The following is a 267,060-nucleotide window of genomic DNA, read 5'->3' as shown; positions in this document are numbered from 1 at the left end:
TTTTGTTTCTCTGCCAGCCTACACTGGGAAGTTTCAAGTGCCCTCAACAAAGCAGGAGTGGGAGTTACCACTTGCAGTCTGGTCCATGCATGGAGGTGATTTCTGGGGCCCTGTCTTCTAAGCTGGAGAAGTTGCCCCTCAAGCCTCTATGCTGCACTGCCCACCTAGAGCCCTGTGAAAGCATCTTTAGTCCTGGAAAAGTCAAATGTGAGGACACAGGCAAAGAGCACACATCTGCAGGGAGCCCCACTGCCCATGGGCAGTCATTTTCTGTCAAGAGCATTTGACTCCTTTCCAGGCAGGAGGTGTTGCATATACACCTTTATCAAATAGAAAGGCAACACACTTGGGAGAATCTCACCCATTGAAGAGGACCAAGCAATGCATTGGTTGCTGAACTTGGCAGCAAGTCCTTCCCAGCTTCACCAGTACCCTGGTTTCAGAATGGCATGTCATGCCCAGTTGTGCTACCAGCCATGTCAGGTGGTACCCTTGAGGAATGGTTCCAGATCAAATTCCAGATCAAATGTGGAGTCTTTCCACATAGGAAATGTGGTTGAACTGCTTTCACCCATCAAGGCTGTTAGGCCAGAACTGGCATTTGAAGCCAACCAGGCAGGGTCCCATTAAAATCAGCAGGACTCACTGGAGCTGGACACATTCTCTGATGAAGCAGCCATTGCTTGTGTGCCAGCAGCAGAACTCACTGAAAGGATTTCTCTTCCACTCTATAAATAGCCATCTTCTCATTAAGTGTCCTGGCAGCTGTCTGGACTAGATCAATTGTTGACTTTCCACCTGGTGTCCTGTGCAGGGTTCCTCCTGCTGTAGTGTTGTGCAGCTGTGCCAGTGCTGTGCCAGTGCTGAAGTCCCTGACTCGTGGCAATCCAGCCATGAGTGCTGGCTGCAGCTCCCCAGCTGGGCAGGAGAGCTGCTGAAGGGCAGCTGAGATGCAGAGGGAAGAAAGGCATGAAGGCTTGTAGGAGACTCTCCTCAAACAGAGCTGTGTGGTAGCACCACTCTGACATTAAATCACTGTCTACTGTTTCTTTGAGTGTTCCACTGGTTTGTTCCAGCTACAGATTCCTGGCAAAAAATTGTTGTTTGTTCTCGCACATTACTTTAAAAAAAATTATTTCCATTTTATCTTAACTACTACATCATTTTTTTTGTGCAAATCCTTGCTGCATGAGTACCTCTGCCTTCTTCCTTAGACAGTCATGCTGTGTTAGGTCAAACCACAGATTTTCAAACCAATCTAAGTCTTTGAATTTGTAGTTTGACTCACTTAAACACTCCACTTAACTTCTAAATCTGCTTCACATGACAGATCTGTAGATCTCTAAGCAGTGAGTGTGCTTGCAAAGAGCAGTGATTATTAGCAAGCATATACACAAAGCAAACTGGCATTTGAAAAAAAAGCCTGAACTCAGAGAAACAGAATTTTGTAGCTGTCTACAATGCATGAAAAGCAGACCCAGCAAACAAATACCCCCCTAGTTCTGAAATCTGTATTTTGAACTGACTTTCAACCAGGTGTTTCCACTTTAATTTGATCCCAGGCATTCCTAGAGGTGATGTAAGATCCAGATCCACAAGGTAATAATGAAGTCAAGAGTTGAAAAATTATCAAGGCCTAATCTGGCAATTTAGTCCCTTGTAAATCATTGTGGTTAGTTATTGCAGAGCCCTTCTTACCAACCAAGTTCTCCTGAGGGTTTGCATTAACTTCACCACCTGTTTGACTGTCAAAGAGATAAATTTCCTTGAAGGGAATCTTCCACTCCTGACTTTATTTATGTCAGGAGTGGGGGGAAGAGGATAGATTGACTGGGAAACTTCAGTGACAAGGGTCTACATGTGCTGAATCAGGGATTGATGCAATTCACCTACTCTGTTTGATATTACACATAAAGTCCCAAAATGAAATGTAGAATTAAGAAGTTCATCTGGCTTCTTTGCTGGATAAAAAGCTCTAATGAAATATAGTAATTTGATACTTTTTCTTCTTCTCTCTCTCTCTCCTTTTTTTTAACAATCAGATGCAAAAGTCAAAAGATCACATCAGTTATTCTGTAACCCAATATTTCATGTTTTTCAGAGCACCTGTGCATTCAGTATCTCAGTAGCTAATACCTATAACGTCCATCAATGAGTTTGAAAAAGGTCTTCTATTGGGAAATAAACAAAAGAAAACAAAATAATAAAAATAGATCAGTGGGATGGATCCTTCAGCTAACTCTCTGGGTTGCAGGAGCAAACTATGAGTTAACTTGTAGGCTCTGACATGTGTTAGTGAACTGAGCAGCCTGTGTCTTGAATCAAAGATAAAGCAAAATACTTTCACGAGTTCAAGCTAGAGACTGTTACACAAAGCATAAGCTCAAATTGCTGGTCAGGCTTTTTTTTTTCCTTTCTTTCTTTCTTTGTTTTTTTGGTTTTTTTTTTTCCCCCTTCTTTTAAGAAAGCCCTTTGAAACAACTGAAACTTGAGCGGACTAGAAGTAAAGAATGAAAAAGATATTTTAGGTTTTAAATCTGTTATTTCCTCACAGAGCAGCTTATGGCTGCATTTTCTAGAGTTTCCTGTATTTGAAATGGTAGAGCTTCTAGTTTGGGCTTTGGAGTGAGGGGTTTTGGGTATGGACACATATGCCACAGCTCTCATCTTTGCCTCCTCTCTTTCAGCACCCCCAGTCTGCATCCAGAACCCATGGCTTATTCTGTGCAAAATCACCAGTAGCAACAAGTTTGCTACTGCTCACAGCAGTTTTCCATACATCTCTCCAAAGTGACACTATATTAAACCCAGCCCGTTGATGCGGTCTCTGAAAAAAGAAAACAAGAAAGCAAGAAAGCTTCCACTCCTTCCTTGCCCCATCAGTATTCCCAACCACACAAAGCAACTAGTGTAAAAAACCTTTTACCTGAATTTAGACAGTGTCACATTTCCTTGGCTCTTTAGGGGTACTTTTTTTTGTTATTCTGTACTCTTGGAGACTGCTGGCAACAGTGGAAGGGAGGCTGTACCTCCACTGGCATGAGGGTAGAGAACTCCTTGTTCCTCCAGGCTGGTTTACCTGCCAAGGCAGTGAGAACAACCAACAAGCTGTTCTTTATCAACAGGGTTTTTCAAAGATTTATGAGAATATGTAGGCTTGGGAGGGGGTGGAGGGACATCCTTTCAACCACAGAGAAAATCTGTATTGAGAGATGTAAACTAAGGAACTACTCAATGCAGGTAAACCAGCAGAGCTCTGGAAGATGCTGTGAATAAAGCTGGGAATAAAAATGCATGTGAGGAAACTGGAAAAAGTAAGTAAGATGATACAGAGTTTAGGGAATACTCAGGATATGATTCAGAGGTTTTTATTTTTTTTCAGGGTGAGAATCCTACATGTTCTTTATGATCAGCTGTATAGTGGGCAATGCCAGGACTGTGGTCTCCAGCACTCTTTGTCCTGTTTCCAGTGGGAAATGGGGTAGAGGGATAGAACCAGAACTGAAGCCCTAAACCACAAATTTTGAGGGCACTGGAAATGTCTCCATGTGGATGAAAGTCTTTCTAGCTCACTGGGAACATAGTGTCAATTAAGCTGTCATTGAAGGTAAACTCTATATCCTAAATGCCCACTGGCATTTTTGGAAAAGACTGACAAGTTTTAGGTCCCAAATCTCAACAATCCACAGTCCAAAAGACCTTGGGCTGTTTAGAAATCATTCACAGAGTTAAATCCATTACATTACTTTGATTATATTAATGTTACCCTTTTTTTGACCCAAACTTTAGCCAAATATGTGGAGCTGCAGGTGTTGCATGGGAAACAGAAGATGGAGTCAGCTGTCTCTCTGAGACAATCCTGTTTACTTACAGAGGAATTCAGAAACTATCCTTTCTCTGGAGGTCTAAAGCTGCAGGTGACAGTCCTTTTGCTCCTGTTTCACATCGCTGTCAGCCAGTGCTCCATTTGGGATACTGCCTCTCCCCAGGCTCTTCTCAGAATCACATGTCTGGACAAATTTAGCAAAGCAGGAACCACCCAGGCAACATAGGAAGTGGTATGACACTGTAGCCTGTTTTTGGGGAGTCTTGGAAATGCATTTTTTAAACTGTCTTATCACTGAATTAAAAATGAAAATATTGAATAAGCAACCAGAATTCAGCTGCTTTCCAGGCAAGTCCCAGAACATTCAGCTGTGGGGCCATGGTCCAGTCCATGCTGCCTCATTCTCTTCTGGCTCAGCTTCAGCTAAGGGAGGCTCTGAGGGGCTACGTGCTGGGAAAGGTCCTTTTGCAGACAGAGGTGGCATAGCTTTGGCTAATGCTTCCTTCTTCAGTCAGAACATTTCAGGTTTGTCTCCTAGAAGAAAGACCTACTCTTTGGCAGGGACCCAGTTTTCTTCTTTCTGTTTTGGCCTAAGGGCCAAATGAACATTCAAAGCAAGCTGAGATGGTAAGTTGTTATTCGCAAGGAAAAAAGTGGGTGGGTAGAAGGGTTTGCAGTTTTGATTTCTTGCTCTTTGCCAAAGTCAGGCCCTCCAGACCTGTAAGCCTTTTCCTTGTGACTAGAGATCTTCCAATGTCCAAATGTAGAGCATCTCAGGCAACCAGATGTGCACAAGCCCCTGAAAAATTGCTGAGTGCAGCAGCAGATAAACAGTCAGGTCTGTGTGGTCACAGGTTGTCCTTGTCCAGGCTGCTCAGCTCAAGTTAATGTGGGTTGGCTTTCAACTCTTATCTCCTGTCTTTAGTCCCTACATCCTTCCTTTGCCTTCATCAGCAAACTGGAATTAGTTGTGTCTTCCTGACTTGGGCAGGCAGCAGGTGAAGTGTGTGGGAGACTTGTTGATACACGGTGTATTTGTGTATGTGAAAAATAATCACCTGATCTACAGCCAATTTCTCTCCTCTGTGATGTGCCAGTTTTCAGTGAGAGCCACACTTTGAGAGGAGAGCTGGGAGATTACTCTGGCTTTGGTGGGCCAGGAGCTTAGGAGAGATATGGGAAAACAGGGCAAGAGGGATGAGAGGCTGTGATGAGCACTTTGGATGACTGGCCTTGACTGGCCAAGGTGACAGTGACCCAGGAAGACACAGAGGGCAGAGTAATCTGATGAGGGCAAGTGCCAGAGTGAATGTGCATTGACCCTAAGTGGAAGCCATCTCCTTGGACATAAGTGTAAGAAAAGTGAACAGACTTGTGCAAGCAATTTATTCTGGCATATCTTAACTGTTGAGTCCTTGGATCACTTAATTACAGTATCTTTCACTGTGTTGATAAGAACATATAAAATATACACATGCTTAAGATATATTAAAATGAAAAAAATACCCCAGCACTTCAAAAATAACACTTATATAGAAAACTAATTAATATTTTCCCAATCCCTCTTTCTAACTGTTATCTTTCTGAAAAATGAACAAGAACCTCTGTAAAAGATAAAGCTGAAAAAGAAAGAGCCAATGTAATCAGCGTTGCACAGAAATTTGGGGTTAAGTCCCACTGGCTATTTTTAAAATATAACCCTATAGGGAGAAGATTTTGTGTGTTCAAAGGTATGAATTAAGACCATGTGAGACCAAACTCTGAATTTCCTGGCTCATGTCAGCCTAAGCCATTATAAAAATGTGTGTATAGAGGTGTGGGCACTTACAATTCATGCCTTTCGGCTATCTGGGATACGCTTTCCTGGTATTCCTGTATGAAATTTAACAAAGAGCTTGGAAGAATAAAGCCTGAAGACGTAAATCTTCAATTATAATTTGAATACACACACTTAGTTATGAGAAAACAGCCAAATCAGCCAGTAATTTTCCAAACATGTGAGTTTAAGATAATTTACTGGCACTTGGGTGTACACACATGTACATACACACAGAGTTGCTTGCATCCAGCTGCACAAGAAATCTCGGAAAATATCCCAGTCTGCTTTACAGAATTACGGTAAGAAGAATGTGACACCCTTTGCCATTATGTTTGCTGCCAGTGATTCAGGCGGGGGTGGAGGGGGAAGGGGAAAGCTTCTGGCAGAACAGCTCAGGGTCCCCCTACACTTGAACTTTGAATAAGCAGTGACTGTATCTTCAGGAGAACTGTGGGTGTTAGAGCAGGACAGTGAGATAGAGTGAGAGTAAAAATACCTCAGCAGGGGTTTTCCTTCTGCTTTATGGAAAATGATGCAAACCCATTCGTGAGTTCCTTGTAATGGGAGTGAAAAGGAAAACAAGTTTTTTTTTTTTTTTTTTATTAAGGCAGGCAGTGGTCATCATTCTTAGTCACAGATATCTCACAGCGGCTGAGCAGCTCTTCTGTCTTCACCTGGCTTCATTGCTCATCCAGTGTCCTGGGAGACTGGTCCCAACCAGATTTGAAAGGGCTGTTTGGATGAGATGAGCTTTTAAAAACTAAGTCTCATTCCTTGTGATTAATCCTGTTTGGATTTCTGATTTCTTTGGAGCCACCTCCAGCCAAAAGTGTGGCTGATTCTGCATCTACTGATAGTGCACCGTCTGTCTGTCTGTCTATCTGTCTATCTATCTATCTATCTATCTATCTAATTTGCTGTCCTTGCCCTGGAGGAACAGCTGAAGAAATGTCTGAGAGAGTTGCAGCCTTTCCCATCATCTTCACATATGGGGGACTGCCTGAAAGTGAAGGCTAAGGGGCAGCACTGTCCCAGTGCAATTTCAGGATCCCAACCTTTGCTGAATCTGTGGGGCTGGGGGACTAAACCCAGTGCTCTTGAGGCTTTGCTGGGGCAGAGCTTCCTGCTCATCCCCACGCTGAGGGGCTTCACTGCAGCTGGGCTTTCAGCAGGGTTTTCCCCAGACAAGTTCCTGGGAGGAGGTGCTGAGCAGCAGAACCCCATCCTGCACTGGCATCATACCTGCTTCCATCCGTGCTTGGGACACTGAGAACACCCTGTTATTGCAGTTCCCTCGAGAGTTTGAAATGAGGGTTGAGGAACCAGAGTGTGAAAGAAGAAACATTCCTAAAAATGAAATGAAAAAAAGCTCCTTCACAGATTATAGCCTGTGAGTAACAATGGTTGCCTAGTGAAAAAACATAAATGCATTTACCTGGGCACTCCATGGTACACCTTGTTTAGACAATTAGCACCACTGGTCTTTTTTTCCTTCCTGAACTTAACTCAAAATTTAAACTTATTTTCCACATAGACTTTGTTAAAGATATGGGCACTTCAGGTGTATCTATCTCTTATGTTATGACTAAAATCCGCATTAGATCAGCATATAGCCAGCTCAAGTTTTTCCCCTGCCTTTAATGGTTATTTAAGTTAGTATCTAAGAGCTTCCTGACTGCTTATAATTAAAGTGTATCCCTGAAAATTTTACTAAATCCTATCAAATTCTTCTCATATTTCCTTCCAAATCAACTCTACCCTTATGAGCTGAGAATTACGTATTATGCCTCATGGCAGGTTTTCAAATAACATACCAGAACTGTGTTTGCCACTTGCTAGCCCTAGTAAATTTGATATTTACTCTGTCATCAGCTAAAGTGTGTTGGGCTCCTGTTGTGTGACTTTGGGGATTTGCTGGGGTTTCTATAAAACACAGGCCAGCTGCAACAGTGAAGGCAGTTCACTTTAATAAGCTAATAAATACATTTAATGGCCCTCATTATGTCTCACAGTGATATCTGGTATTAAAGTGCAAGTGTTAGCCCGAGAAGAATGTAAAATAGAATGTCCCCTGCTGAAATGGTGCAGTCTGTGTGTGTGCATGTGTGTATACATAACACACACACAAATGCATATAAACCCATTGGAAGGTTCCTAGGCAAGATTGCTGTGGCATTTATTTTTCATTAATTTTTGAGAGATTTCAGATGTCCATGCAGATTGAAAGAAGAAAATGTTTTAAGCTGTAGGAGAATAGGGTAGATTGGAATCATAGGATAGACCTGCCCCAACGGGAAGATAAGTGGTTCTTGCTGGCCAGCAGACACACTGCACCCAGGCTGTGCCACTGGTGGGTAGCCAAAATAATCCCCCAAGGGGCATCTTATGCTTTCTATTGGATTGGGGGAGCAGGGCCTGAAATCACCACAACTTTGAACTGCAATGGTAAAATCAATCACCAAGTCTGCAGTGGGTGTGTGCACCAAAAGGCTCTCCTCAGGGCTGACAGACTGAAAAATAAACCAGTTACCTTCATTTGCACAAGCTGGAGATAACACAGGCAGTGGAGGCACAGAGTCCCCTCCACCCTATGGAGCTGTTGGCTTTCTGGGCACTCTCCTAAAAGGATGCCAGAGATAATCCCCCAGGCCAACATCCTGGGGTGATCCTGCAGTGAGACTGTTCTCTTGATGTGAGGGAGGGACACACACTAAGGAGATGGAGAAGCTGGAGGTCCATATATCCACTTGCTTAGTCAAACATGTATGTGCAGCAAAAAAAGCCAAGGAGGAGCTATGATAGTGAAAAAGGCAAAAGCCTGAGTGTGCCTGCACATCATAGGGTGAGCACCACGGAGGACACAGCATCAGCAGGTACCCAAGAGAGCTGAAATGCATCTCCTCCAGGGCTGGAACTGCCTGAGTCAAAACAGCACAGCCTCAGGAGGGACACCATTGCCCCAAGGGATGTCTCTCCTGCTGACTGCTATGGACTCAAACACAGCACCAAGACTGCTGTTGGGAGAGCAGGGAGAGTTGGCTCCTCAGGCTAAATGGAGGCTAGAAGGGGTTTTAAAAATTCCACTCCCTGATCAGGCTTGTGAGTTTGGATGGACAAAATGAAAGGGAGATGCTATATGGGGAAAACATTTGAAGTAATTAAATTTTAAAAAGGACAATTTTTTATTTCAAAACAAATCTTCTGGTCATGTATTCAGCATTGGGTTGATGAATCAAAATATGTCAATCACTAGATCATCTGTACCCAAGTGTCAGCAGGTGCTCTAGGCATAGACATCTTTTTTATGTACAGTATAGATGAACTCATGAATTAACAGGCTAGAATGAATTGGAGCACTACAGAAAGCAGAGGAGAGAGGCTTGAGTGTTTTCTATTGTCACCAGAAAAGCAAGATTATCTTAGAATTCCAAATATGTCCAATCTTTATTTTTAGTTAATATGTTAATCCTCTTAACAAAATCTCCCTCTCTTGCAATGCCCCTCTGCTTTCCTGCTTGTGGGAGAGAAAATGATCTTGATTATGAAAGAATCCACTCAGGCCTTGTTTTTGGTCATTTTTCCATAAACACAGAAACTTTTCTGTGTCAGTCAGGCGATGTACTTCACTGTGAGTTTCCAGGCCAGGCCACATTCCTGCTGTGGGGACGGGAGGGAGCTCTGAGTGTGTGCCCACATGTGCTCTCTGCTCTGGGCCCTTTGCAGAGGGTCCAGAAATGCCATGTGAGCTTTGTGTTCCTTCTCTCTCCATGCAGTCACCCCACAGGGCCCCAGATAACTGTCTGGCCCCAGCCAAGCCCTTTTCTGGGGGCAGTGTGCATCTAGTCATGATCACAATTTGCCTGGCTGCTGGGAACATGGGTGCTCACATCAGATATGCCTTGTGGGGTTCTCTGATAGTGGCAAGAACAAGGAGCCACATGTTTGCTTTGATCAGTGACTCTCATCAGGAACAAACTGATGAATGATAAATTTTGGAAAGAGATTTTGTAGCAGGTCAGGAAGATGTAGGACAGCCTGTAAAGCACTGGACCACAGGGTTTCAGGGACAAAGGAAGTGTATGGATAACGGGCTGTTGGCAGGGAGAGCCAGAGATGAGGCTGGGACCTGCAAAACAAGCTGGTCACCCAGCAGCAGAAAGATTGTTCTCCTCAGAGTTCACTAACACTGTTACTCACCAAGAAAATATTGAAAATGTAAACTGTGTGTGAACTTCTCATGGACTAGAAAGCTAAGCTGACTCCCAGAGCATCCCCTCTGAACGGGAGGTGGGAACAGTAGGAAACTGCTCTGAAGTCAGCCACCCATGTTCACTGACATGGCCTGAGTTCCTGTGTCCTCAGGCAGAGACAGGGGGTTAGAGCTGACTCTCTCTAACAAGCACTGCTGTGTTTTCCCTTGCATCACCACAGATCAGTGTGGCCACATGTCGTGACTCATCCTGGGAGAGTCCATACTCTTTCTCCTAGAAGCCTTGCAGCAAGAGAAGCTGTGAGAAGCAGAAGCTGTGGAGGATCACAGCCTCCAAAGGCACAGAGGAAGAGACCAGCCTTATGATAATAGTTTAAATCTCAGGTTTGTGGGATTTGAAGTGAGATTTTGTGAGCCTCACAATGGCAGTAGGCTAACCAGCCCTGTTTTTGGCTTCCATGGTGAGCTCTTCTGTGGATATTGCAGCTATTTTCTCATTTCCAAAATGTGTGCGTATGCCCTCACAGAGAGGCTGGTACAGAGTCTGCTCTTTGGCAGGGTGTTGTGACATGCCAGGACACAAACCTTGTAAACAAGGGCAGCTAGGGAGCCACACCTCCCGTGGTCAATTTTTCCTGTCACGTGTTACCAGGTAATCCAAAATCCTGCTGCACAGCAACACTGCCCATTCCCAACTGCTTTAGAGAGTTCCACTCCACAAATCAGGAGAGCCTTGGAGACTTGTACAGCCTCAGGGGCCACGTGCAGCAAAATGGTAAAAGCTGGCCATGTCTGTCAAAGGTGACAGCAGGATGCAGGGCATTTCCTTCGTGCACCACAAGAGGTTCACTTGCATTTTCCTGCAGGGAAATGTGCTCCCAGGGAGTGTCTGGGGACATGCAACTTGCCTCCAAAGGAAGGGCTGCATTTAAAGAGATCCGGGTGATCTGTTGCATCCTGGGAAGAAGCAGTCACGCGCTGGTGAGCCCACCTGGGCTGGGGTGGGATGCCAGTGCCTTTTGGGAGGAGGCTCAGAGACAGGCCTGGTATTCCACAGAAACCTGGAGGGCTTTCTACTGTTCTCTGAGTTCGTGGGAAAGTGTCATACCTTTTTTTTTTAAATAAATTTTCTTGTTTCAGATTGTGATGATGTCAGTCCAGAAGTTTGAATCTCTGCCTGGCTCCTGCAGTCCCCATTAGCTTTGCTTTGGCAATAGCTGTACATTTGCTTTAACAAAAACAGACAACTCTTGCTGTGGCACTTCCTAGTGTTTTGGAACCAAAAGGTGCTTTTACAAGCACTTTGCAAGACAGAAGTCCTGCACCTGCCAAGGGAGCTGAGCAGGCAGCTGGCTGGGCAGGCAGGCAGAACCAGAAGCAGAAATGGTGCATTTCCATTTAGCATTTCAGTATCTTCAACAGAAAATGGTTTCTACATATTGTGTTTTCATCAGAAAGAGAAAAAAACATTTATCTAGGAAACCTTTAACTATCTGTGGTGGCAGGGATGGTGCCACTGTCTGGGAAAACCATAGGGAATCTTTCCCTTGTCCTAAATCAGCTCTGAAAGAAGGTCTTGTAGATCATCAGCTCCATTCACAGCCCCTAAATTGCCTCTTCTGACTGTGCTACATGTTGCACCATTGGTAGTGGTTTGGCCTGAACCTTTAAAATTATGTGTCTGGTATTTCTGTTGACGAAGAACAGAAGAAGAAAAGAGCTTTTCACTTCCTCTGCTCACAATGCCTTCCCCAATTTTATTCATCTTGATAACCTCAGCCATTCTCTGCTCCCAGTTTAAAAGAGCTGGGTGAGTCTGGTTGAAAGCACACTTTTTCCACTCAAACAAAGGGCTTCACCACATCCTTGTGGTGACAAGGATATTCAGACTGGGGATATGTCAAGAGCTGGGAGACCATACTTTTAATTAAAAAGAAAGAGAGTTATTTCATTTATTTGCATTCCTTTAAAAATGCCCTCTGAGGTGACACAGGCACAAAGCAGACTCAGCCTACACAAGCCTGAATGACAAGCCCCCATGTGGGATAGACAGTGAAAACTTCCTGCTCAGTGAAACCCAGATTATTTGACAGAAGCACCTCCAGAAAGAAAACTGAATGTTGTCCCAGACAGGAAAATCAAGGTATGTGATTTATGTGTGTCTGGCCTGCTCTCCAGTGCTCTAACCCCACCTCTTTTCTTCCTTGTGTGCTTTCTGTCTTAGACCTGTAAGCTCAAGGTGTTGAGGGAGGAGAAGTCTGCCTGAACTTTCATTTCCTGCAAGGGTTTCCTGTATGATGTAAGAACAAGAGTGGGAGCAGCAAACAGCTCCTCAAGCATTAACTGTGTCAGGATGTTTGAGATTGTGTGAGGCAATCAGTACTCAGAGGCTCGAAGCAAAGTTTTTCTCCATGGGTAAGCTTAATCATTAGGGGATTATTTTTTTTAAAGTTTTCCTTCTCCTCAGCTCTCGTTGGAATTTGAAGGTTAAGAAGGGGCCCAACAAGCTGAAAGGAAATGTCCCCTCTCTTCAAGTTTATTATTGAAAGTGGCCAGATGTCATTTGTTTGTGACTAGAAAAGGGAAGTTATATTACAGAATGTGACACTTCAAACCCCATGGTAAAAACAAAAGCAAAAATGGAAAAGCATTCAGCTGCTCTCATTTACATTTGTGATCCACAGCCTGGGGCCCTTTGACATGGAGATAAGAACTGAATTTTATCACTCTTATGAACACTGTGAGTGTTGTCTGTCCTGTATGCTCGAATGGGAGTGTATGAGATGAATCCAGAGTCATCTGGGCTGGTGGGTGGTGCTCTAGTGGGGAACATGGACTACATGAACTGGCTTCAACTAATATAACATTTTTTCTTTCCCAACCCCAGCTGGAATACCCTCTTTTACTTGGACTCAGACCTGTGAGTTGTTGCCTTGTGTGGGATATGAGATCTGCTAAGAAAAGCATTGTAAAGTTCTTCAGCAATGAACTAATTATTCTGGCACTTGATTCTAAGCAATAATGAGAGTGGAGGAGGTAGAAACACCCTAGCTTGTAGCTATTCTACTAACTTTGATGAAGAGGCACCAGACAAAACATTTGTTGCCATCCATTCTGGATTCATATGAGCATTAAGGATCTTCTGCCACTGTCAAAGAATGAGATGGTTTCCACTACCCTGTAGCACTTACACTAGCAAGGCTTCAACATGCCCACTTGAAATAACCTAGGCTGCTTTTGTTTTTCAAGGAACATGAAAGAGATAAACTCACCAGTAAATTCATGGGTTACAACAGAAATTATACAGATGGCATAACATCAGATTCAGGTTCCCCACACCCAACCAGTTGTTATGAACTTCTCCAGTGAAAGAATATCCTAGAATAAAAGACATATTCACACTACGAGTATGATTCACCCTACCTTCTCCATAAGTCTGCACAACAGCCAAGCAATTTCTATGCCATGAGTAGCCAAAGGATATGAACAAGAGGTAAGACCAGGAATTCCTGTCTCACAGACTTCCAAGCATGAGCAGAATGTTCCAGCCATATCACCAAGTCCTGGACATGCCCCAAAAAACAAAAATCTCTGTGCTGTCACTCAGATTGTCTGCAAAGTGCTCTCCAGAAGGATTTCTTTTACCAGCCAGGAATTAGTACCCTTGAGTAATTACATGTTGGATCTAGGAGATATTCAACTGGAAAGCAGTTAAAAAGCTCTCTTTTTTGAGCAATAGAATGGAAAAAATAAAACAATAGTACCAAGAAATGCTCCCAGGCACTAAAATGTGTTTATGTTGCTCAATTATTGCTGGGGTTCCTGGCATATTTCTGGCTAAGTAACATTCTCCCAAAATTTTCCCTGCCTGTGTCAGGAGATGGCACAAGCCATGGGTTAGATGAATCTGTCTGCTTTGGTGGGCAAGAAAACTCAAGAGTATGGATGTACCTAGAATATGCCTCCAAGTCTCAGGGTTGGCAGAGTTTGAGATACTAGCACAGATGCAGATACTGGGACAGAAAAAGTGAAAATAATTTTGCTCATCCACTCCTACTTCATTAGTTATACCACCAGCATGCTTTGGAAGACTACAGGAGACACCAGGAAACTACTGGAGACAAACTTCATGCTTTTCTAGGGGAAAACAACAAGTAAGGAAGTCAAAGAACATGCCCAAGTGCTCAAGAGAGAAAGCAACTTGTCTCAGATGGGTAAATTTTACTCTGAGCCTGAGGGTCCACAGGTGTGCTTTTTCAGGTGCCATCACAGAGAGCTGCTAGCTGTGTTCCAGGCCACATGGAGGCAGAAGCATTCAGCCTGTATTTGTGTACCACCTGAAGATGTTTAAGTTTTGATTTTTTCTATTATAATATCTTAATAATATAAAATAATTTTATTATTACCTTTCTGATCATATTGTTATCAAGAAATCATGTCAGGATCTTGTGAGGATATCTGTAAAATCATCCAAGGTAACAAGAATAGAAAAGGCTGATAAGCCATTGGCAAAGGATATATATCAATATTTGCAAACTGAACTATGGGGTGTCCTTTCTTAAAGAATGAATTGCTGGTTCTCAGTGACATCTGCAGACATCTGCAAAACAGAGGTGAAGGAACTGGATGCTTGTCACAGTGTCAGGTGAAAATGGTGCCTGGGCTACAGGAACAAGACACACTCCTTACCATATCCATGTGTGATTTTCCAGACACTGCAATGGGATGGAGAGTCACCCAAAGAGCTGCACAAACTGATTACCTGTGTAATCAGTACTTACCTACCCACAGAAATCAGAGGTCTATGGACAGTCAATATGGATGCCAACTACACTGTTTTTCATTAGACTTAAACTAGGGTGGAATCATGCAAAGCCTCTGGAACAACACACCACCTGTTAGTTACACTGAGGACTGTTAGAGCCTCTGTGAGATACAACTATTGGCTCTGTCTCGTGTGTGTCAGCATTATCCAACCCAGCTGGTTGAAATATTCTGGATTGCTTCACAGATCTGGTACAGATAGCCTGTCTCTGAGTCAGTGAACTGCCAGGTCACAGTGAAAATATGCTTTTCCTCTGTGCTGTCTTTCTTCACCAATAACAGCCTAATTTCCTTGGAATTTGACATATACAGATTATGAGTGATTTTGTACACTTTAACCTGATCAGTTGCTCACAGTAACTGATCATTCCTCAGAAGTGAAGAAATGAAGGTATTTCAAAAGGGAAGTCAAATTCTTGAGTCTTCCCTTTAGGCTGCACAAGGTATAGGATCTAACTCTGGACTTAAATGTGCAATCACAAAACAAATATGAGTGGTGACCCTGACACAAATCAGAGCAGACTTGATTTAGTCTGAGCATTGAAAAAGTTTTTTCTATTTGCCATGCAGCCTAAGGTCAGACTGTCCCAGCTGCAGATAATGCAGAACTCTACTATAAGTGAGGGGTAAGGTCTCAATAAGCTCATTTGGCTTATTTTTCTATAATAGCAGCACCAAAAGAGTTGCTGACACAGGACTCCACAGGGCATCATGCAGCAGGCAACCTGCAGGACCAGGTCCAATTGAAGTCCAGGGTTCAATGTGATTTATGCCTAGATGGAGCAAATCTTTGACATGGCATGTGGAGCAGTCATCAGTCTTAGCTGGCCAGGACAAAGCTGAAAGGTAAATTAAGTGAGTGAGAAGAAGCCATTTCAATGGAAAAGAGGATCCCAGATATTTGTGTTGCTGGCATATTCCTATACTCAGCGGGGCTTTCCAGCACAAATTAACAATGGACCAATTTATATGTGCTCAGTGGATTTGGGCTCACAGACCGAGCTCAGCCAGAGGATTCCAAGAACATTCCTCACAGAGCAGTATTTGCCCTGGAACTGGATGCTGTCTGTCCAGAAATACACCAGATGAAGAAGCAGCTGCTGGAAAGAAGGCAGAAAGCTGGCTTCCATGAACCCTGTACATACTGCTCTGTGCTAATATCCATGAGCAGAGGGGGATTCTGGTCTGGTTCATGGATTTAATAAACAGTAAGGACATGTAATGAGTTTATGCTGCAGAGTAGGGAAGACTGACTTAATATGGGTGAAATGTCAATCATGGGGAAAAAAGCCAGTGATACAAAGGAGTGCTATGAGTACAAGGGTGGACATGGAGAAGCAGCATCATTGGTGCCTTCTATCACACTACATGAAAGTGGAAAAGATGACCAAGTCTATCAGTGAGGAGCATTTGAGATTAAATCACAGAAGACAGGAAAGGCATATGTCTGTGCTGATCCAGGTCAAACATAAGTAATGGTAAGATTATGGAACAGAAGGCCCAACCTGGAGCAGCCTGTAGCTCATCTAACAGAATGAGTGATGAGGGAGTGTGGGCTCATCCACGCAGCAGTTTTGAAAATGGGACAAAGTGGCAGGGTAGTGCAGTCAGTGCTTGGCTATTTGTGTAACAGGGCTGTGGGAGAGGAGCAGCACAAAGTGGGTTCACTCCTGCAGTGATGCTTTGGTGCTGCACAGAGCCAGTCCAGCTCCTGTGCTGGTGCAATTGTGTCATTTCGGCCAGGGCTCATCTGAGCCTCTGTGTGTGGGTCTCCATGTCGTCACCTCCTTCAGCCTGGGGACCCTTGGCCTAGCCCAGAGGGCAGCCAGCTCAGGCTCAACAGGATGTATCTGTTCAGGTTCCTTATTACCCAAAACCAGTTAAGTAATTTTCCAGCCCAGGCTGGCTGTGACATCCACAGTGGCCTCTTGCTGTGGCTAATTTTCAATTGTCCATCAAGGATGGAGAAGACCCCAGTGAAGTGGTTCTTATTACAGCTTGCTGATTATGAGTAATGGCAACACAATATATGCTTATATCCCAAAAATTGATTTCACAAGAATTAAGTGGATTATTGCTTGGAGACCTCTACATTCCAGTTGTAAAGTCAGTTGGGATTTAGAGCAGGTCTCACTCGTGTTTAATTTCTTAAACAGCACACTGCTATTAAGTTCAAGATACTGAAGCATCAGCCATGAATACACATATACGTGAGGAAGTTGTGTGGCTGTGACAGGGGTGTATTCTGATGAAGTTAAATATGTGTCATGTAGCTGCCAATCACAGCTGAGTCAGACTGGTCCTGACTTCTGGAAGCAGCAGTTCAGGCTTGTTACGTTCCCTTTTCTAAAGCATAAGGCAAGCTGCTTCACTGGGTGGTGGGTTAGTCTTGAAGACCTCCATTGCCTCTAGGTTTCAGAGGCAGGTTCTAGAGCTCTCTGAGTTCTTATTCTCCTTAGCACACCTACAGCATATCAAATTATTACATTAAACATTTGTGATGATAATCAGTTCGTGAGAAACTGCTTCTAGTATTTGAACTTGTCATTCTCTAAATGTAAGATCACTTAGAGACAGTGATGGCCAGGAAGAAATTATTGTTTCATAGTGGTCAGAGCATGAAAAGGTACAAGCTAAGTTTGCTTAGTTAATTTCTAAATAAACATTCAGACAAGACAAGGCTGAGGAAACATGAGCCATGATGATAAATTACATGTATAATTTATAATGCAAAATGTGTTGCCTCTTTGGCTTAAAAAGCTGAGTGCAGGGTTGAGAAACACTGAAGTTCACTTTGTTCATGCTGAATGAGGTGGGGCTCCAACTTCCCTGAAGTATTTTGGAAATCCCTACCCCTTCTTTTCATGTCTTCAATGCACCATGTCTGTGGACTTGAAACACTTCCTAACACAGCCTTTCTTGCCTGTAGCTTCACTGAATAGATTTGGCCATGCTGCTGAGCATGTGCTACCCAGGCTGGTTCAAAAAGCCAAGACTCTGCTAAATTCTGACACTGTCAAACAACACGTTGAATTTTCTTCAGTGGTCTTGAATCTCTGCGATTACATCTTTAACACATCAATAACTTAGCCTCTGGTTAGCAAGGACTGCTGAAGCATGACTAATCAGCAGATGAAAGTGTCTTTGTGGGGATTAGCTTTAATGAAAAGAAAAGGGATAGTTATTTTGGTAGTTTGAAATCTTCCATAAATCAAAGCGAATACTGACAAAGCAGGTTCATATGGTAAGAATGAAGCTATTGTGAATAAAATTAAGGGAACAGCTACTTTTATATAAATCACAGACCAGGACAGCATTTGTAAGAGAGTTCATGGGAACAAGATCATTTAACTTCTTCAGGTGTAAATAAGTGATATTTAGCTAATGTTAAAGCATCCCTGAAGAAAAACAGATGGATGAGGGTCCTTATTAAAGTTTCTTTTAGAAATCTTATTAGAGTTTCTTTTTGGTTTTAATTTTCTTTTATTTGCATGCAAATAATATCCAGCTAGTTTATCTTGACCACTTTATTCTGTGCAAGGACAAACATCCAACATATAACTTGGCGTTTACTATTGCCAGAGAGGAAGACATAGCAAGAGAAACTTTAGTCTTGATCCCTGATAGCAGTTGTTTCTGGCTGGTGTAAATTAGAAAGTTTCTTCATCTTCTATAATGTGGCTTGGAGGAGCTCATAGGCACCATGGGGATAGTGGCAAATAGAAAGAAATGCAAACTCCACACCTTCTGGGGAGTATTCATGTTCAGCTCCTGAACTTTAGACCTCCTATATAGTCCTGTGTGGTTAATGTGCTGTATAAATAATCACCTCTTGAGCTCCTCCAGGCAGTGACTCAGAGCACCCACGCTGAAAGCTTAACCCTCTCCAATGACAGTATGGGAAGGCTGCAATTAGACTGTATATGGTGAGGTACCTTACAGCTCACTTCCCTTTATGTTCCTCTCTTGGTTTATGCTGTGCCTTCTCCATTGTTTTATTGCAACTTTTACAGGTAAATTATTGCAGATGTGCGACTGAACCCCAAACTCATAATGTTCCAGTGGGTCTCTCTGCCTCTGAGCTAACAGAGCATCCTTTCAGCTAGCCTGAGGGAAATGGAAAAAACCACTCAGATCCAGGTTGCCTTGCTTTCACCTGTGCTTTTGTACTGCTATCCTATGCACTGTTTGAAAAAAAAGTTAATAAAAGACTCGGTCTTCATGCTGCAGACACTGATGTAAATGGTTCATTGGAAATCACAAATGCTTGCTCATCTCTCTAAAGAAATGTGGCAATAAAGGTAAGGCTCTACATAGAAATATTGGCTTAAAGTACTGCTTAGTTACTCTTTTGGACAGCTTCCCATACTCTGGAATCTTTCAGTTTGGGTACTTTTTGTGGGTTTTTTTCTTTTATGCTGATTTTTTTCTTGTGCTCTTACAGTACAAGCTTTCATGAAACTCCTGATTGACAGAGCTCTACTGAAGAGTTTGTGAACCAGGGCCTTACTCTAAGCTATTTAGAGCTCAGCTTGTTTTCATACTTTTAGACAATTTCCACATAGCTGAGGCTAATGATTATACATTTAATATCCATCTCTTTTCTAACCAGTGCCAATTTTTCTTTCTCGCAATGCAAACATGCTCTGTATTTAGAGTCAGTGGAAATATCTGTGTGTGTGTGTGTGTGTGTGTGTGTGTGTGTCTGGGTTCTAAAATCATAGTTTGGTTATTTCAAGTTTTGTAGAGAAATTAAAGCAAATGACTGTGTGGTTATATAGTGACAAGAGTAGAATTAAAAAATCATTTTCATGGCAGAATTTACTATAATGCCTGGCATAATTACTCTTCTATTAAGTAGTTTTTAGGGTCATGGGGAAAAAATAAAAAACCCAGACCAACAAAAAAACTCTGTAATTCATGATGTTTACATGATTCATAATTTATAATGGGAAGGAAAATGAATGTTATGTGAAAAAATGCTATGCACATTTTTGCACAACATTCTACTGGTATATGAATCATGCTTGTCTTGGTTAACTCGAGGGAAATAATCCCAGTAATGTATGTAAGGCAGTCATGCCCACATGTCTGGGGTTTTTTATATCCAGATTTCAGTGGAAAGAGAGATACTTTTTAAACAGATGGCAAACAAGCCCCTTTCCCCCCAACTACTTAGCAAATTTAATAACATAGCTAATTATAGGACTGTGTATGTTAATCCATTCATGTGCTTGCTCCATATATTTAATGTCACAAGTCAAAGAGATCTATGGAATTGCTGGGCAATGGCAGCTAAATTACATCCAGACCATATTCCCTCTTTAGGCATACTTTTGAGACTGAATATCTTGGGATTTCTGTTGGCAATTCAGTACAAAAGCTAACACAAAATTCTGTAGCTGAAATATGGAAGTGATGTTAGGAGAAGCAGAAATGCACTCAGAGGCTTTATTTCCCTGGTTGAAGGTGATGCCCCATGTCACATTTATTCTCAAGGTCAGAAGGAAGAAGGTGAGGACAGCTGTTCCTGGTGCATTGCCCCCTTGGCTGCTGGCTGTGTCTTGGGACCAAGATGCTCCCAGGGCTGGTGGCAGGAGTGTGCTGATCACCTCTGAGGACAATGGCTCTGACTGACAGCCTGCACTACCTTGTACCAATAAAAGCCTGATCCCAAGTGTCAGATGCTTTGAGTAAATATATGTGGTGTTCTTATATCAAAAGCTGTTTGTACAGTAAGGAAAATGAGCTCAGAGCCAGACCATCTCCTGGCTAGTTTTGTATTTGTCATATGTAAAAGATTTTTCAGTCAGGAAGAGCTGGCTGTTTATATCACCAGGTCTTTTTATGTAGAATTCACAGCATATTACTAAGAAAGTATAAAAATTTAGGTTAAAAAATGTGAAATTTATAAGAGAAAACAGTAATACTGTCTGGAATAGGTTAAATACCAAAAAGGGCAGACAAAATTAAGAGTATCTGAGTTCCATAATCTATGGACTGCCTACACATATCTGTTTGCTTCAAATGCCCTTTGTGATCTGTCAAAATTATTTAAAAACTTTAAAAAATGTATGGAAATGAATTTAGTCACGTATCACAGACTAACTCAGGAAAGAGAAGAGACTCACAAATCACAGAGGGATTAAGGTGGGGGGGGTGGGGATTCAGAAAAGTGAGGGTTGGTGACGTCTATTTCTGTGCAAGTGCCATCCTCACCCTCCAAGTGTAGGGGCGAGGTGTCTCTCAGTTCATTTAACCATTGTGACACCCGTTTAGTTCCCACAAAATGCAGAAAATTCAAAATACTCATGCTGCAGAAAGTGACTGAAAGCTAATCTTCTGTTTGAATTTCCCTGTTAATTATTTTGTTAGTTTCATAGTAAAAAATACTTTTCTCACGGATTTTAACTGTTGGAGCTGTCAGAAAAGCAAACCTGCAGTGAATTCAGAAATGCAGGGTTTTTCCCCAGCCACCTGGTCTGTCCCTAAAACTTGGTGGGGTGGAGGTGATAGTGTTCACCCTGTTTCTGCTGCAGAAGATCAACAATCTCATACCTCTGTGCAAGTCTTGCCCTGCAAAAGCCTTCCAGGAAAGATTTCCACTGACACCAGCCCAGCAGCTCATCCTTCTCTGCCACTGCTGGCTTCCTCTGGAGCCACATCCCGGCCTGTGCTTTCACTGGGAAGGCAGCAACCCTTAATATTTATCTGAAGTGCCTTGAAATCTAGAACAACCCCTCCCCTGATCCCCATATCCTATATTCTTCCCAAAGTCTGTAGGTTCCTTTTAAAAATAGAGCATGCCCTGTCTGCCTGTCTCACTGGGCAGAGGGCCTACTGCCTGTCATCCTTGATGTCTTTCTTACTACTTGTTTCAGCTGGTTGTTTCCTTGGTATTTAAAGGCTTTGTTGTGTTCCACACTTTCAATTAAGGAGGAAAAATGCTCTCTGTGTTGTAAGAGTGAAACTGGCAGTTGTGTACTTTGGTTTGTAGCATAAACAGTTGCACAAGGATTCATTGGCAGCCTTCCCTTCGCTAAGGAGGCTATCAGCTAAATGTCACAGATGTGCCTGGGACTTGCCAAGAGCTGGAAATGTACTGGGAAACTTCTGAAAATGCCCTTAGTTAAAAGAAAAAAAAAGCTCTCGAGGATGTAGTGGACACATGTCAGCTGCAGCAGAGGATGGAGACTCTGTGAGAGTGTGGTCAGCATCCCTTCCTGTGCATCCCTCCTCACCTCTGCAGTCCCTCACATAACAGATCTGTCTCTCCTCTGCTCAAGCCAGTCTCCTCCTCAGCAGCTCATTTCTTCCGTGTGGCCCATAAAGCTGAGCTTTTCCTCTCAGCAACAGGATCACAAACAACATCAAGCATTAAAAATGCCCTGGCCCCTTGACACCTTGCTTACACCTAAAGCAACAGCAGGATCTTGTTGCTGGAATGCTCGCCCTCCCTTCCCTCACCACCCATCATCACCTCATGGTTTAACTACAGCCTAATCCTGCAAACACTTCCCACCCAGCAGAGCACTTACCAGCACCTAAGTAGCCCACTGACACTGGTGGATTATTCCAGCTAGTACATCCTAGGAAAGCTGAAGAAGTGTTTGCACCGCCGGGCCCTTTGCTTTGCAAGCTCTTGGGGGATATTTCCTTCGGTCCATAAAGAGGCCTGCACACGCACGGTGCTGTATAAATAATTAATAATAACAGAACTCACACTGAACTAGCACATGTGGGAACGTGTACCCCCACCTTTCCTGGCTGCTAGAAGGAAAATCACAGAATTATGGAGTTTACAGAAAGCCTCCTGATAGCATATCTGGGTTTGTGGTGTTCCACTCACTTTGAGAAAGTGTTATCTCTTCCTCTGCACCAGAGGAAACATTGAAGGACCTTCACCTGGCAAGAAATGAGCAGGAAACATATTTTAAGTTAATGCAAAATCTGATGAATATCTCCCAAAGGTAAATTAAAGCTCTTATCACCCTGTCTAACCTTTAATTGCACAACACAGGAGGTCTGGGTTTTATCAAACTATTGACTCTTTTTGTTTTAAGATTTCTATGGCTTTCAGCAATGTTGCACAAATTATACCTCGGTGAAGGCCTTAAGCAATAAAATAAGCTGCTAATTTTATTTCCAGTGGACTCACCCTTTTTGTTTTCAAATTTTGTTGAACTCTTTTCTCTCTGAAATATGATGGAATGAATTGGAATAGATTCAAATTATCAAACAAAAATAAAAGATTATACCAGGAAAAGCAAATATAGAAGCAAAAACACAGCTGAGAGGCCACAGAAGTTTGAAGCTCTAAGTGATGTTACAATACAACTCCTGGATTAAGGAGAAAAGCAAAATACTCTCTTTATTAATATGATTAAGGAAGAAAACAAACAGAAGTTCCTTGTTGGAACATAGTGTCCTCCTGACTGCATCCATGAAAATGAGCCTTTCTGTAAAGGCTCTACGTCAGGTCATACATTTCTCAGGCTTACATCATCTGCTGCTCAGAGAGAAGTTTGTCACTCAAGTGCAGTAGTCATGAAGGAAGGTAGTTTCCTCCTCAGTAAGAAGACATTTCCTTATGGGCAGGATGATATACCTACCTCACATTCAGCTGCTCTGCTTTCCATGTGCTTTTGCAAACCAGACTAAACTGTAAAGTTTAGTCTGGTAAAGAACTGCACAGGGTAAGATTACTATGAATTTTTTGTTGCATTGACAATGTCTCTTAATAGCAGGCAGACTATAACTTTCCACCTTCAAAGAATGCTTTAGCCACCAAAACATGAAAGTCACTGGACTATATTTCATCTCAGTGAAAAGCATTCAATTTTTTATAGAATAATTTAATATTCAGTGGTTCAGGAAGTCCAAAAGTGAACATGAGTGACTGCCTCATCATCAGCTGATACTGACATTTCACTGTTTTAAAGAAATAACTTGGGACCCTAGACATTTTTTATCCTAGTGAGAAAGTACTCTAAGCACCAGGTAATAGGAATAATATTCCTTTCTCACTAATTTAGTAAATGTTGAATAGATCTGTTCAAAGTAAACAGGATGAGCTGGAGAGGTGTATGACATCATTTCAGCCTGGTGGACCAGGGCACTATCTGAAGCAAGATGCAGAGGAAGAAGTTAGTCTCCAGTACTAGCTACTGAGCAAAAAGCAGATTTTTGTTGGCAAGAGCCTTCACTAGTAGGCTGTATTTTGCCCAAAGGAGTAAAAATCCCTGAACATATATGGGACAGGGTATGCTGCCCTTGGGAGGAAGGGAGCATCAGAGTCCCAAAGTGACTGGAGGAGGAAATAGTTCATGTTGCTAAGATCAAAGTGCTTCTGAACATGTCCAGAAATGGAGATTTACACGGGCAATCCTCTGCTTTGAGAAGCTGACTGTCTGTGCACTTTATGATGTTTTGTGTTAGATCTGGGATACACAGAGATTTTTCTGTTCTTAGTTTGTCACCAAGTTAGGCGACTTAGTTTGGCACTTGAACATTTGTGTGTTTAGATTATAGGTGCTTCTGTTTTCAGTTTGGCAGGCAGATCATTTGTGTAGATATATTCACATGTACATAGAGACATGCACAAATGTGTTTAGTGTGAAGCCATTCACACACAGAGAAACACACAAGTGTATACATAACATTTAAGTAAAGTATTTATATATTATGATTATATATATATGTATATGGATAAGAAAAATTTAGGTCCATTTTAAAAAGCCAGTACTGGTGTCTTCTTACAGATCTTGCAAAACTGCCATTTTGTCTTAATTCTTCAACTGAAAAAAGTATGAAGGACTTCTGTTTGTAGAAACAAAAGGTTTTTTGGTTAACCAAAATTTAAAAGAAAATAGAAAAAAAAAATCCTGAAAGCTATTAAGTCTCTGATTTGTCACAAAAATGTTTTCTCAATATTTTTGAAATATGCGTGGAAACTTTTTCTTCAGCTGTTGTGCAAACACAGCAGTTAGGAGTACAGCTGATGTTAAGTGAAGGGACAGAAATCCTCAAGGCACAGAAGTCTTACACTTACCCTTTGGGTGCCTGCAAAATCTGCTGCAAAATTTTCTACATAAGGTTGTGAAGGCCTTGACAGTGTCCTTCCTCCTTAACAAGCAGCTTACTTTTGTAAGTATTCACAACAGGCTGGTAGATCTGCTGGTGTTTCAAAAGCAGTTTCCAAATAACTCCAAAGGTGATATTCAAGATAATTGTGACCAGTTGGGATGACATTTTCAGAAGACATCAGAAAAATCTCATCCTTTCTGGTATATTTTAAATAAGTCAGTGCTATTAATATTCTGGCCCTGGGTTGTTTTGTCTATGAGTTAGAAGAAACATTGAAATAGTAGCAACATATTTCTCAGTGCTGTGTTGATCACATGCACCAAGTATTTCACAATAATAAGAGCAGTTATGTTGAAGTGAGCTGCAGAAATTGACTGCCCAGCCTTGGGCTGGGTGACTTTTCTTTTGCAAGGAATTATTGCATTTCTGTGCTCATTTAATTATTTACTCCTACCACATATTGTACATGGGAGCTATAGCCTCTGCTTGCCAGATATTTAACTACAGTATTTCTAGTGCATCTTGTAAACAGTTCCCAACCTTACAAATTATCACCAATAACCCCAGCAATATGACAGCTGGTGCCTTGGTAAGTAAGATTTTGTGTAAGAGCTGGTTAAAGCATAGTTACTGTGCTACACTGGATGGGAACTTCTTCCTTGACAAGAGAAAAGTTCTGCACCTTTTTTACTTTATATCTTGTCTCCATATAGGAGGAGGTCAAGTTTGGTTCGCAATAAATTGTAATTTTATATGAACAGAAGGCAAAAAATTTCAGTTGGAGTAACTGGGTTACCAAAGACAGATGTCACATTTTGATTTTTTCCCCCTATCCTATTTAAACATGTCTTCTTTGTTTTGAACCACATGTGAAGACCTCCTATCTTTAAACCTAAATACATTAAAAAAATTCGGATCTATTTCCAGCCAGTTCAAATAGAGTTAATTTGGGATGGGGTGGGGGGTGGAAGCAGGCCATTTTAAAATAGGGAATTAGATAACATTGACTTTACTATTATTGTCCTTAAATATTTTTAACAGCTACCAGTGGTTTGGAAAAAAGGAAATCTATGCTGCACATATAATCACAAACAAAAATATATAAGCAGGTTTAAATGATCTGTTTTAATGCACAAATATATATTTAACATATTGTAGTGAGAAGCATAAATGGTTTTTTCCAGGGTAATTTTCTTCTCATTTATTGTGTGTTGTTGGATAAAACTTCATAGGTATTCAGGATCTCCTAGATCCTGGTTATCACAAATAAAGGAAAATTTGAGCCTCAAATAAGTAACAGTTTTATGTTAGCAACCACTTTGTTTAGCTTTCCTTCTTCTCATAAATCAATTATTGAGGTCTACTTAATTAAGAACAGATTAGAAACATTTTCATTGTTGTTTTTTAAACTTCCTTTGTACTGAAGTGGCATGGAGTTAAAACACCAAGCACAAAAGTGCACAGCCAACCATGACTAACTGCATAAAGCAAATAACAAGCTGTACGATCAAAAACAAAAGTCAGTGCTGCTCATGTGGAATAACAGAAATCATACCACCAAAACACTTCAGACACGTCTCATCCACCGATGTGCACACTTGCTCAGCTCATATCACGCCTCAGGAATGCAGTTACAAGCAGCAAGGGACTGCAGGAGAGGTAAATACCCAGAGGGGAAGCAGCATTTCCCTGTGCCTCATCTTGACAGCACCTCACACCTTCAGGTGGGGATCATGGGCCATGAGGAGGCAAAGGCAGAGCAAGCTGCTATTGAGGACCTGCTTCTCTCTTTGCAGCTCTTCTGGAGGTGTCCTTAGGGAGCTGTGCCAAAAATACATTGAACACTATTGCCCAGGGCAGATAACTTGCCATGTTTAGGCCAGAAGGCTGGTGGAAGATGGCCATTATCCATTCTCACTGGTCACAGAACCACGTCCCCCCAAAGCACACAAATTCATCATTCCATGCTGTACTCAAGGCTCTGACACAGTCTCTGTCTTTATTATCATTAACAATCACCTCCCACCCTCTGCTCAGTTTTCTCAGGAGTTTCAAGGCCATTCTTATTTGAGCCAAGAAAATAATAAACACCTATTTATAGGATGAAAAGGAGAGATGGGCATGCTGGAGTTGACTGGAGGAGGATATAAAGATTTTACCAAGTATATTTTTTTTCACTTTGTGTTTTTAAAGAAGCAAACAAAAACCCAGCCCTCTGCCTATTAACTGGAAAACAAATCCAACTTAAAATTTTTGCTCAACTCTCACTGCAGGAAATGGGAAGCCTTCTGCTGTTTCATGGGGAATTGGATCAGGCCAGAAAGATGAGAGCAATAACAAGCAGCCACCCACCAATAAAATGCATGTAGTAAAGCACTGTCAGAGAGATCAAGGGCTCTGCATACACTTCAGGAAGGATTGGATTTCATTGTCACTTCAGGCCAAGGAGGAGGAGATTCCATATTCCTGCAGTCATTCATCCCAGCTACTCCCCTACTCCCAAGGTTCCTCTCTACTCTTATCCAAACACTAAACCCTATGACTATGACTTCCATCTGAGGAAATTAAATGCCAGCTTAATTATCTCTTGAATTCAGCGAGGGCTCTAGCTGAAGGGTAAATTCAGCTCCACTGTGAATGGAAGGGGAATGCAGGGATGGCTGGGACAGAAATCTGCACCCTGTTCTGCAGCTCTACGGCCCCGATGCTGCTGTACTTTGTATTTGTCAGAAGCAGCACATCTGTCCCTTTGGAGACCAGTGCTACATGTGTCAATGGGAGAACAGACACTGCCAGAGTGTGCTGAGCTGCTGGCAGGCAGTTCCACTGAAGATGATAACTCAGATATAAGATTAACCATGTGTATTCCCATCCTTTGAGCCATATCACATCCCTGTTCTGTCAGTGATGAGAGTTTTCCTGGGCAGGTTCTTAGTTTGCTGACCTCTGGAAAGTGTTGGAAAGATTTTTGAGAGGATACCTAAGTGACCTCTTTTCTCTTTTATGTAATTCCTGCTGATTAATGAGTTCTACAGGTTCAAAACTGGCAATAATTTGTGTTCCGAGTCCTTAAAGTGTTGAGAACACTGCAGTCTTCTAGACAGTCAAACTGGCTATTCTAAGCTGTATTCCTTATTCCTGCCTTATTCCCAAGGACCATCTTGCATCTTAGAGCCACTTCTGTAAAACATGGTATTTGCTCATATTTGAAAGTGCTCCAAGACATAGGATGAGATGTGTAGAATGTGTGTACAAAGGGGAACTAAATTGTACTTGGTGCTTCACAAACAGAAGTTGGACAAAATCTGTATCTTAAAGAATGTATAATCTAAAAAACAAAAATAAATAAAAAATATTAACTGCTGTCAGAAAAACATACAACGCTTTTAGAATTAATAGTAACATTCAAACATATTGATAGTCTTTCAGTGTCCATCATTATTTAGTTTTTAAACAAAACTAAATATAAAATCTGTTCAGATCCACATGTACTTATCTTAGAAAGCAAAAAATTGAAAAAATATGAGGTTACTGGAGAAAAATATAGTAGTTTTTAGACTACCAGACCTAATTCTTCCCCAGCAGATTTCAGATACTGATAGCTCAGAAACTAAGAGGAACAGTTGTGAACCAACAAGACTGAAGATTGGAGACAAGTCCAGTGGCTGCTGCAACATCACTGATGCAAGAATTTTGCTCAAGTTCTTGGGAAGTTGCTAGTGATAATGGCAAACTGAAGAGCATTTCTGTATCTGTTTTGTGAATACTGCAGGATATTCTTTGAGAAAATAAATGCTGCAGGCGGAACAGACTGAAATCTCTTCACTGAACAGGAACCTTGGAATGCCTTGGTGACACCAAAATGACACTGTTCAGGTGCAGGATCCTGATGAGCTCCATACAGAGGCCTTTGTGATGCTGTTGGTACCTGTAGGAAGCAGGAACTCTTTCTTCAGATTATTCCAGGAAAAGCTCTGTCAGCCTTCATTGGGGCCTCTGTGATGAAGCTTTTAACCTGTGGCTTGGGAGATGCTTTGAAACTGCCATCTGTGTGCACTTGACATAAGGCTGCAGACTTCCCAACTTGTGATTACAACAACCATTAGTCAACCCTGCATTTGGACAACAGTTAGAACTTCTGCTATTATATGTCTCTCTTCCTCCAGTCTGCTCCATGTTTCTACAGTTTTGAGAAAAAGGAGTGAGCCCCCCAACTCAGTTACTTGCCTTGTTTTATGTCAGAATCAGAAGCAAGCATAGTTCTGACAAGCAAGAGAATCTGAAATAAGAGTTTCACAGAGATACTCTCTCTCTACTGTTGCCTTGGTTGGAGAGGCTGAATGAGCTCTCTTGGGTTGCAATTTGATCATTGACAATGAGGTGAGCATCACTTTGCTGCACTCCACATGAACTGGAGCAAGCCTGGTGCTCAATGCAGAGCCCACCTGCAACAAAGCAACTAATCTAAAATTTACTGGGACAGAGAACACACCACAGAGGTTCTGTTGATGCCAGGGAGACCATACTGCCAGTGTCCTTGTCACACTCTTCCCAGTAAGCACAACACCTCACCCTTAGGACAGTGGAATGGGTTTGCCTCTTCCTTTTGTTCTTGTTCTCCATGAGAGGGGACAGTAATGTCACTTGTATCCTGCATACTGGCAGGTACAGCTAAAGTGCAGGCTGAGGCTGTTCCTGAGCTCTCTGAGCTGTCTGATGAGCTGAAGGAACAGAATTTCTGCTCCAGCTGCCATTTAGGCAGGTAACATATCCCTGAGAAAGGTGGTGTGTAAGAGCCAATTATTTTTGTGTGCTGCTGCCTGAATAACTTGAGCCTGCCAGGTGCCAAACGCCCCTGGAAATCTGTGGGAACTGAAAGGCTCACCTTGTTCCTGACTCTGTTATGGAGCCAGACCCCAGAAAACTTCAAACTTTTAGAACAAAGGCTCCTTATCTGCCGGGGTTGAGAGTGAATCATACCCACGAGGAACATGAAGTAGAAATAAAGAACTCCAAGTGCTGGTCCTGTGAGAGCAGGATGTGTGCTCCCCTGAAAGCCCATCCCAGAGGTGAATCAATGCCACTGTACCTTGCACCATTTCCTCACATTGCTGCTCCTCTGCCTTTCTGCATGAGTCACTGAGTTGTGATCTCTGGTGCTCGTGCTTCTACAATCTTGTGCAATGTTGTCACGGCTGTTATGCAGTTAAGCCTTATCTGTTGCATTAAATAAAATAATCTGTATTTTGGATAGATAAATGACCTAAATACCAGCATGTCTGGTCTAACATAGTCTGTAGAAAGTGGTGGCATGGGGTCAGTTTGGTTGAAACCTGGCTCTAGTGTGGTAGCCAGTCATTTGTTAGTTTCTAATTGTTTTCTTTTTTTTCCTCTTAGTTGTCTAGTTGTGAGTGATAAAGAAAGAGAAGACACTGTCATTGTACACATGAACTGATGTGGTTTTACTGCATTTGGCCACACACTTAAAAGAAATATGCTGGTACAGAGCAGCCACAGGTCTTATCTCTGCTGCCACTCCTTTCACAAAAGAATGATCTTTACATCAACAGTTTCCACCCTTGGCTTGATAACGTTGCAGTCCTCCCTTTTGCTCTTGGTCCGAATGCAGAGATTAAAAACACTCAGTTGATGCAAACGGTGGGTTGATACAACACACAGAATGGGGTGTAGATGTGCTTCACACAACAGAGAGCAGAATTGAAGGGGAAAATGTTGCTTGGAGGCAAGACGCCTCTTTAATTGATTATGGCAAGGAAAATCAAATACCATATTTGCTTTTTTCCTGGAGTATATCGAAAATGATAACTAACATCTGTTCATGTTAAGCAAATACTTGTCAAGATTTAAACTTCTGTTTGCATACAACTCTGAGTAGTGCATCTTAAAGTCATACATATTCATATAGAATGAAGAATGCATAATGTCTGCATAAAAAGATAAGCTGTATGACTATATATGAAGACAACAACTACAATTCTCACAGCACTGTCATTGGTTAATTTTAAAATATTCAAGCATTATTTAAAAAACAGTAAGCTGAACTTAAAACTACACTACAAAAAATTGTATAACTAAACCAATGCTGACTTGTTTTCCTCAATAGTAATCAATTGTAAAGTTTCCCTTTTTTTTTTTTTTTTCCTAACACTTTTTGTTAATTCATTGTTATTTTAACCTCCAGTAACACGATCAGACTTCTTCTGCCTCTGGGCAATTGAGTTATGCTCTGATCTCGAGTTCTAAGGGAAATGTTCAATTTTATTTTTTTCCACAGTTGAATAAACAGTACCATGTATACTATCTCTTGTGTTAGAATAGTGTTGTCTTCACATAAGACTCAAATAATGGTATTAGTCATTCATTTCCTTGTACACATACACCCTATTGCGTGTTGACAGGTTTATAAGGATGCAGTGGCAGCCGTGGGTGCTGGGAAGCTCCTAGACGACAGCCTTTGAATCCTTGCAGTCCTGAGCAATGGTGCCTGAGTTAGTCTGTTTATTGTCTGCTTTCTCTCCCAGATGCTTGACTTGTCTGAAAGATTAATACATTAACAAGAGTGGTAAGGTCCAGGGTTGCACATCTTTAAGATATGTTTATTACCAGATGGCACATGAGATTCAAAGGTCACTGTGGAAGGTAACATTTTAAAGTGAAACAACAATATTTATGTTCAAATACTATGCTGATGAGATCATATGGAAAAATGTTTCTGATTAAATTAGTTTATAAATAGCCACAATATATCTACTAAAAATTCCAAATGCCACTTTTAGTCTTACTTCTTTTATTCTATTGCTTCCTAATTTATTTAGTAACACAAGACTACTTTCTTACATAAACAGGCTAGCAGCTGGAAAAAAAATCTTTACTGGATGGACAATCTCACTTTCTTAAATAATTGAAAATCCAGTGTGAAACCCTGTTCTATTGTCTGCTACTTAAAGCTAATATTCCATATCAGAGTTTTTTAAGACCTGAAAGAAATTTCAACTTTTAAATTCTCTGAGGTAAAATTCAGCTTGCAGTCATAATGACTTATTGGCAGATAGCTATGCTTATTTACAGGCAATATCATGTGCTACAACACATTTGACAAAAATCATGTTATGCTACTTACACAGAATCCATACAATGGAAAGAAAATCCTTTTCTTTAGCATTTCCACAGGACTGACTGTCTCATAGCTAATTAGTAAACATCATCAGTAACACTAAACCTGAAATCGTGTTTATCCTCTCAAATTGTCACAAACTGTATGTAAATTCCAGAAGAAATAGTTTTGCATAGGTTTAAAAGGGCAACTAAGCTCTTAATTAACATTTCTTATCTACCATGCCACACAGGCATTAAAATGCAGAGGATTTAAATGGTACTTACTTTTCATGTGATCCGTTCTCAACTTTCATAGCTCCTTCCACTGGATCCAGTCCTTGCTCTGAAAACTGTTTCAAGGCACTTAACGCTGCCTAAAGAAAAAATGAGTTGTCAAAACCCCCCCTGGCACAATTATATTAGCACCAAGTGAAGGAAGATGTGTGTTTTGTTATTCTAGATTAATTAATTTCCTCTATATTGAGACCTTTTAGGCTACAGAGCTATGAGAGTGGTGCACACCAGCTCCAAGAAAAACAGCTGTGCTTGTGCATGGATTGAGGATGTTTCCTTCTTCCTGGGCATATGAAATACTCCCATATGTGTTGATGCAAGCTTCATCACTATATGAAGAATAGGATATACTTTTAGGATTCTTAGATTTCTGGCTGTCCCTGCGTGCTTTCCTAGAGCCCACACTTCCCAGAGATCCTATGGAAAAAACTTTTGAGTTGCAGATGGTTGCAGAAGGTGTGAGAAGTGGGAAGAGGGTCAGCAGAACACCACCAGCACCTCAAAGTCACATCTGGAGCAATGTTATAGCCTGATGTCGTATACACAGATAGTGAAATGTGCTAATCAGGGGGAGCTAATATGGGGTGAATAGGGAGAATCAGGAATAGAAGAACAGTCAGTTTTTATCTAACATTTTCCTGTGCAGTCTTCATTGACCAATTTCAGCCTCATCTGCTATGAGCCCCCTTTCTTCTCTTCCCTCTATCTGCTTTGGTAAAAAAAAAAAAAATTCTTCTTTGCAATTGATTCAGAAGAAGTTGATTACTAAACTCTCTGACCCACATAGCCAACTTTGAAAATAGAGCCAGCAAAAAAAACAGCTGTGATCAGTTCTACCAAGAAGGTGAAATGTAAAGAAGAACTGCAAAAATGCATTTTGCTTTTTAATCACTTCCTCCTGAGATACATTCAGAACTAATCACAGGGGAATGAAAAGGGGACTTTTCACAGGCATTGAGCCCTAAGCTAACACCTCAAGCAGTGGAACTGACTGGAGGCCCTAAAGTGCTGTCCATATTGAAGCAACAATTGCTGCTCTCTTCTTATTTGTTGGGACAGAAAGAATCCGTCAACCCATGTCTCTCTCTTCCTTCCCCTCACGGACCAGGGACCCTGCCTGCAACAGGAGCTGCCATTATAATGAAGTACTGGATTTGCCTTTGTACTAATTCTTTGCCTGGATTCTCTCAACAGCTCCTTCACTTGAAAGGTATGTTTATACAACTTAAATATTATTAGACAATGTGTATTTTGGTGAGATGAATAACAGCACAGAAATTGCCAGGCTGCCCCAAAGTAATGACTATCTGCTAAAGGCCCAGAAGGCTGTACATGGTTCTCCCACCCACAATGCATGAAAGCAGAATCTTTCTAGGAAAAAAAAAAAAAAAAAAAAAAAAAAGGAGGGGGTTAAACATTTTATAAAGTCTCTTGGTAAACCTCAGATTATCACTGTTACCTACATTCCACTCCACCTTTGCCATGTGTTCTGATCTCCCTGAATGAGATCCTATTACTGGATCTTTCACTTTCAACACTCACTGAGTGTCCCAGAGAGAATTCTCTCTTTCCTCATTTCTTCTGGTTTTCTTGATGTTTTGATATATTTCCATTCTTCATAACAGTTCTTTCTCTACCACCTCATAGTGTGCCTTCACAAGTTTCACATGTGCATTCTCTACTCCTGTAAGATCAAACCACCCTCTGTCTTTCCATTCTTGATCTTGACTGCACAGCAAAACCACTGCTCATCACAAATAATTCCCCCAGTGACAATGAGGGTTTTCAACTACTCTCCTCTTCAGTACTGTTACTGTTCCAGTAACCCAACACATTTCTTCATCCCAATTTCTCTCTTCTCCTCCTCTCCCTGAGGTTCTTTTCATCGCAATGCAAGCACAACACATCATGTGAGGAAGGGGAGTGATTTGAGCTCCTGGGCTTTCTTGTACTTTAATTGGTCATGGGTTACCAACTGGGAGAAAGAATCCAATGGGTAGGGACTGGCACCCAAGAATCTCCTGTCTTCTCACATCCATTTTTTCCTGATGCACATTAGCAAAATTATCAGAATCTCCTTCCTTCTTATCTATGGTAAACCAAAGTCCATTCCAAGGTAGCACTGCAAGGAGAGAAGGAAGCTGAGACATCTGCTCCTCCCACACAGCTAAACTGCTACCTCATGTGTTTCTCAACTCACCTTGTTTACTTTTTCATACCCACTCTTAGCTTCCTGGTCTGATGTGTGAATTGTAAACTTATTGTGGAAGAACTTTGTGTTCAGGTTATTTGTTTGTACAGTGACTTGGACGAAAAGGCCCTGATCATAGTTTGTAAATAGAGTCAAGTAAAGTTTCATTCAAGATTAAATCACAGATTGATTATATGATCTGCAAAACAATCTGGTCTCAATTAGGGGTAACTGAAATCCTGAAATTGTCAAGAGATTAATTAGACCAACACAAACATCTAGATTCTAGAATTGCTGAGTAGCTCTGTTACATACTACTGTTTTACTCACAGAACTGACTACTTGCAAGTTATCCCACATAAATGGCAGAATTACAGAGCAGCCTTCAGGGTTGTTTTCCAGGAAAACTGATTTGAAACTTCCTGGATGAATATTAGCCACTAGCTTAATAGAATCAGATCAAGAGAGCCCTTCCTTTTCTAACAGCAAGGGAAGTACTACTATATAGAATAATGAACACTTTGCCTACAAGCATTGATCACTGGGTGTCAATGGGAGCATGTGGGTGTCAATAAAGTAAATATGGAACAATTAGAGAAAACACATAAAATGAAAATATTATTCAAGGTGTTCAATGATAAGCATGTTTAATACCAACACAACTTCCTAATGTTTGTAACACGGTGCAGTCTCATTTCGCCATCTCACCCTTCTTCACACCATGCCTTTCCCAAACTGAAATATGGTATAAAAGATAAAATCTCAGACCTATTGCATTTGTGAAACCAAATATCAGAGGGAGCAATCGGCCGGGAAGCAGTCCTGTGCCTGGATCCTTGATCTTCCAACTACAGGCATCAGGGTGTTTTTGTGTGCACTGTTGAAGCCTGCATTTTTCCTGCTCCTAAATGCTCTGCCCCCCAGGACTCCAGCAGCTCCCAGGGCTAAGCTTTTCTTCCCCAGGTTCTCCCAACCTCCTACACCTCACAGTCCCTCTTTAATTTCCAGTTTCCTAATGTGTTCCAGGTTAATAGGAGGTCTGATTTCTTTTTCATGGAACCATGTCTTACCCTCCATAAATTACCTGTGGGGGAAGCCTAATAACTTATATCCCAACATTTGCAACAAGATCTGAGTTTTGGGAAAGTTTGTTTCCTTTTTAAAAGGTCCATTCATGGGATGTGGCTGAAGGGCAGTAGAGGAATGGTAGGGAGAGCCTTGCAGTGTTCTAAAAACTCCCCTTTTCTGTCTCCCATAGCCTGCTTGTATTTGGAAGGATCAGCAAGCTAAGAGAAGCAGGTGAGTAAACAATGCTTTGGATTTTAATAGATGTCTTTAATGTTTCTTCTCTCCCCATCATGCCCCTAGACAGACATGTATATGCTGGATGCAGGAAGGAAGTTGGTAGCTTAGAGGCTGTGACCTGAATAGTCAGCAGAGCGACACAGAGCCCTAGTAATCCACAGTGAAGAAGAGTTACAAGCAGACACCAGGCTAATTTAATCCATGATTCAATTCTATTAGTCCCAATAGATTTACACCACTTGGCTTAAATATAACTTATGAATGGCAGATAACTTAGGTTAAATGAAAAGGAAAGAAATAATGGAACATTTGACAGTGAATCTGGTGAACAATTTCCTCTTTTAAAGGCTCAACACTTCCTTCCATTGATATTTTTCTTACAATAGAGCATCTGCACAGATACTGAGAAATTTTTCTCTCCCCCAGATGATTTTACAACTGTTTTGTGAGTGAAGCCCCATAGGTTACAGAACAGATGTCCTTACACATTTCTTGTATCACTTGTTTTCTGTGTAGCTACAACAGTGCCAAAAATACGATGCCAACAGGATGCACTGCACTGCTAGCTGTTTGTCTTGGCTGCCATTTCCATTATTAGTATGTGTGTGTATCAGGATGGGGATGGATGTTTCCAGTCATTTTTTAGCTTTCCTCAAGTCAATTGGCAATTAGTAAATAGCACTGAAATTTGTAAATATTCTTCCTGTTTCTCACTCTGGGGATTAAGTGTCTTGTAATGACAATCTAGTAACATTAGATCATTTAGCAAGAACAGCAGACAGGCACTCCACTAGCCCATATGCATTTAAGATCACATCCTCACGAAAAAATTTCCACGTTTGTTTTAACACAGTATGTGGTTTGTGTTTTTCCTCTTAAATCTATATTGCATTTCAGCTTATTCCATGAAAATGGAAACTGTAAAAGTTTGCTGTTCTCTGTGGCCCTTCCAGTTGACTTTACCAAGGAGGTCTGAGACAATCCTAATAAACACACTGCTTCATACTGTTAGTTCACTGGCGATATGCCTCCTAACATCAACTTTCTAAGTACATGAAAAAACATACTCAGCTTGGCCTTAATCAGTGTTTTCTGAAGACATAAAATTATGGGCAGAAATGGCAAGACCGACTTGTCCTTCATGACCTTCTCTAGACCCTGACAAGATTTTACTGTCTTTAGTAGCTGGGTCTTAGTTCACGACTGAGTTTGCTGAGTCAAATGATTCATTGTGGTCATGTTTCTTGCAGTCACATGCCATATGCATCAACAAGTCTCTGTTGCTCAAGTTTAGGCCTGAGAACATGTTTACATACCAAGTTACCATCATAGACTTTAGTCCTGGATTTTAGTTTCAAGCCAAAAGCCCAGACAACAGCTGAGCACAAGCAAAACCGATAGTATTTACAAACAAATCAATGTTCATTTGATTTCTAAACCAAAAGAAAAAATGTCCCCCTAATCACTGAGTTTCTTTCCCTCTCCCTGACTACTGAGGCCTGAAAAAGCAATGTCAGCTGCGCAATAACATTGCAGCAAAGCTGTCTGCATCAGTAATGAGATGTACTTCATGAATTTTTAATACATGGATTTTAATTTCACATTTAAAGGCTATTGAAAAAAAAACCTCAACAATATTACAGCCATAGAGGTGAGTTTGAAGGCTGAGTGCCCCAAAACTGAGCAGTTATTTAAATCTGTATGTATTCAAATTATGGTTCCTGGTGATTGCTTTCGATTTCTCTAGATGAAGAAATTTTTGACTAAGCTTCCACCTGGCTTAACTTGCCCACACTCGATACTTTATGCATAGAGAAATGCACAAAGAGAAGATATATTTGTTCGTGTAGACTTTCATACATGCACACAAAGTAGCTAAAATTTGATTCCTTAACATACCTATTTAATTCTCTTGGATTTGTCAGGTTGGCTACGTACAAGCTAAACAAAACCTAAGTATTGCAAACAAATCCCTTTTTCCCACAGCTTCTGTTGTAAATTAATTTACTATATTGCAAGCAATAACTCCTACTAGGAGTTTTCATCACTTTCCTTTCAATGTGTTGTTCTCTCCAGTTGATTAGATTTCATGTGAGCCAATGTTAAAATCTGTTTGAATATTAAGTTCTGAAAGGCTTTTCACAGCACACAGTGGAAACCTTAATTAAATGACTTTAAGCTCTTTCCTCATATGGTTTATGATATGCATGAAGAACACAGGGTTATAATCTGATTAACTCATGTAGTTTACATGGAAATAGCATTTTCCAAACTGATTAATCTCTGCACAAAGGCACAGTCACCTGATAGGCGCTACACTTAAGGCTACTGATTACACCTGTCAAGAGAAGGAGCTTGGAGGATAGGAGGAGTCCACTATTTTCAAACAAAGAATGATGATTCACAGATGTAGCTTAGAACAAGTCCCACGTAGTAGTTAATGCTGCCCCCAGGCAACTCATGCAGCCAGAATTTAAATGATACACAATCCATGTACAGCCTGACCTTGCCAGCTTTCTGGGGGTAATCCTAAAGTAAGGATTAACTGTTCTTGAACAATTTTTCCATTATATTAAACAGAACATCTCTCAACAGCAGCATGCATGTCACCTTCTTCCACCTGGTTTTACTGGACACATGTACTCATTTCTCCATGCCTCTCAATATGCTGAGAAGTGCATGGCATGAAGGACTCTATTCAACATGGAACTTTATTTCCATGGTTTTGGTCTTCAACCTAAACTCATCTACTTCATCTATTAAAGAGACTGCTTAACAGTAGAGGGAGTCAACTGGGTGTGGCTAATTTTCCATGTGAACCACCACACTAGAAATCTGACTGCCATTCTTGGGACCAGGCAAGAATTCCAGGGATAAGGAGTGGTGAAAACATTCTCTTAAAGCCCAAGAAAGAGCTACACAATAATCTGGGGTGAGACAGTTCTATTGTTTTAATGGTGATACAAAGCTTTCTAGTCACAAAGAGAGAAAAGCATGCTGAAAAGCATCTTTTCAAAAATTAGTAAAAGGTATGCTTTAGTATGAAGAGGATTTAATAAATGATACTTAAAGTCCAACACATCTAAGTTAACAGAATATAAGAGATTAATCCAGCATGGAGAGGTTAGTCTAGTTGCCAAGTTTAGGTTGTGTTCTTACTTGCAGGTAGGAACAAGAGAAGAAGGGATTGCTAAAGGATCTATATGGGACTCGGACTGTACAGGAATGTTCTTTAATCTGTGTCTTCTCAGACTCCTCCCATACACATATTCCCAGCTGAAAGGGGCAATTTACTCAAGTGCTAACAACACTTTTGCCTTCATGACAACTTAGGCAGGAGACCAGTATAGTTGATGCTTCTTCACGAACATCTCAAAACACTTTCAGGTTCAGTGCCAGTATCTACTGAGGTTTGTCTACATCCTCTGAAGGTGAAGTGGGGTGTGAAAGTTGGGCCACAGTACCACCAGTTAAAATAAATCCTAAACAGTTAAAACAGAATTAAGTGTTAAGTAAATCTTCTATCAGATATTATCAGTATCTTTTCAGTGTATCTGCTATAGATTTTGTCTAGAATTCTGAAAGTTCTTTTAAAGTAAATTTATTTCTAAATTCAAGACTTCAAATTTTTCCTTTAGTTGCTGCAATTCCAAGAACAAACACAGAAAGAATCATGCATCATCACAGCTTACTTATGAATGAGAAAATATTTTAAAATTACATTTCCAAGTGTTTACATTACATATATACAACAGAATTTCACTAGACAGCAATTAATCTTAAATCAATCTTGCTTCTAATTTTATATCCTTAGACAAGAACTACTTAAACACTAACTTTCAGAAGGAGGTAGACATTTAAGTAATATAGTGTCTTTCAGTAATAAGAGACATCCAAATGAGAGTATTTAGATGGCCAATTATTGTATTGGTAGGTAGAGGTTTAATTTATGCAACTAAGACAGTACTCAAGCATGACAGGAGCTGCAGACAAAAATTATAGGAGATTTTAAGAAAGACAGCTTAAAATGTAAAACTGAAAACAGCAGAATGCATATCCTCAGGCAAAATCCTGCACCAGCATTGAAAAAAGGCCATGAATTACTCTCTCATCACTGATGGCTGGGAAATATCCTTGTCAACTGTGTTCTCAGAATTATTTGGTTTATTTATTTAATTATTTACTTATAGACATTTCTCTACATCACTGCAATAGATTTGCAAGTCTGCTGCCATTAACCCTATATGTATTCCAGAAGATTTTGACCTCTTGATTTGAAATAATTGGACTGAGATTCTTGACTGTGTGAGTTTACAGTGACTTCTAAAATATGCTGTTAGAAAATCCTCTTCATTTATCTGACTTCAACAGTTCCATCCTGGTTTTGACATCACTGCCACTGCCTTCATTGCATAAGTACAAATACATAAATGACTGTGTTATTCCCCATGAGGGAATGGGTCCTGACCCACATAGTAATGTAGATATAGCTAGAACTCTTTTAACAAAATTAATGAGTTATAAGCATATATTCTGTTATTTAAGTGGTTTTTGTAGGTAATTGCTCATACAGAGTGATCAAAAATAGATACTAAAAGATTTTTATGAATTCCCAAATATCCACACCAAAATCAGTATACAGCAAGGTTCAAGCTATCAAGTATTACTAATACTTGCATCAACATGGTTACTGTTTCACTTAGTAAACTGAACCTGCAAAACACACTCATTAGTGTTAAGGTACTTTTTGGCTCTCCTTGCAAATATCCTCTTCTTCATGAGACAAAGTGTCACTAAGGAACAGAGGTGGTTTAATTAATGCTGTTTTGAAAGAGAAGAAAACCAAAGAGAGAGAACATAAGCACAGAAAGGGCTGGTCCAAGGTCAGGCAATAAAAGTAAGAATCAGTTTTACTAGTTTACGTGCATTTTGTCATAGGCTGAGATAGAGAGAGATCCTAAGAAAGGTATTTAATGACAGAAAATGTTAAAAGTCTGCACTGCAGCCATTTAATTCAAATGCCTCATTCCTAACATTATCACTCATCAAGCTGTCATCTTCCCAACAATGCAAAACATTTTCTGTGACATAGTGGAGAAAAAGTCTCCCTTTTAGGAGAAGATGACTGGTGAGAGCCTCTCACAATTTTTTTTTCCTGAAATATTCTAAAGAGTACTTTTCCTCCACCAATGTTGAACAAAACTACCTATTTTTTCTTTAAACTTGACATATTTTTATGTCTAAAGACCATACACTTTGCTTTAGACATGGGAGCAATTTCCTAAATATCAGATTCCTTGGTATTAGAATTTTTTAATGAAAGAATGTTTGTTCTCTTACAGTGAGCCCATTACCTTAAATTTTAAGTGCTTGTCAGTCTAAACATGACTAGAAACTTCAGTTTGAAGACAAAAGCAACAGATTACATTTAATGCAAAGCATTGGCCATTGGTTTCTTCAAGGAGCAAATTGTAGCTGGAACAATGGGGGAGTTTAGGGCTGTAGATTCTTGCATTACAACATCTGCAATGAAGCCCACGTACTAAATTGCATCCTATCTCTGCTTCTGTGAAACTCTACTCCTGTGGCCAGCACACTGGCATTCAGAGAAGGATACTTCCACCCTCAGAGCCCTAATGACCAATCCCCCTCTTCATTCTCCAAGTCTCATTTTACAAGTGTGCATGTATGTCCAACAAAGTACCAAATCTAGATTGACAGCTAAAAGCATTATATTTAGCATATATGGCATGTAATTAGAAATTTGAGTGTTTCCAAAAGGAAAAAGTTTTTGATTCTGATCTTAGAGTATTCTTTCACTGCATTAGCTGGTATTTTTTTTTCCTAATTGAAGTTGATTTAAGTGTGAGCAGACCCAAGAGCTACAGGACAAACTTCTCATCTGAAGTAGTTTGTAATATAATTTTGTCTTTGCTAACTGTTGATGGCTTGTCCTCATCCCATTTTAACCTACAAGCATCAGCTCCCTTAATGGAAGTGTCTATAAAGATCTTCTCTAAAATATGCTTTTCCAGCACACTTAATGTCTTTTAATGTCTTTCCAATTAAATCCAGATGTGAAAAGCTCAAGGAACAGTTCTCAGGACTGAAAAAGATGACATAAATCTTGCAGCTGACAGAGATCCCACTGAGCTCAGTTGGGGAAATTCACAGAGGACTTCTTGTGGGCCAGAAAAGCTGCTGGGTATAAAGACAGATGTGTATACTCCTATTAAAAAAATTTAAATATAAACTGACTCCTACAATGAGGTATCCACAATTATCAGGGACATTTCTAACTCAATCCCTCAATGTGGTGAGCACATCCTGTGCGGTGCAGATTTCCCTCATCTTTTCGGGAAGTTTATCAGAGTTGGAGGGGGTCACATCTGTTTGGGAAAGAGCCCCTCACCTTTCAGGACTGCACCTCTTAAACCAGGGTAGGGGCTGATACTGGAAAACACCCTCTGTCCTGCTCTCTTACTGCTATCAACAGGGAGGTAACATACTCTGCAAAACCATACTGAATTTCTGTCCACCCTCCTTTATCTCTTCCACATTCAAGTTAGCATATTAAATTGTGGCTTTATTACAGAAGACTCCCCAAATGTGATATTAATTAGAAATTCTTACCAGTCTGATGGGAAACTGGGCATTCTTAGTAGCTGACTACCACTGCTGTGCAAGTGCTGTTTGTGCAGCTGTCAATTTGGGGTTTGTTTTGCTGTAATCACTTGTACACCCTTAGTATTTTTTTAATTTTATTTTAACAACAGTACATCATCTTATTTTCCAAACACAAACTGTATCAAGCCACATCTTTCAGAGGGACAGGAAATATTCACACACACAGTTTGTATTAAAGAATGTCTCTAGAAAACTGCCCAGTTCTAACAGCTTTCTCAAACCAGTACGAGGAGAGGCCACATGAATCTGCTTTCTAAAGTGACCCCTTTGGAACTTTCCTCCCAAAATTGCCCTAAACCAGGACAAATACTTTCCTACCTTCATGCTACTTACTTAATTACCTTTGAAATTAGTAAATTGTTCAGACAGATCAATGATTTTTAAAGTGTTTTTGAGACATCTGAAAAGAGGAAGAATGTTCCAGGATAGAAGAAAACCCCATTTGTAACTGAAGTTTTAGTTTGGTCCATGTTCATTAGTGATGGGAATTTCAGTAATGACATTTTGGACAGTATTACTTAATTTCTTTGCATTTTTCCAATGTCCATACAAAAGTTTTGGCATGATTTGGGTATCATGAGTGAGTTTACAGAAATATGAAACTAACTACCTGAAATAAAGGACAATCTTTTGTCCTGAAGTACAAGTAATCCAATATTGGGATCTGAATAGTAGTGCAAACCTCATGCTGAAAGCAGCAGGTTCCTAAACACACACACAAACTCTCTTGAAGACAAAATTCCTCTTGTTTACAGCTTGCTTTACTTTTCACAATGGCCAGCCCTTTTCAGACTATCAATCCTTCAGGGCTGAAGACTGTATCTGACTCCCACCAAAATCACTGCTTCATGACCATCACTCAGAAGGAATGCCCTTCCCTTGGAAGGTGCTGCTGCTGCCATGAGGATCCCACTCTTGGCTAGCTCAGGGAATGAGCTCAAATCTTTTGCACTTTGCTGCCAGGGACCACCAGGCCAGCTCTGATTTATAGTTTTTTCTTTACAGTTTTATGATACAAGAATGTTCACTTGTAATTACAATAGCATTTTGTTGGCTCCCTGCCTTCACTTGGGTATGTGCAACACCATATCCTTCATTCCAGCCTTTTTATGTCAGGACCCCAAATTTGAGAAGAAGTACATCAGTATTGCAAGGATGCTGCAGATCTTGCTGCTCCTTAAAGAGGAGACTTGCACATATTTGTTCAGGGGCACATGTGAGCAGCTGGATCTGACATTCAACTAGAAGTGTAATGGAGAGCTGGTCAAAATTCTTCCCCAGAAAAATACTAAATTAAGAAAAAACTTTGTATGAGAATGTATGATTTCTGAGAAAAGGTTTTTTAGGTCCAAGATAGACTCTTCAGTAAAAATATCACATACAAGTGCAAAATGCAACCACTGCACTAATAACTGCTTGGTTTGCCACATTCATATACTTGTTGATCTGTCTCTATGAGAAAAATTTAACAATTCTATAGTTTATTTAAAAAGTAATTAAAATGCTTCATTCTTGCTGGGTTTTGTGGGATGAAAAGTCTGTTTCATTCAGAATAAGGTGACTCTGCCATTAAGCTGCTGTATCACCTTGAGAAACACTTTAGCTCAATATTTTTTAGACATACACTTAGCTGCTGACTTTGAGATAATCAAGCAGTACATTTCCATCACTTGTGGTTTAAACTTGATTTTGTCATTTTCAGTAGAGGCATAACCTCCTTCAAGGAAAATTCCAGGTATTTTAGACACCATTTAATAGTTAACTGTCAAGCCATTTCTAAGTCTTTTAAACAAAGAATACTTCTGTGCTAGCTTAATTTATAGAGCCATATATGTCCCATTTTAAGTGGATGTGATTAAGAAGAAACACTACGCTTAGATTATTCTACTAAATGAGAAAAGTTTAAAGCCAATAAACTGTATCTAGGATTTTAGGTGGGAGATGAAATAAAAGGCACATTTGTTCCTGGTCACTGAATTTTTAACCTGGGTCTGTTGCTCCTGCTGTTAAGCCCCTATACATTCCTTACTAGCCTGTAGTGTCCAGCATTCCCAGCTCTCAGGGCTTGGAATTAGAGGTGACCTGCAAAATAAAACCAGGTTTTTTTGAGAGTTAGTGTATGGATAGCATCACATATTCTGACAGAAGGAGGCAAGTGAAAAGGCTGATTTTTAAAAAGAGGTCTTCTGTAGATTTTTAAAAATTTAGATTAGATATATCAATTCCAATCTACCACTTGGGTTTGAGAATTCTGGCAGTACCTGAAAAATGGGAAGATGCTGCTGAATCTGGTGGGTAAATGAAAGCTGTACATTATCTAGCTCCTTAGTAAAGAAAAGGAGAAGTTGAGCCTTATGCTCTGACTCAGGTTTCTGTCTCAGGTACGAGAATATTTTTCAAGTGTCCCAAAGTTTGTCTTTATTATACAACAAGCAGGAAAGAAAAACCCCTGGGTTTCTAGCAAAAAACAAACCTATACTGTTTAGTCCCTCCTATGCCTTTTCAAGCTTTTTTTTTTTTTTTTTTTAAAGTATAATATTTTGACCTGCCTTTTTGCCATACAGGAGCTGTTATATGACTTCACTGCTTCTCCTTTTACCTCAAAATCCTGTGAGGGTATTTGGGTATTTCCTTAAGGTGAAATAAAAAACTAATCTGCCTTCAGTGGCTCATCGCTCCGGTGATCAAGTTAAATGACACCATAGCATAAAAGCCTCAGAATACATATTTTTCCCACTGCCTAGTGCTGCTATTTTACACACAAAATATTTCTTAGCAAATGTGTCCTCAGGTAAAGGATTAGTCCTCACTTAAAATCAGTAGCAGCTACCTTCCTGTGCATTTTGTGATGTGGTAGATGTATTTTTATTGGATTATTTTATATTTTCTACTGCTTCCAGGTCCCCTTTTTAATGGAAAGGCCAAATCTACCCTCAGATTCAGCTTCTGTTGCTATTTGTTGCTGATTTAAGTAGGAACTGGCCTTGTTCACTTGGATTTGCTTTAGTCATTAAGTCCTACTTCAGTCTGCTACTGCACAGATAGAAAGATAAAAAGGTAGTAAGAGGCATCTTCAGTCATGTCCATGATTGTCCTGTGTGTTTTTTTGGTAAGAATGGTATATGTTTGGTACTGTGTACTTCAAAAAGTGCTCCAAGAGAGACAGCAGGAACCAGATTTCCTGAAGAACTTCTTAAATTCAGGAACTTCTCCAACTAGTAGGTCACTAATGAAGATTAGACACTCCTTGTCTTTGATTAACTGAGCTCTGCACTTATGGACCTGCTTTTACTCCCTTTACAGTTATAGCCAAAATATAGATATATGTCCAAAAACTTTACCAAACAGCTGGGGTTTAATCTGGAAGATCTGCTAACGGCTATTTTATCATTTCATCCTAGCATCTATTATTAAAATTCATTATCCACAGCTGTCAAAGAGAGCTAACTCAAAATCTTGCTAGTTACAAAACCACCTGTCAGGATTAGATTCAATAATAAAATTCAGGTGCTTACAAATTAGGCGCCGAATGGGCGAAGTTTTAAACAGCACATCCCTGGAACAAAATCAAAGGTCTAAAGTTAAGTACTGAGTTATTTCACTCAGCATGAAGATCAGAGACAGGTTTCTCTGAAGAATGAGCTGAGAAAGTGAGTGTGGAGCTACCTGCAGGCAATGAGGCACTCCAAGCCTAGGGGTGAACTCTGCTCCTCTCTGAATTCCTCTGCAAAGCCAGGACCAAGGCAGAAGCCTGGCAGCCTGGTCAGCTGTGTCCACAAATGTTCAGTCCTCTCCTGAAGACACCTGGCCCTTCAGCTCCCTGAGAGGCCTGAGCAGAGCTCGCTGCTGTCATCGAGGTGTCCAGCAGAGAAGTGGGTGGAGGTGAGACTCTCCTCTTTGTCCTTTTTGTCCTTTTTGTCAATGGCATAGGTGCAAGCACTATTGTCCAGAGTATGTTACATAAAGATTTCAGATTTTAGCAAACTATGTATCCTACCTCCTAGGTGACAATCTAATCTCCAAGATCTGTGATAAGGAAGATTCAGGTGTTGTAAAAAAAAAAAAAAAAAAAAAAAGTCAACATACATGGATCAAAGAAAGGGCGAGTCTGACCCTACAGGCTGATCACAGCTGTCCTGAGGATCACCCCATGCTCCCTAGATAATTTCTGCTCTTTATCTAATTGGTACTTTAGCAGTAAGTTCTGAAGTGATGAAAGCAGGAATTGCAATCCAGTACTTCTGCTTTTGGGAGTTTCTTTAAAAGGTAGGATGCAATAATATTCCTTCTCATCCTTTCTCTGTGTAATCCTGAATATTTTAAGGTTTTGTTATGTGAAGGCTCTGGTTGTCTGGGAAGGTAGATCAATAGCTGCACATGCATTAGACATTACATGTGACAGGTAATTATTAACACCTGAAGGCTGTGGAAAGAGTTCATGTTTCCTAAGTCTATGTTACTGTACCACTAGCAACTATCCAACCACAGCTAAGAAGAAAAGCCCTCAGGATGCTGTTTCACTTAACATTCTTCTGCATAAGGCATGTTAATGAATATATAGTACTATCTTAATAAAAGATTTTATTAAGATAGATAATAATAATCCTTCACTTTTCAAGCTCTCTTCATGCAAACGATCCAATAAGCCAGCAGATGTATGCAAACCTTTGGAGAGGGTTTCCAGGATCAGGATACAAGCAATTTTATTGTGCCATCACAGAGTACAATTAAGTTAGTTAAAATCAACACACTCAGAATAAAAACAAAGGTACTAATGAAAGTTAAATGATAGTAGAGAGTAAAACTTTGTCTGGTCTGAGTTAGTTCTAAGAACTTAATAATTTTAACTGTCACATAAATAATAAAATCAGAGCATGAAGGAAACACTAGAGTTCTAAGGCTGCTACTAGAAGCAGAGAAAATACATGCATAATGTTATACATATTAGACAGTAATACTCCTTAAGCACAAACAAAACCTAACTGAAGCCATGCTTGAGATAACTGTCATGCTATCGAGTTACAGTAAAGAGGAGATCAGACTTATTCTTTCCTTCACAATGAAATCAGTATAAACAAATCATATAATGTTTGGACACCAAACTCCTGAAACAAAGAAACCTAGAAAATCTCTTAAAACCACCCACAGACTCCCCGTGCTGGTCTGTGATTATACAACTGGAGAAGATCATCCAAACTGTGATGTAAACCAATGTCAGTCTGCAAAGGATAGTACTACAGTGGTTCTAACAAAAAATAAAGCAAGTCCCTGGAAGAGCCATCAGTAAGGAACACTTTGATACTTACCCTTCATTTTCCCTGTAAATGAGGAAAACTTTTCTAAACCATACAGAAAGAACTTAACTTAATCCCTACACTAAGAGACAGATTCTCTTGTGTTTTTACTATACTGCAAAACACATTCAGCTAAACAGAAGTGAGCTGGGGACCAGCCATAAAGGAAGATACTTCTTAATGGACACCACTGCTTTTTGTATTTCGACCTGCTCCTCTATGAAAATAATTTTGTCCTCCTTATTTGTTGTGTGGATACATTCACCTTCATTTTTAGAAACACACATGCAAAACAGCGTATTTTCTTTTCCTATGGATTACTTGCCAAAAAAGAAGATCCAGTACAGAAAACCTTTCTGTTCTGTAGACCACATTTATACCTCAGAACTGCAGTTTTGCTCCTTGCCTACCAGCTGGAAACAAACTGTTCTAGACCTGAAAACAACTCATGCCTGTCTAGAAGAGATGTGAAAGGGTCCATCCCTCTTTCTGTAGATATGGCAGAGAAGTGTAAACCTCTGTGCACCCCTTAGGTTCAGGACACACAATACTAAGGATGCTAAAGCAGTGGACTAACCCAGCTGCCCTGAAGGTGGGGTTTATGACATATCCTTTTTTTTTTCCCCTGTTTCTACTCAATTTAGATTCCATTAGGCTAAAATAATGTTTTACTGCAAAAAGGAGCTAATGGTACAATGCAAACCCATTTTCAAATATTCTAGCATTCTTTCTTTCTAGCTCTGCTATAGAGGAATGTGATATTCAAATGTGTTTAGTAAAGAAACTCACTTCATTAGAATCAGCCACCCCTGCAAATTGGTTAATAATTTATATTTCCTTAACTTCATTCTTGTTCTCTATATTTCCCTAATTTAATTTTTGTTTCTTAGCCACAATTGACTGAACTGTAACTTGTTATCAACAATGGGCATTAATCATACAAAACAAAACAAAAGAAGCAGTAATGAACTGACAAAGTTTGTTAGTCTTCTCCAGTAAGAGTGCAACAATTAGCAATACAGTGAATATCAATCATTCAAATGCTGCAAAAAAGTCTCTGTAAATAGCAAAGAAATGAAAAATGGTAGCTGACAAAAAACCCAACAATCTTGGAGAAAAAATATCTAATAATTATTATACTTAGCAGACTGTGAAAGAAGACAATAAAGAAGATGGCAAAATATTTTGTACTAAAATTAAGAAATTCTCTTTTTTAAGAAAGTAAGTCTTGCAGAAGTTACAAAAGGTTTGTTCTTTCATATAGTCATATATGCTTCTTAGATTGCTATATTGCTAACCTTCAATCTTTTTCAGGTCTTATTTACAATATCATGACTGATAAAAGCTGTTCTACTGGTATCAGTGTTACCAGCAGCTGCACACTGAGTTACCAACTTGAAATGAACAGTGTTTTTGATGAAACATAAGAAAAAAAGATTCTATCTGTTCTTCATGATCACTAGCTCTCTTGTGTTTTAACTGCTGCAATGATCCCATCAAAGCTCATCATATATGAACAGCTAAAGTAAAATAATTTCCTTCAATATTCTATATGATTTTCCATATATGCAATTTTTTGAGTCAAATTTTGTTCAATCAAATATAACTCTCACCCTTCACTGGAGTAGGGACAGGAAGAAATCTACAATAAATTTCAGAATCATTTGCTGACATTTTCTATATCAGAGTTACAAGTTTACAACATACACTGAATATTTTAATAAACAACATGCTTACTTGGCTAATAATTTCTAAAAAGAGCAAACCCCTCCTTATAACAGCTGCAGTGGCCCAGATGTCACAAAAGCAGAATGCCTTTGCTATGCAGGGGAGGGGCAGGCCTTCCCTTTGCGCAGGCACGTGGAGGTCCCAGCCAGAACAGGCACATCCATGCCTGATGCGGTGAACATGGAATGAATTTATTTGCTTCTGTACACATGGCAAAGGAGCTTCAGACCTGGAGAACAGCTCCACAGCAGTTCCACACATCAATTTCCCTGCTCTGCTACAGTGCAACTGCCCAGTTTTTCTAATTTGGCAACAGAATCAAGATTTAGCCTTCAAAAATGGATTCCTTAGAGAATATGATGTGTGCATGCTAAATAACAACTCACCAAGTAACTCAACTCATTTAGAGCTGCTTGTTTCTGATGAACAGAAATGTTTGGCAGGCAGAGCTGCTACCCATGCTGTTTGCTTCCTGGGAAGGTAACATTTTCTATTGTGGTCTCTTCAAAGCTCTTAATACACCATTAGACTAAAAGAGCAATCTACAAAAGCTCTGATTTCTCCTGGAAGACAGCAAAGCTTCTTCCTTGTAATGTATTGAGGAAGGTCCTACTTGGTACTGTTAGGAACTTTCCTTGGGAAGCAGCAGAGACCTTCTAGTTCTCCTCCCAAGTTTATTAGGCTCTCTGTCCCTAATTCATTTTTTTTACCAGTTTCCTCAGTAGCAAAATATCATTGTGCCCATTTCACTGCTGTGCTGCTTCGATCTGCATGTTGCTTGGGCTGACAGGATGGACCCTATCCCTGGACATTCAAAGAGCTAAACATGGTGTCTAAGGGGAATGGAAGAAGCAGGTTTCTGCCTCTAACATGCTGTAATTGGAAAAGGGTAAGCAGAGCATGAGGAGAAGCTTGAGATCAGACAGAATCTGTGATCCTCATCATGCAAATGAAGGACTTAGTCATGCAGTTTTCTGTTTGGAGAATGCTACCAGTAAGGAGTAACTTGACAGCTGCACTCTCATAATAGCCAGTTTGGATTCCTCTATGCTCTTCAGTCATTGTTTTATTACTTTGCATTTAGATGTAGAAAATTTCATGCACCTGCACTATGCAGCATTAAACCCATATCTACTAAATCTGCCAACAAGGAAGCCAGCTCAGCCAATGGAATTATTTGATGTGGTCACTCACTGAAAAGTGGGTTGAAAGCACAAACTTCTCTCAAGCCCACCCCTGTGGAAACAACTGCAGCATTTTACTGATGTGGGCAGGAACCAAGTGAGTAAGAACAATTTGCAGCACACTTGGAAAATAAGTTATTTTTGAAACAAAGAAACAAAGTTTCTTTGTTCAGCTTTAACACGTTTTTTGACTTGTATTACCCACTTTTCCCTTTCCCATTCCCAAGGAAGTTTCCATTAATCATCCCTCTAATGGAAACACTTGTGTCTGATCATTGAGCAGTGGACACAGGCATAGTCTGTGGGCATGCACTGAACAAGAAGCCCAAGGGAAGCCTAGCTGAAAAGTTTGGGAAAGCAAGGATGCCTTTTTAAAATAAACTTTGGAGAGGTCAGCGGTACAGCAAGGGGTCAGCACCAGGCAGCCATTGGGTGGATGGCACAGGAGAAAGACAACAACACTTGTCATTAATTATATCTGTTGGAATGCTACACATTTCCCCCCCCAAGTGGTAGTACTCCAGACATCCAAGCACAATCTCTCCCACGTCCCACTTGACCCCAGGCAGGGCACATGCCAAGAAGCCTTCATACACTAGGAGCCAAGAAGTAGCTAATAGAAGTGGAGCTTTAAGAATTTAAATTGTCCCTCCACTTTGAAACATTTTTTTCCTTTTGTTTCAGGCCATCCTCATGACTATCTCCTTTACCAGTGAAACACATATTCCCTTAGAGCTAAATATGGCTAGATTTCTGTGCTCAGCCTCAAGCTAACAAAACTCTTGACTTTCATTGGAGAATAACTACAGGGAACTGGACTGCTCAGAAGAACTCTGTTCCTAAAACTGATCCTGCAAGATCCTCATACAATGTCCCATTTACCCAGGTCTAGAGGTGTCTGATCTACAGAGGTGTTGTCTCCCACAAACACTTTTTGCAGAATGTCTGCAAATGCCAGAATGAGTCACTACTGCCAGTGCTCTTGCAAAACCTGGAACCATACCTATTTATAAAGCTAAAGTTTCATAAGCAGCAGTATCTTTTATTTTAATAAAAAAACCCAATAAACTGTTGGTTGCATAAGAAATGGCAAGCTAGTAATGAATGGATGGACCCATTCTCACTTAACCCTGAATTCACCATGCAGTCAAAGTTCATTGTTGTGTGAGAAGGAGACAGGTATCTCTAGAGCACAATTTATCCTCTCCTGAATAAACAGATGGGAGGAATGAGCCTTTGGAAATGCTTCTCTCTGTACTTTCATTACAGAAAAACTCGTAAAATTAACCCAACCTAGAAGCATTGTAGGCATCTGAAAGGTATGCAAGATGCTTTAGTGACTATAGTTTATGAGGAAGCTTTGAGTATTATGACTCCAGCACAGTAGCTATAAATCACAGTAGTAGTAAATCACAGCAGTTATAAAATATGGAATTAAATTACCTGTCCATGTGGTGAAAAATTCTGCTCATTTCTGCAGAGTGGCCAGAGATGTCTTAAAATCAGCCTGTGGAGTTCTTTAGTGTATGTGAAACAAAAAACAGAATTGGAGCAGGGGAGAGTCGGGACCTTGCACACTGCAGAACCCTGCTTTGTGCTAATGGAACTGGACAGAGATATCAACTCAAGCAAGATAAATCTGGATATGCTAAGCCTTGCTAATGGATTCTGATCATTAAGGAGGGAAGAAAAGTAATATCTGCACTGGGGCAGGCTTCACTACAGGCTACACTGTTCTGTGGCTTAAGGACAAATTCCCCTACAATGCAAACAAACTCCCCACCTTAAATCCATATATTTGGGATTGCAATAGAAAATAATATATCCTTTTGTAGAGAGCAAGGAGACATGGAAAGAGAGAACTCTTCCATCGGATGAAAATTTTTCGCTTGAATAATGTATCCAACAGAGTATTTAAATGTTGTTACTGTCTGCCAGTTCAAGCTCCAGAATAGGCTTTGAACACAGCTTTGGAGCCATAGTTAAGTCACCAAACTTTTTTGAGAGCTTTTCTTTAACTTCTCTGTAGTTTTCACACTTTCATAGAGACATAAAACATGGCACAAAATAGGCTCACTCAACCAAAAGAAAAATATTGTGTAAGGAAATATATGCTGCGGTAAGTATACACAGGAAAGTATTAATATTTTCTTTTACTAAAAAAAGGAAAAACCACCCAATGCTGAAAAAGTAGTAGTACTGTAAAAGTAACTTGTTAAATGGACAAAGAACTCCAGAGTCTATGACAGTGTTTGTCTCTTGGAAGCCTGTTCTTCAATCCCATAAGAATCGTGGGATTTAGCATTGATCGAGAGAGGTAAGAATAAGGCCTAAGTTACATATAAGAATTCAAAAAGCAACTTGTCCTGCTTTCCCCCAAGAAAACAGCAAACAAGCTAAATAACTAGCCTGGTTGTGTTGATTTAAACCATTTTAAAACTGCACTTCTGAGTTGTGTTTGCATTAAGCAGAGCTGGATGCCAAGCTTCCTCTCTATTTTGAGAAATTCATCATAGCTAGAAACTGCAGGAGATAGAGACAGACCCAAACCACCACATAACCACAGTGAATTCACTACTGAAAACCCCAAATAGAAGTGGAAAAGACACGAAGCACTCACAGGTAGTAGAATTAGCTCCTTAGATTTCACCTCAGACCTCACTATGACAGCAAGTTGGCACCACACCCAGGATGCTTCCTTCAATTTAGCTCCATGCCCTCTCACAAGGTGCACTGATCTTCCTGTGCTACTTGGTCTACTGAGGAAAGTTACAGGTTTGTGAGATTTCTGTTCTCTTCTGTAGTTATAAAGCACATATGTTCATTAATTCATAAAGCCAGGAGGGAACTTGGGTTGGTCTAGTCTGTCCTCCTATGATACTGCCAACCTTGAGAATTGACCAAAAAAACCCTAGCCTGTTAGGGACATTTAGAAGCTTCTTTTATGGGTAAGAACTGATTCAGTTCAGAACTGATTGTTTGTCATTGGAATTTGTGTACCTTCAGATTTTTGCTAGTGGTTCTAATTATGTCCTTCTGAGGTAAATTACAGAGTCCCTTAGTAAAACCCAATTTTTTTCTAAGCATTTTTCCTCAAAGAATCAAGCCAGCTCCCAATTTTTTTCCTTTAGACATTACACCAAATGAGCTTCCAAGTCTCTCACCAGAAGGCATTTTCCCCACTTCCTCAAGCAAATACTTTTTTGTGGCTGTTTTCTGAACTTACTTCAGTGTTTCCATATCCTTTCAAAAATGCTGACATCAGGACTAGATGAAATCCCCCAGCATCAGCTTGACCAATGCCATATTCAAGGATATATCTTGTAGCTCATAATTACTATTACTTGTCACATTCATGTTCAAGTGCTCAATGGGACTTCTTACTCAATTGCCCATCCTATACAAACCCTGATCAGCTAATTAGAAGCCAAAATTTTCTGTGCTGACAGTATGGCTTTGATCCCTTGTTCCTTGATGAGTAAGTGTGCAGTTAGCTGAGTCAGAATGCACTTTGTGGAGTCAGCAAGGCTTACTGCATTGTATTCTATAGCTTACCACCATTTAACACTCTTCTTGCCTTCATGATATCAGCAAACATTACCAAGAGATGATTTTATGCTTTCTTTCAGACCACTGATGAACATACTGCCTTAAATGTTGAAGAGTTTATGTCTACATAGAGTAGAGAAAGAGCAATACAGTCTATTGTGTACTAGAAGAGATTTCTCAAGTTAACTCAGGAAATGCTGTATATATAATAAAATGCCAGGTCACATTTTCTGCCCTAGTATTCAGTTTTTGAGTAACTTAATGATAGCATTGAAATGAAGAAATTGATAGATAGACACTGCAGGCCAAGCTATCCAATTTCTGTGTAGTTTAGGTACATGGATTCTCCATTTTGATCCATGCTCAAAATCCATGGCCTGCTCACACTTCCTTGGCAGATTAGGTTTAAGAAACACATATGAGATCAAAGTCTTGAAATATGTGCCCATGTCAACAGTTAAAAAATGAGAAAAGAAAAAGGAAGGAATACTTAGCCCACGCCTTTGTTATATTGTGAGAATAAAGTTGATTATTGACAGCAATGTCAAAGTTGAAGTTGAGAGCTTTCAGTACTATACACCTTGTTAGTTCAGAATACCATATTCTGCTGAACTGAAATTTTGGAAGCATCCAATATTAGTGGTGCATTTAGTCTGACTGGTATCTAAGCCTCACCCAGCTTCTCACTCCCTCTCACCACAGTGGGATGGGGGAGAGAATTGGAGCAGAAAAAGTGAAGAAACTCATGGGTTGATAAAGACCATTTAATAAGTGAAGAAAAAGGAGATAGAACCATGGATATACAGGCAATCACCTCACACAGCAGACTGATGCTCAGCCACTTTCCAAGTGATGGTTATCTTGGAAGGACTCTCCCCCTGCTTTATTGCTGAGCATAATGTCACCCAGCATGGAATATCTCCATGGAATATAGCCAGTCAGGGTCAGCTGCCCCAGCTGTGTCCCCTCCCAAACTCTTGCCCAATCCACACTGCTTGCACTGGGGCAGACTGTGATAGAAAATGCCTTGACTCTATGCAAGCACCATTGAGCTGTGGCTAAATAGTGGCATGTCACCAACACTGGTTTTGCCACAAATCATAGCTGTGGCTTGCACAGGATGCTAGGAAGAAAATTCACTCCATCCCAGCCAGACCCAGTATACTACTGGAGAGCAAAGGAGTGGTAACAGGACCTGAATTCAGATTATAAAAGCAAGTAGTCAGGTTGTTTACAGCTCTGCTCTGGCCCAAGTAGGTGTTTACTTTATTTGGGTATATATATACTTTTTATATATTGGGTATATATATATAGTACATATATACAGTATATATATATACTGTATGTATAGAAAGTTGGAAACAGCTTTATATCCTAAATTCAACAGCCTTAGACTGGAGACTGCTATAACTAACAAAGCTATGAATGCCCACCTCCTTTAACAATACTGTATTTCTTTCATGAAAATAAAAGCTATACATATAATAAAGGATAGAACCCATTCCACACAGGACAAAGGCTGTTTTTTAAGACAAGCTGTGCTTCACTGCACTTGTACTGCCTTTTCAAAATATAGATCTTTACACAAATCTGATTTGTCTTTATTGCCCTGCAGCCTTAAGCCTCATGCTCTGCCCACTTCAGTATTTGAAAATCAATTATTCCAAAGTATTAATGTTATGAAGAGTTGGTTGCACAGTTTACACTAAAAGAGATTGCTCAAAACATTCAAATTGCTTTTAATTATTTAGAGTGGCCTCACTTAGATGTAAAAACAATTACTATACTTATATCTTACTCTTTTGTTAGCTTACCAGCTCATTTTAATTTTCAAAACTCATAGTACTCACTGTATAGTAGCAGCCTGCATTGTCTCAATGACAGGATATTAAATACCCTGCACTCTGTTTCCATTTAGTGTAGAAAGGAATCTAGGTCTGCTGCATCCAGAAATGGAATTAAGTTATCACAGAATATTGATTTCAATACTGAGAAATGATGTGTCTTTGATGAAAAATTTAAACATGAAATAAAGTTAAAGTAAAAATAAGATAGAATGCCATCTGTTAATTTCAAAGAGTATTAGAAATATGAGACAAAATTAAGATCTGAAAATTCAGGTTTCTGCATCTTCCTCACTCAACTGTGATGTTATTACTGGCCAAAATAACTTGGTTTTGTTCCCACAGCTTAGCTAAAAGTTTATTTGTTGATATATGATCTCACAAAAATCTTTCTCTGTGTTGGGATGGGAAAACAGCTTAGACATCCAGCCCTTCCTCTGGAAAGGTTTTGTAAAGGCTCCATTGCTTTGGTCAGACTTTTGTGTCTGGGCTCATAATCTGGGAAGAGCAAAGCCATGAATTCCTCACAGTTATTATTTTATATAAAGTGACCTGTTCTCAGGCTGTTATTTCAACCAGGGAGGTTGGCAAGAGAGATGAGGGTAATACTGACATATAGTATAATAGGCTCTTCCCACTAAGCTCCTGAAAGCTGAAACACTGTGGATTTTGTATCTTAAAAATATCCAGTTAAAGAAGAAAAAAGAATCAGATTATCCATGAATTTAAGTGATACTGGGATCCCATTACAAGCAGAAACCTTTTTATATTCCATTGCCTGAAGCATTTTCATCAATGATTTCTTGCAGAGTTCAGACTGTTGAACAATGGGATTTGAAGTTTGGAGGAGGAAGATTTGGATACAGTGGAATTATTTGGGATGTGAACCTCAGGCAGGAGAACAACCACAGACTTTCAGCCCTCTTCAGGACCAGACCCAGCACATTTTACTCACCTGGGTGACTCCTTCTTGGCCCTGCTTCTTGTCCCTGTATGAGGCTGAGAGACAGACAGAGCACCAGCCTCAGGAGCTCAAAAGTGATTTTCTAAATAGTGAAAAATATTTTTGCCAGTAGTTACATCAAATGGATCAGAAAGTTGAGAAAGTATGTTGGTGGACATTTTATTAACCTGACTGTAGAGATTAAGAACTCCATTATTCTGAAGGTTGTTCCTGCCAGAAATGGGATATTCTGAATCCAAGGTTTCCACACATGGAAGAAACATCAAATTACATTACAAATATTTGGAGAAAGAAGCTTTGGTTTATTCAATTTATATATTCAATTTTCATTATTATCAACAATGTCTATCCTCAGTGAAAAAAATCCAATTTCTAATGTGTAAAGCTTGAAGGAAGTACACAGGATGATTTTGAAAAGTGGATCTGTACTCTTCCATTTAATACTAAATCTAGTTTTCTTTTTATTTCCCCCTGAGGAAAGGAAAACCACTTTTTTATCTTCTCTTGAAACATTTTTTTCACTCTAGTTCTGAGGAAACTTCACTACTTCTGATGAAGGAGGAAGTGGAGATGCCAACATTTGATGCTGATTCAGAAGCACCCACCACATGCTATAAAAGCTGCTGCCTGAAAGGGATTATGTGTTCCTTGAACTATTATACGCTTAAGGAGATATGAATAAACTTCCAAATTCCAAAACGATTGAAAAAATAGAAATGCTCCCACAGAAAAGAAAAAAAAAAAAAAAAAAAAAAAAAAAAAAAGAGAGAGAGAACCAAAAAGAAACTTGAAGAAATTGAATCAATTCATGACAAATTTTGCCAACACATTTCATATGAATAAGATGTCAGATGTTCTGGAGTTATTTCTACAACTAGTCTACAAACAAGAACTGTCAGTACGAGAAAAAATGGGTTGCATCTGCTTATTCTTTAGTTCCAGAACATTTACAAACCTGTAGCAAAGAATAATGCAAACAGACTTTTGTGTTCAATAGATGAAGAACACAAAACACAATGAAGAACCAGAAGACTAATTTGTTCTGCTATAATTTGGATCAGCATTGAGGCTAAGTCATGTTAGACACTACACAGACCATACATAAGTCCTTCGACCTCATCCTCTATATCCTATATCAGTGAAAAGCATCTCAGAAGGGACCAGTTTTTCAGAGCTTTCCTAGTCAAACATTGTCTCTTACATAGCTGTGATGGTCACTTTTCACTGAGGCTACTTTCATCATCATTACTCTCAATCACCTCTTTGAAATATATTAAATAGCTTCAGGTCACCATGCTGGTTTAGGTAAGTGCAAATTATTATCTACCTGGTTTGAAGTTCAGAGAGGAGAAAAAGTTAGACCCTTAATTTCACTTGGCATTTATCAGAGGATTTTTTTAATCAGCAAAGAATCATAGTGGTTGAAAATCTGAGTGCAACAATCCAGGAATTACTGAACCAAGCTATTTCATAATATATTGCAGTTCAGTTTCAGTATAACCCTAAGCTTTATTGCATTCTTTTCTTTAGAAGTAAATTTGCCTTAGGCATACTATTTTTGACAGTCTATAATACATCCTCCATAAACCTAAATTCATAAGGTAAGCTCTCATTCTTAAATCCAATTTTATCCTTATTTTGGGGGAAAAACTAAAGATAAGGATCAGTTTCTACACTTGCCCTTAGCTGCTTCAGAAAAAGGAATGCAAACCAACAAAGTGTCTTTATTTCTACTTATTATTCCAATTACTTATCTGCAGTTTGGATCATGATTGCTTCTATTTATACTGGGAGCCTACACATTGCACTATTTCTGCATGACTGCTTGTCAAACAAACACCTCAAACAACGATAAACAGCTCTCTTTGATAATTAGAAATTCAGAAATTTTTCAGGGGAAACAAGTGAAACATATTTTTTAAATAGAAGGTGACTGAGCTGCGAATTGGAGATGCCTCAAATTTAGTAACTGAGACAGCTAGAAGTAAAACAAAATCCTAAAATAAAGACCAGGGCTCACAGTACATAAAGTAAACTTTTAGTAATAAAACATGCTTACACACATGAAGTATTCTAAGTTTGTAACATGCTATGTAGATGTGCCTGCACTCTGTAGACATACATGAAAAATTCTTCAGTGATCCTGTTCTGACTAAAAAGTTGTTCAATGGGGTTTTTTATTAAGAGAGTACACAAAATTGTATATACATAGCTCTGCCTCTCATTTGAAAGGCTATAAGAGATATAATTAATGTAATACCAGTTTTCATTTACTAAAAAGCCAATATTTTAGGTCTTGTTATAAAGACTTTACACACTGAACAGGCAAGAAAACAAAACCTGAACAATATTGAACAATATTGTACATTAGGAAACGATGTAATTAAGTCAAAGTGACAGTCATGTTTCTGTCTGAAAATCAAGGCAGCTGATGGGGAGCACTGGCACAAACTGGTTTTAGCCTTCTCCTAAGAACCTGAGGTGGCAGTGGCATGCACTATGGGTCTGGCTCTCAGGACACTCTCCACGACCAACTTCCTCCTTCAAACACTGTGGAGCGAAGTAGCACTAAAGAATTACTTGAGAGAAAGTCTGTCAGCCCCTATAAATTTGGGGAGAAAGGCACAGGCGATTTTGAGGGAGCAGTACTTGATTTCCTTCCAAGGAAGTTAACATAATGCAGTCCACTTGCTAAGAGCCTGCTGTGGCAAGGTCTTGAGATGCTTCAATGGGCTATAGTCAGCGTGGGAAGCTGAGCACATTTCAAGTTGCTCCCTGAATCATGCAGGCATCCAATATGCTCACAACTGTTCTAGCAGTCACCCTAAAGATTTGCACATAACCCACGGACACAAAAAAAGGAAGGTTGAAGCATATGGCAAGATTTTAAATTTCTCTGAAAGACATCAGAGAACTTTACATGCAATCACAAAATATTACACATTCAAATGCTTCAAAGCTGTTTGTAAAACATCACTGTCATACTGTGGGATTGATTCTTCTGTTATTCTCCTTTTGCTTCAGTAAGCCCCTTCTGAGAATCTGAGAGTCCATTGTCTCTGCAGGTCTTTGTGCAGTAGCATTTATTGAAAGATACCAGCAAACACAGAGCTGTAATCAGACTGATGCCAGCCTAACTCCTTTAGATGCTAAGGCAGGTTTATGTATAGAAATCCAATCTCTTGCAGGTTCAGATTTGTCCTGTCATCTACCCAGGCTGTTTGCTCCAGCTGAGAAGTTTCAGAGATGTGCATGTTCCCAGACAAGTGATATCTGCAAAATGCTACCCTTGCTCTCAGTCCCTTGCTCCCCCATTCATCTTGTGTAACCTACAAATGTTGAATACGCTATCTAATCCTAGAAGGTCCTTCTAAAACTAACTTACTGCCAGTTTTGGCCAGACAGCTGCTTTATCTTCCCCTTTATTCAGGGCTCAGTCACACCCCCTTTGACTGACAAGAAGCAAGTTGCGTTACCCTGCTAATCTTTGAGATTGTCACAACAATTCACAGTGTGGCATGCTGACAGTACAGCTAAACTCAGACCTTCTGCTCCAAATGTAAATGTCCCTTACACTTTAGATAAAGGAAAACCTTTGCTAAATCCTTACCACAGCCATGGTTGTAGTGGTATTTCTTTTGGTGCCAATATCTGCTTAAGCAGTTCCTTTCTTCTTCTCTCTCCACTCCTCCATCACCAGTCCAGCCCTTGTGCTGTCCCATTAATTAATTAATTATGCTGCTACAACTCTCTTTCAGGACATACCAATGACCAGCCTACAAATAATTTGGCAGGAAAAATCATGTTTAATACTGGCCAGTTTTTCCACCTCATTCTTCCTACAGGCCTGAAGTGGCACCAAGAGAAGGGCTGGCGTGTCAGGCACACACACCAGTCTCACCACTAACAGATGGTCTGTGCAGCCATGCCCAATGAACTACATTAGAAACATGATTCACTGGGAAAGTTAATCCAGTTATACAGGCTGACTCACCACAGGTTTATTGTGGAATAGTGCAATTATGCATCTCTCTACAGAATACCAAGGCTAGTTTGGCACGACAGCTAAGCTGACCTAAAACCGTGTCACTGCTAAAACTGGCTGTCCAATCTCTCCCCTCTCAGGCCATGAAGGTGCTCCTGCCCCAGACTTCCACCACCACAAACACCTGATTGACCCCCAAGGGGAACTGTAATTCTATTAACATATTTTTACAGGGTTCATTTTTTTCTAAGTCTACAAGTCTAAACTGAGTCACCATGAGGACAAGTGCCATACAAAGGAGAGAGGACAGTCCTGCAGTTGGGAATGAGATGGCAGGAAAGGGATGAAACTGGCTCTGGGTAGCAGTGAGCAATTAAGCTGGTTTAGTTTTAGTGTCAGACTACATAATGACCAAAGGAAACACAAAGAAGTGCTACCTATCTGTCAGTCTCCAGTGAACATAAAAGGGCAAGAAGGTTCATTTTCCTGGCTTAACGTGGTGGCATGTGTTAGAACTGGGCAAAGAAAGTGGATTAATTTCTGCTGAAACTAGAGTTTTGGGAGGATAACAGGCATGGCTCATTAGCTCCACTAGGGGTAGGGGAGGGGAAGGTGGCTTTACCCCTAGGGGCTTAGGTAAACACAAAACTTTACAGGAAAGTGCTTTAAGCAGCCAAGTTTGAGAGGAAATATCAGACTAATGTTTGCATCTTAGCTGTTCTTTCAACTAGCAGCAGAGATAGTCTATGGAAATTACATTATTAATTCTGTTTATTCTCTATCCCATGCAGGTAGTAATTTTTAATAGCCTTTTACTGATTCTTTGATAAAAGGTTTCTGAAATGCAGCTTCTCTCAGCTGGTAATTTGACAATATGGAGACTTCAGTAGCAATGCCAACCATGGAGTAAGAAGGGTTAATTTGGCATCCCACTTGGCCTGAGATTTACCACACTTATATTTGCCTGTGCACTAAATTGAGAGAAGCTAGGCTGAACAGATGAAGAAGGTCTTGTTAGAAAGAATTATGGTGCTTGGAAGAATATTCTACTCTGAACAGCTGGATCTATTGGAAGGTGTCCCTGCCCATTGCAGGGGGAGTAGAACTAGACAATCTTCTAGATTCCTTTTAACATCCAAAATTTTATGGTTCTATGAATACAGACACAGGAACAACAACAATAACAACAAAGAATTATATTAAATTGAGGAGATTATTTCTCCCTCTCTCCCCTTGCCCACAGCACATCATGTGTGAGAAGAAAGACCTGGATTTTATTTTCTACTCTTTAGATTTGCTGCATTTTTTAAATCTAAAGTTTTATTTTATAAATATATGAACAGTTATAGGCAATTTTAAGGTGTATTTGTAATTAAGCTACCACTAGTTATTATGATTGAAGCTTATTGGTTATACAACAAGGCCCATAGCTCATATGTCTTACATTTAATCAGAGCATTAGACATTTTTACTAGCACCTATTTTTAAGTAGTAACTCCTTGAGTGATTATAACACTAAATGCATGTTTCAAGTCGAAGGATCCAAAGAATTTAGCTCCAGTCCTTGACAACTCCACAGAATGTGGAAGCACCTTGGGCCATGGGAGGCAGTCTGCACAGCCAAGGCTACCTCTATGGACATATGGAAGTATATGCTCACCAAGCTTGATGAATAATAACCTGAGAGGTCATTGAGAGCCTGAGCAGATCTCAGCATGACAAGTGAGCAATTTCTTTAGCTTTTGTACCCTGAATAAAGGTTTAGTAATAAACTGACCACCCCAATTAGCAGCTTACATCACTGCAAGTGGACATGAAGCAAGTGCTTCTTCACTGGTGACATGTTTTCTCACAAACAAGGTCTGTCAAGCCTGTTTTCCCTTTAATTCTTCTAACTGAAGGTTTGAGGATAAACTACTGCCATTTTAAAGGAGACTAAACTGTGACTTCTCTGCTATGGAATCTAGCCCTTCAAAGTTCAGACAGTAATTCCAGGTTGTTTTGTTATCCAGTATTGCTTATTCACCTGTTACCAGCCCCACAATGTTTCCATTCAACAGAGAAAAATTTGCTTGATTCCTACCTCTCAACAAACAGAAATTAACTGACTTGCTTGCAACCATGCATGAAGACATTAGACCCAGCTGCTGTACATCTATAGCAGGCTTGAGTTAAGATTAAAGCAGTGTACAGTGCCAAGTAAATTGACCTAACCAGCAGTTTTCTCTGGAAAGAATACTGAACAGCACTGTAATATACCTCCTCTAATTTTCTTGTGTCAGCACTAAAGATAACATTAGGTATTTGCTTCACATCATTTACAAGGAAAAAAAAAGCTTGCATGGGAAAGTGTAGCAAGGAGCTGAAGTAATAAGGAAAAAAGCCTGGTGAAATGCAGGTTTGTGGGAAGGAATCTGGGACAGAAATAGGGAAGGGCATTAAAGCCTTCCCTTTGGCATTCACTGTCTCCAGAGCTGTCCCACGCTGTGATGCTCAGGCTTAGAGAGAACTGCCTGCACAAAGCAATTCAGGACAGGCTCCTGCCTCACTGAGCAAGCCTAGCCTGCAGAGAGGTGTGGATTTCACAGTTTCCCCGTGCAGGCACAGCCCCAGCAGCAGAGAGCCCCAGGTCTCGCCCTGAGCTGGTTTCCACGCGGTGCCTGCAGCCGTCACGGCACTGCCGGCACAGATTCCTAATCCTGGCAGCGTGGGACTGCAGTGCTGACACCTGCCCACCAGCCCAGAGCTGCAGCTTCCTGCACAGGGCTCCTGCAGACATCCCATTGCAACAGCTGCCAATCACCCGTGCCCCGGCACAGATCCGTGCAGCTGACCTGCAAGGGAAGTTTTTCCCCCTATTAATCCCTGGGAGCCACCAAGGGCTCCCTTTAACAACTTAAGATGTCACTATGTCAAACAAAAATGGTACTAATTTCTGCTTATGAAGTGAAAGTTAAGTTTTGCTTCCTAGTAATTACTTATATCAAAGGAGAAGAAGACCGAATCAGTGACCTGTTCTTTGCTTTTGGTTTTCTTTGAGCCCACTGATCCTTGGGACAGTGACAGCCACAGGAATCACAGCTTCCTAGGGCCTGGCAGCCCCAGAGTCCAGCAAGTGTGCCGTGGTACTGAGCTTTAAGTTATGCCCTAGTGAACAAAGAGCAGTAAGAAAGCTGAGCAGTGAACAGCCAAAGAGACCAGGGATCAAAGGATACTCCATCTCCTGGCTTTGGTGGGGTGATAACAGGACATGCAAAATATGTCTGCTAAATATGGTCTGGAGATGGTATCATCAGTGGGGGCTTCTGAACCTACACTGAAGGCAGAAACCCAAATCAAAGCATGAGCTTGGAAGTGCGTTAATGTTTAGCTATTCATAGCCCAGCTGATCTGTCAAGCCATGTACTTGCTCCCTCTGCCAATAAAATTATAAGGATCTAGATACTTGGGGTTACATATGAGAGAGAAATCTTAATGAATTCAATATGGCACCTTCATGTTGCTTATTTTATATGGCTACTCAAATACTTATATTTTAAAAATATAAATGTATTCCTTCTGTGGAGACACAAAAATATGGCTATTAGCCCTCTATTGAAAAACAGCTTATGTGGCAATTTTTAGCTAGATTTGGTTTAAAAATGAACTATGCGTGTATAAAAAATACATATTTTTCTAAAGAGAGACTTTCAAAGAGCCTTTTGAAAATTAGCTGTGCATTGGAGCCAAATATTTCACAAAGAGAACTTGGAAACAATACACTGGCATTTTTTCTTGGATTACTCTCAAACAGAGGCTTCTGACTATAATAGTATGCAGCACTTGCATGATATGGACAATTGCCTAGGGACTGAGAAATCAGTTCTGCAAAGCACTAAAAATGCTGAAGATCAGCATTTTGTGGGATCCCACCGATTCTTTCTGAGACTAGTTAGTTGCTGAGACACTCAAACTGACTTAGTGCTACTGATGTATTTCAAATGTTAAACATAATCTGCAAGTCTTAATACTACTTTAGCAAATGGTTGTTCCTTCAAGCATCTACAGATAAATTCTTTAAACTCTCTTCTGCAAAAGACCAATGTTTGTGAGTATATACTTCAAGGAAAGCTGTGGATTAACTCTCTAGGTCAAGGTATATGCAACACTCAAAACTGTGTTTTACTAAAAAAAAAATCCATTGCTTGGGAATGGATGAATTAATTTTATAGAGAAAACACTTATGAAAAAACAACCAGGTAGAGGTTTGTGGCTTAAGAAGATCTAATGGCAAATAGAGGATCTATTTTTTAAAGCATATATGGACTACAGTAATTTTACACTATCTTGGCTTATTCAACTATTCAAAAAAATTTAACCTCCAGTTTTTCCTATTCAGCTGCAACACTTCTGAAACAAGCTAATACTTACAGATTGAACTGGTGTTCTAGATAAGTAACTAGAGTCCAAAAATTTTGTGGTGAAGATTTAGAGAAGGATTACTATAAGTAGCTATGCCAGTGCTGGTTGCCTTACAAATACCTACCCATATCTTGATATTTCAGAAAATATTTGCTCAGTTCTGAAAAATTAGTTTCTCTGATGATTTTTTTCTAAACTGAAGCATCTCTAATCACAAGTCACTTGAAAATTTATTCTTTCTTCCCACCAATGCATTTTGATAACTATACTTTTTACACTTCTAACTATCAATAGTGAAAGAGTGAAGAGACAGTTTCTAAAAGTGAATCTTGTCAGCAAATAAGTCATTAGTATTCCACCTAAATAGCTTCAGTCTTGGCATGCTAAATAGTCATGCTCTGATAAGATTTTGGCATGACCCTTTAATTATTCTTGCAAAGAACACAAGTAATTAAATCATGAAGCACTCAGTTTTCTTCATTTGGCATAGGAATTGGTATTGCTCCAAATCAAAGGCACTATACCTATATGCAGAACATGGCTATTACTATTACAATGTAAATAAGGCTGTAACTCATAAAGAGATAAAAAATAAATTACTAAAGTATACTAACTCTGCAAATGCTATGTGTTCAGCTTTGTCATTCTCCCAAAATAGGGAATAATGCAATCTGCTCTAAAATGCCTATATAAAGGCTGAAGAAGTAAACTGTTTTCCTTACAGAGTTTCTTAAACTCTCTTCTATAGCACAATTGGCTTTGTGTGAGATTGGGGAAAAGGTGCCCAAAAGCTTTGTGAATTATTCAAGAAATCTAAAAGTGCTACAGAGGACATGTCCCAGAACACTTTGTCCCTGGCTCAGGGCCTCTGCTCAGCAGCACACACTGAAGGAAGCATAGTGTGAGGCCCTATAATTGATGCCTACTGGTGACTCTTTTCTTTGCACAGATCTCCAGCACCTGCTTGCTTTCTCCCCATAAGACACAGTCATCTCTGCATACTTTCTATTTCACTATGCTTTCTTTTCATTTTGATCTCTCTGGATTAGGGAGCTAAGGATTTGGGCTCCAGGTGCCAAACTGTTTTAATCCTGCCTGTAAGTGGAATGCACACATGGAAAATCATGAGTGGAAGTAACCACTTAGCTGATGGTCTGATACAGAATCAACAGGGTTGCCAGGGTTTATCTAATCCAACCATCATTCTACCACCACCATTATTACCCCTAAACCATATCCCAAGTGCCACATTCAGATGCCACTTTAACATTTCCAGAAATAATTACTCCACCACCTCCCTGAGCAGACTATTCCAATGTTTAACCATTGTTTCAGTAAAATTCTTTTCCTAATATCAAATCTAAACCTTCCCTGATGCAACTTAAGGGCCTTTCCTCTCATCTTTTCATTTGAGATATAGCAGAAGAGACCAACCCCAGCCTCACTACAACCTCTTTTCAACCTCCTTCAGACTAAAGAACCCCCATTTCTCCCAGCTGTTCTTCACAGGATTGTGCTCCAGACCCTTCACCAGCTTCACTACCCTTCTCTGGATTTGCTCCAGCACCTCACTGTCCTCTTTGAAATGAGAAGCCCCAAACTGAACACAGGATTCAAGGTCTGACCACCAGTGCTGAGCACAGGGGGAAGATCACTGCCCTGGTCCTGCTGGCCACACTATTCCTGATACAGGCCAGGATGCCATTGGTTTTCTTGGCCACCTGGGCACACTGCTGGCTCACATCCAGCTGTCTGTCAGGTCCCTTCCTGCTGAGCAGCTCTCAAGACACTCCTCCCCAAGCCTGTAGTGCTGCACAGGATGTATAAATGGTTATGTGCCATTGTATAAATTCTGGGGAGGGATGATGGTACAGAAACAGATATAAATGCTTAGTGTGGCGACAGAGACAGCTCTTGGCAGCTCCTTTTTCAGCTACAAACTTATCCAAATTGTGTCTGAGATAATCAGCACTATCTGCTGCTATGCCATCTATCTGCTGCCAATACAGCCTGTGGAAAGGAACTGAGACTCACAAGCTCACACACAAGTTTAGCCTATTTCATAGACCTTCAGGCACTTAGACATAGCCTGTGAAGACTGAGAAGTGTGAAGGCACTGGCTATGAGATTGCCTACGTAGCCTTAGTGTGGTTCTTCATGTGTGTGTAGTATGGCACAATCTTTACATACATGCTCATTCCATCTCTGTCTAATGCCACTCACAGGATGGACATATTCAAGAGTGACCCTTTTCCAAACATGTCCACACACAACCCCAAAGTTTCACAATAAATAAAATGGCAGATTGTAAGGATGACCTGGAAGGCAGCAGAACCCATGAAACAGAGCACTGGGACAGTGTTTGCACTTCCAGGTTTGCCAGCACCATGGTGGCTGACTTCCAGCAAGATGCTGAGCATCCTCACCCCTCATTTCCTCATTCATAACATATGCAGAATAATATCAGCTTTCTTGGTAAAGTATTTGAGATAGATATACCAGTAAAAAAGGATATGCAGTAGGCAGGTCTGTCTTTTGAGAGACAGGAGTTTCACACCTCACACAATCCTCCCTTCTCAGTGGAAAGACTGAAAAAAACTCTACACCTTTCAGTTTAAAAAAATCTAAATGTTCCTAATCCAGGATCACACCTGGAACTATTTATTACCAAGATCTGATCCTGTGATGGGATTAGTTCAGCCTTAGTGTTACAGTAACTCCACTGTGGTTTCACTCATAACAGGGAATAAAAATACATACTTCTGGAGTTATGTTTCATATTAGATGGTGAGCATATTTGTATGAGCCCTCATTTTCCCATTCAGCTTCAGAGGATCCCATTACAGAGTTTTGTATGGTTATTTTCTACTTCTGCATTGGGTCAAGCTTTCCCCAGGGTACATTTCTAATTCATGGTCTTCTACATTATTATTACCCTTTTGACCTAAATGATTAGCCAAAGTTTGAGGCCCTGAGGGCTGTTTCTATTAGGAGGAGAAAATTATGAAGTCAAACATCTTTTAGGCATATCTAGTTAAAAAAACACCTCCAGAATCACCCAACCCCAATTTTATTTCTGTTTCCTTCAATGCAGGAGATATACAACAACAATAACAACAAAAAATCCTTGCCTACCCTTCTTGAAGCCTTTTCAGCCAGCACTGAGACCTCTGTAGGGCTGCCACAATGATTATCTAATTCTTTCTTATTTTCAAATTCTCCTCCTCATTTGAGTCTTCTGATATGCTTTTTCTCCTTTTTTCTCCTGATATGCTTTTTTCTTCTTTTGCTTTTGCCCTACTCTTCCAAACATATCCAATTTCCACTGAGATTAATTCAATATCCAGTCATAACCTTCTTTCACTTAATTCAAGTGCCTGAGCATCCTCACTTATGCTTTTTTTTGGGAGGTGAAATGTGCTAGAGTTTAGGGTGTAGGCTGCTACTGTTTGAGCTGCTGCTAGCATGAACTTACCTGATCCTTAGAGGAAGGATGTAACATTCACCAAGTTCCATGGTACTTCACAAGTTCACATTTCTGCAATGCTGGGAGACCCCTCTGATTTGCTTACATACCCCACTCATCTGGCCCCAGAGTCTGCAGCCAAACCAACACTCTGCTGGTTGTACCAGAGCAGTGAGTGATGGCAGCAGTCCTGTCCTCCCCCAGCCTCCTCTCCCTCACTGCTTGTAGGATAAACAGCTGTGATAGCTCAAAGGATAGCGTGGCAGAGGGTCAGGAATGAGAAGTCAGGAGTGGGGGAAAGGCAGGACGGTGCTTTTGGCACTGGTGTCAGCACACCTCTCCTGGAGCATTCATCAAACCAGCCTCATCCATTGAAATCTCCCTGAGCTCTGAGCAAGCAGAAATGCTTGTAAAGTGGATGCCAGTAGCTGGCAGTTCTAATCTGAGAATGCTGTGGATTTAGAAAAAAAAAAATAAATTTTTTAATTATGGCAGTTATGTAGAGTAGCATAAGTGTCTCAAAGCTTTCTATCTGTCATGTTTAAATATCTTTCTAAAATGAAACGAAACAGAACAACAAATTTTCTGCAAACAGAAAAATTCTCATGAGGAGTTCTAACCAACACAAGGGGGTTTTGGTGCAATTTACAGTGACTTGCCCAACATTAACAATGGCATTTGTGGCACAGCACAATCCTCCCTCCTCACCCATCTGACCCCAGCGCTTTCTCACAAAGGGAGTCTGACTATTACCTCGGGGACAGAAAGGGGAAAACCTTGTGTAAGCTGTAAAAATAGCTATAGAGAAGCACATCAGAGAATGCCATGCTATTACTTCCTCTTGCAGATGCATTTTTAAATAAAACTCCAGCATCAGTTCTTGAGGCACTACATGCAGCATTCTCTACACTGCCCAAGCAGTTGTGCTATACCTATAACCCCAATCTAATAACACAAATATTAAAGCGGAAAAAGCTTGCATAAAATCTATATTACCACATTAATCTCCAAAGGACATTTGGCTAATATAAAATTCAGCATCATCTTCATTGATGGTTCAGGGAAATAAAGTTGTAATAAATTGCTGCAAGGCAAAGTACTAATGATTGAATGAGGCTATGCAATTAAGATGTAAGTTTTTTAATCACCTTTGAGGTTAAACATAGAAGAATTATGAGTAAAAGGGCAATTAAATGCCAGAACTTTCAATCTCAGTTCTCCTCATCAAAGATTCAGTTACCTAAATTGTTTTCCACTATTTCAGAGGAAGAGCTGGGTGTAACAATATTTCATGCCCCACAAGAGGAAGTAAAGAATACTCTTTCAAACAAAAGCATTACCAGGCTATCAAAATCTTAACAAAGAAAAATAAACTAATCAAGATTGATCTCTAGGGCTCTCAAGTTCCTGAATTCCTAAATGTTAACATTAGGTTATAAAAGGGAAAAGTAGTGCAAAATGTAGCCATTATCCTCTTCATATCATATCCTCAAGTAATATATATCTTAATGAAATGTGAGTTGCGTGAGCAGTGCATTTGATATTTCTGTATGTGTAACTTTTTATATCATTTCACATGCTCAGTTTAAAAATACTTTCCTTCTGAAATGGTTTAAGATTTATTTTTGAAGAGAAAAATTGATTCACTTATGCTGTGATCCTGAAGATGCTTATATATCTGTCTTTTAGTAAAACTGTTCAAATTTAAGTGTACTCAAGACTGTCAAGCCAATTTAAATTTTCTTCAAGGGACACATGACAAATCCTTATACTTAGTGACTGAAAAATTAGCTAGCTGCAATCTTCAGTTATTTATGAAAGTTACAGGCACACACTATGCATAGTATATAAAATAGTAACCTTTTTCTACATTTCCAAGAAATATTAAGATGGAGCAATTTAATAACCCAACTTGTTTTGTGAGGTTCTGTGCCCATATCTCTAGCAAAAAAAAAAAAAAAAAAGGGGGCTGGTAAAAGAAATATTAGAAAAGAGGTTTCTCACCCAAGATCAGTAATATTTCTATTACTGCACTGTAAGATTTAAACTACTATATTTCTACTATATTTTCATCATATAAACAAATAAAGACCACATGCAATTTTCCCTGGGGCAGAATGAAAAAGGGAGAAAAGAAACAAGCACATTTGACAGATGCTAGTCACTTACTACATGATAAGCTGTTAGAGGGTGTATCTATTTCAAAATAACTAAATAAATTCAAAATTCACACCAGTTTGTTGCAAGAACTCACTGTTTTTATTTTAGACTAGGAATGTGTTATTTTGCTCTAACTTAAAATAGCCATACACAATCCTTCTTTAAAAAATACCACACTGAAAAATGTTCCCTTAAGATACACATGACAAAACTGACTCTTTTAACAATTGAAGTGAAACCAAAGTATTCCTAATTAAAAACTTACCTCCAAAGTGGATAGAAGAGCTTAGGAAGATGGGAGGAAAAGAAGTATATTAAAATGTGGTGCTTTTTACATTATGTAAAATGTGTGTCTTTATTTTCCCTTCATTTACACCTCCACCCTGTAGCAACAATCCCAGCTCTACTGTACAAGTTTCACTCTACATTGGTTTGAGAAATTATTGTTATTTACAACTGCCATTTTCATCAGGTAAAAAGCCCGTTCTCTGACTTTCAATAAACTTACAAGTCTCTTCCCAGAGCTGCTTACAACAGTCTTTCCAGCTTAACGTTTCTGAGATATGTAGGCAGCTTTCCTGACACATGGAAAAGAGTGCGAATTACTGGAGTATTCAGCATCATAAAACACAGTCACTGATATAAAAGCTGAAAATGTGCATACCAGCTTTTTATTGTGCGTTTACAGCCCAATTCAAGTTTATGAATAAAGTCTCATTAAAAGTTGAATTATTGCATATTGGGTAGGCTGGCATGATAACACTAAACCAAAAACCAGAATCAGTTGAATTTCTCTTGGCTCTATGCAATAGAGCTTCTCTCTGTACATCTGTAATTTTTAAAAATTCTTCCTGCTTCTACAACACCCTTCTGCTAATTTTCTTCAATTTTCTGCTCCACTAACTTAAAAGTAATTTCCTTAAGAAAACAGATGACAGACAACCTGAGTGACTGATTATATTGTGCCATCACTTTGTTTTTTTTCTGAGGCCTTGGTTTAAGAGGATGGATGTTAGTGTAAATGACAGAAAGGGGAGCTTCGCATAGGATTTCACTTCTGTTCAAAGACAAGCTAATGCAGCCTCGCTGAGGTGCAATCAACTTGACAAATGGATGCTGTGCAGCCCTGTGCCTCCCACTGAAACCTGAGAGTCTGATTTACACAATATTCCCCCTGTAAACGGAGGGAAGCCCAAATTCCAATCAGACTTAACGCTGCTCGGCTGTATAATGGGTTGATCTGATAATTCCTCCCATATAATGAAATCTGATAATAGTGGGAAAAAATACATCAGAGAGAATGGAATACATTAATGAACTTGTAAAAATACACTTAAGTCTTAACAGATTTAATAAACAGAGGAAGGATGGCTCAAACCGGGAGTCTTCATATGTGGTCAGCAGTTCTCGGGTTTAACAATGAAGCTGACTGAAATACAGAGTTTCTATTTACAATTGACTACATTCACCACACCTTTTTTCAGATGGCCAGGAAATGAAAAAAAAAAAAAAAAAAGCATTTAAATATCAAAGTAAGCTTTGTAATATGTTTACATGTCTTGCCTTGTTCTGTTTCCCCTTCAAACTAAACTAGTTCTGTGATACAAGCTGTTTTCTCAGGGAAATGTGAGTCAGATAGAAATGTTTTCCTACACGAAAAACAGCATTTCATTTACTGACTGGAAAGAATAGGAAACATTTGCTTTTAGACTTTTAAGATTTTTTTGAATTGAAAAACAAAGACAATTCCATTTCAAAACACTTTTCACACAAGTTCGACAGCTGGCACAAAAATTAACCGAATGTTTACATAGAAAAATGTGACAGAAATGTCTATTAAAATCAGTACTTTTTCTGTATCATAATAAACTACTCTGGTTGTCATTGTTCTCTACAAATAAATATTTTGCCTTAGCAGCTACAATTGCAACCAGAAGCTGTTCTCACACATCTACAAGTTGAGTAGTGCAGGATTTTTAGGGTTTTATTTACTTTGCTGTTGTCACAAATAAAAGAAAAAAAGAAAAAAACTTATGCAAACATTTCATGCTGAAGTGAATGGATTTCAACAGCTGCTGATTTGGTGACATCGAGAACCCCAGTGGAGATGTCCTGCTGAATTAACGTCTTGGAAATGTTAAAAAGAAACTTCAAACAGCCCTTGTTTAGCAGGCGGTCGGGGCTCGCTCTCGGTGGGGATCATGTGAAGACTAGCAGAGCAGTCACTCAGTCATGAATCAGACTTGTCAATAGTTGCCTATTTTCTCAACAGGTGTCTCAATCACACGCCACAATCCTCCCCCCATAGGCTTCTGTGGGACAGAAATGGCTCTGGCACAGGACGCTGCTTTTCCGTATATGAGACATACATTGACTTCTTACTTAGCAGCTCCCTCCTCCAGCCTCTGCTGAGCTTTGTGCTTGCTATAAACACATCTCTCTCGCCTGTGTGAGCCAGCAGGGAAAGAATGAGGACTGTAACACAGGAGCAAGGAAGCTTTTAATCCTTTGTTATTGCTGCAGATGAGCGTGGCCAACACCAAACCATCACTCGCTGTTTGGTCAGGTAATTATCAAGTGCTGTTATGTTGAGGTACCCCTTATAAATCCCTGTGCAATAATGCACAGAACAAGGCATCACAAAATATCTTATGCCAGCTAAAATTGTAGGGAAATGCTTCATAATAATTAAACAAAAAAAACCTGTTTAAAGTTTAAATTAAAAACCCAGGAAGCTGCTTTCAAGTAGGTATTTTTAATATAACTAACTTTCAATCATTATACTTTACAGCAATTTTTGTAATTAAATTAATTTTCTTAAGTTTTGAAATCATCCTTTTATAGGATGATTTTCCTTTTACATGATACATACATTCAGGCAACTACTGTAAGTAAATTAAGTCCTATGGGTCCTAGATATCAGAGTCCTGAACAAATGCAAGTATTCACAGAAAATTTTAAATTACATACAGTTTTTACCCTATTAAAAAGTGTTTATATCTATGCTTACCCCCATGCTCTTTGAGTCATATCAGTATTAAGCAAAACAACAAAGAGATTTAAAGAAACTTTGCTTGGCTTTTCTATGAAAAACCAACAAACTAGTAAATATTCTACAATTCATCTTAAGCTTGCACAGATCATATAATTTCTAATGTATCACCAAACTGCTCTGGGCTTCCTATCACTGCCTTTGTTTTCCAATTTCACCTATTATATGTACACAAAATGCTGATGAGCTAAAGAAATTTTCTGTATTTCTAGGCCAGTCTCTTCCTGCATCAATGGAAGAAGTGTGCTTGCAAAATAATGTGGGCTGGTTAGTAGCAGCATGCTTCACTTTTATAGTAACAGCTCCTGTAGAAACTACAGCTTCTACATGACTTGAAAATTAAACATAAAAGAAGATTTACAAAAAATATATCAGCTTTATGTGATGTTTTGAGATCATAAGCTCCCTTGTATCAGACTTTACTAAAATGTTCCATAAGGAAGGTAAACTCTCAAAATGTAAGACTGTATACAACTTAATAATTTTGAAATATCTTTGAAATGCACATCAAATGAAGTTAGACAGTGAAACTGCTGTAGTTTGATCATTCCAGCTGTATGTCAAAATTCTTCCACATTGTTGGAAAACATGAAAGTGCAGCACCAGTTTCTGTCACCCTCAATTTAAAAACTTTTGATATACTACCTCTGAGCATGGACTTGTTTAAATACTATCTCTAACATCAGTAAACTGCATGTACCACCTGCACCATGACTTGAATTACTGAAACACAACACTGCACAATTAAGGAGATGATCTCAGATTTCAGCAGAAAAAACATTGTACTGGAGAAATTTATAGCAAAAGAAAATATTTAAAATGTATTCCAAACGTGAAATATAATTTGATTGTGCATGCAATGCGTGCTTCATACAAACACCACAGTGACAAGGTATTTTAAGTATGTTGATAGAAACTTGTAGTCTGGGCCAGGTCTTGAGAATGCTATGTAAGTGAGTGACTTTACACACAAGTTGCTCCTGTGAATTAATTTTAACTACTCATGCAACTGCTTTTCATTGACATAGAAATTTTTGCAATTTCAGTCAGAACAAATATAAAATATATACACTACTTCCTATGTATGCAGACAACATGCCAGTATATATTTATCTTTTTTCTGCTTTGAGGAAATTTGGAAGAACTCTGTTCCTAATCATAGTCGTAATTTTATTATATCCAACACTGTATAAGTATTTTGACATAGGAGGGGATTAATAAATTGGTTTCAACATCACTGCTCAGATGAATGCTGGCTCCTGCACACTCGTAGGAAAATTTGCATTTTTAAAGATTTCTTTTCACTTTAATTTTTGACACTACATAAAGATATAATGCAAAGAGTACACCAGATGATAATTTAGAGAACACAAATACATTCTCTGTAAATGCAACTTTTAATGACATTACTTAGAAAACTTACTGGGCACTGATTGATTGATTCTGAATGGGAGCCCAGCCTCATACAAACCACATTCATCAAAAGCATCCTAATCATACCACCATGTTAACATTTTGAACTTTACTTTCAGTACTTAAGGAATGGAATTCATGAAATAATCAAATTTAGGGGAAATTGACTCTAATTTTTCATTTATAAAGACCTACTTTCAACACAGATAAGGCATTCGTGCTGTGTTCTCTGCTTTCTCCCAAGCAAAAAGTAAGAATTGAAAAAACCTAACATTGACACGTAAGCATTGTAAAATGGAACTTCCAGTGTGTAATCCACAGTGATGCAAGTTCCATCTCATTCAGATGCAGATCATTTATTCCAGAAAAAGACAACATTAAAAAATTGATATCAAAAGGCAAAGGCTACACAGCAAATGCTTAGGCACATGATCAGAATGATATCAAAAAACAGGAAAGTGTTATTACCAGTAGAGATAGCACTGATATACTAGAACTTGATCATACTTAGCTCTAAGCCCTAAAGTTTAAAAGGTATATTGAAAGTCTGATGTTTTCTGGAAAAAATAAGGCAAGGATGTAAACTCTTCCCTGTATTTCAAGACTAAAGAAGCTGAAGTTATTCTGCTTCTGAGACAAGGTGTGGGTAACCTGACACTGGACTTGCAATACCTACAATGAGAGAGATTTACTGGGAGATGCCTTAAGAGTAACAAAGGCAAAACCAAGATCTTGTTAAAGGTAGAGGAAGATAAGATTAGAAGAAAGGTGCACAACTTCTCCCCAGAGTAAGAGAAGTAAAAGTGATAGAGATTTTTCTTTCTTCTGCCAGACAAGGACTGGAATGGAAACTTCAGATAGACACTCTGAAACATTGTCTTTAGCAAGTTTTTAGAGCCAATGCACTACACCAGTTACTCACAGTCCAATTCACAACCTGAAAAGAAATTCTGACTTCTTAATATAACAGAAACCAAAGCATGTTACCTGGTTATACCACTTTTAGCTAGCAACTTGGCTTGTTTATCTCCTAATTTCTACTTGAACTGGAAAACATGACTGCAAATGCAGAAGTTCATAACATACAACCTGGAATCCATCTGATAAAGACCATCCCCTTAAAAACTGCACTCATGATCAAATCATCAGTCAAATACCAAGTTTTTGATACTCTGGGCTGCTGCTCTCTCAATTGTGAATGATTTGTGATCTGGAACGAGGTTTTAGGAGGGAGGTCTAGGAGGGAAGAGGCAGTACTCAAAACAAGACACTGCTCTTCAAGATACAGGCCAGCCACATATCAGTTCTTAGAACAAGGGGCATGAATTCCTGTGATTTCAAAAAGAGCCTGTACTTTTCTATGCTTCTCACCACCTCTTTTTCTACAACTATGAACAAATTTTTCCCCTTCAGTCACTTTCATCCAGCTGGAGGCAATGGGCAGGCAAGAACCAGCTACAATGTTTTGTAAAACAAAATAGAAAGAGCAAAAGGGAGTTCAAAACACAAATTACTCATTCTACTATAAAAATTATAAGACAGCTGGAAACTGCAGCTTTCATGCACCCTAGGCTTTAAAAAAATAACAATAGGAACATCAGTTCTTAACATGACTGTGTACGTGTGAGATGTGGTGGCTCAGTCTCCAGCACTTAGAAAAAAGCCCAGCCAAAACAAAGATGGGATCCTAAACCCAGACCATGTGCCTGCATTTAGTATTTCACCTCAGATCAACCTCCACTCACACCAGTTGAACTTGCACTTTTGATTCTGTACCTTGCACAGACCAGTCATGTGGTAACCCAATGGAACAGCACATATGTAGACCTACATGAGTATGGAAATGTCTACAGGATCAGGATATTTGGCCAGAATTTCTTAATGAACTAGTGTTTTAAAAGCTGTGTGTGCTCTTTTTTTATGAATATTGTAGCATAAAGTATGTCAAATCAGAAGTCAGAATTAGAGGGTACATTTGAAACATAGTTTTTAATTTTTCTCACAAGGCCTTGATTTGTACTTTAGACTTTGGATCACAGTCTGTATTATTTTTAAAGCCTCATGATAAGCTTCTAACTTTATTGAAACTATTCAGATGAGTGCTACTACTACACTGTTAGACATAGCGCTGTCCTTAGGCTGCTGAGGGAACACATCTTGCCTAAATAACTCAGCAAGTGATGATAACCTTTGAAACAACTTCTGGCAGGCTGTTAATCAGACTGTTTCATACTTTCTCATGCTTTCTTCCATTTAAAAAAAAAACTTTCAGGCAAATAATACATCGTCTTTCTTTGAATTTTACACATCACTTAAAAAAGCTACTTTTTATTTAATCAGAAGTATCTGGTACCTTTTAAACACTTTGCTTTTTTGTCTAAAGTTGAAAGCTTATTAAAAAATAGCCATTTACTCCTCATTGCTTTTTTCACTGATCAGAAACTAGATGTCCCTTAAGATTTTCCATAATTTTATCAAGTTCTATCCTTCCTGTTTTTTCAACTGGTTTCAGTACAGTTCTCTTCACTCTGCTGCTTATTTTGTCACATTTCCCAAGTTTTATTATAACCCAGTGCTTGTTAGATTGCTGTATGTTCTGGAGGCTATTGAGATATGAAGAGCTCTTGGCATGTTATTCTAAAAGGCATATCTTGTACACAGAAAATAATCTGCCTCTGAAGTTAACACTTAGCTTGCTACTTTTCCTTCCAGATGATATAAAGTATAACTGTGACATTTTATTTGGTCATTGGCTTAATGCAAGTTATTTGGGGCTTTGGCAGGTAAATAAAATCTTGCTGTTTACTCATGACTTGCCAACACTGTTAGGATAGGAAGATGTATGTCTAAACATATTAAAACACAGATTCATAAGGCAGATGCAGTATGACCAGTATGACCTAAAAAGTCAAAGTGTATATATGTAAGTGCACATATATCTTAGAGCAGTCATTTCTCTAGATGAAGAGCCAAGACATATTGCACTGCAAAGGATTGTGTCGAGGGTAAGTGTGGACATCCACTGCCATGCTGCCCAACTGACTCTTTGAGAAGTTGATTTGCTTCTAAAACTTGAGTCATGAACTTTCCTCAAAAGTAAAGTTACTTCCACCAAGCAGCTCCAGCTATATTAAAACTATTAGCTTTTGATTTTCTCTTTCATGTTTCACTACAACTCTATTAAAACATTTGTTATGGAGCAAAACTGAGAGTCCAAACAATTTCTTTAAAAGTTTCTTTAAAATCCCAAATACTTTGCTGAATGTTGGTCTTAACATTCAGAAACACTTGGACTCAAAGAGTGAACAAAGCCATCAAAAAATAGGAAGGATTCAGCCAAGATCTTTATTTTTCAGGACATTATACATACTTCTTTTATTCTAATTAAAAGTTGTAGCAAAACAAATTATTTGAGAAAAGAGTAGGAACTTTGACTCCTTCCATTTACATTTGTCTCAGGTGTTACCTTCTCTAAATGCAAAATAATTTATTTAAAAGTATAACTTTCCCTTTTATATGAAAAGATAATATATATTGTCCAAAACACAATTTCCTTACACTCTACTAAACACAGACGGGGATGGCAAGAGGCTACAAATCTTTAGGTTCTCCACTGATGCATAAACTAAACAAAAAAGACAACCTTACTTGTTTCAGAAAGCTTTATTAGAATAGGAATCTTTGAAGACAAACACAAAAGATTCTAATATGTTTAGATTTTATAATGTAAACAACTAATTTAATGCATCACTAACAATATACAATACTCGCCATCTTGCAACATGAATGCAAGGAAGAAACTGATGTAATCTGTGAGATATTTCAAAATAATTAATTTGAGAATAAAAAGAGAACTTTTATTGTGTAAACTCTCCTTGTTTGCCTTTTTTAAAAGGATCAGAAAACTGCAGAACTTGAACCTTTGTTAAATGAAGGTAACAAGCAATCTTTTGAACTGGTCTCTAAATTAAGAACAAGTAATTGCCTGAGAAAGAGTATTTGATCAAAAGGGGTTTACGTGTTACTTATCAGAAGAGTTCCAAAAAACTCAAGATCCAGTTTATTTAAATGAGGGCCAAGAAACTTTCAAATGATTTTGAAGCAGTTTGACGTGTCTAAATTTTGTCTTTGCCAGCATGTCAGACTTCCTTGCTAGTATTTTTGCTCTGTAAGGGGAAATGGGATTTAAAGCACTTCTGGATCAAGCTAATGTTTGATGCCTCCTTTTAATTTCCTTAACTGCCTCTCAAACCCACATCTTCTTGCTTAATTCTTTTGCAGCTTATAAAATTATGGCAAACATTCCTTTACCCTTTTTTTCCCCTATTATTTTCCTCACAAACATGGACAGACACATGATGACCAAAAAAAAAAAAAAAAAAAAAAAAAAAATTAAAAAGTTCTATAGACAGAGCCATTACTTTTTATTTAATTTGAAAGAATTGTCCTGTTTTGTGGCATTCCAAAATCAAGGACAAGGTTCTGCAGTATTATCTGCACTGATGAACTGAGGCACCCTGGGAAGCCCCACTGACAGGCACAAAGGTTCATGTATGCCCAACTCCCCACTAAATGACTGATAGTGTATTATTATCCCACTTCACATAAGTGACAATGGAATATTGAATCAAACATGACAACATAAAAATCGCCTCAATTCATAATTTCATACAGCACGCTGTGCTAGTAAAAACTACCCCAATTATTCAAAACAATATTGAAGTAGGAAATGCTTAGGAGGGAGCATGAAATAAGATTGACTTGCTGAACAGCCCAAAGTTTTGAAGAAATGTCTAAACAGGCGTTCTATGGCCCCACAAACCATCTAAAATCTTTCCATTACAGGGATAGGCCTCGTAGCCAGTATCAGCTAAAGGTGTTATTTTTATCCATGGTGGGTACAGGGGCTGCTCAGAGCTCCACTGCTATCAGCATAAGAGATTGAGGCTTTGGCACTTGTCTTACTTTATCTACAGCCAATACAAGAGATTCAGCAACAGCAACTGCCTAAATGTCCTTTATGGATCCATGCCATGCAACCAAGTTTTAAATATCTTGAAATTAATCTAAAGATCTTTTACAGACAGATGAAGAGGTAGACGCTGAGAAAAGAAAGATCTTGTTTTGTCTGCAGGTTATGCTTAGAAGAAATAGACAGAGAGGAAGACAAAGACTTCCCAGGTACTGCAGGGGAACACAGTGATTCCATGTGAACATGTCCTGCTGCCTTAAATTGCCTTTGTAGCCTGACCTGGCAGTCTCAGCTCTGGTCCACGTGGCAACTTCCACCCTGGAGGAGCACATGGCTGGAGGTTTGAACAACGCCGCCACCAGCTGGATACCTACCCCAGGCAGGGATGGGGCTGGCTGGAGAGCAAAGCAAGCATATTCCTGCAGGAAACAGCTACACTCTGGAAAGAGCAGCTTTGCTTTGGCCAAATCTGCTCCCACACTCAGGACGGATATTCTGCATTTTAAACTGTAAATACCTTTAGAAATTAGAAGCTATCTGTTATAATTTCTTTAGCTTTGTCCACTTATGGTGAAAACTGAAGGGGAAGATTCACATGATGGTCAACACTGGATTGTGAAAAATCATTACTTAAGCCTCTTTAACTCCCAGGAGGATATGAATCCATCTTTTCATGATTCAGATCAAAAGGGTTAATATCGAATGAGAATCCCACCAAACTTTTCTGCTCATGCAGCTTTATTGAGCAAACTGTTCACCGAGTTAAAAACAGGAGTGCTCTGTGGTTACCACTTTGTCCTCCTGGGGCTGCCCAGCTGTGCCTCTCTGTAGCATAAGAATGGCTCCTAAAGAGGGCTCATGGCCCTGTGGGGACAAGCATGGAATAAAACTTACATCTTCTGCATCTTGCATGAGAGTGTGAACCCCTGAGCTTACTGCTAAAATAGTTCATCATCTTTCCCACCAGTTCTGTAAATCTCAGCCATTTTCTTAGTTTCACTACAAATGCCCAAGTATAAAATTAATTATTTTTTTTGGCTAGAAGCATTTTTTTCTTTATTTTGGACCAATTTGAACTGGTGGGGTTTTTTTGAGGGGATAAAGGATGAGAGAGGAGATTTTGGACTGTAAAATCAATTATTTGTACAGCCGTAAGGATCTGTGGAAAACTAGGTCTCACAGTCTCTCTAATGATGGGAAAGAGAAAGAATGACTATGAAGAAATATTGATAAAATTTAAAGTTGAACTTAAGAGTTCATTGCTTTGGTTTTGCTTGATACCTCCAGTCTAGTGTTTATTATCTCAAGTCCTGGATCCTTGAGAGAGGGAATTACTTGGAAGCAGTCTTACACTTAGCATATGTGAAGGATCTTGCTGGAATGAAGCATTAGTATTGGAACAAAGGCAGTCTGTAAGGGCTATGAAATGGAGGGCACAAGTACATACAGAGCTTCTGGGGATACAGAAACTCCTGCATCAAGTAAGGACACTGCACGTTTGATGCTCTGAAAAGAAGGTTGGTTGGTGCCTCCTCCCTGTCTCAAACAGTGGGATGTTCTGACTCAATGATCTTAGAAACCCAATGTGACTACAGGTAATGAGTTTGGAAGCAGACAGAGGTACTTGGATTTTATGTTAAATGAGCTATAGGAAAGAGTATAAATATCTTTTTCCCCTGAGATGTATGACACTTTCCATCAGGGTATCAATGACAAGTATGTATAACAAAGAAGTGAAGTAATTTTCTCAGGTAAGCCATTAGTCATCAGGCAAGGGTAAGGCTTCAGCTCTTTCTTGATGGGGTATTTAAAAAAACTCCAAGGAAGAAAGAAGAGATGTCTAGGAACTGAGTTTAATCATAGTGCTTCTCAACATTGCTCCACAGCTTTCTCTTGCTCATACTTACAAAATTACCTACTACTAATTACTAATTACTTATGACTCCTGACCTCTTTTATTTCCCCTTAAGTCTATTGTCAGAGCATTTATTATGAGATTCTGGCTTCTTGAAATGAATTCTTGAAATGAAGGGGTGTAGGATGTCAAATTTAGTTTCTGCTTGCATTATGTAGATCAAGGGGTTGTATGATGATTGTGCAAACTAAAAACTATGAAATTTCATTTGTGCTAGATGCATGCATAATGCCAGCCGTGGGATATTATTTCAAGAGAAGTGGAAAAATTAGGTGGCAAACAGAATTTTGGCAAAAGCACTGTTCTTCAGATGCCACATGTGCGAATCATTATTTTGTCTTGTAGAATGGTTAAGGAAATGTAATTTGAAATGCCAATTATATAATTAGGGTATTAAGCAACGTCACTGAATGACAAGTGATTAAGCACAAATCAACAAACAGACATAGCATTACTTTGAGCAGTGTGTGGAAAATGCCACAGAACAACTCTAGATAGCACTGGGTGAGCAACAAAGTTCAGTGTATATATTGCTAATGTCTTTATCTAAAATGGAGGTGCTTACAAAAGCTGGATTTTGACTGAGTGTTAGCTTTAATTCATAAATTTGAAAGGTTTTACCAGCCCTAAAAATTAAAATGGACAAAAATATTAAAATGAAAATGCTGTCTGTTAGGGGTTAAAATGAAAAATCAAGATCCTTGTCAATCTGAACTGCAAGACAAGCCACTTGGGGGTGGGTCTCCTTCCACTTGATTTTTGCCTCTATCTCTGTTACTAACTTTGGTCCAGTAGGTGTATGCCTATCCATTTTTAGCTGTTGAGTGGGAGAAGAACCTACCTCTGTTGTCTTCCCCATGTTTTTCCCTGACAGGGAAAAATCTGTTAGATTTCTTGATAATACAAGTGGGCTGAATCTCCTGCTGAAACGTGACAAGGCAGTAAACTGACATTTTTAGCTTTTCCTAACTTCTCCTATGCCTTTCCCTTTCAAGTTTCTTCCCTTTCCTAACAGCCACAGCAGCAAGAAAATTCAAGATTTTTACATTCCACCATTGTCCAACTGAGACTAAAGTAACAGCAAAACAACCAAACCAGAAACAGATTGCAAACTTAGGATAGCGAACAGCTGGCCTGTGGTCCATGGAAGGTTGGCTCACTGTATGTTGTTAATGCTTTTCTTTCCACTTCCACATGTTACACTGCACTGAAAGCTTGCTAAGGTATTTTAATGCAAGTAACTACAAAGAGTGCAGTTCCAAAACAGCTAAACTTCTGCAGGTCAGGGCTGCTACAGCCCTGCTCTTCCTCCCTCCATGTGCCACTCCTCATCTCCTGTTTGTGCCAGGTTGCTACTGCACAGTGAACAGCTTCAAGGGTATAAAGAAGACAAACATTTCTACAAGAAACTAACTTCTCTGTACAGTTAATTTTTGCCTCATCCCCTTTAAATGACATTTTACAAGGTTGGTAAGCTGAGCCAATAGCTTGCTGCTGTGGAAAGGGATGGCTCCCTCTCCTCTCCTCTTGGGTGGGCAGTCCTCATGTGTCCCTTGTTTCAGCACTGGCATTCATCTAAGCCCCAGAGGATCGGTTTGACTCACTGAGCTGGCTAAAAGCTTGTTTGCACCTAGCTCAGCAGTTTAGGAAGCAGCCAGGACTGGAGATGAAGTAAACAGGAAAGAACAACCAAGGCAGAGTGTCTCACCCTGAAGACACTCAAAAGCTGCCACAACAGCTTGGGCAGCCTGCTCTATACAGCCTTGCTTGAGCAGGGGCCTTGGACCAGGAGACTTCCAGAGCTCCCTTCCCACCTCAACCATTGTGTGATCCTGTGAACATCACCACTCTTGTGAAACCTTACCAGTAGCAGTCAGGAGGATATTTCACCTTTTTTCTCTTTTTCCAACAGAAGAAGACAGTCCCAAAAGCATACATGGTCCTTGTTTGTCATTAGTTATGAGTAACATGCCAAGCATGTAAGATAGGCAGAGACTGCAACACTGCCATTTCATACCCAGCTGACATTGCTGTGTAAACAAACATGCATACACAAAGCACTGAAAAATCCTATTATGCATCTTCAGCAAGAAGCAGTCACATTGGGAATTTGCTCAGGAAGCCCTGAATGAGAGGTCTGAAAAAGCCTGGCAAGGAGATAGGCATGCCTTGGTTTGCACTTTTTTCCCATTCAGCAGTTAATTAGTAACCCACTTTTTGAAAATTAAAGATTACACTTCCTGAACAAATACAAGCATTTGATCTTGGGCTCATCAAGGAAAACTTTAGCAGCTGCCAGGGAAAAGCAAATGTTCTATCACGTACATCCAGACTGACATAATGCGAAACAGGAGATGAAGAATACGGAGAGAATGTACCAGTACCTCCACACACAGTCGTGGGGAGCACAACAGATGAGGAAAAATATCAAATAGCAGACAACAATCCAGTGAGCCTAACTAAAACCTGATGGGATGACTCCTTACTGCAGCATCAACCTAAGAGCAGAACAGTGAAGTGTGGTGCTAGATATCAAAAGCAATTTAAATTTCTGTCCTAGATGAACTGGCTCTTTTGGAGCATTGGGCATTCAGCTGTGTCATGCTTCACCCACCCCTGGAGGTTACAGAGCTGACAAAAAGAGGGCAGCAGCTACTGAGACCCCCCCCCACCCTTGAAGGAGGAGATCTAGTTGTGTGAGATATTTTCATAAGATCAGGCAGAAGTCCTGATGCTGAAGGGGCTATAATGGAATTGCCAAACTTTGGGAAAACCGCTAGAAGATTTTTAGTTATTAAAACTAAAGCTTAATCATTTTATTGAAGAAGCCACCCTGAAGAAATGATAACTGCATTTACAATAAGTAAAGTAGAAATGAGTTGACAAGTGAAGCATATAATATCACCTAAGGGGGGGGGAGAAAAAAAAGGACAAAAAAGGATACATACATTTTTTTAAAGAAAACCTTGACATTTTTTCATTTTTTCACCATGTCCAGGACAAAGAAAAGCACTGTGAAGTAAATAGCAACATCTAGAAAATCCTAATTCCTTGTTACCAAAAAAAAAAAAAAAAAAAAATTAATTGGGAATTAATGTAGTGTCCAGTAAATCACCAGGTTTTCTGAGCTGGAAAGGTATCTTAACAAAAAACCCAACTCCATTTACCTTTTCTGGTTACAGCACTGTACTAATTCTTATCCTCTGCATACTCACTGACTACATCTCTAGTTATCTGGCTTTTGTAAATTCCCTAGGTACTGCCTCCTGAGCATACTCTACAAGCAATTCTCAGACCATAATGGAGATGTGGAGCTTCATATGTGTGATGGACTTGCTGTTGCAGAGTAAGGTTCTTTTCAAAACTCAATGCTCCAAGCACCTTCCCTTGAGCCTGTCACCCATCTCTTGTTCCTTGAGAACCTGTATTCAAATGCCATCAGGAGCTGCTCACATTTGGGCATCCCCAATCTATGTTAACCCTGCCCAGAAGTGCCTATTTGCAGGCCAGCAATGATGGTTTGGTACAGATCACATTTCAGTTTGCTCACCATGCTGCCAAGCTTTCCATCAGTAACTTCTGAAACTGCTGAATGTGGCATCTTCCTTTCAGTACATCCCTCCCCATTGGGCTCTCTGATCAAGTCTATCTTATCAGTAGCTCTTCCACTTCTACAATTTCTGCTCATTCTCTTTCCAGCTAGTTTTATATTTGAAAATAAAAGTGTTCTTAGTGGTAGATTAAATATAATGTTAAACAATTGGTATCTTCCTGCAAAGTAAAAGTATTCTAGTCTTTGCATTACAAAGTGCAGAAGAGTTATAAAACTGCAGTATAATGTACAACATAAATATAATGGATAGCATTAAGAAAGCAAGGAATATAAATACAGGCATAAAATGTTCATTGATATCACTTTAACAGCACAATTAGATTAAGTAAACAGCTGAACTCAGTAATAAACAAATGGACAGCATTGCCAGCTCCAAAAAACATACATATGGTTAAAACCTTCAAAATCATCAAAAAGCATTAAAGCAATGAGACTTTCAGAAAATGCACTGCTCTTTGATCTGCCTCCTGAAATTCAAGTAGAGAACCGGTCACTCCTCAATGAACATTAAGTTACTTGGAGTTAAAAATTCACTTGTACAGGCAGAGTACTCCATGGCAAGCATTTAAAATCTCAAAATGGGCCCAGGCTGTTCTTTCTCATCACTAGCACTGACTTTTAAATAATTTTATTTAAAATGAATGTTCATGCATTCAATTTGCCTGCTGTTGCAGCCTTAAGAATGTACCCAAGATGTTTATTCTATTCACAGCTATGACAACCACAGGAGTGTGACACCCATAAATACTCAGTCACTCAGAGTATAACATCCAGAAAAACAATTATTATAAAGCCACTAAAAATGGTAACATTGCAAGTTTCTAGAATATACATGTAAACATGGAAGCTGAGTTTGACACTGGCTTGTTCAAGGCACAGCAGAAGTGTGTCACTTCTTAGACTGAAACTATGTCACGGGCTGTCTTGTTTGATACAGGGCACCAAATTTAACCTAGCTACCATCATATTGTCACTGTGAATCCAGTGATGTCTGTTGAGGGCAATACACCTACAACAACTTTAAGGTATTGACTAGAGTCCTCCAGGGAAAACATATATCTCCATTTCCTTCAATTGCTAGCATTTAATCTCCTAACTTACAGTTCTTAGAGTGCTTGCACTCAAGAATTCAATAAACTCTTCATGTGCCACAGTTCACTAAAACTGGAAGATATTTATTTGTAGCAGTAACAAGAAATTCAGGTTTCAGTACTTTGAGATGCAGCAGTGCAGAAAATGTCTTTTTTTGGTGGGGTTTTTGATCACCCCTTCTAATTTTCTCTTTTATCCCATTCTGTGGCTTTCAGACATTCACTGCCCCATTTCCCTGCACTTTCCTTGTTTTCTGCTTCTTTCCAATTATTTTTGCTTATATATCCTCCTATCTATGAATTTTTCCCTCTGTCTCCTGCTTTTCATATCTTGAATTTTCTCAGTGACACAAATAAAAAACTATGTTCTTCCTTTCTGTTACTTTAAATCCCCCACTTCCAATTCATTCCCCAGCTTTACAACATATGCCTGAAGTCCATCATAAGCCCTGAGAATAGGTTGTCTCTGGTCCCAAGCAATGTAAAAACACCAAGTTTTGCTATCATTAAGGAAAAACTCAGCTTTTATAGGGAAAATTAATGTAAAGTGGTGACCATTTTAACTAATAGCTACTTGTAACTAAATTTTGCTGAAAAAAAAAAAACTTCCAAAGAATAGTTGCTGTTAAGGAAAGAGAATTTTAGAGTTATAGTTGGATAATGGGAAACAGAAAAAATAGAAAGAAATCATTCAGGACAAAAAAAATTATGAACCCCATTAAATTTTTATAAAGGAGGCTGGCATACCTGAATGCAAAACCCAGCAAAATATGTGGCAGGATAGATTGCAGTGGTGCTTTAGGAATGTTTCCCATTTTTCCTTTACGTCAAAAGAAAAATGAAAGATCAGCAATTGCTTCCACAATGCTGCTTCATGACCAAATGAGATATGCCTTGTCAATCAGACATTAGAAATACACACTAATTAGTGTACCAGTATGACATGTTTATATTAATCTGAAATTGCTCAGATTAAGTATGTGGGGAAAATATTTGAACTCATTAAAATCACAAGCTAAACCAATCTAAAGAATGAAAACTCCCTACAGAGTACAGGAAAAGAGCAAGAGACTTGAAAAACTGCAGTGTCAAGTCCTGACATATTTGAAACAGCCAGATAATGTACTTATGTAGGATTGTAACCACTTTGGTATCCGCTGGGTAACAAATCTCCCACTGGATATGAGTAGGGAGACACATTACAAAAGACAAGTCCAATCTAAAAGGTATTCTATAGTGCTGGAGATGCCTTTGGCAACATAGTTTTCTTTTTTTTTCCCTTTTAATTTCTTTCTTTCTTTTTTTTTTTATCAGCTGCCATGCACCACAGTACTGTGGTTCTTCTGCCACAATATAGTGACAAATCTATACAGCTTTTTTATTAGATACTCTCACACAACACTTTTCACCCCTTTTCCCCAAAAATATTCCAGAGTCTCACTCCTAAAGTGTTCCATGAAAAACCTCTGGAATATACAGAATCAGTATTTTAAAACAAATGTGAGAAAAACTGTCTCATAAGCACAGAAGCCACCAGTTCCTGCCTCACAACTGAGGCAGAAATCACCACCCCTCCACTGAAATCACAGGCTGCCAGGTGATCAACCCATCCTAATAGCCATAAAATACTACAGACATGGTTTAAAAGTAACAGATTACAAAAGTTAAAGAAGAATTTATAAAATTCAAGTTTTATAGCATACAGTTATCTTGCACTTATTCAATTTGACACTTTAAAATCAAGTTCAGTTTGACAAAGGTGCAGCATTTCTGTCTCCTATTTTTAAAAGAATAATAACTATCATATCAACCTACTGTGAGCAAAATTAGTAGGAAAAAGGTAGAGAACAAGGAAAAACATACCAAGCACACTGGAACAACAGAGAAGAGGGAATTTTTCTTTTAGTTAGTCCATTAATAGCCCTATTTTGTCATTAATTTGTTAATTCCAGTTTCTGATAAACACCTGACCTGCTAATGATTATTTTTCTCTATTTATTCAGGTGGTGGAAAATGATGTTATAATCTAGTCCTGCTACCCTCTCATCAAACACAATCAGTCAATAGCATCCCTCTTCCCCAGAAAATGAAATTCCTTTGACAGTTAGGAAAGTCATGAGCAGAAATCTGTGTATCATGTCCAGTGAGTGGATCTGTTTCGTGAGCCACTGGTTGGCATTTGGCTTTCAGATGATTATTTTCTTTTGCTCTTGGCTCAGATGAAATCTTTGCACAAGTGATGTGGGTTCAATAACACAACAAACACCCCATCATGCAATAACAAAACATTTTTCTTTCCATTTTAAGAACCCTGTGGAAAATTACGTAACTACAACCAATTATGAACATTTTTTAAACTTCAAATTGAAACAAGATGAGGAAGTTCCAGCTACAAAATGCACCAAATAAATTTAATTCTACCTATTTATGAATGTGCTATGATACAATCATTATCTATTTGATTTTGTGCAAATTTTTTTTCTTCTCAGAAGAATATCCTATTTGGAGCACTGAACGAGTACATTTGGGATGAAACTAATGCTGCACATAATCTGGAATTTCCTAATTTCTGGGTGCTTGGCTTTGCAGGCTCAATACAACATTTTCATTTAGAGGTCTTAAATATATAATTATTCAGATGGCTTAAATGTGCTTTTTGCTTACAGAGTCTTTTTTCTGTTTACATATCATACTCTAGCCTAAATAAATGCTAAGACAAAGGCCAAGCTGGCTGGTAGCCCAGAATGTAGTTGTTACCAAATTGACAGGGACCACCTTAAATTCATTCAAATGTCTAAATATCATTCTTGTGTTATAACTATATTTTAAAAGCCTATCTTTACTGAAAGAAAAATGGAGCAGCTTTAGAGCAGCATAAACAAGTTGCTGGATGAAATGAGAATTAAATGTCAAAGTATGGTCTGACTTACCACAGCTCTCCATTACTGTAAAACACCAAACACTTAAGGGCAGGAAGTATCCTCATGTTACCATGTAAATAACTAATGGGCTTAGATTATGTTAACAACTAGCTTAGGAACTTTCAATAAAAATCCCACCAAACAAAAACACAGCTAAGAGTGTCCAAAACTCGTTCCCAAAAGTAACTAATTCTGCTAATTCCTTAGTCAGCTTTCCCTTCTTTTCTTAGAGAATCTTGCATAGAGTCTGATAAAATGTACAGCAATGTGAACACAGTACCATTTAAAGAGGACCTGCAAAGGCAAGTAAATATGGTAGTTTTTTCTAATCTACTGAAGATGTGAAAGGTGCAAGGTTTGGTTTAATGTTTTCTTCTACTTGTTTCCTTTTTGCTTTTAATACTTTCAGAGTATCAAAGTCTTGTCTTGCTTTTATACATAAGAAGGTTGGAGGACAAGACAACAAGAATGGAAGGCCCCCTCACTTCCCATCTGAAGCAACAGGGTGATAAATGATTAACATTGAGCCTTCTCTTTTCTTCTGGCTTTCTGAAAGAAGCTTGAATTAAATGTTTTAGCAACAGCCAAACAAAATGGGAGTTTTACACAGTCTGATTAGAAACACCCTTCCCCTCTCAAATGCCAGTTTCTCGTGACAGATGACTGCTAGAGACGATGGCTTCATCTCTTTGCTTTTCCAACTACTCATAATCTTCTAACAAAAATAGGATAGACAAGACCTGATACATACATAAAAGCAAATAAAACCTTTGCAGAAACCTTACATCTGTCTTTAAAACCAAAGCAAACTCTTCCTAATATGTCTTAAAAATTTGTAAAAGGCAAATTTTGTCTCCATTTCACTCTTTAGATCTAATCAGGCTTTTAGTAGGGCAAGAGAGGCAAATCCCTGTGACAAGAACATTCCATATGAAAAGCACAAGATGTGTTGAAATTTTAAATTTACTAATGCTGACATTCTGGCCTTACCAGATATCAATAAAATTACAAGAGTGTGGGGTGAAGGTATTATACCTGGTCATGGCTGGCTTCAATGGAGCTCCCGATACCTTGGAAAGTCATCTGCACAGGAGACAGTGTCAAACAGGTCATACACTCTTTGCCATTTTGTCTATCACTGTAGTGTACCTATAACAGAATAACATACGTAATCTGCTAAACACCAGGTTTGCACAAGGGAGTCATGCTAAAATACTGCCCCTTTTCAACAAGCTTGTAAGAAGAATTCCAGACATTTACATTGAATTCATCTTAAATATCAAAAAAGGAGTGTGTAAAATATTCTAGATAGTCACATGCTGAAGTGGGGCCCAATTTTCCATGATATGCCTGTTGCATGATTTTTGGAGTGCTGAGTTCTTCTGATTCTGACATCTTTCAGACTGAATTCAAGATGCTGTATCTATATAAGAATCTAGCTTCAAGTTAAAGCTTCCAATCTACATGTCATTTTTAACAGCATACTATAGTGTAGTTATAAATACCCAAATAAATCATTACAACCTCCAAAAACTTGCCAATAATAATTCAAATTTTTCTATTGTAATTTCATTTCTAGTAAAATCCACCAGCTCTTTTGACATTACTACGATGTTACAAATTCCAATTAAATCAAAATGACAGATAAAATGGAGAAATCACATTCTTCTTGAGATGTCTAGGCTATCGTTTTCTAAGAGTAACTCATTCCCTATGGACATCAAGATGCGCATGTTGAACGTGAGCTTGAAATACAGAGGAGGATAGTGCTTCTACCTGAATTATTCTCTTTGTCTTAAGGTTCCCTTCAGATGGTTTTTAAAGCCCCTAAAGAAAGGATGAATTTTAACATGATGAAGCAAAATGAAATTAAATGTTGCTAGCATTTCATTATTAAGAACAGGTTGCCACTCATGCTGAATTGTTGAAATAGCTCCCGACTTCTAGACGGGCAGATCAAGCACTTTGTTCTACAGGAGAGGTGGAATTCAGTTTATGGTGGTAATTTACATTGACTATGTGACCCCTGTCAGAATTGGAAAGAGAGATCAGCTCTGCTGGAGACAGACCTTTTATGTTAGTATCTATTTACAGCTGTACAGCTCTCAGGCAAAAGGTACATGGTAAAGCCTCATCCTGACTTTCAGGCTACAAAATAAATCTTGCTATTTCTGAAGACAACTAGGAACTACATTAGGTTTATTCCTGCGGAAACAGTTTAGTGACAATATGACAATTGTAAACAGTATATTAAATCCCCTGTGTCTAACTCTTCTCTGCCACAGGTGCAAATTTGGAATACTTCAACTGAAGTAAAACCAGTGCAAAACTGGTTGAGTAACAGGAAAACCAAGTCAGTGCTATGTTTCAGAATTACTTTACTGACAAAAAACCAAAACAGTTTTGCCGTGGCCAAAAGTAAGATACAGAATGCAGAAGCCTTGTACAGTGCATAGAAATACTGATTTCATTCAGCCCTTCTTAAAGCTTTCTGGATTATTCCTGTCTCTCTTCCTCTCAACCCCCACAGTATATGCCTACTAAATTGCTTGTGGCTCTCTGCCAGAAAAGCCATACTACTTACTTAGAAACCACAAGAGGCCCCTTCACATATACAATGGTTTAACTTTGATTAATTGAAAGAGGTATGAAGGTATGAAATTTGGCTGACAAATATAAACTGAAGTCCTTTAAATGTCAGGGACTACTGTTATGACAAAGGCTTATCAAGCTTCCACAACTAGTTGCAAAGTAGATTTTCTGCTGAGTATGTGTTGTGGGAATGTGACGTGAGAAATGGGGCAGCAAAGATCAAGAGGATGGGTCAGTGCTGCAAATATAACATCACCAAAGGGGCAAAATCTGGTGACCAAGAAAAGCACGTATGTAGAAATGGGAAAATGGCACTTTCTGAACTGTACAGCATGTCTGTAGGCTTAGTTTTAGTCAGAATAATATGAGTATACAATTCACTAGTGTCCACTGGAATAAAGAATGACTAACAAGCTGAAAGAACAGAAGATAGCCAGAGGAAAAACTACTAGTATTTCATGCCACTACTATCTGCAATAGCAGATTTGTGCAGGCAGAAGAAACATTCAGACTTCTACATTTGGCATGCGTATGTGCAATTTCCTAGTAATCCTGCTTTGTTATTTATCAGTCCAGTTCCTGCATTCTCAAACTATATTATTCCTTTCCCCTTCAAGTTTGATCTATGAGCCAAAATCTGGGGCTTTTTTATTTACCTATTAGAGCAGAATATCCAAAATAGGCACTCAGAAAGAAATAATAGTAGTCAAATAATTATCAAATAGCTCAAATAGCAGCAGACACTTCTTGGGTTTTGGCCAGCAGCATGTTGCAAATATTTCAGTTTATATGTCCATGATATTATTACTAAGTGTGGGAAGAATTTGAATGTCTATAAAACTCTTTCAAGAATATATCCTTCAAGGCAGAGCACAGAAAATACCTGAGCTAGTATCTGTGATCAAGGAGTGATGACTGAAGGCTGTCCAAATGCTCTGATGGTGATTACTAAGCTGTTACTGAGATTCATGATGACAAAAATAACACTTTTCTAAGTTCCCCTGTGCCTTAAAGAGTCAGGAGTGCTTAACTACAGCCCATCTCACCATACCTCTGTTAGGCAGGTAAGGACACTTTGTGGACAGACTTTAAATGACTCATCCAAGCTGGACTGGACTGACTGGCAGTGCTGGAACTATAGTCCAGCATTAAGGCCTCTGGCCTAACCACAATTGGTTATTTTCTCTTTCCATATGTTATGGAGGTAAAAACAAAAGAGTTATTAAGAAAATTACTCTCTATGTCCAGGACCTAATTACCTAGCTTCACTTTTTATAATTAACGGACACTTACAGATTAGCTCAGTGCATTTAAGGATTAAACAGCAATGAAATTTCACTCATTAAAATTCAGAATGTTTTATTTAGATAACATATAAGCAAAGATTTGATAGAAAAGAATTAGGATCTGGTTAGAAAACAATGGCCAGCATGCAGATGTCTCTAGAAAGAGTTGTGCAAGTTTTTGACTAAAATGCAAGACTCCAGCCTCAGACTATTATGAGTGATTTACATGTAATTCTCCTCCAAGGTTTGTCTACACAGCGCAAAGTGGTGTCACCACAACAAGATCCTGGCAATAATCCTAAATGGGACTGCTCATTTATTGGGAAAAGCACATAGCACTGCCAGCTTTTCTCCTGGGTAACTACATACACCTGAGATAAATCATGTACAGCCAGCCCAAGAATACCAAACACAGCACTCCACAGCACTGTGAGGGCAGGGCACAAACATGTGCAAAACACAAAGGGCATCCCGGACATCAAAATACAGAAATAAATTCTAGAAGTATATCTTTTCACAATGCCACAGATTTACTTACATGTGTATGCTTTCATGCTCTATATTCACATGACATACAAGTGTATATTCATTTTCCAGATTGCTTCAGTCAGGAACAAGCAGCATGGCATGAGTATGTACAGATGGGCACCATTCACTGGAGTGTATATATAGAAATTTATGTCAAGGTCCAAAACCACTTGACAGCTTACACTGAAATTTGGCCCTTGTTTTTAGTATTTTAAATTACTGAAGAGATGCAAATATCTTCAGTATTGATCCAAATTGATGGGCATTTATAGCTACACATAAAGGAAGATATAAGATGAATGTTTACGATGATACAACCGAATGGGGAATGGCATAGCCAGAATTTTAAACTTTATTCATTATTTGAGACAGGAGAAAGTACACTACACTGCATAAAACTGTGTAGGAAATTACATTTTAGGGTACTTCTATCACAATGCTGCTTCACAAGCTGGAAATTTCCCATTTTTCTCATATTTATAGAAAGATGTCTCTTCAATCTGCCTTTACTATAATACCCCTCCCTCCTTGCAACTGTTCTGATGGAAACTGCAAAAATATATCAGGATTTATCTTGAAATAAGCTGCTTTAAAAAACTAAATATGAAATTTCAGATAGTGGCCACAGTTACACTGAAGAAAAAAATCTGTAAATACAATGCTCCTAACTACAAGAACAGCATAGTCTGCTGGCTTTCAGCATGCATGTCTGAATTTGAACATCTATCCTTTTGTATGGACAAGGGCTGTGGCTTACTGAATCACAGCTGAGGAGGGTGAGAGACCTGTTGTGCTACTACTTAATCATTAAGCTTGACTATAATATCCCAAACTACTGTTAGTAATGAGTGAACTAACAAGAGTCTGAGAGGAGCGAAAATAAAGGTTACACTTTTCACACACTTCTGCTTAGATGTTCACAGTTTGAAACACAACTTCTGTCAGGATAAACATTTTCTTTCTTGAACATTCAATAGTTAAAAAAAAAATTACAAATTACCAAAAGAAAGAAGTCATCTGTGACACTGGAGTTCAAGTTTCCAAACTGAAAACTACTCTGAGTCAAAGCATCAGCAGGAGTCTTAGAATGCTAGACAGAAATAAACTAGGTAATAAAATGCCATTATGTTCAGCAATGCACAAATCTTCTGGATTGACAAGCCTGGACTATTTTGTTAGAACAAAGGATGGTATTCCTTTAAATCTGCCCCTTAAAGAGAGAGCACTGGACTTAGCCCTGAGTTTACAGAATAGTTTCCAAGATTTTACAGAGGCTGCTTTGGATTTACAGCAACAAGAAAACCAGAATGGGCTCAGAAATCAGATGTTAAAATAGTAGTTTTGATTTGGATTTGGACAAGAGTCTCATGAAACAGTTTCCTTCCTTTTGCATCCTGGTGAAAAGCTGTCTGTTCCATATGGGTCTTTTATCTTCCACTTTATATTGTACATCTACAGTTAGTCATGTCAACTACTAAAGAAAAAATGAAACAAACCTGTTTGAACTCCAAATCTGTTTCATGCTTATTTATTGATGAAGAAATACTTCTGGCACAAAAATAAATTTAATATATTTGCTCATTTCAGCCATTTTCTCAAAGCCAATTTTAGGAGTTTTCACTGTATAGTATTCTAGTACTAAAAAGCATGAGTCCTTGTACTATATATTATCTATAGAGGTTTCCTAACAAATATTGAATCAGTTTTTTCAGACACAGAGCAGTATGAGAGAGATTCCAAATACCACTTTTCATTCTTACTACCTGTTTTACAATTCCTTTTTTGTGTGTGTGTACGTGAGTGAGAGTAGAATAAGAAAACAGTAAAAACAAAAAAAAATTGGGGGAAAAAACTCATCACCTAAACAAATCTTTTTAAAAAGTTGAAAAATAGACACAACAACCAAGTCCAAGTTGGAAAAAAAAAATTATCCCAGATGAAATAATAAGACATACAATAAAAAAAAAATTTAAAAATCAGAAAAAAAGCATTGAATCAAACTGTTTCCTGCAATGCTGGAGTTCCTTGATGTAGTGCTATTACTAAAAATAGTATTTTACTAATCTCAGCAGGGTGCTGGCTAACTGCATGCCCATCAGATGTTTTTAACAGCCACCCCCTGTGGAACAAATCTAAGGAGCGCATGAAAAACACCCACATTTTAAAAAGCCCCCTTGCTAGATCATTAAGGAAAGATAAAGGCCTGTACATTGGGATGTGATATATAACACAATCATTGTGCCAAGAAAACATATGTTTGATTAGTGCGCCTCAGGTTCATTAATCGCCGTGTCTGCTTCACAGCAGTGGGTGCAGTTTCCACCACAGCTACTGCACCAAAGGGTAAAGACACTTGGTAGCTTAAGGACTGACAGTTCAGCAGTAAATCTCCAGCTATTCCAACATGCCTCTCTCACACAGTTTGAATAGCAGCTGTATCACAGCCTTAAATCTTCATTAAAATATAGTCCTAGGGTTTAGGCTATGAAATAAACCCTTCCTGCACCATAAATAGGCAACAACAAGGAGAATAAAGGCGTTGTCACAGGTTACATTGCCACATTAGTACTGTGACAGTATTAATGTGGCAGTATTTCATGCTCCTGGCTACAGTAAGGCAGACACTTGACATCTACAAAAAACAGCAATGTACAAATAATACTGAAAAAAAAAAAATTAATACAGTTTCCAAAGAGAATATATAAAATCTCTGCTAAATGCAAAGTCTGAGCTGAAGAAGCTTGTACAGTTTTTTTTTCCCCCTGCCATTTAGATATCCCCTGAATTCAGAGCTCCTGTTTCAGTGATTCATGAGAACTGGAAGGTCTGGCCCTACATTATGCTCAGCCAAGCAAGGGAGACCCAGCTCTGTCCGACCTCTGGATGTGATGTTTGGCTTCACAAAAGAGAAAATCAGCTGCCATCATAGCACAGAGAATAATCAGTGCAGTGAGGTGCTTATTGCTCACCTTCCATCTGTTAAATCTTAACTCAGGTATGTATTTATAAAGACAGTGTCCCTGTGCAGCACATTCAAAGTGAGCAACTATGTTTACAGTGGCTGGCACTGAGAGGTGCAAAGAGACCTGTTTGTCTGATAGGAAGGCTGAAAGCAGGAGATGGGACTTTCTATTTTAAAAAAATGACACCTACATTGAAAACTACCTGGCTACCCTATTAATTTCCTCTATTCTACAAATAAGATAGGTATTTTTTTGTCAACATAGGAGAGTCGCTTAACTACAGTGAGTTAAAACACTTAATACAATGCCCTCACCTCCAAAAATAATAAAAATGTGATAAAAAATTAATAAATTAATTATTCAGAAATCAACACAACGCAAAGCCCTACAAAATAATGTAAACTATAGCTAATATAGTTTTTGCAGAAACAACTTGTCTGCCATAGACCTATATAAGAGAGAGAGTTTCCAGAGAGAGGAGGTTTAATTAATTTTATAATCCATAGTCAAAGGAAACATGAGAAAACTGGCAACCCTGAGATCTCCTGCTTTCATCACATGGCCTAAAAAGTAGGAGGGAGGTGAGAGGGAGTGTTTTGCTAATAACATACCCAGAGGATGAACATGGTATGGAGCATTAGTGAAGGAGCCCCTGTCTTGGGTATCAACCCGAACAACTGACAACACGAGAGAGGAACTTGTTTTGTTTGAAAAGACAAAATTGCTTGGATTTAAAATAACTTTCTAGCAACAGCATGAATGGAAATATGTTCTCAGGAACACTCTTTTTCAGGATGAAGGTTGTCACTGAAGTGAAGAGTGAAGCAAACATTAATGGTTCTCTGTTTACAAACCACGTGTGAAAGCCCCAAACGCTGTGTTAATGAAGGGAGAACAGGATCACTGTGAAACTGTGAATAGAAAATCAGCTTCCTGAATTGGCTAAGAAATCTGATGCTGGTACAGACACTGATGTTGTGCACTAACCTAAAATAGGGCAGTATGCATAAAGAATCAACCTTCTTTAATTAAAACAAGAAACTATTTCACTTCCAAAAATAACCCTGCTCCGTTATGCTTTCAGTTTTGAATAAGACTGAAGGAGAAGATAGCCAAATAAACCTTCTATGAAAGCCTCAGCTTCAGTCACAGTCTAGCTTGTCTCCTTTCTCCTTCTTCACCTTTTCTTGTTGCTTCACTTTTTAAGAGTTTTTTTCTTGAGAGCTCAATTCCCTTACTATAATTAAAACTAAACCCCAGTCTGCTATGAATTCACCACTGCACCTTCACATTTTTGCCAACTGAAACTTCCAGTCTTTCAAAGTTTGGGCTCTATTCCAAGCCAAGGTCTGTAGCTAAGTTATCAAGTCACATTAGGATTTACTGAGAAAGATTTTGGCAGAGAATGCAGTCCGGTGTGTGAGAGATCCTGATAGCTTTTAAACTTTCTCATACATAAATCCCCTAAATTCTAAAATTGGCTATCAAAATAGAACTCACATTTTTTCCACAGACCAAGTTACATGCAGGGATATGTGGGAGGATTTCAAACTATTACTTGCAAGATGCCAAGCAGACAAGTTAAAATGTTACCATGTGACATGCACACCACACCTGAGGACCCATCCACTACCAGTAGCCAGTTATTCTCTGTTTACCTTCTTTCCTCTCAGAAACTGAAACACAAAAGAGGCACCTGGCTGTTTCTGGAGACAAGAAGAGCAAAACTTTAGCAGCGCTTGAATAAAGGGTTTGAAATAGGCAGAGAGGCAACGAATAGAAGAACAGAATAGAAGAAAGCTAGTTTAGATAGAATTCTGGCCAGGAGCCAGTTAGTTGGATAGTTTGTGCTAGATTTGCATTTGTTTTCCTAATTCTGCATACTCATGAGTCAATTTGGAAACACTCCTGCTGCAGCAAATACTACCTCCTGCAGTATGCTCTGTGAACAAATAGGCTACGTTTCCATATTGCATACCTTTCCTTATGGAAACTCATATGAGAATGATTTTTATGTTTATTTTTTTGCAGAATGCTACAACCATTTTGACTTCCTTTAAGGTAAAAAATAGGATAATATGAACTAGATGGCCTGTAATCCACAGAATCGTTTCTGAAATAAATGGAAACTATAAAACCACTTCTTGTAGATCTGCCTTGGGTCACTGCCATCAACTGTGGTACTGCCTACCTTCCCTCAGAAGTTAGGTGATTAAGAAAACCTATAAGCCAGAATGCAATGAAGTCCAGGTGCTTTGATTTTACAAGAGACTCTCTCTGAAGATCAATTCTGGTTATCATCTTGTTCTGTTTTATCTCTCCCTCTATTTCACATTCCCAACATATTTTCCTTCCTTTGGCTATTCATGTATAAATCAAGGTTTGGAGACCTTTCCTATATAACACAGCCATTTGGTGTCAAGTGGATTTTCAGTAGCAGGAGACCTGTAAGTTCTGAGAGCCACGTAAAAACTCTCAATTATCAGGTAGCCTGGACTTGTGCAAATCAGAGGTGTCCCTAAAATTGTCAATAAAATCCTGCCTGACTTACTGTCATTCTTGGAAAAAACTTTTTTCCCTTTAAATACAACAACAAATAGTAGCTGTCTTGAATAACCGGGTAAGTTTTGTAGGAAATAACCTGATAAAAAGGTGTAAGTCTTCTTCCAAGCACAATGACTGTAAATTCACATGGATAAAAGGACCTTTCCTATTTCCTGACTTCTGCCCAGTGGCACACAGTGGCAAAGGTGTCACTGAAGCATGAAAAGCTGTACCAGTTCTGACTAGGATGGAGCTACTTTGCTTCATAGTAGCTTGTTTAGAAGTGTGGGTAACACACCGATACTTATTGCTGAGCAGGGCTCACACAGCATCAAGGGCTTTTCTGCATCTCACACCACCCCACCAGCAAGAAGGCTGGCGATGGGTAAGAAGCCAGGAGGGGAGACACCCAGGACAGCTGACCCCAGCTGACAAAGGGATAGCCCACACCATATGGCATCATGCTCAGCATACAAAGCTGGGGGAACAAGGAGGGTGGGGGGTGTTTGGAGTGATGGTGTTGGTCTTCACAAGTCACTGTTACGTGTGATGGAGCCCTGCTTTCCTGGGGATGGCTGAACACCTCTCTGCCCAGGGGAAGTGATAAATGAATGCTTTGTTTTGCTTTCCTTATTAAACAGTCTATATCTCAACCCTTGAGTTTTTGCACTTTTACCCTGCTGGTTGTTCTCCCACATCCCACTGAAGGGGAGCAAGAACAGCTGCATGGAGCTGAGCTGCCCACCAGGGTATACCTGCAACAATCCCTTCTGGCACCCAGTGTGGGGCATGGAGGGTTAGAGACAACAATTGACTTGATCAGAGTATGCTGTACCAAATTTATATTTGTATACCAATTTATATTTGTTTGTATCTGTTTAATTGTCAGGCTCCTGTGCATGGGGCTTGCTTGCCTGGATGTAGATTAGTAACTAGTGCTCGCTAGTAACTGCTTTTTGCTTCTGCTGTTTCCTCTTTTCCTTATCATCCTATTCTGCTCTGCCTGGGAATATACTGATAACAGGAATGGGCTGGCAGACAGCCAGGGCATTGCTGCCATTCCTGTGCTGGACAGGCTGGAGCTCAACTTCACAGGACTGGGACTGTGGCTAAAATCATGATGGTGCAACCAAAAACACATGGCCATGGAGAAGTCTGTACTAGAGCAGGTACTCCCCTGAAGGGAGAGTGGCCTATGGATTTTGTCATTCTGGAGCAGGTACCTCCCTGAGGGATGGTGGTCAGTAGACAAGTCCACACTGCTCCATGTGGACTGTGGGCCTGTGTATAATCTCAGACTGGAGGAAGGACAAGGGGAGGAGTTCATTGCAATGCTGAATCCTAAGGTCTGGTACAAAGGGATGAAGACTGTAATGGAAACACCTTTAAATTGTCGTAACCCAGGATCTGAATTGCATGTCATGGGAATTACTATAGCAGGAACCCCTTGCTGCTAGCCAGGCTAGGAGCCAAGAGAGGAGTTTGCTGCAAACCCTATTATGTTCTGTTATTAAACCCTATAACCTGGCCTGAAGGGACCAGAGGTGGAGACTGTCACAGGAATACCCTTAAACTGTTGTAACCCAGCATGTGAGTTGCATGCTATGGAAACTAGCACAGCAGGAACCTTCTGAACCAACGAAAGACATGCCTCACAAGATGTGGAAGTGCAGCAGTGACCCAGCCTGAGCTGTTACTGGTGCCCAGTATCTCCATGCATCACACCACCTCTCCTGTCCTGAGTGAACTCATTAAATACAGATTGAATAACAGATTGAATACACATGGAGTAAATGGACTCAATGGACATTTTGTGGACTTTTAAAGGGGTGATCCACAGACTAAGGTGTTTCCATGTATATATCCCAGGATGGGAAAGTGGAGGTGAGAGAATCTATCAGATAATTTGGGACCTGAGCACAGTGTCAATAGTACGGAATAAAGGGTGGAGATTACAGAGTTTTTTCTAGGATAGAGCTAATTTGCTTGACAAAAGCATGTATTGTATTAAGTTTTGAATTTGTGCTCAAAACACTGTTGATAACATACTGGTGTTTTTGCTGTTGCTGAGCAGGGTTTGCACAGCACCAAAGCTTTTCTGCTCCTCACCCCATCTCATCAGTGAGCAGTGTGGGGGTGCACAAGGAGTTGGGAGGGGATACAGCCAGGACAGCGGACCCCAACTGACCAAAGGGATATCCCAGTCCTATGACATCCTGCTCAGTGATAAAACCTGGGAAGAGGAGGAAGGAGGACACTCAGCATTATGGCACTTGTGTTCCCAAGTCACCATCACATGTGATGGAGCCCTGCTTTCAGGAGGTGGCTGAACATCTGCCTGCCCACAGGAAGTGGTGAATGAATTCCTTGTTTTGCTTTGCTTGCACACACAGCTTTTGTCTTCATCTCAGCTCCTGAGTTTTATCACTCATGCCCTTCTGATTCTTTCCCTTATCCCACCAGGGGGGAGAGAGTGAGCAGCTGTGTGGGGCTTAAGCTGCTCACCAGAGTTAACCCACAACAAAAGCCTATAGTAATCGGAACATCAGGCAATAGTTTGGTAATTGGTGAAAGTGCAAACTTCCCATTAGAAAAAAACCCCTGCAGCTTTCAGAAGACACAGAAACTGAGATAATGAGGGCTTTGTCAACCATTTCTAAAGGTGTTTATACTCCCTGAGGGTAAGAGACAAACATTGCTGTTGAGATTATTGTACTGGCCATTGAGCATGGCACAGTACAAGCACACAGGAGATAATACCCTTCTGCCAAAAGCTAGGCTTCAATACTTCTGGTGGAGACAGAGCACAACATCATTCCACACATCATTTTACAAAAACTGATCTGACCAATGAGCAGGAACAGTGATAGTACACCTGACTAAGATCTCAGGCACCAGAACAGGAAACAAAAGCCCAATTCCATTGCTTGTTTCACAGAAGTAGGTATTTAAAATATATGACAGCACAGTAACTCTCAAGCTACTTGAAGGGGGTTAAAGAGCAAGAAATAATTATACTTTTAGTAGAAATTCAATAATTGCCACTACCCTTTGAGTGTTAACACTAAGGTAAATCAGCTGATCAAAGTTCCCTCTGGGCCTGACTGCACACTGCTATTTTAGAATAATTTCACTAATATTTGCAGTCTGGTCAATCCTGCTGGGAAAGAAGTTTCCAATGGTTGTGGGAGTGTGGGGAAGGAAGGGGCTAGATGTACAGTTACATACATAGAATCCAAATGTGGGCAAATAAACATTGTCTTTAACAGTCTTATTTCAAAAGTATTCCTCTCTAACACAATCCTGCAAACATCTTCACTTTTTAATATCCTAATTTTTCCTGATTTTTGGAGATAGCATCTTCAAAGAACCATTTATCTAAAAACATTTTGCTTTCGTTTATCTAAAAACACAGCTCTCAAATCTGTTTGACATTAATGATGCCAAGAAACCTGATGCTGTAATTTCAAAAGCTTCCTTTAATCATTATTTGGGTTTTCTACTTTGAGCAAGTGATGAGACTTTTGTATTCTTCGGCACTAGCCCATTTTCTGGCATTCCAGTCTCAAGCTGACAGTGGCCACAAACTGTGTCCACAGCTACATTCAAGGACAGAATGGTATAATCTGGATTTACATTCTTTTTTTTAGTGCTTGCTGCACTTTGTCTCTTTGGCTTTACCTGGAGATTTGCTAAAACATGCCTTTTGATTCATTCATTTGCAGGGAGCTTTGAAAATACACTCTCTGGCAGCTAACACTATAACTCTCTCCATTATAACAGACTCAGTGCATAGAACCCTTCCCTCCAAAAAAACAATAAATAGCCCAAATTTGCAAAACAGTATGTAGGGTGCCTCGACTAGAAAGTAAAGTGTAGGTTAGGTACCTAATCTGCAGAGGTGTTAATGAAAATCCCATACAGCTTCTACCTTTTTAGATTATTTTACAGCTTTAAATGACTTCTTATTAGCATCCATAGGGCCTGTGTCAATTTTGAAAATGGTATTTAGGTGCTTTTTAAAATCTGACCTGCTGAGAGAAATCATCAATTATGTACAGATCAGACCAAAACTACAGCTCTTTCCTTAAAATCCAGTGAAGACTGAATTTCCCTGAAATTCTCCTCACATGCATACCTCAGGTAGCGAGATCCAAGCACTCCTACACTGATTTCCAAATCCAACCTCCACAAAGTGTCTTGTTTTGTTTAAGGCCATGGTAGGGAAAGGTTTGAGCTCAGTGTCAACCATAATACAAGTGCAGAAGTTTAATTTCAGCCTAGTCCTGCCAACAATTCAGACTCATACACTGGAACATATGAGTCACAAGTAAACCTGACTCTAGAGCATCCAGCAGGACCTCTCCTGTGCGTGCAATCATTCAGAAACATGTGCCATTGGGGAAAGGAGAAACATTTAGAAATGCCACACAGTAAAACATTAAAGTATATCCATGTATAAAATGGAACAGTTAACAAGTAAACAAATGTGGAGGGGAAAAGAAAATTGTGTAACCATTGCAATCGAAGGAGAACATCACATAGAAACTATATCCTGTGGGAGGTTTTGTTATGGAGCCACTACAGAGGAAAAGTTAAGACCTGCAAGCCCTGCCAATGTAGCAAGCCAAATATGCCTACAGCCATGTATTGGAACTGACTGTGGGCACTTAATCCTGGCATTTTACATTTTTTATGATCTTTGCTTCATGGAAATTCACAGTGGAATTTCCTACTGGACTACCTGCAACTTGGGTTTTGCTTCAGTAAAAACTGGAGGCTCAAGTTATACATGTGTAAACAGCTTCTCTAAATGTTTCCATTTAAACAAATTCTCTGAATAATTTACTGCACTTAAATGGTCAGCAGAAATAACTGTAACTTTCCTAGTTTGGTTACAAAACAATGGCCAAAATACCACATAGTCACTTAAAAACAACAATTTTACCAAAGCTGAATTTTCCTTTAAACCATTTCCAGGCAAAGTCTGCAAAACAATTAACTGGGTAGATAGTATTCATAAATACTAAGAAAGCACTAAAAAGCTTTATTCAGAGTTTGTAAAGGCTTGCTCGAAGAATTTGTGTTTAATTATCACAGGTAATTTGAAGCCTGACCTTTGAAAGTATCCAAGCTAAACACCTGTTCTTCAGTGACACTGAGCTGCTGCTTATCAATTACAAATGTCTTTAAAATAATAAATCATAAAGAATGAAAATGCAGTTTTTTACTACTTAACTATACATTGGTCCCAATAACTTAATATTAAGGCCTTACAACAGAACATGGCTGAGATCATATACAAACAGTTTAGAAGAATTTAAGTTAAATAAATGTGTTTTAAAGATGTGTCCCCTGCAGCTAAAGCAGTTCAAGAAAATCATTCAAATAAACCAATAACATTTTTTACATTTACAAATGAAACATCACATGAGTATTTATTGATTTTTTTAAAAAATTCAAAAAATACATTGTAACAGAACAGAATGTATACGTTCTCCAATGAAAGACAAAACTATGGTTATCATCTGGACCAGAATACAAACACATGCTAACAATTTAAAAATCATTTTGGGTCATTCAGGAAACATGAAACAAGCTAGCTGTTTGGAAATGCAGTAGTCTTCTCCTTCAGTAAATATGCCTGAGAAAGTTAACCTGTAAAGAAATGGGCTTTTAAACTCTAAAACACAAAGAGCTTTCTAGGCTGAAATGGTGAAGAGACCTGTGATATGCACCTGACAGGCCACTGAGCCATTTCCCACAGAGATTCTGTTCACTGCTTCACCTCTCCTCAGCCACCCAGCAGTGGCAGAGTTTCACATCAATACCAGGCTTATTCAAGTGAGGTGTTAAAAAGCAGGGTAGGATGATGTAAAACCATCAGTTACATACACAGCAGCTAGATGTTAATAATCAAGATTCTGTACCAAATTCCTTGCTTTGCATTAGGGCCAAGTAAATAGTAGTAGTCTAGTTCACGGATGAAAAGGATTATATTTTTTGGCTCATGGTAAGACCCTTTAAAAACAGTTTCTGCAAAAGCAGAATCAAAGCATGGGAAAAAAAAAAAACAGGACAAACACAACTAACCATTTTACAGTAACCACATACTGTAGGTAAGTAGGACGCAAAACAGTAACATAAATTGTGCATTGATTATATGAAAATAAACTGTTACTAGGAGAACAAGCAGTTTGACAAGATGTGAAAGTGAGCAGTGGATTGAATTTCTTTTCATCAGAATTCATCTGTTCCTACTGCAGGTAACAAATGGAACTCAGGAAAACTGAATTCCTATTAGCAGCTTAACTCTACTACAGTGAGGCTGAGGCTATTACTGTTTCTTTCATTAAGAGACATTCAAATGAATGAAGTAAAAATGACATTTCAAAAACGAGACCAAAAGAAAGCTGAATGTACATTTTAGACAAAAACAGTGTTAGGTAAAATCCACAACTGATGATATCCAATGTAAGCAAAAGTAATTTAACTATGCTGCTTATACTAACAGAACATCTGACACTATTTCTTGAATTCTAGCAGCCTTTTTAAAGTCACTTCCAACAACTGCATACTTTGTAAATTCCATGGGCTTTGATGAAAAAAATCATTATCAGGCATGCAAAAGAAACTTCCCATTTTTAGAATTTAGTTACATGATCAAATTACATATGCTAAAGCATATGAAACCGACTCTTCAAATGAAGCAAATTCACAATTCTGGAAAGGGCAAAAACTCCAGACAAAACAAAAACTCGAAACAAAAACCTATGACAGAACATATATCTCTGATGGTTCAACACTGTAAAATGAGCCACTATCCATATACACGTGTAATTTTGCACATAATGGGACAGGGAAGAGGTTTTTTTTTCCTAATTTCCATACCACAGAAATGACAGGATGTAATACAGAGGTTGCCACTGTCCTAAGAAACATAGGGTATTTGGTATTGCTGGATACAGTGTTCAAGGACTCTGCACTGACCCAGCATGGTCCATCTTACATTCTCTAGTATTGCCTGTGATAGCAAAAACATTCTGCATTGCTCTGACACCAGCTTGGCTTCTAGGCTCCACCTTTTCTGAACCAAACACCATTCTCAGGTGTCGTGGTTCCAGGCAGGCAAGGGTAACTTTTGCAGTAGGGAGGAGGCAGGAGTAGGACCTGGAGGTTATTCTGTAACACCGCACACCACTGCTGCAGGAAGGGAGTCTCGTCTGGGGAGAAAGGGGTCACTTCTGATCAAGTAGTGTGGCAGAGGGAGTGGTTGGGTGTTGTTTTCTGGGGAGGAGGTCTGTGTGGTTCTTGTACTTCGTGTCATTAGTATTGGTCAAATTCTTATCTCACAGCTGTTTCCAATAAGTTGTTCTTATCTCAACCTGTGATCTTTGCCTTTTGTGCCTCCAATTTTCTTCTCCATCCCGTTTTAAGCAGTGGGAGGAGAGGGAGGGATGAGTGAGTGGCATGTGGTTGGAGAGTCTCAGTGGGAGCACTAAACTGGGGAGTATCATTCCTAAACCAGGACAGTCTTATCTGGCACCCGGTATATGGCATGAAGGGTTCAAGGAACAACAGATCTGTCCAGAGCAGCTTGGAAACAAATTCAATCTAAGCATTTGTTGCATTAACTCCAGCGCCACTGGTCACAGTGTTGCTTAGTCTGTTCATGTGGTTGTGGTACCTACCCTGTATTCCCATATTCTCCTGTATTCCTACATGTCTTTGTGATGTTCTTTTTCAGAGCAGGGAGAGGGATTGGAGCTGCTTTTTTACTGTATTATGGGATATCAGTCTACGACTGACCAAGTGCAATGAGGGTAATTTTGAAAGTGTATTCAATGCTGCTCTGCTACCTTTACTTTGGGCACTGTCATTGGGAGTCTATTAATAGTCATACTCAGTCTGTAGGGGGAACAGGGGAGGATGATTTTCCCCAGTCTTTCACCTCCTTCCCTCCTTCAGCTGTTACAACAGCTTTTGAGAATTTTGAATTTCCCTTGGATGTTAAGGAAAGCATGTTCTTGTTGCTAAGTCTCACTGGTCTCCTCAGTCCATCCCATATTTAGAGACAATAAAGAGATTTCTGGAAGGTCATTCAGAGATCTGCCCCTATGGTGGATAGTCATGAGTGGCATGAAATGTGGCAAAAAATGAACCATTTTGTTTTTTTTAAATTCTCTGCTCCAATGGTTTGGAAGTTCCAAAACAACTATAAGACCCTGTTAAGGAGATAGAATATTTTCAAGGAGCATGCTGCGGCAACTCAAGAAAGGGGCAACATACTGTAGTGTGCTGGGCCCTGGCTACTCTTCACTGAACACTGTTCAATACTAGACAGCACCCTCAGGGGAAAGAGGAGGAAAACAGACCTACAGGCACTGCAGCCTGACTTGCAGTTGAACCAGTGGAACCACCTGTGCCAGTAGTAGTTGCCCCTAGACAGAAGAAGAAATCCAAGACCAAATCAGCTCACTGAGTGAGGGATAAAGTAGGGCCCTCACAGAGCCAGAGATAATCACCTGATCCATATTTCCAGGTGTATTGGGTTTGCATGGACTGGGTTTTTTGGGGAGAGGAAGAGGCAAGAGGGACTACAAGGGTGGCTTCTGTGATAAGTTGCCAGAAGCTTTCTCGGTATCTAGCAGAGTCACACCCTAGCAGCTCCATAGATGTGTGTGCTGCTGGCATAGGCTAAGCCAATTAGAAATGGTGGTAATGCCTCTGAGACAACATATATAAGAAGAAAGATAAATATAAAGCTGTTGTGCAGTTGAAATTGTGGCTGGAAAATGGTGGAGTGAGAACACGTCAGAAAAGTTCTGCAGAAACCAAGGTGAGTGCAGGAGGCACAGGAGGTGCTCCAGGCACCAGAGCTGGGATTGCTCTGCAGCCTGTGGTGAAGGCCATGGTGAAGCAGCTCTGCCCCTGCAGCACATGAAGGTCCATGGGGATGTAAGAGATCCAGCTGTGGAGGAACCCCACACTGGAACAGGAGAAGAGGCTGTGAGCCCACGGGAGACCTGTGGAGACAGGGGCCCTGCTCCTATGCTGGAGCAGCTTGTCCTTGAAGGAGTGCACTGCATGGAGCAGTGACCCATGCTGCAGCAGTCTGGAGATGCACTGTTGCCTGTGGGATGAACTCACATTGCAGCAGTTTGGGGAAGACTGCAGCTTGTGAGATAGACTCAGGCTGGAGAAGTCAGTGAAGAATGGTCTCTTGTGGAGGGACCCCACGGTGCAGCAGGGGAACAACCCCTCTCCCTGGGCAGTGGGAGAAACCACAGGTTATGAACTGACCAAAACCCCATTCCCTGCATTGTCGGTGGGAAGGAGGGAAGGTACAAGAGATGACACAATATTTTGCTGAAGGCAAAAGGTTGCTAAAGTGAAAGAGTGAAAGCTGTTGGTTCTGTGTGCTGTTTGTGGTTGGGATTTGTCCTGGTCGGCTTGTTGGGTGTTGCTGTGAACCAGGAGAGGGGTGGGGTTGAAGGCCTGACCAAAAGGCAGTAGGATGAGAGGGGAAGAGACAGAAAAGTAGGTGGTCAGGAGAAAATGTAAGCTCCCAAGTACCCAGCCAATGGGAAGGGGGTCAGGGACCGCCCCCAGATGGGAAAATGGTATATTTTGTAACCATTTTGTTGGCGGGGCTGTGTGTTTGCCTCTTGGGGAGAACGGTACACACCTGGCTCGGTTAAATCATTACTAATGAACAGTTTTCTTTTGCTTGGACAAAACTTTGTCCCCATTTAATTGTATCTAAAAGTTAGTTCATTCTAACCAGGGTTTTCAAGGTTTTTTGTTTTTTTTCTCATTATCCTGCTCCAATTTTGTTAGTAATGAATTCAATGCCTATCTCTAAGTTGATGTGATTGGGAAGTACGTGTTTTGCTTATGATGGTTTTTGATGATCTCTCTCAATCCTCACCTCAACCCATGAACCCTTCATTATATTTTCTCTCCCCCATCCAGCTGCAGAGGAGAGTGAGAGAGCAGCATTGGTTAGTGCCTGGAATCTGACAACTACACCACGTGAGTAAAAATACATCAGCTATCATCCAGGAGAGCCCCGGTGACCTGTCTCCTCCTATGCTGGGACATCGTGTCCCACACTATGAAACTAGGTGGTAATGAGGCCAAGCAACTGGAATCTCTGTCACAGAATGCAGGTATTGACAAAGGGATTGGGAAGATGACAGAAACTCTCAGCCTCTGGAAGTGACTCCTGTCAAGCAGAGGGAAGGTGTCTTGGGTTGCAGTACAGGATGTGACCAAAGGTATGTATTCTATCACCATCTGTTGAAAACAGGTGGGGCAGTGATCCTTATCTCCGTGAGAGATATCCTCTGCTAATGGGCCATCTGTTGAAACCAGGTGGGGCAATAATCTTTATCTTTTCCACAACCCATCCTTCCTCCAGGAAGATACTGTCTGCAAATGGGCCATTGAGTCCCACTGTATGACTGATAAACTTACATCATCCCATTGGGAGATGCTCCAGCCAGGGGGAGGAGACAAGCCTTTCCTACCTAGATAAAAACTGAGATTTTGAACACCAAAGCTGCCTTTTTCCACTGGAAAACTAGACCTTCCCACACCATCACTGGACCTTCGGAGGAAAACTGCACCTTTCTACAGGAGCACTGCTCCAACTGAACTACATCTATCAGTCCAGGAGGACTGCAGCCACCATTAATGGGACTGCTACCAACACCCTGACTGACAGGGTGTCAGGTGGTATTCTGACTCTGTCATTGGGGTTTTTTTGGGGTTTGCTCTTTGTAATGCTGTATTTTCTATTTTAATTTTCCTAGTAAAGAACTTTTATTCCTAATTCCCATATCTTTGCCTGAGAGCCCCTTAATTTAAAAACTGTAAACAGTCTCCCTCCAAATTATTATATTCTCCACTTCAAAGAGAGGCTCCTGCCTTTCTTAGCAGACACTTGTCCTTCAAACCAGCACAGAAGGGTATTCTCTCAAGGGTGATCCAAGAGTGTGTCTAAGCAGATGTAATGCCATGAAGAAAGGTATCCAGTACCTGAGAGCATTAGCTGTGCTAGAAGTAATTTATAGGGATTCAAATAAAGAGCAGTCCTCTGTAGCTCCAGATGAGGTCTAGTGTACACAGTCCATGTGGTGGAAGTTTGTGCAGAGCACACCACCATGTGCCATTGACATTAATGGCAATGAAAGAAGAACAAACAGTGCTTCAGGTGACTACCTGACTATGGCAATAAGAAGATCATGGCTTTTTTCCCCCCATCAACCTGCACCTCAGCTGTGGAAAGACTGTCCAAGATGGCAGACAGATCTGAAAGACTTGAACAGCTAGAGAGGAAATGTCCCATGGCCCGCCAGTATGGATAGAGTCCTTGCTAATGGGACCAAGCACCCCCCTGCTCAAAAGGGAGAGTACACATCACAAAGTAACCTCTGGTTTTACTTGCACGACCATAGAGAGGACATGAGGAAGTGGAATGGAAAACCCACCTGTGCCCTAGAAGCATGGGTACATGAGTTGAGAGGAAGAACAACCACCACAGGAAATCCTTCAAGGACAAATGCCACTCCAGTTTCCAGTGGACGAGTCCTCAGAACAGGAGGGGTGATGTTGCTTCCAATCCTCTTGAAGTACCTTCAATTCATATTTATTTGTGAATAGCAAGTACCATGACCAGAATTGGATGGGTCCTGACTCCAGCAAGCTGGAGGAAAGGACAATCAGATGTCTTGTGCTCTGTGGATCTGATGATTTGGCACACCAGACCTACAGGAGATTAAGGCTTTAGTTGACATCAGTTCACAATGTACCCTGATGCCACCAAGATATGTATGGGCAGAATCCGTCTCTGTTTCTGGGGTGACAGGGGATCCCAACAGCTGACTGTACTGGAACATGTACTGAACCTGAGTGGATATTGTGAGAGACTGGAGGAGATTCCTTGCTCACATTTTGTGTGTGTGTGGGCAAAGGGGCAGATTGGGCCTTGCCGTGGTGAGGTGATACCCTGCTCCACACACCCCATTCTCTAGAGCCTGTATCCCAGCCCCACGGTGCCTGCCAGTCACTGGCACACTGGAGGCTGTGCTCCTCATCACATCTCTGAAGCCCCTAACCCAGCTCCTGAGTGGCTGCCAGACCAGAAGTCTCACCTGGAGGAAGGGCCCAGGAAAGCCCAAATGTACTTAAGCCAGGACACCAGGCAATAACATGTCTTGACCCTGGCTTCCCTCAGATTTTATATCAGCTGGAAGACTGCTGGAATCCAGCTGTATACCCAGTGAAGCTAAGAGGGAGGACTGGACTGTGTTCCAGGAGCCACACATACGGGATGAGGATAATGAACTGTTTAAGCTGGATTTGATCTTTGTAAAGGGAAATAAGACATTCGTGGCTGATGTGACAGTGAGATATGAGCATAGCAATTCCTCTTTGAAGGATGCTGCTGCAGAGAAGGCCAAGAAATATCAGTGCCTACTGCCACAAATTAGAGACCTTACAAATGCAGCAGAGATTGAATTTGTAGACTTTCCCATTGGGGCGTGGGGGAAGTGGTACATGAGAAACTCTGAGTTGTTACTGGCCCTTGGTCTCTCTAAGACAAGGCTAGGGAAGACTGCCCAGGCCCTAGCATCCACAGCACTCCTTTCTTCTGTTGATATTGTACATATATTTACTAGTAAAGCACATTCAATTGTATCTGATAAATAAACTTTCCCAGCTGCTGGTAGAGCTGGACAGTGGAATTGGTTTATGGGTGGGAGGGGTTCATTCTTCATACCGTGTTGATTACCATCACCCAGATTTGGGCTCCAAATTCTAATTTGGACCAGGTGGATGGGCCACCTTTACTTAACCCAGAAAAGGAACATATAATCTTTATATGTTTGTTAAGGAGCCAAATGCCTCATCATCTAATTAGTGATGTGCATGAATGGATGAATGAGATTTCCACTGTCCCTACCTACTAACCAGCGAAACCACAGCCAAGGGAATGGGCTTGGTGGAATCAGCGGGGAAAGAAGACCCTGTTGAGCTTGACTCTAATCTGGCACTGTGAAGAGACATGAGATGTGTAGAATAAGTGGGAGGCCAGGTGCACACCCAGTGGTATTCATTCTTTTCTGCATCTTTTCTTTCTCTTTTTCTCTTTCTTCTCCTGCTTTTAATGCCCTCTTCTTGAAGTTTGAGTAACTTAGACTTGGATTGTTTGGAGTTTGCTAAATTGAACAGGCTTAGAGTTTGCTAAAGCTTTGCAAAGATGTTTCATGTTGACTGAATGTTGCTCTAAACTTTTGCCAACATTTTATGATTTTCTGAAGTTTCCCAGTAAAGTTTTTTCCTGTTTTGATCTCTTGAGGATACCTGGTTGGTATTTCTCCCTTGCATCTAATTCAGGGTACATAAAAAAACCTGCAAGCCCTTTTAAAAAACTTGTTGAGTTTTGGGGTCTTACAGGAATGAATGGCAAAACTACCCATTGTGAGTGGCTCAGAGGCCTTGTGCATCCTTGGCATAGACTGCCTCTGGAGTGGGTATTTTAAGGATCCAAAAGGACATGCAGTACATCTGGAACCAATTGCCCAAGGGGGGAAACACAGTCCCACTATTTGCCATGGAATGATCCAGACTGCACTGGAAGAGAGTCAGGCTTTATAACACTTGCAATATATTGATGGCATAATTGCATGGAGCAACAAAGCAAAGGAAGTTTTTGAGAACAGGGAGAAGATAGTCCAAATCCTCCTGAAGTCTGATTTTGTAATAAAGCAAAGTAAGCTCAAGGGACCTGCCAGGAAATCCAGGTTTTAGGAATAAAATGGTAACATGGATGTCATCAGATTCCAATGGATGTGGTCAACAAAACAGCATCTATACCACATCAACCAGCAAGAAGGAAACAGGTTTTCCTAGGAGCTGTGGGCTTTTGGAGAATGCATATTCCAGAGCTCAGTTAGATTGAAAGCCATCTATATCTTGTGATGCAGAGGATGAATTATTTCAAGTGGGGTCCTAAATAACAAGCTTCTGAACAAATTAAAAAAGAGATTGTTCAAGAGGTAGCTCTTGGGTCAGTCAAGACAGGAAAAGATGTGAAAACTGTGCTCTACACTGCAGCTGGGGAGAATGGTCCTTCCTGGAGTCTCTGCCAAAAAGTACCAGGGGACACTGGAGGATGATTCCTGGGGTTCTGGAGTTGGGATACAAAGGATCCAAGGCCTGCCACACAACAACTGATAAAGGGATACTGGCATCTTATGAAGGGGTTCAAGCTGCTTCAGAAGTGATTGGCACTGAAGCACAGCTTCTTCTGGCACCCTGACTGCCAGTGCTGGGCTGTATGTTCCAAAAGAAAGTGTCTTCCACACATCATGCCACTAACGCTACACAGAGCGAGCATTACACTGCACTGATCATACAGGGAGCTTGAACAGAAAACTCCAATAGTTCAGGGATCTTAGAAGTCATTGTGAACTAGCCCAAAGGTGAACATTTTGTATAACGTCAGAAGAGGAGGAAGAAAAGGTGTCATGTGCTGAGGAGGCCTCACCATGTAATCAGCCACCAGAAACGAAAAGTGATACACTCTCTCCACTGCCAGATCCTGCCATATTGTAGGGATACATCAAAAATGGAAAACTGCTATATGGAGTCCTGTATGGCTAGTCACAGAAGCTGAGGGAAAAGGTGTATCATGTCAGGCTGCAGAGCTGAAAGCCATATATCTAGCTTTTAATATTACCAAACAAGAGAAATGCCCAGAAAATGCTCTGCCTCTGAACTTGACTCATGGATGGTGAAAAATGCTCTATAGGGGTGAATGGATCAATGGAGAAAGGCAAACTGGCAGCACAGAGGTAAACCCATCAGGGCTGCTGAATGTGGCAAGACATCACTGCTCAGGTAAAGAAGCTGACTGTAAAAGTATGTCATGTAGGTGCACACATACCCAAGAGTCAGATCACTGAAGAACACCACAATGGACAGGCAGATAGGGCTGCCGAGGTTCAAGTGTCACAGGTAGATCTGTACTGACAACATAAGGGTAAATTATTTCTTGCTTAGTGGGTCCATGATGCCTCAAGCCATCAGGGAAGAGATGCAACACATAGATGGGCTTGTCATTAAGGGGTGGACTTAAGCATGGACACAGTCTCCTAGTTTATTCCCTAACTGTGAAACATGTGCTGATATCAAGCAGGCCAACAGGGTAAAACCCCTGTGGTGTGGGGATCAATAGCCAAAATATAGGGAGGCCTAGCAGATCAATTACACCATGCTCTCACAAACTCACCAAGGCAAGCACTATGTGCTTACTGTGGTAGAAGCAACCACTGTAAGCCCCTGTGGTGCTTATGACAAATGTGTTAGGGAGGACAGCTTGGATTAGTCCTGCCTCAAGGAAAGGCAAACCCATCCATGGAATTGTTTTTGCTCAAGGACCTGGGTGCATTTGCAGAGGGACAGGGAAATGCCATGTGTACCTGCAGGGGTTTAAATTTTTGGGTGAGAACAGTCTGTACTGTTGAATTGTTCATGGGTTGCTGAATGACACTGTGCTATAACTGTGATGGACAATGAGTATGGACTGCTCCAGATGCACCAGTAGTGAACTTGTGATGCAGCTTGCAATCAGCTCACAGCACACCAGCCCTCCTACCCTGCAAGACATCTAGGACAGACTAAATGAACTTGCAGGAACAGCCATTGACTAAGGTAATGATACCTCTGCTTGTATATACATATATATAGTTGGAATGTGTAGGATCTGGGCATGCTATCAATGGTATAGAATAAGGGGTGGATAATGCCCTGGTTCTGGCCAGGACAGGATTAATTTTTGCAGTTGCCAGAGGGGCCATGGGTAGGACCTGGACATTTTTCTATACCACCTCATATCACTGCCAGGTTTGGGGGAGGGAGTTTCTTCCAGTCGAGTAAGTGTGGCAGAGGGCATGGTCAGATATTGGCTGTTCTCAGGGGGTTTCTGTGGAAATTGTTAATTTCTTCTACCCTCTATCATTAGCATTGTTGCTGTTTCTGTTTGTTTTCTTATTCATTGCTCTTTCCAGTAAATTGTTCTTCTCACAACCCATGATATTTACCTTCCATGCTTCCAATTCTCCTCTCCAGCCCACCACAAGGGGAGGCAGGAGAGGGAGGGGAGAGTGAGCGAGTGTCAGTTTGGAGAGTACCAGTGAGACACTAAATTGGGTAGTACCATTCCTAAACCAAAACACCAGGTTACATTTAACAGGTGCATTGTGGGAAGTAAGAAAACAACTTTAATCACCTGGCCCAGAGGACAAATGCAAAGGTAAGGTGGTGCATCAGTAGCTTCTGGATCAGAGTCAAAGCAAGAAACCAAGAGGTGAAGACTCTCAAAGAAGTTTAAGTTAAAATAATAATTTAAGCCTGTAATTAATTAAGGAGAAGAGACACAGGAGAGAAAGATGTGCTGCAGTAAACTAAATGTAAGGAAGGAACAAAAGAGAAGGAGGGACGCATATATTGGTGGAAATCTATTGGTGGAAATATTCCTGGACCCAGAAACTGCCTCAGACACCAGCTAATTTTACAAGATAAGTTACATGCATGCCCACGTTCAAGAGGGCAAGAGTGAAGCCTTGATGGCAATGCTACGATTCTGGCTGAAGAGCTTCATTTTTCCCCTCCCATACCTGAAAGCCTTGAATCCTTGCCAAATATTCCAGCTGTTTTGAAGGCTGCACTGTAGAACAGGGGGAAGTGGGAGATATTCCTTTTAGACCTATGGCTTCGGCAGTTGGGGACGTTCCGTTCATGAGAAGTTCCCTGGCAATGGTGGCTGTGCTATTTGTTGTAGGAGATATGCTGAAGAAAGAGCTGGAAGTCTGGCTCATTTCTTTGGATGACAAATAGCTTACAGTGGTACCAGGGGCTGATTTGTTGCGGCTTGCTTCCATCTCTTGATATACATCAGGAGAGAGATGGAGTATTCCCTTTGGTGCTGAAAACAAAACCAAAGATCATTCTCATTACTTTAGAATGGGTTTGACATGTAGACAATTTTCATTAACATATTTTACAGTGAAAAACAAAGTAAGAATTTAGAAGCAGTATATTTTTTTTTTACAGTAACTGTAAATGAAGTCACCTAATTTATTTAGAAACAAAGCAGATCTGCAGTGCCTCTCTTCTTCCTCTTCTCCAGCTTTTTTTAAAATGGTGCAAACTTTAACTTTAAAACTGTGGCTAGCATAGAATACACAATATGAACAAAGAATGTTTGGAGACCTACAAACCACGAAGAACAGATGTTGTTTCAAAATAGTAGCACAATCATTATTTCCCTACATTCTTCTACCTCCTAGCTGATACAATAATTTAGGCTGTTTTTTCACAAATAATTTAAACTAGTCTATATCAGCACTGTTGCAACCAGAAGCAGTTTAGTTTTTTTCTCCCACCTACAGCTGGTGTTTGCACTCCCCAGCTGCTCTGTTGCCAGCACCAGCATCTGTAGGACCATGCAGGGATGTCCATGAGAATGAGCTGCTGGAGGCAAAGGAAGGGCAGTGTGGTTCCTTGCAGTAGCAGCACTGCCTCAAGGGCCAGCTTAAAGTGTTTGCTCAATCACAAGGGCAGCCTGTGCTTAAAAAACTCTGATGTGACTGACTGCTCTGCAGTGAAGAGGAATTTATTTATTTATATATTTATTTATTTATTTATTTATTTATTTATTTATTTAGTTAGTTAGTTAGTTAGTTAGTTAGTTAGTTAGTTAGTTAGTTAGTTAGTTAGTTAGTTAGTTAGTTTGTTTGTTTGTTTGTTTGTTTGCATATCCTATGTTGGATCCTAGAAACCTGGGCTTTTTGAATTTTCTGTGCTTTTTGGCACTGACCCCCTGGAGAACACTGCTTTTGACCCGAGGCCTTGGAGAAGGCTGCTAAATTTGAGTGATGAAGTTAAAATCACAAGTGTGTAGTGAAATAGAAGTGTGTGCTTGCACATGGTGATGGGTTTTGAATTTAAGGTTTTTATAGTATAGTAATAGGTATGGGACAAGATGGAGGATTTTGGGTGGTGTCTCAGGGCTCATCTCCCTTCTTCATGGTTTCAGGTAGTAGTTTCTGGTTGGTCAGTCAGTGTCACGCTGAGGGTCATGGGAAGTTAGTTATTGGGTTAAAAGGATAAATAATATAGGTGTTAATTCTCTATTGGACTGTTTAGCTTCAAGAGACCTTGTAGTAGCTGGATCTGGCTCCATTTCGGTCACTGCTGAATGCTTTATACTTTTTGATAAGATTTAATAAACAACCAAGCCCGAACACAAAAAAATCCATTTCCTTCATGTGTTTTTTAATCCTGGCTCTGAGTGAAGGCAGAAGAGACTGAGACAAACCACTAAGTAAGTGGTGCAAACTCCCACTGCTGTTACAAAAAAAAATCTTAAACTGCCCTGCAGCCACAGTGTTACTGTGCTCATGACTCTAATGTGACTGACTGCTCTGCAGTGAAGAGGAATTTATTTATTCATTTATTTATTTAGCTGCATATCCTATAGTTTTTCATCCTAGCTACTTGCCTTTGAGAATGTTTATACCTTCTATGTCATACATTATATGAAAAAGGAAAGCATACACGTCGTACTTATTATCAATAGGAGTTAATGTAAACATTAAAAAGAGCTAGATTTATTTATGTGAATCACTTTTAAATATTTCAAGTGGCATGTAAATTAACGATAATGTATCTATATTTAAACATTTTTAATACCTTTTTAGAAGATATCGCAACCCCAAACCTGCTTGGAAACAGAAGTTCATACTTGATCTGTTTTGCTGATAGTCTTGTGCATGGAAATATGCAGAATTAAGTCTACAGTTTGCTAGTTTTCTTACACAATGAAGTGTTTTTTGGAAACACAAATAACCAGTTGGCTGGTACAAGAGAAAAACCTTTTTCTTATTATGAATACATCAGAAAATGAGCTTGAAATGTATAATTTCATATTAAGAACGTACTTTAATCTTCTGTCATATAATATGAGTGAACCTGAGCCATATGGCATTTCTTTCTAGGGATAATAAACCTGTTTGTTAACTGATTTAGTAATCCCAAGAGAAATCAAAGGGTTCAATGTTTAATTCATTTGCAGTACATATTAAATTAATCTCAGAAATAGAATAAATTCAAAGAAGAGGAGGAAATTAATTTCCAGTGCCTAGGAAAGATTCCTCTAATCCTAGAAGTGTAAGTAGTACAAGGAGAAGACTCAAAAAATATTACCTGTAATTAATATCCCCATTTTCAACTACATGGTGAAAATGGAACTTCCTCACTGCTGACTCAGCAAACTGCTTACAGGTGAATCTTTTAATTGATTTACTCGTACATTTGGCTTTTAAATTCATATTGCTTTTAGAAATCTGGAACATCTGCTTATATAATTTACAAAGACATATTTGTTATTCACCTGACTGCTCTCCCCACCTACCTCCATAGGGCTGGGGAGTCTGGTTGGATCCTGAACATTAAGTCTGCTTTTACTTACTTTAGAAATGGCAGTAAACTGAACTCCAGAGCCAAGCACAAATTCAAGACAATACTGCTGGGAAAGATGGGGGATAGGATCCCTAAAATTTCTTTTTCTCCATCTGGGACAATTTCAAACATACTCTAATAGATAAACAACTGTGTAAATATACAGCATTATTTTATGGCACATAAACACTATATGAGAAGATAGACTTTACATGCCTTCCTTGAGGCTGTAACCTTCAAGGCCTACCTCTGTCTGTATTTTTAAAGTCTTACACAAGACATAAGATTTATGAAAATTGGAGGAAAAAAAGAAAAGATAATACAGATCTTGATAGTTGACATTAGGTTACAAAACCAAACAGCAATAAAAATACTGAGTGGCAGGTGTTCACCACCTCCTAAGAACTGCCCACTGTAAATCTGATTTCCCACGAATATTTCAGAAACAGAAATGAAAACTGAACAAAAGATAAAACAGTCCACTTGTTTAGAAATAACATGATATTATCCCCCCCAAACAATTTTAGAAAAACATAGTACAATGTTAACTTAAAAAAAAGTTTAAAGAGGTTTAAAATCAAGTCCAGTGCTGCAGATGTCTGTTCCATTGATGTAATATTACTTAAAACAAACATTTTACATGCTTTCTCAGCCATTTCACTGTTTTTACATGATCCACCCAAATATCTAACTGCTGTCTGGAACAATGGTTTGGAATACTTCCAGATTACTAAGCTTTCTAAATGTTAAAATAACTAATATGCAGCATATGATGAATAGAAAGATATTGAGCAGAGTATAGCAAATGCTCTTAAAGTACTGACTTTAATGGTGATGTTAAATTAATAATAGTACTTTTACACTTTGCAACACCTTACTGCTAAAGACTTCAAAGTGCTTTATAAGCAATAATTAATTTAAATCATACATTGGCTCTGAGGGGCAGATATTATATTACCATCATTGATTATCTCTGGAAACAAAGTAATGTAATATTCTAGACATTACATTAATGTAGTTGCAAGATATTAACTTTTTATATTCAGGGCCTATGTTTCATGAAGCTTCTTTAAACTTGCTTTTAAAAGCCAATAAAAACTTGGTCTCTTTGAAAACTTCTATGAAACATATATTAATTGTAATTCATTATCTATTTTTAACATATTATTGAGGATATTTTACATGTCACTGTTGCCTGCTTACTTCAACTCTGCTGGATTTTAGAAAAGTGTATAAATATATTTAGTTGCAGTAGTAGAGTTATCAAACTACAAGGGATACAACAACAACAGAGGATTAAGTGTAAGTACAAAAGAACCCTTCAGAAATTATCTTAATTTGTCTTCTAACATGGGAGAAAGAAATACTATCCTCTAACACCTTTATGCATTGCAGAAGAACATCTCCAGGCAAACATTTTCAAACTTGGACTTTTGTGTCTGCTAAATATTTATCCCATACAAGCTTCACCATACTCCACAGAAAGAATTATAATTATTAGGAGTCACAGGATCTACAATAGACAACAACACTGCACCTTCTGCTGGACATTAACTTAGAGGCACATTTATGATACATGTTAAAATAATTTCCATTTATATTATTTAAACCTGTGGGCAAATGTGCTACAAAAATATGCAGGCTAGCTATGCAATGTAATCACTAACATTTAAAAACATGTCTTACTCATCATTGGCAGTAATTGTTAGCAGTCTCTCACAATCTTCTGAAGTCTATGAAAACACACCAAAGACCCTTCTTACCTAAGAATAAATTTCTTCATCTTCTATTGTCTACTTTTCCTGTCATCTACTAGATAACTGCAAAATAGCTTGGACTCCATGGAAATGTAATCTCAGTGCTTTGATTGCACGTTTTTTCACAGCAGCCATAATAGAGATAATCTCTAAAATTTCTGTTTGAGTGATTTTATTTTTATCCCTAACCCTTTCACTTCAGTGTCCCCTTGGCTGGGAAAACAGGGGGACATTTCTACAAAAGGGTTCTCCACTTTCTGGAATTTGTGGCAAACAAAACTAACCATTAGAAGAACTGTCTGCATGAGGAATAGGGTGAAGGAATACAACTGAGAGTATTACTGAACAAGCCTCAATGTACTGACTGCAAAAATGGAATTTGCTGATACAGGAACAGTGACAAGTTACCCCACAGCAGTGGGCTACTAAATTAAGAGAAGTTCAGAGTGATGACAGCATTGCCTGCACAGCTACTAGAGTTTACACAGGTACCACTGGTGTCCTATTTCCAATTTTCTGTTTCTGTCAGGAAGATCAGAAAACATGAGAAGCTGAGATTTCAATTTCATCATTCAGCTTCACAAGACAGCCTACAGAATCAGGCTTGTGTTGTCAATCTGCACACACACACATATAATGTATATATTTATATGTCAGTGCCAATTTTCTCTTCTACACTTAATCAGTACTGTAGGGGTACGCTTCCTCTTCTTTCACCCAATGACTTCTCTGGTTCAGGGGCACTCATTGACTTTTCATATTTATACTTAGTCTAAACCACAACTTTATTCTCTCTCAGAGAATACAGTTTTTTCCCCAAGTTCTTGCTTATCCTACAGAAAAGCTATACTTATCCATGTGTCAGAAGCAGTGCCAGCTGCAATAAGACTTCCCTTGACCCTGCTGAAGGGCACATGCTCTTCCCTGCAGTACAGCCAGTGGTACAGGACATGGCACAAAAGAATGTTTCCAAGCCTTGTGCAATGATGCAGAATAAACCATGATATAATTCTATATATGATATGCTCATAAATTAAGTTTAGCACTCTGGTATTTGAAATAACCTATCACTAGTTGAAGAAAAGACTATTCATAAGGAAATAATCAGTATTTTTGGAACTGAATAAAATACTTGATAGATAATCATCAAAAAGCTTGCTTTCAGATTATGCTATCTGTAGTTACATTGAACAAAGGCTTCTTATAATGTGATATATAAAGTACAGGGAAAAATCTTGTAGTAAGGTTGTAAGAAGGAAAAGTTAGAACTTGATCTAATCCTGGCTTCACAGTTTTGTACATTAAAATGGACAGGAACTTAAGAGGGATGGGAGATACTCAAATGCAACAATTACTCCCTAGAACTGGCAGGTTCTCTACATGCCCTAAAATATGGCCCATTACAAATCTATTGACATTTTAAAAAAAGAGAGAATTCACAAAACCAAATAACTACTTCAATAACAAGACTGAAAAATGTAAATATTGTAATAAAAATAAATTATGGTTTTATACTACACTTAGTGCAAAAGGCTATTTATATACTAAAATATTTTCAAATTTTATTACCTCAGTAGGAACTCAGAAAAGGTCAGTGAAAATTGAACAGTCAAATAGTATGGCCATTACATTCTCAGCAATTGTCTACACACAATCTTGGCTTGAAATACCAAGCTGCAATCATTAGCTACTTAACACAGCTATCCATGGTATTTCTCAGTCACCAGCTACTGCAATATTCAGACATGAAAAAATGTTTTATTACACAATGTCTTTCAATCAAAAGATCTCATCTACATGACCTTAAACAAACTGATGTTATATAAAGCCACTCATTAAAATACTAACTTTGTTTAACCTTAAAATAACCATGATACTGAAGCAGATACTGTTTAGTTCTTCATGAAATTAGGTCTTGATATCCCTAATTTTACTGGACTATTTTCTGTATAGGCAAAGCAGAATTTGCATTATTGCAGGACTTAAATTGTATGCATTTCTGTAACATTTGGCATTTAACTTATGTGAGGAAAGTCCTCTGAATTCTTTCCCAGCTTAACTCCTGCTTGAATACATAACATTTTGGTAAAAAGTAAGACAGTGCAGTGGGGAATTTCTGCAGGATATTCCATTCATGAAGCATTGATGAAACATCTATACCTTAAGTTTTAAATAATTTCTGCATCATAATTTTCCAGCAAAATGTCCACATACCACATAATCAAAGATTAAGATTGAGCAGGTTCAGAAAATGACCAATCAAAATACAGAAGGAAGGTCAGTACTCTTATCAGTAAAAAGGATCAGCAAATTTGCAGCAAGAGCAAATCAAGCTAGTGAGCTGGCAGATCAAGGTGCTTGTAACAGCTGCAAGAAAGTGATGTTTGTGGGGGTAAAGCAATTTAGGAGAGTGCCTAAGTGCAACTGGAGGCAACCTGTGCAGGCAAGACTATTCATTAACAGATTAGGAGGGGAATGAGAATGGTGATGATGAAAACAAAGGCCTGACCCACACGGAGGAGAGATGAAAGAATGAGCAAATCTACTCGACAAGGACAGAGAGGTTGCTGCGGCCAAGAAGGCCAAGGGGGCCATCAACAAGCACAGCATATATATGAGTGAGGAGGAAATCAAAGGAGCAGAAGGCAGTGTTTGATGTTGAAAGGGCATGGAGGAAAGAGTGGAGAATTAAGTTTTAGCTCTGACAGCAGCAAAGTTTCAGTTCAGGAGATTCAATTTTTCAAGGACATGATTATCCTAGACTAAGGGTGAGGTGCATGGTGAGTTCCAGGTTAAAGGGAAGGGAATTGGAAAAGGAGAAAAGACTCCAGAAAAATCAAAGTATTTAGACTAACACTGTACTGAGGTGAATTATGTTATACTGCTCAGTCTTCTCACCTGAAGACAGAAAACCAAATGCAGATACTTAAGATAACTACATAATCAAATTTGAATTTGAGAGTTAACACCAAAAAAGAGCTCTGCTTTTCTACTTCATGTGCAGAATTTTTCAAAGGAATAAACTAGCAACCATGAATAAATGTAATTCATATTGGCCTTTTAGGAGACTGGGAAAAACAAAATTATCTGAAATTATCTCTACCCATAGAGCTGGCTGTCTTCTGCATGGTGGCTGCTTCCTCCTTATACATTTTGTATATCAAAAGCTTGATGGCTAAGCAGTCTCCCAGACATGTGACTTGTGTTCTTTCTTGTCCTAAGGGCACCCAAACCATAGACCTCATAGCCCAAAATCTCTATTTCTAACATATGCACAATTGACACTACTCAAGAACCAGGCAGCAGGTTTCTTGCCACCCTTTCTTTTTAACCTGTATCTAAAATAGGCAGAATATCTGTAAACCAGCCAGAGAATACCTGAATACACATCTGCACATTCATTCACAAGAGTTTCAATCAACAGGAAACTACAGTCACGGTTACTTTAGATTTCTCCTTCCCTGTGAATTTCCTATATTTTAATAGCATTTGATGTTTCATTTTTTGGCTGCAAATTGTGTCAGATACACATCTCCAAAAGGCAGCTGCCATTATCCAGGTTATTCTGCCCTCCACGAATACTCTCCTTCTGGTGAAGAAGGAAACTAAGTCTCCAACGCTCTGGCCACATGCTTAAAACACTAGCCTCTTCATAAATACACATTGTATTTTAAACTCAGCAAAGAAATCATGGTCTCTGAAGTTGCAAAACTTGCAGAACTTTAAGCACTTCACTGAGCATCTCAAAAGTGGAAATGTGGGAAAAGGATCAGGACCACTTGCAGTTGTTGTCTTATTCTCCAGAGTTGAGCCCAAATCCCACTCACACATAAAAATGCTAATTTGGCTCTTGTCACTAGTTCTCAAAACAGCAAAGAAAAAAACCCCACTCCCTTCCCTGTTTTGTTAATATGTTTTGTAATATTAGGTGTTCTAGAAGTTTTTTCAGCTATTAAAAAAATATATGCAAGCTGCATTTAATTGGTATTACACTGGATAAAATTAGTTTCATTGTTAGATGAAACTGAAAAATAACACATCAATTATTAATAATGTCAAATGCAGCACGGATTTCCTAGCTTCCCTAATTTAGGAAAGAAACAAAATTGAACAAATCTCCTCTGCTTCTAAATTTAATTTTCCCATGTCTTCAGTTAGAAAGAAAATTTAATTAGAAAATTAGCAAATCAACTCAGCAGTTACAGAGGCAAGGTATTATTTAAACATAACCAGCTGTGATAAGAGACTCTAGACAAGGCTGTGAGACATATAAAGTGAGGACAAATGGCTCAGCTGAAGGAACTGCTTCATTGATGGTATAATGCTCACCTGACAGTTTGTTAGCTAAAAAAATCCCCACAAAACACAACAAAAATATCAAAATGAACAGATGGAAAACTACTGTGGCCTTTCACCAAGTAAGTGGTGTAGTCAATCCCTTTACTGTGGTTTCTAGTCAGAATGGCAAATAATTCAGCAAATATTTAGTGATGTGTCAATGTATCTCCTAGCAAGAGGGCATTATAATTGACAAAGTTGAATAAATTTGGAAGCAGCTTAGAAGCCAAGTCCAATGCAACAGCAGTACTTCTTAAGTAAAAATGCCCACAATCCACTATAAATCACCTCTGAAATGTACCCAAAAGAATTACATATTTCAGCAAAATATAACACACAAACATTCCAATTAAAAATGCCCAAATTATAAAACAAAAACTTTACTCCCAAACTGTAGACTTCTGTTCCTGTTCATGGAAACACAGGGGTATTAAATTATCTACTGGAAGTCTTCACCAAAATCCCCAGTTGAAAAACAAACAATTAGAGGACTATATAAAAACATCATTCTAAAACTATTGAGGACCAGAACTACAAAATTCATATAAATTTTGTTTCTTTCAGTGTGAAGATGTATTAGTATGTAAAATTTCATAAATACATAATTTATATTGCATATAGTTTCTTGAAAATGCTGGTGAAGAAATAGCTAAGTAAGAATCTGAATGTAGCCATACATTAAGGGATTACATTAACACCAAATCTTTTTGTATTTTTTATATTTTCGAATTTCTATTTCTTAATCTAATATTGAAGTAGACTTTTAAAAATACTAAAATAAATTTTATTTACAGAAAAATATCACATTTTCTTATTACAGATTTAAGAAACTCTTCAGAATATCTATTTGCTTTCTTCTCTCCTTTTTTTTTGTCACTGAGAAAAACTGCATGAGATCAAGTATCTTTGTTCCTTAGGAGATTATCTGCTCCTGCTGCTCATTTACCATCTGAAATCATAATCATCTGTTGGTGACAATCTAATCATCTTCACAGTAACTAATTGTGATGTCACAAACAAATGGTTATGATTTCAGGTGGTGAACAAACAGCAGGAGCAGATGTACTCTGAAGAACAAAGACTGTAAAGTCATGCATGAATCCCAAGTAATAAAATGTTAGGCAAGAAAAACAAAGAGTCTGTCCCTTACAGAGAGGTAGGGTTGCTCTGAATGTGTTTGTTTGTTTTTTTTAATTATAATTTTTCAGTACTTTGTGACTCCCAAAATTGTTAGAAATAATCAAAGAAAAACTATACGATGGAAAATTGAAGTTGGGAAACATGTAAAAATAGTTATAGTCATTTTTTTTCCTTCTTAGAATTATATAAAAAACACAGTCATGTTTTACTTTTATTTTTATACCGTTCTTTATAGTTCATCTACAGCTTCTCCTAGAACACATCCTGTATGATGTTTGTGATTACCCCATCCAGAAATACAAAACAAAAATATGTTCCCATGAAAATGCACTTTGTAATAGGATTGTTTATTTGTTGCATGTTTTGTTTCTGTTGATAACTGTTTAAGTTAAATCAAGAGAGAGAAATGAGATTCTGTTTACAGTAAACATCTTCTGTATGGGCTATAAATGGTTCTGGTCTGCTCACAGTCTCTCAAAGTCTATTCCAGAAGCATAAGGGAAAAAAAACTCAGTCAAATGTTCTTGCCATTTCACACGTGAAGAATCTCAAAGATATCCCAAACCAAGAAAGCAATAGCTTTGTGTTTCATCTTTGAAATTGTGAAATGAAGAAGAAAGGTAAACCTGTGGGAAGAAGCTTTACCAGTGAGTAGGAGGAACAGAAGTGAGGTTTGCCACATGGATAATGCAAGAGTGACATGACTGAGGGCAGCAGGAGAAGTTAATTTTCAAGAATATTTAATAGGGAATACTAAATATATATTCACTAGTAATTAGGAGGATATAGACTGTAGAGTATTTCTCAGCAAAAACAAACGACGCCGTAAGAGTACAATGAAATCTGTTCTTCAACTGTATTAAAATATAGAACTGTTATGATTTTTGTTTTTGGTTGTACTGAAGTATACTAATTCCCTTTACTTTTCCAGTTTTATTTGACTCAGATGGAAACACAGGGCATTATGCACATGAAGAAAGACTATTTGTCTGCAAAAGGAAACTGATGCACAATACCCTGCCCTAGCAGGACACAATTGTTTTCCTGGAATAAAATTACTGGAAATATGAATAAAAGCTGCCAAATGGTAGATGTAGCAATCTCAGAGCCTCAGATTTTAAAGACCACTGAAAGTTAGGTTTATGGTAACTGTATGCAAACTGTACATTTCTCTTCTGAGAAGGATACAAAAGGGAGAAAGCTGCTCCATTTGCCCTCTTTTAAAGCTTCCTAACTTTAAAAAATTACTTAAAAAACTTCAAGAGCAAATTCACCTACCAAAAAGTGTTGTTCTTAAAAATAAACTAGTATATTCATACCTGAAAGGATGTGACATTTTTGATCTCAAAGTGTGGAACTTGTTTGGAAGTGCCTTTAAAAAACCTTGAACTTCACAGGTGCATGAGAGATCATGCACAAAAGTGTTTTCTTTTATTTAAAATACCCTGGCAGTGTTCAAAGTCAGGCTGAATAAGTACTTGAGCAATCTGGTCTAGAGGATGGTGTCGCTCCACATGGCAGGGGTGGTTGGGACTAGATAATCTTTAAGATTCATTTGAATCCTTTTTCATTCTATGATACACTTTAACAACCTGCTTATTATTAATGTTGTCTCTAGATTGCAACCCTCAAAAAAAGGGGTTAAGAGATTAAGAACAGTGGTCTCTGAACAAATGCTCTATGTCTATTGGCATGCTGGCTCCATCTCCTTCGACTTCCAATTTACTTTACATCAGAAGAATGGAAATGAACACATTGTGCATTACAAAAGCATCCCAGAATGAAAACCTGTTTCTGTACTGTGCTCTGGTGGCTGCAAAAAGTTATCTGAGCAGCTCATCCTGTGAAAAATAAGTTATTTGGTCAGCACAGCTTTAAAATATAATTTCTGTTGATTTTGTCTGCTGTTGAATGAGTTTGCCTTTGTGTTCTCCTTCTAGATTTGGATTTACAGGTATAACTGTCAAAGTTGTCTTGAGCAGCCTAAGAGATTGTTTTTCCTTGCTGGTTTAAAAGAAGACTGTGGTTTCATCTCTAAGTATCTTTGCTACATGACAGTGCAAGGACAGGAGAAAAGCTAGAGGTTTTATTCTGCTGTCTCAAACTCTAAGATGTTAACATTTGAAGCTATTTCGCAGGCCTTGTCCTTAGAGATTTTGACAATACAAACACAAACCATTTAAAAGTATTGATGGGGGTTGATGACAGGGCTGTAAGGAAGCAATTAATAGGAAATTTTAGTTCCTGTAGAATCCTTCCTTTCAGGGAAACACAATGACATGTGCTGAATCCAAGATTACTTTAAACACTAGCAAACTGTTATGGAAGTTGAAGCACAAATTATTCCTCAGGTCACTGAGGTGACTGGGAGGACCACATATATAATGGAACACTACTGAAACTTGTTAAAACCTGCTTTTAGGACCATGCCTTTCAGATGTATATAGGCAAAAAATAGAAGGTAGCTCATGTATGCATCCATGTCTGTACAATCCTTAGTTAAGGGAGATAATGCTTAGGACCCTTAAGAAGTTCCAAACTATACACAGTTCTAGAGAAAAATCCAGGGCTCATGAAAAAGTGAAAAAGTACTATTTATATTATCTTTACCACTTTAAACAGTAAAAAGCTATTTATAAACTCACCAAGTTCTGTCCTATTCTTTACCTGTTGCAGTGAAACCAAATTCAGTCTTCACCAATGAGGTTTCTGGGGCTTTTGTGTCCCACAGACAAAGCTCAAGGAAGAGAGGAACTACCAGTAGCAGAACCTCCTTAGAGTCAGGGATGTTGTAAGAAAAGCTGGAAGTCAGCCCATATAAACCACAAAATCTCAGAATTTCAGATTGGGTCAGGTTGGGAGGGACCACAGTGGGTCATCTGGTCTAATCCCTGTGTTTAAGAAGCAGGGTAATCTCAGAGCACATGGCACAAGATTGTGTCCAGATGGTTCCTCAATATCTCCGGTAAAGGAGACTCCATAACCTCTCTGGGCAGCCTGTACCAGTGCTCAGTCACCTGGACAGTGAAGTTCTTCCTCATATTCAGATGGAACTTCCTGAGCATCCATTGCACCAAATGGGACATATCTTAGTGTGCTGAGTCAACCAGCTTGCATGATTGTGAGGCCACTCTCTGTTCTCTTCAACAAGTCATGGAGATCAGAAGAAATCTCCAGTGCCTGGAGAAATGCATTATATTCAAAAAGAGCAGGCTGGTCAGCCTCAGTCTAATCCCTGGGAAAATGCAGTCCTCTTAAAGTCATTTGTGGGCACACAGTGTGATTGCCTTTCATGATAAAATGACTGGTTTTATGAATGCAGACCAGTGGATGTCATTTACCTTGGCTTTAGCAAGGATTTTGACATCATGTCTCCCACAGCATCCTTGTCTGTAAGCTTTTTAGAGTCTAGATAGATAAATTCCTAGATAATGGAAATCTGTTGAGACTCAATAGCATCATTCCAATATCTAAGATGTTGCCAGAAAAGACGGAGGCAGGCACATTACTGAGGTATATAGCAGAAGAACAGGAGATGACAGGCATAAACAAACAGGAGATGTTCTGACAAGGATAAAGGGAAAAAAAATCAATGTAAAGACAGTTAAGCACTGGAGCAGGCTGCCCAGAGACTCTATGGAACCTTCATCCCTGGAGAACTGGGATGTCCAAACCCATAAGCAACCTCATCTCAACACTGCACTGACTGTGCTTTGAGCAAGTAGTTTAGGTGACCTCCTAAAATCCCTTACAAACTGAAGGATTCAATGATTCAGTGAGTAAATAATAAAAATTCCCTTGTTCCTGCACTCATTCATGCCTACACACACACATAGAGGACATGCAGGGGTTAATTCATCTACAACAAAACCTCTAAAATATTTATAAAAAGAATTTCAATTGTCTTGGATAATCCAAATCATACAAAGAGAAGTAAATATCTATACAAATTTAAAAAGTAATACTTACTGTTACTTGTTGGCTCAGGAAACCCAACATTTTGGCCATTCCAACTTTTGTTTTCCCCAAGCTGAAACAGGTAGAAAAAGACAAGTAAGTAAAGAGCAAACTGCTCCCTAAACATAACATTCCTGTTTATAAATTTAGTTGAAATACACCAAAATGGATGAGTTGAGATTGCCACATCTGTTCACAAAATTTTGCTAACTCATCTTAATTTTTGCCTAAAATGGTTATTTGAGTAATGTACCCTTCATGAGTAAACATTAACAACTATTGCATAGTTACTGAAATATAAATGTTTCCCCAAGGATTAGGTTCAACTCAATATGTTACCAAATCAGACTTAAATAAAATTAAATGTTTTAAGCAGTTCTCAACTGAAAACATAAACAGCCAACAGAGAAATTACATTCTAAAACAAGAAGATCCTAATTACCGCCTTATGAAGAATGTGTAAACACTATAAAATATTTTGGGTGTAATTTAAAAATATTTACTTGTAAGGAATAAATTTAGTCAATTTAGAAGTGGAAATAAAAATGATTGCAATTTTCTATTATTTTAATATATCTTGAAAACGCTATTTGTCTTCAAATTAATTTTACTATTAATAATATAATTAATATTTAATACTAGGTATTACTTTGACATGGAAAAGGAGAACAATTAACACAGAGGCTCAGAATGAAGCCACTACTGAGGTTTAAACAGTAAATAAGATGGCAATGTTCTAGGTTCAGGTATAAAACTGGATAAACAAGTCTGAGCTTCCTCATTACTTACGAGCTATTGACAACCAGCTCTGTGAATGTGAAATGAATGATCCTTTTCAGATTTCACTGGGATTTTCTATGCAAACACAAAACCTCACAGTAAAGCAGACTGTATGCCAGAACAATGTTGTAATCATTTGCTCTTGAAGATGGGGTTGGAAAGTGAAAGAGATGAGAAGGAAAATCAACCAGCTGAAATCTGCCTCAGCCTCTCAGAAGTTGCATTAAGGTTGTTTAGATTACTACCATGTCATAATACAGACTACTAGTTGATACATTTTACTTGGAAAAGAGGAGGGGAGGGCACACTATGAAAGCAGGTATTTCAACGACTGTTTCCCTGCTTTTCATCATCATGTATATCTCAAAAAGCCTTGGCAATGTGCAGTGAAAATGAGAGATATTTGATGGAAAGAGAGGACAGGCAATACAATCAGCTTTCAAACTGGTCATCTACATCCATACACTTTAATTTCATATAACTTGTTTTATTTGTATATGAAGCAGCTACTATGTATATTGGAAAATACGAGTGACAACAGTTCTTCATGTGAATAAACAATATGAAACCTATAAATATGTTTGTGTTTACTGCTGTAACAACAGCATGTTTTATCAGGAATCCATCCTGTCCATCTGTAACATAATGCCAGCACAAGCACACTGTTACAATACAAGATTTCCAATTTTCCTCATTCTTCTCTTTTTCATTGTTTATTAACGATCATGACAGGGAATTTAACAACAATTCCTCTATGAGTAAGTGATCCTTAGTACTGCTGCCTCACATGAATGTAATCTACCCTGGCTGTCTTCTCTCTAAGAAAATACAAGTGGCAAGAAGAAACAAAAAGATGGAAACATGAAAAAAATTATTAAAACTCTCCATTCTCATCTACAGAGCTAAAATTCTGACAACTGCAAAATGTCTCCCAGCATACCTTCAGATTGCTCTCCTCAAGGCTCTGCACAACCATTACTGATTTCTTTCAGGAATAAGTTTAACCCAGAAAAGGGCAGAGCCCTTACTGTTTTACATTACCTGGATTGTGCTGCCATCAGCGCTACACATTGCTCTTATGACACTCTTAGGTCCCCATTAAAACAATAAATACAGTCACATTTTATGTGCAAGGGTTAAGGAAAAAAAACCCACTGAATTTGATTTTTCTTATTTTTTAAGGGAGGAGGAATGGAGGAATTGAGGAAAAGGGGGCACAGGGGACAAAATATTGCCTATTTTAACATCATCAAAAAATATACAAGTGAAAATTATCTGTTTAGATGCCAATCTGCTACATCAGCTAATTTACACTGGGACCCATTTTGGATTCAGCGAAACAAGTATTTTCTAATGGTATATCTTTACTGTGCAATTTATATGCAAGGAATTTTGCAATGCTCAAATTGATAGAGATCTAAGAGCTGTTTTCCCTCTTCTCCATCACAGTTTAGTTTGAGAGTTAAAATTCTTTCAGCTACACAAACTAACTCGTGCATCTCCAAATACATCCAGTCTGTTATATACAGAAGATAAAACTAGATGTTCCAGATATTTCATGTCCTTAAACCCCAACAAAGCTTTAAAAATTTGTTATGATTTTGTTATGATACTGCCACTACATAAAAGTTGAGTACTTAACATTTTTTGGATACAGTAACGTGTTTGTTCATTGTGCTCAGAATAATATTAGGCCATTCTACTCTAGTCTACCAATCCTAAAATGTCTACATCTGCAAGCATGCAATTGAGGCTGATTTTCTAAAGACAATGCACTTGTAAGCAATAACTTAATAAATGTAGGGAAACAAAGCAGTAGCATCCTTTTTTAGCCATTCAAGTTTTCTAATGAAAGGATTTCAATGTAACCACAAGTTTCCACTGTGTAGAGCTCTCCAAAGAAAGTATGTTGTGGGCTGAATTTTTTCAGGCTTTATCTCTGAAAAATACTGAGTAAAATTAGTTCAGCCAATTTAAAATCCAAAAATGAAAACCTATGTTTTCATATTAGAATAAAAAAATCGATTTTTCTGTTTTGACTTGGTTTTTATTAAAGAAATTTGGCCATACTGGCAGTGAAAAAAAAGTTAATAGTTACAGAAAGTATATTCTACAGCAGAAATGTCTCAGCATTCTGGTGAAAATGAATTATCATTTGATTCAGTCAGAAGATTTTTTTTTTAAATGGCCATGTCTGTAGTGTGTTCTCACTAGGAACATCATCCAGCTTCCAAGTACTCTGTTTAGAGTATTTCACACTTGTCTATAACTAAGACATATAGTGAAGAACATAGTGAAGGTGAGTGTGAACAGCACACATATTGCTGCTACTCTCAAGGGAGAGTGAAACAGAAGAAGGTGGGGCCAAGTAACCAGTACAGTATTTATTTTTTCATGGTTATGAATACAGAACATACAGAACAAATTATCTTCATATTTACATATACATAGATGTGTATATATATATTATAGTCAGATTTATCATGTAATCTTAGAAAAGTCCAGCAGAGCATTCTGTTGGCTGCCACAATAAAAAGATAAGTAATTATCAAAATATGCAGTGAGCCTGTATATGACAGAAGCTGTTTGGGTCCACAGCTTAGTCAAATACCTAACCAAATATCTTTTCAGAGTACAAAAGGTAAAATTTTAACACCTAGTTTTGGTTACAAAACCCCTCATCAATAAATTCAAGACAGGACAGGAGTGCTAAGTTACAGATAGCCAACGTGGAAACGTATGAATTTAAAATGCAATTCATTTTTCATTAAAGAAAAGTGACACATTATCAGTCATCAAACGTGAAAAGGCCATTACTTTTCTATGCTTTTAGTGCACATGCAATGGGAAGATAAACACTACTTCATATATGAAATTTACTAATGTTGTTCCTTTCTGTTCCTTGTGTTCCTTTGGGGTCTCATGGATGCCCAAAATGGAATAAAAGCAAGAGGCATTTTCATCCTGATTTGTAATTAGAAATAGGTGCATGGATCACAGGTACACTTTTGCACACACACTATTCTATGGAACTGCATTTTCTGTTCCTAATTACTCTCACAGGAGCAGAGGCTGCACTTACTACTAAGTGTAGCTGTAAAGCTGTAGCTAAACAAAGGTTAATCTGTGACAAGCAACTCCCTAAAACAGGGCGTGCACAAGCTTAAGCTTCCAGACTTTCTGAGTGATTAGCTGATACAGCTTAAAAATCTAGACAAGAGTAATGTGTGGGCATCACAACAATTGGCTCTCACCTTTTCTGTCTGGTCTTGAAGAGGAGTGGAGGCTTTGTATCCCAGCTGTAACAACATTGCTTCTGCTGCATTTCTTTTAGCTATTTTCTTGTTCGGGCCTGTTCCAGTAGTAATGTCATTGCCTACTTTTACCTTCAAAAGAAAATATTGATCATAATCATGATAAATGCAAGACTCCTTAATATCACCATATAATACTCCTGCTGATCAACAGCTGTCAGCTCTTTTGATGAAGATGTGATCTTGAAAAGCCTACAGTAGTGCAAGAGGGGACTACAGTATTCACTGAGAAGGGCTTATTTAGATTTTTCAGAAGATCACCAAATTCATACCCAAGAGCTACATTTTTCTGCATCTCAGTGCACACACAGCTGCCTCTCTTTTCCACCAGCTTCAGTGTCACCTCCATTCTCCCTCATGACCCTCTCCCCCACTCTGTTAACTGCCCCAGGGTCTGTACTTCCTCTTTCTTGGAGGAAGGAGTGTTGCCTGCAGCATCATCAGGACAGTATGCAGAACAATGGAGAGACAAACAGACTGGAGATTTAACAAGAGTGGTTTCTAAAGAAGGATGAAAACTGTATTTGCATTCCTTCCACTTTGTAGCACTGCAAAGAACACAGGGACTGGAACTGCTTACACCTGACAAGCTTTGATCCCAACAGTCCTTGGAAAGAAGGCTCCTCAGTGGACCTGTGGTCAGTACAGTACAAAGGGTTTCTGACAAACATGATGCCTTACATAACACTAGGAGAAATTAAAAACTCCAAAATAAGGACAAACTGTAGGCAATGGATATCCAAAAAATGTGGGGCTCAAACTTAATCCTTGGCTTTGGTACCATTCTTAAAACTCTTGGAGCTGTATCTGTCTGGTTTGTGTCATGAGGGCTCTTACTGTTATTCATTCAGGCAATAGTCACAGCTCTTTGCTTGGTCCATTAAGCCCTTCTCTTTGGCAAATTTTATCTTAAAATAGTGCACAGTTTCAAAACCATATCAAAAAAAGGAAATCAAAATCAAATAAAAATAATATAATCATCAAGGTGATCTGAATAACAAAAAAAACCCCAGAGGTCAAAGACCTGAAACAGCTTGGAATCAGCTTTAAAAAAAAATTGTAAAAAAAAAGGGATGCAAACAGTAAATAAAGAATAAATTATATTTAATAGTTTATGTCATCCAGTAATTCTTCACTTTCCTCAATGTATCATATATGTATTTTCCTAAAAGTTTAAACTCTTCTTTACTCAAATACTTCTTAATTCTAAATATTAAGAAGAGGATGTAAATAAATAATAATCATGAATATCCCTTCAAAGAACATATATATACATCATTAAGCAAGAGGATTTGTCTACCTAAGCCAAAAATATTAATAAGCTTGAAATATAAAACTTATCTTCTATGCAGTTCACAGTAACAATTAGAAAATAGCCAATCTGCTACAAGTTTATACGCAATAAAATTGAGGGACTTTAATGGGACAAGACAAAAAGACAATTTATAACACAGCTCACAATAAATCAATGTGCTGCTATTTCTCAGACCTGTAAAACTGGTTTAGCTATTATTATAACCTCTATCAAGGATTAAAGGCCTGACTACAAAGAGAAAGAGCTTTCTGAAATTAACTTTGGGAACAGAACACCAACTAATGTCATCAGAGGTTTTCTTCTGTTTATCTAGTAGCCAGGACAAGTAATTGGATCCATTTCACCACATCCAAACTTGCTCTTTGTGTGACAGATAAAAATGAACATATTATCTCTGGATATTTTACTTCCACATACAATTAAATTAAATGAAAACATGGTTTAAGTAGTTTATACAAAGGTTTTTCATTCTGATAAGGTTTTCTGCATGTTGTAATGAATCCACTGAGACTTCCTGAAGGTGAGATAAATAGAAGAATAATTTTAGTGTGACAATATTACAAAAAAGTGAAAATGGAGTTTAAAAGTATTTGTAACAAAGCAACTGCTGTATGGAGTTTCTTTAACTCTTTCTTTCACAAATATTCACTGCTTTTAAGATTCCATTTTTATATGCAAGCCAAAAACTTTGCTATTATTGACACTCCTCCAACAGAAAACTAAATTTCCAGCCTGTCTTCCTAATACTGAGCTTGTTACACTGCTCTTCTGAGGCCTCACACAACAACTACCAACTGCAGACAGTCCCATGGGGGTCCAAGCATGGGAAATGAGATTTTCTGTGATAGGATCACTCTTTTTCAAATACTTTCAGGTCTTATAAAATGTTAGAAATCCAAGTTTCTATTCAGAAAAAGATTCTGCATCAAAAAGAACACAATACTTTCTTTTCCTTCAGAGAGAAACATATTAAATCATGAAGAAAGACCACTGAGGTCCAAGAAAATTAAGATTACTAGCTTATCTTCATAGATATGAGGGAGGAACTTAGAGATTTAAGTGAAAACATAACTAATATTCTGGAGAAGGAGGTGCTGGAACATCATGAATTTTGCTTGTGATCAGAAGTGACATTTTGGTGTGGTTTGTAGACAACAAGTCAAAACATGCTGCTCTGAGTTGTTCCGGCACAAAATTACCCTTGAGTGAAAACACAAGAATACAGAATCCTTTCCTGTTTCTAATCTTTCTCAACCTGCTGTTGTGCTATCTAACAAAATATCACAGTTATACCAAATCTTTGTACATGTTCTTAATTTAAATTTGAAAGGAGTTTTAATGATCTACTGTTTCAGTATTAGGTCCAGTCAGAGGACAGTCTAAAACATGTGGTTGTCATTTTTTGTTGTATTTTAGAGATAAACAAAGTCATAAAGAAACTGAAAATCTGAAAAAATTTACAACACTATTTTTTAAAGTCAAAATGCCCAGTAATATAGAGATATTAATATCCATATTTCAGAATATTAGGTATTGCTAGAATCCTTGGATCAACGGCAGCCCAATTTTTTTTTTTTCAGAAAGAGAAATCAAAGTAAATAAATCATTAACTATCAGGGATAAAGACATTAGCAATCAGGTGAAATAAAAATAAGAGTATAAAATAATGCAAAACACATGAAAAGCATCTAGAAGGCACATAATTCAATTGCCATTTGTTTCACTAAGAGAAAGAAGAAAGTTTAGACAGCCTTTCTGATACTGTATTCCATACTATTCCTGTAGATCTGACAGCAAGGCAAAAAGCTAAACAGAAGGAGATACACTTTATATTATGCTACCATTTTGCTTGATTTTGACCAAAACCCAGCAAGGCCATTATCTCTAACATGACAAATGATACCTGCATAACAAACTCCCGACGGCGAGGCATTCCTCTCTCTGAAAGAAGAACATACTCTGGCTCCTTCTCCTTTTTGGCCTGCTGGATCTGAGCCAAACGACTGATGGGATTCATTCCTTGACCATATTCTGGTCCAGTCTAAACCAAATTTAAAGGAAAGAACCATTATTTTAGTATATATCTCTATAACTACAATACCAATTCAATAAAACATTTATCAGGACTCTCTCTTTTGTAATATTCCTTTTGAGAGAATAAGAAGTAACTTACTTTCCATTTTCTGACCATGAGACAAAAGATAAGAATCCTCAGGTTCAAAGCTGTGGAAAGAAATCATCTGCAAGCTATGAAAACCCTCTCCTATCAATGGATGTCCTCATAAGGATGGATGAAAATTAGCACATTCATTAGTCAATTATATCTTATTGTCCTGTTTCTAGGACCCTCCCCCCTAACCCTTTAAAATACGTTGCCACAATGCTGGAACATGCAATACACTGAGAAGAGGTGGGATTTATCCAGGGACAAAAACCATTTGCCATACATAAGGAAACTTCCTCTTTCCTGCTTTCCTTCTCAGCACTCCAGGCCTTCCATCCTACAGTGCAACTTGCAACTAAAGGTGCAGAGAGCTTAATCTGTGTGTCATATGAATTTACCCCCAAAATACTTCTATGAAGTGAATGGCTAGAATTGTTGCTTATGGATACCCACAAGGTATTTCAAATGCTAAAAAGCCAATAATCTCACAAAACCATGTCAAAAAGTATGGTTGGTGGGGGAATTGATCTCATGCCAGGGAAAGAAAAGGACTGACAAAGTGGTGTGTCCAAGATTACACAGACAGGGGAAAAACTACAGCCCTTGAAAACTCTAGCTCTGAAATCCTTTTAATGAATTGTTGCTCACGTGGCAAATGCTCTTTCAAAGCACACAGCTATGAAAATATTTGTTTGTAGATTTCAAGAATAAATTAAGACCCATTAAATTATCTGAAGTCATACTTAACTGATTTACACAATAGGATAACACAAAGAATGCACTTGCAAATGTAAATGGCATTTGCATGTAGAATTGTTTTTATGTTAAAAAGCTACAATTGCAGTCTAAGAGAAGATGAGCACTCATGTTTGCTTGAGCTTCTCAAATAACAAGCAAGTGCTCAGGAACCTGAAGAAATGATCAGCAACTGAAGGCAAAGACCAGAGAGGGATATTATATTTAGAAAGCTGTGCAGCAAATCCTACATAGTGTAACTGCTGAAGTAGTTAGAGAAGATGTAGGTGAAAGAGCTAAGACAATGTCATACACAAGGGCAGCTGTGTGGGCAAGAAGCCAGGCAGAGACAAAATGCAGAGCAGGCTAAATAAAGAGCAGAGGCCATAAGATACAGCCTCATAAATATATATGCAAATAAAAATAAGTTATTGTTGCCACTTCTTTTGATGCTTAAAACACATGCAAGTTAAATTGAAAGAAATGGGCACATTGAAAGCACTTCAGAAGTTTGGATATTCAAAAAATAAGAACCATCTACATATCCAGCTTATTTTGACAATTAATGTCTCTTTTAACAAGGCCAACTGTGTATAATTAAATTCAAGTTCATAATGGCAAATGGTAGATGGTAATATAAGAGATTTTTTCATTATTATACCCTTAGTGTCTTTCTTGAGAAAAATTTTCCAAGATGTTTGGTGAAAGCCAAAGCCAAAAGACTTTTCCAATCTTCCAGCTTTAAAGCTGCATTAATGCTGATGGTTTTCCATTAAATAATTTTCCTGCCCATTTTTTCATGTAAGTTTTTGAGAATTAGATCCCCAGGATTTTAGTAGGAGACAGGTATCTAATTAATCTAGGTTTTCCTGAAAAAAAATCACTTATTTTGTATTGAAGGCAAATGAAAAGAGGAAGGTGACAAATAAGTCTTTTGTACATTTTCCAAATCCAGTTTTGCACTCTCCAAAGAATATGCTTATTTTAAAGTGGTTTTCTGGTGGCTGCTCTTTAGGAACTCTGCATCCTGAGTATACAGATATCTAATGGTCAAACTTTTAGTAAAGTACTGAGGCACTAAAGTAGCACCCCATTAATTTACTGTTTCGTGTATCTCTCTCCCTCTTCAAACTGGGGAGGGGAGAGAGCCCAGGGAGACAATCACTAGATATGCTAAAAGAGATTCTCTGAGGAGATGATGCTAAAACTTCTCATGGCTGGAAAGAGCTGCTTGGAGGGCTTGATCCTCTGCTAGACTTGAACTAAACCCTTGAAGACCTCAGTGATTTGAGCTATTTACAAGCCATTCTGTTTGAGAATCCCACAGCATTCTCAGGATTTAAAAAAGGCCCAGGCATATTAGCATAGGCAAACAAGTAACAATATTGACAGTAACAAGCAACTGTAACAATATTGACAGAAAATGACAAATAAGCCTTTATTAACTTTAAATTTGACTGTTACTTTCTGAGTAAACATTGTTAATTGTGCCGAAGGTGAACACATACCTTCAATATTGTTTTTGGACGCTTTTTAAAGTAAAGCTTTGGCTTTTCAATTACAGGAAGAGGAGGAAGTTTCTTAAGTTCTTGTAGGACAGCCATTGCAGCACGTTTCTTTGAGAGTTTCTTACTGTTGCCTTCTCCTTCTGCAGTAAATTCTCCTACTGTAACTCGTGTAACAAAGCTCTTCATGTGAGGAGGTCCACTTTCTTTAACCACCTTTTGAGAGAAAGTAACACTGAGCCAAAGCAACCTCCAAGAAGATAACTTAATGTTTGTTATCTCTGCAATGAACTTATAACTAGTCCAGTTTCCCTGCTAACTGAATGCATAAAGATGGGTTTTCATAAAACTTGGACAAGTATTAATGACAGTATGAGGTTTGAGGAGAGAAAACTAAGACTAGTTATATCAAGGAAATCTAACCAACATATTCAGCGTTTCACAGAAAATAAGAGTAGACCTATATTTTTAAAGATTTCTAGAATAACACAATATACAACAATTATGTATATTTAAAACAAGGCTGATGGGTTTTTTCTTTGCAAAGTGCTTCACATACTAAAGCAATTAAGTCCATGAAGGTCTACCAGACTTTGACTATTTCTTTATACAAAACATATTCAAAACTGTGTTAATTTGGCATTACTTCAACCTGTTTGTAATATTTTTTCTATTATCGTTAAACAATTGGATGTTCATAGTCCCAAACTTCAGACTCAATAGATGCAGAACCAGAGTACACAGCTCAGAGAAATATCCCATACATTTGAAAGGATGACACATTCTTGCCTCCATGACTCCCAGTTGTCCCTCCCAACAGCACTGAAAAGAATTCCCAGAAGAGCAACCATAACTCACACAAATGCCAATCATTTCTGAAAAAAAATAATTTATTCATTCCCTTCCAAACACATTTACCATGACAATAAGCAAATCCATTGAAGTACTTCACTACAACAAGCTATAGTGATATGGAAAGAAATTAAGTTCTGAAGGCTATACCTTCCTTTAGTTGTTTTTCTGTCTTCATTTTTACACACACACACACACACACACACACACACACACACACACACACACACACGCATACACATCTTCTTTTAGAAGGCTGATTCTAGGATATATTCACCCACAAATCACAGCAGTGCAAGTGCTAGGATAGCCATCTCTTCATGTATGCAAGCACCATTTACTGGTCTGGACAATGTCTATCAGGAATTAAGAGACCTCATTTGGGAAAAGGTTCAGTTATTTTGTTTGATGGGCGGAAGCAGCTACCTAATTTAATCTTTGTTATATGTAATATGTATAAGGAGACATTAGAGTATCTGACAGGCATCTCTTTATAATATCTTCAAAACCAATATAAATACAATTTTTTTTTCATTTGATGGAATTATATCAAACCATTTGTTGAAGAAGAATAATGTTGCCTTAGGTTGAGGAGGGAGGGTAAAGGTACCAGGGCCTTCTTGCTGTAACAACTATAGTTTTAACGTGCTCAAACCTTCAATCTTAACATTATTACAACATGTTTCGTATTAAAGTTCTTTTTATCAAGGTCATGTCCCTTGCATTATTTAGTTTTGCTGTTGCACTGTAATGAGGTCTCCTTAGGCTTGTATTTCTTTTTTAAGTTCTCTTTTGTGGCAACTTCACCCAGCAAATACAATTACTACAGCATATATCAATAAAAAGACACAAAATTAAAATTAACAGACAACTTTGTCCCATTTTCCCAGAATAAGATGATATCTATGCCAGAATGGGATTTTTCTGTTGTAGTCCAGGAGTGTTCCCACTCTAAGATCCCAGGTATTCATTTCAGAAGTGTTTTCAACATTGCTTCACTTGAAAGTTGCCCACTAATGCTTGACCACATGAGAAGGCAGCAGTGCTTTCAATGCACCGAGCCATGCTGAGCCCCAGGATGCTGCACTGCCTGCACCACAGCTGGGATGAGCCCAGTGCCAGGATCTCCTGCTCTCAGACACAGCTGGGCATTATGTGAACACCTTCATCACACTGCAGCGTTCCCCACTTTATTTTACAGTATCTCAAACCATCCCTGTCCTTTGTTATCCAAGCATTACAGCATGCTTGCTGTAAAACACAGCAAATTAACCTTACTAAGGTCCTTAATCTTTCTGTGGTTCTACTAATATTATTATATAGGTATTTGTCTTTACATGCAATATAATGTATTAATAAAACATAAAAGAATGTCTATATTGAGCAGATGAAAAAAGAAAAAAAATAACTTTGTTAAGAAATATAATTGCTGAGTTCCTAAAATATTGGTTTATATTAGTTTTCTCATATTTATATAAATGCACACAAATACATATATATGAGAGAAAGAATGTTAATACCAAACCAGATTATATTTTCATATACACAAAAATATTTCTTAATATAAAACTAATGCATTCTGGTGTGTTTTTCATCTTTTAAATGTTAAGTATGTGACACAAAGTAATTAATTGACTGGAAAACATTAAAAACTGTATCTTTGTTAGTGTATAAATGGAAAAAAGTCTGTGTTGTCAATGGAATGAACCCCATAGGATTCAGATGGGATCTGGATCAAGCTAAACATCCAAAATTGGTAATTAAGCAGAAAAATATTTACCTAACAACATTTTTGGTTAACCCCCGATTTCAGATCTTTTTACTCCATATGATTTCAAACAGTTGGGCTATGAGCCTTGGGACAGAAAACACTAAAAAGAAATTCAACCTTTGCTATCTAAGAACACTATACACATTAGGACATTAAACTATTTCCTCAGTTGAAAGATACGACCTGTGGACCTTATCATGGCTAATTTAAAGCTGAGAATTTGATTAAGGGTGACAGTTCAATACACTTTTCTTTTTCTGTTCCATGGATTTAAAGAATAATTGCAGCAAGAGAAAACACATGGGGCTAAAACACATCTAAGGTCAAGTTACATCAAGAATTAATTTGGCTTAACTTAATGAATCATGCTGACAAATGAAAAACAGAAGTATGACTACAGCAAAAGAGTAACACTGCTTTAATTATTGAGATGCCAGGTAGAAAATTCAAAAGATTAGGACAAGATTAAATGGACATTAAAAAAATTCCCTAGAACTAGAGGAGACAAAAATCAGATCAAAAAACCTGTGTCAACTGCAGCTATGAATACCAAATCATTTTTAAGATTTAAAAATATCAATATATTTCCAGGATCTTGCACAGGCTGATACACCAGATTTCTTCAGTTACAAATACTAAAAAAAAAAAAAGAAAAAAAAAAAAAAGTCATGAGGTCAAAGTGTAAAACTACAGTGAGAAGGGCGACCATCCTGCAAAACCCAACTGAGAGTTACTCAGCAGTCAGTCATCCAAAGCCTTAATCCCCAGGACAGCAGAACCCAGATAGGTGTGAATCTTCCTACTGAGAACTACTCTCCCATAGTCTGCAATTTGGCCTGTCCCTGGTTCAAAACACAGAATCTCTGTCTCTGATAAAACTAGGACATGAACACTTTCGGGCAGAACACTGGACAGGGATGGAGGGGCAGAAAATCTGCCTGTTCAGGCACTCTATGCCTTAACTTTTGATACTGAGAATGAAAAAAACATTATTATATTTGCTATTTTAGAGATATAACACTGCAATACAAAGAAAAATACTGAAAATAAAATGGCAATCTGAAACATCCCAATGTGTTCTAATATCTGAAGCTGTTGACCTCAGTTACATCTTCTAGGCTCATCAATTCCTTACTGACAAATAAGGAATAAAAAACATATATATTGAAAAAAAAAAAAGCCTATTGTCAAGGCAGGAGTAAGAAGGGAAATGACCATTCCACAGCTACTCTAACAATTGCTACAGCAATAACTTTTGTAGTCATTCTTAAAAAATGTTCATTGGGAACCCCACAAATGCCTTAGAGTATTACATTTTGACTTAAAAGTTGATGAATCAAAGTTAGCTAAGAATGCACCAGTAACAAGTATGGAGTAAGGCTTATTCTTTATTACAACTGAATGTTTTTATTTAACAACTTAATAGACAGAAAGCTTTTAAAACTCATCCTAAAGTTCCTAGACAATTAAAACTAGCCACATTACATGATACAGGATTGCTCACCCCTCATGCAATTCTGAGGACATGTACATCAAACTTCATATATATTTATGATCATTACTTTGTTGCATAACTCAGCACTGTTGGAACATTGGCTAAAGCTTTGTCAGATGAAGAAAAGGCAGATCATTTTATAGCTACCACACACAAAATAAAAGCTAGAAAAAGCTTTGATGCCTGCCTGGAATAACACAAGACCATTAGCAAATAAAATCCTATTAGAAACATCAGATCCTGGGGATTATCCATAATTGCTTAGCAGTTTTATTGAAAAGTAAGCCAAAACCTAGTTCAGTCAAAACTCTATTTGAGAATGTCACCTATACTTAGATTTAAAGGCAGGAAATAACACAAAACCTTTCAGGACAGCAAGAAACTGTCTTTTTTCAATGTTGCTAACATTCTTTGGGAAGTGACACGTTAGATTTTTCCTTACAAAGTATCTCTGCCTTCACTGTCTCGTTACCAAATGCTCTCCCTTAAATAAGCTCAAACAGGAATGAAGAAGACATTCAAAGCACTATCTCTCTTTCCTTCACAACTTCCAAGTTCCTTTGTGACCAGTGACCACACATCTCCTTACATTTTAGTGCATTGATTGGTACGGAATTAGTCCAAATATTTTTAAAGTTTAAGGTAGAAAAACAATGTTTGAAAGCTGAGACATTAATTATGAGCTTCATTTTCGAAACACAAGCATATGTTTCCATTATGCCTGCTCTTAGCTAGAGTTAGGTGATTGGCATGTAGTGGCAAACTGATACACCAACAGCCCCAGAGACCCCAGTTTTATCCTCTAGATTTTACATAATCCTAACGTCCTAATTAGTCCATATCACATAGACCATATATATGAAGCATATATATCTTTGCTAGACCAAGGAATTCCTTAGTCATGAACAATATTCTTTGTCTTTCTTACCTACCTTCTGAGAGATTTCTCATATTTCTAAGAAGGCCCAAACAGCTTATTTGACGCTGGCCAATTCATGGACATGGGCCAAACATGTCAGTAAACTGCATACAGCACACTGTAAGGCAGGCTACAGCTTAGGGGTTTTGATTTTTTAACATGCAAATACATGTCTATACTTTAAAAGAAAAAGCACTGGAGAAAACAACCATCATTGGTATAAGCACTATCCATGTCGTTCATGCAGACTCAGTTTAAATGTAAAACAAAATGCAGAAAAATAAAATAATAAAAGGTCACTTACATTAGCATTTTCTGCATTAAAAAGAAAAAAAAAAAAAACAAAAAGGAAAAAAAAAGCAGCTTGAAAATCTGGTGCTTCCTACCACAACCATGTTAGATTTTAACAACAAGGTTTTGCAAGAACTTTCTCATAGGAAAAAAAATCCCATTTTCCCATAGTTTCTTCACTGATAGCACTGGAGCTATTCCAAATGGTCTTTATTACTCCAGGTAAACAAAGGTGTAAGAAGTGGGTTCATAGATAAAATCACATGAGCAAACAAAAAAACTCATGAAAGCTTAAGTAGAAATAGATAAGTGAAACAGAATCAGAGTGGAAGATACTCATGACTTTCTGAAAACAGCACACTGAAGGTGAAATGTTTCAATTGGAACTTTTCTAGTGTACAAATGCCAACAGTTAAAGCCAAGACTTTGGCTAACTCTTTTGAAGATTATTTCAAATCAGATTGAGTGTGGCTACAGATTCTAATCCCACAGCCCTTTACAGAAGATGGTTTAACTGTCTTTCTGCCATCCAAGTGTTTGCAACTAAATATTAGATCTCTAAAAGAGCATCTATTTTACCAGTAGAAAGTCACTGTCTTAGATTTTGATACACTGACAATTTTTTTTATAATTTCCATTCATACGAAATAAGTATTTTTCATATATGAATATTACCTGCATTGAGTTTTAGTGGTACCTTTTTTAACATTTTCTTAGCAAGATAAATATGTAACACAGATAAAAATGTAACACATACCTCGAAAGTGACAGGTATATTGCGCTTCAAAGCAATTTCAAACACTACACTGATCTCAGATTTGTTTGCATCTTTATCTTCTTCTGATTCTTTTCCTGTTTCTCCATTCTGAAAATGATGCATACATAATCATACTACAATTCTTAGAAGATAAACAAAATATAATATCCTCTCCCCCCAATTTCTCAAAGACTCCTGAAGTCTCCTGTCAGGCTGTAAATCAGCATTTGTACATCCATCTCAGCATCCCCATTATCAGACATCTGCTGACTGAAGCCATATATATTGTGCTTCATAACAAAGGAACATACACACATTAAATTATAAATTAATTACAAGCAGTAAAATAATGCCTATAATTGTTAGTCTTATTAATGACATGGGTAACAATTGTCTGAGTACACACTTGTGTCAAACATGAGGATCAAACAGATCCTTTGACCTGTTTCTCAGGCTCTCTGTGGGTACCCCTTCTAAGCAAGGAAGAAATCTGTACTTTTTGGAAAGTACAGACGACTGTACTTCTCTCAGAAGAAATTCAGTCAATCACCCCCACATTCTGACTGGGTCACCAGGTTACAGGTGTCCTCAGCAGGTCCAGCTGGTTAATGGCCCCTCCATCAACTTCCCTCTGGGAGTTATGACCAGTGTGAAAAGGTAGTGATAGAGAACAGCTTGCTCAACACAGAACATTATTTATTTATCCATAGGAACATAACAAATAGAGAGGCAAAGTGATAAACAAAAGGCACACAAAACATTATTCTGCCTAAAATTCAGCTTTCCTTTATTCTGCAGGTAAATCTAAATTTTCTCACACAACTATCAGGATCAGTCAGAGCTTTGCCTTTTGCAACTACTGCCTTTGGTGTTTGTCCCCCAGGCCACATTTTCCTTAGTTGCCAGAGACTTCACTTCCAGCTACTTTCAAACTGCAAAGCTCTGAAATACTTCAAACTGAGATCTCTCAACAACCATGTAACCTTGGCTAGGCTCCTAATTTTTTATTAGTGGAGGTAAACATCAAAGACACTTGGGCTGAATTAGGTGGATTCCTGCAGAGCTCCCATCTTACACAACAAAGTCTGATCTAAATCTTCAGCCACCAGCACAGCTACAAAATCCAGATATCACAGTTCTAAAACAACATTGTAAAACCACTAGATTCTTCACATTAAAATGAAAGTGATCAATCTTTTATCTACCTTTTTTTTAACTCTCAATATAATAATCTTTAAGATAACATAAGGCCAAAAATCCTGCACTCAGCTACAGCATGCAGACATGGAGCACCTTTTGCCTCATCATATTCTTGCAAAATATTGATTCTGAAAAAAGCCATTTACATGCCTGATATTGATCTGGAGCTAAATACAAAACAAAAATATTATAAAGTTTATAGAACCTCCAGAAGAAAAGGGTGCTGTGCAAAACAATAGCACGGGTAGTTACAATGAACTTATGTAGGACCTCTAGCTCGTTTCATTTAATGAAATGTAAAGTACCACTGAAATCAAGAATGTAGATCATTACTTACAGGACAGGCAAAGCATTGACTGAGAAAGATCAGCAGAGTTAAAAGGCCAATATTTAACAGTCAAAAAAAATCTGGATATAAAGAATGGGATACTACCATTGTGTAAAAAACCTTAGTGAGAATACGACTTGGCATTGTACTCAACTAAGTTTGTGTTTTATAAAGGATGCTGATAATCTAAGAAGCTGACACAAAAAAAAAGCCCAAAGAATGAACTACTGATTAGAAAAAAACAACTTTATCTTTGAAATGGAAAATAATCAAGCACTGCATAATTTACATAAAATAATATAATGTGCACTGGACTGGCAGCAAGTCTTCAAGTCAAGAATGTTTAGGTTTTCTGGCTGTACTCTAGTTTAACCAGATATGTATAGCCTAAACTAGAAATTATAGATTAAATTTTCATGATTAATACAAACACATTTGTCCCTTCTGCCCTTAAAATTTAACTCTCTGCAAATTTTTTCACCGAGCACAGTAGAGAACCTAACAGTGAGTGGAGAAAAGGGAGGATCAAGGCTTAGACCTTAGTACTGAGCAATAAAGTTTCAAGCCTTAGGAAGATAAAATATGTTCAGGAGTGTCTCAGGCACTCTGGATTTAAATTTGATCCTCATTCCCACAACTGACACTTCAACTGTAAGGCCTTTCTTAGCCTCACTTCTATGAGACAGCTGAGGTGCTCTGGCAGACACACAATAGCTCTTTGTGAAAGCACATTCACCAGCAGCCCTGCCCTGCTGGCTGATTGCTTCTTGCTTCTGCTCATCCTATGCTCTTCTATACATTTGCACAATTAGGTATTAAGATGGCAGTACTCCTTTTCAATGGTTTAATACGGATAAAAGATTTTATCCTTAATTAAGTTTTTTCTAATAAAAGGAAAAAAAAGGATAGCTTGAAATGGAAGAAGAATATACAGAAAGGTGCATTAAGGATGGCCATGAAGGCCAAAAGACAGACCTATGTAAGTAAGAAATGTGCTATTTTCCAGGGATCCCATTCCAGTCAAGTTCACTGAGTTACTAATGGGATTACTAGATGGGTACCAGCAGGTCTGTCCTTGCTCCCTCAGGAGAAGCACACTGTCAGTGACTGGGGAAGAAAGAAGCCCAACCTCATAATGTAATTGAGGCCAGCCAGAGTATGATGTGTACTGGCTCTGACCCATGCCTGATGTTTGAGGAGCAATGAATCAATCATCTTCCATAGATAACCAGCTGGTCAGTTTTGCTGAAGGAAATAGTTTTACTAAGTTGGACATGTCCCATGGTGAGAGCACACCCCTCCACTGCATGGTGCCCTGTGTGCCCTTCCCATGGGCAGCAGCAGGGATGAGCCTGAACCCTGGACTCATGAAGCCCTTAAACTCTGTTTTAACCAGTCTCCAGTTCTCTGGAGAGCTACACTCAGCTCTACACAGTGCAACACTTTGTACTCCCTCCATCATCCCAGCCTTCTCCAGTCACTTCCAGCTCTAACCCACAAAGTGATAGAGGTGTTTTTCATGGCTAACCTATAACCAGTGCTCCTTAACCTCAGCATAAGCAAGCCACAGAGATTTACTTGACTTAGGATTCAGTTTAGTCTCCTACCAACACACACCTGCTATTGTGAACCTAGAGTATCCCAAGTGGTCTTCAGCTGCTCCCAGACATCTTACAAGTACTTGGCTTCTTTGACTGGGAAACATTATTACATTTTTGCTTTCAATTTAGAATTATTATTCTGAGAATAATTTTTATGTTCAATATTTTTTAAAATATGACACAATGTTGTAATTTTTAAGCAGCAATATATGTCACTTAAAGACATAGCAGTGAAAAAACAAGTTTTAAAAAAAAAAAAAAAGCACTTCCTGAAGCACAGACCTGAGGTAATTTTTCTGGAATAGGCTCATTCTGAAGAGCTTGAAGGGCCTTCATTGCAGCATTATGTCTAGCAGCTTGACGAGTCTTTCCTTCACCAAAAAACTCACTGTTGCCAACAGTTAACTGGACATAGAAAATTTTAGGCACTGGGCAGTGATACCTGGAAGGAAGTTATGAAAAGAAAACAATACAAGTTAGGAATTTTACCCATCCATTTTATGTAAATAGAGGAGTATTTGGGGATAAAACATTATCTTTTCTTCAGAATAAGACCCAGTACTCAAATACATGGACTGCTCCTCAGCAAGGCAGTTGGTAACTCTGACAGCAGCTCCTATGTGCAAATCAGCTCTTCACCTACATTTGTGGAGCTCTGCAATGAGCTCTTCTATGTATCAGCCCAGCCTAGCTCTGCTCTCTACCTGGGTTGAGTCTTGAGAAGATGAGACCTAAGGAGAATCAAAAACTTCAGAGGAAGCTCTGCCTGCGATACAACTCCTGTCCCACAGACAAGTGGCTTGGAGGAAGGATTGTGAGGTTGTTCATATGATACCTGTCATCACAACTCAGCTCTAAGGGACAACAAAGTCAGATGACACAGAATATACCTAGCAGAAATGGAACCTCACTTGACAAATAACTTGTTCATATTTTACAGCAATGTAAAAAAGCCCACGATTCCAAAAGCATGGACAAAAGCAAGGTCCATCACAACAAAACTAGATTGACTCCAACTAGATTCAATCAAACACAGTATTGTATTTTCCTTATTCCTCCTAAAAGATCCTTTTTAATGTGTGCTCTCTCCACTTTTACCTGTGGACACGGATGGCAACTTTTTTACATTAAGGCTTTCTGAATTTTCATTAATAATGGTAACCCAGTCATTTCAACTGTAAAACAAACTACAAAGTTTACCAGAGAACAGCACACTTCAGAACCAGACAAGTGTGAATAAGTACCCTGGCCTCAATGTCCCTGAACTTTGTGCCTAATTCTAAAAATACATTTATATAGAAAGAACCAAGCATAACACTGGATTCAATATGCCTCTGGCTACAAGGCCTTGGAGGAGTGAGCTAAGTTGCCTTTACAACATGCAAAAAGTGGGTATTTGCTTTCTTGTTTACAGTTTAACACAGTTATCAAGAATTATTAAGGCCAGAAATGCTTTTGCTTATGTAACATTTTCATAAAATTATATAATAACTCCTGCTGGAAAGGCTTCTGGAGATTATCTGGTCCAAAGCAGCATCCAGAACATGGTCAAGACCTGAAGTGACACTGTCTTGTTCAGGCTTTGTCCAAGGTACTGGGGAGGTCTCCAAGGATGAAGATCCCACAAAACCTCTGGATGACCTGTTCTAGTGTCAGACCACACTTTCTGGAAAACTATCACAAAGTTCCTACATGACTAATAGAATTCAAACACTTGGCACTGATACTGTTGCAGATTTGCAGATTGAGCAGAAATCTTCCTCCCAATGCCAACAATTACCAGCTTCCAGCTTTTGCCATCACAGGACTCCCTCCCAGTCTCCCAGCCCAATTAGCACTGACTCTCCCTGCTCCTCCTTTGGTATGGCTGGGAATTAAATACTCTTGTGCTTGCAGGGTCTTTTAGAAGATCCAAGTGATCTCTTACTCATTTGCTCTACTGATGTCAGCAGCGTGTTGACACCTTCCTGCATTTTCTTTACTTGGTACTTTACCCAAATTCTCCGACACAGCACACCTCCTGCAGGCAAGACCACTAACTCTACAGCCTAGCTGGAGCTCTGGAGCTAGCTCTGACTCAAGGTCTATGATGCACCAGGAGATCTGCTCCAGATGGTGCTAGGAACTGTGCCAGGTGATGCATCACCAGCACTGCTGAGCACAACCCCATCCTCAGCAGAGTTTCTGACTCCCTTCTGCATCATCTGCTGTGCAATCTGCTGTGTCTGCTGGCTCTCTCTGGGAGCAGTACTCTAGGCTCTGCACTTACATGTGCTCTTCCCTAGTACCTGCTGAGAGGGTGCTCAACCCTCTCAAATCAGGAGATGACTGGAAGGAAAGCTCAATGCAGCTTTTTACCAGGAGTAGTTGACAGAGCTTACTGGCAGCTGCTGGAGCTTGTTAGAAGCCACAGTCTCCTGTAGCTCTCTTTTCCCTGCAGCAACAGGTACTCTCAAGGTCCTCAAAGAGTTCCAGGAATCTTTCCACCATCCCAGAAGATGTAGAACTGGAAATGGCTGCATGTGTTGGCTGCTGCTTAGCCCAAGACAAGCTGTGTCACGCAAAAGCAGTAGGTACCTTGATAGCATGTCCCACCTCATTACTGCACAATCCTCTTCAAATAGAAAGGAGGTAGTGCTGTTAGCAACTACCTAGATTTAGATACAATATCCGTAAGAAGTTCCTGTGTCCTGTTCAGTTACTAGACCTACCTTTCTCTCCACTGCATGCAAAGGAGGAAAGCACATGAACTTAATCCACTTTATAAACTCAAATCCCACAACAGGCCTTCTCTTTTTCCCTCTCCCCTCCCCACCTTTTCTTTTAAAGAGTGTTTAGGGAGCTATTTATGAGATAATAAGGAAAAATGATATTCAGCCTGTGGCTCTAGAGCCTCATGCAGCTCTTTGGCATTGCCAGAATGATTAGGCTTTTACATGGTTTTGATTAAATTTTTCTTGCTCTCCTTGGCCTCAAGCAGAGTTATAACAGAGCACTGATAATATGAGCATTGCCAGGAAAGTGCAAAGGAACACCTGAAATCCTCAGAAAATGAATTAAATCTGTGAGGCTACTGGCTTCTCCACAGCAAGGAGCATGTCAAAGGAAACAACAGCTTCCTCTTTTCAGTGGTGAGGACAAAGACTGTATTAACAAAAGCCTCAAAAGTAATCACAGTATTACAGTCTGAAAGCACAGTGTGACAATTAAACTGAGTTTTAATAATGAATTATTCTGCATCCTGAAGATGTACATTCATGTAAAGAACAAGCCCATGCAAAGGTAAAATTATGTACCTGCCACTGATTATTAACAAAGCTTCCCAGGATAATATATATGAGTTATTAGAAAGGGCTGAAAGCATTAGCAATCTCTAGAATATTCATATAGAATTTAGTGATTATTCTGCAATAATGTATCAGGACAATATTTTCCATCACAAGAACATCTACATGGCACCTCTACACTCCTCAGTCTGCTGTCACTCTGTTCAGCCACAGAACTGAAAAAGTCAGGATTTCAAACAGTAACACCTCACATATGGACTCATTAGATCTCTAAAAGTTTTTAAATTATCTTCATTTAGAAAATATCCATCTTCCTGCATTCTACATGACAGCTATAAATGCTAGGATTTTCCTCCAAGAAAATTCTTATGTAAAAGAAATTTTCAGGTGATACTGGCACTCCTCAGAACATAAGCTGACCAACACAGCCAAAGGACAGAAGATTGTAAGACTAGAAAACAACAAAAGGGCATGTGAAATGATACATTCAGTTGGAAGAAAACAAAGTGTGATAACAGATAATACACAATCAGTCACACATAACCTATAAAACAAGCTCATTTTCATCTAGTTCTTCTGGATATTTGAGATTCTTAAAAAGATCCTTCAAATAAGAGGTCTGGAAAGCAGGTTCCCTTTATTCCCTCTAAGTTCACAGCATCAGAAATCTACTTTTTAGCTAATGCCACTAGAATAGCCAACCTGAAAAAGGATATTTGCTCTATGAATGTGACCTTGGATGTCAAGTTTCAGCAATGAGTAAATATTTACAACTAGTTATAAACCCCTAAAAATAGGGGTTCATAACAGAAATGCTGACAGACCTCAACTAAGCTGGTGTGAGTGGGCGCCACTATAATTAAATAAATCACCAAGGTCTGCTGACAATTAGAAAACTCATTTTGGTTTGCCACAGAGACAAACAAAAATTCTGTTCATTATAATTTTACTGGAATATGATGTCATAACATGTAAGCATACTGAAACAATCTGCTGCTTTTCTAGCCAAAATATTAATTGCATACTAAGGAGCCCTTGGGGCCTCTTCCTTTTTGGCCATCAAATCCACACACACAAAGACAAATAAAGTATTAGTACATACGTTATGTGTTCATACTGCATTTCCTGCATTTCTCTGGATTCCTCAATGCCATAAATGTTTTTGATAAATATTGTTACTTTCTTCTTAGAAAGGGGAAAAAAAGCAAGTGCAAGATGCTCACAGAAACCAGGATGTTTATTTAGATTTAGCCTCATGTTAAATAGTCAGTGAAGTTTTCTCTAAACTCTAACGGTCAGCATATTCTTCAACTAAGTAAAAAAGAACAAAGACAATTACATCCCCACTACACAAGTGTTATAGGAAGTACTACCCTATTCCATTCCATAATGCAAAGTGAAGAGGATCTAGGACCATATTTTAGTGGCCAAGATAAAAGCCACTAAACTATGAGCTACAACACAATATGGGAAAGTCATTCTTCAGATGCCAGCTCTGCTGAAAGGGTCATTCTCTGCACTTTTTCTACCTGGCTCCTTTTCCATATGAAGTCAATCAAGCTGGCAGCCCTGCTGGCACTATTTAATCAGGAAAATGCTGTAAGCTTTGTGAGTGGATGGATAGAGAGCCACAGACCATGCAGGGGAGTAGGAAATAGCATTTGCTGTGAATAACTTTTTCTCTGTAACATTTGAAATTTCTCTAGGGGAGCAAGTTGCTTAGTACAGCTGTTCCCTGGCTATATCCTATTTTCCTAAGCAGTCCATTAGCCACGTGCATTTCTTACAGATGTGAGTTCTCTGTTTTGAAGAAGGAAACATCCAGTATAGTCACTTTTGTCTTCACACAGTGAACCTTCTGGTTCTTTCAGCAGATCCACAACAACACCTGGGAACAAAGAGGCTCTCTTTTCCAAGTACTCCTTTTGAGAACTACAGTCCATTATTCTTGAACTGTGTCTGCTACAGGCTAGGCTGCCTGATCAAGCAGAGCCTATAGATGAAGCCTTGTTGCTCCAGTTCCAGGAATGATTTTGCTCACAGACTCTTGTTCTGCAGGGGGACTTCAACCACCCTGACATCTGCTGGGAAAGTAGCAGGGTGAGCTGCAGGCAATCCAAGAGACTCCTGGAATGCATGGAGGATAACTTCTTAACTAGCCTGATTAAACAGAGAACTTAGGGTGAAAAAGAGAATATGTCATCTCTAGAAGGAGGATCTGGTAACTTGGGAGAACTATAAGGATATCACAAGGTCATGTAGGGAGAAAATTAGAAGGGCCAAAGCCCAACTAGAACTTGATTTGGCCACTATAGTTTCAGACAACAAAAAAAGGTTTTATAAATACATTGGCAGCAAAAAGAAGGTCTTCAGCATTAGTTAAATGCAGAGTAGTGACAGGGAATGAGGAAAAGGCAGAGACACTTAATGTCTTCTTTGCCTCAGGCATACCAAGACCAGCTGTCCTCAGAATACCCAGGTCCCAGAGCTAGAAGTTGGGGAGCTGAGTGAAGCCCCCATAAACCAGGGATGGTTAGTGACCTGCTATGCAAATTAAACACTCACAAGACTATGGGCCCAGATGGGATCTACCCTAGAGTAATAGGGCAACTGGTGAAAGAACTTACCAAACCATTCCAAATAATCTAAAAGCAGCTCTGGTGAACTGATGAAGTTCCAGCTGACTGGAAATTAGCAAATGTAACATCCATCGACAAGAAAGGTCAGAAGGATGATCTAGGAAACAACAGGCCTGTCAGCCTGACCTTAGTTCCTGGCAAGGTTATGAAAGAGATCATCCAAGGTGCCAGTGCATAGCACATGCAAGACAACCAGAGGATCAACCCCAGCCAAAATGGATTTACAAAAAGGAAGTCCTGCTTGACCAGCCTGATCTCCCTCTATGACACAGTGGCTGACTTAGTAGATGAGAGAAAAGCTGTGGATGTCATCTACCTGGACTTCAGTAAAGCCTTTGACACTATTTCCCCACCATCCTCCTGGAAAAACTGTCTGCTTGCCACTTGGATGGGTGGACTCTCCAATGGTTAAAATCTGGCTGGATGGCTGGGCCCAGAGAGTTGTGGTGAATGGAGCTAAATCCAGTTGGCAGCCAGATGCTAGTGGTGTCCTCCAAGGCACAGTTTTGAGGCTGATCCTATTTAATCTCTTTACTGATGATCTGGATGTAGGGATTGTGCAGTAAATTTGCCAATGATACTATGCTGGGTGTAGCTGGAGGGTGGGAAGGCTCTGCAGAGACCTGGACAGACAATCAATGGGCTAAGGATGACTGCATGAGATTCAATAAGGCAAAGTGCTGAGTCCTGCACTTGAGTCACAACTACCCCATGCAGCATTACAGGCTAGAGGAGGAGCTATTCAGCAGAAAGAGTCTTGAGGGTACTGGTTGAGAGCTGCCTGAATATGAGCCAGCAGAATGTCCAGATGGCCAAGAAAGCCAGTGGCATCTGTATCAACAACAGTGTAGCCAGCAGGGAACCCTCCTGTACTCAGCATTGGTGAGGCCATACCCCAAGTACTGCGTTCAGTTTAGGGTCCCTCACTTTGAGGTGCTGGAGCATGTCCAGCAAAGCACAACAAGGGTCATGAAAGGTCTAGAAAATGTATCTTATGAGGAACAGCCAAAGGAGCTGGGCTTTTTTAAACTCAAGAAGAGGAAATGGCTTTACGCTGAGACATGGGCAACTGGAATAGGATATTAGAAAAAAAAATTTCATGATCAGGATGGTCAACCATTGGAATAGGTTGCCAAGGGAGGTGGGTAAGAGGCATCTAGTCTGGTACCTGGATGTTGTGGTTTAGTGGTGTAAGTGTGGTAGTGCTGCATTGATACTGTACTTGATGATCTTAAAGGTTTCTTCTAACCTTGATGGTTCTACTTTATGATTCCTGAGCCAAGTAACAGACAGCCTTACCAGAGGGGATGTCATACTGTGTCTGTTGGTCACCAGTACCAGCAAGCTAATCAGGGACATCAAGGCTGGAGGCAGCCTGGGCTACAGTGACCATGCCTTGGTAAGTTCCAGTCCTGTGGATATGCGCCAGGTAAAGAGTAAACTTAGGCTTCTGAACCTTAGGAAAGCAAACTATCAGCTCTTCAAGGAGATAATCAATAGGGTCCCCTGCAAGGCTGCCCTCAGGGACAGGAGAGCAGAACAGAGCTGACAGATCTTTAGTGAAGTCTTCCATGGAGCACAAAAGCTAACAATTCCCAGGAGTGAGAAAATGATTGAGGAAAACAAGAGATCAGTGTGGCTGAGTTGGGAACTTCTGGTCAAACGAAAGGGAAGAAGCAAATGCACAGGCATGGAAACAAGGATAGGTTACCTGGGAAGAGTATAGAGATAAAATACAGTGTAGAGATGGGGAGAGGAGGGCCAAGGTGAAGCTGGAACTAAACCTGGCAAGGGATGTAAAGAATAACAAGAAGGGCACAAGTATGTTAACCAGAAAAGATCAAAGAAAGTGTTCCCTGCTGAAAAATGGTGCTGGAATACGGGTAACGAGATGAAGAGAAGGCTGAGGTACTCAACAACTTTTTTTGCCAGTGTTTGCCACACCACCAAAGTCCCTCCCATTGTAAGTCAAGGTCAGGTTCACAACCACTTGAGGAACCTGAATATAAACAAGTTTCTGGGACCTGATGGGCAGCAAAAGATGGCAGGCAGATGAAGTCCCAGGTGACTGGTAAGGGAAACATTGTACCTATCTTAAAGAAAGGTAGAAAGGAGGACCCTGGGAACAACTGGTCTGTCAGCCTCAACTCTGTGCCTGGGCAGATCATGGAACAGATCCTCCTAAAAGTTATGCTAAGGCACAATGAGGTCATTTGGGACAGCCAGCAAGACCTCACCAAGGACAAGTCCTGCCTGACCAACCTAGTGGCTTTTTACAATGGAGTGACAAGGGAAAGGCTACAGATGTCATTTATAGAACCTTTGACACAGTCCCCCACATCCCTCTCTCTAAACTGGAAGGAACCAAATTTGATGAATGGACTGTTAGAAGGATAAGAAAGTGTTTGGACAGTTGCATCCAGAGTGTAGCAGTTAGTGTCTCAGTCCTGATGGATATCAGTGACAAGTGGTGTCCCTCAAGGATCTGCAGTGGGATTGGTGTTATTTAATATTTACATTAAGAACATAGACAAAAGGATCAAGTGCACCCTCAGCAAATTTGCACAACACCAAGCTGAGGGGGGAGGTTGTCACACCTGAGGGATCGGATGCCATCCAGAGGGAGCTGGACAAGCTCAAGAAATGGGCTCATGGGAATCTCATGAGTTTTAACAAGGCCAAGTGCAAAGTGCTGCACCTGGATCAGGGCAGGCTGGCACCAGCACAGGCTGGGGGATGAACAGATTGAGAGCAGCCCTGCCAAGAAGGACCTGGGGGTGCTGGTGGGTGAGAGGCTGGACATGAGTGGGAAATTCTTCACTGGGAGGTTGGTGAGGCACTGGAACAGGTTGCATGGAGCAACCTGGTCTAGTGGAAGGTTGCTCCTCCCTCCCATGGCAGGGAGTTAGAACAAGATGGTCTCTGAGATCCCTTCCAACATAAACCATTCTATGATTCTATGATGAATTAGTCTGGCTTTTCTCTTCTAGATTTCTTTCACATCTTCCAAAAACATCCTTAATGTAAAGTGAGCAAGGCACACACTATCTATCAGTTTTAGCCACTGACATCCCTTATTCGACTGACCTCCTCCCAGCTACACAGATGAGAATTAAAAAAAGAAAATTCACATATATTTGTCCCAGATTATTTTTCATTTGAAAGATGGTACTAAATTAGAAGTCAAATCTTTAAAAACACTAAATGAATTTAATTAATTCTGAATTATTCTGTATTTTTTCTCTATTTAATATTTGCTATGGTCATTTATAAAGCAAATTTGACCTAGTTATGAAAAATCCCTAAGCAAAAGAATGTTAAACTGACTATGTAAGAATTGTAAAGAAAACCGTGTGATGGAAACATTAACAGAAAGAGATTCAAAAGCATCTGTTCATTTTTTTTTTTAAATAGTCAGAAAACATAACAAAGATGCTTCCCATTTTAAAACATAGAATCCCCAAACCTTCTCTATTTCAAATGCAAGAATGTAAGAAAATCCCACATTAAGCAGTCAAGACCCATGAGTTGCAGGCAACTGCATAATGTAATCCTCTTTATCTGTTAAGGTCTATTAGAAAACAAATGAGATTACTTGCTTCTGCTGGGAGGATGATCTAAAAGCTGAGTTGATACTTAGGAATCTCCTAATGTTCACCTTGGCTATACTTTTACATATGTTATTTTGTTTTGTATCAATACTATCCTGTAACTTATATAGTTTATTTATTTTTTTGTTGTTTACCCTCCAAGGTGAGCTTTTGCACTCCCTATCAGCCTTTGGTTTTAAAGAAAACAAGTTAAAGTATTTCAGAACTTTCTGTACAAAAGGCTACCCACTGCCTTGATCATCCTACACAGCCCTTCCCCATACCTGCTCCTGTTATTAAATACAAAAGCCAAAAATGACAGACAATATACCATATAAAAGACTAATGGTGTTCTGTATAATAAGAATATCTATGTATCTATACCAGAAATATCTTGCTCAATGCATCGTAAAAACCAAATTTGCCCCTCCACGAACTCAACCATATTAGTTCCTCTCCTCTAGTTTATCTAGCAAATAATAATATAACTCTTCTGTTCTGTGGTTTTCAACTGAATAACCCTCAGGTTACAACAGAGTTAGTACTACTAGTGCCTATGTTGTTAATCTTGCATTTTAGACTGGAAAGTCTAGTCTTGTTGCATTTTTAATATGTCAGTCCTCCCTACCACCCAGGTCTTCCTGCCTATCTTGACCTTCCTGTCTATCAATGATGCCTTCCACATCTCATGAACATTTTCCTACTTCTTGTGCAAACATCTTTAACAAAAATAACTTAAAAGGTTGATTCTAAAACTGGAAGAAGTGTACTTAATAATCCTCCTCCTAGTTTGATTCTTAATACTGCTGATTATTTTTCTTTTCCTTTCCCACCCTGCATTTCTTACACAAATCCCCTTCTCCTTCAGTTTAATGAAAACATTATCCTTATCTAATGCTATAAAATGCTTAACTGAATCCCACAAATATAAGATTTACTATACTCTGTTTACCTAAAAAATGAGTTGGCACATAACATATAAGGTTGGCACATTAGTCATACACAATCTACCTTTAGTACACAGTAATTTCACATTAAGTTTTATACCTTTTTGTCTGTCTTTATTTACACTTTCTTTTAAACTTTGTTATGAGTCTGGGAATTTTTCATGAAGCTAATGATAATTCCCTTTTCTATTTTTTTTTCTTTTCCTGAGCTAGAGGCTATGTAGTTCCTTCAAGAAGTATGAGTAACTTAGTAAAAAAAAAAAAAAAAAAAATTGAAACATTCCTGAGTGAAAAACAAGAGGGAGGAGGATTCAGCTTAACACAACATTATCTAATGTGGAATCTTCCCAGCAGAATTTGTGATGACAAGACGATAATATTGCCACATCACTGTTTCTCTGAATTCCAAGTTGCTCAATAGACATTTGACTGAAATAAATATTTCAATATTTACTCTGTCTTTATCACTACTTTGTTTACCATTTATAGCAAATATGTACAACAAGAAGTAAAAAAACCTGTTGCTCATCACAAGTAATTAGAAGAAACCAACAGAAAGCTACAGACATTTTAAGTTTAGGAGTCTGAACCATCATGGATTAAGCTGCCAAGTAATAGACCAAACATACTGAACTAGCTATCTAGCACTAGTTTCAGAGTAACTTCAGGTCTCTGCTTCCACTTCTATTGCTCTCTCTCCTTCAATCTAAACCCCTGAAGATGAAGCACTTGTCAAAATTCCACAAGGGTCTCTAAGCCAACCCAAATACCCTCTCTTAAAGAGAAACTAGTGCAAGAAATATATAAGGTGGAAAAACACAGCTAAGAAGAAATAATTGGGAAAAACCCAGGGGAAAAATGGTCATGAGAAAAACCTACCAAAGTACTATATACTGAAGACTAAGGTCAAAAAAACAAGTGAAAAACAACAGAATCAAGAAGAGAAAAGAGAAAAAAAACTATTATCTTCTGAAGAAGTATTTTTATCTATCAATTGAATAACTAGGTAATGAGAATGGTCTACAAAACATTAACTTATTCTTGACTGTAAAAATAGCATAAATAATATAGGAACATAATAAGAATACTGCCTCCAGAGTTAAAGACATTAGAAAATGTCAAGCGGACAGTGCTGAAATGGAGTTGGGGGCCAGAGGAAGGAAAAGATTAATACATGGAAAAAGAAAAGGTTCTTTTTTGAGACACAAAACCAAGTACAATAAGAATAAAAGGGAAAAACATAATGAAGTTGTGATGTTCATTGTATACTTTAGAGGTTAAAGCAGATATCCAGAAGACAAACATCTCATACTCTTATCTACTTCAGCTCATAAAATTTCCCATGAACTGTATTACTCACTAATCTTTACAAGCATGCAGAGTGGTTACTGAGAATGCTGTCCAAATAGCCATTACAGTAAAAGAACACAAACAATGCTGCATATCTGACTACAGTATCATTTTCTTTTTACATAAGAAACGCATGTCAAAAAAGGAAAAAAAATCATCTCACTTGACAGCCTAGACACCAAGTAAATGAGAGAATGAAGTATCTCACTTATTTAACTTTATCATATATTTATGCCAGTAATGCAATACTAACAAAAGTGTTACTAACAAAATCATCTCAGGGCAAGGGCTTCATAGGAATTAATTAACCTGAAAGTCCACAGAGGAAGAAGGCCCAAGAAAGCTCACAGAGTGATTCTCACCACCCAAATAAAAAATAATTAGTGTGTACTGTTCTACATTCTTTTCCCACTTTGAGGAATGTAAATATACAGACATTAAATTGCATTATGGTGAGTAAGAAATTTAACCTATCATTTTAAAACTGGAAATTAAAGTATTGAAAGTAAGAACAAGCTGAAAAAGCACACTTAACTCTGATTTAATAAACCACCCCTCAGCAGCTGAGTGGAGTTAATTGAGGATGCACACTTCCCTCTGCAATGTCTAAAAATGGCCATGAATGGCCAGCTAAAGCTTCTATCCAGAAATCTTCTCCTCTGTGTCATCAGACTTACAAAGAAAGGAAATGTGAGAGAGAACTTGGTCAATTGCAAAGGGAGTGCATTTTATGTTGTCCTGCACATCATATCAGAATGCTGATAGTGGATGGCCTTAAGAAGAAAGCTTTATCTACACCTGCAAGGAGAAAGGAAGGTGACTATTAATTGACCATAGACAAGATTGTAAAGGAACAAAAGATCAGAAACCAAAAATGACTGGTGAAGCCTTTCAGTACTTTGATTCCTTTCTACTTAAAAGCATAAAAAGTGCAGATTTCCTAGAGAAGCAGACATAATATCCTTTAATATTTTTTTTATTAATTAATAATAATCTTTTTCAATCTTTAATGGAATCACACCAATGACTGACAAGTAAATAGCAATTCAATGCTAATAAGAATGCATAAGTAATGCAATGAGACTGCCATAGTAGTGGTCACCAAAGCACAGTGACTGATCTTGGTCCAGTGAATACAATTTAGTACTGACTATTAATAAAGAAAAAAAAATAGATCATGTTTTATCAGTACACTAAAATACAAGGTTGCAGACTTTCTAAAAGAAATGTTTATAAAATGGGGAATTGTATTGTAGAAAACAGGGACTCAAGAGAAGTCTTGAAGGACAGAGATACCTGTTAAGGACTTTTACAATGGAATCATAGAATTATTTAGGTTGGAAAAGACCTCTGAGAAAATCGACTTCAACCATTAACCCAGCACTAACAAGTACACCACTAAACCATATCATTAAGTGCCACATCTATGTGTCTTTTAAATACCTCCTGTAGTGGTGATTGAAGCACTTCCCTGGACAGTCTGTTACATTGCTTGACAACTCTTTTTTAAAGAAATCCTTCATAATATGTGAAATAGTTATTACAGTGTTTGTGTTTAACTTAGTTAAACAAAGTTAACATAGAGATTACTTTTACTGAAGAGAACCAAGGCTCTGCTGCTGATGTCCACCTCCAAATGAGAATTCTCATTTGTTTCCCTGACACTAGTGTCAGACTTGAATCTACATCAATAAGGTGATTAGACTCCACATTCTCCTCTGTCATGGAACAGAACCTCAAAGCTAAATTTTGGGCTGGTTTTTGTCCTGAGATTATTTCCCTTTTAATCACAGTACTGAGGGATTCAGCCCAATTTTAGTAAAACATGTAAACCAAACAGATTATGGTGCCAAAGAAGCTGATGAGCACCAGTGAGAGCACCTATCCTTTCTGTGACAGTAAAAACCAACTTAAACTGGCATTCTTCTTTAAAATTCTTCAATAAAGACAAGGAGGTCTTTGGAAGATCCTGTGAATTTGCATTTCAGAAGAGATGTTAACTGCACTTTTCTTCCACAGAACACAAGCACTCACAAAAATCAATATTATAGACAAGATGTGAAGAGAAACTATAACAGTGATTGCTGGTGGAAAGATCTGCCTTCAGACAGATATAGCATATATCTTCAGCATACATTCTGTTACAGAAGAATCTTGAAAACCTTTCTTCAGAATATTTAATACTTTCTCATTCTGTGGCAGAACTTTCAATGACAAAGACCTTGTAAGGACAGAGTAGAATTCCAGTCAGATCTCACGGAGTTATAAGCTGTTAAAAAAATTAACCACTAATCTTTCTGCTTGCTTCCCTAAGGAAAATTATGGCAACTTTTCAAAGTAAAGTTTGAGCTCTAACAGCAGTTCACCTCTGCCATTACCAAAACAAGCAGGCAAAGGAAAGAGAACATATTTACTGGTAACCAATATTCAGGTTCTGGACACAGCAAAAAGGCCATAACAAGAAAGGAGGCCACACAGGTTTGTTTCCATTGAACCCACTATCTCACAGGTGTCCCAGCTGAAATACCCTTAGTTCAGGGAAAGTCCATGAAAAAGATAAGGGTGAATAAAGAGCCAACTGTGTGGAAAGAACAAAACACACCCAAAATATTCCTGCTCCTGGAGGAGCATTCTGAATCAGTGCTTGTTTTCATACATACCAACAAGACTTGTCTTCTGTCCATATCCTGAGAGTAAAGCTGGCTGTGTTAAATGCAGGGCTAGAGAAGGAACACCCAGTGAGTTGCAAAGCCAACAGACTGAAGCGATTCACAAGGTGCTGGGGCAGCCTGTTGGCTCTGAGGCTCTTTGGATCTGAAGGTTTACAGGAAGTCTCTCAAGTGGAAGGGCAGTGTTGAAAGACAGACATTAGAAAACCAAAGATAAGGATTGTATTACCCTCTCTATGTTTTCAGCCTCTGTGAGAATACAAAAAATCACATCTGAAATCTGGAGACACATCTGGAGCCAGATGTATTTTCTCCAGAGCACAGAAAAATCTGAGGAAGTTAAAAACCCAAAATAAAGAACACTGTCCACTGAAGAAACTTCATGAGAATTAGTCAAACATAAGCCAAGGACCACAGAAGGCAAGGGCACTACTCTTAGCAGATAGAGCAAGAAAGAAGTGGTCTGGGAAATATCTATATCTTGAAAGAAAATAAATAAAATATTAATTAAGAAAAGATTGAAGCATTAGGGCTTAGGAGCTCCTCTACAAATAGGGCCAAGAGGTTATTGACAAAACTACTTCAACTTGAGCAAAGACTGTTTAGAATGCTGCAATACTGTAAAAAGTCATGCCTGATGCACCACATTTTAGGCACAAAGAGCAACGAAGCATCTAGATGCTTTACAATTAAGGCTAAAAACATTTTAATGATAACAGGTAAGTGCATTGACTTGGAGAATGAAGAGAATGTACTTGAAACACTAACCTCAAACCTTGCTCTCTATTCTGCCAGCTTGATTTTTAGCCTACATAACATTATTTTAACAGCTGTCGGTGTAATATTGTAAATACACTTAAGAGTATATATGTTATTGATCCCTCATAGGTTAAATGTAGCCACTAATGCAGTGGATGGTAGTGACAGGAGGCATTTGTCAGAAGGATTATATCCACACTGTGCCAGGACATGTCACTCAACACCATTTTGTGTGCATTGTGCAATTCATGATAACAGGGTGAAAGGACTGCAGAAAAATCAATCTTGGGCAGAATTTAGTGGAAACTATAGATTCCATAGCAACATCTGGGTTTTCTGGTCCCAGATACTCTATGTATTTTTAAGATTTAAAACACTGTAGAAATTAAACATTAGCTGTCAAAAAATTTACTGCAGGAATAAATATCCTCTGCCATTTACAGAATCTTATTTTGTTTTAAGCCAACCATATAATCACTATTGTCTAAACTGATAGCTACTGGCAATGGCAAAGCTCATCACCTGCAAGCTCCCTTGCCACTGTTCTTTTGGGAAAACTATCTTAAGACAAACAGATGTTTCTGCTGTTTTAAACCAACAGGAAATGGACTGACTTTCTCCCTTTTCCTTTCCTAGAAACAGATACTAGCAAAGAAAAATCTTAGCACAGCTGTACTCAACACTTTTCTTGTAACAATATGTCTGTGTGGGAGGCAGGCAACTAGTGGGAACAAACAGGCCAGGGGAAGTGAAATGTAGCATGTAGAAGATGAACACAAAGAATTAATTTGAAAGTCTGTGGCTGGATTATTACACCATAATGTCAATACACTAGCAGGGGAAATAAAAGTGTGATGTACAAGACTTTGCTTTAAGATATGATCTGAATCCTATCTCAACTGGTAATGTACACAACTGAATTAAGTATCAGCTGGCAATCTCAGTCACTCCAAGCAAATAGATGTTCAAATCATTGGAAAGCTTCTTTAGTACAAACAGACTTCAGGTTTAGTGTCCAAGTTGAAGCCTTATCTTTAAGGAAATGTCTTTAGGTCAGGCCTGAGGAATGAACTGATATGATGAAATGCAGAATTAATGCTTTGTGCAGATAAACCAAACATTTAATTGTCACTGCTGGCAAACTGGCATCCTTTACTCACACTAGATTTACATAAAAAAGGAAAACTGCCATTGAAGCTGCAGCATTAGAGACTCAATTATTATAGAAGATGAAAACGTGAAGAAAATTATGAGACAAAGCCTTGCAGAAAACCTGGTTTTAATTGATTTGTGCTGGAATTACGACAGTTTAAACTCATGAAAAGCTTCAGAATAGAAAAAGGCAACTTTTTTGAGAATACTTTTGCTGAGAAATTCTTGCACAAATTCATGCTGCCATCTAATGGTCTAAACCAGCTATTTCCAGCTGTACAATTAAATCTGAACAATCACTTGCATTATTCTTTGGATTATTCTTTATTTCCCTAAGTTTTAATTTTTTGAAATTGATATCTGTTGTTCAGAATGAAATAATAGCATATTTAAGGAGTTATAACCTATTTCAACCAAACTTTTAATTTCTGTTTCTAAGTATGTTTTAATATTTCTTCCAAGGTTTTTTTCCCAAACTACTGGAAGGAGTGTGAGGAATGCAGAAAGGAGTTTTTGCAAAGTCAGTCAGTAACCATTTTTATCATCACACCTCTCAATCCTTAAAATACAAATTTTAAGGACAGAATTTTGCAATACTGACTGGAAATGCAGGCAAAGTACTTCTGACTTTGGCTTTTTTAGGGGAAGAACATTGTATCCTATGGCTAAGGTCTGAAGCTGACAGCTGTAGCAAAGTAAAAATCCCAGTGGCACCCCACACTGCTCCCCCACAAACCAAGGGATTTGTTTGCTGTAATCAGTCCAACACAACAGGCTCCAAAACTGAGGGTTCACTTCATATGGGGAGCAAGCACTGGTCTCCACAGCCAAACACAGCCAGAGCTTCTTGCAGCAGAACAGTCCTTTATTCAATCAAAAGCATTTCAGTACTTGCATGCCTGCCTCTCCTCAAAACTGCTGTTACCCAGATATGTCCCTAAAGAGTTTGTTCTTTTAATACTTTACTCTCTTGCTTTTCCCCAAGGAGAGATTGTTGCCTTTTTTTCAGTCCTTCCACTTCAACAGTCAAATGACTCTCACTATAGCACTCATAAAATTATTGCAAATCAACATTCTTGGGATTATTTCTCAGAGCAGGATTCCATTCTAGATTCAGATGCCTAAATTTAGGTATTTAGTTAATGTGTAGAGACAAAGTTGCTATAAAAGTGAAGCTCTGGAGAGATCCATGCAAAACAGACAATCTAGTTTAAGGCATGACAAATTGCATTCTAGACTAGAAATCATTCTGACTAAACCTTCCACTGGTTATAAAGAGAGACTGAGTTTCTAATGCACAGGCAGAAACTATTTGAAAGGCATCTGAGCTTGGATACAAATCCCACTAGCACCATGAAGAACTGCACCTAGCTGCCTAAACACAAGCACACAGTACAATTTGAGATACAGTCATGTACCTAAAACATCCATATGATGTGACTAGGGACTGATCCACAAAACAGACAAGTTTCTCACAAATAGCTGGAGTCCTAGTGGATTATATGAAATGCTATGATGACTAAACATCACTTTTAGAGATTCCTTCAATTGCCTAAACTTAGCTGAACAGGGCCATTTGAAATGCTCTAAGGTATCTTGTCTGACCTTCTGTTGCCACTCTAGTAAAGGTCTCCTCTAGGTCTTCTGCTAAATCCACTGGTCCCATGTGGATGTCTCACATACCCTACAATTTCTCAAGTGGCACTAGAGACCTATGTTTAGGCAACTTAGTGTCCCACATCTGCCACAGTATATTTGCTTGGAAAAAAAACAAAACCTGCTTTACACACAGCTGTGCATAAAATCCTCCTCTGTTGCAGCAAGCCCCAACATAAGCCTCAATAATGGGAATTCAGCAACAGATATTAGGCTAATCACATGCCCAGAGCAACAAAAATACTTCATGGAGTAATCTGAATTTTACATTTTCCAGGCTGCTGGCTGATCTAATCAATAAGAGATCAAAGTCTGTCAGATCCAACAACCTTTTATATTATGCACTGGAATATTTGTACCTCAAACAGATGAAGCTCTCCATGCAGAGAGCAGTCTTTTGCTAGAGGTAAACAGAAGGCTCAAGCAGCACAGAAGAACATCTAAAAGTAAGGAAAATTTCAGACTTTATTCTATTTCTGTAAATTAGATAACTGGCTTCTATAACTGTAGGTGTAGTTTTGGAGATGGTAATGTCAATAGATTTTTACATTGTCTCCTGCATTGCAACCCACGCACTTAAAATTTGGCTTCTACAGCTGTTCTGGCTAGATTTTCATTTTCCTCTCATAGGACTATGTAACTTTTGTGAAACAAATGAAGTTGGGTGAGGATTTAGACTGCATTACTAAGCACTCATGTCAAGTAACACTTCCCTCAAATCTTTTCCCTTTGATGCACATATTAAATCTTAGGTCAGCATTCATAAAAAGAAAAAAACTTTTCATTTTATTCCATTCTTTCACCATACAATCTTATTAATATGACTTGACAATTTTAGTAATTTATCCAATAATCACACAGTCTATTCTCTCTTTGATCATTAGATTGGATAACATGTTAGTCCACTATGAAGCCAGGAGCTGCAGATGTAGTTGGCCAAAGACCAGCCCTCAAGCTTTCTTTTATTATCCCTCATTTTTAAAGTGCTTGTTCAGTACTTAGGCACTGGTCCACAGGGCTGATATACATCACTGCAGGAGCAGAGAAGTCTAAGCAAACAGTTCCATGCAGCAACTGAGTACCCAGCAGGAGAGCAGGCTACCTGGCAGGTAGAACTATATGCCCAGGTAGGGTGATACTCTGTGCTTTGTGGCCAGGCAGCATAGGATATGCTGCTGCTTTATTTTTCTGACTTGGATCTTGCAAACGGCACTATAAAGAAGCATTAATTAACATCAAAGAAAAATGTGCTCAGAATGGTGGAGCTATGGGAAAAGAGAAAAGGAGGAATGATTTGTGCACTCCCCTATGCTCTGAGGAGAAAGGGGATATTCCTCTCCTTAGACTGCAGTATACAACATACATGCAGGAAGAACTAACCCTACCCAAGACTAAGATGAAGGCCCAGTGCAGCAGAAACTGTCCAAGTGCACAGAAGCTGTAGTTTATCCTAGGGACTCCACCACTTTGCGTGACATGCTTGCAGAGCTATCACACCATCCAAATTCCTCAAAACCAAGCAAGAAACTGCTTTAATTACTTTATTTCCGTTCTTTAGCTTGTCATTGTTTTGTATTGCCTTTGTTCCTATATTTCACAAGTGTTTTTAATTTTGAAACCTCTTTTTTTTATATAGATTTCTCAAGCTCTCTAGATTGTGGTGAGACACATATTAAGGAATTTTATATATTAAGAAAACAACTTCTGAATTCTCCCAAAACACAAAGGTTGGGTTTTATGATCTCTTTAACACTGCTTTCCAAACTAGAACATCAAAAGCTGCTGTACAATTTCTAGTGGTTTTATTTCTTGGCTGAAAGCTCTTAGTTTTGGTAAGTCTCTGAGATATAATTTGTTCTGTCACTTACAGACATTCTACAATTGAAAGTACTGCAGGACAATTAAACTTCAGGAAAGACTCTCTTAAATTCTAACTGAAGAAAAAAACCAAACCCCATCAGCATTCAATGGTAACAAAGCAAGCTGGACAATCCAGTAGTCAGAACTGATACCTTATTTTATTGTTTAACTGCTCTAATGTAAACATTTTGTTTTAACATAAAAACATAATGTTTTAAATTCTTTTTTACATGGTTTAAGCCAATTGCATTTAAGCCAGAGATGCCAGGGAGTTCTAGCATTGGCCACAGATATGAGAGTATGCACATGCTTTGTCCTCAGCTCTGCCAATAGTTTCCAAAGCTGGCCCACCATCTCAAGGCTTGGCCTGTGCTGAGTAGCGTGCCAGCTCTCCTGGCTGGTGCCAAACCCTGTGCTGATAACACACAAGTTACATCAGTCAGCAGCCCAGCCCTGGAAGCACCAGCACCTCCTTCCCCAGAGTCAGCCAGGAAAACTCTTAAAGAAGTCATGCAAAATGAAATGTTCACCATTTCTAGCTTATTTGTAACAGATAGTGTTTAACTGAAAGGTCTTCATGTTCCTTTGTTGCAAAATTGCTGGAAATTCCCACCTGTGAGTGCTTCATTTGGTTGTATATAACTGGCAAATTCTGAGTGCCAAAAGAGTATTTCCTTATATTATAATCTCTGTTAGGAATACAGAAATCTTTGTTAAATACGAAGTTGTCTAATGTGGCTGGATTCAGGGTTGACAATTTTTTTAAAAGCTCTGTCTTATCAGAGGCCTTCAAACTTTCTTTTACCAAATTGCATGGATTTTACTTCAAAAAAGAAAATCCAGAGGACTCCAAGTTCTTATCTACACAGTGAAATAAATGAACTGTAGCATACAGATACCCAAACTACCAGAGACCTAAGCTGGTAACTTCACATGATTCAGCTCAGTATCACAGAGACTTCATCAGCCTCTCATGATATGCAGTACAATGGCAATGACCCAGTGCTGTTAACAAGTTAGGCAGCACTGCATTCACTATCATGAGTGAAGAGTCATGATGAAAACATTCACACCTCATCCAGTTCCAAGCTGGACTGTATTTTACCTACTTAGCTACCCTAAGAGGGCAGCTGAATTGCCCTGCACCTCCTAACTTAGCAGGAAGAGACTTACAAGGCTAAGACTTTACCACGATGTTACACACTGCCTTAAAGATCCTGCTCTCTGCCATGAGTTCTGCATGCTCAAAGCTCAGTGAACAGCCAGTATCCAACACCTACCCTGGTGTAGCACTATCAGCACTGTAAGCAACAGGTAGCTAGAGCATGTCCTGGTAAAAAACAAAGAATTACTATGGGAAATTGTTATAGGGAACATTTGCTGCATTGAAGAGAACACCTGTGGAAGGATGCTCAGCTGGGACATCTCATCACTTATCTTCCACACTGACAGCTAGGAAAACCTTCCCCTTTTCCTTTTTTCCTCTCACTGTTTGCTTTCCTTTCCTCCATGAAAGTAGCTATCACCTTCACTATAAATTTATGCCATCAGCTGAAGACCTTGCAAATGGATGTTGGCCCTTTACAAACATGCTTCAACATCCTCTGTGCAACATACTGCCCATATAAATATGCTCCACAGCATGTGAGAGAGCAGTCCTTTACACACTTAAATCAACCTAAGTTGCTCTTGCATTGCAAATACAACCTGACCCTCTCTGGTGGAGGCACAAGATCCTGTGTTACTTGAAAAGATGTCTAAGTACAGTTGAAAGCTGAGGAGTAACTTCTCCTTTCCTTCCCCCCCAAAAATTGATTAATTTCCGAGCAGGTCAATTTCCAGTGCTGGAAGCAGGAAATATTCAGGGACACAAAGGCTGGGGACAAATGAAGGAGGAGGAATCACTGCCACTTTGACATAAACCATCTTAGCTTGACATGGAATCTAGCTGTCAACTTTGCATACGAATTGCAGCTCTCAGATTATGTTTCCATGAGATACTGAAAAGGATCTTTTGTGCCACTTGAAACATTAGACTTTACTGGTACAGAGATATGCCCTGGAATGAACTTAATAATCTCTTTTTCCTCAAGGCATTAGTCTTGTATCAAAGTTTCCCTAATTCAATCTCCTAATCTTAGTCTGTATCTTCCCCTACTTAAAAAGCACATTTCTTTAAACAGAGATCAGTAAAGGGAATGTAGACACAGTATAAAAGACAAAGATGAGAACTTATTTGACATATTTTGTATTTTTTTTTTAATAAGAGAAAAAAAAATCTACATTCAGAAACTAATGAAAATGAAAAAATACTTAATGCAGCATATTATCTACATTAATTCTCAAATCTTGTTTTTAACTGTCTATATAGTCTGCATTTATTTGGGTACTTCAGCAATACTTCTATGCCACTACCCAATTCCCAAAAATCAGCAAGCAAATGCTAAATACAATGTGGAAGTAGGAGAAAATAAATATAACTTACTATACCACAGGAACATGATAGAGTGCTGCATCATATGCTTCACATTTCAAACTTCACTGGCTATTGTAACAGATCCAGACTGTGTCTCCAGGCTTGCAGGAGGTGCCAAGCTGCCTGGAAGAGGTGCAGGATGGTGCCCATGACAGCCAGTGCCCCACCGTGCAGCTGGGCTGAGCTGGCAGTGCCCAGCACAGCTCACAGGACAGGGCTGTGCTGCTCAAATCCTCAGCCACAGGACAGCTTGTGGAGAGATGGGCCCCTGGGCAGCTCCCCCTCGGCACCACCTGCATGGCCCTGCCTTTATCTGACAGCACAGCACCAAGTTTTCACATGACCATCATTCCTGACTAATCCTGACAAGGCTGTATCCTTGTAAGGAAATCCTGTGAGAGTGTGAATGACCAAGAGGGGTTAATCTCTGCTGAGGCTGAGGTCTGCAAGGTGTGGTGCCCATGGTGAACAGTCCTGTTCAATGCCACACCACCCAGGGCTCAAGCTTGCTGAAGGTATGGAAGACTACAATATTCATTTCTTAAACCAGCAGGCCTATTAAACAGTATTTAAATGATGCCTTACAAAGTCTAAGTTCCTTTCTTACTGTGATCATAAAAGGCCAGCATTTCCCAATGCAAAGTAAGGCAATGAACAATTATTTCTAACACAGTAGTCCATCAACAGCACTATAGAGCTCATTTTTCTGCTTCCTCTTTACTCTAGTATCCATGTGTACACATGGTGTGTGCACAGCAGGTATGTCTTCATGCAGATGGACAGGTATGTCCAGTTATTTACTACATAGTTTTAGTTATTATTCAATTTACTAGCCACAGTATTATTAATTATTCTGCATGGGTAACTGCACTCAAATAAACACAATGAAAAAGCAAGCACAGGTTGTGGCCTTCTGTCCTACCCAGCCTGTTTGTTTTGTGATCAGAAAAATCAAGTGGCCTTGGTTACCTAATGTGCCCAAAAAAATAACCTTCATCTATCATTTTACCCTAACACCAAAATAATGGCTCTCATTAAAAAAAAAAGTTTACAAAGAAGTAAACTTATAGATTGAGCTAGACACACTAATCATTTTCTATGAAAAGAAATAAAATATTGAGTTAGTAACTGCTGAATATTTTGACATTCTATTTCCACCAATAGCTTTCCATAATTAAGTTCAGATTCCAGAACTCCAGATTTTATGCCTTTAACTAGCTTTCATTTTTTCCAGTATAGTGTTATATCTTCTAGACAAGCTAATCTCACTATAAAAGCAATTCAAATAAATGAAGGATTTCTAAATATTAACTGAAGTAATTTCAAGCACCATAATTAGCTTTTTTAAACCATGATGTATGTAACCCGAGACTCAGGTCAGCAGTGCCTAGAAATATAACCCAAGTGATACAAGAATCAGGCACTGCTCTGTAAAGTAATTAAAGGGTTTCTTCCACACTATTTTGGGGGTTTTTGTCTTCTATAATTTTAGGTATTGTTGCTATAAAAAAACACAACCCACCAGCCAAGCAAATAAAAGAAATACAACAAAAAAAACAAATCAGAATGAAGTGCTAAAACTCTACACTTATCAAGTTATCATGATTTAAAAGTCTGTGGAAAAGTAAAATAAAATTAAGTAAACTGAAATATTTTCCTTAGAAAATTCTGAAATGCTGCTTTTTTTTTTGACTAGTTAATTTTTCAACATTGCAATTAATTTAATTTCTAATAAAGAGTAATTGTGAACCAAAACACTCCTTCAGAGTTCATACCCTCAATCTATTTGATAATTATGAGATGCATAAAAATGAAAATTAAATCCATCAAGCAAAGCTGTATTAAAAAGGTAATTTTTTTTTCACTGATAAACATGTGATTAGAACTTTCTGACCTGTTTTGGTTTGGTCTTTTCTCATATTAGAGATCAAATTTGGTCTGACTTTTGGAGCTTCAAAAGGCCTGATCTAATACAGTTCCTCTGGGGACAAATATGTAAAAATGGGAAAACAACATATCTCAGGGAAAGAAGTTTTCCAGATTACAAATTGACATAGTTCTAAATACAGGTTTCTAAACTATGAAATAAAGGATTTTTCCTAACTGAACTTTGAGGATAAGAACAGAGATAGCTGACCAAGAAGAATGGTTAAAAATCCAGAAACCTGAGAATGGTTTCAAGCCAGTTTTCAAAATGCCATTCTTCCATTTTATATTCAATTTTTAAGAAAAGAGTGCTTCATTTTTGATGCCACAGATTGTAATCACATGATATGATAGCAAAGTAAACCTCTCTCTGAAGTTAATGCCCTGCCTCCTCACTACCAAGAGCATGTATTGTGCTCTTTAACAGACATTAAAAAAATAAAAGCAGTTATCCTTATTCCCTGTGAAGTGCTTAGGGCATCTGTCTCTTTCAGGTGGTAATTATGCATGTTTCTAAATAAGACTGCAGACTCTCTTTAACAAAATTTTTAGTTTCCTTTTACTCTGAAATAATCTAGGAAATAACCTAGGAAGATTTATAACATAAGGATAAAAAAAAAATAACAGATAGAGTACAAACCTCTGATTGTACATGCCCCGGAAATTATAATTTGCTCTGTAATTGGGAATTGGCTTTGGATCTAATGGCCTGTAGATGGCAGGCTCTCCTCTTTTCATTGCCAGACCATTCAGCTCCACAGTTGGTGTTATACTGCCTGCAAAAAAAACAATGTAAGTAAGGTGCTTTTAACTACTGAAAAACACACAAGCAGGACTGAGCTGCACAGAGGGAGCTACAAGATATTTTTTTACTCTTAAAGTAAAAAGATGCAACTAAAAAGAAATTTCAGTTTCTTTAAAAGATGGGAATATAGATGCCAACCTAATCTCAAGCAATGAAAAAGAACATTTAAAAATCTCAGTGCACTCCCTATGCAGTTTCATAGAGATTATAGAATCATATAGAGATTATGGAGATTATAGAGATTCATAGAATCACAGTGGATTAATCTTCATATATGAATGATAAAGTCAGTGTAATAATCAATAATCAAGCTGGTTATTCATCTTTCCAGAGTGCTTTTAATGCATTATGATACTTTCTGAAACAACTGTAAAGATAATAGAATAATGTGTCTTGCTGCTGAATACCATTAAATCAAACCACAAATAGAGTAAAGAGTCATTGAAAGAAGCATTACTGCAGTCATTCAGGAGTCTTACAACAAGTCAGAAAAAATGTTTTATTTGCAATACTTGAAAACTTGTCTAAGAACTAATGATCTCATAGGAGTGATCTAACAGACTGAACATACAGCTCCTGGAGATCAGTGCAACTACAGCCATCTACTGGTGACAGAATGGAAAAACAGTAGGCAGCCAGTACTTGCCCACTTCAGGGTTTCAAAAATGCCAAATAAGCTACCTCCAGCTTTTTCCTTTTTTTTTTTTTTAGATGAAATGTTCAGCTACAGTAATCCCCACTTATACTGTTGTAAGAAAATCCTAAATGAGCTAAATATGCATTCCAACAAAAAGGAGTTAATATATTCTGAAAATGTTTTCATGGGAGATTCAAATAAATTTACCCTCAAAAACTACAATTCATTTTCCAGTTTGACATTGAAGCTTTATATGCCAAATGATGAAAATGTTTATGCAACACTTACTCAAAACCTTATACCAACAAAAATTTTTATAATTTCCAGGGCAAGACATTACTATGAATTCAAATTTTTTTATAAAAATACAAAATGTCATTTTCATGAGAAGATACCTAGCATATGCAGCAAAATTATGTGTTATGTGATAAAATTTCTAATTAATTCTCTTAAAGTCTATTTCTCTGGTTATTAGATTTTTCCCTCTAAGAATATGCTAAAAGCCAAAAAACTCTACAAATTCAGTAATACTCTGCAATGTCAAGAACCACACTCAGGATCACTTTTAACAGAGGTCTGAGCTCCCTCCTTCTAAGCAGCCAAAGTCACAGTGACTGTGAAGGAAACAGGGCAAAACCAGTGTCCTGGGTCTGGAGAGGCAATGTACTGATCTCCAAAGGAGCAAGAGAACACTACCACACCACTCCCAAACAATCCTTCATGGCTAATGCTCAGGATAACACTCACAAGTTCTAAAGGAAATTTACTCCCACTTTTCTCTTTCCAACACAGAGAAGATTAACTGCAAAATTACTTCATTTTAAGAAAGTGGCTGAAATATACATTCTTAAAAGAGGGGGAGGGGCAGACAGAAATTAAAGGGAAGAAAGGGAAAACAGAAAAGAAGCAGGGAGAGAAGGATTGTTTAAAAATAATAAATGAGAAGATATTCTCATCACTTGATTTCCTTCACATTAGTCTGAAATGAAGTTATGATTTTTTTTCTTTATTGATTAAGACAGATCACTGAGCATGTGCATAAGATGTGTACCTCAGAAGGTTCTGCATGCACTGAAGACAACTTGAAGGTAACAGCTTAAAATGAAGAATTCAAGACACCAGTATACATTCTTTCTATTATTGAAACAAGTTTCTAAAGCCACCTGAAAGATTTTTGAAAGTACAGATTGCTCTGAAAGAAAACTCAGCATGCAGGAAATTACCTGCCAAAATTCTCATGCCAAATCCCAGCCTTTTGTTTATGCCAGAGATGCAATTTCACAGGATTGGACTGGATAATATGTGCAATTTCATCAGAAAGTTAGCTAAAATAACTCTTTGGAAAATGTGTTTTAATTAATTCAGTCTGGTTTTCTCTTTCTGCTTACTGTTGATCACATACCATCACTTTGTACACACCTAAGCATTACCTAAATAATATATTCCTTTACAGTTCTACCATTTTAGGTATGTGCATTAAAAATTCTTCCATGAAATTTCACTAGAGGTTCTGCATGACCCAATCATACTATAGCTCTGTTGATTTTCATCCTACAAGTTTAAGTATCTTGTTAAAATTACTTATTTAGTGCTATAATATGCCAACACTTCAACAAGATCTAACACTCAGGGGAATATGTCATACCTGGATTATTGTTTACATTGTTTTTGGGTGGTCTAGGCGTTGGTTTGGGAAGGGTAGTTTCATTCAATGCTTTGCTGGCAGCAGCATGTTGGGCCTTTTTAATACTGCTTCCTTCAGCTTCCCATGTCTGTTCTCCAAGAGTCAGCTGCACTGTGAACATCTTCAAAGACAAAGAACAGGTAAACACTGGCAAGATTATCACTGTGGATTAAAACAATCTGTATAAAAGCTTCCAGGGCTGAAGAGAAACCATGCTCTCTTTTCATTGTATTCAACTCCCAGATAACGCATCTGATTCTTCCAGAGATCAGTGAGACCTTATCAGTGAGCAACACTTGGCCTTTCAAACCACAAAGTAAAACAGTGTAATGGTTATGGCAATTATCAAAGAACAGAATAATATTTAAACCAAGTAAGAATAACTTCAAACTGATCCTCTGCTCTTGGAAGACTATGTACAGATCAGCTAAGAACACATTTCTTCATATACTTGAGTATGTGTAGTCACTTTACTTGCAGAAAACAAATACTAAACATGCTACTGAGAAAAAAAAATTTTAATAATTATGAATTAATATAAATGATTACACACTTCTCAAGGCAGCGGAGAATTTGGCCCCAATAGTTTTACAGAGTGAATTAATTTCTCACATAGCCAGATTTCTAAAAATAATGCCTTTTGTTAGGGCAGAGTCACAATTCAAATATGGTCAAAAAGATAAAGTAAGAAACAAAAGAAATATTATATTTTTAAAGGAAACTGCAGTTCTTAATGTAAAATCTATAGTGAGGATAGGAACTGTAAATCTCCAGAGTTCAGAAATGGACTAACTGATAAAAACCATATATTTTAAATTCCGTGATAGAGGGCTATTTCAAGTATTCATGCTGTACAAATTGTGCAGATAAAACACAATGCATGTCTAAGATATTAGACAGAGTCTATCTTCTGCATGATACATAAATGTTCTGTTTAAATTTGAGAACAAGGGGAGGAAGGCTAGGAGCTCAATACATTTGCCATATAATCCCTAGATAAAAGGCAGGACTTAATAGTCAGATACATACAGTAAACAAAGATACACCTACCTCAGAAAATGGCCTAACTAACTTGAGTCAACAGAAAAAAAAAAAATTCACATATTAGTATGAGAAGTATATAAAGTAAAATTTTAATTTTGACAGCTCTTTAAATTTTTAACTTATTTAAACTTGCTTGATCCAGGACCAGGTTTTTAGAGATGAATATGGTGGGCAGTCTAAATCTGCCTTTACATACACATTTTTTCAGCATGCACTTGCAAAGAAGCATTGAAACACAAGTCTGTATGTGTCTCCCAACTCAGGCCTCTGCACATGCACACACTGCATTCAAACTGAATGCTATAAATACATACTCATGTCTTAATTACAGCCTTGAGGTTTGGCCTACTGTAGTTTTCAGAAACACAATGCAAGTCCCTTTATCACAGCTCCTATTGCCCTGTTGATTTTGCCACAGCAGTCACAACAATTTCTTCATGGAAGAAAGAGAGTAATTGTCTCTTAATTTTACACTCTGTCAAATGCTACCCCTAACTGAAAGCTAAGATGAGTATTAGTGCTAAATACCCATAATTATATAAATTACCTACAAACATACATACTTATTATTTAAAAAGTTGAAATTTGATTTCTGGGTCTGTAGTTCGTATCTTTTATATTTTGCAAGAAAGTATCAGTGTAGTATTTTTATAGGAGGAGGAAAATCCTGAATTTAAATGAAAATATGATTAATAATGGCTACTTATCTACCTATAACTCTTAGTGCTTAGAGAAATAAACAGGAACTCAGGATGATAAAGGGTTTGCTCAGTAAACTTCTGCCAGTCAGAGCACCTTCTCACTTAATACATCTGCCAAAGAAACTCCTGCAAAAACCCACACATAGAAGTAGGTTTAGCCCTTTATTAAAGGAATAAACCTGCCTAAATCCAAACCCTGTAGCAGACAATGGAACATTCAAGTTCTGGAATACCAGAGCTAACAGTTCTGCTGCTCACTGAGAGACACTTCTTACCTGAGGAAATTTATATTCCTTACACCCAACATAATTTACTGATGTCCAGAGAGCAGGAATGCAAAGACAACCATGCTTGTGCTTGTTTTCACCCTGCTGTGCTTGCAAGGTCAATCTCTCTAAGCCCTGACAACCCTTTATTCCTCACTTCTTCTGTGTAAAACCTTCTCTCCTCCTTCCCAGCTTTTGAAGTGCTACATCCCTTTCCCTCTTTTCTGTACCACCATCCACTTTCTTTTGCCACTGTTCCTTTTAAATTTGTGTCCTGAAATGACACTGACACAGAAGGACAGAAGATATGATCAGTCTGACTAACGTACTCCAAGACATCATTTATGCCAACAAAGACTTCCTGATTTTTGTTATGATGAAGAATCCACCTGGAGGGCAGACTCCTAGAAACCCTAACTGCACTGTCAGGAAGAGCCAGTTCTCTCCCAACTACACTGTTGCTATTTTTCCATTTCCCCTCAATTGTCTAAACTTATTTTCCAAAGACAACTAAACAAAAGGGTATGAAAATTTACTAGCATTTGTGGACACAACACAAACACCTATCTTGTAGAGCACTCTGAAAATTGTGAAAACCACCAGTGGTCAGGAGCAGAGTATGTGTAAGAGCAAAGGAATGTGAGAAGCTCCTTGAATGGCAAAGAGCAACAGCAGCACTATATCCTTCAGGTCATGCTTCCCAGGACAGATTCAGGTCTGTTTAACATTTTCTGTTAAGTATATCACCATATTACTAGCAAGACATGATACCAAACAGCTAAGAGAGTCATAGTAAATTCTATTTCTTTCTTCACTTTTCATTGGTCAAAATCTGCATAATCTTATTAATATCAGCCTTGTTCTTCATCCATTTCTCTTTTTCTTTTCTCACTATATGGATCAAAATTAGACTTAACATCCTTCTAAGTCCATAGAGTACATAACTGTATTTTTTACCACTATGAGCACAACTAAAATAATGAGGTAAATTGAAAAACTGAAAACTTGAGAAATTCACTGAAAAGATGGCTTTCAGAAGTGCAGGTAATGCAGACTTAAGTAATTTCACTGATACCAGTTCCTTTAAAAGTAATAACGAATGTATCATAGAATCAATGAAGTTGGAAAAGACCTCTAAGAGTTCAAACTTTGATCAGACACCACCACACCACACAAACCCTAGCACTAACTGCCATATCCAGTCATTTCTTGTAAACTTTCAGGGATGGCTATTCCATCTCCTCCCTGGTCAGTCCATTCCAATGCTTAACCACCCTCTCAGTCAAAAAAAATTTCATTATGTCCAAACTGAACCTCCCCTGGCACAGTCTGAGGTTATGTCCTCCTACCCTGTTGGCAATTGCTTGGGAAAAGGGCTCCCCCTTCCATATGTGAACAATCTCTTATCCTACTAAAATTTTAAATATAATATGAATGTCATATGACTCAAATATCCTTACTGCTGAGAAATGCAAACAGCCAAAACCACACCACAACTAAAGCAATTATTTTTTCACAGAAATGGAAAAAAAGGTAACACAATAAACACAATAGCAAGAAGTTACATAAAGCCCAACAAAGTTAATATGCTGCAATCTCAAACAAAGCAGCCAGTGTACCCTGTGGTGCCAAAGGTCTCCAGGAAGAGGAAGAGCACTTCAATTTCCATTTGCTACGAGGGATGCTAAAAGCAGCCCCGCACCTGCTGACATCATTTCCACCACTGTAACACGTTCAGCAACACCAGCCAGAGCTGAAGGTCAGTGATTTGCATCAGCTCTGCACTAGCTGGCAACACAGAAACAAGGGGCAAGGGCAGAGACAGCCCAAGAGGAGCTGAAACTGTTACTCATCCATACCTTGGACTTACTGCCTCATGCGACTTGGCCACTCCAGAAATACTAAGTACAAAGAAGCAGCTAATTATGCCAGTGTCTCACTCAGGCTTTCAGAAGTTTTTTCCTCCCCCAGTTTGCTCCTAACTACAGAGGAAATTCAAAATTATATCCAAAAATTACCATGAGGATATTCCTCTGTATTCCCCATCATCTGAAAGCATCATAATTTTTACTTATTAAGCTGGACATCCAAATTGGTACATGAACTAGCCAGAATTAGCTGTCAATTCACTAGAAACTTCTATGCTATAATCACATTAGCAGTTTTAGTATAACCTTACATTGTAAAGTTGCTCATTAATGAAGTTTGTGCCCTAGAATGCAAGATTCAAAGACAGACTATCAACTTCGTGGGCAAAGAATCACACCAAAAAGCACTTGAAAAAATGTCACAAATTTGTCATCACCTGCATTACCATGAAACAAATGCAGAGGTAGTTATCAGAGGCATGCTGACTGCAGAAAAAGATTCATGCAGTCTAAAAAGCAAGTGCTCCAGAAAGATTAAGGAAGGGTGGTGATACCCTGAAAAGACCTTCATGAGGTGTATATAAAGACTAGCAAATATAAATTCAAAGATAAGAGAAAAAACGAAGTACAAAATTATCTACAGGGCTTCTGTAACAGAAATACAGGCATACTTTCTGAAAGTGTGGTAAAAAAAAAAAAAGCAGCAAAAAAAAAAAAAAAACAACAGGAAGAAAGCCCTTACACTAGAAATGTAGCTGGGTTTGACAAACACATTTGTCCAAACCATGATATTATCTGTTTAGCATGTAAGGTATGGCTCATCACCTGGAACTGTGACCTTACCTTGGCATGAGCAGGCCCTCTTTCATTCAGAAGCTTATACTGGGGTTGAATTCTATTGAAACGGGCTAACTCATTTACCAGACACATTGGAGTTTTCTCTTTGGGGTTTGCCATGTTATCTTGGAGAGGAGCTGTAAATAAAGAGTCTGTAAAGTTTTTGTGGAGAAATGTACTCTTCACAAAGCTTTGCAAAAGCAGCATGCTTTAAAAAGAAAATACTGTGGCTAAAACAGAACTTTTGCATATATGCTAAATACAAAGTTTAAATACCATTTATGTATTAGTCACATGAGAATATGTAGTTCACAATATCAAATTTGATTACATGCAATTTAAATGCCCCCAAACTATTTTTTTCCAAAATGTTTTTATGAAAGAAGACTGCAGGAGAGCATATGCATAATCTGTATTTTCTATGCCACCAAAGTTTACTGTCAGGAGTATACTGGTTCCTGGAATTGACTACTCTTTCAGAATGATTTTTCCACACTTCAAAGCAGAAGTGAGTAGCATAAGAGTTATGAGACAAATACAGCAGATGAAACCCAGTGGTTTCTGCCAGCTTCTTCCCAGTGTTTTACTTTTCTCACAATATTGAAGACACTCTCAGAACACTTCCATAGAACACCTCCCCCTTTAAGGATTTAGTTCTGGTTTTTTTAGACTGCTTCACTTTCTGTGGGGTTTTTTGCAATTTATTTGGATTTATCCCTAACACACATACATTGTCATTTCTTGCTTAAATTGTTAGGACAACACTTCTGCATTTTAGACCCAGTTCAGCATAGGAACTACAGTGTTTATTAGGCCACAAAGGAAACATCAAATACTGCCAAGCAGTCAGAAGACATTCTGTTCTAGGGAAGAGAAATAAACTTGGAGACCTTCCTGCTCCACTAAAACTTCTCTGTAAAAGATACACTGAGAATTTGACAAAATAGACATGTTCTTTCCTGAGTTTTTATATCATTGATCAAAACTTCACTCCAAATCTGAGCTCAATAAAGAAACAAAACTTAGTATAAGAGTTTATTTAGCCAAAATATTTTTCTACGTGGGTTTTCTCCCTTATTTTAATCCTCTTTAAGACCTAATTATTATGTTTTTCAATTAACAAGTCATCAAAAATATTAATTTGAACACCAAAGAAAATATGTCTGGACCAACTTACCTGGTGAGTTGTTCAAAGACGTGGGATCCACAAGGCTGGCAGTAGGACTGCTACAGCTGGCAGCTGGTTCTGCAATGGATCCATTCATGGAGGATGGCAGACTCAGTGTATTTGTAGCTGTAACTGGCAGGGGTAGCACCACAGGAGCCATGGTGGGTCCAGACAGGTTTGCTGTAGTCTGCATTTTAACTTGTGCCATTGCCTGTCACTGCAATAAACACATTATTATCAGCAGAGCACTTTGCATTTTGATGTTCAATGACTACAGTGGTATTAGCAGCACTCCTTTTTTGCTCCTGAACCTGGGTCACAAAACTGTCCACAGAAGTCATGCTTCTGCAAACTTCCAAATGGATACACAGAGAAACAGAGCTCAGAGCCAAAGAACATCACTGGAGAAGAACCCGCACACCCTGGCTCCAGGTTCTGTTTTTCAATGGTGGGGTCACCCTGCCTGACATATGGCAGGAAGAATTACTATTCTAGAATTAAATTCTACACAATTATTCTGCAGATGAGATAAGCGCTTGCCAATATCAAGAGAGGATGACTTTGCAACCAACTGCCATAGCAAACTTGCAAACTTTGCCATTGTTTTTCCAGTTAAGAGCACCTAATGTATCAAATAAGTCCACAAGAGAAAATCCCCTTTTTTTTTTTTTTTTTTGGGCTTCTACCAAACTAGAAAAGAGGAGAAAAAAAGAAAAAGAAGGAAAAGAAAAAAAAAAGAAGAAAGTACAAACAAGAAAAAAAAATGCAAGTATACAAGTTCTTAAAAAAAAATCACTGCTTATTCAGTCAACAGGTAGAGTACTTGCATAAAATACTGGCAGAGGTACCAGGATTTCCTAAACTAGTCTTTAACCTCACGGCTAAAACATTTACCTGGAATATGCCAGGTACCAATTACCTCTTTTAATCTGTCCAAATTAGTTTCTTTATTGCCAATATCTTTCTCAGGCTAGGTCTACATGCATAAACAAACCAGGGTCAGGGCATTACTCCACACTATTCACTAAGAGTATGCTCCTTGGCAAAATTTGGGCTACTGGCTGAAAACTACAGCTGCTGCAAAAACCATACAGAACAGTTTAGGGGCCTGCAGTCTTCCCAGGTGACCCACTCAATTAAGAGAGAAACCAGTCATTGTCAGTCATTGCATTATTCAGGGTTCATACACGTGAGCTGATCTGTACAGAGCAAATAGAGACAAAACCTGTGAGAGCCAACAAGCGACCTGGGCAACTGGAACTTCTCCCAGCAGCAGCTCTGGTCCTGCTGGCTAAGGCAGAGCAGGGGTTCAGCTCTCATCCACCACAGGCAGCATCCCTTACCACTAAGCTCTTTGCTCCTTATCAAAAAAACAAACAAACAAAACAAAAAAAAAATAAAACCAAAAAAACCCTGAAACAAACCTGAAAAACTTTCTAACAAAGGGCTTATGGAAACGAATAACCTATATAAATTTTTTTTTATTACCATCAGTATTTTTGTCCCTCTTTCCCCACCAATCCATTAAAAATATCCATGTATATTTACTCAGAGGGACAGTATTGTTGGATTAAGACCCCAAATCACTTATTACACCTTGGAGTACAAGTACTTTAAAGCAGTTGCACTAGTATAATGAAAATAATAAATCCTATTACTGCGACTCTGTGCTTTGGAGAAGAGGTTCAGACTGGAATATAATTTTTATTACTGAGGAAATACAGATAACTGATTTAAGTCCCTGGAAAGGCAAAAGTAGAAAAAATTAAAAACTGAGATGCAATCACCTGTGCTTCTCATAAGTATCTTCAAAAAAATATTGATAGTGGCAGATTTAAAATCTATATATGCAGTTTGCTATATGTTCAAATACCTCATGTGTTCAAATAAATATGTACTAAATTCATACTGTACAAATCCTACTGTCACTTCACCATTCAATGCCATTCAATACAGTAGTATTGTTAGAAAAGCCTAACTTAAAGACTGAGAAGGTATAGAACTATAGAAGTCTTTGGTATACAACACGTCTGCATCTGATTTTAAATACACTATATATGTGTATATATATATATATATGTATATATGTATAAAGTGGAATTAATTGAAAAAGTTTCTTAATTCTAAACATTAAAGTCAATGGTGGCAGAATCAGGCCATCCATATGTCTTAAACGTATTTAAAATGAAACCAACATAACACGAAATATCATTGAAACTCACAGTATTTACATCATTTTAGCCCACAAACATGGGTATGAGAAAGGCATCACTCATATGGTACTGCATGAAATACTACTGAGCCCTGCCAGTTGTGAATTACCACCTCAGCTTCCAGTATTTTAAAAGTTTATTCTTCATGAAAGCAGAACTTAGTAATAACCAAATAAAATACTATGTTCTATAGTACTGATGTTCTAAAGAGAGAAATTGTGGGATGGATCCTCTCCTACTATTAAGGATAAAACAAGAAAAATCAGTTTAAGAATAGTATCGAGGAACTGCAAAAATGAACAAGATAAGGTTCAGGGGAAAACAAAAGATATTAAGAGAAAAGTACATAGAAAATTCAATTCTGAAATCAGAATTTATCGTAAGATATATGGCACTCGGTGGTTTTTTTTAAAAATATATCTAAAGCTGCAGAACTCCTACAAGAAACTAACTATTTTGTAAATCAATCTGTATAAGCAAAGATGCCCAGGCAGTAATATAATCATGGGGACTAACTCTTAAGCAGATGAGATATGGAGATACTAAATTTGTAATCAGTTCTAAAAATCCACTAGTAGAGAGAGACAACAGAAAGAATACAGTTGATAGAGTGATGGCACATTATTTTCACACTACCAGGCAGCCAGTCTTCGATGTCATGACAAAAGGTGACAAAAACTTTATGTACCACCTTCTCTTTACATTTTTTACATATATACACCAGTTTTGTATTGTTTTATAAACAGTAAAGCAAAAACATTTTGGGGCCTTCCAGCCACAAGCACAAACACAATAAAATACACTGCTACATAAAATGTAGGACTTGGGGGAAAGAGATTTCACTAAGCTGGTCAGAGATGAAATGCAGTTATATAATCAAAATATTTTTACATCTTCCATGCAGGTATTTCTGAAAAATCTGACATATACAAAAGAGATTGTTCACTTAGAATACTAAGATTACAATTAGAGAAGTTACCACATCCCATTTCAGGTGACTACCTAACTCACATCTAGGAAATTCCTACACCTCCTGTCTCCAGAGAAGTTTCCCTTCAAGTTCAGCAGTGGTTACGGACACTTTGCTACTGTCAGAGAAAGCTGGACAGCACAGCTGTGCCTCCCAGCTTTGTGCCTTTACTCAGCTTCCACACCAAGACACAACAGAAATGATATTTCCTAATGTTTAATCACACACATCTATCCAATCAAAGTCTGCAAGTCGCAGTGCTGCTGTTTTTGTAAGGCTACACTGCAGTGTCCCATGAGATGCTGCAATGGTTTCTCTTCATACTCTCTCGCACACAGATGCAGTAGAAATGCAACAGCAAACACATAGAGGGATGCAAATATACTAGAATTGCATTTTACTTCACTTCCCCTTTTAGCACTTAGTACATAGGCTGCTACACAGGTTTCATTAAACAGTTGGTATTGACCTTCTTATTAAACTATGTACAAGCCAAGAATTTTCCTGACAGACTAAAAATTACAAAATCAAAACAAATTTACACAAAAACAACAAAACTGAACTTCTCACATTTCAAAAAATATTGCTGTAAAATAGTCCATTCATTTTTTTAATATATCAGGAAACACAATGTAGTTGTGAGTTGACCATGTCTGTCTGCCAGCTGACCACAAAAGCTGCTCTATTGCTCACCACCTCAGATGGACGAGGGAGAGAAAATATAATGAAAGATTTGTCATCTAGACAAGTGCATGAAAAGATCACTCACAGTTACTGTCACATGCAGAACAAACTCAGCTTGGGGAGATTAAATGAATTTACTGTCAATCAAATCAGAGTAGAAAAACAAGAAATAAAAACTAAATCTGAAGAACACCTTCCTCCCACCCATTCTTTCTTCTCAGGCTTAAATTCACTCCTGAATTCCCCATGACCTAGAGGGGTGGCAAATGGGGGTTTCAGTCAGTTCATCACATGTTGTCTCTCCCACTCCATCCTGCTAAGGGGAAGACTCCTCATATTCTTGCCCTGCTCCAGCATGGGGGTCCCTCCCACAGGCAACAGTCCTCTGTAGAATAGTTTGTAAGGATAGTGCAGAAGGCAATATTTCCCAATGGATTACAGCAGTACTGATTAGGAGGAGTGGAAACAGCCTTGCCTGCCCAACAAGGTTGAGTATTATAAAAGACTGGGCTAGCTAATGGAGAGTAAGTTATAGTTGCAGGTGGAGCTTGAGACCCAGAGACTGCTGCAGTTTGGGATGGTCAGCTGGCTGTGCTGAGAGGAGGTAAAGAGCATGTGGTTGTGCAAGGGACAGAGAAGGTAAGCAGATGCTGTGTGAGGGACAGACAGGGTTAGGTGGCCAGGTAAGGGACAGGTTGGGGTTTAGCCAGTTATGCAGAGGGAAGGAGCCAGAACTGTGTGGAGTTGCCTGACAGAAGGCATAATGGACTGGTGATGATGCCAGTTGTGTCTGTCTCGATATAATTACTACAGTCCCCCATAAACTTCTTCAACACAGTCCTTCACAAGCTGAAGTTCTTTGTGAACTGTTCCAGTGTGGATCCCTTCCACAGGGTGGCATCCTTCAGGAACAGAAAGCTCCAGCAGGGGCCTCCCACAGGGTCCCAAGTCATGCCAGTAAATCTGCTCCAGCGTGAACTCCTCTCTCTCCCCATGGGGCCACAGATCGTGTGGGTCTCCCCCATGGGCTGTGGGTGGATCTCTGCTCCACCACGGACCCCATGGGCTGCAGGGGCACAGCTGCTCTCTCACATATTCGCTCTTCTCTGTCACTGCACTTCCTGCTGTGCAGCGACTTTTCCTGCTCCTTAAACCTGCTGTCCCACAGACACTACCAGCAATGCTGAGGGGCTCGGCCTTGGCTGGCAGCAGATTCACCTCAGAGCAGCTGGCACTGGCTCCATCAGACACAAGTGAAACTTCTGGCAGCTTCTCACAGGAGCCACCCCTGTAGCCCCCCTGTTACCAAAACTTGGCCGTGCAAACCCACTACAAATATTTAGTCACATTTACAGATGCAGAGTACTTTTAAAAACTGTGAATACACTTGTATCATGCTAAAAGCACCATGCAGCATAAAGAATTAGCTGACCCTTTTTCTGATTATTATTACTTTTTGTATTTTTCTGGAATCACTTTATAGCCTTAGATCTTGTGGCATAAATTATGAACTAAATGCTCAGGTGAAATGATTTTTAGACTATGTCACAGTAAATGAATAAAGAAAGACAGATAAAGTAGATAAAACATCACAAAAGGCAGAAAGCATGGACAATGAGTTTTCAAACCAAACACTTGTATAATGTGGGAAAATAGAAAAAGCAGTATTAGAAAGACAAGTTGTATGCACTATCAACAGATAAAGAAACTAATGACCCGAACAGTCAAAACAGAAGGCTGGACTTTATCTGTGCAGAAAGTGAAAATGCACATATGCAGTAGAGTCACCACACTTTCACACTGCTCCATCATACAATCCAGAATACCAAATTTAATCTGTGCACAAGTATGTAATGTGGTATACATTACATACTTGTGAAGGACTTTACAAATGGAACAACTGAGGGTCAGGCACTGCTGAGCAAGAAAAATTATTTGACATATCTTGTATTTCATATAACCAAGAGTTCTGCTTATACTTCTGATCAGTGTCCATTTTTCACAACAGAATCACATTAATCATCCCAGATCCTTTTCTGCAGAACTGCTACTCAGCAAGTTCTAGCCTGTGCTTTTTTTGTGAGTGTTTCCTAGCTAATGAGACTTTGTTCATTTTTCTTGAATTTTCTTATTAAAAAACCCTAACAAAACAGAAAAAAAAATGAAAAAGACAATTTTTTTTTTTTTGAGATCACATCAAATTTTAATTCTAACTCCAAAATGCTTGCAAGTCTGCTTTATAGTATCCACAAATTTAATAAGTGTACTGTTTCATCCACACCATTAATGAAAACATTGAAACATGAAAACAGGAACAGCAATCCAATAGACTGGGGGCAGTGTCTAAGCAAACAGCAAGCATATCAAAGGTTTTTTTCAGACCAACCCTCATTTTTGTTTAGAAGCTTGTTAATGTGATTCTTCTGTGATAGTCCAAAATCACAGAACTCTAACAGTTAACAGTCTCCTAACTAAGAAGGGTTTGGTTTTAGCTTTAAAATTCCATTAAATGTTCTCCTTCTATTCTCCTGATATTAATTCATTTGCTCAGTTACACAAAAGCATACAAAACTGCCTAAAGGTAAAACATATTTCTGGTGCGCCATTTCTCATATTTACAGCAAATATTTATACATTTGTGGACATTATAAAAAGTACTAAAGAAGTTCTAAGCCTCGTGTAATTTTTTAAAATGTGTTATATCTAGGAGCTTATTTGGGCTTGATAAAAGACACAGATCTGCATTACCTCCAGAGCAGCTTAATTAGAACTTTTGTCTTCTAAAACCAAGTAATGAGATGGCCACATAGTAGCAGTTTAGCAAGAATATGACTTAAAGCAACAATCGGCAGATGGTTATCCAGACTTATTAGCAAAATTTATCTTATTTATACATTTTAAATTGTAAAAATTAAAACACTAGATGTGAAATTGCATAGGGTTTCTCTGTTTTTTAAAACATTTGTATTTGTCTATAATACTGCTGGTGCCCCCTGTTTCTTCTTCCCATTTGCTCCTCCATAAATTTCATAGCTTTTTGCCTTATGAGGAGTGGTTTGCCAACAGCCAAACTGATCTAATGACCTGCTGTCATAGCAAGGGACAATCCCATGTCCTCTCTTCCCTGCAGCAAAAAGCCAACACTTCTTATCCATCTCAATGAACCAGCTCTTGTGCCAGATAAGGAGAAAGATCAGAGGAGCATCTGGTCTATACAAGGATGGCCACAAACTCCTGACCTGGAGTGGGTGCAAGGAATTAGCCCTTTCAACTCTTGCTAATCACTTTAGCTTTGCTGTCAAGCCATACACTGAAGTTCATCTCCTTCACACTGTGCCTCACAAAGCCTGTGATTTCATCCCTGATGATTACATCTTCAGAAACCTGTGGCCTGGTTTCCTTTTTTTTTTTTTTTTTACTTTACAGTAAAGAATCTTAGTTTCAATGGATATATGAACATAGCTAGCAGCTAATTAACAGCTAACTAATACATGACAGAGAGTGAAGTGATGCCTAAAAGCATTTTATTTTGCAGAAGTATAAGATGAGTAGGGGAGAAATCACTAACTCTTTTCACTGTTTTGGTAAGATATTTTACAAGCAAAGAAGTGACACAGAATATTAAGGACTAATACACAAAATTTAAGGAGCTGCAAAGTTTACAGAGAAGTTCCCCTTCTTGCTCAGTGTTAAACTCAGGCCCTGAAACTAAATCCTACAGTTTCTTACAATTTGTTTCCTCTGCTCTTGGACTGGAGCAGAAAAGGGCTGTAGACAAAGGCCCAGGAAGGCAAGGAAGCTGCAGTGAACATCAGGTCTCAACATCAAATCCCACCATGCTTTTAGATATTATCACCCACAGAGGACTATCCTTTGTCAACTCTCATGTACAATTAGTAAGAACCTTCCTGAGAAAGGGAAGCTATTTTTGGAAGAAAAAATCAAGTAGGAAACAGATTAAAAATTTGCAGCCATATTTTTAACCACTTCTTCAAACAGCAGTCAGCTCAACCTCCCTTTTGAATTACTACACAGAACAAACACATTAAAACATAAAAGGACTTAAAATCTAGAAAACTGAGGTAGAAACTGCTTCATCTTGCACACTTCTTTCATCATGAAACCATATCTGTTCCCTAATTTCCAATACAATGTTGATCCAATTTGCTACAAAATGCATGCAAGTCTCTAAATCAATGACCACATTACCATTACCATGGAATCACATTATGTGGGAGTATATATTATTTACATCTGTCTTAATGAGTTAATCCTTCTTTAACAACTCACTTTAGTCTGGGAAAAACTGTTGTCCATGGGATGGATTCATGTTGGAGAAGCTTATGGAGAACCATGTCCTGTGGGAGGGACCCCACGGTGCAGCAGGGGAAGGACTCCTCTCCCTGAGCAGCAGAAGAAAAAGCAGGTGATGAACTGACCATAACTCTCACTCCCTGTCTCCTTGTGCTGCTGGGGGAGAATGTAGAGCTGGGAAGGAGGGAGGGATAGGAAGAAGGTGGTTTTAAGGTTTTATTTCATTTCTCATTATCCTCCTCTGATCTCGTCAGTAATAAATTCAATTAATATCTCTAATTTGAGCCTATTTTACCTGTGATGGTATTTGGTGAGTGATCTCTCCTGGTCCTTATCTCAACTCATGAACCTTTCATTATATTTCCTCTCCCCTGTCCAGCTATGGAGGAGAGTGAGAGTGGCTTTGGTGGGTGCCTGGTGTCTGGCTAGGGTCAACCCACTATAGTCTTTTAAAGATATAGTACACAATGCCAGCTGATGAGATGTCCTGAGATACCACATTTGGATACCTGCCTAGTCCATCAGCTGTTGCTTCAGGAAGCAGACATTCTCTCTGAAGGCTCAAGCCACTGACACTGACAATCTGACACTGCATGTGGCAGGCAGTTCAGAGAAACCCTGACATGAAGAGGCAATGAAATTGTGTATTTAAAGATCCAGTGAGTTATTCAAGGTGATCAACAAGTAGGCTTCCAATTTAGGATTAGCTAACCACACAGCTGAGTGGCAGCTGAGAAGCAGACAGGGAAACTTAGCGTCTCAAACTGCACAAGATGCCAAAATACAGGCGAGGGAATCCTACCCAAAGTCTACTGCCAAACTTGTCCTCAACAAGTAAGTGATCATGGATGTTACTAAAGCTAACAGATGCAATTACAGAAGTAAATAAGCTCCCTTGCAGAGAAGGAATGATGGAAAATGCAGAGGTTAGGGCACTGACTGCAATTATGCACATTTGCATGAGCAAGAGGCTGAAAACTTGTAACAAGAGAAACTTAACAGAAAGTGGAGCATACTGACAGGCAGGAATGCAACTCTTCCCTTGCTTCCCTGGCAACAGCAAGGCTGACATGAAAAAGCTGAGAAAAGAGCAACTCAGGCCACAGCGCATCTTACTGGGTACAGTAAAACTAACGACCCCAGACTGTACACATGGCTAATTTTCTTTTCTAACAGAGAAATCAGATGTTGTGTGTACCAGACAGCCTCTCAAAGACTCAAGTAGAGATTTCACAGAAAGACATAAAACAGAGGTCCTAAGCAGAGAAACTTTACTCTAGATGAAAATATTCATTTAGAAAAACGATAGGAAAAAGGATTGCTATTCTGTATTAAAATGGTAAGGGACATCCATCAGATTATCAACTTGAAGATTTCAATACCAGAAGAAAACTAAAAAATAAAGAAAACCAATCTGTTGCATCAGAAACTGAGACAGCTTAGCATCTCAAAACATTTCAACCTGTTTATAACCCAAAGCCCAAGGGAGAAAATCAGTCTGGTTTATATAAATGTTTGCTACATTAAGATAATCTCATCAGAACATCTCTCTCAATTTATTGCTCCTGTCCAGAAAACAGAGAAGGTGGTATAAAAGCCATGGAATTTTCCAACAGCCAGTACAAGCTAACCCAGTTCTCACAGTGCCACAAATTTTAAGCTCAGAAAAGACTCTCAACCATCCAGACAGAATATTGGTTCAGACACAGTCATCAGTTTGACCCAGTCAAGATAACCTGAGCTACTACAGGGAAGAAAATGTGAAACTCCTTCATAAAAAAGCAAGGTGATCATCAGAGCCTTCTTTGTGTGAGGCCCAAAACTCATCATGGTTTGAGGTAGATCTCAAAAACTAGCTTATAAGTGGCTATAATGCCTTACAGACTGGAGGCAGGACACACAGACTACCCAACACTAGATGTAATATCCTTTTTGTATTTGCTTACTGCACCTGAGAGCAAGCACTAACCCAAAGCACAAGAGCTGACTGTCCAGCATTGTAAATCTTCAGCTCTCTCCCTTACAGTGACTACGAAACTACTTATGACTTCTTGAAAACTGGAAACGTGTATCTCCTCCCGGACACTCAGTGATACATTGTTATATCTGTAATACTTTTTAAAAGATTAAGTGGTCATCATACCATTTTACTCCAGATAAAGGTAACTCACATTCACTTTACATTTAACAAAAATGAGTCAGTCAGCTTTCCTGAAGAAAAATAGCTGAATAGAAGGGAAGCTTAAGCCACTAGTTTAACAATCGATCATCAGCTTAAAAGTGAAGGGGATTAAGTAAATGAAAAAAACACGACTCAGAGTTGACACACTGAGGCTACAGACTTGCTTGCATCAAAGCTGTAATTGGCTCCTTATTTGTGATATTGAAGTCTAATCTAGGTGCTTCCAAGAATCTAGTTTCTCATTTAATTAGTATTTTGAAATTTCTCTCCTATATATTACTAAAAACTGCACTTCTTTCCCAGTTTGTGCTGACAAGTAGTAGTTACATTCATAAAATCTCCAATAGGTTTGACTGATTTTAAATTACAACATACAACATTAAGTAAGACATCCCTCCAATTGTTATTTTGTTCTGGAGCAGGCTAAAATTACTTAGTGACTTCAATCCCTAACTAGGCATTGCATTTTATTAATGGAATTCAGAAAATCATCTCAGTTTTCCTTGACTGCCTGTGACAAACTACTTCTCAATAAATTGAAGCAGCAAATTTGGTAAAGTAGCAGAAACATGCCTTTTTCTTTGAAAGGAAGTTACAGCTCCTGCTACCAGCCCTCCTCATACTGTTGTCAGCTGGCTATAATTAATAGCTACAAGATCCTCAGAGAAGGCAGTTTCAGTGGACAAAGCAACAGGTGTTGCAATCTATTGTTAGAAGGAGATGAAATTGTGTTTTGTGTGCCTCTTTTTTTTTGTTCTCCATGAGTGTATTTAAATAAAAACACTGTATTTGACAGCTAAAGTGATGAATGCCCACATTTAAGTCTCAAACAGCTTTCAAGAAGTTGAAGCTCCCAGAAACACCAGGGGTTAAATTGCCTTCTGTCCCTGAAACATTCCTGGAGTTCCACCTTCTCTCAACCCTTCCATAGACAGTTCTTGAATTGCTTGGTTGTAAGATAATGTTGTGTACAGAGACTAGCTCCCTGCTCACTGGGGGACAGGATTGGGCCTCTGCTCACAGGCACAGAGTACCTCTGAGATCAGGAGTTCCACACTGGCTTGACAGAGCCTCCTCCCTATTTTAAGTGCAGCTCTCCTCAGCCAATGAATAAAGGTAGAATAATTCGGGCCTACCAAGTGCTCTGCCTGAAGATAAGCACAAAATCTAAGTTTTCAACTGTGGAAAATTAAGTTTAAAGATGCTGTGCTTGGGGGCAAGGTCTAGAAATCTTCCAAAATTTATGACATGGGCCTGGCTCAACAACAGTGGGAAGAGTCCAAAAATTAAGGAAGTAGACAAACCATACATACCCTATGGTGACATAGGGCAACCAACACTGGATTCAACAAAGATGGGAAGAGACATGTGTCTGGGAGAGTTTAAGAGAAAACCAAAGGAGCTAACTGATCCAGTCACATGAAGCAAGCAGCTATCAAAGACTCCTCAAACATCCTGAGAATGAAAAGAATCATCAACAACCCAGCAAAGTTCACCAGGACAGTAATAGCCTATTGATTCCTTGTCCTAACCCTTGCTTTGGACAGAAATTATCAGGTTAAAAAATGAAGCATAGCCAAATAAATTACTTTGGAAGTAAAATAAATAAATCTTTGGAAGAAACCACAGATTATAGAAGATTTTGACAATCCAGGAAAAGGAAGAAAATCCTAGTGAGAAAAAAATCCCTAGTGGCATACTTAACAGATCCTCTCAGAGTTAGCAAAGGCAGAAAATACCGAAGAAAAACTGGATACATGATCAATGCTAAATATTAGCTGAACACTAAAAACCTGCCACGAATTCAGCTGCAGCACAAAGGCTGCACACAACTAGCAGGATGGCAAAAGGTTATTTCTGGAGTTGAATCAGCAAGGAGGATACTAAAGTAACAATGAACAACAGAAAGGAAGAGTGCTGGTAAAGATACATTTGTTTCAAATTGAGCACACTGTGAGGACAAAGACCTAGCATAACAAAACCAGGCTTTCCCCTCCAACTTATGTACTAGTGTTTAGGAACACTAAGTAGGATGGATCATAAAATAGCAAATAAGAGGCCTTCATCTGTACAGTTGATGATTCAGAATAACTTGTTTCCCCAGACCAAAGGAAGTTATAAGTGTAACTACTACAGGGAAAAAAAATGTAAACAAACTGAATTAAAATTTGGAATTGTCTCAAGTATTCTCACACAGATGAAGTCAGAAATAAAACCAAGAATAACTCTGGCTTAAAGTGGAAGCTGATGCACTGGTAACATGAAATGATTCAAAATACTTGGGAAAAGTACCTGGAATTGAGCAAAAAGGTAAAAGAATTTGGCATTTATTAGGAATGGCAATGCTGTAACATCATAGGCTCACAACCACCTAGAGGATGGATGGGTGGATTACACTCCAAGCTGCCCTTCAAAGGAATATCTTTCTTACTACTTACTGTATGTCCAGGACTCCAGAGCCATTAGACTCAGCAGGGTAAAGTTACCTTTTGTGACTCTGGAGCCACCCTAAACTAGGGTAAAAGAACAAACTTGGATTTGAACTTGCAGGGAGCTAACACTTCTGTTCACTACTGAGACTTCTGCTCCTCACCTTGAAAATCAAAATCAAATTTAAAAAGAGTACTTTAAAAGGGAAACAGGACTCTATTTTCTAGAATCTCCAAATGAACAGTACTATTAGGCTATAAACATATGCCTAATACAGCTTAATCCCCTGCAAGAAATGGATGTTCCTTGTTAACAAAGGGTTATGCTCCTAGCCCAAGGGTCATCCAAAGTCTATCTAAGTTGCAATGACATATAGAAGAAGCTTAGGTGACCCCAGAGCTGTGGAGCAGATCTGCAATCCAGTGCAACAGCAAAGACACCATATTCAAAACACAGAGCAGGCCCTGGAAATAGAACTGCCTCAGCTAACCTTGTTCACCTGAAATGCTCTGTCCTGCCCTGTCTTGGGGATATATTAGGTGTGCTTGTCTGACAGTACCTATGTCTCCCATGCTCCTGTCAGCTACGAGATACCTGAGCAAAAGTAAACAGTGCCAGTATTTGCAATGACAGCAAATAAAATCACTTCTTTTTGGTGTTAATGTCAAAATTCCTAGTGAGCACAGGATTGGTTCAAAAACCTTGAAAATATTCACATTACTACTGTGCCCAAGAAAAGAAACTATTTCAAAACCAGGACTGGCAAGTTGATGTTTACATTTCTTTTTAAATACTTTAAATACATTTAAAAACTCAAGTTTCTCCAGTTACAGTGGCCATTGTTCTCATGCCTACTGTAACCTGTGTTACAAACTAATAAGGGGCTCTGACTGCAGTGATTTGAGAGCTAGAGAAGGAGATAAAGTTTTACAGGTAGCTTAATGGCACCTTGGAAAGAGAAAAGGCCTCCAAAGCCACATCCTTCAGTGAACTGCCACTGACAGTAATTTGTGGAATGGCCAGTTTCAGAAGAACCTTGTAATGTAACAATTTAATTAAATATTAAATTCTTCTTGTGGGACTTGTCAAATACTTATGATTGCCTAGAAGTTCAGATCCAGAATGTCCTCAAGAATGGCAACTCCATTAAGTCTGTGAAAATTGATCCAGTCCTGGCATTTCAGTCAGTTTTCACTTACTTAAGTCTCTAAGTAATAATAATTGGCCAGTTGAAAAGGGGTGAAGAAAAGACGCTGTGGGCCACTCTCCCTTCTGAAAAGGTCAAACTCCATACCTAACCCAGTGGATTCTGCTAAGACAGAATGTTGAGACATGCCTCTGAAAAAACAGGGAGCTTTAACTGACTCCTGATCCAGGACAAGCTTCTCATTCTCTTTCACAAAGATGAGACAGCCTCAGCTGCCATGCAGAAGCTGGACATTCATCTAATACAAGATGAATAGTAAGTGGCTTGCACTGAATTCTCAGAGAGTCAGAAGGGTTTTCAAGAAAATCCCTTGAAGTAATTAATTACAATTTTCAGGCTCTAAACAGGTACAAAAGGAATGTCTCTTGGGTATATACTCTTAAGCAAAACGCCTTCTTGAATGGACATTGCCATAACAGATGAAACACTATTCAAAGCAGTCAGGTTTAAATACAATTAGAGACACAAGCCTGAAACAAAAAAGGAGAGGAAATAATTTCCACAGTCTGGAAAGAAAAAAAAGCCATATTGTATCCAAGACTGAAGAAGGACCAGCAGAAGGGGAAAAAAGTAAAACAAACAAACAGTTAGCAGGGAATTTTAGATTATTTCTTGTTCTTACCTTGTCAAACCAAGCCAAAGCTACTATAGAGTGTTATTTCATTATTATTTTGTTTGTATCAGAACAACTGGATAGGTCCCTAAGTGATCCAACATTGTCCTCTACCAGGCCTACATTTCCACCCTGGGAATGACATTATCTTGATTTCATCCTTCAAGATGTACCAGTTGCATGCATGTGTCATCTGGGTGACATGGAAAAAGTTCTCTATCACTTGCAGACAGTTACTTATCCAGATAATTCCAGTTACTGATATCAATCTGCACATTTCGCATACTGATATTTCCTTATATTTGTATAACACTGCTTTTTTTAACTGGGGTCATTCTAGGAGAACCTGGGAACCACAAATACCTAACAGGTGCAAAAAATAAGAAACTAAGAATAGCAGTAAAAATTAGGTTGCCCATCTCTTTTCTTGATCCTACAGGTGACCATTTTCATTACAATAAACTTTCCAAGAAAATCTGGTCTCCTCCACTCAAAAACATTTCATTTAGCCTGGAGGCAAAACAGCCTCCCCAAAGCTGGCAAGCAGTGGAACTGGAAGTGGGACCACTGTGATCCTTTGGAAGCTTTCAGAAGCTGAGACCGTAAATATACCCTTCAAGTGAGCATGTGCTACTATGGTAAAAATCTTAGTAAGCTAACTTCAGAATCTAAGGATAGGATGTTAACCCATATTTGATACAAAAATTGGCTGCTGGTTATAACCAGGGACCTCCCCAAACACCAACGGGGACCTGAGCTCAAAGCCTGAGTCTAATGGTGACTAAATTACAAGATTATGGGGATACAGAAGCATAGTGGAGTCACAATATTAGTAATTAAATATGAAAAAAGTGCTATTTACCAGGAAAATGTTAAATTTCTTAATTTGGTTTTATTTGATTAAATAGAAATAAATTTATAACATTCTAGTGATGTACTATATAGATGCATAGTTGACTAAAGCAAACGCAAAGATGGGAGTATGACACATTTTATCACTGGGAAACACTCCAAAAACTACAAGTTTAACAAAAAAGACCCACAAAACAAAACCCAAACCACAAAACACTTGCTCTTGAGACGAAGTATGAACGAACTTTAGCAGTTACAGACATAGATGTGACTTTAGTGTTACACTACCACAGATGGCTTTTCAAAATTCATTTTTACATTAGGAGTTGTGACAAGCAATTTTTTAGTTCTAAATATTTTCCAGAACAATGCCTGAGAGGACATCTCTCAGATTCTTACTGAACTCTTGATCTTTTAATGCAAACACACTTTGGATAATGGCAACTGTGACTCAGTGCTGACAATGAGCAGACCCCTTAAATGCAGAGCCCTTGACTTTTAATATATATATATATATATATATATATAAATTATATATGTGTGTTTACTACACTTCATACAAGTTCAATTGCCTCTCAATCCCCCTTGTTTACTATCCTTTCCTTTCTGCCAATTCCCTGACCTGCCTCCACAAGATCCCTGCCTTGTGCTCTTTATGCTCCTCAACCAAATGGAATCCCCTGTCTTTCCTTCTCTTCTTCTTTTCAGAGGAGAGATAATTCACGAACTGTTGTGAAAAATACAGGCTATGTGTGATCCAAAGATTAGAAATGCAAAATAATAAGTTCTGGCAAAAGACAGGCCTCTTTTCCTATAGATTTTTGCTGGTGGTGATAGGAAATAAACCTAAGCAGTGGAAGGAAAAGTGAAGCTCTTGTTGCTCATTAGCAGAAGTTATGTTGTTTCAGTTATCCTGAAAAAATGCAATGTTAGGTCCTTCCCCATCACCACATGAGGAAATAGATACATCACACTCTGATCAGAAAAAAATTGTGTCCCGTATCTATCAAATATATGCAAAAAAAATGGCACTAAAACCCACACACTTCCTTTGTAAGGCCAGCTCTCCAATGGAATAATACCATAAGATGATGTATTTTGGGGTAAAGGACTGGACATAATTGATGGGAGTTTTTCAGTGTTTTCAAAGACTAACAAATCAATAGCCACGCATTTTGGGTAGGTCAAAACAAACTGTCTAGATGGAGCATGACAGGTGCACCTTTCCTAATGGCTAGAGACCCAGTCTTGGAATCAGAGGATCTGCTTCACTATGGCTTGTTGCCTAACCTTCCCAAGGTCATTTTTCACGACACTTTACAAATAAAACACATAGTATTCGAATCACTTCCCACATTCACACCCATGTAAACCAGAGTTAGAGTGAAGTTCACAAAGCTGTGGAGGAAAATCAAGCCTTTGCCCCCAAAGAAGAGGCTGATGGTGTTAAATGCTTATTTAAAACTTGGTCCAGTCATTAAAATACCTCTGACCAGTTCTTCTGCAAGTAAAATTAGAAAGTTTCTTTACAATCTACTATCTTAAATCAGAACTTAAGATTAGTCAAATTTATTATTATTTTGATGTAATTCTTGGGGAACAAGATACCAAGAAGGTAGATAAAGACTTTGGCCTCCAGCTGAGCATACTGAGCAGAACCCAAGCTGAATAACATGGCTGAAAAGTTGTCTGCAAAGAAAAGAAAATCTCAATGGTCCCTACCCCTCAAAAACTACAAACAAGCAGGCAGCCTCAATCCTGTTCCTAGCTGGCAGCAATAAGAATCTTAGCAAATACTGGCAGGAGCAGAAATCCCTCTCTCTGAGTTTTTCTAGGTCAAAGCTAAGGTTCAGCAGCTGGAAATCAGTACTGGAAATCTTACCCTGCTGCTGACTTCCCAGAAAAAAAAAAAAAAAAATTCATTCAGAAATCTGTCAGCACAGGCACTGTTTATATAAGCAGTAATGTCACAACAAAGCCTATACAGAACCTCCATGTAGTCAGAAAATGGCTTAAATGCATTAGTATTACTTCACTGGTGTAGACTGCTAACCTGGAATTACCACACAACCTAGGAAGACCTTACTCCTGTGCAGCCACTGGTAAGGGTGAGATACAGCAACATATGCTCCCTGACAGAAGCACAGCTCAAGCACACGAAGCTATGGCAGAGCAAACAGCCTTCCTTGTGCCTTGCAACACTGCAGCTACTCATACACATCCCTCAATACTCTTCCAGACAGTACTGCACACAGGGAGAGGGGCTACAACAGCAGCACATTATCTGCTCTTTTGTACAGCAAAAACTTTTATTTAGTACCACGGTAGTTGCACAGGGAGCATTCCAAACATGGCTTGAGAAGCTTACATCTTGGTATTCACAGAAACAGCTTGCTGGCCGTAAGGCAACACCAGATACACTGAAGGGAAATTTTTTGTTAGGGTATCACTGACTTGTCAGGTGGGACCCTGAGTGCTACAAGACAAACAGCTTTGCTGCCGGATTCACCCTCACAGCTAAGCCCAAGCAGCACACACCTCCCCAGGAGGGCACGGCTGTGCTTCCAGGCCTGGCTGCTATCAAGATGAACTTTTTCCCACAGACACCTGAACACGGGCAGAACCCGCCCAGCCCTGGGAAGCCTGGGCTAGGCAGCATTACAGCGGTGTCTCGCTGGGTCCCACCTCAACGACGGCCCCGGCCCTCGTGCTGGGCCAAGGCCGGTAACGGCTCCGCTGCCCATCGCCGGGAGAGATGCCGACATCCATTTTGGGAGCGGGAGAGCCCAGCACTGATGGCAAAGTTTGGGGCCCTGGCCGAAGTTTGGGGGCAGGGCAAGCCGTGCACGGAGAGGGCTGGCTAACACACACGTACAAACACACGCCGCCTGAGCTGCGAGGTCCGCGCCGCTGACCGGGCGAGCAGTGCCGGGCGCCCCTCGCCCACTGTGCGCCCCCGAGGCCGCGCACCGCCACAGGGCCGGGCGGGACACAGGACGAGGAGCAAGTTCGGGTGGCACGGAACTCCTTTCCGGGGACTGGGGCAGGCCTGCCCGCCGCGGTCCCCGCCGAGCTCGGCCCCGCCGCACGGCCCAGCCGCGGCCCGGCCTTGGCGCAGCGACCGCCGCGGGGGCCGGACCCGTGTGCGGGGAGCTGCGGGGAGCTGCGGAGGGGATCCAGAGCGGGCTGCCCGCGGCCCCGGGGCGGTAGCGCTGCCCACCTGTGCCCCCGCTGGCTCCTGCGCCCCTCGTCGGGCGGGCGGCTGGCGGCGGACGGGGCCCCGGAACGGATGGCGGGGTCGGCGCCGCCGGCCCGCTCCGCTCCGCTCCGGCGGGGGGCGGCGGCGCCGTGGCGCAGCAGCGCCCGCACGGCCCCGGGGAGACGGGGGGTGCCGGGGGGCCGGCGGAGCCCTCGCCCGGGAGCGGCCGCGGCGGCAGCAGGAGCGGGAAGCCAGGACGGCGATCAGGACATCGCGGCTGAAGCCGCCCCCTTCCCTCCCTCCCGGTTACCTGCTTCCCGGGGACACTTTGGAGACGCCTCCAACATCGGCAAACACTAAAGAGAACTGACCCCGCCGCCGCGGCGGCCGCCGCCGGCCCCAACCACTGCGCCCCCCCCCCCCGCCCTCCCGGCGGCGCCGCCGCCCCGCCCCGCCGCCCCCGCGCCGGGCGTCGTCCCCCGCAGCTCCCCTCGGGCCCCCCTCGCCGCCGCCCCCGCCGCGCCTGCCGCCCCCGGGGCGCTCCCCGGGCGCTCCCGGCGCCGCGCTCCCCCCGCGCGAATGGCCCCGTCCGCGGCCCGGCCCCGGCCCCGGCCCGGAGGCGCGCAGCGCCCCCAGCGGCGGCGCGGGGCCCTGCGCCCTCCGCTCGCCCCCAGCGCCGGCGGGGCCCGCACCCTGCGCTCACCTTCCCGGGCCGGGCCGGGGCCGGGGCCGCGCTTCGCCACGCGGAGAGGCCTCGGCACCGCGGGGGAGGAAGCCCCGACCCGGGGAGCGCGGAGAGCAGCGGCGCGGGGGCTGTGCCGGTCCGTGAGCGGGGTTGAGATCGGCCTGGCGCGTGAGCTCTGCCCCCTCTCGGCTGCTCCCCAGCGCCTGGAGACAGCGGGCACCGAGACTTCAGGCAAGGAAAAAGAAAATAAGGGCTGGCAGAATACAGGGAGAACGGGGCAGCCTTCCACCACAGCACACCAGAGAAGAAGCTTGATTTTATTTCTCCTATCTGGTGTTACTCTAGCTTGGACTACTAACTCTCCAACGTGCTTCCCCTCTCACCTTTCCCGTCCGAGAGAGCTGTTGTCAGGGAAAGGTAAAAACTCCTAAAGAAGATTCATGTTAAGATGTTTTCCTGTCTAGAATCAGGGCAGATAACTGATGCAGTTGCTGCGCGCTGCCTGGAGGAAGGTGCAGGAACGAGGGCCAGGGAGCGCAGCTCTGGAGGTCCAGCCACGGAGGTTCCACGGTGCATCACCGAAACCTCCTCCTTCCGCAGGTGCGCACGAACCCTCCCTCCTTACACAGTGCCAGGGCTCAGCCATATAAAGCCCTGGCATAAATTGCTGTTTGTGTGCCTTTCCAACCAAAACCAACCGTCTTTGGTTTTGCCACCATAACAATATTTATCTTGTTGCCATGTTTCAGGTTTGCACATCCCTTGGAAAAGACAGAACTAGACAATTTTTTTAAAGGAAAAAAAAAAAAAGAAAAAAAAAAAAAGAAAAAAAAAAAAGCTTATTTAAAATTGAGATTAAAGTCTTAAGTGTTTCTTTATTTAAATTAGAAATTAATAGACGAATAAGCGGAGAGAAATCAAAGAAATCTTTATCTTTAGCATGAGATAAAGATTCAATACTTTATCTCAAAGTAATCAAAAGTTGATTGTTCCTTTATAAAAGATAACTGAGTTTAATCCACAATCTAACTTACTTTGTAAAAATCTGTTTTCTTGATTGGTTCAAGTAAAACAAACCAAGAATTTTTAAACCTATGCAAAAGTCAGGTAGAAGCATCACAACTTGAAGCAATCATCTTCCCACCTGATTTGCAAGCCTGCAATAACAAAATTCCTCAGGTTCAGAAACAAAACTAGATTTTTTTGAGGGGGCAAAAATCTATTTCTTTTTGCTACTCAACTAAGTTTTAATTATAGGTATGAGAGTTATAACATCAGTCATAGCAAATGTAATTTAAAGAAACAACAAGTAAATCAGGATCAGAATGAATCTAGTTCATATTGCCTGCAGTATCTTCTGTTATATGAGATTTTTTTTTTTTAATTATTACTTGATACCAAGAGCTGGATCAGTACTGAGCAAAAAAAACCAAAACAAATAGCCTGACATGATTCCAAGCATAGTGAAGGAACACTCTAAAAGCACAGAGCCTGGGTGAATTTTGGTAGTAAGCTTGTAGATAATATTGTAGATAATTTACACACCAAATACACATCATGACACCTAGTGGCAGAGCTGCATTGTGAGTATCTAAGTGATAGCAAGACTTTATTGATACTAAGAGAACACTAATATGGCATTTACAACCTGTTTAAACACATGTTGGGAACTCAGCATTAGCTATGAGAGTTTTATACATACCCTGTATTCAGCAGTGGTAGCTTGTTAATCCTCCCCTTCTCATTCCTCCATTTTGTTTTCTGATTTTGAGATTCCTTACCCCTTAATTTCATTTAAGAACTGAGGACAGAAATACACAGTATATTCAATTTCTTTTGTAGTCTTCAGATATAATGTAGTAATGCGTGAGTAAAGTTCATTCAGATGCTGAATCATGATGGTGCTGTCCACAGAAGTTTGTGGGTTTTTTTTCATTTGTCTGTTCTTGGAGTTTTTCTTGATAATTTTATGTCATGTCATTTTTGCTTTACTAACTATTAGTAGTTTGAAAAACAGCCCTACAGTGTAGCATATGCTTAACATCAGTGCACCCAGAGAAAAATGAACTTCAGCATCAGATTATGAGGGGGCTTTTGTGAACTTTCTTCAATAGGCAGATGTAATTCCAACAAGCCTATAAAATCTCCAACCTGAGCTAATATTTCAGTACCTAACATTCTTATAACATTGCTATTATTAAACAGCTAAAACCTTAGTTTAAAAGCATATCTTGAGATATACATATCAACTCAGAAGTCTTGTATCTTGATATACATTTTGTGGTGCAAACAGAATGTAACTGGAAGAAAATTGAATACAAAAGAACAGATTTTATCCCAAAACTTACCATGTATATATACATATTTTATAAAATGAAGGTTAATATATTTTATAATAATTTTAAGTCCATGGGTGTATTTTGCTTTTTTAATGTTTCTTGTGTGATTGGTGCTTTACATATATGAACAGCTAAACTGCATTACTAGTTACTTCTTTAGATTTATGGCACCCTTATATTTGAGGGAGTTTTTCCTGCTACTGCTGAGATACAAGATAAAGGCTAGTCAGTACCTCCAGTAAAGCAGCTTTATTACAACCTAACAACTTCTCAGGTTTTGAAAGCAAGAGGCATAGTTTGTATGTACTCTTTCACTCAAGTCCATTATTAAATAACCAGAGTGTCATGACTTCCCCAACAATCTAGTTTCAGTATGCAAGTTGTTAATAGAAGTGATTAATTCAGTATGCAGTTTGAAAATAACAAAACCCCACATTAATGCCTAAATGCCTGCATAAATACCTAAGTGGAGAAGATGATAGAGTTATTCTATTTGGTCTGTACACATGAGTGCAGGACACCTGAAGATACTTGGCCTTGTCATTTTTAACCTCAGATTCAGAAAAAAATAAATCAGCACTTCCACACTGACTTACAAAAAATCATAATATTTTAATTTTTACTAATGTATTTTATTATTAGAATTGTAGTTTTAAAATAAATCAAGAAATGAGTTTCCACCCTTCAATACACTTTGGTCTTACAAATCAAACCAAACTAAAAATAAATCCCCAAAGAAAATGCCCAATTATGTATTTAAGAAGCAGGAGATTTGCAGAACAGATTGGAAAGCAGTTCTGAAGGTCTGCTCTATCCTGCCTCCCCGAAGTAGGACGAACTTTAAAGCTGTATCTGACTTTCGAGTTGGCAGGTTGCTTAGTTTCCTTTACAAAATATCCAAGATTGGATATTTTTCAGCTTCTTCCAGAATTCTGTTTCAGAGTTTTATAAAGTTTCTTTGTAGCTGTACTATTTATTTATTAAAGAACTTGGATGATATTTGATATTAAAGTTGAAAGCATTATGAAGCTAATAAGAAGTGAATAATGCATTATTTACATTAGTCAGTCATTCAACTAAATAAAAGCCTCTAATAGCTTAGTATCAGAAGAATGGGTCACTTAATTTTTTAAATAATCTTTTTCCAATTGTTAAAAGCAAAACCCAGGAGTTTGGGATTATATTTGATTAAAACCCAGTATTATTAATGAACCTAACTCTAGTCAGATCACTGCTCTCCTGAATTACAGGTGCAGAACTATACAGGTAACTATAAAAGTAGATTTTTTAACTCCAATGCATGACAGACAAATGACAAAACCAATTTATCACTAGGTAGTCCATGGAATGAGAGGCACGAACAAACCAAGACAAAACTAACTGCAAGTAAACACTGTAAAGAGTTTTCTCAGGTAATGGAAACCATTTACTCTTTATGCTCCAATGAGGACTCACAAGCCATGAATTTTTAACAACTCACACTAACATACTCTTTTTGATGATTCATGTCTAAAATGTGAGTTCCTTAAACCAGATGAATCACACAATCACTTCAAGAATCTAAATTAAGTGAACTAGAACTTGCACTTGTCAGCATATATTGAATTCCATCACTGCTGGTATACGGGCATTGAGAAACCTCAGGTTCTCATCTCCTTTAATATCTATCATTTTTTTAGAACAGAAAGTGAACTCAGCAAAAAGATGTGCTGATTTTGCAACTACCAGCCTTCATCTAGGTTTCCTATCATTAAGGTATCAATGCTGTTTCTTTATTATTTGACCCAATGCCCCAAATTCAGATTGCTTCGCAGGTAGCATTTCCCAGAAATCACTTGCTGCCACTGCTTTCATACATCAATGCTGGGAATAGTAAAGCCATGTGTAAATAAATGCTTTACCCTTCTAATAACACTACTGAAACTTTAAAATTATACTGGTAAATTACTTTAAGTAAATATTAGAAATAATACTGCACATTCAGAAAACTTCATTCATTATCATAGTTCATATATCCAAAACTGCACAATATATAGCCCCAAGTCCCCAGTTTTAATTTGCACATTTAATTTGTGACAGCTATTTCCATAATTTTCCATTTATTTTTGACACAAAGTACTGTAAAAGCTTTCTGTACAGCCATCTCACCTTCTTACAACTACAGAAAATGTGATGCTGCATATTTATGCCTATCTAGTTAATATGTATAGTTACTGCACAAACTTTGTGTATGTAAATGCACAGATACCTCATACAAGTTCATCACCCATTATGAATATTGGAAACTTCTCAAATATCCTGTGTTTTACATATTAAAAAAACAAAACAGAACAAAAAACAACGAAAACCCAACAAGATTTGGATTACTTCTTTAAAGCACAGAGCATAGAATGGTAGAAGAAAAACCAGGATAATTCAGGTCAGCCTGGGATTCACATCTCATGACTACAGCAGTGAAGACAAAGGTAACTACAGTCTGATAAATCTGCAAGAATAATAACAGAACTAGCAACCTGAAGATTGTGGTATAGTATTCCATTACTAAGCACACAGAAATTTAGAAATGGCCCATTTCTGCATTAGTAGTCATTGCTATCTGATGAGACTACACTGGCTTTGCTCAGGAGAGAAGTATGGGAAAGCCAAAGTGTAATTACAGGCCAAGGAAGCAATAGATTGTAGAAGATTAAATTTCTGTTTACAAGCCTGGGGTTCTTGGGGGTTTTGCTTTACTGATAGCATTCTGACTACATAAAAGGCCTTCAAACACAACCAAACACGAAGCTATTTCCACTTGTATGAGAGGAACACAAACACCTTGAAATGCTCTGGATTCTCATTAGTCTGGCAAAATCAGTGCAGGCAAAGATTACAGCAACACTTCAAACATAACCAAAGTGACACCAGTAATGTGACCAGTTTGTACATCAGTGTCCATACTAGTCACATTTACTTGCAGCCATGCTCATGAAAGACGTGTACCTAATCACAGCTATTGCCACCCTTACAAGGAGAAGACTAGATCCCAGAGAAAGCAGGGATTAGGTCTTTAACATCTTGAAGTTAAGGCCAGTGTTGGACATGAAAATTCAGTACTTTGTTTTTCTTTTATCAAATGTGTACATAAATCAGTAACACACTGGGCTGTTCCATAGTAAACTTAAAGTGTAGCAAGGCAACAGATAAAACTGTCCCAAGTTTTCATATCAGTCTGTAAAGATGCAGTGTCCTGTAATTTGTTTATGCTTTGACTTAATATGGTTTTGAAGAATCAATACATTGTCACACATGGGGATGTTTGTATGAAGGAATGTGGGCACTCTTCTAATTTAAACTTTCAGAGAAATTCAGAGATGTAGAGATCTGCCGCAGACCTAGCCTTTTTAAGCATTTTTATCTCTTGTTCTAGATAATAGATTGGTCCTATTATCTCATTAAATGAACACTCTACTTCTCCAATTTTGTGGGGGTTTACTCTTGCTTAAATTGTCAAATTCAGCCCAATTTAACCATCACAAAACAAATGCTTTTTGGTAAATTATTGAATGGCTGGGAAAGGTCTGGCTCAATGAGTGTTATACAGCAACATTTTAGTAAAAATATCCAGTAAGGGCATTTGTGTCAATTCTCAAAATATCCTAGAGCTCCTGTAACTGCTAAACTTCTGCTGTTCTGGCAAAGCTAGGACATAATGGCAAACAGATGATTTGGTGATATTGCAGGGCAAGGTAGGATAGTTTTATCATTAATGGGAGAATGTTGCACTGACAACTCATTTAAAAATTACAAAGTTAGAACTGCTGCAATTCTTACTGTCTACTGTATTACACCTTCATAAAGCCATAGTACTCAGTCCAGCTATTTTGTCAGTTTATGTACATGACAATATTTGCCCTTCACTACAGCCAGTAATTTATAACTTTGTCATTAGACTCAAAAAATCTTTACTAAGAGGTGAGGTCCTAATTTTAGCAGGACTGTAAAATGATGTGAAGCCAAACATCTTTAACCAACTGCATCTAATATTGATATGATTTGTCTCACTCAAATACATTGTTATACTATTTGTTCAATGCTGTCCTCTGAGAAAGTCACAGTGCTTGTTGCTATTACATGAATAATATACAGCAAATTTCTTGCACAGTAAACCTCTCAGAAATGCGTATTTTCTAGGTGAAACTGAAGTGATATAGGTGTAACATGCATGGATTCTGTTAAGTTCAGCTATTGTAATACCTGCTGCTTATTTAATTATACTCCACCTGTTTTGAAGCTGTGTTTTGTTACAGACCCTAGAAGTAGCAGAAATCTTGTTGCTCTATAAGCTGTCACTTAAAAAATTGGGCAAACTGAGAATGAAGCTTGTATGTGCTGGCAAGAAATAATACTAACAGCAGATTGGAAGCACTGGTAATCCTCTAAAAATAAACATAATTTGAGTGACAATGCTGCCAGTTGCCCTTGCTTTTAGTGTTTCCATTCATGAGATTCTATACTTAGAAGTATATGTAGGCAATGCTTTATTACTGTTCCTACTGACCCCGATAAGCCCTTCATGTCATGTACTGAGTCATGTTTGCAGTACCGGTAACTTCTGAACCTTTCTTTTGCTGGGGCTGGGAGAGGGGGAACCCTTTTTTTCTGTATGAATGCCAGCTACAGACAATTTCTCTTTTCTGCTCTTGCAGTTTGGCTTCATGTAAGTCTGGCTGTTGTTCCAAGACAATAATTATTTAAGAAATTACTAGTTTAATACAGGTTTAATTTACTGCATAAATCCTTAAGTTTTTTGGTTTTTTGGGTTTTTTTTGTTTGTTTTTGTTTTTGTTTTTTTTTGTTTTTTGTGGTTTTTTTTTTTTTGTTTTGTTTTGGTTTTTTTTGTTTGTTTGTTTGTTTGTTTTTTTACTTCTACAAAATTGTAGAAATACAGGTCCTTTTCAACTTGTTGCAGATTGTTCCACTGTCCCACAATAAAAGGTAGTTAGCAGTGTAACTTAATAGAGACTGATGGGAAGCAAATGAACTATAGAAAATGGGAAGCATCTTTCTACTGTGGTTGAATTCTTTGGACTAGTTGTGTCCTTTGATCTCTGTATCTGTATCAGGTAAATTGAATGTCAGTAAAAGAATGTTTAAAAAAAAGAAAAGCAAAGTCAACAGAAAACTTCTTAGATTAAAAAACGGAAATTTGAAAGGAATATTTTGTAAGAATTTGTAAGTTTTAACTTCCAGACAAAAGCTAGCAAGTTCTCACTTCCTTTTATCCACATTATTTTTAATGCAGTAGTATCTTTGCTTTAAAAAAAAAAAAATCAATAAAGAATGAAAATGTAAATGTTGATGGAATCTTGCTCTTTTAAATGAAAAGCTGCAATAAGAAGGTGTTTGATACTATATAAAGATAAAACATATAAAGACTGATATACACTAAAATAAACTCAGTTAATGCATAACTTAAGGAAGATCAGTACCCACCTTTAGTATGTACCTACACATATAACTACTGTTGAGACCAAACTTAAGAACTAAACTCTACGACAGAGAGAAACAGCATTCTGGTGCAGACCATGCAGGAGGATCCCTTTCCAGAGGCCAAAATCTGCCATAATACTTTGCAAATAGCAGAAATAAAGAATTAAGTAAATGCTTTACCATGTGACAAACTCTCAGTGGTGAGAAGACTCATTTCTCAAAATCAAGCACCAGCGCATTAATATCTTCCTTGAAATACACAAAAAAAATCTCACCACAAACAGTATGGAATCATCTGATGCAGAGATCACCACAAATTTTCCAATTAGATCTTTGGTTTACTCCAAAGAAAACCCTGAGACATTAAACTTGGTGTGCAGGGATGCTCCAGACTGAGTTGGCTGGCACAAGACAATTTTTGTTATACTTACCCAGGTACACCCAATGCTGAATAAAGACCTTCAAATGCATTTACATTTCAGAACTCATTCAGAAAGACTTAAGCCTTACTACATTGCATGCTAATTACTAATGTAAGGAAACTTGCCTTCTGGATGAAATAATTTATACCAAAATCCAAATGGTAAGCCTTTATAATGTTCACTTTCAAAGTGTTGTACAGAAATGAGTTTAAAAACTTTCAACATTACAAAGTACCTGATGGGCTAACACAGAAGTAGATGTTGTATTTAACTGAGTGCAACAACAATCCAGAGAAGCTTTTAGAGAAAAGAATTACAGGCTTTTTTATATAGCATTCTTCAGTTGAACCCAAGATACCAGGAAGACATAAGGAGTGCCTAGGTATGATTTAGTCTATTCCTACAGACTAAAGAAAGGAAGCTAACAGAAGAGATTTTCAGAATTACAAAAGACATAGCAAACTATTGTATCCAGCCTATTTTCCACCTGGAAGACTTCAAAATCTCTTTGTCAGGCACCTTATGAAATCTACTTTGCTGTTTATTAAGGTTTCTGATAAAACTAATGCAAAGACAAAAAGAAATCTATTACCTCAGTTCATGGAGAGGGCTACCTATTCTATGTTCCTTAATATAGCTCATCTCAACAAACTGCTACTGGTTGTCAGACAGGACCTTCATCCGTCAGTTGCATCATGACCACAGTTGCATTGCATTTGCCCTTTCGCAGTTTTGAAGAACTTCGTAACATAAGAATTACAGATTGGTGCAATTACTGATGTCTTCTTAAAACAAACAAACAAACAAACACCACCAAAAAGAACACCAAAAAAAGCAAATCCAAACCCAAAACCACAGAAACTCAAAACACCATGCCACCAGCCACTGAATTTTAGAGAATCTTCAGGATTATATCAAATTTAAAACTTCAGGAACTGCTTGTTCTCCCTCCCACACGTCTTTGTGAGCATAGCCTATCTCCATGTGGTATCCTCATTGACTTGGTCAATACAGTTTGAAGGAACATTTGAAAAATTATTCCCAATACAGGACTGTCTGGATTGTTATTATTTAAGGAACACAAAGACACCTGTTACTCCAGAATGATGCTTAAGACAGTGGTTACTGCTTGGGGCAGATGACAACACACAGATAAGAGATTAAAAGAGTCCAAAACCAAGTGTGATACAGAAGATACCAGTGCAAGGTGATGCATACAATTTCTCCCGCCACTTCAAGCCCCACAGATTTAAAAATTATGTAAATCAAGACTTTAGGCTGAATGTACTCTAAGTCATCTGAAGATCTGATGACTTATCTTTGTCACTTGTTTACTTAGTTACGCATACATTCTATACTGCATCTTCAAGAGGTCTGATCTTCAATAAATTGTCTATACCAAGTAAATAAAATGCACTTTATTCTGTACATGTGAAACATAGCTAATAATGTTTTCTGCAGACATATGGACAGTTTAGAGAACGAGAGACGTGAGAGCTATTCACACTTCATCACCAGTCAGAGTAACAACTGTCACACATTCTTCACTGACTCAGCACAAATAAAAACAGATCAAAATCACCAGGTTTCATTGATTCCTTGAATAAGACCTTCAGATGAAGGGATGAGATGGCAACCAGTGTGGTTTTATCTTGAAAACCTCCTACCAGAGTGCCAGAGCACTGTTCTTGAAGTATTCAATAGACAAATGAGACTTCTGAGACATGAGACACAAGTGTTTTTTGCGTTAGATGACTGTAAACGCATCTGGCTTTTTATCTAATCTCAAGAATACTTGATTTGTAACATTATTGCCTTCCTTCTGGAAAATAACTGGTATTTTCTAAACAGTTTCACCGCATCTGTAACTATATTTGATTACGGTTTGACAACATCGATCTGTTAAAAGTTACCTAAAAATATCCTCACAGAACAATGATTACAGACTTGCTACATATAAAAAACAAAAACAAAAAATAGAAAATACCAAAAACCACCACAACAACAACAAAAAAAAAAGAAAACAAAAACCCTCACCAAAACACAAAAAGTCAACTTGTTCCTGAGCACTAGAACGCAAGGCATCTAAATGGAGAGGTAATAGATCACTTGAAGGTTTAGGAACAGCTTCAGATTTTTCTACTAGAAAACTGTTAAAGATAGGAGAGTCCCCTGCCATTGACTGTCATAGGCAGTCCAGACCTCCAGCTCTCAGGCTTCTCATAGCACATGACTCAGCATCTGCCTAACACAAGGTTGCCAGTATTTTATGTTATGCAGACAATTCTAGAGATTCATGTTTTAGCACTCACCTTCCAAACTCCAGCTACACAAAGCTTTCCATTTCTTGCACTAGCTCTGAAACTACTGCTTATGCAGCAAGCTGATCTAACTTGCTAATTGAGAAGAGAGATTTTTACTTTTCCTTAAGTCTGTTTACTATTGGTTTACCATATCAAATCACCTCAGTGCATACTCAAGAATAAAGTTAGATTCAAGGTAGGAATGTAAATCATTAGACCGGAAAGGAAGGAGTACAAATTCCTCTTTCTCTGGTAACAACAGGAGCCATGCTTAATTTTATCTTTAAGGATTAAATGCCCCGGAGAAATGCATTAGCAATATCCAGATAATATTGTAGCTCCATAATGTTCATCTGAACAGATTTAACCCTGACCTACTTGGCAGAAAGGACTTCAAAGGGCTTGAAGAAGACAGATTCTCCAATTGCTGAAGGCAGGACAAAAGTTTTAAGGTCTTATCATGGAGATATTAAATAACAAAAAGCAGGTTAGCATGAGGGAAGAACTGTGGTCAGCGTTATAGATTTCAGATTGTAACATCTTTCTCTGAGACCATCATTACGGTTTTCGGTTCTTCACTGGATTCCTATTCAGAAGAGTCTCCTGTAAGCCACTCCTTCAGCAGCAGAGGTCAAGAGAAAAATACCACTTCAAAAGACAATTACACTGCACATAGCATATCTGTAAAATAGAGGGAGTTAAATAAAATCTAGCCTACTACCACTGACTCACACTTAAAGCTCCTATGAAGTATAATATTAGAGACTATGGACACAGACTCATAAATCCAATCTCTAGACTTGTATACACTGCACAGTCAATTGATTTTGCATTTAATTTTTGGTTTTCAAATATAAAATAATTATCTGAATGAAACCTATATGGTTTTGTCAACATACTTCAGGATGGAAACTACTGTGGAACTACAATGTTACTGAAATACTCTTACTTTGTAATTAAAAAAAAAATCACTTTAAGTAGCTCCAGAGAGAATTTGCTACCTTGAATCAGCTGATCAAAATTCCTTTAACACTATTATTTAAAGTACATAAAATCGGCAAGAAAAAGAAATTGAGAGTGAACAGATTTTCCTGCACTGCTATTTATAAGTAAAATGAAATAAACCAGAGACTAAGTATTATCAAATTTGTATTTTTGAATTATATTTTATAGTAAAAGGTGGTTCATGATATTTCTATCTTCCAATTTTATAAAGTTATTTTAAAGCCAGGTTTGGAAATTCAGTATTAGTCCTAGAAACAACAAGCCAGCAAGTACCTGGCACACAAGCCAAATTCAAAATGTCTCTTCCCATGCTGCTGTGTGACTGCACCTGAAGATGAAATATCATTAAGACAGTTTAACTCCCCTTATTCAGTTCAATATCCAACTATTCAAGTACCGCTATGGATTAGAGCAAATCCAAACTGGACTGGGTGATATGGATTAAAAGTAACTGGCTTTAAAACAAATTCATTCAAACTTATTCTTTAGAATGGTCGGATTTGTGAGCATGCGAACACAACATAATGCTCCATTGCTCTACCAGAGGAGGCAAAAACTATACTGACATTCTCCAAAACCTGAAACTCTACAGCTCCGTTTTTGCAAATCTTTTCATTTAATTAGGGTTCCCCCGCTCTTTTTAAGACATCATTGATTACTGACCTGGAAACTTTATGGTCTCCTTAAAGCATACCTTTAAATACAGTTTACATCTTAAATTTTGTCAAGACTTTAAAAAAAAAAGTAGTAAATTAAAAAAATCAAACATTTAGAATGATCTCCACAATAGAAAAGACATTAATTCTAAAAACTTAATTTTTTCATAGAAATATATGTTTTAAGTATGCAGTGCCTTGACTTTTTCAAAGCAGAAGGCATCACCTCTCAAAAAAATTGTAAAAAACTGAAAGCAGTTATTGGTATGAGGCATGGATTTGATTAAACAGTCTTGATAGATGCTGACAAAATAATAGAAACTCTTTTCCCACCACTGCAGACAAACAAGAATCCTACATCTGAAACTTCTCATTAAGTATTTTACGTGCTTGTAAAATGGCAAAGAAAAACATGATAAAGAACTATATGCTCATCTGTGGGAAAAGAAAGCATGACATCTAAGTGATTTTTTTTTTTTTAAATTAACTATTCCTTTCAGCTGTTACAACAGATACCCCCTGAAGAATGAGGAACACCTTGCTGTTATGCAAATTCCTCCTCTGATATGCATCACAACATTTTAGAATTACTGGCAGCTTTGTTTTAAAAGTGGCTGAATGCAAGGAACTGTGGTCCTGCACTCCACCATGAAAAGGTCCACACGTATTTCCCCATTCAAGGGTAGAAATCTATTTTAAAACAAGAATTTATTGTGTTATAGTATAAAGACACTAAACACAAAACAAAGTGTTTAACATGAATATTGACACAAAATAAAAGCAAGATAGTTTCAAGCAAATTCTGTAACCATTCCATGTGAGAAATTCCAAGTGAAAGAAAGTTACATACACAAGGTCACCCTTGGGAAAGGATGGCACCACCTCCATCTAATTTAAGCCCTTTTTCAGGACATCATAGCATTGTCAGAATAGTTGCACTCTTCTGAGGGCTTGAGTGGTATATAAACTTTGTCTTGGCCCTCTCTATATAGGTGAACTTACCCACAGATTTACAAGAGAACCAATGAGGCATTTCTACTGTAAACCATAAGACCTGAGGTACATTCTCTTCTAATCTACCTTGCATTTTCTTGATCTAAGTATATTATAGGGGGTGGGGGTTTATTAAAGAGCAGCATAAATCTGGTTATTTAACTTCACTACAGTCCATGTGTTAGCACAGGTCAATAAAATGTATAATGCTTTGCACTACAACACCCATCTTCAACAAAATACATATGGTATGTCATAAAGCTTCTCAGAAACTATATATTGTAGTTTCCCAAGCCACTACATGAAAAGATAATTGAATCTGAGATGTACTTAAGCCATTACCTGGTCACACTAAGGTCTCTTCCCTGTAGACTATTTTGATAGGATCCATTATGTGAACCATTCATAAATTAATTTCTAAATTGTTTCAATTAATACAGAGCAGTGAACAAGACTATACAGATTAAGTATCAGATTACTGCTTGTTCATATGAACTGTTTCTAAAAATAACCAGTCTGATGACCTCACAACAATAAAATTTTGCTAAACAAAACGTTTGTAGCAGAAGTATTTCTTTTGTTTAATACTACTTTTTTTTTGGCTCTTAAAAGAAAATTAATTCTATGTTTCCAAGGCTCATTGTGAAAATATATACACACACCAAATTTATATCCAAAGCTAGATTTTACCATTGAGTTTTAAAGGCCAAGAGATATTTTCAGTGCAGTAGAAAAAAAAAAGCAGTTCCTGAAGTATATTGTAGTCTCATTTCACTGCCAGTATCTCCAGTTCTGATGCCATACAAAATACTTCTCTGAAGCAAATCCATTTTAAACTCTCTCCACCCTGAGTTAAGCACCTATACTTTAAGTATTTTAAACAATAGGTAACAGAGAAGTATGTACAAGGCTATAAAATGTCAGTTATCATACAGCAGATTAAAAAAAAAAAAAAAAAAAAAAAAATCATTCTTTTCAGCCAATTTTCTGCTTTTTACTGTAGTTATACATTGTGGATTTGGTTTAGGATTTTTTTTGCTTTTTTTTGTTTTTACATCAAGCTATTACTTGATTTAGACATTCATGCATTAATTGCTTTAATTTTTTTTGAGTGCAACAATAAGGCAACAGTAAAAAAAATTATAGAAATTTTGCATATGTGTAAAGGTATTTAGTTTATAAAAGTGCTTCCTAAAAAGACAACCTAATTGCAGTATCAAAATATTACAGAGTGCTGAGAACAACTATCATTTGAATAAATGTTGCTCCACAGAAAAACGTCTTATTTTAGGCTTTTCCCCCTTTTTTGGTGAAGAAAAGCCTGGAAAAATTGGCATGGCTACGTGGGACAAGCAAGTTAAGAAAATATACTTTAGTCTAAACTTAAATAAGAAGGTCCACACTTTTTTTGTGAAAACTTTAAGCCTCTGTCAAAAATGTATTTTTTTTTTCTTTTTATAATACAGGATTAAAAGACAAGATGATGCTTACAAGATAAAGAAATAATTTACATGAAAATATCTTCTGAACAAAGCTTTTCAATCAAAATAGTTTTTTAACATTCAAACATGACATACAACACAAAAGAAACAGTGAATGCAAACAAAAAATGTTATATGGATTGCTTTTGAACACATAAATAAATGAAATATTGGTGTAGGCAGTAGGGCTCATGCTGATGGCTAGCAGGAAATAACAGTGTGCAATCTATTTGGAAAAAGCTCTAAAGTACAAATTACAAGCCCAATTACGGACTGTAGCTAGTTCGGTTATATCACTGCCATCCTCTATCTCCAAAATAAATTCTTGTTTAAATCACTCATACCCTAAATTACTCATACCTTTGCTTCAGAGATATGAATAACTATATACAAAAAGTAGTTTTATTTCACCATAGGGATAACATTGTACCTCTCTGCCAATGTCACTTGGAAAACCGCCCATGTCAAAACAATTTGACAGCAGATAAACAATTTAATAAATATGTAATGATCTTATTACAGTCCTTCAGCTAGGCATGTTAACTCATGCTGCTAGTTTTGTGGTCACAGTGCATAGAATCCAAATATAAAAGAATGGGCTGGATTTAAGGTAATTGTCAATCCCTTGCTTATAATCCAAATATATCCAAAACTTTCGTAAGTTCCGTCATGTATCAATCTTTTTTGTGGCAGGAGCAAAACCTTTCCCTGGTACAATGTCCATTGCCGGCAATGGATGCACCAAAACCGCCAAGGAGCTCAGTGTTATTGCACAATATATGAAGACCTGGAATTCTTCCAAAAGCTTAAAACAAAAATAATGGAATTATTCTGACATTTCTGGACACCTGCATTAATACTGTATGACTAATAAAAGCATGTCAGTTGCATGGACTGAACCAGCGATCAACATGCGCCCAGAATGCACACTAGTAAAAATGCAGTCAAAGGAAGTAGTCTTCATTGCCTATAGGTCACTTCCAGTCAAAGGTTAAAGTTCAAAGACTGAATGATCAAAGTGCTCATTTTCTCAGTAGGACTATCTTCTGCTACGAGGATCACAAAATGGTGGCATCAACATGTGTCATCTTTAAAATAAAAGAAGAGCATTTATGGAAAACATATAAACATTCTAATTCCAAATTAGCAAGGTGTTATAGGCAGAAACAACTCCTAGCATAGACAGTAACATGCAGAGGAAATACCGTGGTTGAATAATTCTGTCGTTTTGTTCGACAACTACCCTGGGAGAAAAGACAGTATCAAAAATTAAACTTACAGAATACATATACATCCCCAAAGTCATTCTTATTAGCAAATACTCCATTAAAATGAATCATTGCCACGCTTGATATTTAGAAAGCCACTTGCCAGGAAAATGAAAAATCAAATATGCTTAACCTTTTGCACCCTTGAAGCACCACAGATCCACAATTGTTACTGAATTAAGACAATCTTTTATAAGGAATATATAGGGATAAGACCTGGCAGAGTAGGCCGCTTCTGATTCATTCTCAACCCTTTATACATTTACATGTGTGTTTATATATATATATATGTGTGTGTGTGTGTATTAATTTATTTATCAAGACTCAACATAAAATAGCTGACAGACTTATGCAAAAAGAATAGGTTACTACTATAATCCTATAATCTTAAACCTGAGACTGAATTACATATACTAAATTTTAGATACTGTAATTAGACAGAAAATACTATAAAAATGCATGTTCTATGCCTAGCTTTTCTGCATTATGCTTCATATTAATGCTCTCCCTTCTAAACATTCTCCTTCACACATCAACCTGCAGTGTATTTGTACCTGCTAGCAGTAAATATTAAGTTGTTAACAGAAAGCAAACTTACTGTTTATTTTTAAAGGACTTACTTGTAACCACCCACGCCTAAAAAATACAGCTTCATAAACATTCTACATTCTCATGTGAAAATATTCTATCAAAGCTAGTACTTGTAAAAAAAAACTATGTAATTTTTTAGTAGGCTACTATACATGTAAAAAAAAAAAATGGATAAGGATGCAAAAGAGAAAGAGATATTTCAATGGTGTACTAAAATTCTAGGCCAAATATCAGAGAAAACACTTTCTGCTTAATAAAAAACTGAAACCAAAACCAAAACAACTCCACGCCCACAAGCAGCAAGGAAGCGCTGGTTGAAAACAAATACCATTGCCTTTCCCTTCCTCCCCATCCCCTCCCCCTCCAAAAAAAATCTACCCCCTGAGAACAACAAAGGAAGTCAACAGCTTTATGAAATCAGTTTCAGTCTGAATGCCCAAGTAAACTGTATCTGGAGGATCCTTCTCTGTCTTTAACACAACATGAGCAACTCTTACATTGAAATTTAGCAGTAAAGTCAACATACAGTTGAAACAGACATTCGGTAGGGCAGACAATCTAGAAATATTTTCAGTTATCAAAGATCAGGAGCTTTAAAACAGGGCTTGTGAGGACATAATTTTGTAGCAAACAAAGCTCCATAACTCTGCTTGTGGAATAAGTTGCTGTGTTGGGGCAGGGATGTAAAAACTCTGTATTAAGCTGAATGCAGACACATATTTACATGTCAGAACATGTCTCAAAGTGCCACTATCAATCTGTGCTCATCCAGGTTTGTTTTACATCAGCTCCCAATCAGATACTATTTTGCTCCCAGGTAAATAAATTCCAGACACATACTGGGAAAAAAAAGTTTTCTTCAAATGTATCTATTAATATATACGACTGACTTCCTCCCATCTCTTCAAAACACAGAGCTACAATGTCCTATTAAAGCTAAACCAGTTCAATGGGCAGCTGACAGCAGAAGTGGCAGAACCACTCTGCGTCTCCCTCCACAGGTTGTTGTATTAGCACTGGTATTCAATTTCTCACAGCAGTTACCCCTGGACAGCTGGTTTTCTTTTCTGGGTGGGATTGTTTTTTCTTCCCTCACTTATCCAGCCAAATGTGGTTCAACGACAAGATTAGATACATGAAACTTCAGTTGAAGCATGAGCAGAAAATAAACATGACAGAAGCATCTTTTCACACTTCCTATTTTACTGTAACATACCATTTCTCTAAACCTGTTTAGAAAACGCTGACAATTTAAAGATTATGCCTTGGCAGTCTTGTTGTATGTCCACATAGAAGAAACAAAATCAACTGAGAAAAGAAGCAAATGACACACACACAAAACTAGAAGGGAAAACACTCTTAAAATTTATGAATTTTTTGACCAATGGACATCAGGAATATTTCATTTTTTCCTGTAAGAATTTAAGGTGGCGGGGACCCCAATGAATTTTTAATCAAGACAGTATGAGTTATTTAAATGCACTGACTTACTTTCTCTTGCCTCAGGTTGGTTTTTAGGTTGCTCTGAATTTGAGAAGAGGTAAGGTTTCCTGACTTTTTTCCAGAAAAAAGCACTGCATAGTTATTTCATAGTAACTAAAATACCCATTCAGTGAACTGTAAGCCATGGTTTTGAGCCATAATAATACAGAAACCTTCAGAATCAATAACCCAGATTTCTTTTCATACTAAGTTTCTGTTTTTCTTTTTTTAACACGAATTGCATGATTAAGAAATAAAAGTAATATCTGCAGATTGTTCTCCTTTTATAGATTTCTATTATAAATCAAAAGGAGACTAGTACAAATGAAAAGGAGACAGAGCGTATTTTAATCACAAGATAAAGTCAGTAAATGGAACTTTACCTGTTTCTCTTTAAATATAATTAGCAAGTGAAAATAGAAAGTTAACAAAAACTCTCCCAAAACTTCCATTTAAGAGAAACCAAAACTAGAAATGGAGAAGCACCAAACACATTACAAGAGTACAAAAACAGAGAGAGAAAAGGAAGTGACTGCTGAATAATCTGGTGAGGATGAAACTCCTTGTGTGCAATATGATTATTATTCTTGGAGTCAGCTTTAAAAACAACCATGTGATGGTCCCAAATTTCTTAGGTATACCTTAATCTCATGACATACAGCACTTCTCTTACTGTACCTGAAGCCATCTTATTTTGGAGTTAATCTTACTATATTATGAGAAACAGAGTTTCATTTTGTTACGTTACCCTATGTCAAGACCCCATGGGTCTCAGCAAGTATTATGAAACTATCAAGTTTTTCTTGTTAGGCCATCCATGGGCTTTTAAGAATCTTAAGAATTTTAAGGGTGAAGACTTTGGAATTTGCCTCTCCAGTCATGAACTCTCACTGCCTCAAAATACTTGCTCTAGTTTCACTTGAGAGACAGAACATATCCTGGAGTGGGGAGGCCATGAAAAACAAAGGATGTGTTATGGTGGAACCTTCAGCAAGAGGCAGTGATGGAAATCAACTGCTCTGCATTACACTAGCATAGAGTATTACCTGCTCTGACATATCCCTTCCCAAAGTACTTGTGCTTCCAATAACTACTGTTTGTACAGAATTTTCCTAGAGAAAGCAAAGAAAGCATTGCTAACAACAGAGGAGAGAAAAAAAAGCATGGCCCATCTCTACCCCCTTCTTCACTCTTTCCTCACCAATGGAGTGGATAAGACAAGCACATACAGCTAACTGCAGCTCTGGGTGGAGGATGACAAATGCTGAGGCAGAAGAAAGAAACCACACAGTATAAAGCAAGACATAGAACACATGGAAAGAAAAGAAAAAAGCACAAAAGCTAAAGCAAACCCCAAACCAAAACCAAATTTTAAAAAAACCCAAAAACAAAACAACATAACACTAGCACTGCAGACACCAGCAGTTTAAATATGTTATTTTTTTTCTTCTCAACTGTCCCATAATGGAAATTCTGATTAAGACTGGAAATCAATCAAAACACACAGCTGTTTACAAATATATAGGTATCTTTTCAACAACATAAAAGTTTTTAAAGTGCTAATAACAATAACAAAAAATGGTTTAGAGCAAAACCTAGATTCATCATGGACTTTCTCCAATTCCAAACTTTAAGCTTGTCATGGATTGATACACTTTACAAGAACTTTGAATGAAAGTCAATCCTACAATTGAAAACATGTTTTAATTTCCATCATAAATTATTCAAATGTGATATAGGAAAAAAATCACAGCAGAGTATCTCAGAAACAAAATTTAAATAACTTTTTGAATTGAAAAAAAGTAGTTTAATGCTTTGAACACATTTATATTACTTTCCTACAATTTAATTGCCTTCAGCCTGAAAATAAGTTTAAAATTTCTGGTCCTAGTTACGATACTTACCATGATACCACCATTTTGTTTTCTTTGGATTCTTGTTACATGTTCTTACATAAAATGAGTTATCTGGAGGTCGCCTCTGCAACAGAAGAAAAGACCTACAAATAATCAAACAATCCTCATATTGTAATACATGAGCTATTTAATAAGCTTATGACAGATTACCATGTGAATGCAGCGAAAATGAGGTAACAGGCAGGACTAGACCTTTTTGGTCAAGAAAATCTCTTAAAGATCCAGGTAACAAATTCTTACTTGAGATACTCCAAGAAAATAAAATAGCAAAAATTATCAATCAGCTGGACGATAAATAGGGGGAGGAAAAAAAAGGGAAAAACCAACAACAAACAAACAAAAGAAACTAACTCACAAGAAACAACTGTTGTTCAAAAAACTCCCCAAAATTAAATTCCTTTGCAGTTTGGAATCTAATTCTGATGCATTACATCCAATTCCCATTCTAAGGCTTAGTTTAGAGTCGTTGAAAAAACAAATTTTAGTATCTGTATCTAATAATTATTACATATTCTTCAGTTTTCTTCATAAGTGTTATAATTTACAAACTTCATAGGATAGAATACAATGTAAAGCCATTTTGGGGTGGTTTTTTGACTACATATATGACTAGGACTGATTGGGATGAAAAAAAAAAAGACGTGTTTCGATAGCACATTTGGACAAGCTCTGACCACATCCAACTTCCACAGACAGCCCTCTGCGAAAGAAATGGTCAAAAGTGAAAGGGCAATCTCTTTACAAAAAGGACTAAGGTATTAGTGCCAAAAAAGCATCTTAGCTCCGTTTACTTCCCTGAAATGCAAATTGTCAGTTTCACTGAAATAGTACAGATGCAAAGTTAGAAACATCTGGACTAAAGACATTTCATTAATCATTCCACACTGCCTTTAGAGGAAGGATAATTTCACGAAGAATTGTCCTAAAGCATGATTGAACTTCACAGTTAGTACAACTGGAAGGGTTCCATCTGCTCTTTTCCAGTAATGATATATAAGCAGGCTACCAGAAAACAAGTGGCAAAATCCTTACTGCAATGTTTATTTTGTGTTTCTAGCTTAGTATTTTCTCAGTAGTAGAAATGTAGATACAGTATTTTGCCTATTTTAGAATTTGAGAAATTAAAATTTGACTTTTTAAAGTAGAAAATTACTAACTTTTGCTTATTCTACTTCAACAGTGCTAAAAAAGCCCATACCTTTTCTTTGCAGCTGGAAAGCATGCTAATAATGCTAAGACAAACAGATTGCACTGAGAGGGCTGGAGACCAGTCTTCCGTTAGAATGGATAAACAGATATGACCATTGCTATAAACATGAGGATGAACAGGGATATTGTCTCCAGTAAACATGACCTAAAAAAAAAGAACAAAAATAACTAATTTATAGTCCCCATTTTAAATAAAACTGGATTGGTTTGGGGAAAGCAATATAATCTTATTTAAGAAGCAGGTCTGCCATTTTCACTTACACCAAATAACACACTTCACCACGTTGGGTTAATTCAATTTTGAAAACTATTTAGTAAAATGTAAAATAATCAATGGAAACCTAAATAGCTAGTGAAGATGGAATTAAATAAATGGTTAAATATAGGGGATTTTCTATTAATATTTCTACAGCATAGAAAAATGCAAAGATTACGTGAAGGCAGTGCAAAATCTTGCAGCCTCAGTCCTCCATGTCCTAAGGAATACAGCTGTCTAGCCAAAACACGGGATTCTAATGATTTTATAAGCCACAATATTATACACCAAGAAGCACAACAAATTCACAAATGAGTATTTCTATAAACCTGGACATAACAGAAATAAAGTTCTGGACAACTCATTTGGGTTTCAGCATGAAAAATAAAATTAAAATTCATCAATCTTATTAACTATAAATAAAGGACTTGTGAAACCCAAGTATATTAACAAATAGGAAGTATTTTTAAAACATTAATTCAAAAAGAAAATATTTTATTTGACATGGAGAATATGGAAGAAAAGCATTTAGAACTTGAACTCCTCTCTATTAAAAGATGCTATCAGTCAAAAAAGGCTAGAAAAGCAATTTTAACAACTGCTGCCCTTACATCAAGCTTTTGTCAAACACATTATTGGTTCAGGACCAATGGAAAGAGAGTAAAAGTGAAATCTTCATACCAGTATTTATTCTCAAACTCCTTTTCCAGCTCCTTTTATGCAATAAAAACATAAATCTCTATCACTCATAACTATAATACCCAGAAGTTTCTTAAGTGTTTCTTAAGCTATAAAGGTATGCATAAAAATATGTAGGTATGTACACAACACACCCACCTCCTCACTAATGACAAGAAGCAACACCATCATAGAGGAAACTGAAATTAGAGAGCTTAATATATCTGCAAAATGGCAGACAGGTTTCTAAGCATAAGAGAAACTGGATGCAGAATGACCTTTCATAGGTCTTTAAACTGGTATTTCTTAAGCATTAAAAGCCTTAGCTTAATAATCCTGTAACGTATTTCACTTGTAACTAATAACCTACTTTTACATGACAACCTTAACTAGGCAGACTAGGTAAGTAAAAGCATGCACTCTATGACAGACAACATACATTTAAAGGCAGAACACATCCAAGTGAAAAAAGCAGCACAAGTGAAAACTCTCAATTCACAGTAACTAGATTTGCAGGAGAGGCAATTTTGACTAAGAAGTTTATAGTGCAGAATGACCCTACTGCACAGCAACATTTGAAAAGCTGAAATTCAAGCCATCTAAAACAATCCATATCTAGTACTTAAATTGTTAATTGTTTTCTGTGATAAAATTCAGTGTAGATGTATGGATCTAATTTGCAATAAATTTGTATGGATCTAATTAACAATAAATTGCACAGAGCCACACACAGGTTGGGTAATAAAGACAAACAACCTGGAATCAAATTAAACTGGCTACTCTCTTATGGATCACCTCTAAGTAGTACCTTGCAAACCTGATGAGGTGCAGAAGTACAGGTGGCCAGATTGTTCTGCAAAAGACTGAAAGTCAGCATTCTAGTGTTTATCATGGCCCCTAAAAATATATTAATTTTTATGGCTTAAGTGCCTCACAGCTCCATGCTTCTGTTTTAACACCAATGAGAGAAGCTGCAGAGATCATTTCAAGAACTCTGAGCTGAAACAGACAGGGCAGGAACTAGGTGACTCTTGCTTCTCTCCTTTTTATCAGAAAAGCAGGGGTGACAGCTGACCATTACTCTTATCAGCCATAGTTTGAAACGTTTCCCTCAAGTAATGGAAGAATGGATGTACACAGCACATTCTGTAGTCTGTAAGTTCTGCTGTCCCTTCAGTTCTCTAGGTTGTCTTGAAAGCAACACAGTATGACAGTTATAACACTATTTGCAGGTCTCTCAAGCACATCATGTATCTATGAGAATCCCTATCAGAAGCACAGTATTTCCTCAGCTTTATTAACAATGGCAGCAGAGAAGATGAAAGTCTTAAAAATCAACCAGAAGAAAATATGTTGAAAGTAAGAAGGGATGGAGCTGCAGTTTATTGTTTACTTGGCTCCTGAATCACAGTAAAGGGGATCTTCCTACTTTACCCTGTATTTCATGACATGAATATCAACATAAAAGAAGCCTCCAGTTTATACTGCTTTCATGTGTCCAAGCAGACATCACAGCCCTATACTTCACTGCAGAATAATTTGTAAAGGAAAGGTATCTGAACAATGTGTTTAATACAAATTAAAGTAAGTGAAGCTGACATTAGGCTATGTGGAAAATGCAATACTCAGCACATGTCATACAGCTGCAAACTGAAGGTAGCAGTATGAGAGAAAGAAGGCACCAGTTACCTGAGGCGAATCAAAAGGATACCGACTACTAAACTTAAATAAAAGCTGAAATTTTTCCCCTTCATAGAGTGTTCCTGGAGCACCTTCCATGTCTACAATCCACCTAAGGAATAGGGAAAAAAGCTGTTAGCATTGTGGACTGACAAATTAATACTTGTACTCCTGGAGCACTGGACTAATCAAATCAAATATCAATCACAGCCAGATTGTCTCTTCTAACACAGTAACAATCACAAAGGTGAGCAATACATCAAGCCTGTACTTGAAAGAAACAAGCTTAGTGTTTTGCATACAGACACTGACACAGTGATGCAAATTATAAATGTAATTATGACTTAACTATACACAGACCCATCAGTTCCCAAGAAATGGCTGCTTAATGTGAGACAACAAAGCTGAAAAAAAAAAAACCAACCTGCTTGAAAACTTAAAAGGTTTGGAAGGAAACAAACTAGTACACATTTTCCTTTGTGTTGTATTACTTTTCTGTTGCTGAAAACATCAATACAGTTTATTTTAATAAAATCTGTAACCAAGGGGAAAGGGTAAAGCTAAGCTTGTACTTAACATCTGTGAAAAACTCAGAAATTAAATGGTATCTTGCAGGTAATGGAACCTAAACTGGACATGTTAAGAGCGTAAAAATTAAAAGATCCCAGCAAATTGAAACAAAACAAAACAAAAATTAAATCTGTAATGAAGATAACACCTCAACATATCAGTATTCTTTTTCCTCTGCTTCTGCTCCTTCCACCATAATAACATTAAAGTAACTGACAGGTGGAGTTGCTGGGGAAGAAGGTGGTGGTGTTGCATATAGGGGTTTTATTGTTGTTGGGCTTGAACTGTGATTTTTTTAATACAGCTAAAACCAGATGCTTTGCATATTGTTCAACACATACAGCAACATTCTGCTATCTAACTTCAATGGTTTTAGATTTTTACTGTTGACCACTTAATATCATCCTTTGCAGCATCACTTTCCCATTTTTGGTTTTTCACTTTTGATTGAGCTTTACAGATCTAAGCAACACAATAAGGTAAAGAGACACAAAAGTACTCAGATATGGTTTACATTTTCAAGGAAGGCAGCTGAGATTTTGTAGAACAGCCGTGTACTCAGAAAAGTCAACATCTCCAGCTGGCAGGCCTGATGAGCCTATTCTCAACCTCTCCATCCTTCTGTAATATATACTCTCCCTCTTATTTAAGCCATGCACATTTTTTATTTTCCCCTCTATTACTCTTTGGGGGGGTTTCCTGGTTGTATTGCTGTTGTTGCTGTGTTTTGGCTTTTTTCAAGAAAAAGTGATATTTAATAAACTGTTAGCTTTCACACCCCTCAAGAGGAACACATCTTCAACAGTTGCACAGTGAAGGCTGATGAAGTACGTTTCTTATTTTAACTTTGTGAAGATGCCTTCAATTTTGCCTATCCACACTTCAGATCACTTATCTCTTCTTATGCCTTCTGCTTTTACATTTATACACACAGTGCACCAATAGTCTTTAGATTTATTGGACCTTGTGATCCAGAACTTCTACTCTCAAGTTTTTAAAATAATTTACTTTGCTAAGTAGAAGATAACTTTGCCTGGATATTGCTCCTTTTATGGTCAAGGAATCAGCAGAGCCTGTATTTCCTTCATGCTTTACAGCCTTCTCAAATTTCTAATCCTTGTATATTTAAAATAAAAGATTGCTCAATGTTCTAAATAACCCAGTTACATCATGGGATCCAATTATTTTATTCAATGTCTTTAAAAGCCAAACAAGTATTGCTACACAAACTTTTAATGCAGCCAATTCAAACTGTTACTTGATTAAAGAACTTGTGACAAAAAGCTTCTAAAACAGCGACAGTTTCAAAATCTAGCATGACAGTAAATAGGAAGTTTTTATGTGCAAGGTATTGAAAGGTATAAAAGTTGTACAGAGCAGAAATCATAATGAGGTAGCAGAAAACAGAGACATTCTTTTCCATCTGTTAAAATTTTGGTTTAATAGTTTTTTGTTGAAATAAGTGAATACCACTTGCAATATTAGACTGACTCATTTGTGCAGAAAACTATAATCTGCTATTTCAATTTTAGTGCTATGCATCTGCATGAAGTATCACAAAGTGCAGCATCATTTAAAAAGCAGTGAGTGTTTAACTCAGCATATGAGTCTCAGAAAAGCTTCATGTAACATGGATTGACTGCCACCACCCAAAATGCAGATGTGAAAACATCAGAATTCAGCTCTATGTTTAATTGCTCCATCAGTAACATAGGCAAGAACATACAGTCTGAGCTCCTACTCTCATCGATGTTTACATGTGCTCAATTTTTAGCATTTCTCTAAAATGAAACTAAGAAAGTTATGATCAAAAATGTCAACACAGTCTGAATATTGTAAATTTCTATTAATTAAAAATGGATTAATATGAAGAACAACTCCTGCCCATTTCAACAGACACAGAATGTTTCTCTTCCGATTTCATGAATCACTGAGAAAGCCAAGGCAAGGGAAAAGTGCAAACAAGTGGATCCAGACAGCTTTGCTTTTTAAGAAGTTTTCTCTACTTGCCTTAGAGAAAGAAGGTAATGAAAATTAACAGCTATAACATATATTCTATTCAACTATCACAGAAGTCAAACGGTTACTCCATTATTTCAATAAATCTAGAAGAGTCTTGGAGGTTAGTAGCTATGAAAGATAATTAAATTATTTTATTCTAAAAAATGCAGAAGCTTTTACCAACGGACAGTTTGTTATACAGTAAAATGTCAAATAAAAATTTAGTAAATTTCACTACCCTGTTCCTGAAAGTGTCCAACATATTACTGCAATACGCTTATTAAGGAGAACAATGTTTCATTGCCTAGACTAAAAGCAAAATTCACAATATTACTTGGAGTAAGTGGTGGAAGTGTGAAGAGAATTTCTCATCACTTAGTCTTTTCAGCATGATAGCAGAAATAAAATATATATATAAAAATATATACACTTACTGTGTAATTGAATTTTGTACACTCTTTTCATCTAGAGTCATTCCCGGAGGTGGATCATTTTGAAATGCCAATAGTTCTTTTTGTAACCGTTTCTATAAAAGAAATTGCATGGAATATTTGAAATGCCAAATAAAGTTCAACAATAAACATGCACAGGTACATTACATCAATTTTTGAAAGGTAAAAGGAGTTTCACTTGACAATTTAAAAACAAAATGAAACTGAGAAAGAAGGATAACTCAACTCCTAGAAATCTAACTGAAAAGACAGACAAAATAAGCTTTAAACTTACTTTTTGAGTAAAATGCAAAGGCACATTTGCAACAGAGCAAAGGGAAAAGTCGTTGTGTTACAAACTACAAGAATTAATAAATTTGTTGTATTATAAAAACATCTATAAGAGCTCTACCACCAGCAGCAAACATTTCATATTTAAACAACACCATTAGATTTATAATTAAATCTACAAGACTTTAACATCACAACTTCCTCCTCTAAGTAATCTAAGACACTTCCATTTGGCATCTGTGCAAGCCTTTGCCTTGTTCTAAGTCATCCCAGAGAAGAGAACAGAAAACTAAAACAAGACTATTTGGATTACACAAAACAAACTAAAAAATTCATACTAACTGCATCTTAGAACCTACAGTCATGGCAATTATTAAAGTATTATGGCAGTAGCTCAGGTAATTCTTGTCTATTCTGACAGAGATAAATCGGCCACTACAACCAGCTGTTCCTATAACAACTACCAGAATAGTTTCTTACAATCTACTGAGCAAGGGAAATGCAAACTCTGTGCTTTCATTGGCACTACTCTCAGAGTCAATTTTCTCCATATAAACAGTTATGCAATATGTTTTGACATTTCCAAACCATCTAGATGACAAAAAGTTCAAGGTTTTCTCACTTCTGTCCTTTTTCCTGCCAACAATTTTAAGGTTACAATCTACAATTTAACTTCAACCACACTACTAGTCAAAATGATCTTATACTCCAAAGGAATAAAAATACATGATTTGGGGATTGAGTACCTCAATATCCAATTTTTTAAAACACAGGTTTATAACACACTTGTAGCTGTTTTCCAGTGCTTAGTAGAACTTTAAAAAATTCCCAGAGGAATATAAAGTGTTGATTTGTCAACACAAAAATGACTCAGTATCCCATCAAATATATTTGAAATCGGACTACAATAAATTCAACCACACAACTCATAAAGAAAAGACCCTTATACATTCACAATTTACACTCGGAAAATACTGAAATAACTTTCTGCCTCTATCAAGCAGCCCTGAAAACTTTCTTGGGCTTCCTTATTGAAAGTTCCTACTTGCCACTGAGATATAATATAAACCAACTGAAAATCCAAAGCTAGCATTTCATAAGCTGTATACATTGCTCACACATTGAAAAAGAGGTTAAAATCCTAGTGTTTACCTCTTCCTTTCTGCCCAGATTAAGAACACACTAACAGTGTTTTCAATACCACTATCATGAATTAAAATGCAAAGGAGCAAAGTTACAAAACCATTTTATAAATCCTTAATTTGAATGGCAGAGATGTTTCGAAGTCAATTCTCTCTCTGGCACTTCCCCAGACCATTATCAAATAAACCTCAAAAGCAGTCAACCTGTGAACACTTTGTCAGGTAGAGAAGGATTTTAGAAGTTCAGAGATGAGAACCTTTTATGACAATGGAAATTCAAACTCCCCTAAAGAGGAGATTTGGTTACAGTAGCAAAGAACATACGTATCTATGAAGAGCGGATAATTCAGTAGATCCATTTACTTATATATGTAGACCAACTATACAACTTTGTCATTATGAAAAGGAACCTGAAGCACACCTTAGAATTTAATTAATTAAGCTATCAGTGTCTGACAGTAATTTGAAGAGAGAAAATTTTGTCTGCTCTGTATCCTAAAAATTTCAAATTACCAACACTTAATATTATCTAATTTCAAGTATGCACCTTTGGCCCTTTCTCCAGCAACTATCTTTTCAGCCTAACACAAACTCAGTCATGCTTTTATCTATCTCACTAGTGCAAAAATATCCCCTGTTTCACATACTATGTTTATGGTCCTTTTTAAACAAAAAAGCCAGTGGCAAAAAGAAAAATATATTTAAAATGTGTACTTGAACTTGTACTACTGAAGTACTCTGTTCCTCTGATCCTAAAACATTTGCTGATACTGGCTGGAGGGCCTGTCCATTCAGCATTAATACTACATACAGACAATACTGCAATTCAAAACAAAATCCAGAAAACATATCCTGGGAAAATACCAAGAAATACTATTTATACTTTGGGTCAAATGTGTCATATCAAACAAGTCATGTTTTAAAAGAAATTATTGTTTCCCAGTTAGCCAATTCAAGTAAGTATCAACATAAGCCAGAAAAGGAAAGTCAAAGAAGGTATAGTCCCCCTCCTGCCCATAAAAAATCCTGGACAACTGGAAAAAACTGATGAGCAGAAGGCTACGGTACTCAACTGGGTTGGGTTTTTTTTTTGCCTCAGTCTTCAATGGCAATTTCTCTTCCCACACCACTCAAGTGGATGGACAGCAGGAGGGAACTAAGTCCCTCCCCCTTTAAGTAAAGGTCAGGTTCATGGCCACTTGAGGAACCTGAATACAAACAAATCTCTGGGACCCAAGGAGCAGCATTCCAGACTCCTCAGCAGGATTGGTGGATTTAGTTGCCAAGCCACTTTCCATATTCGCAAAGTCATGGCAGTCAGGTGAAGTCCCAGATGACTGGGAAAAGGGTAAAAAGAATGACACTAAAATCTGTCAGCCTCACCTCTGTGCCTGGGATGTTCATGGGACACATACTCCAAGAAGCTGTACTATGACACATGCAGGACAAAAAAGTGATTCAGAACAGCCAAGTCCTGTCTGACCAACCTAGTGACCTTCTACAATGGAGAGGCTTCATCAGTGGACAAGGGAAGGGCTTCAGATGTCCTATATCTGAACTTCTGGCAAGTCTTTGGCATGGTCTCCTACGACATCCTTCTCTCTACTTTGGAGAGAGATTGATTCAATGGGTGGACTGTTCAGTAGATAAGGAATCGGTTGGACAGTCACATCTAGGAGGGTTGGAATGAAATAATCTGTACAGTCCCTTCAAATCCAAGCCATTCTATAATCAGTTCCGTCTGACCTCTATTAGCAGCTCTCAATGGAAATATCAATAAAAGCAAAAAGATCTATGCCATTCCCATATAAAGTTGAAAAGAGGATGTTCAGTAGAAAATGAATGTGTTATCTACTAAGTTACAGAAACGCAATAACCCAGAAAAGCAAGACTAACACTGTCAGCGTTATAATGAAACAATCTACAGCAATTTATCACATTGAAAAAAGGGAATCCACAAAAAAACCTGACTGTGATTATCTGTTAAGCATAGTCCAGTGCAATTCTGGTTAATGGTAAATTCCTAGACACAGCTCCTCACTGGATAGGGAAGGAAGGGATTTAGAGGTAAAGAAACATACACCTCCTTTGGATTTTGTCTTGATTCAGAGCAATACCCCAAACAAACCCAAGTTGCATCAAAAGGCATTTCCTTCTGCCATACAGTAACCTTCCTAACCCTATTTCCACCTAAAAGTCCTGCATTTCATTATCTCCATTATACTACACCTTGACGGATTTTATGTATCTTAACACTGCTCCCTCCCAAATAAAGAGGCACTCACCCTAGAATTATTAAGAAAAGCAACAACTGCTATTAGAAATGACATAGAACTTCTTCATTTTTCTTATCTCTAGCTATACTGACTGTCTGGATAATTTGCTTTGATATTAAAAAATCAAAAGAAATATCTTGTAATACATTCCTGGATTTTCCCAGTCCTCAATGACAGAAATTCTGGAGCTATTAAAGAGGAAAAAATGCTTTTAAAGACTTCGTAAGTATTAATCTCACCACTAGAGATAAAAGTAAGGCAATTTATATAGGAAGATAATTACTTCCATTGGACTAACAGACACACATTTAATATGTAATTTAAGTCCATTATTGTTGGGTTTTCTTTTTCCCCAGCTGGAATAATAAAATACACTCTACATTTCGAAATGCTCTACTATTCCATTAACCACACCATACAAGTTAATCATTCCTAATCTGATGAACATATCTGGTTATCTTTAACAGGCTTTCGCCATACATTTTCAAAATTCTGGGTTTTTTTTAATCAAACATCAAGTCAATTATTTCTACAGAAATAATTATTTGTACAGAATAACAAAGAGCTGCCTATAGACTTTTTCCAGAACATGAGAATACTCTATAGCAACTGGAACAAAACGGTAGAGGGCACAAAGGGCCTACTAACCAGAACGTGAAAAAAAAAATGTTTTAAGAGAGAGACTAAGTAATATTTAGAAAATAATCTTTAACTCAACTTTTCTGGTCAACACACTCTAGTGTTTCACTACCCATGGTATAAAAATGTTTCTTTTGTATTTTACCAAAATACTTTATGTTTCACTATGTATCTCTTGCCCTTTATCTTCCCATTGAGGCTCTGCTTTGCCTCTGATATCCTCCTCTTTCATTGTAGGCATCGGCAAGATCTCTCATTTGCCTTCTAGCTGAAGAAACCCAGTCTCCTTGGAGGTTATGCAGTTCAGCCCAGCCATGATGAACACAGCACTCCAGATTTGGTCTCAAGTACCAGAGAGAGGAGAAGAATCACTTTCCTCAAGCTTCTGGCTCCATGCTTGCACAGACAACCTGACATGTAGCTAGAGATATTCAGAAAACTTGTAGATATTTTCCACAGATATAATGAAGGACTAGTTTTTTCTTCCTCTCTTACTTACAATAATTTGTCTCTTGTTGTGTCTCATTAATACAGAAACTGAATTATCAGGAGACTGATTAGTTTATAAAAAAAACTCTTAAGTGAAGCCCTTAAAGACTAGATTCATAGTTTAATTAGGAAACCAAGTTCCTCATTACCACAGTAATTCAGAAAACATCTGAAGTTTGAATTCAAAAACTTGAAATTTATTTCTCTTCAGTGTTGAATAGTATTTGCTGACCAAAAAGGTTACGAAGGAGAACAAAATGATTTTCTTACAGCAACACAGTCTAAACACACACTCTCAGCTTCAGGACTCAAGCATACTTTAAAAAATGTGACTCAGGTATATCAAGTCTATACACAATAGCTTCAAAAGGCACACTGCAACTGCAAGTTCCTCAAATTAAGCATTTGAAAAGGAAAATTTCAACAGTGGGAAAGCCTTTCTTATATTTGATAGCCATGAGTGTAGAATTATTGCTTTTGTTTTCATAAACATTCTAGAAAATTAGCAGCAATATACATAGGATAATAAAATATAACAGATTAACTTTTCAGACAATTTTAACTCTCATTCATAGAATCTTAGGACTTAAAGATACCTCTCCATCTTCCTAATATAAGGAAGTTGTGTTAAAAGTCCTTACCATTTTTTCCACATCACTGTATCTCTTGATTTTATAACTGGAAGAATTTTCTTTACAGTAAGAGATCCAGGTGGGCTGAATGAATCATGGCCAAATTACTTCTCTTAGGCTTCATGGACACAAAAATGTTCTTTTATTTATTTCAACTCACATCTCACCCCTCCCAATCTCTATTCAAGTAAACACTTTCAAGCCAATGCAGACTGCCCTTAAAACACTCTTTGGCAGGTTCACTCTGTTCAACAGAACCAAACACCCCCTCTCAATCAGACAACCAGTCTAAACAACCAACTACAACTTTGATAACTTGTGAAGTGGTCTTTATGATTTCAGAAAAAATAAAGAGTCCACATGATTGATACCACAATTTTCTTGTGTGCTTATTCAAATGTCACAGCAATACACATGGAAAATTTGTGCTCAGTCAAAATACAGCTACTGCTCCTCTTTCACAACAGCTACAGCCCAATACAAGGAGAAAATAATGTTAATTCAATGTGATTTTTTTTCTTAAATCCATTTGGCTAATTGTCGATTGTTTGCCATAGGTATCAGAGACTATTTTGTCCAGTGATTTCCAGAAGTCAAACTTTCACATGATAGTAAAATAGTAAAATAAAAATATTATTTATCATCTGGAAAATTCACTCAAAAGAACTGTCAAAAATCTCAGATTCAGTTGATCAAACACTTTTAAAAAGCAAACCAATTAACACAGCTAAATTTTAGTGACTGACATATCATCCAGTGTACTGAATCTGCCCTTTTTGCTTGGCATGCTTTGTCATCAGTCCAAGTACTTGTCACCTATTCTTTGCTTTGCTCTCCTCTTCTGTTTTCAGGCTCATCCATTTCCTCATCTTTCTAATGAGTTATAAGAACATCTTTTAATGCTTTTCAAATATACCAATTTAAAACAATTAATTGCGAGTCAGTTTCATTCTTATATGCTTGTCTTTTCAACAGGAATTACTTAGTTTCACTTTTCTGTTCTATATAAAGCCTCCTCAATCTTCATGCCACTGAATAGGCCCTCATGTTGCCATAATGACTTTTACTATTTTTCCTAATTTCTTCTGTATTGAGACAGCTTGATACCATACATTAGTATTTTTTTTCTAAGAATCTGTAGCCCTTCAACACTCCACCTATATTAAGAAGTGCATAACTAAAATCAATACTACAACTGCTTTTGGCTTTTTCTTACCATGAATCAGGAATATCATTTTTTAATCACACACTCAAGTTGCTTTCAGCCTCTTAACCAGCTCCTTCAAGTCAAAATATAAGACAGTGCAGCTGTTCATGCCTAAAATAACCCCCAAACAGGTATTTTCCATATGTTGATATACTCCTGGGAGCTACGATTGCTTTACTGTCCTTCTCACATCACAAGACACTCTCTTCAATGTTTCTGCTAATCCATCACAAGATTTCATATAGAAGCATCTTTCCTGCTTGTCCACTTTTTATTGCAGGGGACTGGAAAAAAAACAGGCTGCAGACTTATAGGGGAATACATGAAGGATGCACAGGCAATCTAACTTTGATATTTTCCTTATTTTTGACAGAGAATCTTATGCTTAAACACCAGAACTAAAATGTATCAAATTGATAAAAACATTCACAATCTAGAGGGAAATAGAACTGCTGAGTAAGAATATCAGAAACCCAAGACTGGTTAACAGCACAGTCTTTGACTAAAGGAATATTCACCTGTAAAAGGGAGAGGAGTTATGTAAAAAGTAGTTTATAGAAATATTTTCAAAATACTTGAAGTATTTTGAAGTGGAAGTCTTTGAAACCAAGATTATTTATTCACCTATCTCTACAGGAGAGGATGAATCAGGGATGAAATAAAAAAACACAGCTTAATACTGATCCAAGCATCACTTCCAAAAGAAGTTTATTCAAGTACTTGAGACATGATTGACATAGCAATGGTTTGTATCCCCTTGCTAATTCTGTCAAACAGGATTTGTGCAACTCCTTCAATTATCCTCCACAGATTTTCTAAGGTATCGAACTCATAAGACTTCTCAAAGCATATAGAAAGAAGAACACAGAATTAACTGGTGGCAGTGGAGTAAAATTCCTGACAGTTCCCCAGAGCGCTCACCACCACCTCTATCATTTCTATCCTAACAGACAGCACTCACTGTCTGTCATGGTTCAAATCAAATGTACATCTAAAGCAAACAGCTTCTAGCAAAAATACACATTCCTCTTTCTCCAAAATGGCACACATCTTACTTGGTCACCTCTGGAACTGGGGAGGTAACATCTCAAATGCCACAGCTAAATTCTCACTTGAGCTGATTCTTGGTGAATCACATACAAAATCAGGCAGGGCAAAAGCATAGAAAAGGATGTAACGTGAAAAAATAAGCAGGGAACAGCAATACAGGACAGGAAGAAATTTAGTGGTTTTCAATACAAGCATTTCAGAGCCAGCCCTAAAACCGCTAGTTTGGTTACTGTATACAACTGAGCTGGATATTATAGCACATAACTGCTTAATAACAGATACAAAATTATTTCACTGGTCTCTGTGTCCCTGTTAGCTACTCCAAGTGTCAATAACCTATATTCCTGAAGCATATATGGCATCATAACCATCACATTGCTCAAAACCAGGGATCTTTTCTCTGATTCTACCACAAACAAGGGACACCCGTGGACAGACAGGACTACAGACTTTAACCACAACCCCTCACAATGAAGTAATGCAAAGGTATCTTCTTTACCCACATGAAAACTTCCCTAGGTAATTTTCACATGCATAGAAGAGCTTTCTCAATGCCTTTTAAAAGGAGTAACACAATATCAGAAGCCTATTTTCAGTTCTAAGCCTATTGTCAGAACTCTTACAACGGCTTTGCCCCTCCCATGGAAAAGTGGAACACAGAGAGCTAAAGTTTAACAGAACTATGGGCAAACAAAAACATATGTACAGCGAAGTTAGAGGGGTCACTACCAAGTACAACTTATCTACATACAGCTGAGAGTACCTAGGCCAACCAGTGAGTGTTGCTTCAGGTAACATTTCATTCTTCGTAACCGGAGCAGGCACTATACATACAATGGCATGTACATACAGTGGTATATTGACTGTTGATTAGCAGTTAAACATTAACACACTGATCCAGTCAAGTTTGAATGTACACCAATACTCCTGGCTCATTATCTCCTATGAGTTGAAATGACAAACTTTGAAAATATAAATAATACCAGGAAAATTAAATTGCAATTCTTGAAAACCTCACTTTTTGGTGTTTCAAGAAATGCAACACAAAAATGTGCAGTGTCTTAAATCAGCAATATCTTAAATGAGCAAACTAAATGATAAACTTAGTCAAATAGCTTACCTGCAAACAACCTATTTAAATGATTTTCCTTTTTATAGAGGAAATAAAGTAAGAAGGAGAAAAGCTGAGTTGATTAAAACCAAAGCAGATTCAAAAGACATGATATATTAAAGGAAGTGGTAAGAATTTGGTAGAAAATAGCTAGGGGAAAAGCAAAACTACCAGTAGATCAGAAAACTACAAGCAGAGCAAAAAGCGGCAAATGGACAACAGATTCCTTTAACTTCTGCTGGAGGAAATGTTTCATTGCCACACCTTATTTCATCATTAAAACAAGATGTGACAGGCAATTTAACTGAAATGCAGTGGCCTTTTCACCTGTACTGGTAGGAACTCAACCAGCCATGTCCAATAAGGTAGTATCATGATGAGATGAAGAAACAAAGATGGAACAGCAACTTCACAGACTAGGAAGCATGCAAGACCAAAACATCTGCACTCGATCTGTGTTACAAACCTTCTATTTCTATGCACTCAAATTCCCCTTTCTTTGCTATAAGATGTAAGAAAGGAATAGTCTTCCAACGACAAGTCTGCCTGGACACTCTGAACTCAAATCTTAATCTGGCTCAAGGATCAAAGAGGAAGAAAGTTAACTCATAAATAGTTAGAAGTTAAACATTAATCCCACAGGGGCTCCATTCTTGTATTTTATATTGGCAAGACTGCTGCACCCTAGACAGACCTAACAATATTTCTTCCATAACTACCAAAACTCTCTTCCACATCCAAAAATTTAAATGCGCCCAAACTGTTAGCACCACAACACTGTGAGTAACATGATAAAGTCTTGGCAAAGAATTTACATTTTGCTTATGAGCTACAGCCTGTCACCTCCTCCCCATTCAAGTTATAAAATGTTTCACAAAAAACATCCTTTCTGTATTGGAGAAGTTTTTACATGCAGGAGACAGTCACTGTACAGAGACAAACGGCAACCTTGTCCCAGAACAGGAGCTGAACACGGGCTGTAATGACAGTGTTGATTCATAAGCAAAGCTGCTGCTTGACACTTAGGACAGGCTACTAGCCTGAGAGCATAAGACCACTATAACTCTATTTTCAGTATTTCAGTTTCTTCTGTCGACACCTTTCTTACTGAAAGGTGCCTCAAATCCAGAATACGAAGTTCTAAACACCAGGTAGATAGTAATGCTTTTCAAACTACTCTAAAAAAAAAAAACATAACCAACACATTTTAAATGGTTTAAATATTCCAAGAACTCATTGCACATTATTCTCTAATCAGAAACCTAACTTAAAATACCAAAAAGCTCTCAAACAGAAGAGAAACAACATAAAGACCAACAATGGTGACTTTTAAGAAAAAGTTAATGCTACACTCCATCTCACTACTTAAGATATCTAGAGAATGACAGTTCCTACAAAAAACCCCTTTATTTCCCAATCAACCAGGTCATTCAAGAAAGTCCTTGCAGATTATAGCCCATAATTCAGGCGAAATCATTTGCTCCAAACTATCAAATACACAAACCATCCAGTTACTTGATTATCACAATCCTGCATTAATTTTTCCTATCAAAGTGCTTCTAGTAAGCTTTAATCAAGGCCCAGAGGAGGAAAGATAGATAATCATCTGGATGTGGTCAATTAAAGCTCCAGCAAGATGCATAACAAAACAGCTCCACAAAATACTCTGTCCATTAAAAAGTAATACTGGGATTTTAGCTCAAAGAATTGTTTTTCAGTTCTATCTATTTTTGGCTGAATAGCAGGTTTTCAATCTATACTGAGAATGCAGAAGCAGATTAGTATCCTCCTCATTTCTAATAAAACATGTTAACATCTGGCAACCCAGTTCTAATGTTATTTCCTCAGACCAATCCAGACTTCAAGATCTGAATGTCAGGCATTTTGCACATTTCTCTCATTTTAAAGAAAACAAAGAGCAACACATGAATCTTTTTATCAAGCTACTTACAATAAGTTCCCATCACTCATCTTTTGTTCTTCTGAGCATTTAAAATTTTCAAAAATCCAGATATGGACTGAGAGTGGTGGGAGGAAGACTTTCTCAGTTTGATAACAGAATATTATTTTCATATGCTCCAAGATACTCTAAAATATTTGACTGAAAGGTCAAAGCAACAGTCTTCTTTAAAAGGGAATAATACGCTTGACTTAAACTCACTAAGAGACAAGATCAACCTGAAATCTTAACTACAGTATAATTAAAGATAAATCACAATAACTGCACACAAAAGGAAACATTCTGTACTTCACAGTCTGAAAAGCTTTTTGCCAGATAATCAAATTTTTTACAATGAACCTGTCATTTCAAAGCAAATTAAGTGGAATCCACTATTACAGAATAAAATGAAACTGACAGCAAGTCATCTGCTTTGTAAATGGAATCTTTAAATGTACCAACGCCCAGCACAAGTCTCACACAGTAATACAAAGTCAACCACAGATAATTTTATCTTTTAAGGAAAAGAGTCTGGCACTACTTGAACTGCTTCAGTTAAAGAAATTAAGACAATAGTGAAGGCTGGCACAATGAGGTCAACCATATGTTTACCAGGGAATTTCTCATCCTTATGAAAACATTCCAAAGGTTGGTAACCGAGATAAAGTATTCCATTCTGACAAAAAGTGTTTCAGAGAAAAGAGGTAAAATGATTGAAAGAGAAAACAGTAACAAGATTTAAATACTCATCCAATCCATATCCCTAGATATGACAGGAGGAGAGTTTTTAACTTGAGAAGGGGCAAGGAAACCAAATGGATTTAGGTTTCTTATTACTGGCCACCAATTCTTAATGAAGAAGAAATAAATAAACCAATGTGAACAAGTAGCATCAAATTCTATGAAGCATTTTATTCCAGACAACTTTCAGGGGCAATATTTGCTATGCTCTACTAAACTATTATCATAATTTACTGACATATATACAGATTTTCTTCTTGAGGCTGATTAAGCAGTAATTTTAATTAAGTTGAATAAAAAAAGATGACAAACAACTTTGCATTTGTAGCCATCCAAGGAGAAACAATTTTTTTTAGTACTGTGTATGAAAGGATGAATAGCTAGTATCCTCAATGAGATCATTAATGAGCAAAAATGAGGAGTCTCACAATTTCTGACTTACCACCACTAACTTCTGTCTTCTCTTTACTAACACATTAATATTGCTCTTAGGAAGGCAAATTATAAGGTTCTCTCCCTTCTTTCCCTGCCATCCCTGATTGATACCTGTTTTTCATGCCAGTAATTAAGGTCACCTGAGGAAAAACAAGCAAACAAAACCCAAACTGCAAAGGCTTGCACAGATTCCAGAATATATTTTTGAACAAAGCAAAGTAAAAAAAACAACAACAAAACCCCAAACAACTGCAAAGGCTCGAACATATTCCAGAATACCTTTTGAAAGCCTTCAATTACCAAAAGCAGGCAGATGTGTTACATGACCTTCATAGATCACAAAAGGTTGCTTACTGGCTCTTTTTATTTAAAATATTTAACCTATTTATTTTCATTTGCTTTCAATAAATGAAGTTGTAGTAGGGTTCAACAAATAGATAATACTATTTCTTCCTCCCTTCAAAAGACAAACACAATATATCCAGTTGACAGATCTGTCACAGTCGTTCACTACTTCAAAGCCATGCAAGATGCACAAAATTTCTGGCTCCAAGCACTGAGCAAAAGACCTTCGTCATCCTCTTCCCCTCTGCCTGAGTGGTGTAATCTGCTTGAACGCTCATCTCTCAGCTGTAAACCAAGGCTGTGTGAGATACATGATCTAATGATCTGAAGGCATTTACGTTCGTTGCACACAGCCATAACTATGGGTAAATTCAATGGGAACTGTGCCTTCTCTCTTTTACATGAACAAACCTAATGTAATCTCAGTCTCTGGGTACAGTTGCCAGTATGGCAACAGTGTGATATATAGTGAAGATCCTTTGCTCTAAAACTCTTAGCTCAGTAGAATTGCAGCAAACAATTAGAGAAAGTACTTGATCACCAAGTTTCGCACATGGTTTGAGCTAAGCTGCTTTAGCTTATTAATTACAAACTCACAGAGCCTTCCAAGGGAGCAGCTTAACAAGACAACATTCCCTGGCTCTTGTAAATGTATTGTGTTCTATTTTTCTCTTCTCAGAACTTGAATAGCTAGGGCTAGATACAAGAATAAGATATTATAAAACTCAGAGCAAAAATAATTGCCAACAACCAGAATTACTCTCTTTTACGAAAAAAACCTGTCTACTTTATTTTCCTGATTGAAATCATACACATATTCATGAGACACCAGAGTTCAGTGTGACAGGTTGAAAGCATCCATGGTTTTTTACATTTTAGCTGTATAATTGGTCTACTGGTAAGGAAGAGCTGCTGACAGTGCCCAGGAGACACTGGTTTCAATAAGCTTTTATATTACCACTTTCTTTCTCAGAAGTGAATTCTTCCATTCTAGGTCAAAAATTCTGCAGCTTTTGCACAGCAAAGTATTTCCCAAAATTCTATTTACACAGACCGATACAAAAACATGGAAATGAGACTCCTTAGGGCCTAAAGCCATAACTTTTATTTTGTTTATCTTTACTGAATGAAGACTAAGTTTTCAACATGAGTTGGTATTCAAGTCAAAACTTTATTAATACGATCCCAAGATTAAATTAATTAATCTTGGTAAAATTACTAAAAATTTTGTATTTATCTTACTTCACTCTAGTATGGTTATATGCCACAGTTAATATAACATGCATCAGTAGAGACTGATTATGTAAAGGACTGATAATCTCTTAGTGAACAGAAGAAATTTTTACTCTCTACTCATTCTGGTTTCAATTACGGTACTCGCATTTATGTTTAAATAATTACTGGATTTTTAATCTTCATTAGCATTTCACCAATGGAACCACTAAATACTTTATTAATTATCAATAATTTTATTCTGTTTATATCCCAGAATTGGTTATATAGCCACAGTACCCACTCATTTCCCTTTTTTCTTTCTTGAAACAACACAAATAGCATCCTGTACTATGACATTTAGCAGTACAGAAACAATGTGAGTAAACATCCAAGTTCCAATTAACTGAAAACTTTCCTCACTTAAGATTGAGGTTTTGCCTTTTTTTGGAACACACAAAAATAATACTTTTTCCTGGACAAAGATTTTAAATAAGAAAAAAATATTGCCAAATCATTAAATAAAAACTCTGCCAGTATTGAGCAAAGATTGAGCAATAAGTAATTGTTCTGAGAACAGCTGGAAACACAGAACTTCCAATAACACTAGAAGAGCAGGTAAAGAATAGAAGGAAGTGAAGCCAAGAGTGCTGTATTTTCTGGAGATTTCGTGGCCTGAAGATACCTTCCTCATCCCCTACCACGCTGACAGAAAATACTGGGGTGAAATTTGTGAGAAACTGGCCATGAATTCTGCACTGTCATCTCACACCCTTATTTTATTAAACAGTTACTTAGACACACATTTGCAAAAAAAAAAAAAAAAAAAAAAAAAAAGAAACTATTGGTGGAACAAGATTTTTCAAGTAGCACCTTATTTTGGTGTGTGCATGTAATTTGATGGTAGCCCACCACAGCAGTTTTCAAGGCATAACACAGAAGCACAGTGAACGCTAACATCCTACACTCCTTAGGAAAGTTGTTTTGTATCATTAATTACATCAGCTCTGCATGCAATTAGAGTAAATACCTACATGTACAAATCTTATGTGCCTAGCTTTACAGAATATATGAGAAGTTATTCTGGAGATAAGAAAACATAAAGCCATTCTTCTAAATATTTTCATAACTTCACAAATAAATCTAGGGTTTGTAGTATTAAAACTAAAAGGAAGTGGAAGGTAAATCATAGTAATTAATATGCCAGTATTAACAATAAAATAAATCTTTCAAGTTTATGATGCAAATAGCTCATATCTGCATGTTGAGGGAAAGGCTTTAATTATTTAACACTTTGTACAGCAATGACATATTTTCTGTACATTTTCAACTGAACTTCCTTAATCTATTTTTACCTTCTCCTCCATTCATAAGTCCTGTGTTTCCAGCCGTTCTGAGAACAACTGTTCACTATTTCTTCAGCATTTGTGCTTAAAGGCTTCCGATTACTAAAGCTGCCATATCAACATTTTCTAAAGCAAATCTCTCCTATACCCTTGTTCTACATTACTTGTACCTTTTCAGAATATCTCTGTTTTTATCCAGGAGAACATTGAACAAGCTTGGGCTTTTTCTGGGAAAATTCTTGAAAATAAGCTCTTCCTTTAAAGGTTCGTCTGGGGTGTGTTAGCTTTTTTTTTAAGAAAAAATACAGTTTGCCTAAAGTTATGCAAACCAGGTTTAAAAGAGTCCAGCAGTGGCAAATTAGCAACACTGTGGTTAGAACAAAACACAAGACCTCATAAGTGTGGGCTTCTACTATTGCAGAAAACAAGGATTACAGAAAACTCCCATTATAGACTTTCTACACAGACAAAAATCACTATAAGTTTAATGATAAACACAAAAGCTCAAAGTCACAAGTTTCACAAATTACTGTGCATCCACTGAACTGCAGTAACTATTCAGGCAGATGCTCAAGCCATTAGCAAAAAGAGGCAATTTGTTACAAGTTTCAAAACTTCCCTGTAGACTGACTAAGAACAGGTTAATCAGATAACTCTTGTCACTTAACCTGAGACTTTTCAGTGGATCTGTAAAAATAAAATGTAATTAACCTGGGGCATCATACATTGTTGTATAAAATTAAAGCAGTTTAAGAAGTTGCTAGAACTTATTTTGTGCGCCAATGTACCATTTTTATCAGTAAAATAAATAACATTGTCATAATAGTGCAGTGTCAGACCACTGGTATTGTCAGAGATGGCAATGTGTTACACAAACACTTCATGTAAACATCGGGTATTTAAAAACACTACACTTCATCAGGAAAACGACATCTCTTTGTTGTGCCAGGCAACTTAGAAGATAGCACTGATTATAGTAAATTCTTCTGAACAAAAGAAAAACAAAAAAAAACAGCTTAAAATTATAGATACCGGTTTCCTTTGCAAACCATTTTTTCACACGGAACACTTAAACGTTAATTGATAGAATTCAGTCTTGAAATTTCACTCACCTGGGAGCACGTCTGCAATAAACTTACTAGTTCTACTGTTCACATACTAAATTTTCATTTATGCTTACTGTTTACAACTCCTTTCAAATATGCTAAACTGTATTATTAAATTAGTAGCTTACAAACACAGGAAAGAGTAATTAGAGCATCATGTAATTAAACAGCATTTAGATAAAAAAAAAAAACCTTCATAAATGTCCTTGAATCTCTTATCAAAAGACAGCAGAACATCATGTAAGAAAACAAAAAGTGTCATCTTACGGCTGGTATTTCTAAAATGAAAGCAATTACAACATCAGACTTAACTCGGCTGTAATTTCAGGAAGAGAGAATTACCCTCCACGCACCAGACATTTAGGCAACGTTTGTCATTCATGTATCCTCAACAACCTCACTTAATATGTAACCATTTTTCCCCTTTACAGAGGGAGCAACAGGAATTAGGGTGAGGCACGCTGTAGAAGGTCATTTACTAGGCCAGAGACAGCGACACAGCACAGCTTTACCAAGACCCTTTACAGAGTGCCTCTTTCCCGGTTCACAGCTGCCATTTCCCTACTTCTCACTTATAAAAGATACTTCTTAATAAACTATAGCCTCTATTTTGCAGTTGAGCTTGTAAAAGTCTGCACGTGAGAAGAGCATTGCAAAAACGCATTTGCCAGCTAGAGCTAATAAAACCAAGGCAGATCAGACTACCTGCCTAAGCTACTGCTAAAAGAAGAACATTCTGTACAGTATGTTCAATTTCTTGATCTCATTTCATTTCAGTAACTCTGAAAGACACACGGGGTGAGGCGGGCAGTATGCTTCTAAACTTCAGAAAATAATTTTTATCCCATATAGTTCAATGATTTGACATTTTAACTCTTTTCTAGGTTGGCAGGAAAATTAAAGAAATGTCATTTATTTTGCACATTCTTTCTGTGCTGTTCGATCACTAGCGACAAAAATGTAAGCTATACTGGACCAAAATGAGAGGAGATGTAGACAATTCCAATATATAAAAAAAAATGTAAAATTTAAATACCCAAGGAAAAGTAGAGAAGTTGCTGGTTAAATAAGGAGAGACAGGGCCCACCGCTACAAAACCTAGAGATCTTTTATCCTGCCCCAGTCGTAATAAAGCACCACCCACTCAGAGCAGCACACAGTGAAAGTGATCCATTCCGCCAGAGCAATTTCTGCAGCCCCTATTCAAGAACCCCTTCGGAGAAGGTATGAATGAATAATTCAGCTGGAAATACCTGTCAGGCAGCAGGATATTCCATGCTACTGTACCTACAGCAATCCCATCTGGCCGAGAAAGCCAGACGCTACCTGTCCACAGGGCTGACACCACACGGCAACCTCATTTCACGGAGGGAGAAAACCCCACGGGCAGCACGCGGCTTGGAGCGGGACACGCCTGTCCCAGCCCCCTGAGCGGGGCACCGCGGCGCCGCGACCCCAGGAACTCGGAGCGGCTGCTCAAGGGCCCCACGACGCCCCGGGGAGGGTCTCCCTCACCGCACCGCCCACCCCGCGCGGTGTGACACACATACCCACGGCGCCCAGCGAAGCTGCGGCCCCAAGTCCCGGGGACAGGGATCGCTTCGCCCTTCCCTCGCCCGCCCAGGGAGCGGCGGCATCGCTGCCAGACGCCTCCCTGAGGCGCCGCGTCCCCCGCGCCCCGGGCCCGCTGCCGCCCGCCCCGCCCGAGTCTCGGCCTCGCCCCTCACAGCCCTGCGCGTCTCACCTCCATCCCAGCGCCGGACCGGCCCCTCCCTGCCGCCACCTGCCCTCGCCGGCCCCGCTACCCGGGAGCTCGACGGCCTCAGCTCTGCCCGGGCGGTTCCTCCCTCCGCGCAGCTCTTCGCGCCGCACCGCGCCGCACCGCGCCACGCACGCAAGGACGGACGGACGGACGCACGCACGCACGCGCCCGGCGGAACGGCTGCTCCCGGCTCCCCCCGCCGCCGCCCGGCCCCAGCGCTGCCCCGGGGGCTCCGCCGCAGACGCCTCACCTGCATCGACGCCATGATGGGTCCGCCTCCTCCCCCTCCCCTCCCCTCTGCGCCGCCGCCGGCGCGGCCCCGCCCCGCGCGCTCCCGGTCACGTGCCCGCGCCCGCCCGTTGAGCGGCCGCGCGTGCGCGGGGCGGGGGCGGTGCGGGCGGGCGGTGTTTGTGAGGGCTGCCCCGGCTCTGCTCGCCCTGCGGCCGCGGCGGGAGCGGCGCGATGCCCATCACCGCCACCCGCGGCGGCGGCAAGGCGTAGATCCCCCGCCGGTTTCTGTTTGTGAAGGTTTTTAGAGGTGCACGTGCCGAGTGTTCAAGCGACTCAAGTAATGCAGACTGTTCCCCTCGCTTTTGTGGGTTACTCCGGGCTTCCCTCACGCCTGCTGTGCCCTGGCGGGAAGGTCATACAATCATAGAACCGTGGAATGTCAAGGAGTGGGAAGGGACAATGAAGATCATCTAGATCCGACACCCCCGCCATGGGCAGGGCCACCTCCTGCCAGACCAGGCTGCTCAGAGCCCCTTCCAGCCGGGCTTCGAGCACTGCCGGGACAGGGCATCCACAAACCTCCCTCGGCAGCCTCTTCCAGCGCCTCACCACCCTCACAGGAAAGAACTTCTTCCTGATACTTTAAAACCCCAATTGTCTCGTTTCAGTGTGTCCCATTACTCCACTGCTGTCCCTAGATCCGGCACAGGCCGGGGCCGCGGGGCGCTCGGCGGCTGAGGCGGCTGAGGGGCCGCGGGGCGCTGGGTCAGCGCCTCTTTCCGTGCGCTTCCCTCCCCGTCTGCTGCTCTGCCTCAAATCATCTGAATTTCCTGCGCTGGTGGTGTACGAGTCCAAATCAACGTGGGTGTATTTTAAGTCGGAGCTTTTCTGGATTCCACGTTTTCCTTTCCTGGACTGAAATAATCCCTGTCCTTTGCACCAGATGATTTTGCCGTATCTGTGTAGGTGAAAATAAACAGGCAGCGCTCAGTAGAGTGACTGTGTGCAGTCAATAAATTAAACAACTTGGGGCACACACTTCATAAAGCTGTTATGCCTGCTGTAGTATTTCAGACTTAACGGATCCTCAAGATAAACCTACAAAATGTTTATCCAAAGACAACCTATAAAATTTATAATCCCAGTGGTTATGTAAAACCAAGGATTTAACTGAGAAAATTATTTTATAGGTCATTATAATCCCCATCTCTCTACTGCTCATGCTGCACATTCCAAAAACACTGAAGCCTCTTCCTCTGTCCCTTCACCCCTCTCCTTTCTGATGATGTTAACAAATCCTTGGCTCTCTTTCTGCTCCAGTGGTAGCCCCAATTTTTTCTTCAGACATGGCCTGATAAGCAAACAATTAAATTATTGAACAATTGTTTGCAGTTTGTATTACCTTTGAAATCTTCTTCTTTGATTTTAGACCTCCAGAAGGGTTCTGCACCCAAAAGCCTGCCTGCCTTGTTCAACCGTATTTTTTAGTGTCATGCAAGTACTACCTTTATGTACAAGCTTTACCTTCTGGTATGTTTTTAAAATGCTTTGGAAACAATTAAGTGGAGGAAAACAAAACCCCAGCACAACATAGGATCAGTTTCCAGCTTTTATCCAACATCAATAATGTCACTGATGTTAAAGCAAGCATACAAACTTTGGGGTTTGTTTAAAAGGCAGAACCCTTTAAGCAGAAGGCAGCAGGAGTATCCTTACCCTGTGAGGTAGCTGCAGAAGTGAACAAGCCCCTTGGCTTTGCAGGAATTTGCTGAAGATGGAATCAATATATGCTAATTTTTGAGTAGAAAAGGAAATGAGCCTACGAAAAGTAAAGATGGCAAAACTATTGTGTAAGCTACATCCTATACATTTATCTTCTAAATTCAATTCTCATTCAAAAATTATGGGCACCTGATGCCACGCAACCTGATATTGCTCAACTATGTTTTCCCTGGAAGTCAGTATTTGTTACTATATATTTTCCAAGACCATTTAGGTTGCAGAGCATTTGTTGCATTAAGTAGACACATAAAGCTAGTGAAGGTTTCTCTTTCCTGCAGTTCTTCAGGAGGAACTTAGGCTGTTATAGCACTAAGTGGAACATTTCTGTTTTACTAGCTGTTTTTGTTTTGCACGATCCAAACATATGTTTATCCTAAAATACATCTCTTAATGCCATATGCCACAGAGATAGCAAGAACATCGAGCTTAAGCAATGGACATGTGTTTGGTTATAAACATGGACATATTGACTATCTGTGTTGATGTAATCACAGCGAGCTACAACTGACTTCAAGCCATTATACTCTTCCAGAAAACCCTGTTGAGGGTCAGAAGATATAAAGCAGCATAAGGTTGTGAATGCCAGAACACTTCATAGACTGCAAGCTGGTTTTACATGGAAAGATCAGCTTCGTGGTCTCAAGCAAATTGTATTCAGTACAAATATGGCTTCTACTCTCTAATAAAGGAAAATTATCTCTGGATGAAAAGCCACATTTGCAAAAAAAAAAAAAAAAAAAAAAAAAAAATCTTTTAACTATTGAGCCCTTATGTTCAATAAGTCTTTTTTATCTATCACATAGAGCTTTTCAATATTAAAAACAAGTTACCTACTACATTTTTTTAATTGTTTAATTGAAGTATTGTTTACCGAGATAACTTCACCTATGCTGCAAATCCTATTCCTGAGGATAGTAGGCATGAAAAGCAAGGGACAGTTTGCCCCACATATAAATAGAGCATGAGTTAATTACTACCTACTCAATCTTAACTGGGTATGTAAGTAACTAAAGCTTTACACTGCAGTTGAAATTCGTGGGCAGAATTCCCCATCCCTGAATTCACTTTGATTTTATGCTTACAGGACTACCAAAGGTGTCTTTTATCATTGTTGTCACGTATTTGTTTTTTAAAGTGTCATGCAATGCCTAGTATATACATGAAATATTTTTTCAGCTTCTTGTTATCAGGGAAATAGGGGCATCTGGAGAATTATCCCTGTGTTTTGTTGGGTTTTTTCCCTTTCCTCATTTCTTGGTAACCTGGCTGTACAAAACAGAGATGTTTTGTACAGTGCATAATGCTATAGGGATTAGGGAATCAGTCCCATAAGCACAGTAAGAAAACAAAGACTATTATCAGACTCCCAGAATGAATATATGAATATCAGTATCTTCTTCATAAGTTACCCAGTAATCCCACTAAGGAAAGGCCCCAATTCCCAGAGAGGGTTTTCATTTCAGTGTTGACCTTCACCTATACAAAACATAGAAGAAAACACTTCTGCAGTTAACCCTTCCTAATCTGTTGCAGGTATAGAGAGTACAACACATTAACTGTTTGGTTTTTTAAGAAGAATGCTTTAGTATTTAGATAATGCAGTCTGATCTTTCACCAGTCAACCTAAGTTTTGCCATAGACTTCAAGGATCGGAGTCCTGGGTCCCAAATATTCAAAGCTTATGAGGTAAGAAATTTAATCTGTTACCTTCATTATTTCAGAGGCCATTTTACACTGATCTGATCAAATACATGATTATGACTCACATATTGAAAACATATGGAGCAAATAATGAAAACTGTATCTCCTACTAAAATTTTTTTGGTAAATATTCTTGAAGGACAGCCAGGACACTGTATCTCCTGAGCATGGAGAACTCCCTGCCCCTCATAGGAATTGTGCTGCTTCTTCCACTCCTACCTGACAATTTAAAGAAGGGCACTGAGTTTAAAACTCCATGGAATGAAGATTTCACACATACATTTCACATATAGCTAAAAATTAAAACAGCCTAAATTTGCAAGATAACTTTGAGTTGTTGAGATTTGTTGTTTTATTCCTTAGCAATTATGTAGGTTTTCAACAGTGTCTTTCATTTTCATCTTAGTTCTTAATAGGCAAAATGTCATTTCCATCCCAGGACTTTCAAAGTGATGAAAAGAGGCTAAGGAAAAATCCCACCTTATTCCTAATCTTCTCCAAGGGCAGGAGAGGGTAATCTTATTCTCAGATGACATATGCTGCCATTTCTTCTCTTGTTTAGGATTTGACAATTTTGAAGCCGCTGGCTGATCTGTGACTTTCATCTTATACACAGGAAGACTAAACTACCAAAGTAATTTCCATCAGATCAGAAAAGGATTTGTCATATTATGTGGAGATACAGTTGTAATTACTGCAGGGCAAGAAGGAGGACATGGGGCTAGGGAAAGGGGTGGAATTGCCTGCTTTAGTAATGTGCAGAATCACAGAATGTGTCAGGTTGACAGTGGACCACCTGGTCCAACCTCCTTGCTCAAGCAGGGGCATCCCAAAGCACACGGCACGGAGTTACATCCAGGAAGTTCCTGAATTTCTCTAGTGAGGGAGACTCCACCTCTCTGGGCAGCTTGCACAGTAAAGAAGTACTTCCTATATTCAGGTGGAACTTTTTGTTTCTGCATCAGATTCTGCCTATTGTCTCTTGTCCTACTGTTTGGCACCATGTGCAGTAATTACCAATTTGTAGTAATTGTCAAGCCATGTTTTTAGGCAGCAGGAATCCTCTAGCTCTTTTAAATGCGCTAAAGATAAACACTTATAAAGACAAAAGCTGTAAAATTTTAACGAGGACTGTATAGGACCTACCCAATTAAGTAGATGAATGCATTTAAAAGTATAACATTTCATAATTATTAAAGTTCATCCACATCAAAAGCATCCACAGCCCATGTGAGAAGGTTGATTACTGTGTCTGTCAAATCCAAGCTCAGGAGCTGCTCAGTGATAATACCCCCATGATTCAAACCTAATTATAATTTAATAATTGTATTTTATCTCTAAAACCTGTGAACTGGAGGTTTCTCAGGTGACTCCAAGAGTTACATGAATACCTAGTTCACGCTGTTGTTAGAAATGCACAGAAGTGACTCTGACTTCATAACCAATGAAAAAGATATTAAGAATTTTCAAAATTAAGCAGCTGTTTGGTCTTGCTGGCCTAGAAGCAAGATACAACTAGTGAAGAGGCATCTTGGGTAACCTCTACAGTTCTCAAGGGCTGAGAAGCAATTCTTCCAACTGTGCACACCAGACTGCCTTCACTGGATCTTGCACACTACTTACTGAGCTTGAAGAATTTCATTTTATGAGCCTGTACATCAAGATGCCACTGGTCCAGCTTGTTGGTTTATTTAATATCCCTCGGAAAAGACAAGATTTCATACGGGGTATGATTGCAGTGAACCAGAGCCATGATATAAAAACAGAATGGGTGAGCAGTTGACTGTTTCAGCTGAGTATTTTCAGAGTTGCTCTCCTTAAGTCATAGTTGTTTATTACAAGTCAAATATCTATGGCAACTGTGAATGCAGCTTAAATATTAAATATTGCTATATCATTTTCATGTTTCATTTGTAGCAAACTACAAATAATTCTGACTCAAATGGAGTGTCACTTCTGGAAAACATTATATGTCATCTTAGTATGGTAATGTGGGAAGCTTTTCCCTGTATAGAAAGAGAAAATAAATCCTTTGTACCAAATGCATTCAAATTCTAGATATTTTTCAAGCTTGGTGATACCAACCAAAATTGACAACATTTCAATCTGCTTAACAGGCATCCCATTGTTTTTCTAGATACAGTAAGAATTCATAGCAACATAAAATACAGATTGTGTATTATTTATAGTTTTGTGTAGTAGTGATTTGGTAGGTAAGTTTTCTATTAATGTAAATAGGACACCAGTAGTATTTTTTTTTCATGGGAAGAAAAGCCTTAGCTATGAATTCTCACCTTAAAAGGCAGTTTTAAACATGAATTAACATTAATGGAATTAACAATATTTGTGTTTTAAACTTCAAAGTAACTTCTGGTTGAAGAAAGAAATTAACTACAAATTAATATGGAATAGCATTAATCCATGCATGTATTCACAAAAACCGAATCCCACAAAACTATCCTGAAAACCACTTTAGAACTGAACTGTAGATTTTAATTTTTTTAAAAGCTCTCATGTTACTTTCACTGATCTAAAAGGCAATACATATTTCAGGGGCAATTTTAATTCAATTTTCCAATTCTACCCTCAATATGTAAAACAACATAACATTACATGACTCATATCTTGAAAACTGTCTGATTATGAAAGTTTAAAAGGATAAAATGTTGAAGTACTCCATTTGTTGAAGAACAATCATGATTTTGCAATTCTCATCTCCTCCCATCTGGCGTGGGAGGAAAATCCTGTATTCTGTAAACATAAAACAGTAACATGGTAATGACAGAGAGACCTTTTTTTGGTTTTGTTGTTTTTTTAATCTCGGTGACCTTTCTCCCATAGAAGAGAAATTGCACAACCTACATTTCAGAGGCAGAATAAGCAAAGCTCTATTTCATGACACACAACACTTTTTAAAACTCGATAAAAACTCCCTCTTCTTTTTTTCTCTGCTGCCTTAGTGATAACACTCAAGATTCACAGGTGACTAATAATAAACACAGAATCTATTTTGTCCTCTTTCATAGCTCATCTAAACATTGAGCCATGCAGCTCACAGCTTTGGTTATCTTCCCATAAAATTGCCATCTAATAAGCTACATTTAAAAAGAAATCCTAGTCCAGTCCAGTTCATTATTTGTCAAAAGCCTTCAAAAGTTGAACGTTTTCTATGGGGAAAAAAAATCACTAAAGCCTTTTTTTCTAAAGCTTTAGTTTGTCCTTAAAAACAAGCATCCTAGTTTAATTTCCAAATCCACTCAGCGTTTAATGAGTTCTTGCTGTTTTTCTCTTACGTCTGCTCTTTTTGTCTTATTCAGGTGTTGCAATTAAGTTTATACCACAGCTCCAACCCTTAGTTTTTAGGTAGGAATACTGCTACTTCTCCTTGTGCTTTTGTTTACTCTGCAGTAACTGTTACTCCCTTAAATTACACGGCAATATTTAACCTGACAAAATTAAAGTCGGAGTACAAAACATGGCCTGAGAAGTTAATTTTTCCACTTCATCACATAAACCAACAGACTTAGGCAAGTTTTGGGAGCAGCCTTTCAAAGGGAAAAGTAAAAAGAAGCGGTAAAAAACCAGACAGTCACTACTGCAATTTAGGCCTGTAAAGTAAAATAGACAGTGATAAAACACAGACAGAAGCAACTGATTTTCCAAAATTCATACCATTAATTGACAAATGCCTTTCGGATACCATGTTCAGCATCTGTTGAATATAATGGCACAGAGAATCCTGATGGTGAATCCTCCTTTCTTCCATTTCAAAACCAGAAAGGAATTTAATGTCTTGTGGATGGGAGTCCTTATCCTTCTAGATGCACAGACTATTTCACGTTGGAGACCATCAGAGACTTCTTCAGCAGCTTATACACACTCAAATGTGATTACAAACCATAACGCACCATGACTCTACTAATTGTTTACAGTTAATAAAGAATCTGGAAGTTTTTATGACTAAATGAGCAGTTCAGCTTAAAATTTGAACCTCAAATACAGTGTTACCTTTCTAAGTAAAAGAAGTACTATGGGACACTTGAAGTTTTCAGAATATCCCCAGCAGGATATCCTTGAAATATCCTTGAAAGTATCATCTTCAAACCTGTTTTAGTACTTGATGCTAAGAATTGTGGATACTTGTAACTTGACATTTCAACTCCATGAAACTCTTCAGAATTACGAAAAAACCCACCACCTTTTATTTTATATATGCAGGTTCACAACCTATTACCCAAATACTAATTATATTTTGCTCACCATACAGTATAGCCATGAAAATGATGATTCTGCATATGAACATTTCCTTTAAGATGCCATAAATCAACAGAAACGCAGGTTTAAAAATTTTCAACTTTGAAATTTATTTAGAACTCAGGGCTTAAGCGTGGTAAGTTTCCAATTGTCTGATAATAGCACACCCATTTAACTATCATGGAAATTGCACTAATTTCCCTTGCCCCCTCCCCCTTAGAAATCTGGTTCATTTTAACAGCCGGTGGTTCTGCACATAGTGCACTCTAGGACACTACTGCAATTCCTGAGTGTTCAAAGCTACTGTATAATACATTAAGCTGAAAGAAAACCAACAAAATTATTATTCAGAGCTAAAACAGCTATTTTACCTTACTGCTAAAGTACAGAATCAAGAATGCAACGTATTTTAACAAAATTAAGGAAATTGTTCTAGAATGCTTAAAAAAGAGAGAAAAAAAAGAAGAAAAGTTTTAAAAAATGACATCTTTTTTGCCTTAGTTTAAAACTAAATATTTTTTAGCCTCAAGTCATTAGCCCCAAGACTATTAAAAATGGCCAGTGAACTTAAGACTCACTCAGACTGATATGTAGTTGTGACTAAAATATCCATGTTGGTATTCCTTGACCTTTTAGGGTATTCCTAGCGGCTCTAACAAAAGCAGCATGGCTTCTCATTCTAGTGCTCTTGAAAACGAGTTACTAACAGCACTGACCAGAGTGCTTACACATGGAATTTCAGACAATCACCCTACAATGCACTTCAGCTTTACTGTGCAAAGCCAATCTAGTCACAAACATCCCCACATTAAACACATTAAATTGTGCCAAAGTATGTGATGTGAATAAATGTCAGCTAATCTACCAAGACACTGACAAACGTCAGCATTGTTTAAGCCCAGAATAAAACTTCATTTGTCAGAACTGACCTCCTCCCTGGGCAGACTGCATAATCTAAGTTACTAGTTTTCATCCAGGAAAATACTTTCCATGTTGCATTTATGTTGACAAACAAAGTTTAGAGGAGAGTTTCATTCCTCTAAATTAGCTGTGAGTTAAAACATCAAGAAAGAGGTTCCACCATCAGTTGGTGGGATTTTTCCATGATAGACCACAATCACTTCTTAATCAAAACAAAGCTGAAGCAGTGGCAGCTGATGGAAATGCTAATTACATTGTTCTTGTATAATTTCTCATGATGCATTAGTTTTATTCTCATTTACAGACGATTTTAGCAGAAGGGTTCTTCAGGCTGCAGCTGAACAAAAAGCAACTTCTTGTCTCAAGTTGTTTTCTTTATGGAAACTTGTTTTGAACAAAGAACTGATACTACAGGCAACTGCCAGCAGGATCTACCAAGAGATAATGTGTTCCACTCTAATATTATATCAGTGGTTCACCAATCCTTTTCCCCTAAAATATTTGTAAAAACACTGGAAATACCTATGAAATTTATAAAACAGCTCCTAAAGCATCTGCTTAATGTCCTTTCCTTCAAATATAAAAGACCTCCACATTTCAGGGTCTTTTGCTTATGGGTACGAGGGAGAGGTTGAGGAAAAGGGAGGACAACTATCTTTTCAGTTGCTATGTTACAAAATTTAAATGACTATTACTCTAGAGATTAAATATAGACTTTACATAAACAATGGAAATAAACCATAACTGAAGCCATATAAAATCCTCATCAGGTCAAGTGACAGCATATTAAGAAAAAACATATATGTTATATAGAAGATAATATACACAGATTTTAACAATCATTTTCCCCCTTAAAAGTCACTGTCAGTAGGATCACAGTCTTACTGTACAGACAAGTGACTGGAATATTTGAAATTACTAATGGGATAAATTGAGGTTACAGAAGCAAAATTTTATCAAGTACACCTTTGCACATGTCTATACTATGACTTAAATTAAAAGCCTTAAGCATTCTCCTACATACTCCACTTTCAACCTAAATGGAATATCACTAACAGTATACAAAGAGGGCACTTCTAACCTAGTTAGTGTAACTATATGCTACAGGACAGCTATTTTACAAAGGAGATTAAGTTCAGATGTTTAGAAACTTTAAAAATAAGAGAAAGCTAGAAACCCTAAACAGCTACTCAAATGGAACTATAATTATCTTTTAGAGAGCATTAGACTAAACTCCAGTATTTGCTACAGTCATTGTATTAAAAGAAAGTTCTACCACACCTAAAGGATAAGGCATAGCCATCTACTAATTGGCATATTTGTTTATTTGTCTCAGTTTGTGAAAATGTTCTTATTTGTGTAAGCAGCAAAACAAACTCCAACTGAATGATTGCTATATGCAAAAGAACTGAAGGCAATAGCCTCTGCAGTGAACTTTACAGTTCTCAACAGCACACACGCAACATGCTATCTGAAAAAAGTTTCTAACTGAACTACATGTATTAAATACTGAAAAAAGTTTTACATTTTTTATTATAATTTATTTTATTTAACAATCTAAGAAGTTTGCAGCCATCAGAAGTTCCAGTGCAATTTCAGGTGCAATTGGGAATTCAGGAATCTCCGTAGAGCTGTTAGTATAGCGGACCTTGTAGGTGAAATACATGCATACTTTGGATAGGACATGGGATGGGATCTCTCTAAAATTGACCTCATTTGTTTCATTTTCTGCAAACTGACCTGTAGAAAGAAAAAAACAACACAAAAGAACACCAAACCATATGTCAAAATCTCAATTCAGTGCAAAATGAAACAACTTACCATATTAATACAATGCATTTAAATAGACCTGCCTAAGTCTCATCTTCCAGGGTATTAGATTTTTCATTGTAAAGCAGGATGTGCCACATTCAGAGCCTCCAAGAATATTAAGACACCCAGCACTATGAAATGTTTATTTAGGCTGCAGCCTATCAGAATTAGTCTGAACTACACCAGAAATTTAGGTTTACTTCCAATACAGCTGATAGGTACTTTAGATGTGCACTAAGCTCTAAAAGCCATTAATCCAAATTTCTAGCTGTCCTGTCCAAGGAAAAGGTTTGTAGATGTTTCGTATCTGCATATGCACACGTACATTTGTGTATCAGTAGTCCCTTCTATGACCCAATAGCTTTGAATTTCTCAGTTTCAGGAAAATTTGACAAGAGGGTTGAAACCTCAAAGTTGCATTAGTTTGATAAGCTGTTGAAACAGACAGCAGGGACAGGGAAACTAGTTGTATTGGAGGGAAGTTTACATGCAGTACAAGTTTATGCCTATTACATGAAAGAATTTATTCAGAATTTAAACCTCAAAACACAAGTAAATTTGAAATTCGCTTCCTATAGTTCCTATAACCATGAAACCTGGATGATACAAAAGTTAAAATTCCATGGGTAGTCCCACAGGATTTCTACTATTTTTGTCTCTCTTCCCCTCACATCTTTGGACTTTCAACTCATTAAACTGAAAGACAATAAAAAAATAATAACATTAACTCCATGTTTATGGAGACTAGCAATGTTTAGTTCCCACTACTTCTGTGGGCATCTCCTTCTAGCTACAAAGCAGAGCTATTTACTAATGTCTACACAGATTTGTGTTGAAATATCTGCATGAACTGGAGCCAATCTGGCTTGAATTTTAGTACAGGAACAGTTGGAAGGAAAAGAAGAAATGCTGGCGTATTGGCCAAATCACAGCACTGAAACAAAAGACTTACACATCAGTGAAATTATGACCTACTGAACCAGACAGCAACAGTACTTTTTCTTGTGACCCATTTATCTTGTTAGTATTTATACAAAATATTCTTGACTGCTGAGTCCCTTGCAGAGCAGTTTCTAGCTCTCTAAGCAGGCTACTTTGCCTTTCCTCCTTCACACTGAATGAATTCCGAGCAGGTCTTGTAACTATTCTTCCTCTTAGATGTCTGGGAGGCTGACATGGACACAAAACACTTACTATGTATTTTCAAATGCAACCACAAAATCACACTGAAAATTTTAATTGCTCAGTTTGCCCAAGTATTACTAAGCAATTAAAAATATATGAAACCAGTAGATCTCTCCAGTAATATCCCTCACCAGAATCTTAAAGAGAACATAAGAACCATATTCAGCTTCAAGCAGCCTACTGCCCAACCACTCAAGGCACAGGATGAGGGTATAGAAGGGAGAAAGCACTTGTGCTAACTTCTCCCTATTCTCTCCTCCACCCTTTTGGTCTTCAGAAATTAGTTCGGACACTTCTTAAACCAGATATAGGCTCATATATTCAGTAACATGTGAGGTCCTTTCCTCCTGTAAGTTTAGCTTGAGGCGAGGGCAGATAACTTCATAATTAAGCTCAGGAACTCCTTCCCACAGGATGTTGCCAACATGTGGCATTAAGTCCAGTAGGCAGCAAAGCACCACACAGCTGCTTACTCATTTGCCCCTGCTGTGGGTGGACAAGGAAAGAGGAAAGGAACAGTAAAAGCAAGAAAACTTGTAGGTTGAAAGAAGAGAAATGAAACAAAACAAGCAATGTAATGGTAATCACCACCTCTCATGGGCAGACTGATGACAAGCCAGTTCTCAAGCAAGAAATGGCTCACTTCCCTTTTTACACCTCTCCTTTTTTACTTTGGAGCAAGACATATGGAATGTAATATCTCCTTCAGTAACTCAGGCCATGTGTCTGGTTGTGTTTCCTCCCAGCCTCCTGCACACCCTCCTGTCTGGTAATTGCGTGGGGAAAGGATGAAGCCTGAACAGTGTGCAAACATCTTTCAGCAACAGCTAAAACAGGTGTTATTGGTTCTGTTTTAGTCACAAATATAAAGCACAGAAGCCTGTGACCTGCTATGAAGAAAATTAACTCCATATGGAATACCAGAAGTTCCACCATGGATGTGGCAATAAAGAACTACCAGCTCTTGTTTGTTTTGAACATGGCAGCTCCCTGTTTCATAATAATACCCTCAAGTTCTCATACCATGGGAAACTAATAGCAATGTAACACAGTGTAAGATCCCTAACTGCCCAAAAGGCAGAGTACAATTTTAAGTCTGGTACTATGGTGCCTCAACAGAGATGGACTGTTCTGCTGGAAACAGGAACTAGGCAGGATGGAAAAGTTAGCATTTTTTCAAACTTCTACTTACTGTATGATAAAAATTCAAACTGTCCAAAAGTGAAACTGAAGAAGGTAAAGGTACTAAGTCTTCTGTACCTACCTGGTCCACTCAACATAGCTTTTATTGTTCCTGATGTTAATGCATGCTCTCTTTTTACAATGAACTCATGGCCATCAGAGGATATTAACTTCACATACATAGCATCTGGGCCCTCACACCCACCGTATGTTTTCTCTTCTCCATCTGTATCACAAAAAAGATATTGGTTTCAGAACACAATATACTGATTCATGTTACTAAAAATGCAAGTTGAAGTCTTTCCTATGACTACATTTGCAGACTGAAGAACCCAATACAACCAGAAATGAGACATTTTGCATATTTAAAGATTACTTTTCTGAAGTAATCAGAAATCTGTTTTAAAGTAAGTAGTTTTGCAAAACTTGGATTTTTTTTATCAATGCCCCTCCATCATCTAATTCTGATACGATTTTTAAAATCTACATAGGAATGAAGTTTTCCTTTAGACATTCTCAAGCAAATTGAACATGCTATTGCTTCCTTCAATTACATCTAAAGTCATGTTTATCATACTAATACTTGCTTAAAGTTAACTAAACACATATCTGATACATCTGAAAAATGCAGACGATGAGGAAAAAATGTTTTCTGAAGCACCTGTAAGAACAAAAGCAGTCAATATTCCTGTACTGAAGAAATGACATGAAATAAGATTCATCCTCCCTGACTGCCCAACCAGACCCAGAACCATACTGCATCAGTGCATATCTCTATTGTGGCCTTTGGCAGAAAGCATGCATAGTGCCAAAGCACTAAACCCAGGGAGATTCCAAAATTCTCTCCAGCAGTTTGACTGTGCTTTTTCTGTTTCCCTTCTCTCTTCTGTTTCACTGAATACCTGCTCTCTACTTTGTTTCTCCTGAAGGCTTTATCCCCCCTTACCTTTTTGTGCCTTCTTTTATTGTATCCTGACAGCACCACTTTTAAAAACTGAATTACTGTAGTTGGTATAGCAAATAAAACATTCCCGCAATCAAGTTGCTTTGTGAATTTGAAGTTAAAATTGAATTATTATGTACTTATTGCCAATTTTCATAAAGTACTGCCAGTGCCAAACATGCTATAATACAGTCACAGAAAGTATAGACAAAACCTGAATCCGTCCAATCCTGTTTCATTAACCAGTCATTTGCTGAGGCAGAAACAACAGTTTCAGAAATGCAGTCATATCATACACAATGTCATTTACCAGAAATCAGTCAGTATTATGATCCCTGAGCCAGAATTCAACAGGCTGACTTTAGTTAACAAACAAGCAAAGGACTATTTTTAAAAGTACACAGTGAAATATTCTTGGCCACTGTATAAAAGTTTAGTGCTATAAAAGCCTAAGGCATCCCTATTTTAGAATATATATTTTCAGGACTATGCATGTTAAGTAAGTGAAATTTTTTGTTAGAATAGATACTCTGAACAAGTCTTCCAATAAATGAACAGTCAGTTGAGAAAATTCTCCTAAAAAACATTTGTAGGAAGTTTGAGGCTACAAGAAAAAGTGACAAGATCAACATTTAAAGTCTCAGAATTAAAGTCTCTCTCCTTTACCAATGTGAGAGAGAAAATGCCTGAAATCATATAAAAACAAGAAACTCTCTAAGATTGTGAACTTACCCATTCTCTTCTTATTAAAAAAAAAAAGGTTTCTTTTCAACCTCAGATTTTGCAATAGGAGCGTCTGAAAAAAACACAAGGGGCAATAATTTGAGTCAGCAATACAGTTTTAAAATTCCCCTTTACTTATTAGTCTTATGTTACCATAAACACTCTTCCAAAAAGAGTACATGCAGTGTTGATGAGCAGTGTGTTTTGAAAACAGGAAACCTATGAAGCTGATCCATGGGAAATGCAAACCCTTGACCTTAGCACCTCCAGTACTGTCTGCAGGGCAACCTGCTTGCTGGAAAGCAGCTTTGCACAAATAGACCTGGGGACAAGTTGAACATGAGCCAGCAGCGTGCTCTTGCAGCAAAGATGGCCAACAGCACCTTGGACTTTATTCAAGAGCACTGCCAGAAGGTTGAGGCAGGTGTTCCTGCCCCTCCACTCAGCACTGCTGGGACACATGTAGAGTGCTGGGTTCAGTATGACAGACTGAAGTGAGTCCTGCAAAGTATCACAAAGCACTTGTCATACAAGGACAGGCTGAGAGAGCTGGGGTTGTTTAGGCCAAGAAGGCTCAGGGATCAGTCTAATCAGTATGCACTAAATACCTGGCCTTCAACCTCTCCTTCACAGCAGATTAACAGTTCCCAATATCACCACCAATACCACCTACATAATCTACTTCAGACCTTCTACTTATACCTATAATGCAGGTATAGTTAACCAGGAGCCTCTATAACTTCTATACTGATATCCAGCTTGCTGCACGTGTATTTCTCCATGGAAAAGAAATTAAAAAGAGTTAGAGAAATGGAAGCACTTATTTGCAAAACAAATCTGGTATCCTCAGATCCAACTTTCATTTCTTCACCAGAAACCACATCTGTGCTGTCTAAAAGAAAACTTTGGAAGAGAAATTCTACCCACCCACCTGCTTTCCTAAAATTCCTTTCATATCAACAGCCACTCTGTAAACATTAACCCAGTACAAATCAATGATACTGCTGTGTGCCCACAGATTCAGGAAAATAGCCCCAGTGATTCTAGGTGGTCTCCCAGCTGATACTCAGGGTTGAGGGCAATAAAGAGATCAGAACAGAGACCACACCTCCCATTTGGTCCCTCCTATGTTTCTGGTAAAAGTTTAGCAAAAAAATGTAAGCAAGCTGAGGAAGCTGCACAATTTGGAAGAAGTACTACAGGCACCACTTTGCTATTGCTGATCACTTCACTTCTGCACAGCACTTTGATGTTGGTTTATTCCATCTCTTTAGTTTTTAGTTGTCTGAAGAGAAATGAGCAAAAATAATCCTCCACTAACATTGCTGCTTCCTTTGAAAGTATTCTGACCTTACAGAACTATCTCTAAAAAAGTATTTTCCTTACCACTGGTATAAGGAACATCTTGTACTCTTGCAGGTGAAAAGTTCCTGAACACAAGGCATATTGAAGAATGTTCTTTGAGAGTTAATCTGATAATAGAGATTCCCTAGCATGGAGCATTAAGCGATGTCACCATGTTCAGTAATTCCAGGAACTCATCTAAGGAAACTCCATTTGGGTACTGGGACAGTTAGGGCCCAAAACTGATGGGATCTTTCACCCTCTTTCAACAGTTTGTGTAAATGGAAATAAGTCATCTTATTGGAGAGCATCTGTTGCTCAGGAACTGAAGAAATACCTCACATTATTACATCTAACTTTGCAGAAGAGGATCACTAGCACTACCTCTTTCTCTAGCCACAAAGCCATTTGCTACATTCTAAAAGAGTAGTGAAACCAACTATAATTTATAAATAATAATCCTTGGAAAAAAAAAAAAAAAAAAAAGAAAAACAACACAGAAGTGATACCACTCTTTGGAAGTGTTGGGGTTGACAAAATGTGCCTTGGTCTACAACACAAATAATAACACTAAACACAGGAATAAAGGCTACTTAGTGGGAATATATTAAGATATATTAACACCTTGCAAAGTAAAGGCATAACTTGAGGAAGCTAATACATTGAAAGATTGAAAATAGAGAAGTGAAAAAGTCTACACAAAAAAATTAGATGTCACAAAAATACACATTTAAAAAGAACATTTTAATAAATCAAATGTGCTATCATATGATTAGAAAGGAAAAAAATATAATAATTAACAAAGAAGAAAAAAATTATCAGGCTCAATGGTCTAAATTCAATTGTACTAAACAGTAAAGGAGGATACAAATGCAGTAAGCCTTTGTAGTTTTAGGGCATGCTGAATCTAGTATTTAAAAAATTAATCAGTCATTTTCTTTGGGAAGAAGGAAACTTAAACCAGATGCAATCTGGGCTCAGTATATCATCTGGGGTTAAATAAATGTGATGAGAGGTAATCTCAAAATGAGAAAGAACCTTTCCACAAGACTACAAGAACACAGTATGGTGTTGCAAACGCAGAACAACTGAACTAGAAAAGAACTATTAGTTCCTCTAAAAAACCAGGGTTTTTTTTAAACAATGCTGCCAGAAAAAAATAGGCAGATTTGGATGAGACAGAAGTGAAAAGCATTGCAACAAAAGTGGGATGAAGTCTTGAAAAACAGTGTACTAGAAGCCACATAAAATTAAGTCATTTGAAATCAAGACTCCTGCATGAAGGGACCAATACAATCTTCTTTCATGTAGCCAGGGCTTGTTATTTGGGGCTATGGTAATTCTGTGGTGAATTATAAACTGATAGCAACACTGTGGGGGCAAAAGAAAAAAAAGGAGGGTGAGGGACAAAGAGCCAAATGCACACTGAGAATTATTTTCAATAAAGATAAGGAATATGAGCAATGCTTGTCTGGAATACTGCACACAATTCTGAATTCCTTTTTCAAGAAAATGACGTTTGAATTACAAGAACTACAGAGAGAACCTACAGATGCAACAAAAGGTCTGTTTATGAAAGAAAACTTAATCTTCCTTATTCAGCTTAGCAAAACTGGAATGAAGATAAATATAAAAATTAATTAAAAGGATAAACATCAGTGGGAAAACTATGCCATCATAATACCTCAGTTTAAGTTCAACTAATGAACATAAACAAAAAATAAATAAATAAATAAATAAAGAATCAAATTTATAGTGCTATTCCAGAATCCAAGTTTGGTTCTGGATATGGAAAATCCCAAACATTCTATTGCCAAAAGTAAAAGATGTAGAAAAGCCAATCTGTTTTTAAGAAAAGCTTGTAATATGTTCCAATATATGATGCATTTGACATGCTAGCAAGAAACACTTAGTTTCCATTCTGATGCAATGACGCATCATTAAAAAAAAAAAAAAATCATGAATCCTATTAGCAGTATAGATTTATTCCTCACAAAATAGCCAACAGCAGACAGCCCAGAAAACTCAGAGAGCCAATGCAACAAATGAGGAAAAAAGAAAAACAAGAAACTCAGGAAACCCAACAAAACCTAAAAAAAAAAAAAAAAGTTCCTCTTCTGCATCAAGATGCGTTCAGTCTGTCATGACATTGAAGATGGGAACATTTTCAAAGGCAGAAAAAATGCACACAAAGTAAATCAAAAGAATATAGAAACACCTCCCACAAATTCTCATTTGTGCATATAGGGAGAACAAAAGGAATGTTTTCTGCACCTTCCTCTTAATTGACACTGGCCTGGCCTTAGGTTTTAAATAACAGGCCAAGGAGAGTCAAGCAACCTTATATGTTGTCTTCCAAGAAATTATTTTCTCTCAGTGTATTTCCAGTATACAGTGATATGCTTATTACAAAACATACCACTATATTTTCCTTCTATATAATGAAAGCAGCATAAAAGACAAGACAACAGGAAGAAAGACCCAGACTTCTGAACATGCCTAGTAACTACTTATATTTCAATTACTTCTCCACATTTTATAGTTGCCCTGTTTGACTTCACCAAGACTACACCAATGCAGCAGTCAGGATAAGAACAATCCAAGTTTTGTTAATGTGTACTTTTTATATATTTTTGACTTGACTATTTCAGGCTCCTGCAAAGAACCACTAATTTATGTTGAAGTACATTCACAATTCCATTCGTCCTTCAAGAAGCTTATGTGGCATTACCATAAGGTAGCTCAGCTCCCTGACTTAAATCTCAAAAAAGCACATATATTACGTATTACAGTTCTCCTGCTTTGCCTCCTTAAACAAACAAACAAAAAACCCTGCATTTCTTAAGAGAAAGTTTACATAAAAGGGATATGCCACTTTTTAATCAGAGGGAGAGTACAATACAACTAAACCCAGCTATTCAGCACAGAAACTTTCCAACCAGTTTAAAAAGGACTTCCTGCTGCAGAAAACATAGAATTATCATCAGATATTAGAGAGCTGAAAACTGCCACAAGCTGCCAGAATATATATTTACACCTAAAAGGTACAATACTGCGAAATATCACAAACCTCTGAACCAATGCAACTGAGCCACACAAGGCTCGTTCCCCTACTTCAACATCTTCTCACACCTCTAAGAAGAAACAGGATAGTGTCGAGTTTAGTCTGATCTCCTTCCTGCTTCTCTTGACCATCAAATGCAAGAACAAAACAAAAGTATGCTTCCAGATACACATCCAATCAATCCCAGCTTGCTCCCAATGCTGCATGCTCATCTCCCAAGTTTGCCAGAATTTCCAGAATATCATTTCTTTGTATGCCAATGAGTGGAATAGACTTGAAGGACATACACCAATGTAGCTGAACACACTGGACATTCCAGAACCTAACTGCTATGCTCTCATTAGCATAAGAACACTGAACCTATGTTAAGTATTTCAAGCATCCAGATTCTTTGATCCCAAAGGAAAATCCTTTAAAAAAAATGGCTTCCAACTCATTAGCTGCATGACACAAACATAACTTTTGTACGATTCAGCTGCTGACATTTGTATCCTACACTGTCAATTTTTGGAAAACATGTGGCAAATTGGCCTTTATCAATTTCTGTTTGTTTAAAAGCCAAATGTGACATTTTTTGGTGTCATTTATATGTCAGTAAGAGTTCACCAATTACCAAATGCTGCTGTGTGTTACAACCATAGCCTCCTGCTGTTCAATCCTAAATTCTATCCTAATAACTTGATTAAAACCACCGTTCTTCAGTTTAGTATTCATTGCTCAGCACCTATAAAAAAAAAATCAGGTAATAATAATTAAGGGATCGAAGTGTATTTAGAAAAAACATGAGGAGAAACAGTACAGCATGATTTCCAGATCAGCTGATTCACCACTCCAATACTCTCAGGCTCTAAAATTCAAATTTTCCGGTACACACTGGAAAGTGACAGGAAGGCATCTACAAGTGAATGCTAGTTGAGATAATCAGGAAATGAAGTACAATAAAATGTACAGAGTACCAAAGATCAAATGTACAGAGTACTGCAACTTCCTGTCTAAGGAAACTTTCCTTTTCAGTAATTCCCCAGGAGCTTCAAGGAAAAAAAAAACCTCAAAAACATGGGCATGGGAATGTTACTGTTTTCTTCCAAAGAGTACTTCTGAGCTGTACTGTACAACCCTTGCCATTGGGGAAAAGAGGCTGATGGCACACTGCAAAATTTTACAGGGCATGGATTTCTGCCCTTTTGTTACAAGCAT

General features: G+C 38.5%; 3 protein-coding genes across 13 annotated transcripts in view; all 3 read right to left on the bottom strand.

The window, feature by feature from the left end:
* Positions 1-30,203: 30,203 nt before the first annotated feature.
* On the bottom strand, positions 30,204-183,104 carry STAU2 (staufen double-stranded RNA binding protein 2). 3 transcript variants are annotated; one of them, XM_056484149.1, is made up of 14 exons: positions 182,906-183,104; positions 181,735-181,865; positions 176,974-177,133; positions 174,527-174,662; positions 149,858-150,017; positions 146,447-146,554; positions 140,365-140,577; positions 137,861-137,998; positions 134,583-134,714; positions 130,561-130,621; positions 116,512-116,819; positions 90,946-91,059; positions 32,167-32,255; positions 30,204-31,320 (listed from the first exon to the last, which is right to left on the bottom strand). In XM_056484149.1, the coding sequence occupies exons 1-14, from the start codon at positions 183,102-183,104 to the stop codon at positions 31,227-31,229; spliced, it is 2,043 nt and encodes a 680-aa protein (XP_056340124.1). In that variant the 3' UTR covers positions 30,204-31,226. The 3 variants fall into 3 exon arrangements, with proteins under 3 accessions (XP_056340124.1, XP_056340125.1, XP_056340126.1); XM_056484150.1 differs by lacking the exon at positions 90,946-91,059; XM_056484151.1 differs by lacking the exons at positions 30,204-31,320; positions 32,167-32,255; positions 90,946-91,059 and adding an exon at positions 105,243-105,481.
* Positions 183,025-247,065, bottom strand: UBE2W (ubiquitin conjugating enzyme E2 W). 9 transcript variants are annotated; one of them, XM_056484159.1, is made up of 6 exons: positions 246,972-247,064; positions 229,002-229,093; positions 226,006-226,108; positions 223,372-223,527; positions 222,162-222,237; positions 183,025-183,113 (listed from the first exon to the last, which is right to left on the bottom strand). In XM_056484159.1, the coding sequence occupies exons 1-6, from the start codon at positions 246,984-246,986 to the stop codon at positions 183,091-183,093; spliced, it is 465 nt and encodes a 154-aa protein (XP_056340134.1). In that variant the 5' UTR covers positions 246,987-247,064; the 3' UTR covers positions 183,025-183,090. The 9 variants fall into 9 exon arrangements, with proteins under 9 accessions (XP_056340134.1, XP_056340128.1, XP_056340130.1 ...); XM_056484153.1 differs by lacking the exon at positions 246,972-247,064 and adding an exon at positions 246,510-246,639; XM_056484155.1 differs by lacking the exon at positions 183,025-183,113 and adding an exon at positions 211,881-214,114 and having other exon boundaries at positions 246,972-247,065.
* Positions 247,066-256,917: 9,852 nt separating this feature from the next.
* Positions 256,918-267,060, bottom strand: part of ELOC (elongin C) — an 11,855-nt gene continuing 1,712 nt past the window's right edge. Inside the window, exons 2-4 of the mRNA XM_056484147.1 lie at positions 261,465-261,528; positions 259,872-260,015; positions 256,918-257,350 (exon numbers count right to left, since the gene is read on the bottom strand). Of these exons, the coding sequence (XP_056340122.1) occupies positions 257,160-257,350; positions 259,872-260,015; positions 261,465-261,468 (339 nt within the window). The 5' untranslated portion in view covers positions 261,469-261,528 and the 3' untranslated portion in view covers positions 256,918-257,159. The remainder of the gene's footprint in view (positions 257,351-259,871; positions 260,016-261,464; positions 261,529-267,060) is intronic.

Source organism: Oenanthe melanoleuca, chromosome 2, assembly GCF_029582105.1.
Source record: "Oenanthe melanoleuca isolate GR-GAL-2019-014 chromosome 2, OMel1.0, whole genome shotgun sequence".
In the NCBI taxonomy this organism is placed as follows: Eukaryota; Metazoa; Chordata; class Aves; order Passeriformes; family Muscicapidae; genus Oenanthe; species Oenanthe melanoleuca.
Note: the sequence above shows the minus strand (reverse complement) of the source record. Positions and strands in the feature narration are given on the sequence as shown.

Bases quoted from the DNA above. Each gene is read 5' to 3' on its own strand.
- STAU2 (XM_056484149.1), bottom strand. From the start codon at position 183,104: ATGGCACAAGTTAAAATGCAGACTACAGCAAACCTGTCTGGACCCACC. The intron at 177,134-181,734 runs GTAAGGTCACAG...TTGTCTTTGAAG, and splicing joins GAGGGCCTGCTCATGCCAAG to ATGTTCACAGTGCAGCTGAC. The intron at 32,256-90,945 runs GTATAATACCTT...TTTTTTCTTTAG, and splicing joins TTGAAGCCAGCCATGACCAG to GCAGCGTTAAGTGCCTTGAA.
- UBE2W (XM_056484152.1), bottom strand. From the start codon at position 246,596: ATGCCGCCGCTCCCTGGGCGGGCGAGGGAAGGGCGAAGCGATCCCTGT. The intron at 229,094-246,509 runs GTATGTGTGTCA...TTTCTTTTATAG, and splicing joins AGCTTCGCTGGGCGCCGTGG to AAACGGTTACAAAAAGAACT. The intron at 214,115-222,161 runs GTAAGTATCGTA...TTTCATCTTCAG, and splicing joins AACAAAATGGTGGTATCATG to GTGCAGTCACACAGCAGCAT.